At 49.1% G+C, this 288,358-nt stretch overlaps 2 protein-coding genes across 2 annotated transcripts in view; both read left to right on the top strand.

Annotated features, from left to right (window-relative positions):
* Positions 1-1,588, top strand: part of LOC133359047 (uncharacterized) — a 20,060-nt gene extending 18,472 nt beyond the window's left edge. Inside the window, exon 13 of the mRNA XM_061577423.1 lies at positions 1-1,588. This exon is cut by the window's left edge and continues 1,063 nt beyond it. The gene's annotated coding sequence lies outside the window, so the exon portion shown is untranslated.
* A 61,342-nt stretch (positions 1,589-62,930) lies between these two features.
* On the top strand, positions 62,931-224,504 carry LOC133359004 (uncharacterized). Its single transcript, XM_061577379.1, has 25 exons — positions 62,931-63,064; positions 71,455-71,524; positions 73,360-73,426; positions 74,872-74,984; positions 76,544-76,666; positions 152,796-152,881; positions 179,483-179,693; positions 185,212-185,351; positions 190,183-190,239; positions 193,641-193,677; positions 196,915-197,031; positions 197,837-197,954; positions 198,563-198,738; positions 199,038-199,125; positions 201,375-201,553; positions 203,339-203,388; positions 204,175-204,205; positions 204,755-204,865; positions 205,783-205,900; positions 209,427-209,614; positions 211,281-211,368; positions 213,848-214,005; positions 214,670-214,722; positions 222,933-222,969; positions 224,476-224,504. The coding sequence occupies exons 2-25, from the start codon at positions 71,515-71,517 to the stop codon at positions 224,502-224,504; spliced, it is 2,385 nt and encodes a 794-aa protein (XP_061433363.1). The 5' UTR covers positions 62,931-63,064; positions 71,455-71,514.
* Positions 224,505-288,358: the final 63,854 nt, after the last annotated feature.

Raw genomic sequence — 288,358 nt, 5'->3', positions numbered from 1 at the left:
TAAATTACTACTGTTCATGCAATGGACAACAGTAATATCTAAATCATTATATCAACAGCATTATGTTTCAAATACTATTACAAGCAAACTGAGGCCGTTGTGGTAATGCGAGCCGGCACAGGAAGCAGCAGGATCTGATCGTAAAATTAGATCTCAATTCACCACACGTGGCATCTCTTGGCACAAGGCTAATTGTCTCAGACCATTGCAGTTTTGATTAAATACTTCTCGTTGTCCTGCGATTAACGCGGTTGGCCGCGTATGGTGCGAAAGAAGTTAAACATACATACGTAGAGAATGCAGCATTATTGTCGTGAATTAACAGGATTTCTCCAAGTGGAGTTGACTTAAATAACACTGCCACTTAGCGACCCAACATCCCGTCTCAGTTGCCAACCATCACACCCTGTGCCCTCTCATCTCGCCCCGGCCTATCTACTCCTCCCCTCTCTCTCACGGGCAGCCGTTTCCCTCCACAAGCACAAATCGTGAGGATGTTGCGAGTTCGACAGCGACATCCCACGTGTCACCACAGCTGTTACACATTATCCGGCACGTGTCACTTTGAGGACTTTCATATTGGTCAGCCAATGTCAGATTATTAGTTTGTAAAATTTAAGAAAAGTGTGTTTTGCAATGGATATATGAAGTTACATGTTTTCTTGGTGGGGGTGTTAATCCACAGAATAGCACGCGCCGTTCATTGCATATTTGCAGATGCGTTCATGACGTCTGACCATAAATCATAAAACCGTGAACACTCAGACTGTGGGCTTGCAGAGTCGGTGTTAGGTGCTGCAGTGCATCCTGTGTAACGTACCCTGTCTTTTCTCCATTAAGGCCAAATGTGCTCATTTATAATTTATGTTATTTATAGTTTTTTAATGTATATACAGTACATCCTTCCATATCTGACCGTCATCTATCCACTTTGCCCAATTAACCACCACACCCAGCACTGTGCTTGTGCACGCTGTAGCGGTCATCTTCGATTGATGCTCACATATCTGACCTTTACACAAATCTGACCTTTATACACAACCACCTGTAACGCAGTCTATAGCAAGTCATATATGTGACGCACTAACAGAAAAAAAAATCGACATTGGTGCGACCACCACAGCAAACACGAGCACGCTCTGCAGGGTGCGCAGTGTCAGCGCGACCCCAATCTGGCCGATGTTTCAGTGCAGAGCTCGAGTGAGACCAATTTGATCAACAGTCACCTAAAGCTCACATTACAGCGACTCATTTATGAACATGTTCTAAATTATAACCCAACTCAAATAAGTTAGATTTTTTTGTAAATGTGTAAGTCCATACGGTTGTGTTAGATTAACATTATGTCATGTAGCATTAGCTGTACTTTAGTTATAATACGCGTTTAAGTAGAGATAATAAACCTTGCTTAATACGAAATGTTATCTATGCAAGTCTATGTGCAGGGTATGCGTCGCTGTGCATGGTAGGAATGTCATGATTCATCGATCAACATCGATTCTCGAAAATAATAATATCCAGCTCACAATATTTTTGTACATATTAAATAAAACTGAGCAAATGATACAAGCTGTGTAATTGGTCATGCGTGTGCTTGTTGGGAAGAGCCTCCACTGGAGGGATCTCCAGAGAGCCCCCTAGAGGGCCCCGGACTTCCTGCTCCACGTGTCTCGCAGTCGGCTTGCACTCTCGCGGCATCAGGAGCCGTTCTCACGCTCGCCGCGTGCTTCACACTCGGCGCTTCGAATCTCACGGACGCGGCGATTCCATCTCCCCCTCATTGCCGCTGTTCTCACGCTGCCACGAGTCGATCTCAGGAACCCCACAATGGCCTCGATCGCGCATTTCAACTTGAGGGGTCTGCCACAGGTGACATCATCGTGTGTAGTGGGGCTGCCCGGCACCAACAAGCTGACAAACCATGTGTACATCAATAGAGCTTCCACTCTGTTAGGGGCTATATAATTGTATAAAAAAAACCTTGGAGGTGGGGCTTTAATACCTTTTTTTTACAATCTTTCAACCTGGCAAAGTTGGTAAAAGGTGCGTTCACGTTTTGTAGGGATTGCTTCAGGGTTTTGTAATTTTGTGAAAACAAATGTCGTCTCTTTGGACAGAGAGACATCCCCTTGTCTCTTGCCTTAAACATTGGGAAACCGTGATGTGTATTGCATCTGAGCTGCTCGCTATCCAATATAATAATGTTGCATTGCTGCAGCTCATTGACAATAACCATGACCATTCAAACGACCAGTCACCGTCCTGCTCAAACAAGCATTGGGTGGTGCTCTACTCGGTTAATGGACCTGAGCTCGCAATGGAAATTCCACATCCCTATGATAGGGACCAGCCTATCCGCTGGCCAGCACACTGCTTGGGTTATTGTGAGATCACCAAAGGGGCCGTCCATAAATGGCGTATCGCACCTAGGGGGGAGGAGGGGTCAGACATTTGTGACGATGGGTGACGAGGGCGGGGGATTTGAGAAATTTGACATCACATCAAAATGTGCAACTTTAAATAAATATAAACACGTTCTACTTTATTAAATAGACTTTTTAATAAAAGTTTCCTCCTACAACATCAGAGTGCAGCGGCACATTAAATACGCACTACAATGACAATAGTTTAAAGCGACTTGAAGCATGTTTTATTTTGTGGGGGGGGGGGGGCAGAGCTTTGTGACGCCATATTTGAGGGGGGGTCTGACTTTTTGTGACGCTGTGTGACGAGGGGGGGGGGTCAAACATCGTCCAAAATCGCGTGATGTCATTTATGGATGGCCCCAAATCCGAAGTAGAGGCGGTCTCAGCTTGACCCAAACTGTGCACGGCGCTCCCCTTAACGACAGCGCTCATCGAAAGTGAACAATCACCCATGCACATCGCACTTCGGGATTTAACAGTTTGTATGGCGCAGGACGAGACAAAGTGAAGCGGCGATTTCCAACGATGTTGATAATCGGGATTAATTGTTTCTGCTCTTTACAAAATGTATATTATATATTCATTTAAACATTTTAAAACTCGTGAATGAGACATGTTCTCGTAAGCAATGGCTGTGTTGCTATAGTAACGCAGCCTGCATCACGACCTCTTTGTTTATTTGTTGCAATGCTCGCGGTTTGTGTTTGTGGCCACGCCAGGCTGCCAGGCTGGCGGTGAGGCGTGCTCTAGTACCCCCACGTCTACACTCCTCACCTTCACCCCACTCACACTCACCAAGGTGAGGCATCCTCTGATACCCCCCCCCCCCCCGAATAAACACTGAGAGAGTGGGCACTGCCCCACGCCTGTCGGAGCTGGGAGACGCCGAGACTCGACTCAACCAACACGCACCCAGCCGCGTGGCGCGGCTGAGTGAAACAAGCCGTGTTTTCCTCCTACTGTCATCTGTGTCTGTGCAGAGTATAAGAAACTCATCCATCTGAGTCAGCCTGTCTCAGTGCTTGGTTGAGTAATCTTCATCATGCAGAGTCCAGTTGTGACCAATAGTGTTGATCAGCTTTAGACGTAAATACAGAATCACAATATGTAGTTATACTGGAGGAATCCAATGAGATAAAAAGCTATTTTTCACAAATGTCCAGTACAACATTTGACATACTAAGATACTCCAGCTCGAAACATGTTCACATATACATGTCTCGGCCTCGCTGTGCGCTGCGTTGCACCGCTAGCTGAGTAGTTAACCTCGCGTCCAATAAACCCTCAGAGCCAGGATGAACGTCCGACTCCAAACGTCATTTATTGAATTTAACGAGGTAAAACTGGTGAGAAAACAGCACAGATATAGCATCTGTTATAACCCGGAAACACCAACACAATGAATGAACAGCACAGCATCAGAAAATTGTCTTAGATAACATGTTTCTCAACAATAGACCCTGAATGGACCAGGCCCCTACATTAGCACTTAATAACTATACACGAGCATAAGCTGCTGTGTTACATAAAGGCACATCGTGTATTCATCACACTGCACCCCAAATGTACAGTATTACACATAACACTAAATTGTGGATGAGATATTTCGTCATCCTTGCTCTCAGGATCACAATATAGTTATTTGGGTACAAGTTTGACTCGACTTATTAAATTACAACTAACATTCACAATAAGGAAAGTTGCAGGCTTCGTTGTTAACTAGGCCTCCTATTTATCATAACAATTTAACAGCATTATAAAGGCATTTACAGCAATATAACGGTCATTCTAACATTATAACAACATTGCCAATATTATAAGAACATAAACGAACTTACAGACAATGCTTCTTAAGGTCTCACAATGGACAGTTGCGGCTGGCTTTACTGGGACGCGATGTGTGCCGCCATCTTGAATTATGTGTGTAATAGCCGACGCCCGCGTGGTTGAGCGGGAATCTTAAATCGCAACTTCCTGGTCACGTGACCAAACTTAGCATCAAAAACAGGAAATTCCTGTGTACATACGCCCCCCCCCCCCCCCCCCCCATCTGCCGTGAGGCAAACCCCTGCCGTGAGGCAGAACAATACATATCAATGCTCACAGAAGTATGAACACTCTCATGCCATTACTCCGATGAGAGTTGGGAATCGGCCCCGAAATTAAATGTTATGGTCGTTGTTTGTGACGTGGATACAACTCATTTAGCATCAACTGGACACAACTGCAACCACTCCCTGCCCGATTCGTATTGGCTGTCCAACCTTTGCAGGACAATGAAAGGCAAATTGAGTGCAGGTTCCAAATGTTGTACAATGCAAGGGAACGTGTACATGGACATCCCCCCCACGCCGTGCCAGCCGTGAGGGTAACTATATTTGACCATCCTGCACCACGCTGGTCAGTGCGGGGTGGCGAAGGCAGAGGGAGGAGACAGCAACGGACGTTGCAGCACTGCCCTCTGCTGCCCACACCGCCCCCTGCACCTGCTCCATGCACGCACAATGACGACGAAGAGCCGCGTGCAGCCACCACGCGCATGGCCCCTGCTGCACGGCATCTCTCGCGGCTCGCTGCTGCCGGGCAACAGCATCAGCAGCAGCAGCTCCCACGCTCTCGCTGCAGTCGAGAGTAGCAGCGCACGGGGCAAGGGGCAGCGCACGGGGCAAGGGGCAGCACCGCAGCACGCTGACGGAGTGGCGAATCTGGCAGGAGACAGGAGACAGCGCTACCGGCAGGAGTACAACACCCACGTCGTGCTGTGTCAGACTCTCACCAAGCTCAAGGATTGTTGCATCAAGATGCACCATCAGCCATGACCTATCCCCTGCAACATGGACACCTCCCTAATCCATCACCATATATCATGGTCTTGTGATGCCACAATCTATACAGGTCCCGCACATGACCCAATTCATTGCTCTGTGGCCACGGTAGACATCTTCTCAGGCGTCCTTTAGCTGCCACGCCATCATTAGTCTCGTCCACCGGCCATAATCCCCTCCAGTGACGTGTCTTGCACAAGTCACTTGCTTCTATTAAGTTAATAGCTTTCTCTAATTTCCCAATATGCTCTAATACTAAGTGTGCCTCTTCATAGCTCTGATGAGATTGATCTGTACTCTCCTCGTGGTGGTCGTGTGGAATGTCCTCCTGGTCCACCGATTTTACCCTCCGTATTTAGAAACAAGCATGTACATTGATTTAAAGCTTTCGTGACTGCAGGGATTCATCTTCTTGGTTCTTTCGGTAAAGTCACGTAGAAGGGAAGTAATAAAATAATAAAAATAAAACATAATAAAACAATTCTCACGACGTTTCGGCCACAACGCAAGCAGCCGTCCTCAGGTGAAAACCAGGTCCGTCGAGGCGACAGAGTCTGAATGAAACAGCACACGAGCTTGGAGCATATATATAAGCTGGGCGCATTGACAAAGGAATTTGCATATCAAAAGGAATTTAGCATATTTATGGGAAATGCAGGAATGTGATTAGTACTGCATATGCATGTGCATTATGCAGGATTAACAGCATCAAAGGGAGCTGCAGTTACTGCTGCTGCTGCAATTGCTGCTGCTGCAGTTGCTGCTGCTGCAGTTGCTGCTGCTGCAGTTTCTGCTGCTGCTGCAGTTGCTGCTGCAGTTGCTGCTGCTGCACTTGCTGCTGCTGCTGCTGCAGTTGCTGCCTTATCCATTTTAATATAACACTATGTATTATTCTACCCACCCTAATGTGTATCACACTGCTATATGTTTACTATACAATTACGACACCATACATTACTCTGCACACTGCACCATGCCAGTGAGTGGAACGCGGTCTGAAAGTCACCGTAAACGTGAACACAATCAGTTAAGATCCGAAATGGTTTATTACGTCCTTCCAATGATTACTAAGCCAGAATTCATCTTCTCGGTTGAAATTGTCTCTGTGTTTGTATATGTGGATCGCCTCATGAACGAATCTCTCATGATAGCCAGATGGCTTGCAGAGAACCTCTGTCTTGGAGAAGTCAATGTCATGTGAGCCCACTGAATTGTAACAGTGATCTGCCACGGCTGAGGTGTTTGTCCTACCGTGTTTCAGGTCTGCCTTATGTTCACGGATGCGGTCCGAGACATGTCGTTTGGTTTCTCCAATGTAACTGCTACCACAGAGGCAACTTAGTTTGTAGACGCCAGGGTACTGTATGTCTGGAACCACATCTTTTACAGACGGGACCAGATCACGGATTTTATGTACTGTGTTGAATCGGACCTGGATCTTGTGTTTAATCAGGATTTTGGAGATCTTTTTTGTGACCCCAGCAATGTAGGGTAAGGTGATGGTCTTGAAAGGCTCCTCAACAGGATCCTTCTTGATGGTTGGAGTGATGGCTTTGCGGATTGTGTAGTCGGAGTAACCATTAGCCTTAAGAGCTTGGCGTACGTGTTTGATTTCACTGGAAATGTGTTCATGGTCGGAGATGCATTGGGCTCTATGATATAGAGTCTTGATGAGGGAATTCTTCTGGGATGGATGGTGGTGGGAATCCGGTTTTAGATAAGCATCCGTGTGGGTGGCTTTCCTGTAGACAGAGTGGCTCATTGAACCATCAGGTCTCCTTTTGATTAGGACATCCAAAAAGGGTAGCTTGCCATCATTTTCGACTTCCATGGTGAATCTGATGGCTGGGTGTATGGAATTGATGTGGTCGAGAAATTGGTCTAGAGCAGGCCGGCCATGTGGCCAGATGACAAAAGTGTCGTCTACGTACCTCTTCCATAAGGTCGGGCGTAGAGTGGCAGTCTGGATGGCGTCTGTCTCAAATTTCTCCATGAAGATGTTGGCTACAACCGGAGATAGGGGGGAGCCCATTGGGGTGCCCTCAATTTGCTTGTAGAAGGTTCCATTCCAGGTGAAGTATGTATTGGTTAAGCAGTGTCTCACCAGGGGGGGTACCCCAGCATTCAGTCCTTGATGAACCAAGTCTTCAATGATTGCGATGGTGTCAGGCACCGGCACCTTGGTGAACAAGGAAACCACATCAAAACTGACAAGTAGGTCGTCTGGGGACAGGGCAATCCCCTTGATTGTCGATACCAGGTCAGTAGAGTTTAGTACTGCAGAGGTGGTTTTTCCAGTGAAAGGCCGTAGGATTTCGGACAAAAAACGAGCCAGTTTGTAAGTGGGGGAGTTGATAGTAGAGACAATGGGACGAAGAGGTGTATCTTCTTTATGTATCTTTGGCAAGCCGTACAATCTTGGTGGCCTGGCTGCAGAAGGTTTCAACGAGAACTGTTTGGTCTGATCAATTAATGCGGTTGAAGCAGAAATGATGTTGTTGGTTTTGGAGACGAGGCTGTTGGTGGGGTCTCTTTTTATTTTTGTATAGCTCAACGATGGCAGCTATACAAAAATAAAAAGAGACCCCACCAACAGCCTCGTCTCCAAAACCAACAACATCATTTCTGCTTCAACCGCATTAATTGATCAGACCAAACAGTTCTCGTTGAAACCTTCTGCAGCCAGGCCACCAAGATTGTACGGCTTGCCAAAGATACATAAAGAAGATACACCTCTTCGTCCCATTGTCTCTACTATCAACTCCCCCACTTACAAACTGGCTCGTTTTTTGTCCGAAATCCTACGGCCTTTCACTGGAAAAACCACCTCTGCAGTACTAAACTCTACTGACCTGGTATCGACAATCAAGGGGATTGCCCTGTCCCCAGACGACCTACTTGTCAGTTTTGATGTGGTTTCCTTGTTCACCAAGGTGCCGGTGCCTGACACCATCGCAATCATTGAAGACTTGGTTCATCAAGGACTGAATGCTGGGGTACCCCCCCTGGTGAGACACTGCTTAACCAATACATACTTCACCTGGAATGGAACCTTCTACAAGCAAATTGAGGGCACCCCAATGGGCTCCCCCCTATCTCCGGTTGTAGCCAACATCTTCATGGAGAAATTTGAGACGGACGCCATCCAGACTGCCACTCTACGCCCGACCTTATGGAAGAGGTACGTAGACGACACTTTTGTCATCTGGCCACATGGCCGGCCTGCTCTAGACCAATTTCTCGACCACATCAATTCCATACACCCAGCCAGCAGATTCACCATGGAAGTCGAAAATGATGGAAAGCTACCCTTTTTGGATGTCCTAATCAAAAGGAGACCTGATGGTTCAATGAGCCACTCTGTCTACAGGAAAGCCACCCACACGGATGCTTATCTAAAACCGGATTCCCACCACCATCCATCCCAGAAGAATTCCCTCATCAAGACTCTATATCATAGAGCCCAATGCATCTCCGACCATGAACACATTTCCAGTGAACTCAAACACGTACGCCAAGCTCTTAAGGCTAATGGTTACTCCAACTACACAATCCGCAAAGCCATCACTCCAACCATCAAGAAGGATCCTGTTGAGGAGCCTTTCAAGACCATCACCTTACCCTACATTGCTGGGGTCACAAAAAAGATCTCCAAAATCCTGATTAAACACAAGATCCAGGTCCGATTCAACACAGTACATAAAATCCGTGATCTGGTCCCGTCTGTAAAAGATGTGGTTCCAGACATACAGTACCCTGGCGTCTACAAACTAAGTTGCCTCTGTGGTAGCAGTTACATTGGAGAAACCAAACGACATGTCTCGGACCGCATCCGTGAACATAAGGCAGACCTGAAACACGGTAGGACAAACACCTCAGCCGTGGCAGATCACTGTTACAATTCAGTGGGCTCACATGACATTGACTTCTCCAAGACAGAGGTTCTCTGCAAGCCATCTGGCTATCATGAGAGATTCGTTCATGAGGCGATCCACATATACAAACACAGAGACAATTTCAACCGAGAAGATGAATTCTGGCTTAGTAATCATTGGAAGGACGTAATAAACCATTTCGGATCTTAACTGATTGTGTTCACGTTTACGGTGACTTTCAGACCGCGTTCCACTCACTGGCATGGTGCAGTGTGCAGAGTAATGTATGGTGTCGTAATTGTATAGTAAACATATAGCAGTGTGATACACATTAGGGTGGGTAGAATAATACATAGTGTTATATTAAAATGGATAAGGCAGCAACTGCAGCAGCAGCAGCAGCAAGTGCAGCAGCAGCAACTGCAGCAGCAACTGCAGCAGCAGCAGAAACTGCAGCAGCAGCAACTGCAGCAGCAGCAACTGCAGCAGCAGCAATTGCAGCAGCAGCAGTAACTGCAGCTCCCTTTGATGCTGTTAATCCTGCATAATGCACATGCATATGCAGTACTAATCACATTCCTGCATTTCCCATAAATATGCTAAATTCCTTTTGATATGCAAATTCCTTTGTCAATGCGCCCAGCTTATATATATGCTCCAAGCTCGTGTGCTGTTTCATTCAGACTCTGTCGCCTCGACGGACCTGGTTTTCACCTGAGGACGGCTGCTTGCGTTGTGGCCGAAACGTCGTGAGAATTGTTTTATTATGTTTTATTTTTATTATTTTATTACTTCCCTTCTACGTGACTTTACCGAAAGAACCAAGAAGAAGCATGTACATTATTTAGAAACACTCGTGTGCATTATTTAGAAACACGTGTGCATTATGTAGAAACACGCGTGTACATTATTTAGAAACACACGTGTACATTATGTAGAAACACGCGTGTACATCATTTAGAAACACGTGTACATTATGTATAAACACGTGTCCCTTCCTTTATTACTGCTAATCCTACATAATACACTAGCAGAATATGACTTTGAGACCCCACACCGCCTACACATTCCACAAGGAGTGACTAACCCCATATCTGCATTTGTCATTAACATGCTAAATTTCTCTGTTGATATGTAAACTCCTTTGTCAAGGCTCTCTGCTCCTCCCATCCAGCTTAAAATACGCTGCCAAGCTTAGCAGTGTTCATTAGGACGCTGTCTTTCCGACAACTCTGTTCTTCACCTGAGGACGGCTGCTTGCGTTGTGGCCAAAACGTCGTGATAATTGTATTGTTTAATTTGTATTATTATATGATTTCCCATTTACGTGACTTTACCGAAAGAACCAAGAATAAGGGTGTACATTATTTAGAAACACGTGTACATTATGTAGAAACACACGTGTACATTATGTAGAAACATGAATATACATTATTTAGAAACACGTGTACATTATTTAGAAACACACGTGTACATTATGTAGAAACACACATGTGCATTATTTTGAAACACGTGTGTACATTATTTAGAAACACGTGTACATTATTTGGCAGCTATAGATTCCCATAAAGGGTTCTAAACCACTTCGATGAGCTATCATGTGTAAGACGGTCGCCTGTGTAAACAAGCTCCTAGCTCAGTTGACATTACCTGTTTAATAAAATAGATTAGTTGAGTCTCCTTCACAACCCACACTGACCAGTGCAATGAGTATAGTCAAAATCCCTATGACAACATGGCATATGGGAGGCCTTCATCAAGCAGTGGATTGTATTACACACGTGGAACACGACTGTGGCTTCTTCCTCACAAACTACACAAGTTAGGATGACACCACAGAAGGCATCTCCAGTCCATGTTGATCATGGGGGTTGTTTGACTTACTTCACCTCGCTGGTCAATGTGGGTCGTTTAAGGGATGGTGGAGGGCAGATATTACTCGCCATGGCTACACTGTGTGTCTATACTCACACACACATGTATGTAGGTAGATAAGGGAGATCATGCAGCTTCACTGTGTATCTGTACCCACACACCTGTACATAGGTACACAATGTCCTGTTGTGACTCATCGCCAATGTTGATTCACAGAAAGGGCCTCCAGATTGAGCAGCATCACTTCCTCACGGTGCCACTTCTCTACATTGTCGATCATACGCGTCGGAGCGTGAGGAAGTTCACGCGCGGTGCTACTGCAGGGTAATGGCACCGCTAGGAGACGGTGCCGCAGTCCTAGCGGCTGTGTGAGCTGGGTGAGGGGAGGGGTCAAGCAGCGCGACCCCAACCTGGCGGATATTTCAGTGCAGAGCTCGAGAACAAACCGGTTTAGTGAGACCAATTTGATCAACCCAAAAGCCCACATTCCAGCAACTCATTTATGAACTTGTTTTAAATTATAACCCACCTCAAATGAGTTAAATTTTTTCGTAAATGTGTAAGTCCATACGGTTGTATTAGATTAACATTATGTCACGTATCATTAGCTGTACTTAAGTTATAATACGCGTTTAAGTAGAGATAATAAACCTTGCTTTTCACGAAATGTTATCTATGCAAGTCTCTGTGCAGGGTAAGCGTCACTGTACATGGTAGGAATGTCACGATTCATCGATCAACATCGATTTTCGAAAATACTAATATCCAGCTCACAATAATTTTGTACGTATTAAATAAAACTGAGCAAATGATACAAGCTGTGTATTTGGTCATGCGTGTGCTGGTGAAGGAAGGAGCCTCCACTGGAGGGATCTCCAGAGAGCCCCCGAGAGAGCACCAGGCCTCCTGCTCCACGTGTCTCGCAGTCGGCTTGCACTCTCGCGGCACCAGGAGCCGTTCTCACGCTCGCCGCGTGCTTCACACTCAACGGTTCGAATCTCACGGACGCAGCGATTCCGTCTCCCCCTCATTGCGGCTGTTCTCACGCTGCCACGAGTCAATCTCAGGAACCCCACAGTGGCCTCGATCGCGTATTTCAACTTGAGAGGTCTGCCACAGGTGACATCATCGTGTGTTGTGGGGCTGACCGGCACCAACAAGCTGACAAACCATGTGTACATTTACACTATGGGGACCTCATTTGCCAGTAAAAATATGATAATTGGTTCTTTACCCTTCTATCTGGCAACAAAACTGACACCTTTTTGCAAGGAGTCATGTTTGCATAGACCGCAATACCTGCAGTCATAATACAAACAAAAGAACATAACTCTGATAATGTGCACTGTCCTTGAAGTTGATTGGTCCACACCCGAGACAGCTTTCCTTCGAGCCTAGTCTCATATGGGTTGGACCAGATGACGCCAAAAGGCGCACAACTCAAGGACAATGCACCATCAGAGTATGAGAGCTCGGGGCAAGCATCTACACTATGGGGACCTCATTTGCCAGTAAGGACAGTGCACATTATCAGAGTTATGTTCTTTTGTTTGTATTATGACTGCAGGTATTGCGGTCTATGCAAACATGACTCCTTGCAAAAAGGTGTCAGTTTTGTTGCCAGATAGAAGGGTAAAGAACCAATTATCATATTTTTACTGGCAAATGAGGTCCCCATAGTGTAGATGCTTGCCCCGAGCTCTCATACTCTGATGGTGCATTGTCCTTGAGTTGTGCGCCTTTTGGCGTCATCTGGTCCAACCCATATGAGACTAGGCTCGAAGGAAAGCTGTCTCGGGTGTGGACCAATCAACTTCAAGGACAGTGCACATTATCAGAGTTATGTTCTTTTGTTTGTATTATGACTGCAGGTATTGCGGTCTATGCAAACATGACTCCTTGCAAAAAGGTGTCAGTTTTGTTGCCAGATAGAAGGGTAAAGAACCAATTATCATGTGTACATTAATAGAGCTTCCACTCTATTAACGGCTGTATAATTGTATTTAAAAAAACCTTGGAGGTGGGGCTTTAATACCTTTCCTGAATGTATTTTGTTGCCTATTTTTTACCAAAATCTTTGAATCCGGCAAAGTTGGTAAAAGGTACGTTCACGTTTTGTAGGGAATGCTTCAGGGTTTTGGCATTTTGTGAAAACAAATCTCGTCTCTTTGGACAGAGAGACATCCCCTTGTCTATTGCCATAAACATTGGGAAACCGTGATGTGTATTGCATCTGAGCTGCTCGCTATCCAATATAATTGACAAGAACCATGCCCATTCAACGACCAGTCACAGTCCTGCTTAAGCAAGCATTGGATGGTGCTCTACTCGGTTAATGGACCTGAGCTCGCAATGAAAATCTCACAAACCTATGACAGGGACCAGCCTATCCACTGGCCAACATGCTGCTTGGGTTATTGTGATATCAAATCCGAAGCGGAGGCGGTCTCAGCTTGACCCAAACTGTGCTCCCCTTAACAACGGCGCTCAACGAAAGTGAACAATCACCAACGCGAATCGCACTTCGTGATTTAACAGTTTGTATGGCGCAGGACGAGAAAATGTGAGGCGGCAATTTCCAACGCTGTTGATAATCGGGAATAATTGTTTCTGCTCTTTACAAAATGTATATTATATATTCATTTAAGCATTTTAAAACTCGTGAAGTAGACATTTTTTCGTAAAAAATAGCTGTGTTGCTACAGTAACGCAGCCTGCATCACGACCTCTTTGTTTATTTGTTGCAATGCTCGCGGTTTGTGTTTGGGGCCACGCCAGGCTGGCGGTGATTGGCTGGAATCTAGACGAGGCCACGTGCCCGCAGACAGAAACGCTGCCGGCTGTGCCCCAGGGTGCGGCGCACGGAGTTAAATCCGTGGTGCTCTCGCACAAGCGGACTCCGAGTTGCCCGGCCTCTCGCAGTGTCACTGCCCCCAGCAGGCACCCTGAAGCTGCGCAGTCTACCCGTGCCTCAGCTCTGTCCTTTCACACGAACTCTTCTCGAGCAGCTGCTGCGACTTCTGTGACCGGTGACACAACACTGAGTGACGTCATTCTTATTTATTTCACATTTGTTGTTGATCGTGACCGTGCCAAACACAGCCGTGTTGTTTGCTCGGAGGGTTGATCTAGAGACTGGTTGAACACGCGATGAGTTGAGATTTATTGCAACGATGAATGCGCTGCTGCGTGTTGGCTTCCCATAGCTGCTGCTGGTCCACGTGCTGAGAGCAGGGGCCATGACGCCGCCGCTTGGGGAGCCTCCGCGTTGTTGGCGATGGAGACAGCGGCTCGCGGTCTCACCAGAAAGCGGACGACTCGAATCCGCGAGGCGCGCCTCGCTTTGTGCTTCTCAGAAGCCGTGGGGCTCCCTCGAACCCTCGTTGAGAGACTCCCAAAAACTGTTGAGTCTCAATGTTCATCCGGGGCCCCTCGACTTCGTGGTCGATGTTGTGTCAGTGGGACACAAATTACTGTACTGCACGTACATTCCGCACCATGATAGGTGTTATAGGCAGCGATGCCACTTTGATCATAAGAGGGCAAAGTGTAGTGTATGTCGACTGAGGCGCACACACACTGCTGTAGGAGGCAACGCATTTATTAAACAATTCACTGTACACCAGATTCTGTTGCTAAGGGGCAGCCCATAAATTACGCCACGCACCTGGGGGGGGGGGGGGGGCGGACATTTGTGACAATGTGACGGGGGGGGGGGAGAAATATGACGTCACGTAAAAATGCGCAACTTTGAATAAATAGACAACACGTTCTACTTCATTAAATATACTTTTTAATGTTTTCTCCTACAACATGAGAGTGCAGCGCCACATTAAATACGCACTACAATGACAATAGTTTAAAGCGATTTGAAGCATGGTTTTTTTTTTGGGGGGGGGGGCAGAGCTTTGTGACGTCATATTTGAGGGTGGGGTCTGACTTTTTGTGACACCGTGTGACGATGGGGGGGGGGTAAAAATCGTCCAAAATCGCGTGATATCATTTATGGACGGCCCTAAGTGGGGCTAACTTGTCCTAGGCTGCTCACTCTGCACGCGCCTATTAACTCGTGATCCCCGACACGAGCCCCGAGTTCCCCTGACGCCCCCCCCCCCTTTGTCTCATGGACAAAAGTAACAATATCACCTGTTGTACAGTACTTCTATGGCCCCACGTCTACACCCACACCCCACCCACCCTCACTCACCAAAGTGAGGCGTGCTCTAGTACCCCCCACGTCTACACTCCCCACCCTCACCCCACCCACACTCACTCCACCCACACTCACCAAGGTGAGGCGTGCTCTAGTACCCCCCCCCCCTCTCGAATAAACACAGAGCCGGAGGGTTCTGTGGAAGAGCCGCTGCCTCACAGTCTGCTCATTCCAAATACAGTCACGGGCAGGCTGAGCTCATCATCCCTCTGGGGCAGATAAAATTAGCACCACCTGGGCAGCTAGAAGTGGTTGTCTTTGATATTCTGGCCTCGTCAATAGGAATGTGGAGTTTTCACCACTGGCTCAGGGCCCCCAGTGGGAGTGGGCATTGCCCCACGCCCGTCGTAGCTGGGAGACGCTGAGACTCGACTCAACCAACACGCACCCAGCGTCCCAGCCGTGTGGCGCGGCTGAGTGAAACAAGCCGCGTGTTCCTCCTGCTGTGTCAGCTGTGTCTGTGCAGAGTTCAAGAAACTCATCCATCAGAGTCAGTGTGTCTCAGTGCTTGCTTGAGTAATCTTCATGCAGAATCCAGTTGTCACCAATAGTTTTGATTAGCTATAGACGTACATACAGAATCAGAATATGTAATTATACTGGAGGAATCAGATGAGCTATAAATATATTTTGCAGACGTCCAGTAGAACATTTTACAAACTAAAAACGCAATGACGAAACATGTTTACATACAAATCTCATGCTCACAGAAGTATGGACACTCTCGTGCCATTACTCTGAGAGTTTGAGATGAGAGTTGGGAATCGGACGCGAACTTAAATGTCATGGTCATTGTTTGTGACGTGGATACAACTCATTCAGCATCAACTGGACACAACTGCGACCGCTCCCTGCCCGTTTCGTCTTGGCTGTCCAACCTTTGAATGAATATGAACGGCAAATTGAGCGCAGGTTCTAAATGTCGCACAGTGCAAGAGAACGTTGTTGTCACTCCACTGCTGGATGAGGGCCTCCCCACGGTTTGAACCGACTCAAACTGGTTTCAAATTGAGCAAACCAAACCAAACCAGCGACGACTGAACCAAACCAAACCAAAACCAAACCAAACTAAGCTAAACCAAACCTCTTGAGTTGGCTTGAACCGAAAAGATGCGCGGCAAACAATATTCGCATTCAATACAAATATCAAGTGTATTAATCGCTAATTTCTACGCAGGCTTTCTTCATATTGAGATTCACTAGCAAGTACTGGACGACGATGTCGTCCACAGCCATCTCCTCAAGCTTGGCACGCCCAATGTCCTTGAACGCAGTGTGGTAGTTCAATGGCAGTGAAACCCCAACACTAGGCAACATCCGCGCCCACGAGCGCACACACATCTCGGCCTTGAACGTGCACTTGTGCAGGTTTGGTCGGTCGAGAAAGGAGCGCTTGGCAGCCGAGTTTGCTCTCTCGGAGGGCACGGACGACGCCGGGATAGGCAAATAGTCGAGGGCCACGCGTCGTAGGCGCGGGTACTTGCCGCCGTACAGCTTCCACCACTCGACGACGTCCATGCTCAGGTCCTGAGTCGGCTCAAGCAGGAAGCGGTCGACCTCGGAGGCGGCGCCGTCGTGAGCGTTGGGCGCGTAGACCATGTCAAAGAGGATGTTAATGCCGCCATGCGGCGCCGCCTTCGGCGCCGCGTCCGTCGTCAACGCTGGGTAGCGCTGGTTGAGAATGTCCGTCATCATGTCCTTGATATTGCTGTACTCGGTGCTCGAGGCCGCGGGCTTGGGGTGGCGCAGGTCGAGAAAGCGGGCGACGCGGCTTGGTTCGGACGAGAGAAGGTCGCTGTACTTGACCATGTAGTCGGAGATGGTCACGGCGGCCGAGCTCACGACCACATGAGGACTCGGGCGGTGGGTCATGCAGTGGCTCAAGAGAGCCTCCTGCGCCGTGATGGCGTTCGAGATGGTGCAGTACTCCTCGGCGCCCATGGCATCGGAGATGGCCGCCGGCTTCTCCTAGAACTGGCAGAGCAGCGCCGCCTGCTCCCACTGCTCGTCCGACAAGCCGGCCTGGCTCCGCGACCAGCCGGGCTCAAGGCAGATGGCGTCGATCACTTGGCGCTGCCTTAGCGACGCCGTGAGCATCACGTACGTGCTACCCCAACGTGTGACCACGTCGAGGCAAGGCGGCTGCAGCGGGCACTTGAGGTAGTGCCGCGCGAGCGACGTGTAGGCCGCCCTCTTCGTCTTGCTCTTGCGGATAGCGCCGAGCGTCGCGCGGAGGCTGCGCAGCAGTGTCTCGAACGCGCCGAATGAGGCCTTGACGCCGAGGTTGACGCAGTGCGCGATGCACCGCAAGCAGCACGTCGAGCGCAGGTTGCTCCCCTCGGGGAGCGTGAGGGATTTGGCGGATGCGACGGCGTCAGAACCGCTGTCGGTGACGACGGCGAGCAGGCGCGGCCACACGCCAAAGTCGTCGAGCAGCTCGTGCAGGCGCTGCGCCATGCGCTTGCCCACGCCTTCGCCCGGGGCCACCCAAAAGAAGTCAATGATGCAGTTGCACATGGAGAACGACGCCGGGTCCATCCAGTGGAGGGTGACCGAGAAGAAGCCGGTCATGGCGTCGTTTGTCCAACCGTCGTAGGTCAAGGAGACGCAAGAGCCAAAAGTAGTAAAGTACTGTAGAATGAGTAGCTTGAGGACGACATACATCTCGAGCATGCGGCGCTTGACCGTGCGCTCAGACTTGGGCTCGTAACCTGGGGCAGCTCGTTGAAGAAGAGTCGTAAAGGGATCCGATGTTACGTGTTTATGGCCTAGACCACTCGTCGCGATGTACTCGGCGACAAAGCTGTCCATGGCCTTGCTCGCGTGCGCTGACATGGGCGTGGCCATCTTGGACTGCACGAGCAAACCCTTCCCCGTCGGCGGCGACGTGACGACGGTGGGCGACTCGGGGTCGACGATCCCATGGGTCTTGAGATGCTTGATACGGGTGCCCGAGGAGGTGGAGCCCGCGTACTGGAGGGTGCAGATCTTGCAGGTCCGGCTCTGCACGTCGCCCGCGGCCTGGCTCGTCTCAAAGTACTCGTCGTGCCACAGCGCTCGGGACACACGGGCCTTCTTGGGCTTGGGCTGCGTCGCGGTCTGCAGCGCTGCGGCGCCGAGGGTGCGCATGAGGCTCTGCCGCGTGTCGCCGCGCATGGCGTCCGGGCTCTCACGTTCGCTCGCCATCGGCTCCTCGTCGCTACCGGCGTGTTTGGTCTCTTCCACGTCGTGGATGAGATACCTTGTGATGCTGGAGCCGCCGGGGATGGCGCCGTCTTGAGCCGCTCGAGCCATGGAGATGCAATTGCAAAGTGAATTCGCAGGCAAAGGCAACTACAGCATGTCCTTTCGTGTCGCCTTTACAACCAACCAAACTAGTTTGAGCCGGTTCCACCCTGTCCGAGCCAAACCGAGTCGGTTTTCGTAGCCCCAAACCAAACCGAACCAGTTCAAACAGAGCCAAACCAAACCGATTTGGTTCGGTTCAAACCGCGGTTTGGTGGTTTGAGCCAAACCGTGCCGACCCCTATCTTGCACCACGCTGGTCAGTGCGGGGTGGTGACAGCAACGGACGTTGCCGCACTGCCCTCTGCTGCCCACACCGCACCCTGCACCTGCTCCATACGCGGGGTTCGCCCGACGTAGCGCGATCCGAGGTCAGAGTCCTGGCTCCTCCGTCGCTCGCACCTCGCCACAGCGGCTGGGCGCGCAGCTGCCTTGGCGACTCTCCCAGCAGTGCCGGCGATGGCGGCACGGGGCCCATCGCCACGCACAATGACGACGAAAAGGCACGTGCAGCTACCACGCGCATGGGCCCTGCCGCAAGGCGTCTCTCGCGGCTGCCAGGCAACACCAGCAGCAGCCCCCACGCTCTCGCTGCAGTCGGGAGCAGCAGCACATGGGGCAAGAAGCAGCATCGAGCGGCTCATCGTGCCACGCTGCTGGGGGGAGGGGCCGAGTGTTGGGGGAGGATCCAGGGTGGGCGGTGCACTGGGGGCGGGGCTCCAGGATTGGGGGGGGCGGTCTCCGTGCTCCGGGTCACGGTGCCGTGCAGCAATGTGGCTGTCACGTGGCCTGGCGGCAGCCCTCTCCACTTGCTGCAGGGTTTCACGGTTGTCATCGAGCGGCCGTCCTCATGAACACCGCGGGTCTATTGACCATGGCACATGCGCGGTCTGCTTCACGGTGAGCGTTGAAAATCCCCTGACGTCAATCGCAAGAGTAGACCACTGCCTGCTGGCGTCATGGCAGAAAAGTTTTCCAAATGTGAAATATTACCCGCAAATTGTGCACTGGGAATCTACGTAGCAATGATAGCCACCTACTGTGAAAACTTGGCAGGACGCTTCTGACAAGAGGCACGTGACTGAGTTTTTTCTGGGTAACAATAATCCGCGCTCAGACTCGTTCGTGTTAACGCGTCACCATAATGAACCACGGTCAATCCACTGCTGGACAAAGCCCTCCAAAGTGTCACCGTCTCTCAGCCTGCGCAGCATCAACCCAACAACACCTGGCCATGAGCTTCTCTCGTGGCCCCATCCTCATGGTTGGTGTCCTCTTGGGCGCATGACCTCTTGGCTGCCACTCCGTCATTAGTCTCGACCACCAGTGACCCACTTACCATTCTTCACAGTCAATATGTCTATAACTTGTGTATATTCATGAATGCATGCATTCCTCTTGCTGTGTATGTCAGTGTAATTCTTAGCATAAATATTCCCATGCTGTTTTGAGCACTTACATGTTTTCACTATTTTCTTATTTGATGTCCATGTCTCTGATTCATGTGGCATGCCAGGTGTTCGTGCACTGTGCTACAAACTCGGCCACCGAAGTTTGATTTCCGGTCACGGCGAACATCAATGGCGAGTGATGTGCTAGATTTATGTGTTATGCAGAAGGGCCATTTTTTGAAACGTCACCTATTTGAATGTTAAAGCTATGGAGGTTAAACGTAAGACGCGTCATGTTTCCTCCAGCAGTGTACAAAGTAGAATGCGCGAGGCGAACCTGGCAGGAGACAGGAGACTCTCACCAAGCGCCATCAGCCATGACTTATCCACTGCTACATGCACACCTCCCCAATCCGTCACCATATATCATGGTCTTGTGATGCCACAATCTATACAGGTCCCGCACATGAACCAATTAATTTCTCTGCCACGCCATCATTAGTATCGACCACCAGCCATTACCCCTTCGAGTGACGTGTCCTGCACAAGTCACTTCTCTTAAGTCAACGGCTTTCTCAATTTTCCCAATATGCTCTAATACAAAGTGTGCCTCTTCATAGCTCTGAGGTTTCACTTTTTTCTCCTCGTGGTGGTCGCGTGGAATGAACTCCTGGTCCTCCGGATTTACCCTCCGTATTTAGAAACACACGTGTTGATTGTTGAGAAACACACGTGTACATTACGTAGATACACGCATGTACATTTAGAAACACGTGTGCATTATGTAGAAACACACGTGTACATTATGTAAAAATACGTGTGCATTATGTAGAAACACGCGTGGAGATTATTTAGAAACACGTCTACACTATGTAGAAACACACGTGTACATTTAGAAACACGTGTGCATTATGTAGAAACACGCGTGTAGATTATTTAGAAACACGCGTGCATTATGTAGAAACACACGTGTACATTATGTAGAAACACGTGTGCACTATGTAGAAACACGCGTGTAGATTTAGAAACACGTGTGCATTATGTAGAAACACACGTGTACATGATGTAGAAACACGTGTGCACTATGTAGAAACACGCGTGTAGATTATTTAGAAACACGTGTGCATTATGTAGAAACACACGTGTACATTATGTAGAAACATACGTGTACACTATGTAGAAACACACCTGTACATTATTTAGAAACACGCATGTACATTATGTATAAACACGAGTGTAAATTATTTAGAAACACACGTGACATTATGTAGAAACACGTGTATATTACGTATAAACACGAGTGTAATTTATTTAGAAACACGCGTGTGCATTATGTAGAAACACACGTGTACACTATGTAGAAACACACGTGTACATTATGCAGAAACACGCGTGCCAATCCACAACTCGATGAGGGCCTCTCTATGCTGGTACGGGTCGTGAGGGTTAGTTGACCCTGCCTAGCAGCATTTTAACGTTAACAGGACCCTGCGGGGTGGGCTGGTAGGAACGAATAACCAAAGAATATAAACATAATGTATTATTACACTTGTTTAGCCAGGAAAGCCCCACTGAGTCTAAAGGTTTTTCTAGGGTCCTGCCAAGTGTTTGCAGTAGGGGGCGATGTTGCTACACCTAATCGGACGATACGAAGGGAGAGTTTGAGGCCTAGTTCTAGGCTTTAGGCCTAGCTGTAGGCTTTAGGCCACTGTGAGTTAATTTCTAATTTAAAGGATTTAATTATTTATGTAAAAGCTTTAAATGTAAATGTTTCTATTTAAAAACATCAGGGAATGTAACATTGTTAAACATTAACTCCCTTTCACACACGCGGGGGTACGATACGAAGGGAGAGTTTGAGGCCTAGTTCTAGGCTTTAGACCTAGCTGTAGGCTTTAGGCCGCTGTGAGTTAATTTTTAATTGAAATGTTTTTATTATTTACGTAAAAGCTTTACATTTAAATGTTTCTATTTAAAAACTTCAAGGAATGTAACATTGTTAAACTCCCTTTCACACACGCGGGGGTACGATACGAAGGGAGAGTTTGAGGCCTAGTTCTAGGCCTTAGGCCTAGCTGTAGGCTTTAGGCCGCTGTGAGTTAATTTTTAATTTAAATGTTTTAATTAAAAGCTATCTCTGGGAATTATAAGGGAATGTTACACTTGTTTAGCCAGGAAAGCCTCATTAATTTAAATGTTTTAATTGAAAGCTATCTCAGGGAATTATAAGGGAATGTTACACTTGTTTAGCCAGGAAAGCCTCACTGAGTCTAAAGGTTTTTGTAGGGTCATGCCAAGTGTTTGCAGTAGGGGGCGATGTTGCTACACCTAATCGTTCATCGGACGGACGGACGATATAATCTATTGTAGGCTGGTTCACTTCGTTCCTACCAGTATAACCTTTCCCATAGTCATAACCCGAGCCCTGATCCCTAAGCCTCGTCATAACCCTCCATGTCATCTTAACCTCATCTCTAATAGGCTTAACGGTCTAATCACAATCCTCGCTTTAATCAGAATGCTAAACAATGTCCCGTTGTGACTCCTCATCGCCAATGTTTATTCACAGAAAGGGCCTTCAGATAGCACCATGGAGCAGCATCACGGTGCCACTTCTTTACAATGTCGATCAAACGCGTCGCGTAATATTTGGAGCGCGAGGAAAATCACGCGTGGTGCTACTGCAGGGGTAGTGCCGTAGTCCTAGCGGCTGTGTGAGCTGGGGGCCGCTCGCCCGCGCTGGGGCTGCTGCTGCTGGCGCTGGATGAGGGAAGGGATCAAGCAGCGCGACCCTAACCTGGCGGAGATTTCAGTGCAGAGACCGAGGAGAACAAAACCGATAATAGTTTTTTTACCCTTTTATCTGGCAACAAAACTGACACGTGCGCCTTTTGGCGTAATCTGGTCTAACACCATGTGAGACCAGGCTCTAAAGAAAGCTGTCTCGGGTGTGGACCAATCAATTTCAAAAACAGTGCATACATTATCAGAGTTATGTTTTTTGTTTGCATTTCAACTGCAGGTATTGTGGTCAATGCAAACATGACTCCTTGTAAAAAAGGTGTCAGTTTTGTTGCCAGATAAAAGGGTAAAAAAACAATTATCATATTTTGCTACTGGCAAATGAGGCTCCAATGGTGAGAACCAAACCGGTTTAGTGAGAGCGATTTGATCAATATGCACCTAAAGCCCACATTACAGCGACTCATTTATTAATATGTTCTGAATGATAACCCACTTTAAATAAGTTCGATTTTTTGCATATTTGTAAGTCTCTGCGCAGGGTACTCATCGCTGTACATTATAGGAATGTCATGCATCGATCAACATCGATTCTGGAAAACATTATCCAGCTAACAACATTTTTGTACATGTGAAAAAAAACTGGGCAAATTATACAAACTCTGTATTTGGTAATGCATGTGCTGGAGGGGAACAGCCTCCCCTGGAGGGATTTCCAGAGAGCCTCCTAGAGGGCACCAGGCCTCCTGCTCCACGCATCTTGCAGTCGGCTCGCACTCTCGCGGCATCAGGAGCCGTTCTCATGCCCGCCACGTGCTTCACAATCGGCTCTTCGAATCTCACAGAAGCGGTGATTCCGTCTCCCCCTCACTGCCGCTATTCTCACGCTGCCTCGAGTCGATCTCAGGAACCCCACGGTGGCCTCGATCGCGCATTTCAATTTGAGGGCTCTGCCACAGGTGACAACATCGGGTGTTGTGGGACCGCCAGACAGCAACAAGGTGACAAGCCATGTGTACATCAATAGAGCTTCCACTCTGTTAGGGGCTATATCATTGTGTAGTGTCAACAATTCAGAGACAGAGTTTCTAGGAGGCACCTTCTTTATTAACAACTTCCACGGTCCCGTCCACACACTCTCCACAGTAGTTTAGCTTAGCCTGTACACAACAATAGCCGTCTAACACCGATGGCGCTGACTGAGATAGCCAACTAATATCCTTCGTAGCGCAATTTCTAGCGGAGACGATTAGCAACTCCCTGAACCGGCAGCCTGGAGCCCCCGCTCTCGGCTCCTTTTATGCTACCAGCGCGGCCTGGCTCTGCCCTCACCGCGCCTCCCTTCTCGAACCCGCTAGCAGATTCCAGGGGCCTCCAGATGGGGTCCTCTGTGACCCTTACCCTAGATCCTTCTCTCTGCCAACACACTGTGCACACCCTAACCAGCATGTGTACTATCTGTCCACCACAGTTGCCGCTGCTGTCCAACAGCTGGCGCTATTAAACTACAATTGTATCAAAAAACCTTGTTGGTGCGGCTTTAATACCTTTTGTCTCGGCCTCGCTGTGCGCTGCGTTGCACCACTATCCAAGTAGATAACCTCTGGTTCAATAAACCTTCAGAGCCAGGGTGAACATCCGACTCAAAACGAATTTAATAAAATGAACGAGGTAAAACTGCTGGAAAAACACAGCACAAATACAGCATCTGTTATTACTTGGAAATATCAAAACAATGAATGAACGCTACAGCATCATCACATTGTCTTAGCTAACATGAAACTCAACAATAGATCCTGGATGGACCAGGCACCTACATTAGTACTGAATAGCTATACAAGAGAATAAGCAACTGTGTTAAATAAAGGCACATCGTGTAATCACCATGCTGCAGCCTAAATGTACAGCACTATACATAAAACTGAACTGTGGATGAGATATTTTGTCATCCTTGCTCTCAAGATCGCAATAACGTTACATGGGTACAAATCTGACTCGACTTATTCAATTACAAGTCACATTCACAATAAGGCAAGAGGCAGGCTTCGTTGTTAACTAGGCCTCATATTTATCATAACAATTTCACAGCATTATAAAGGCATTTACAGCATTATAACGGGCATTCTGACATTATAACAGCATTCCCAGTATTGTAAGACGAAAAACGAACTTACAGACAATGCTTAAAGTCCCACAATGAATAGATGCACCTGTCTTCACCGAGACGCGATTTGTGCCACCATTTTGTACTCTGTAATGGCTGACACCCTGTCACGTGACCAAACTCTACATCCAGACAGGAAATTCCTGTGTACACACACTCCCACACCTGCCGTGAGGCAGAACACCTTTTGTGAATTATTTTTGCCAATTTTTATCAAAATCTTTCAATCTGGAAATGTTGGTAAAAGTTGCGTTCACGTTTTGTAGGGATTGCTTCAGGGTTTTGTAATTTTGTGAAAACAAATGTCTCTTTGGACAGATAGACATCCCCTTGTCTCTCGCCTTAAACATTGGGAAACCGTGATGTTTATTGCATCTGAGCTGCTCGCTATCCAATATAATTATGTTGCTTTGCTGCAGCTCATTGACAATCACAATGGCCATTCAAACAAAACAAAGTCGTCCTGCTCAAACAAGCATTGGGTGGTGCTCTACTCCATTAACGGACCTGAGCTCGCAATGGAAATTTCACATCCCTATGGCAGGGACCAGCCTATCTGCTGGCCAGCACGCTGCTTGGGTTATTGTGATATCACCAAACCCGAAGTGGAGGCGGTCTCAGCTTGACCCAAACTGTGAACGGCGCTCCCCTTAACGACAGCGCTCAACGTAAGTGAACAATCAGCAACGCGCATCGCACTTCGTGATTTAACAGTTTGTATGGAGCAGGACGAGAAAATGTGAGACGGCGATTTCCAACGACATTGATAATCGTGATTGTTTCTGCTCTTTACACAATGTATATTATATATTCATTTAACATTTTAAAACTTGTAAAGTAGACATTTTTCATAAGGAATGGCTGTGTTGCCACACTAAAGCAGCCTGCACCACGCCATCTTTGTTTATTTGTTGCAATGCTCGCGCGTTTGTGGCCACGCCAGGCTGGCGGTGATTGGCTCGGATCGCCACGCGGCCACGTACCCGCAGACGGCAACGCTCAAGGGCTGTGCCCCAGGGTGCGGCGCGCAGTTACATCCGCGGTGCCACTCTCCCAGGCAGACTCCGAGTTGCCCGGCCTCTCGCGGTGTCGCTGCCCCCAACAGGCGCCCTGAAGCTGCGCAGTCTGCCCGTGTCTCAGCTCTGTCCTTTAACATGAAACCTTCCCCAGTAGCTGCTGCAACTTCTGTGGCCGGTGACACAACAATGAGTCACGTCATTCTTATTTATTTCACATTTGCTGTTGATCATGATCGTGCCAAACACAGTCGTGATGTTTGCTCAGAGGGGTGATCTAGAGACTGGTTGAACGCGCGATGAGTTGAGATTTGTTGCAGCAATCAATGCGCTGCTGCGTGTTGGCTTCCCATAGCTGCTGCTGGTGAAACGGGTAAACACCACTAAACCAAAGTGGAGCCGTGCTCACAAGTTTGAATGTTTCATCGCGTGTGTCTATCTGTGTATGTACACACATGAACGTGCGCTGTCTCTATCTTTCATCAACGCAATGTAATGAGACAGACGCTGCCTGGTCTCGGTGTGCTGCATTTATGGCCTTAACTTAGCCACCTCTCCCATCGAGGCACCGCTTCAGCACGTGCCCTTCAACTCCTCCAATCGAGGCCCACTTTCGGTCACGTGCCTTTAGCTCGTCCAATCGAGGCACCGCTTTTGGCCACGTGTCATTAACTCGTCCAATCGGGCACATTTGGTCACGTGCCCTTAGCTCGTCCAATAGAAGCCCGCTTCTGGTCACGTGCCCTTAGCGCGTCCAATCGGGGCACCCTTGCGCTCGGCGCCCCTCCAGTACTGCAGCTGGCGTGACCCACAGAGACATTTAACTGTCTACAATCACAGTAGTGGCTGTAGTCACGACACTACAAAAGTAACAATATCACACTGTTGTGCAGTACTTATATGGCCCCACGTCTACACTCCTCCCCCTCACCCCACTCACACCAAGGTTAGGCGTGCTCTAGTACCCCCCCCCCCCCCCCCGAATAAACACTTGAGAGCCGGGGGGTTCTGTGGAAGAGCCGCTGTCTCAGTCTGCTCGTTCCAATTACAGTCACGGGTAGGCTGAGCTCATCATCCCTCTGGGACAGATAAAATAAGCACCACCTGGGCAGCTGTAAGTGGTATATTATGGATAGACTGGCCTCGTCACTAGGAATGTGGAGTTTTCACCACTGGCTCAGGGCCCCCAGTGGAAGTGAGCATTGCCCCACGCCCGTCGGAGCTGGGAGACGCTGAGACTCGACTCAACCAACACGCACTCAGCCGTGTGGCGCGGCTGAGTGAAACAAGCCGCGTTTTCCTCCTACTGTCATCTGTGTCTGTGCAGAGTGTAATAAACTCATCCGAGTCAGCCTGTCTCAGTGCTTGGTTGAGTAATCTTCATCATGCAGAGTCCAGTTGTGACCAATAGTGTTGATTAGCTATAGACGTATATACAGAATCAGAATATGTAGTTATACTGGAGTAATCCGATGAGCTATACAGCTCTTTTTACAGATGTCCAGTACAACATGTGACAAACTAAAAACGCCATGACGAAACATGTTCACATACAAATCTCATGCTCACAGAAGTATGGACACTCTCGTGCCATTACTCCAAGGGTTTGATATGAGAGTTGGGAATCGGACACGAACTTCAATGTCATGGTCGTTGTTTGTGACGTGGATACAACTCATTCAGCATCAACTGGACAAAACTGCGGCCGCTCTCTGCCCGATTCGTCTTGGCTGTCCAACCTTTGAATGATGAAAGGAAAATTGAGTGCAGGTTCCAAATTATGCACAGTGCAAGGGAACGTGTATATGGGCATCCCGTTGTTGTCACGCTACTGCTGAATGAAGGCCTCCCCACGCCGTGCCAGCCGTGAGGATCGCCATATTTGACCATCCTGCACCACGCTGCTCAGTGCGGGGTGGTGAAGGCGGAGGGAGAGAGCAACGGACGTTGCCGCACTGCCCTCTGCTGCCCACACCGCCCCCTGCACCTGCTCCATGCGCGGTGTTTGCCCGTCGAAGCGCGATCCGAGGTCCACGCTGCTTCGCTTCCGATATCTGGCAGGATCGGGCACGTGCCAGCTGAGTTGGCCGTGCCTATGAAGGACGCTGAGGAAGGCCATGACCCCCTAAACCAAGGGTGCGTTTGGTAAACGCCTGCGAGGGTCCGCAGTGACCACACCCGAGTCAGAGTCCTGGCTCCTCCGTCGCTCGCGCCTCGCCACAGCGGCTGGGCGCGCAGCTGCCTTGGCGACTCTCCCAGCAGTGCCGGCGATAGCGGCACGGGGCCCGTCGCCACGCACAATGACGAAGAGCCGCGTGCAGCCACCACGTGCATGGGCCCTGCCGCACGGCGACGGCGGCTCTCGCAACAGCAGCAGCAGCCCCCCTGCCCTCGCTGCAGTTGAGAACAGCAGCGCATGGGGCAGCACCGAGCGGCTCATCGTGCCGCGCTGCTGGGGGGAGGGGCTGAGTCGGGGAGGAGGATCCAGGGGGCGTGGCCCTGAGGTGGGACAGGGCTTCCGGGTTGCGGGGGGGGGGTCTCCGTGCTCCGGGTCGCGGCGCCGTGCAGCAATGTGGCTGTCACGTCGCCTGGCGGCAGCGCTCTCCACTTGCTGCAGGGCTTCACGGTCGACATCGAGCGGCCGTCCTCATTAACACCGCGGGTCTATTGACCATGGCACATGCGCTGTTTGCTTCACGGTGAGCGTTGAAAATCCCCTGACGTCAATCGCAAGAGTACCCCACTGCCTGCTGGCGTCATGGCAGAAAAGTTTTCCAAATGTGAAATGTTACTCGCAAATTGTGCACTGGGATTCTACATGGCCCCCTCCTGCGAAAACTTGGCAGGACGCTTCTGACACGAGGCACGTGACTGAGTGAATTTTTCCTGGGTAATAATGATCCGTGCTCAGACTCGTTTTTGTTAGCGCGTCACCATAATGAACCACGGTCAATCCACTGCTGGACGAAGCCCTCCAAACTTACCGCCTCTCAACCGGCGCAGCATCAACCCAGCAGCACCTGCAGACGAGCTGCTCTCGTGGCCCCATCCTCATGGTGGGTGTCCTCTTGGGCGCGTGACCTCTTGGCTGCCATTCCGTCATTAGCCTCGACTACCAGCGACTCATCACTTCCAGCAGCACATCCTACCCAACCCACTTACCATTCTTTACAGTCAATATTATGTCAATAACTTGCTTATATTCTTGAATGCATGCGTTCCTCTTGCTGTGTATGTCAGTGTAATTATTAGCATAAATATTCCCATGCTGTTTTGAGCACTTACATTTTCCCGCCATTTTCTTATTTGATGTCCACGTCTCTGATCCATGTGGCATGCCAGGTAGGTGTTCGTGCACTTTGCTACAAACTCGGCCACCGAAGTTTGATTCCCGGCCACGGAGAATAATGGCGAGTGATGCGCTAGATCTATGTGCTATGCAGAAGGGCCATTTTCCGAAACGCCACCTATTATTTATTTGGGGCCGTCCATAAATGACGTCACGCGATTTTGGACGATTTTTAACCCCCCCCCCCCCTCGTCACACGGCGTCACAAAAAGTCAGACCCCCCCCCCTCAAATATGATGTCAGGAAGCTCTGCCCTTCCCCCCCCCAAAATAAAACATGCTTCAAATAGCTTTAAATTATTGTCATTGTAGTGCATATTTAATGTGCCGCTGCACTCTGATGTTGTAGGAGAAAACATTTATCAAAAAGTCTATTTAATTAAGTAGAACATGTTGTCTATATTTATTTAAAGTTGCGCATTTTGATGTGACGTCACATTTCTCAACCCCCCCCGCCCCCTTGTCACACATCGTCACACATTTCTGACCCCCCCCCCAGGTGCGTGACGTCATTTATGGACGGCCCCTTTAAATGTTAAAGCTATGAAGGCAAAACGTAAGACGCGTCATGTTTCCTCTAGTAGTGTACAAAGTAAAACACGCGAGGCGGTTAGAAGAGACCTTGGAGGACAGCTGTCAACTGGTAGACTGCTATGTATGGGAAACTGCTGCGAGGCAGGAGGCGATGGCGAGGTGAGGTGGCATCAGTGGCTCTGGCCGTGGTTACCTCGACCTTAGCGTGGAGTTTAGTGGCTCACCAACCCCTGCAAGGAGCAATGAATGGAGGGCACTGCTGATCACGATGGGGTCATAGACCTCCACAAACCACCTCGTATCCCGGGTTTCCAATTCACTACTTTACTTTAATAACTGCTATTACTTTCCATAAATGTTGCTTAGGAAACCGCATTACCAGCGTTGTGAGGTATGGTAAAATAACTCCACTATTTGCACAGCGTGGGAAGGCCCTCATCCAGCAGTCGGCTGACAAAAGGGCTTGAACACAGTAGACGGGGCAAGTCTGGGTCTTTGCCCAGTAACATCTTTGAGTGTTGTTTCAAAGGACATTGTCTGCAGTGATTGAGGACCTGTTGAGATATTTAAACCCAGCGGCAAGGTTCTCATCACACAGTTCCCATGCCCAGTCGTCTGATTTATTTCCCTTTCTATTGTGATGCTCGTTGCCAATCCCTGCTGCCGGCTCCCATACCGGAGCCCTCATCTCACGATGCCGGGACCTCTGTTGGGATCATGATGTGGACGACGCGTTCTTCTTTTTTACGATCAGAGGAAATAAGAAGATGCTCGGTGTAGTCGGCACTTTGCTTCGTTCATCATTTCGTTTTTTTTGTTATTTTTTCAATGCTTTGCTTTATGTGCCCCCCCTTTTTGAAATGAAAGATTTCACAAAATATTCTCTCTCTTTTCTCTCCCCTCCCTCTCCTACCTCCCTCTCCTCCCTCTCTCTTCCCCTCTTTTTTTTACGCGTTCAGCTGTTGATGTCAACAGACAGGTGGCAGCATGGCCCTTCGCAGCCGCATGACTGACGGCTTGCAAGATGACGACTGCTGCCGTGACTGGTGATGCGTGCACAATTATTTATCCACAATACACGAACGCGTTCAGTGTAAGCCTGGCTCCTCTACCGCGACCAAGCGATGGTGCAGCACGCTGACGGAGTGGCGAACCTGGCAGGAGACAGGAGACAGCGCTACCGGCAGGAGTACAACACCCATGTCGTGCTGTGTGAGACTCTCACCAAGCTTAAGGATTGTTGTATCAAGATGCACCATCAGCCATGACCTATTCACTGCAACATGGACACCTCCCCAATCCGTCACCATATATCATGGTCTTGTGATGCCACAATCTATACAGGTCCCGCACATGATCCAATCCATTGCTCTGTGGCCACGGTGGACATCTTCTCAGGCGTCCTTTACCTGCCACGCCATCATTAGTCTCGACCACTGGCCATAATCCCCTCCAGTGACGTGTCCTGCACAAGTCACTTGCTTCTCCTAAGTCAATGGCTTTCTCTAATTTCCCAATATGCTCTGATACAAAGTGTGCCTCGTCATTGCTCTGATGAAGTTGATCTGTTATCTCCTCGTGATGGTGGCGTGAAATGTTCTCCTGGTCCTCAGGTTTTACCCTTCGTATTTAGAAACACGCGTGCACATTATGTAGAAACACACGTGTAGATTAATTAGAAACACGTGTACATTATTTAGAAACACACGTGTATATTATTTATAAACACCTGTACATTATTTAGAAATACACGTACATTATGTAGAAACACACGTGTACATTATGTAGAAACACGTGTACATTATATAGATACACGCATGTACATTATTTACAAATACGTGTACATTATTTAGAAACACGGTTGTCCATTATTTAGAAACACGTGTACATTATTTAAAATATACGGGTATACATTAGTTGGAAACATACGTGTACATTATGTAGAAACACGCGTGGCAATTATGCAGAAACACGCGTGTACATTATTTAGAAACACGTGTACATTATGTAGAAACATGGGTGTACATTATTTTGAAACACGTGTGTACATTATTTAGAAACACACGTGTAATTTATTTAGAAACACGTGTAAATTACTTAGAAACACACGTGTACATTATTTGGCAGCTATAGATTCCCACAAGGGGTTCTAAACCACTTCGATGAGCTATCATGTGTAGGGGTGTTACAGAGGGCCAGTATACATGGGATCACACGGGAAACAAACACAGTGGGCGGGGCTCCGTGAGCGCACGGGGAGGCGCTCACAACGACGTCCGCACCAGGCAGCCTGGGGGGCTGGCCCGGAGTACGATCCCCCGGGGGGCCCCACCCCTCAGCGGGGGGTTGGATATAAAAGGGGATGAGCCGGAGGGCTCAGGGCACAATGTTACAGCTAAAGGCGTGAAGACCCAAGATCATCTAGCTAGAGCCCTGGACTCCCCTGGAACGCCGCCCTTGTCAGGGCCGCGCAGGACCGAGCCAGCGGCGTGGTCCCGAGAACCAGAGTTAGTGCTCTGGGACTCCGGGTACCGTAGCCCGACTCACCAGTGTCGGGCCAGATAGCCTCCCCTAGCTCTTTAGCGGAGGACTAGGAGGTAGGTTAAGGATAGCAAGCAGTGTATTCCCAGCTAGCCGGGTGAGGGGGCCGATACCCCCTCTAGTATTGTATGTCCGCGGTTGTAACCACTGTGCGGAATAAATATGTGTGCCTCAACCCCGAGTGTCCAAGCCTCTTCAACGGTACTACATCTGGTGTCAGAAGTGGGGTCGCAGACAGTGGTAGTTCCTCAAGGGACCGTGCTTGCTCACGCAACGCCGGTGCCCTGTGAGGAACCTGTCGCGAATCACGTCGGCACTGTCCCTCTGCCGCATCCACATTCGGACACCGATGAAGGGTGGCTCGAGGCGCTTTGTGCGGGATCGACGGACCTGTCGGATTTAGAGCGTCAAAAACTTAGGACACTGCTGCGCGAATTTTCCGACGTTTTCAGTCAGAACAAATTCGATTTAGGCTGTACCCATCTGCTGCGTCACCATATTGATACGGGTGACAGCACGCCAATACGCCAAAATCCCTTTCGGTTAAGTCCCGCCGAAAAGGACCATGTCAAATCGGCTGTGGATGACATGTTAGCCGCCGACATCATTTCTCCCTTTACCAGCCCGTGGGGAGCGCCGATCGTCCTGGTTAAGAAACAGGATGGTTCGTTGCGGTTTTGCGTCGATTTTCGCCGCCTCAACAAAATTTCTGTTGCCGACGCATACCCGCTCCCACGAATTGACGAATCGCTGGACGCCTTGGCGGGAGCGCGATTCTTTTCCACATTGGATTTGCTTTCGAGATTCTGGCAGCTTCCTCTGGACGATGATTCTTAGCCTAAAACTGCATTCCGTACACCACACGGTCTCTTCCAATTCAACCGGTTGCCGATGGGACTCCACTCGGCGCCGGCAACTTTCCAGCGATTGATGGAATTGGTTTTGGCTGGATTGCAATGGGACTCGTGTTTAATATATTTGGATGACGTTATCGTCTTTAGCAGAACATTTGACGAGCATCTCCAGAGGTTGCGGGCGGTTTTCCTCAAAATGCGGGCTGCCAATCTCAAATTTAAACCCCAAAAATGTCATCTGTTACGCGAATCGGTGCGTTATTTGGGGCACATCGTCGGACGCTCGGGTATTGCTACCGATCCCGCCAAAACGCAGTGCGTCAGCTCCTGGCCGACTCCCACCTCGGTGGGAGAGGTCAGGAGTTTCATTGGATTCGCGTCATATTACCGACGCTTTGTCGCGGATTTTGCCACGATTGCTAAGCCCCTACACGCTTTGACGTCAAAGGGGGTCCGCTTCCATTGGGGACAGGAGGAGGAGGCTGCTTTCTGCTCTCTTCGGGACGCTCTGGTTAAAGCCCCTCCCTTGGTTTACCCCGATTTTTCAAAACCCTTTGTGCTCGACACCGATGCGAGCAATACAGGTATTGGGGGCGTGCTTTCCCAGGTAGTTGATGGCGTGGAACGGGTAGTTGCGTATGGTAGTCGGATGTTGTCTCCAGCGGAGCAACGATATTGTGTCACTCGTCGGGAGCTGTTGGCAATTGTCTATTTCATCCAACAGTACCGGCCATATCTGTACGGTCAGCGTTTTACCGTCCGTACCGATCATTCGGCACTTCAGTACGCCCTGCGAGTTCAACAACCATCGGGACAATTGTCTCGTTGGTTGGAGGTTCTCCAGGACTTTGATTTTGAGACCACGTACCGTAAGGGCGTTCGCCACACCAATGCGGACGCTCTGTCGCGCATGCCAACCACCCCCGAATGCGCATGCCTCCTGGGATCGGGTCGTTGCAGGCATCTAGGTGAAGTATCTGTTCCGGTCTTGGCGGCCGCAGACGACGCGGCGTCGATGACAAATTCCATCGCACAACAGGGATCGGATTCTCTGTTGGGGTTGCCTGTCACTGAATGGGGGCGCTTACAGATGGAGGATACCTTCCTCCTCGCGTTGCGTCGTCGCGCCGGGGATACTGGGCGGGGGAGGGGTGATGCCGACGCATGGGAAATGATCACGGGTCTGCTGATGCATTGGGACGGCAAATCCCATCGACACCGGCTGGTGGTTCCTTCTGGGTTATGGGGTAGGGTGGTGTGGGCCGCTCATGAGCGCCTCCTCCACCTGGGGACCCAAAAGACCCTCGCCTTGCTCCAGCTTGATTTTTTTTGGCCGGGCATGACGAGGGATGTCGCGGATCTGTTGGGGTCATGCCCTCGGTGTGCGCAGCGGAAACCACCAGCACGGGAGTCAAACCCGCCCTTGCAGTCTTTCAGAGTCTCCAGAGTGAACGAACTGGTCGCTCTGGATATTCTGAGCCCATTCCCCGCCACCCCCAGGGGCAATAGATATTTGTTGACCGGGGTGGAGTACTTTACGCGCTGGCCTATGGCCTGGCCCCTGGCCAACCAGTCGGCAGCAGCCATCGTGGAGGCCTTTGTCCAGGGATACGTCCTGGACAAAGGTGCTCCGGAGCGGCTGCTGACCGACCAGGGTAAAAAAATTTCTGGCAAACTGCTCCAACAGGTCTGCGAGCTCCTGGGCACGAAAAAAATTCGTACCTCTCCCTATCACCCGCAAACTGACGGGATGGTCGAGCGTCTGCACCGAACCATCACGTCTATGTTGTCACAGCAGGTTTCGGACTCACAGACCGATTGGGACTTGCAAATTCAAGGGGTCCTGGCAGCATACAGATTGGCCCCCCATGCTGCAACGGGATTTTCCCCCTTCTTCCTCATGTATGGCCGCGAACCTGACCCACCTGTTCGGGCCCAGCTGCAGATCCCCGTGCCGCAGGGTAAAACTAAATTAGCCGACCATGTTAAATTTAACCTTGAAAAATTGACAGAGGCGCGGGATGCTGCCATGCAAAATTCCGACATGCGTCAGAAAGCTAATGAGCGGCTCAGACTGGGTCGCGCGCACGTGCTACAGTGGAAGCCGGGAGACAGGGCATGGCTGCACTGTCCCCAGGTACCACTCGCGACCTCCTCGAAACTGGTGCGGCCGTGGCGGGGCCCCGTCGAGGTGGTTGAGGTTCGGCGGCCTCAGTGCGTGCGCATCAAATGGGGGAAGCGCCGGTGGTTTGTGCACCCCTCCAGACTGAAACCCTTTGTTGCGGTGCAAGGTCCCACTCCACACACGCGTGGCCAAACATGTGGGGGGTCGACCGACTCTAAGGGTCCGTCTCCGCTGCTCTCGCCTGACGTGTTGCCGGCTGTCCCGCCCCCAGGTACACCAGGAATGACGGGCTCACGCCCGACGGCCCCTACGGGGGATGCCGAGGGTCTCGCGACATCAAGAGCAGACTCACTCGGGAATGGACAGTTGCCACCCGACGGGTCGCCATCCGGGGTTGCCCCGTGTGACGGGCCAGCGACAAGGACGCGCGCAAGAATGCGCAGACTCTTGTGATGAAGAAAAAAAAAATAAGACATTTTTTTTTTCTTTCTCTCTCTCCGTGTCATATTCACTGTGTGCTGCGTCGGTGGCGTGTTCCTGGCACATTGGATCGTACGTATGTTGTGTTCCTGGTGTGTTGTGTGTGTGCTGGGGTCCCCCCCTGGCACATTGGATTGTACATATGTTGTGTTCCTGGTGTGTTGCGTGTGTGCTGGGGTTTCCTGGTAATTGTATATACGTTGGTTTTACGGTATTCGTATTTATTCGGGGATGGGTGCGTTGGGTTGTTTCCCTTCTGGCTTTTCTGGTTATTATTGTTGTTCTCGTTGCGTTATGGTTCAATAATTGTGAGGCACACGCGGGGTCAAAGGGTAAATAAAACTTTTATTGTTGATTGATGCAGCCGGGACGGCTGCGGGCTATGTAGGGGGGGGTGATGTAGGGGTGTTACAGAGGGCCAGTATACATGGGATCACACGGGAAACAAACACAGTGGGCGGGGCTCCGTGAGCGCACGGAGAGGCGCTTACAACGACGTCCGCACCAGGCAGCCTGGGGGGCTGGCCCGGAGTACGATCCCCCGGGGGGCCCCACCCCTCAGCGGGGGGTTGGATATAAAAGGGGATGAGCCGGAGGGCTCAGGGCACAATGTTACAGCTAAAGGCTTGAAGACCCAAGATCATCTAGCTAGAGCCCTGGACTCCCCTGGAACGCCGCCCTTGTCAGGGCCGTGCAGGACCGAGCCAGCGACGTGGTCCCGAGAACCAGAGTTAGTGCTCTGGGACTCCGGGTACCGTAGCCCGACTCACCAGTGTCGGGCCAGATAGCCTCCCCTAGCTCTTTAGCGGAGGACTAGGAGGTAGGTTAAGGATAGCTAGCAGTGTATTCCCAGCTAGCCGGGTGAGGGGCCGATACCCCCTCTAGTATTGTATGCCCGCGGTTGTAACCACTGTGCGGAATAAATACGTGTGCCTCAACCCCGAGTGTCCAAGCCTCTTCAACGGTACTACACATGTGTAACGTGGTTGCCTCTGTAAACAAGCTCCGAGCTCAGTTGAGTCTCCTTCACAACCCACACTGACCAGTGCAATGAAGTATAGTCAAAATCCCAATGACAACATGGCATATGGGAGGCCTTCATCCAGCTGTGGATTGTATAACACGCGTGGAACACCACTCTGGCTTCTTCCTCACAAACTACACAAGTTAGGATGATACCACAGAAGGCCTCTCCAGTCCATGTTGATCATGGGGGTTATTTGACTATACTTCACCACGCTGGTCAATGTGGGTTGTTTAAGCAATGGTGGAGGGCATGACTGGGTTAGATATTACTCGCCAGGGCTACGCACCTGTACGCAGGTACATAAGGGAGATCATGCAGATCCACTGTGTATAGGTAACCATACACTTGTATACAGGTACATAGGGAGATCATGCAGCCTCATTCTGTATCTGTACCCATGCATAACAGGTTGAGTTTGCCGCATGACTCCTCTTATCCGTGAAAAAAGAGTGGGTAATAGGAGTAGTGACGTAACGTCTGGCACCTGCGGATAACTATTCGGGTTCTGGACGTGTAAGTAACAGAGACGAATATACAGAGACAAATACAAAAATCACCCCACCCGTATAGCCTTCACAGACTCTAGGATTAAGTGCTGTTAGTGAGCACCTATAAATGCCGGCACTTCACACGAGGGGGTTAGTGGCCAGCACCACGCCCGACCACCATTGTCTCCCTAGTGGCAATGTTTATACAGCGCACCAGATACTCATTTGAGGCTGAGTCGACCTGGGGAGGCCCATGACCTGTTCAGATAATCGTCACTGGTGTTCATCGATCTTGGGGCAGCGTGCTAACGGCACCTACACACACCCACACACTACGTATGATGGGTACACTCGCGGCAAACAACGCCACGAGTGTAGAAAAAGTCCCGAACTTTATCTGTACGCCTGGTTTCCGTGCAGTGAATCAACGCGCGCGATGCGCTATAAATACCCCTTGCGGAAAGTACCGCCTGCCAATGAACCAGATACCCAGATTATCTCCCATAGGCACTGTATGTGACATGGCGAAAACCATCGCAGATGAGGAACAAACTCTCAAAGCTCTGCGCAGATGGATCAATCGACAGACTCAATCCAGTCAGTGGACCAGATCTGTATGTGGGGTGCACTTAGTGCCGCACTTCACCACCCTTATCGTCTCTCATTCAGAACTGCAGGGAAGCGCTGTGGTCACCCATCTGAGCGCTTACCAGGCTCGAGTCGGCTTGGACTGTGCGATCCGACATCAGATATATGAAGGTGGTTGCTGCGAGGCAAATATCGACGTAAATGCTGTTTAGCATAGAAGCGCAATAGGCAATTGAACTATACAAATATAATATATTTTTAATGTAGATGCTATTCAAATTATTATTTTTCTAGAATTCTCCCGGACGTGCAAAATAGTTTCAATGGGACAAGTGTGGTAGCAGGGAGCACTCAGTAGCGCATCAATTGCCGTGCACACGAGGGCTGCCTCTTGTGGCTGCCATGTTCATGACTGTGGTGTCGGTGTACAAGTAAAATGGTTCACTTGGTTCACTCGCGCGTTCACGTGTCCAAGGACAACCCGACAGCCCGCGATGTTTGGTGCATTTATAAACCCACCGTGACGTCAGTGAATTACCTGATGATCCATGTGTGATTGTTTATTAAAATAACTCCACACAAATGACACCATCATAAGCACGATAATCATTTTACTTCATCCACTCAATCGATTTCCTCCATAACTCTCTCATACTAAATGTTTTCTTTTTCAGTTCCACCTCGTATTCAAATCGCTCTGCTGGCGTCAAGGGCTGGGAGTTTGACTGGGACGAGGCCATCAGCTCGCGTCGCCTGAGAGCCCAGCAGGGTCCCAGCAGCGCCCTGCCGCGGTGCAGGCCACCCGGCCACCAGCCGCCTCTCTGTGGAACCTCCCTGCACCACTCACGCCTCACGCCGCGCCTGCTGCTTGACTCTGGGCACACCGACACGGACAAAGTGCCCCCTCACCGAACAGTGCTGCAGCTCTGTTAGCCAATGTCACCCAGTTCGTGTGGATCACTCTCGTATTTGTGTGTGGTCGACTCAGCCTCAAAATGAGTACCTGGTGCGGTGTGTAAACATCGCCACTAGGGAGACAAAGGCGGCCGGGCGTGGTGCAGGCCACCTACCCCCTCATGTGCTGTGCCGGCCTTCATAGGTGCTCGCTAACAGGACTTGCCACAACATTCTGTTAAGGCTATACGGGGGATCTTTGTCTTTGTGTGTATGTTGAACTTTTTTGCACCGTACTTTACCAACCGTGCTAATAAGTGAAGGGAAAGGACAACAAACTTAAAACAAAAAGTAGTTCTAAATAATATTATTTGGTTCTTTCGGTAAAGTCACATAGATATAAAAATAAAAAATAAAAATAATACTGTAGCCTGGTTCTAATCGGAGTGGGTGTGCTGGCAGTCTATAATGTTGACTGTAGCCTGGTTATTAAGTTTGGTGAGTGTACTGACAGTCTATAATGTAGACTGTAGCAATGGTTATTAAGCTGAGTGAGTGTACTGACAGTCTATAATGTAGACTGAAGCAATGGTTATTAAGCTGAGTGAGTGTACTGGCAGTCTATAATGTAGACTGTAGCCTGGTTATTAAGTTTGGTGAGTGTACTGACAGTCTATAATGTAGACTGTAGCCTGAAAAAAAACACGACGTTTCGATCGCAACACAGCGGTCGTCATCAGGAAAAAGGGAGTTCTAAAGAAATGAGTTTTCAATCCAGATTTAAAAGTGCATAGCTCCAGTGTATCTCGGCCTCGCTGTGCGCTGCGTTGCACCGCTAGTCGAGTAGACAACCATGTGTTCAATAAACCCTCGAAGCCAGGATGACCGTCCAACTCCGATCGTCATTTATTGATTTAACAGGTAAAACTGGTGAGAAAACACAGATACAGCATCTGTTATAATTCGGAAACACCCACACAATGAACACCACAGCATCAGAACATTGTCTCAGATAACAATAGATCCTGGAAGGACCAGGCCCCCACATTACCCCTGAACAACTAGACAAAGGCACAAGCTGATGCGTTGCATACAGGCACAGTGTATTCATCCCACTGCACCCCAAATGTACAGCATTACACTTAACACTAAACTGTGGATGAGATACTTCGTCATCACTCTCAGGATCGCAACATAGGCACAAGTCTGACTCGACCTACTAAATCACAAGTAACATCCACAATAAGGAAAGTCACAGGCTTCGTTACTATCTAGGCCTCGTATTTACTACAACAACTTAACGGCACCATAAAGGCATTTACATTGCTATAACGGTCATTCCAACATTACAACAGCATTTCCAATATTAGAGGAATATAAACAACTTACAGATAATGCTTCTTAAGCTCCCACAATGGATAAGTGCGGCTGTGGTCTCACTGAGATGCGATGCGTGCCGCCATCTTGACTTATCTGAGTAATGGCTGAAGCCCGCGTGGTACAGTGGAAATCTAACATCGTCACTTCCTGGTCACATGACCAACATTAGCATAAAAAAACAGGAACTTACTGTTAACGTACGCTCCCCATCTGCCGTGAGTTTTCAATCCAGATTTAAAAGTGCATAGCTTCCAGTGGCTTCCTAATGTCGGAAGGAAGAGCGTTCCAGACGGCCGCAGAAGCGCATCTGAAAGCGCGCGATGCGGTGACCGTCTTTGTTCGATGGCCAGCCAAAGGCCGCTGCGAGGATGGCCGGAGTTGGCGTGATGGTGGTTTATGCCCCTAGACGAGATCACCAAGGTGGTGGTGGTGGTGGTGCTTCATTTGTGGCGAGCGCTTTAAAAGGTGGCCACGAGCCTCACGCGACGCGGCTCAGCCCCAGCATGGACCCTGCAAAGAAGTCGCACTCGCGGCACTCGCTGTGGTGCACGCGTTCGTGGCGATTGATGCAAGGACAATGAACACAATCCAGTCCGTGTGTGGTCATGGTTTTGAAGCCACTTCTCTCTGACTAACAACAACAATAATAATATTACCTATTAAAGTATTTTTTTATCTGTGTGTCTGCCTGCGTACGCCTTGCAACCCACTAAGCCCTGCGGACGAAAACGCGCTATTTGATTTTACCCTCCGTCGAACGTAAACTAATAAAATCACATTTTGACTTAAAACTTTCGTGACTGCAGGAATTCATATTTTTGGTTCTTTCGGTAAAGTCACGTAAATAGAAAATAAAAATTACATTAAAATTTAATTAAAAATAAAAGCAAAAAACCCACGACGTTTCGATCGCAACACAAGCGGTCTTCATCGAAAGAACCAAGAATAATAAAATCACACTTTATAATAATTTACATTATTACGCTGATCGCGAATGCCAAAGCACGCATCTGCACATGCGCTGGAATCCCGCCTCGTGGTTGCCCCTGACAACGCACGCGCGGGAATCCCGCCTCGTGGTTGCCCCTGGCAACGCACGCGCGGGAATCCCGCCTCGTGGTTGCCCCTGGCAACGCACGCGGCGGCGTGAGGGAGCTTCCCCTTGGCGTCAAAAAGGCGGGAAAACAACACAGAGGCACGACGCTGAGGTACATTCTGCACGGTTTGATGTCCTCCTCTCCCCTCTCCACCGCAACGTGTGCAGTTACTACTACAGAATTATTACTGGCCAAGACTAATTAGAGAATCCATTGAAATTGAGAGAAATACAAATAACTTTAATCGCTCTGACAGCTACAGGCTTAGTGCGTTCTGGAAGCGTATTATTAAATACAATATATAACACAATTACAATTCCTTATAAGGGAAGCAAATACCAATGAATAACAATTGAATGATTACCATCTATATATATAAAATCGTTCATGTCTGTCTGTGTGTGTGTGTATTTCGGCCCATACGCACTTTCATTGGACGGCGGTTGCCCCTGGCAACGGCTAGCCACGCCTTCGCCGCTTTCATTGGACCTGGCAACGGCTAGCGACGACTTCGCCAAGGGCTGCAGTTTCATTGGACGGCGGTTGCCCCTGCCAACGGCTAGCCACGCCTTCGCCACTTTCATAAGCTCCGTATTTAATTAAATAATAGCCATTACACAGTATTGTTGGAGCGCTGAGGGGGGGGGAAGGAACGCCACCCGTACCCTGCCTCTTCCAAGCCGACAATTTTAGGCGAGGCCGCAGGCTTTGCACGCTACTAGGCCTCGACACCCACCACGCCACTCTGAGGTAAATTCATCAAAGTTTTTCCTACTCTTCACTACACCCCCACCACAATGTGTGCTATTAATATTACTTTTAAACCCAACGCGCCAACAATCGATTACTTTAATGTTCACTGTACAAATACTCATTAAGCTGGGTGAGCGTACTGCCAGTCTATCATGTACACTGTAGCCTGCTTATTAAGCTCGGTGAGCGTACTGCCACTCTATCATGTACAGTCTAGCCTGCTTATCAAGCTGACTGCGTGTACTGGCAGTCTATAATGTGGACTGTAGCCTGGTTATTATAATCGATTCTTTATATGTTCTTTGTACAAACAGTCATTAAGCTGCTTGAGCGACCCCAGTTCGATTCCAACTCACGCCCACCACCGCTGACGATTATTTGAAACGGACCTGGCCCTCCCCTAGGTCCACTCAGCCTCAAACGCGTAACTGCTGTCGTGTGTGAACATCGTCACTGGGGAGACAAAGGCGGCGGGGCATCGTGGATCCAAGTCCCGGGCGAAGCCGGGTCATGTGTATGTGTGTTTGTGTTTATGTGTATGTCTGTGTGTCTCTATGTATGTGTGTATGTATGTGTATGTATGTGTTTGTGTGTATGTGTGTGTGTATGTATGTGGGTTTTTTTTATGTCTTTATGTGTATGTCTGCGTGTCTCTATGTATGTGTGTATGTACGTGTGTGCATGTGTTTGTGTGTATGTATGTGTGTGTCTATGTATGTGTGTGTATGTGTTTTTGTGTATGTATGTGTGTGTATGTATGTGTGTTATGTGTCTGTCTGTGTCTGCATGTATGTGTGTGTGTATTGTGTATGTGTTTGTGTGCATGTATGTGTGTGTTTGTGTGTATGTGTATGTCTGTGTGTATGTATGTGTGTGTATGTGTGTGTATGTGTTTGTGTGTATGTGTGTGTATGTGTTTGTATGTGTGTGTTTACGCTCGCATTACACAAATGTGTTGCTGGTCTAAGGCGTTCCTCGCACAGCATTGCCGCTTTATTTTTTCAGTCGTTTACTGCCTTACGCACCCTGAAAGTCGTGTGTGTCTGCAGCAAGCGCGTGTATGTGTACCTATGGACGCGCGCGCGTGTGTTGTGTAGGGGGAACGGTAGTGTAGTGCTTAGCGTGCTGTCTGTGTCTGTGTGTGTGTGTCTGTCTGTGTGTGTCTGCGTGTGTCTGTGTGTGTGTCTGTGTGTGTGCGTGTGTGGTGTGTGGGGAGCGATAGTGTAGTGCTTAGCGTGCTGTCTGTGTGTCTGTGTGTGTGTGTGTCTGTCTGTGTCTGTCTGTGTGTGTCTGCGTGTGTCTGTGTGTGTGTCTGTGCGTGTGTGGTGTGTGAGGAGCGGTGGGTGTAGTGCTTAACGCTACGCTGCGCTACCAACCCGGCGAACCGAGTTCGATTCCCGCTCACGGCCACCACCGGTGACGATTATTTGAACCTCCCCTAGGTCCACTCAGCCTCAAACGAGTAACTGGTGTGGCGTATTAACATCGGCACTTGGGAGACAAAGGCGGCCGGGCGTGGTAGATCCAAGTCCCGGGCGAAGCCGGGTCATGTGTATGTGTTTATGTGTATGTCTGTGTGTCTGTATGCATGTGTGTATGTATGTGTTTATGTGTATGTCTGTGTGTGTATGTATGTGGGTTTTTTTGTATGTGTTTATGTCTATGTCTGTGTGTCTGTATGTGTGTATGTACGTGTGTGTATGTGTTTGTGTGTATGTATGTGTGTGTGTATGTATGTGTGTATGTGTTTCTGTGTATGTATGTGTGTGTATGTATGTGTGTTATGTGTGTCTCTGTGTGTCTGCATGTATGTCTGTGTGTATTGTGTATGTGTTTGTGTGTATGTATGTGTGTGTTTGTGTGTGTGTGTATGTATGTGTGTGTATGTGTGGGTATGTGTTTGTGTGTATGTGTGTGTGTGTATGTGTTTGTATGTCTTTGTGTGTTTACGCTCGCATTACACAAATGTGTTGCAGGTCTAAGGCGTTCCTCGCGCAGCATTGCCGCTTTATTATTGCAGTCGTTTACTGCCGTGCGCACCCTGAAAGTCGTGTGTGTCTGCAGCAAGCGCGTGTATGTGTTCCTATGGACGCGCGCGCGTGTGTTGTGTAGGGGGAACGGTAGTGTAGTGCTTAGCGTGCTGTCTGTGTCTGTGTGTGTGTGTCTGTGTGTGTGTCTGTGTGTGTGCGTGTGTGGTGTGTGGGGAGCGATAGTGTAGTGCTTAGCGTGCTGTCTGTGTGTCTGTGTGTGTGTGTCTGTCTGTGTCTGTCTGTGTGTGTCTGCGTGTGTCTGTGTGTGTGTCTGTGTGTGTGTCTGTGCGTGTGTGGTGTGTGAGGAGCGGTGGGTGTAGTGCTTAACGCTACGCTGCGCTACCAACCCGGCGAACCGAGTTCGATTCCCGCTCACGGCCACCACCGGTGACGATTATTTGAACCTCCCCTAGGTCGACTCAGCCTCAAACGAGTAACTGGTGTTGCGTATTAACATCGGCACTGGGGAGACAAAGGCGGCCGGGCGTGGTGGATCCAAGTCCCGGGCGAAGCCGGGTCATGTGTATGTGTGTATGTGTTTATGTGTATGTCTGTGTGTCTGTATGCATGTGTGTATGTATGTGTGTGCATGTGTTTGTGTGTATGTATGTGTGTGTGTATGTATGTGGGTTTTTTTGTATGTGTTTATGTGTATGTCTGCGTGCCTGTATGTATGTGTGTATGTACGTCTGTGGATGTGTATGTGTGTGTCTATGTATGTGTGTGTATGTGTTTCTGTGTTTGTATGTGTGTGTATGTATGTGTGTTATGTGTCTGTCTGTGTGTCTGCATGTATGTGTGTGTGTATTGTGTATGTGTTCGTGTGTGTTTGTGTGTTTACGCTCGCATTACACAAATGTGTAATGCGGGTCTAAGGCGTTCCTTACACAGCATTGCCGCTTTATTATTTCAGTCGTTTACTGCCGTACGCACCCTGAAAGTCGTGTGTGTCTGCAGCAAGCGCGTGTATGTGTACCTATGGACGCGCGCGCGTGTGTTGTGTAGGGGGAACGGTAGTGTAGTGCTTAGCGTGCTGCCTGTGTCTGTGTGTGTGTGTCTGTGTGTGTGTCTGTGTGTGTGTCTGTGTGTGTGCGTGTGTGGTGTGTGAGGAGCGGTGGGTGTAGTGCTTAACGCTACGCTGCGCTACCAACACGGCAAACCCAGTTCGATTCCCGCTCACGGCCACCACCGGTGACGATTATTTGAACCTCCCCTAGGTCGACTCTGCCTCAAACGAGTAACTGCTGTAGCGTATTAACATCGCCACTGGGGAGACAAAGGCGGCCGGCCGTGGTAGATACAAGTCCCGGGCGAAGCCGGGTAGTACAGCTAGTTTATTATATAATTACAATACCCTCCCCCTCTCCGCCTCAAATCACTGCAGCTGAATGAGTTACACGATGACGTCACCGTGCTGCTGCTCTATTTAAGAGCGGGAGCAAGTGGAGGGCTTCACCATTGTGGCGAATTGCCCGATGATGCTGGATGTGATTACCAGCGAAACGTCACAGTACTCAGATTATAAATGATGTTGATTCGCTCTTCAACACCCCGGTGGGCTAAAGTAGTGAACTCTTTGTCCTTTGTAAACGTGACACATTTTTTTACTGTTGGCCGTGTCGGCTGGTGGAGGGTTACGACACATTTATAAATAACTAGCGGAAGTACCCGGCTTTGCCCGGGTGAAAAATATCTTTCTTAAAAACCTTACATATATGTAAAGTAGTAACTCGGCAGGAGACGACTTCACGGGTAGCACACTCTTTATTTTCACCAACTTGTAGTTACACGGATGACTAACACCCTACTTCGTTACACGGGTGACCAACACCCACTTAGCTACACGGGTGACGGACACCCACTCAGCTACAACTTCGTTACACGGGTGACCAACACCCACTTAGCTACACGGGTGACCAACACCCACTCAGCTACACGGGTGACCAACACCCACTCAGCTACACGGGTGACTAACACCCACTCAGCTACACGGGTGACTAACACCCACTCAGCTACACGGGTGACTAACACCCACTCAGCTACACGGGTGACCAACACCCACTCAGCTGTACTGACACGGGCTCTTACGCCCCGTTGCCGTCCGGGACACACCCAGCCGGGGTGCCCGTCTCGGCTCTGGGTACCACCGTCCCGACCCACACGGGCGTCGGACTACGGTCCCCCCAGTCTCGGCTCCGAGCCACACAGGGCCCCTATCTCCTCCACCCCGTCTTCGGTCTTCAACTGGTTAACACTGACCACGAGTGCTCTCGCGCGTCCCCCTTTATACCCCTCCTGCGGACGTCGCTGAGAGTACCCACTTATCTGACCAATCACTGCGCACTCGCTACGATCCTCTCTTCCCAGCTTGTGTGAGCGCGCCTCACCACCGGCGCGCGCGTCCATGCCACGCCCACACTGCGTGCCCAACACCGCGCCCCGTGATCCATCACTGCCGGCGCACGTCAATACCACCACTACATCACCCCCTACCACATAGCTCGCAGCCGACCCGGCTGCTAATAACCCATACAACACCCCTTCACTCCCATGTGTGCCCCGTAACATAACACAACATGAACACCGCAATCCGCAAAACCCAGCAACCGCCCCACCCGCAACCAGAACAACATGCACAATCCGGCGAGTGGCAACGATACTGTGTATGCGGAACGAGTAACAATAATAAAAAAAAATTTCTTTAATCATTTTCTCTTCTTTTCTCTCCGACTCATGCAATGTCCCAATGTCCGAGCGTCCCTTGAACGGGACATTACCCCGGCAGAGGGGGGGAGCCGGCAACGAAGTCGGGCTTTAACAAAAAAAGAATATTTTTTTTTTTTTTCATGAAAAGTGTTGCGTCCTTGATCGAGTCCGCCTTGCCGGACCGTCGTACGGCACAGGACGCAGTTGGCCATCCGGCAGCGCCGGCAGTTCAGGAAGGCATGGGCCAGGCATCGGGGCTCCGTGCGAGCCCCGGGGTTCCGGTTCCCGACGGTCAACAGCCGTCAGGTCCGAGACACCTGGGGGTGGGTCAGGTGGAGACACGTGAGGATCAGCCTGCGACACATCCCTCCCCGAGTCGACGGTCACATCCCACGCTCGGTCGTCACGGCACAACCCGGGGTCACGCGGCGCCGCGTAGGGTTTCAGTCGGGAGGGGTGCACGTACCAACGGCGTTTTCCCCCATTTAATCTGTATACTCTGGGGTCGTGCAACCCGCACAATTTCCACCGGTCCCCTCCATGGTCTCAACAGTTTGGGGGACGTAGCCAACGGTGCGTGTGGACAATGCAGCCAGGCTTTATCGCCCGGTTCCCAATTGTGCGTACGCACCTTCCGTTCATGCAATCGCTCGTTCGCGATCTGCCGAGAGCGTGAATTCAATCTCGCAGCCTCTCGCGCCTCAGCCAATTTGGCGATGTTAAACTTAATGTGGTCTGCCAATTTAGATTTGCACGTGGCTGTGAAATCCCCAGTTGGACGTCCATGGCCGGATCAGCCTCCCGCCCATACATCAAAAAAAATGGAGAAAACCCCGTCGCCGCATGGGGTGCCATCCGATAGGCCGCTAGTACCCCCGGTACCTGTAAGTCCCAATCCACCTGGTCGTCGCATACCTGTTGGCACAGCATAGACGTAATCGTCCTGTTCAGACGTTCAACCATACCGTCAGTCTGCGGGTGGTACGGGGAGGTACGTACTTTCTTTGTACCCAACAGGTCGCACACCTCGCGCAACAAAACACTCGAAAAGTTTTTCCCTTGATCCGTGAGCAAGCGTTCGGGGGCGCCTTTGTCCAAAACGTAACCTTGGACAAAGGCGTCCGCCACTGCCGCAGCCGACTGGTTGGCGAGTGGCCACGCCATGGGCCAGCGGGTGAAGTACTCTACGCCAACCAGCAGGAACTTATTTCCCCGAGGTGTGGTGGGAAAGGGCCCCAAGATGTCTAGCGCGACCAATTCGTTCGTGCGCGAAACTTGAATGGATTGAAGCGGTGGATTAGCCGCTATTGGTGGCGGTTTTCTTTCAGCGCACCCTACACACCCCTTAAGAATGTTCGCCACGTCACTGCCCATCCCAGGCCAATAGTAGTCTCGCTGAATGAGGGCGAGCGTTTTGTGAAACCCCAGGTGCATGAGTCGTTCATGGGCAGCCAGGACGACTTTACCCCGTACAGCAACCGGCACCACAAGCACGTGACGCCGGGACATGGAGTCCCACTTCATCAAGAGGCCCTGTCTGCACACCCAGGAACCGACCCGCGTTTCCCCGCCCTCGGGAACGTTAACCTTCCGACGTAGCGCGAGTAGGGAGCTGTCGGCCATTTGCAGACGGCCCCACTCGATGAGAGGCAATGCTAACAGCGAGTCCCTCCCCGTGGGGGCGTCGACCCCCGTTGTATCCGTGGCGGCTAGCACCACTTCCGCGGGAACATCGACAGAAGGTTTACACCGCGCCGATCCCAACTGACATGCGCATTCCGTACGCGTCGGCAACCGTGACAATGCATCCGCATTCGAGTGGCGCAACCCCTTGCGGTAAATCGTCGTGAATTGGTAGTCCTGAAGGACCTCCAACCATCGGGACAATTGGCCGGATGGCTGCGCCACCCGCATAGCGTATTGGAGAGCCGCATGGTCCGTGCGAACCGTAAAGTGACGGCCATACAGATACGGCCTGAATTGCTGTATAAAAAACACAATCGCCAGCAATTCACGCCGTGTCACACAGTAGCGTTGTTCCGCGGGGGACAGAACCCTGCTACCGTAGGCGACCACCCGTTCGACCCCCCCGACCACCTGTGAGAGCACTCCCCCGATACCCGTGTTACTGGCATCCGTGTCGAGCACAAACGGTTGCGTGAAATCGGGGTAACACAAGGGGGGAGCCTGCACCAAGGCGTCACGAAGGGAGCAGAACGCGGCCTCCTCCTCCGGCCCCCAGTGAAACCGCACCCCTTTAGCCGTCAAGGCGTGCAGGGGCCTGGCTATGGTGGCAAACTGTTTGACAAAACGACGGTAATAGGAGGCAAATCCTATGAAGCTGCGGACTTCAGTAACAGAGGTCGGTGTTGGCCATGAGCCGACGCATTTCGTCTTAGCAGGGTCCGTCGAGATCCCCGAACGGCTAACGATATGGCCCAAATACCTGACCGATTCCCGAAGCAGAAAACATTTAGCCGGTTTAAATTTAAGCTTCGCGGAACGCATCCTGAGAAACACTGCCCTCAGTCGCTGGAGGTGCTCCTCAAAAGTTCGGCTGAAAACGATGATATCGTCGAGGTAAATCAAACAGGTGTCCCATTGAAGGCCTGACAAAACCAATTCCATGAGCCTCTGGAACGTGGCAGGAGCGGAATGTAAACCCATGGGCAATCGGTTGAACTCAAATAGGCCTCCCGGTGTCCGGAAAGCGGTTTTAGGTTTTGATTCGTCATCGAGGGGCAATTGCCAAAATCCCGAAAGCAAATCGAGCGTCGAAAAAAACTGTGCTCCTGCCAAGGCATCCAGCGACTCATCCATCCTGGGGAGCGGATACGCATCGGCCATTGATATTTTGTTTAGGCGGCGGAAATCAACACAGAACCGCAGGGATCCATCCTGTTTTTTAACCAAGACGATAGGAGCACCCCACGGACTGGAAGAGGGCGCAATGATGTCGGCCGCCAACATGTCATTTACTGCCGACTGCACATGCTCCTTCTCGGCTGGACTGAGCCGGAAGGGATTCTGTCGAATAGGGGCCGCGTCCCCAGTCTCTATGTGGTGGCGCAACAGGTCTGTGCAGCCAATGTCGTACTTGTGCCTGCTAAACACGTCAGCGAACTCGAGCAGCAAGCCCCTCAATGCACCCAACTGCACACTGGACAAGGTACTGGACCCGGCACACAACGAGTCCAACCACTCCGTCCCCTCCTCACTTTGGGGATGCGTATCGACATGCGAATCGGCGTGAGCAACGAGCTGTTCCTCGACGGGTAGCGGCGCGGCGTGAGCGAGCACCGTTCCCTGCGTAATCACGGCCGACCTCAACCCCGTCAATGTACCCCGTTACCACGGACGACCCGGCCGACGCAGCCACAATCCTGTGGGCTAATTCGGACCACTCGACTGCCTTCGGGCCGTACGCGGACCCCTCTCGCCGAACCGAACCCCCGGCGCCCATACCCGGTCCCCCCACCGCTAAGCGGCGACCCGAATGTGCCGTGCGTGTGGACCGAACGTGTGAGGTGCCGCGACTTGCCGGGTTCAGTTGGGATGTCTTGAGTCCCTGGGCGTCGTCCGGACGTGGTCCCGCGGTGCGTTGACGCGGGGCCCGGCACCCCACTTCTGACACCAGTTGTAAAGTAGTAACTCGGCAGGAGACGACTTCACGGGTAGCACACTCTTTATTTTCACCAACTTGTAGTTACACGGATGACTAACACCCTACTTCGTTACACGGGTGACCAACACCCACTTAGCTACACGGGTGACGGACACCCACTCAGCTACAACTTCGTTACACGGGTGACCAACACCCACTTAGCTACACGGGTGACCAACACCCACTCAGCTACACGGGTGACCAACACCCACTCAGCTACACGGGTGACTAACACCCACTCAGCTACACGGGTGACTAACACCCACTCAGCTACACGGGTGACTAACACCCACTCAGCTACACGGGTGACCAACACCCACTCAGCTGTACTGACACGGGCTCTTACGCCCCGTTGCCGTCCGGGACACACCCAGCCGGGGTGCCCGTCTCGGCTCTGGGTACCACCGTCCCGACCCACACGGGCGTCGGACTACGGTCCCCCCAGTCTCGGCTCCGAGCCACACAGGGCCCCTATCTCCTCCACCCCGTCTTCGGTCTTCAACTGGTTAACACTGACCACGAGTGCTCTCGCGCGTCCCCCTTTATACCCCTCCTGCGGACGTCGCTGAGAGTACCCACTTATCTGACCAATCACTGCGCACTCGCTACGATCCTCTCTTCCCAGCTTGTGTGAGCGCGCCTCACCACCGGCGCGCGCGTCCATGCCACGCCCACACTGCGTGCCCAACCCCGCGCCCCGTGATCCATCACTGCCGGCGCACGTCAATACCACCACTACATATATATACACAGATACTAAGGTATTGTCAAAGCCCGGTGGGCTGTTTGTACATTTTTTCACCAACAAATATATAAGAGGCTTTCACAAGTCCAAAAAGTTGTAGAAAGTGTGGGGTAAATAGTTGATGTCAAAATGTTTCCGAAAATTGTGGTCTCCCCCCCCCCCCCCCCCCTCAAAAATATCTTTACCCCTCGTAGGTATATATACTAACAACACCTTACATACAACAGAGGAAGTGGTATCTATTGACTCTGTAGTAGTATCTACTGACTGTACCGTAGTATCTACTGAGCCATGTGTAGCTACTGACTGTGTAGTAGTATTTAGTGACTGTAATAACTACTGACCATAGTAGTATTTACTGGGCCTACAGTAGTATCTACCGACTATATACTCGTAACGACTAACTGTATAGTATCTGCTGACTCTATAGTGTATCCACTGACTATAGTAGTAACTACAAAATCTATAGCAGTATCTACTCACTCTATAATAGTATCTACTGACTCTAGTAGCTACTCACCGTAGCAGTATGTACTGACTGTATAGTAGTATATACTGACTGTAGCAGTATTGACTGACTGTAGTGGTATATACTGACTGTTTTAGTATTTACTATAGCGGTATCTACCAACTCGATAGCAGTATCTACTATCACTACAGCAGTGTATACCGACTGAGGTCGTACCTGCTATCACTACAGCAGTGCATACTGCTGTGTTGGTACCTGTTATGATGACAACAGTGCATATTGTGGTGGAACCTGCTATGATTACAGCAGTGCATACTGCTGTGGTGGTATCTGCTATGATGAGAGGAGTACATATTGTGGTGGTGGTACCTGGTATGATAACAGCAGTGCATATTGACTGTACTCATCATTCACCCTCACCATTCACCACTCACAACTCACCCTCACCACTCATCCTCACCACTCACCACTCCCACTCACTATTCACCATTCACCCTCACAACTCACCACTCACCAACCTCCCTCACCAATCTCCCTCACCACTCACCCTCACCACTCACCCTCACCACTCACCAATCACCACTCACCCTCACCACTCACTCTCACCACTAACCCTCACCACTAACCCTCACCACTCTCACTCACCACTCTCCCTCACCACTCACCACTCACTCTCACCATTCACCCTCCCCATTCAGCCTCACCACTCACCCTCACCACTCACCCTCACCACTCACCGTCACAACCACCACTCACCCTCACCACTCAACTTCACCCTCACTACTCACCATTCATCCTCACCAATCACCACTGACCAATCACCACTCACCACTCTCCACTAACCCTCACCACTCAACCTCACCACTCACCCTCAAAACTAACCACTCTCTCACCACTCACCCTCACCACTCAGCACTCACCCTCACCACTCACCCTCACCACTCACCCTCACCACTCACCCCTCACCGCTCACCACTCACCCATCACCACTCACAACCGCCACTCACCCTCACCACTCATCCTCACCACTCACACTCACAACAACCACTCACCCTCACCACTCACCCTGACCACTCACCATTCATCCTCACCAATCACACCCTCACCAATCACCACTCACCCGCACTGCTCACCCTCACCATTCACGCTCACCCTCACCACTCACCCCTCACTAATCACCACTCATAACCGCCACTCACCCTCACCACTCACCCTCAACACTCACCCTCACCACTCACCGTCACCACTCACTCTCACTACTCACCACTCATCCTCACCAATCACACCCTCAACAATCACCACTCACCCTCACCACTCACCCTCACCACTCACTCTCACCACTCACCCTCACAACAACCACTCACCCTCACCGCTCAGCACTCACCCTCACTACTCACCCTCACCACTCACCACTAATCCTCACCAATCACACCATCACCAATCACCACCCACCCTCACCACTTGCCACTCACCCTCATCACTCACCCTCACTACTCACCCTCACATAAACCACTCACCGTCACTACTCATCCTCACCAATCGCACCCTCACCAATCACCACTCACCCTCACTGCTCACCCTCACCGCTCACCACTCAACCTCACCCTCACCACTCACGCTCACCCTCACCACTCACCTCTCACTAATCACCACTCACAACTGCCACTCACCCTCCCCACTCACCCTCACCAGTCACCCTCACCAATCACCACTCACCCTCACCACTCACCCTCACCATTCACCCTCACCACTCACCATTCACCCTCACCACTTTCCCTCAGCACTCTCCCTCACCACTCATCCTCACCACTCATCAGTCACGCTCACCACTCACCCTCACTACTCACCACTCACCCTCAACACTCACCCTCACCGCTCACCACTCACCCTCAACACTCACCCTCACCGCTCACCACTCACCCTGACCACTCACCACGCATCCTCACCAATCACATCCTCACCAATCACCACTCACCCTCACTGCTCACCCTCACCGCTCACCCTCACCACTCAACCTCACCACTCACGCTCACCCTCACCACTCACCCCTCACTAATCACCACTCACAACCGCCACTCACCCTCACCACCAACCCTCACCACTCACCCTCACCACTCACTAATCACCTCTCACAACCGTCACTCACCCTCACCACTCACTCTTACCACTCACCCTCACCAGGCACCCTCACAACAACCACTCACCCTCACAACAACCACTCACCCTCACTACTCACCCTCACCACTCATCCTCCCCAATCACACCCTCACCAATCACCACTCACCCTCACTGCTCATCACTCAACCTCACCACTCACGCTCACCCTCACCACTCACCCCTCACTAATCACCACTAACAACCGCCACTCACCCTCCCCACTCACCCTCACCACTCACCCTCACCAATCACCACTCACCCTCACCACCAACCCTCACCACTCACCCTCACCACTCACTAATCACCTCTCACAACCGTCACTCACCCTCACCACTCACTCTTACCACTCACCCTCACCAGGCACCCTCACAACAACCACTCACCCTCACAACAACCACTCACCCTCACTACTCACCCTCACCACTCATCCTCCCCAATCACACCCTCACCAATCACCACTCACCCTCACTGCTCACCACTCAACCTCACCACTCACGCTCACCCTCACCACTCACCCCTCACTAATCACCACTAACAACCGCCACTCACCCTCCCCACTCACCCTCACCACTCACCCTCACCAATCACCACTCACCCTCACCACTTACCACTCACCCTCACCACTCACTACTCACCCTCACCACTCTCCCTCACCACTCTCCCTCACCACTCTCCCTCACCAATCACCACTCACCCTCACCACTTACCACTCACCCTCACCACTCACTACTCTCCCTCACCACTCTCCCTCACCACTCTCCCTCACCACTCTCCCTCACCAGTCACGCTCACCACTCACCACTCACGCTCACCACTCACCCTCACTACTCACCCTAACCACCCACCACTCACCCTCAACACTCACCCTCACCGCTCACACACTCATCCTCACCACTCACCCTGACCACTCACCCCTCATCCTCACCAATCACACCCTCACCAATCACCACTCACCCTCACTGCTCACCCTCACCGCTCACCCTCACCCTAACCACTCACGCTCACCCTCACCACTCACCCCTCACTAATCACCACTCACAACCGCCACTCATCCTCACCACTCACCCTCACTACTCACCACTCATCCTCACCAATCACACCCTCAACAATCACCACTCACCCTCACCACTCACGCTCAACACTCACCCTCACCACTCATGCTCACCACTAACCCTCACCACTCACCCTCACCACTCACTAATCACCTCTCACAACCGTCACTCACCCTCACCACTCAATCTTACCACTCACCCTCACCACTCACCTTCACAACAACCACTCACCCTCACAACAACCACTCACCCTCACTACTCACCCTCACAACTCATCCTCACCAATCACACCCTCACCAATCACCACTCACCCTCACTGCTCACCACTCAACCTCACCCTCACCACTCACGCTCACCCTCACCACTCACCCCTCACTAATCACCACTAACAACCGCCACTCACCCTCCCCACTCACCCTCACCCTCACCAATCACCACTCACCCTCACCACTCAACCTCACCCTCACCCTCACCACTCACCCTCACCACTCACCCTCACCACTCACACTCACTCTCACCACTCACTCTCTCCCTCACCACTCACTCTCTCCCTCACCACTCACTCTCTCCCTCACCACTCACTCTCTCCCTCACCACTCACTCTCTCCCTCACCACTCACTCTCTCCCTCACCACTCTCACCACTCTCACCACTCTCACCACTCTCTCCCTCACCACTCTCTCCCTCACCACTCTCTCCCTCACCACTCTCTCCCTCACCACTCTCACCACTCTCACCACTCTCTCCCTCACCACTCTCTCCCTCACCACTCTCACCACTCTCACCACTCTCTCCCTCATCACTCTCTCCCTCACCACCACTCTCCCTCACCACTCTCTCCCTCACCACTCTCCCCCTCACCACTCTCCCCTCACCACTCTCCCCCTCACCACTCTCCCCCTCACCACTCTCACCACTCTCCCCCTCACCACTCTCCCCCTCCCCCTCACCACTCTCCCCCTCACCACTCTCCCCCTCACCACTCTCCCCCCTCACCACTCTCTCCCTCACCACTCTCTCTCCCTCACCACTCTCCCGCTCACCACCACTCTCCCTCACCACTCTCTCCCTCACCACTCTCTCCCTCACCACTCTCTCCCTCACCACTCTCCCCCTCACCACTCTCACCACTCTCACCCCTCTCTCCCTCACCACTCTCTCCCTCACCACTCTCCCCCTCACCACCACTCTCCCTCACCACTCTCTCCCTCACCACTCTCTCCCTCACCACCACTCTCCCTCACCACTCTCTCCCTCACCACTCTCCCCCTCACCACTCTCCCCCTCACCACTCTCCCACTCACCACTCTCCCCCTCACCACTCTCCCCCTCACCACTCTCCCCCTCACCACTCTCTCCCCTCACCACTCTCCCCCTCACCACTCTCTCCCTCACCACTCTCTCCCTCACCACTCTCTCCCTCACCACCACTCTCCCTCACCACTCTCCCCTCACCACTCTCCCCCTCACCACTCTCCCCCTCACCACTCTCCCCCTCACCACTCTCCCCCTCACCACTCTCTCCCTCACCACTCTCCCCCTCACCACTCTCTCCCTCACCACTCTCTCCCTCACCACTCTCTCCCTCACCACTCTCTCCCTCACCACTCTCTCCCTCACCACTCTCCCCCTCACCACTCTCCCCCTCACCACTCTCTCCCTCACCACTCTCCCCCTCACCACTCTCTCCCTCACCACTCTCTCCCTCACCACTCTCTCCCTCACCACCACTCTCCCTCACCACTCTCCCCCTCACCACTCTCCCCCTCACCACTCTCCCCCTCACCACTCTCCCCCTCACCACTCTCCCCCTCACCACTCTCCCCCTCACCACTCTCTCCCTCACCACTCTCTCCCTCACCACTCTCTCCCTCACCACTCTCTCCCTCACCACTCTCTCCCTCACCACTCTCTCCCTCACCACTCTCCCCCTCACCACTCTCCCCCTCACCACTCTCCCCCTCACCACTTTCCCCCTCACCACTCTCTCCCTCACCACTCTCCCCCTCACCACTCTCTCCCTCACCACTCTCTCCCTCACCACTCTCTCCCTCACTACCACTCTCCCTCACCACTTTCTCCCTCACCACTCTCCCCCTCACCACTCTCCCCCTCACCACTCTCCCCCTCACCACTCTCCCCCTCACCACTCTCTCCCTCACCACTCTCCCCCTCACCACTCTCTCCCTCACCACATGTTAAAGGCGCTCCTAAAGGAATCTACAACCTTCGATGATTCCTTTGCGCGATTCAAAGAATCGATTCCTGGCGCATAGGAGCTTTCCATTTTTAATTACAGAGTTTTATTTTCATTGTTATGTTATGTTTTAAAGTTTTCAGGAGTTTTTAATTATATTTTAGCCCCAGTCAACGCCGGATATTTCCCATTCGTAGCAGTTTATATCAACTCTATAACCAACTTTATTAAACGGAAATAAGGCGATTCTAAATGAATCTACAACCTTCGATTCCTTTTTGCGATTCAGAGAATCGATTCTTGGCGCGGTCGGGTTTATAATTTTAATTACACAGTTGTATTTTCATTGGTATGTTACAATAATACTGTCTAATCGCTATAATTTTATTATCTACCGACCCTATAATAGTAATTGCACACATTGGGGTGGAAGGGGAGTGAAGAGGACGTGAAACTTTGATGAATGTACCTCAGAGTCGCGTGTTAATGCGTGCGCATATTTGTAACGGGAATTAAAAATGGCGTCCACCCCGCAGCGAAGTTGTTGCTACCCGTTGCCAGGGGCAACCGCCGACCGGCAATATTAAATAAATAAATAATTGTGTAACTAAATAAAGAGCAATCGCACTAAATCGATAATCGGTCCGATTTAAAATTTAGAGACGAAAAATCGGAAATGCCTAAGTTTACCGCGGGCCGGGGGCGTGCCCACCTGCAAAATTTAATCTCGGCGAACCCCACGGTCCGATAGCTAAATCCCCCGGAAGGGAGCGTACGCAGACGGACAAACAGACAGACAGACAGACAGACAAAAAATGAATTATATAGGTTAGATGCGAACTCACCCAAAAATCTTTATTATCAATAGATACTACTACAGAGACAGTAGGTACTGCTATAGAGTTAGCAGATACTACTGTGGAGTCAATAGATACTACTACAGAGACAGTAGATACTGCTATGTCACAAGACACTACTGACTATTGTGTTACGTAGCGTGTGTAGGTGTCTATGCCTACAAAATAACAATTGGCTGAGGGGGGGGGGGGTCGACAATTTGTGGAAACCTTTTAGATCAACTATTTACCCCCCACTTTCTATGACTTTTTGATTCTGGACTTCTGCAAGCCTCTTTAATTTTGTTGACGGACAAATGGGACAAACGGAACGCCGGGCTTTCACAATAGCTCAGTATTTGTGTGTGTACAATCTTGATTTGAAGCTTGTGTATGTACAGTATATGTTATGTTTTAAAGATACATTTTGAAATATATCTTTCCCCTGGGCAACGCCGGCTACTTCCCGCTAGTATTCAATACAACGCTGCTGATGAGAATGTTCCCGATGATGGTATTTATGACATTGCTGCTGATTATCATTATGAAGTTGATAATGACCATTTTGACGAAGCTGTTGATGATACTGAGGATAATGCAATGATGGTGATGACAGTAATTAGGATGATGTTGATAGTTTTGACAATGTTGCTGCTTATAAGCATAATGCTGATTATAATTATAACGATATTGCTGCTGCTGATGTTGATAATTATGACGATGCTGTTGATGACAGTTTTTAAGATGTTACTGATGATAACTATGATACTGCTGATGACAGTCATCGCATTGCTGATGATGATAATTCTGAAAATGCTACCGAAGATGATCATTAAGAAGACGGTGATGATAATTTTGATGCTTATTATCATCCTACTGATTATAATCGATTCGAGGTCACTGCGTGGACGATGTGCCCTCCTCGTGTTTCAGTTAAAGCGTCAAGGCGCAGCCCCGCAAGTGCTCGCTCGCACCGCTGCTCGTGGAAGGGGCTTCACTGGAGGCAGCTCGAGAGAGCGCCTGTTCGATTACTCCACGCTGACCAGATGCCCTGGAAGAGGTGAGCAAACCCACACTTTACCCCACCGCACGCGACGAGCCGATCATAGACTGGATGCAGTCTACCCAGTAGTAACGCTGCTAAGAGAAGACACGTTTTGAAATATATTTTTCCCCCGGGGCAACGCCGGGTACTTCCTGCGAGTATAAAATAAACCCCTAGAACAACAACAACCCCGACGTGTCGCGTCTGGCGCGTTGGCGCTGCTGCTTGAGGAAGCGCCGCTGGCTGTGGCCACGGCGCTCCTTGTCTTGGTCTTCGTGGTCAGCCTGACGATGTCTCACCACTCACTCACCACACTCACCACTCACACTCACCACTCACACTCACTCACCACTCACTCACCACTCATACTCACCACTCACTCACCACTCACACTCACCACTCACACTCACCACTAACTCACCACTCACTACTCACTCACCACTCATACTCACCACTCACACTCACCACTCACACTCACCACTCACTCACCACTCACTCACTACTCACTCACCACTCATACTCACCACTCACACTCACCACTCACACTCACCACTCACTCACCACTCACACTTACCTAGCCGTGACCACTCACACAGCCCTCACCACTCATAATCGCCTAGCCCTCACCACTCAACACTCATCATACACCACTCATATAGCCCTCAGCACTCGTGGTCAGCCTGATGATGTCTCACCACTCACACTCACCACTCACTCACACCACTCACACTCACCGAGCCCTTACCACTCACACAGCCCTCACCACTCACACTCACCTAGCCCTCGCCACTCACACTCACCACTCACTCACTCACTCACCACTCACTACTCATCTTACACCACTCACCTAGCCCTCATCACTTATCTTAAACTACTCACAAGACACGCACACTCATCACACCACTCACCTGAAATCAGTCAACACCCACTAGACATTGACACCACTCACTTAACACTCACTACCGGAAATTGCCTGCCACTCACCAGATACTACTCACCACTCACAAGATACAGTACTACACTCCTGACACCACTCACATGACACTCACCAGATACTATATTGAACCAAGTAGGCTTCAAAGCGATCCCTCTTCGTGATTACCCGTGTTCTATCCACTGATGAGTAACATCCTCCTAAAGCACTAACTTTCCAAATCAATTTACCAACGCACAGAGATGCACACCGCATGTATAACGCCTCTCAGCCTCAACCAGACTTCGAGCTCAGACATAACTTACATTTGTGACCATGTTGTATTTATAGACCACAACTTAAAACAATTCGAAAAAATGGCCAACCATAGCGTAGAGGTCTGCCCTGTCCCTGCGTAAGGCTCCCAGGGGCATACGGCAGCAGTGAAGACTGATGACTGCTCCACTGATGAGTCCTCATAAAGACGAAGCCGGTCTACAGTTGTGTCTTTGTTTCACTGTTGTCTGTTGGTTGGCCATAGTTTATAGATGTTTCAGTTTGTGGTCTAATATAACAACGTGGCCACACGTGCTGCAGTTCTTTGTGCTAATTAGCGAAGCGTTAAAGAACACAACTAAACTGCTGAATATTGCATCAAACAAAACATTCACTGTGCGTCCATCAGTGACACCACATGCAGTGACAATCCCGAGTGTGGAGGGGAAAAAACACTGTCAGTGGGAATTTGGGCCTCTTAAGAGTCTTGAGTAGAGTCGACCCACACACCTGTACACAGGTACATAGGGAGACCATGCAGCTTCACTGTGTATCTGTACCTACACACCTGTACACAGGTACATAGGGAGACCATGCAGCTTCACTGTGTATCTGTACCTACACACCTGTACACAGGTACATAGGGAGACCATGCAGCTTCACTGTGTATATGTACCCACACACCTGTACACAGGTACACAGGGACTATGCCCACACACACGGTGCTGGGTGTGGTTGGGCTGCAGGGCGGCTCTGTGTGCCGAGCGTCTCAGGAACCCGCGAGCGAACGACACCGCCACTGTCGGAAAGCCCCGAACTTTACCTGCGTGCTTGGGTTCCGTATCCGGGCACTGTACGGAACGCGTTACTTTGATCCTCACACCAGTCGTGGTGCTGTAAAGTCAGAATCTGTATTTATTTAGAGTGGAGGAATCCGATGAGCTTTGAAGCTCTTTCTCACAGATGTCCAGTATGGGCGGGTCAGCAAAGTGAGCATGCCAGTGGGCACCCAGCCTCTGTGTTGAACGGGTTCACGAATTTCCACTGCTGACTCAGAGCCACCAATGAAGATGAGCGTCACACCGTGCTGGTTGAGACGAGAGACAGTTGAAGTCGTTCACTTTGACTTGTCTTAGTTTGCCTCTCTCAGAATGTGAACGGAACTTTGAGAGCGTCCCTATGCGACACAATTGTTAGCTGCACAATCACGGGTACGCAGACACAGGTCGTGATACAAACAGCGAGCATCGGTACTTGCTCCATGTGTTACATTAACAGGGAACCCGTTCAAAACGTGAATAAAAACGTGACTGCATCCTTTTACGAACAATTTTTTGTAATTTACGGAACAAAACCCAATCAGTAACAGGGAACCCGAAGTGTTATCCACACAAACTTGAGCTGCACATTACAGTATTATTTATTTAATAAGAAATCATCTCGAAAGACATTTACCAATTTTAAAGTAAAAGTAATTATTTGAAAATTTGAGGAGTTATTAAATGCACTCGCAACCCTTACACTGGATGATCCCTAATGACCACGATATCATCTCTGTACCAGGGGCAGTTTCTTCATTAGGGCGATTGGGCGACGCACCACCAATGTCATTCAACCACAGTCACGCTAGCCGTCACTCTCAGCCTCTGGATATAGTCCAATCAGCGTCATGTCACGTTCTGTGGAGTACCGCCTCTTTTGGGGCGATTTCACTCCGGCTGAGAATCGCCCCGAGTGGCCCCATAGACTTACATTCAAAGATGTTTTTTTTCGAACGGGGGCGCTCCAATGCATTCTCTATGGCTCCGGGAGGGCAAGCCCTAACGTGCTTACGTCATCATACGTGTAACGTCATCATACGTAAGCACGTTTCATTCAACAATATAATTTATCGCTACCTAGTGGAATCTTTAATAAAATAAACTTGAGTGGTTTGTTTTAATAGTGAGTATATAAACAAACAAGATGTATTGTAAGAGTCACTTTATTTGTCATTAATATTAAAGAAGTGAAGTTGCCTTTACATGCTTAAGCTGTTAATTTATTCATTGCATGGGTGGACCTTATCCTTATCAATCATCCAGACATTTGCCCCCCCTGAGAGATTTTGCAGGAGCCGCCACTGCTCTGTACAAACATGTAACTGCTAAAATATAAAACATCCTGCACTGGGCAATGTCAACACAGCCATCATCACACCACACACACACACCATGTACCATACACCACACGGTGTAAACACACCCAACTTCACACCACACTACACACACCATACACCACACGGTGTAAACACACCCAACTTCACACCACACTACACACACCATGTACCATACACCACACAGTGTAAACACACCCATCATCACACCTCACACACACCATGTACCATACACCACACAATGTAAACAGCCATCATCACACCACACTACACACACCATGTACCATACACCACACGGTGTAAACACACCCAACTTCACACCACACTACACACACCATGTACCATACACCACACAATGTAAACAGCCATCATCACACCACACTACACACACCATGTACCATACACCGCACAGTGTAAACACACCCATCATAAAACCCAACAACTTCGTCAATGATGCTTCCTTAAAATAAAATATATAATAGGCGACGTTTCGGCCAATGTCCCTTCACTGCACAAACACCACCAGACCACGTGGCCAGCCCGGGTGCTGCCCCCGCCTCGCGTCCCAGCCTGGAAAGCCCCTGGCAGGGAGCCAAGCGAAGTGAAACTTCCCGCCCCCCTCGCACCTCCCCGCATACTGGGCGAGAGAGGCTCACTCAGTGGTGAGGAACGAGCCAGAGCTCAGGAGAGAGTCGCCTGCAGAGGCCGGGACAGGAAAGCAGGAGCCGCCGCTGCTGCTGCTGAGAGAGGTGAGAGAACTCTGAGTAGTCCCAGATCGGGGTTGACCGAATCGTCAAACCCGGTGGCCGCCTGTGCGCTGCGCGACTTTGAGATCTGCGCCTGAATCGTTGGGGCAGGAAGAGCTCCGCTGGCAATCTTAGCGTTGACATTCGGGAAGGTAACGCATCTCACACAACCAGTACCTCTCTCACACAACCAGTACTTTTCTCTCACAACCAGTACCTCTCTCTCACAACCAGTACCTCTCTCTCACAACCAGTACCTCTCTCACACAACCAGTACCTCTCTCTCACACAACCAGTACCTCTCTCACACAACCAGTACCTCTCTCTCTCACAACCAGTATCTATCTCTCACACAACCAGTACCTCTCTCTCACAACCAGTACCTCTCTCTCACAACCAGTACCTCTCTCTGACAACCAGTACCTCTCTCTCACAACCAGTACCTCTCTCTCACAACCAGTACCTCTCTCTCACACAACCAGTACCTCTCTCTCACAACCAGTACCTCTCTCTCACAACCAGTACCTCTCTCTCACAACCAGTACCTCTCTCACACAACCAGTACCTCTCTCTCTCACAACCAGTACCTCTCTCTCTCACAACCAGTACCTCTCTCACACAACCAGTACCTCTCTCTCTCACAACCAGTACCTCTCTCTCACACAACCAGTACCTCTCTCTCACACAACCAGTACCTCACTCACAGCCTCGTATCGGTGATTATTCGCTCGTTATTCTCGTGGTGAAGTCACCACTGAAGCCAGGTGAGTGACGGTAGGGCTCAGAGAGCACGACGAGCTGAGGCAGTGCATGATTAGTTAAAGGAAGTTAAATGCTGTGTCTGCAGATGTAAACATTAGTGTACACACAGCCCTGACTCGTATCAAACCCTAACTCAGTATAACCCAAACTCTGTCTCTAACCCTGACTACGCCATCTATCACCCTTTGTCTTACCCTGACCATCACGGCATCTCTCACCGTAACTCTGTCTCTAACCCTGACCACACGCTATCTTTCACCCTACCTCTGTCTCTAACCCTGACCATCACACCATCTCTCACCCTAACTCTGTCTCTAACCCTGACCATCACGCCATCTCTCACCCTAACGCTGTGTCTATCCCCGTCTCTAGCCGTATCTCCTTCTCTACGCCGGCTTACTCAATGTAGAATCACACTGCAGTATGTAACCCTGACCCTGACTGGGACCCGTGGAAGTGCGAGGGGTTCGCGTGAGGTGACCCCGAGCCAGGGCGGTCGGTCTCCAGCACCTCCTCGCTGGGTGCTGCTGCTGCGCCCGTGTAGAGCGGCAGCAGCAGCAGCGCCTGTGTAGAGCGGCAGCAGCGCCTGTGTAGAGCGGCAGCAGCAGTGCCTGTGTAGAGCGGCAGCAGCAGTGCCTGTGTAGAGCGGCAGCAGCAGCAGTGCCTGTGTAGAGCGGCAGCAGCAGTGCCTGTGTAGAGCGGCAGCAGCAGTGCCTGTGTAGAGCGGCAGCAGCAGCAGTGCCTGTGTAGAGCGGCAGCAGCAGTGCCTGTGTAGAGCGGCAGCAGCAGCAGCGCCTGTGTAGAGCGGCAGCAGCAGCAGTGCCTGTGTAGAGCGGCAGCAGCAGTGCCTGTGTAGAGCGGCAGCAGCAGTGCCTGTGTAGAGCGGCAGCAGCAGCGCCTGTGTAGAGCGGCAGCAGCAGCAGTGCCTGTGTAGAGCGGCAGCAGCGCCTGTGTAGAGCGGCAGCAGCGCCTGTGTAGAGCGGCAGCAGCAGTGCCTGTGTAGAGCGGCAGCAGCGCCTGTGTAGAGCGGCAGCAGCAGTGCCTGTGTAGAGCGGCAGCAGCAGTGCCTGTGTAGAGCGGCAGCAGCAGCAGTGCCTGTGTAGAGCGGCAGCAGCAGCAGCGCCTGTGTAGAGCGGCAGCAGCGCCTGTGTAGAGCGGCAGCAGCGCCTGTGTAGAGCGGCAGCAGCGCCTGTGTAGAGCGGCAGCAGCGCCTGTGTAGAGCGGCAGCAGCGCCTGTGTAGAGCGGCAGCAGCGCCTGTGTAGAGCGGCAGCAGCAGCAGCGCCTGTGTAGAGCGGCAGCAGCGCCTGTGTAGAGCGGCAGCAGCGCCTGTGTAGAGCGGCAGCAGCGCCTGTGTAGAGCGGCAGCAGCGCCTGTGTAGAGCGGCAGCAGCGCCTGTGTAGAGCGGCAGCAGCGTCTGTGTAGAGCGGCAGCAGCGCCTGTGTAGAGCGGCAGCAGCAGTGCCTGTGTAGAGCGGCAGCAGCATCTGTGTAGAGCGGCAGCAGCGTCTGTGTAGAGCGGCAGCAGCGCCTGTGTAGAGCGGCAGCAGCGCTTGTGTAGAGCGGCAGCAGCGCCTGTGTAGAGCGGCAGCAGCGTCTGTGTAGAGCGGCAGCAGCAGTGCCTGTGTAGAGCGGCAGCAGCGCCTGTGTAGAGCGGCAGCAGCGCCTGTGTAGAGCGGCAGCAGCGCCTGTGTAGAGCGGCAGCAGCAGCAGTGCCTGTGTAGAGCGGCAGCAGCAGCGCCTGTGTAGAGCGGCAGCAGCGCCTGTGTAGAGCGGCAGCAGCGCCTGTGTAGAGCGGCAGCAGCGCCTGTGTAGAGCGGCAGCAGCGCCTGTGTAGAGCGGCAGCAGCGTCTGTGTAGAGCGGCAGCAGCGTCTGTGTAGAGCGGCAGCAGCGCCTGTGTAGAGCGGCAGCAGCAGTGCCTGTGTAGAGCGGCAGCAGTGCCTGTGTAGAGCGGCAGCAGCGTCTGTGTAGAGCGGCAGCAGCGTCTGTGTAGAGCAGCAGCAGCGCCTGTGTAGAGCGGCAGCAGCGCCTGTGTAGAGCGGCAGCAGCGCCTGTGTAGAGCGGCAGCAGCAGTGCCTGTGTAGAGCGGCAGCAGCGCCTGTGTAGAGCGGCAGCAGCGCCTGTGTAGAGCGGCAGCAGCGCCTGTGTAGAGCGGCAGCAGCGTCTGTGTAGAGCGGCAGCAGCGTCTGTGTAGAGCGGCAGCAGCGCCTGTGTAGAGCGGCAGCAGCAACAGCGCCTGTGTAGAGCGGCAGCAGCAGCAGCGCCTGTGTAGAGCGGCAGTAGCGCCTGTGTAGAGCGGCAGTAGCGCCTGTGTAGAGCGGCAGCAGCAGCGCCTGTGTAGAGCGGCAGCAGCAGCGCTTGTGTAGAGCGGCAGCAGCGCCTGTGTAGAGCGGCAGCAGCGCCTGTGTAGAGCGGCAGCAGCGCCTGTGTAGAGCGGCAGCAGCGCCTGTGTAGAGCGGCAGCAGCAGCGCCTGTGTAGAGCGGCAGCAGCGCCTGTGTAGAGCGGCAGCAGCAGCAGCGCCTGTGTAGAGCAGCGGCAGCAGCGTCTGTGTAGAGCAGCGGCAGCAGCGCCTGTGTAGAGCAGCGGCAGCAGCGCCTGTGTAGAGCAGCGGCAGCAGCGCCTGTGTAGAGCGGCAGCATCGCCTGTGTAAGGCAGCAGCAGCAGCGCCTGTGTAAGGCAGCAGCAGCAGCACCTGTGTAGAGCGGCAGCAGCAGCGCCTGTGTAGAGCGGCAGCAGCAGCAGCGCCTGTGTAGAGCGGCAGCAGCAGCAGCGCCTGTGTAGAGCGGCAGCAGCAGCGCCTGTGTAGAGCAGCAGCAGCAGCGCCTGTGTAGAGCGGCAGCAGCGGCCTTGCGAGTGGCTTCGTCTCCGCGCCACAGGGGGGCGGCTCGCTCTGGCCGGGCTCCGCGCTCCCGTGCTAGAGAACGCGCCTCGTCCTCTCGCTTCTCTCTCCGTCGCCAACGATCGGACAAATCGCCAGGGCGATGTCTCTCAGCCTTTTCATTAACACGGGGATCTGGCTCATAGCCTATGGGTGGTCATTATGTGGTCAAACCTGCTGACAGTGCCGACTCAGTTATAACTGCGTTACGATTGTTAACCTTGTGGCCTTTATTTAACCATTGAAACTCTTGCTGTGTTTAGTAATAGAGACCTGGGGGTGTCTTTAGTTAGGTATAGGGGCTGTCGTACACGATTGGTGATTTAGACGAGATCACTAATACTCACAGGAGTGCTATGATGTCAACACGCAGTAGTTTCCTCTCTCTCGAATGGCGTCAGGGCTGGATCTTTAACGTCCACTCGAGAGCCGACCGCGTGATTCGGTCGTTCCTGACACAAACGAGCGAGCAGTGCAGGAATCGAACCGCGGCCTCTGAGACTGCGGGGCTGATGATGCTCAGGCCGGGGTCGTTCCCAACCTGGACCCCGCCTCGCGCTGCCTGCAGACGCTCTGAGGGGCTTGCTCCGTGCGGTTCGACACGCCACAGCGTTGTTATTGGCTGCATTTCACTACGGACGTTATACGTTTAATAATATACAATGATTGTGTGTCTCGGGGTGTAGTTAAGTGTAATGGTGATTGTCTCGTATTCAAGACACAATCACAGAGATACAACTCGTGTAACGAGCGTCCTGCTGGGGATGTTTGGCAAATTCCTGAGCGAGCGTCCATGTGTGAGGGAGCAACTGGACAACTTGGGGGGTATCACCTCGCATACAAGGGGCTACCACTCAGCATCCCTGGACAGTACAGGGCAGCAACCTACTTGCTGTACTACCACGCAGTCCTGGTCACGTCATGGACCCGCAGGCCCCGTGCCATGCGAGCCTCTGTGGGCCCCAGCACGGGGAGCGCTCCGCCCTCGGGGCTGCGCGGCCTCAGCAGAGTTCCATCTCGGCCACTCCGCCACCCACTCCACACTTCTCTTGCCGAGCTCAACGCAGAAACTGTCGGGCGAATGCAGAAGCTGAGCCGTCGAACACAGCAGCAGCCTCTATGCCTCCGAGTTGTGAGGCAGCACCAGGGTGGCTGATGTGGTAGCCATGGTGCTAGAACACTGGACTTGCATAACCATGCTGTGGATGACCAAGGAAGTGTGGCATCTCAGATGTCCAAATGAATGTTGTCTGTGGATCAGGTCTATTGGTGATTTGAGTCGGTGTGGAAAATTCTCTGTTTCTATAGCAGGGTCTACGATGCAAAGCGACAGTTTTGTTTAACATTTACATTTAAATAGCATTTGCCTTGGGAAATGTGCCTCACATTGCACACGCATGTGGGCTCACACCGTACAGCAGCATTCCTGTGTCTCAACAACAGAGCAGCCAACTAAACTTTGTGATAATCTGCAGTTTATCGGCAATAATCTATTGGCGACTTTAGCAATTATGTTCACGTTGTCTTGATAATGGCGCAGCTGGGCAGGTGGCCCAGCGGGAGAGTGCGTGGCTCACAGTCGGGAGGTTGCGAGTTCATCATCCATCTGGTGTCTATAAAATGAGCACCACTTTGTGGGGAAGTCAACCAGTGGTTGCCCTCTGGATAGACTCGCCCCCGCCATACTACCGTGACATTTTCAACACTGGCTAAGGGCTATACACGGTATATGAGAACCACCTCAATGCCCAGTTGAGCAGACGCATCACTTGAGCTTTCATGTGTAACGGGTTCTGGAGACACTTGTAGATGTAACTTCTTTATTACAATACAACACTCCAACAGTCCTGATACTCTGTTACAGCCTAGGTACACAGCCTAGCTACACAGCCTAGATACTCTAGATACTCTACTCTGGCTACGCTCGCCCTCACAAGGTCGTAGAGTCGGGAGTTCCAGAGTCCCAGCACTGGCTCTCACAGCATCCCAGGGTCTTCAGATGGCTGGTCGTGGGTCTTGGGTCTTGAGTTACAACTGGGCCCTGATCGTCCAGGGAGCTCTCCTTTTATGCCTGGTCTAACGAGGGGTGGGGCCGTGTGCGCCACCAGACATCCCACAGAGCACACACAGCCCCCCCCCCCCCCCGTTGGCGGCGCCAAAAAGGCTTAAGCGCCTGGGAACCCAACGCCTGGTGCCCAGAGGCTTAAGCGTCTGGACCCCCTGGGAACCCAGCGCCTGGCGCCCAGAGGCTTAAGCGTCTGGACCCACCTGGGAACCCAGAGCCCCCAGCAGCCCCTCCCTTCTTATGTCACTACACATGTAATAATACATCATATTTTATGGGTCTTTCGGTAAAGCCACGTGGCTTTACCGAAAGACCCATAGAATATGAATTCCTGCAGTCACGAAAGCTTTAAGTCAATAATAATACATCAGTTAAGAGTATTGATTTGGCCTTCAATATATGGTCTGCAGTTGATTGGGAAGAGGTCAGGTAGTGATTGATGGATATGAATCACTAGAATGGGATTAGCACCTGGTATTCCCGAGGTATTCACCTCAAGTAAGAACCAGGCTCAAACCTACTTGGCTTCAAAACTCGATGCAGGGAGGTCCGGTCATGAGTGGTGGGGTTCGATGGCATCACCAGACCCCGCTTCTGTAGTGAGGACAGGGAGCCAGCGTTTACTCAGAACGCGTGCAGGGGATTGATTCATGAAGCCTCCAGTATCGAGTTCAATACAATACTCACACTCATTGCTTATTGTGGGCATTCTATTAACATTTACCCTCCATTGTAATAGAAACCCCCAACTTAGACCCAGTGCCACTTAGCGTGAGCCCTGTTGGGTTAGGCAACTGCAAGAAGGAAATATGGTGCTGGTAGGGCTGTGCGGTGCTGATGGTTGGTAGATGTGAGGGGTAACTTGGGTTGATAAAGGAAGGCAGTGTTTAGTGAGTTGATGGGCTGTGATGGGAGCAATATTCAATCTTGATTTGAAGCTTTTGTGACTGCAGGAATCCATACTCTTTGGTTCTTTCGGTAAAGTCACGTAGGTAGAAATAAAATAAAATAAATCACGACGTTTCGAACGCAACACAAGCGTTCGTCTTCAGGCGAAAATGGCGAGAGCAGCAGCAGACATCGCGGCTGTTCTTTTCGGTAAAGTCACATAGGTGACTTTGGTTCGGTAAAGTCACATAGGCGACTTTACCGAACCAAAGAGTAGGGAAGAATATTGGTTGGGGGTGAGGGAGGAGCGGATGGAGTCGTGGGGAAGGACTGGACTGTGAAAGTTCATGGCAAGAGGAGTGAAGGGATTACTGCTGGGAGCTAGATCCTGGTTGTAGAGAGAATTGAATTTTATAGTCAGACTCGAATATTGAATGCGTTGATAGCTGACAGAGATATCCACCCTGGGGGACAATCGGTGTCACTGACCCCAACCATGGTGTGGCCTTTAATCCCAAACCCAACGCTTATCCCAGCCTCCTGGAGACTACTGAGATGACACATGGGTACCAGGTGCTACCAGTTTAAATCACGCTTTAGGTGACCCAATAACAAATGAAGTAAACACAGCAGTGGTGAGTGTTTAACTCGCAACACAAACATACAACCGCAGCGCACCGTGCAGGGATCCCTGGGAGCCACCGTGCTCAGCACGGGGCCGCGCTCCCCCCGTGCTGAGCGCGGCCTCGGGGTCCCCGGGGAATGGAGGCGGCGCTGCGGCTAGGAAAGTTCTCTGCGGAATCACGGGGTGGTTCTTGTAGTCTTTGCGTCGACATCGCCGCGAATGCAGCGGTGACAGCACTGAGCACGTCCACCACAGAGCTGCGTCTCTGAGCGTCGTTGGCCGAGTTCCGACTCTGTCGGTGGTGAACTCTGCGGGCGTCTCTGCAGCTCCCGAGGGAGTTTGAGAAGCTGACGCCACTTGGAAGCCGGCCCCACTGCGAGTGAACTACACCGACTATCACTCGCACTGGGTACCCGGCATTGGCTTAGTGGAGCACACCCTGCTGATGAGACTCAGTGCAGGTGAACCCGGGCCAGGGTTTAGCTGAGTGAGTAAACAAACCCTGCACCTGCTAACCGCTTCAGTTGCATCATCGCCTGTTACTCATCAAGGGCCGAGCACGGCCACAGCCACTGCAGCCTCATGGTGATGGTGGATGGCTCTCCATCAGGTTACCCAGTGGCGTTTGTTTACTGCCCACACCCTGCTGATGGGACTCAGTGGAGGCGAACCCTGGCAGGACTGGTTTGTCTAAAGTAGTCCTGGTGAGCCCAGTCGTTGATGGGTGAGATGTTCTCTCACTTCTACCACTAAACCTCGTGCTGGGTTCATGAACTTATATCAAAATAATAAGCTATATCCCTTTGCAAGCTACTGCTGGGTGAAGGCCTTCCCATGCCATGTCAGGTCAAGAGGGATGTTTGGCCATACTTCACGCTTGTCAGTGGGAATTGGTGAAGTGGGGGAGAGGATGTCGGGTGTGTGTAGGTTCAGGACTGGTTCAGATATCACCACTGATGTTGGCCGTGGCCAGGAATCAAACGCAGGTCGCCAGGTTTACATCGCACTGTGCTAACCGCTGTGCCACAGCTCCACCTGTTTATTTTGCTGTGATCCACAGCTGGCATGGATTGTGAATAAATGTGACAACGGCAATGACAGCTGTCACTGCTTGCACGCTCACTGGTATCCAAGCACTGGTTTGCTGATCATTCTTGAAACTTCACAAAGCTCATGACGTGCCATTGTGGAGGATCATGACCCACAACTCTCTGCGATGATTAAAACTCCTCATAGTGACTTTAATTACCACCGTTATGAGAAAATGTTGAAGCTCCTGTTTCAACAGCTGTTCCCCTCTCACCGAGTTCCCTCTGTTCCCACAGCGCTGAGGGGGGAGCGGTTCCACCATTGACGGTGACGTTGCGAGCTGAGGACGTGGAGCCATGGCTACAGGTTTGTGCAGCGGCCGAGACCTTGGGCCATACGAGCCCTGACCTCAGCACATGGGTCACGGGGACCAGCCTCCTCACCACATCCCCATAGCTCTATCCTCTAGACGCAGCGTGTAAACCTACAGCATGCATGTGCAGAGTCCTGTGTACACGCATGGCCTGAGCACACAATCCTGAGCTCACGTGGCCTCCGCACACGGCCTCGTTCATGCGTGGCATCTTTGTGGGGCATGGCCCTGTGTACACGCATGGCCTTACAGTACAAACCTCGACACAGACATGGCCTTCTGTACGAGAAACCATGGGTCCACTCACGTAAATATAAGTATATAAATCACATACTCTTTGCTTCTTTGGGTAAAGTCACGTAGGTAGAAAAATAGAATAAAAATAATAGCCACACGCACACCAAGTCTCCACTCACAGGCATTGCCGAGCAGCATGGCAGACGCTGAGCGCCCCTCACAGCTCCCTTGGCGCTGGGCTCGGTGTGGCACTCACAACCCTCCCGGTCACTCGCGGGGCCTCTAGAGCAGCGGTCCCCAACCTTTGTACTCATTTTGGCTAGGGTTAGCTTTTGGGCTTAACAAAACTGTGACTGAGATTAGTGCGCAGTGCGGGAAAGAGGCACGGACGGAAGTGGTAAATAAAATAATGGGCAGGCTACGCTCGGACTAAAATAAGTGTCGGATTCTGACTTCTCATAAGGAGCACGCAACCTAGATCCCTCGTATGCGGAGTTTACAGTAGGGTTCGTGCTCCTATGATAATCTAATGCCGCCGCTGATCTGACAGGAGGCGGAGCTCAGACGGTAATGCGAGCGATGGGGAGCGGCTGTAAATACAGATGAAGCTTCACTCGCTCGCCCACTGCTCACCTCCTGCTGTGCGGCCCGGTTCCTAACAGGCCACGGACCAGTACCGGTCCGCGGCCCAGGGGTTGGGGATCCCTGCTCTAGAGCACCACATTGTAATTCTCACATAACTTGAAAATTAAATGTATGTATGCTCAATATGCACACGTTTGAGCCACTGCTCACTAGAATGCATGCGGGACCCTGCGTGCCGCGTCTGTGACCGTGGTAGCCACACGCACACCAAGTCTCCATCCACAGGCATTGCCGGGCGGCGTGACAGACGCTGAGTGCCCCTCACAGCTCCCTCGATGCTGGGCTCGGTGTGGCGCTCGCAACCCTCCCGGTCACTTGCGGGGCCTCTAGAGCAGCGCCACGCGTCCCGCAGTGGGTGGAGTTCTCTCTCCCTCTGTGCGGGGCGCGCTGCTCGCAGACTCAGGGGGGGGTTGTGGTCGCGCTGTTCTCCTGCGGCTCCCGCATCCCAGGCGTGATGGGGTGCGTGGCGGTGGCGCCACCGGGACCCGTGGGGAGGGCGTGGCCACAGCACGTGGGGAGTGCGCGTCCCATACCGCGTGGCACTGTGGTGGGCGCCGCATTGCGACTCTGCTCCCTGTTCGCGTTACAGCAGCGGCTGTCGTGTTGAGCTCTCATGGTCCCGATCTGTACACCTCGCGTCTTGTAGCTGGAGCCTGGCTGGGACCCTCAGTCCCTTAGGCATGGGGATTGGCAGTCGGTGCTGTGGCAGAGAACGCCACTCAACAGTCGGAAGGTTCACCGTTAAATCTTCTTTCGGGGACGACTTGACCCACTATCTCCCTGGGTGGGTAAAATGAGTTATGTTTATTAGGGAGCTAGTTATGCTATAGAGATTATGGCATCTGCCATGGGAAGGTTGAATATCCACCATGTGATCCCAATAATCTGGCTTGATTCAATGAACTTGAGTGCGACCCCAGTAAACCGGATTGTGCTGCTGTGACAGATGAGAGATTCAAGAAGAAAACGGAGCAGGTGCGGATTCTACTGGACGACATGAAGAAGCTCTCCAGGTGAGAGACGTCTCCTCACTCGCAGTGGGGTTCTCTGCTTCTTCACGTTTTAACTAAAAACAAAGAGGTGATGTTCTCCCGGTTCAATGGTTATAGTGAGTGCAGCTGATCCTGAATCCCAAACGACTTCTCTCAGTGCAAGGCCAAGGCAGAGGATGTGGCGAGACCTAGGGGAGGTGAGGTGAGACCGAGGGAGACACGGCGGGACACACAAGAGACACAAAGAGAAAGGTGGACATGAGACATATTGACTTTGAGAGAGACACGGGTAAAGGGAAATAGCGACACTGGGGGAGAGTGGTATACAGACAGTGATAGAGAAACATGGTAATTGAGGCCCTGGAAGAAGCACAGGGAGAAGGGAGAGAAATGAGAGATGAGAGGGATTTACAGGGAGTGTTTATGTTAAGACGTTTTCAGGCAATTTATAGGCACCCATAGAGACCCATGTGCAGGAGGGGGCAACACTTATTCCCGTACAGATAGAAGCAGTTGTTCATTAGACCACTTGCTCTCCTGCCTTCTTCTGGTGATCCAGGGTTTGGCAACTCGACGCCCACGGGAAGGAAGTTTCACAATATTTATGCGATCCACCAACCCCCACCTCCACAATGTTGGGTTACAGGCCACGTGCATAGTCACCACCACCCGGCTGAGAGAGGTGAGCGAGGGATTATAGAGATGGATGGGATTGATATAGAGATGGAAGGAATTCACGGGGTAAATGTAGAGAGATGAGAGAACGAGCAAGACACGGGGGACTCCTGAGCTCAGCAGTGTAGGCGACTGCCGGCTGTGTGATCCGGGTGATGCTGGGTGAGGAAGGCTCCTCGTAGCTGCCCTGCGTGGCCCCGCGAGGACGCCGCCTCGCGGGAGTGCTGCTTGTCGCTGAGTCCACTTCGACTCAAGCACCCACCCCGGTTATTTCCGCAACGTGTTCAATGTACAAACACACGGCGCCTGCTGCACAGTGGGCGGTAAAGATCCCACGGCGTCATTCACAAGAGCAGGCCGTTGTATGCCGGCGTCACGGTCCAACTTGGCCAAATTTTTAACAATTACAGAGCCCACATATTATTCCATTGGAATTTACAGCAATCATCGCCACCTGCTGTAAAACTTGGCAGGTCTCTCCTGAGAAAGTCATGATACGCAGTGAGGCTTTCCTGAGCAAATAAGCATGCTAATAATAAACATAACACTGCTTAAAAGTTACATAACATCATATTTTAGGTATTTCATTTTTCTTTGAATAAATTTTGCTTTTAAAGTCGGACAAGAAACTTTTAATTGACCATACACCGATCTGAAAACATGTCAAACAAATCTATAATGCTTTGCATAAACATTAATTACATTTATATATATTACATTTGTGTATTAGCTTTCTATTCGATTTTAAAACAAAGTAACTCTAATCCTCAACCGTACCCCTTGTTTTCCAGGTTTGACAATTCCACCGTCCCAACCCTTTTGAGGATTGATGATATCTATGATCCATACAACACGGAGGAAAAATATGCCCTTGCAAGAGCCTTCAACAAGGAGGGGGGTATAGGTGGGTCCTGCTCCTCACTACACGGCACAGCGATTGCAATGCAACGATAAACTCCCCATCTCCCTGATGGACTTGGCTGTGCGCATTGCAGTCCACAAGCCTCCAGTTACTGGGACATGTGGGGTCTCAGCGCCTCAGTGCCACCGCTAAGCATCAGGATCACGCTACCCTGGTTAGGGAACCGAGCTGCCCAGCCCAGTGCTCAGCCTGCAGGAGCTGTGGGTTGTGGGCGAGAGCCGCGCTGCTCCTCACTGCAGCCTCGCTACTTCAAGGCCCCATGCAGGGTGAGCTGTGACTCTCACCCAGCGTCTGATTCTCAGCACCAAGAGTTGCTCAGTGATTCTGTTTGTCAAAGAGCGAATTTTGTAGCGGGTGTTTGTCTTGTAATGAGATACCTGCTGGGTGTGAGTGTGACAGTTTTTGTTCAACATCCCAGATGTGGATGACAGCTTTAGAGCAAAGCCCACCCAGAGGGGGAGAACGAGCATCTCTTGCTACTCGCTGCTCCTGAGCTTGTCTCCTCGATGACACAAACTCCCATTGGACACGTGATACACTCGGACTCATGGGAGTGGTGTCTGGACGAGTTCCTCCACGGCCTTGAGTAGCCCAGTGCTGCAGCAGATGCCCTTCGTGTGCCCCACCCAGGCTCAGGCTGTGTGCGCTGTGCCCGTGTGGTTCACTGTGGCACATTCACCACTGGACGATCCTCTGAGAATCCCTCACTCAGCTCATGAATTGGGCCTCGTGGCCTCTCTGTGGCTGTGCCTCAGGCCCCTCCCACATTCCCACTTCCCCTGCAGTGCCACTGCCTTTCCCCACTCACCCTCCATTAGCCCTGTAGTGTCTCTCCCTCTACCCACTCACCCTCCATTAGCCCTGCAGTGTCACCACTGTCCCCACTCACCCTGCATTAGCCCTGCAGTGTCTCTTCCCACTCACCCTCCATTAGCCCTGCAGTGTCTCTCCCCACTCACCCTCCATTAGCCCTGCAGCAGAGGTCGCAACCGGGTACCCGATACCCGTACCCTACCCGATACCCGGCTACCCGTACCCGGCTACCCGTACCCGGCCAGGTACGGGTACCCATTTGCGACCCTGGTGCGGCCGGGTACGGGTAAGGAATCAAAACCCGTTTGCGACCTCTGCCCTGCAGTGTCTCTCCCTCTCCTCACACACCCTGCATTAGCCCTGTAGTCAAAGCGGCTGAGTGCAGTGCAGCAATGAGCTCCTGCGTCAGCACATGCGCTGTGGTTTTTCTGTACACAGCCATGGACAGTCGTGCTAGAGTCACGTGGTCGATAGCACACGTGCACTATCAGCTGTACTCATTTGAGGCAGGTTCACGTAGCTGTTGTCTGCGTATTTTCACAAAATATAAATGCTCTTCCGAGGAACAGCAAGCGAAGGCTGCTATTTGCTGTAGGGAATTAATTTATCGCACAACAAAGTAAAGGTGTACAGACACAACAAATATGTTGATTGTTGAAACACACGACTCTGTGTAATTTCTCACATACAGACAAGAGTACTGTCTGATGACTCATGTCGTCTCTCAGAACTGTTCATGAAGATACTGACGTCCCTCTCGCCGGACGCCTCCAACATCCCGGACTCCCTACAGAGAGTCATGGAGCAGAGCACTGGCAACGTGCTGAATTATGTTAAAACAGCAGATGAGAGTGAGTACCACAACCCACACCAGGGATTCCCATGAACCGTACCGCACCCACACCAGGGATTCCCATGAACCGTACCGCACCCACACCAGGGATTCCCATGAACCATACCGCACCCACACCAGGGATTCCCATGAACCGTACCGCACCCACACCAGGGATTCCCATGAACCGTACCGCACCCACACCAGGGATTCCCATGAACCGTACCGCACCCTCACCGGGGATTCCCATGAACCGTACCACACCCTCGCCGGGGATTCCCATGAACCATACCGCACCCACACCAGGGATTCCCATGAACCGTACCGCACCCACACCAGGGATTCCCATGAACCGTACCGCACCCACACCAGGGATTCCCATGAACCGTACCGCACCCTCACCGGGGATTCCCATGAACCATACCGCACCCACACCAGGGATTCCCATGAACCGTACCACACCCTCACCGGGGATTCCCATGAACCATACCGCACCCACACCAGGGATTTCCATGAACCGTACCACACCCTCACCGGGGATTCCCATGAACCATACCGCACCCACACCAGGGATTCCCATGAACCGTACCACACCCTCGCCGGGGATTCCCATGAACCATACCGCACCCACACCAGGGATTCCCATGAACCATACCGCACCCACACCAGGGATTCCCATGAACCGTACCGCACCCTCACCGGGGATTCCCATGAACCATACCGCACCCACACCAGGGATTCCCATGAACCGTACCACACCCTAGCCGGGGATTCCCATGAACCATACCGCACCCACACCAGGGATTCCCATGAACCGTACCACACCCTCACCGGGGATTCCCATGAACCGTACCCCACCCACACCAGGGATTCCCATGAACCGTACCGCACCCTCACCAGGGATTCCCATGAACCGTACCACACCCAGACCAGGGATTTCCATGAACCGTACCACACCCACACAGGGGATTCCCATGAACCATACCGCACCTTCACCAGGGATTCCCATGAACCGTACCACACCCTCACCAGGGATTCCCATGAACCGGGGATTCCCATGAACCATACCACACCCACACCAAGGATTCTCATGAACCGTACCACACCCTCACCAGGGATTCCCATGAACCGGGGATTCCCATGAACCGTACCACACCCACACAGGGGATTCCCATGAACCGTACCACACCCTCACCAGGGATTCCCATGAACAGTACCACACCCTCACCAGGGATTCCCATGAACTGTACCACACCCTCACCAGGGATCCCCATGAACTGTACCGCACCCTCACCAGGGATTCCCATGAACCGTACCACACCCTCACCAGGGATTCCCATGAACCATACCACACCCTCACCAGGGATTCCCATGAACCGTACCACACCCTCACCAGGGATTCCCATGAACCGTACCTCTCCCTCACCAGGGATTCCCATGAACCGTACCACACCCTCACCAGGGATTCCCATGAACCGTACCACACCCTCACCAGGGATTCCCATGAACCGTACCACACCCACACCAGGGATTTCCATGAACCGTACCACACCCACACCAGGGATTCCCATGAACCGTACCACACCCTCACCAGGGATTCCCATGAACCGTACGACACCCACACCGGGGATTCCCATGAACCGTACCACACCCTCACCAGGGATTCCCATGAACCGTACCACACCGGGGATTCCCATGAACCGTACCACACCCACACCGGGGATTCCCATGAACCTTACCGCACCCACACCAGAGATTCCCATGAACCTTACCGCACCCACACCGGGGATTCCCATGAACCGTACCACACCCTCACCAGGGATTCCCATGAACCGTACAGCAACCTCCCCAGGGATTCCCATGAACAATACCGCACCCTCACCAGGGATTGCCAGGGAACCGTACCATACCCTCAATGGGAATTCCCATGAACCATACCACACCCTCACCAGGTCTTCCTGTGAACCTTCGCCCCTTGAGCCGCATGCCTGAGTGCAGGGTCCAGTTTCCTGCACCACCGATCTGACGCCTTCACTCAGCCGGCGCCTCCTGTACAGTCCGTGTTTAATCTATGTCCATGCTGAGAAATATTAATTCATACTAACTCATCATATACGAGACTGCGGTCACACAGTGAGACTACTAACACAGTGAGAATATTGAAACAGAGTGAGTACTGACACATAGCTTGAGCACTGAGACAGTGAGTACTGACATTCTGCGCCAGTCCTAAGACACAACAACGGCTGCAATTCACCACTAATTGGGCGCTGACAGGTCACGGGACAAACCCAGATGCCATGGGGTTGTAAAGTAGTAACTCGGCGGGAGACGACTTCACGGGTAGCACACTCTTTTATTTCACCAACTTATAGTTACACGGATGACTAACACCCACTTCGTTACATGGGTGACTAACACCTCACTCAGCTACTCGGGTGACTAACACCCACTCAGCTACCAGGGTGACTAACACCCACTTAGCTACTCGGGTGACTAACACCCACTTAGCTACTCGGGTGACTAACACCCACTCAGCTACACGGGTGACCAACACCCCCCTTAGCTACTCGGGTGACTAACACCCACTCAGCTATACTGACACGGGCTCTTACGCCCCGTAGCCTTCCGGAACACACCCAGCCGGGGTGCCCGTCTCGGCTCTGGGTACCACCGTCCCGACCCACACGGGCGTCGGACTACGGGTTCCCCAGTCTCGGCTCCGAGCCACACAGGGCCCCGGTCCTCACAAGGACGGCGGGACTAGGGGTCTCGGGCCACTACCTCCTCCACCCCGTCTTCGGTCTTCAACTGGTTAACACTGACCACGAGTGCTCTCGCGCGTCTCCCTTTATGCCCCTCCTGCGGACGTCGCTGAGAGCACCCATCTTATCTGACCAATCACTGCGCACTCGCTACGATCCTCTTTTCCCAGCTTGTGTCAGCGCGCCTTACCACCGGCGCGCGCGTCCATACCACGCCCACATCGCGTGCCCAACCCCGTTCCCCGTGATCCATCACTGTCGGCGCACGTCAACACCACCACTACATCACCCCCTACCACATAGCTCGCAGCCGACCCGGCTGCTAATAAAATATACAACACCCGTTCACCCCTATGTGTGCCCCGTAACATAACAACAAAACCCTAACAACACAACATGAACACCGCAATCCGCAAAACCCAGCAACCGCCACACCCACAACAAGAACAATATGCACAATCCGGCGAGTGGCAACGATAATGTGTATGCGGAAAGAGTAACAATAAAAAAAAATGTATTTATTCATTTTCTCTTCTTTTCTCTCCGACTCGTGCAGCGTCCCAATCTGTCCGAGCGTCCCTTGAACGGGACATTACCCCGGCAGAGGGGGAACCCGGCGGCGAGGTCGGGTTTTAAACAAAAAAAGATTTTTTTTTTTTTTTCATGAAAAGTGTTGCGTCCTATCCCGAGTCCGCCTTGCCGGTCCGTCGTACGGCACCAGACGCAGTTGGCCATCCGGTGGCGCCGGCAGTTCAGGAAGGCATGGGCCAGGCATCGGGGCTCCGCGCGAGCCGCGGGTTCCGGTTCCCGACGGTCAACAGCCGTCAGGTCCGAGACACCTGGGGGTGGGTCAGGTGGAGACACGTGAGGATCAGCCTGCGACACATCCCTCCCCGAGTCGACGGTCACATCACACGCTCGGTCGTCACGGCACAACCCGGGGTCACGCGGCGCCGCGTAGGGTTTCAGTCGGGAGGGGTGCACGTACCAACGGCGTTTTCCCCATTTAATCTGTATACTCTGGGGTCGTGCAACCCGCACAATTTCCACCGGTCCCCTCCATGGTCTCAACAGTTTGGGAGACGTAGCCAACGGTGCGTGTGGACAATGCAGCCAGGCCTTATCGCCCGGTTCCCAATTGTGCGTATGCACCTTCCATCCATGCAATCGCTCGTTCGCGATCTGCCGAGACCGCGAATTCAATCTCGCAGCCTCTCGCGCTTCAGCCAATTTGGCGATGTTAAACTTGATATGGTCTGCCAATTTAGATTTTGCACGTGGCTGGGAAATCCCCAGTTGGACGTCCATGGCCGGATCGGCCTCCCGCCCATACATCAGAAAAAATGGAGAAAACCCCGTCGCCGCATGAGGTGCCATCCGATAGGCCGCTAGTACCCCCGGTACCTGTAAGTCCCAATCCACCTGGTCGTCACATACCTGTTGGCACAGCATAGACGTAATCGTCCTGTTCAGACGTTCAACCATACCGTCAGTCTGCGGGTGGTACGGGGAGGTACGTACTTTCTTTGTACCCAACAGGTCGCACACCTCGCGCAACAAAACGCTCGAAAAAATTTTCCCTTGATCCGTCAGCAAGCGTTCGGGGGCGCCTTTGTCCAAAACATAACCTTGGACAAAGGCGTCCGCCACTGCCGCAACCGACTGGTTGGCGAGTGGCCATGCCATGGGCCAGCGGGTGAAGTACTCTACGCCAACCAGCAGGAACTTATTTTCCCGAGGCGTAGCGGGAAAGGGCCCCAAGATGTCCAGCGCGACCAATTCGTTCGTGCGCGAAACCTGAATGGATTGCAGCGGTGGATTAGCCGCTATTGGTGGCGGTTTTCTTTGGGCGCACCCTACACATCCCTTAAGAATGTTCGCCACGTCGTTGCCCATCCCCGGCCAATAGTAGTCTCGCTGAATGAGGGCGAGCGTTTTGTGAAACCCCAGATGCATGAGTCGTTCATGGGCAGCCAGGACGACCCTACCCCGTACAGCAAACGGCACCACGAGCATGTGACGCCGGGACATGTTGTCCCACTTCATCAAGAGGCCCTGTCTGCACACCCAGGAACCGACCCGCGTTTCCCCACCCTCGGGATCGTCAACCTTCCGACGTAGCGCGAGTAGGGAGCTGTCGGCCATTTGCAGACGGCCCCACTCGATGAGAGGCAATGCTAACAGCGAGTCCCTCCCCGTGGGGGCGTCGACCCCCGTAGTATCCGTGGCGGCGAGCACCACTTCCGCGGGTACAGCGACAGAGGGTTTACACCACGCCGATCCTAACAGACATGCGCATTCCGTACGCGGCGGCAACCGTGACAATGCATCCGCATTCGAGTGGCGCAACCCCTTGCGGTAAATCGTCGTGAATTGGTAGTCCTGAAGGACCTCCAACCATCGGGACAATTGGCCGGATGGCTGCGCCACCCGCATAGCGTATTGGAGAGCCGCATGGTCCGTGCGAACCGTAAAGTGACGGCCATACAGATACGGCCTGAATTGCTGTATAAAAAACACAATCGCCAGCAATTCACGCCGTGTCACGCAGTAGCGTTGTTCCGCGGGGGACAGAACCCTGCTACCGTAGGCGACCACCCGTTCGACCCCCCCGACCACCTGTGAGAGCACTCCCCCGATACCCGTGTTACTGGCATCCGTGTCGAGCACAAACGGTTGCGTGAAATCGGGGTAACACAAGGGGGGAGCCTGCACCAAGGCGTCACGAAGGGAGCAGAACGCGGCCTCCTCCTCCGGCCCCCAGTGAAACCGCACCCCTTTAGCCGTCAAAGCGTGCAGGGGCCTGGCTATGGTGGCAAACTGCTTGACAAAACGACGGTAATAGGAGGCAAATCCTATGAAGCTGCGGACTTCAGTGACAGAGGTCGGCGTTGGCCATGAGCCGACGCATTGCGTCTTAGCAGGGTCCGTCGAGATCCCCGAACGGCTAACGATATGGCCCAAATACCTGACCGATTCCCGAAGCAGAAAACATTTAGCCGGTTTAAATTTTAGCTTAGCGGAACGCATCCTGAGGAACACTGCTCTCAGTCGCTGGAGGTGCTCCTCAAAAGTCCGGCTAAAAACGATGATATCATCGAGGTAAATCAAACAGGTGTCCCATTGGAGGCCTGACAAAACCAATTCCATGAGCCTCTGGAACGTGGCAGGAGCGGAATGTAAACCCATGGGCAATCGGTTGAACTCAAATAGGCCTCCCGGTGTCCGGAAAGCGGTTTTTGGTTTTGATTCGTCATCGAGGGGCAATTGCCAAAATCCCGAAAGCAAATCGAGCGTCGAAAAAAACTGTGCTCCTGCCAAGGCATCCAGCGACTCATCCATCCTGGGGAGCGGATACGCATCGGCCATTGATATTTTGTTTAGGCGGCGGAAATCGACACAGAACCGCAGGGATCCATCCTGTTTTTTAACCAAGACGATAGGAGCACCCCACGGACTGGAAGAGGGCGCAATGATGTCGGCCGCCAACATGTCATTTACCGCCGACTGCACATGCTCCTTCTCGGCTGGACTGAGCCGGAAGGGATTCTGTCGAATAGGGGCCGCGTCCCCAGTAGCTATGTGGTGGCGCAACAGGTCTGTGCAGCCAATATCGTACTTGTGCCTGCTAAACACGTCAGCGAACTCGAGTAGCAAGCCCCTCAATGCACCCAACTGCACACTGGACAAGGTACTGGACCCAGCACACAACGAGTCCAACCACTCCGTCCCCTCCTCACTTTGGGGATGCGTATCGGCACTCGAATCGGCGTGAGCAACGAGCTGTTCCTCGACGGGTAGCGGCGCGGCGTGAGCCAGCACCGTTCCCTGCGTAATCACGGCCGGCCGCGACCCCGTATTCAGGACCACAACGAACGGCTCACTGTCCCCCCTCACCATGGTCTGGGCCACCGCTAAGTCGAGGTCCCCTTTAGCCCTGTTAGACGGCCCCAACAGAACTCCCTGTGCCCCCGCATCCGCCCCAAGGGGTTTTCTCAACCGAAGGGGTACCAACATTTGCGATCCCGGGGGCACCCGTACAGTCCGGGTTGCCAGCGCCTGCACCGTCGCACAAGCCGTGCGTATCTTAGTAGGACTCTTCAAAAACTCAACCCGCCGTCCCGACGGAAGCTCAATGCAGGCCTGGTCTATGAGAATTTTGATGGGCATTTTAGACAGAAAGTCCGTGCCTAGTAAACAAGGAACGGCCAACGATGATGATACAAAAATAGGACCCGCCAATTTAATGTCGCCAATACAAATAGTCGCCCGAATCTGGCCGATGATACCCAAAGATCCCCCGTTCGCCGCGTAAAATGGTACGTCCACCGGCAGAAGGGGTCGACATTGGACGGGAAGAATGTTATAAATAAGGTCCGAAATGATAGTGGCCGACGCACCCGTGTCCACGAGCACCCGGACCTCAACCCCGTCAATGTACCCCGTTACCACGGACGACCCGGCCGACGCAGCCACTATCCTGTGGGCCAATTCGGACCACTCGACTGCTTTCGGGCCGTACGCGGACCCCTCTCGCCGAACCGAACCCCCGGTGCCCATACACGGTCCCCCCACCGCTAAGCGGCGACCAGAACGTGCCGTGCGTGTGGACCGAACGTGTGAGGTGCCGCGACTTGCCGGGTTCAGCTGGGATGTCTTGAGGCCCTGGTCGTCGTCCGGACGTGGTCCCGCGGTGCGTTGACGCGGGGCCCGGCGACGTGGCCCCGAAGGCCGCAGTTGTAGCAGACGACGAGGGACGTCGCAGGTTTCGGTTGCTCCAGCTTGCGGGAGGAACGTGTGGGCGAACGACCTCCCGTTCTCCACTCCCCCGGCCTTGAAACAGCGAAGGCCTCCTCCCGAGGCACAGCAGGCTGAGGTCCGATGATCGTGGCGGTCGGTGCCCCGTTCTCCACCGATGCGCAGACGACCGTCGGCTTCCGCTTTAGGACCTCGTAAGCGTGAATACTTGTGGCAATCCCCAGGGAGCAGATGTCCATTTCGTCCGCCGTATTAATGGGAACTCCCAATCCGTGAGCCAACGCCAGCAGCTGCTCCGTCACCATGGCGTCCTTCCCCTCCTTGTCCATGCGGGGAAAAGCTGAGTCCGCCAGGGCGAGCAGCGCCGTGCGATAGGCGAGCGTTGTTTCTCCAACCACCTTCCGCCGATCGTAGAACTGGTGGCGACAGGTCGAGGGTGGCCCGAACACCTTGGCCATCAGGTGTAGCGCGGCCTGGAGCGTTGAGCGGGACGACCTCGGGGCAGATGTGAAGGCCGCAAGCGCGTCGTCGTCGAGCATCGCTGGCAGCGCGCGCAGGGCAGTGGTGTCGGACCACCCCGACATTTCTTGATGCGCGATGAACCGTCGCTGGAAGGCTCCCCAGTCGTCCCCGTCCGCTTTGAACACCGACAGCGCGGGCAATCGTTGCTGGAGGACTCGATCGTCGTCGTCGTCGTTGGAACGATTTTCCCGCGCGCCGCTGTGGTTGTAGAAAATGTCGGCTCCGTCTGCAGGCGCAAAATGGAGAGCTCCGGCGCTCGCCGATGACGCGGGCTGCGCTGTGTGGAGATCTCTGGCCACGTGGTGTCCGCGTTTCCCGCCAACCGGTGGCGGACCCTCAAAAATGGCGCCAACTCCAAAACTTTTGGCGCGAAACGCCTTCTGGCGGGATCCCTCCAGCCGCGCCGCCTCCTCCAACCCCGCAGCCGTTCCTCCGCCCGCTGGAACGGAGATTTCCGCCAAGATCGCAGCGGCGGCGAGCAGCAACTCCGCCAGGCGGGAGTGTGCGTCCTGCAGGCTGGTGTCGGAGGCAAGCGGAGCATCGGCCATTTCCGCGAAGTGCTGCATCGGCGGCAACTCCTCGTCCTCTCCTCCCGAGGGTGGTGTCTCCGGTACGCCGTCGTCTCCCCGATCTTGCACGTGGGAACGAGAAGTCTTCCTTGTGTCCATTCTCCTTGAAGACAGGTTTACTTCTGACGCCAGTTGTAAAGTAGTAACTCGGCGGGAGACGACTTCACGGGTAGCACACTCTTTTATTTCACCAACTTATAGTTACACGGATGACTAACACCCACTTCGTTACACGGGTGACTAACACCTCACTCAGCTACTCGGGTGACTAACACCCACTCAGCTACCAGGGTGACTAACACCCACTTAGCTACTCGGGTGACTAACACCCACTTAGCTACTCGGGTGACTAACACCCACTCAGCTACACGGGTGACCAACACCCCCCTTAGCTACTCGGGTGACTAACACCCACTCAGCTATACGGACACGGGCTCTTACGCCCCGTAGCCTTCCGGAACACACCCAGCCGGGGTGCCCGTCTCGGCTCTGGGTACCACCGTCCCGACCCACACGGGCGTCGGACTACGGGTTCCCCAGTCTCGGCTCCGAGCCACACAGGGCCCCGGTCCTCACAAGGACGGCGGGACTAGGGGTCTCGGGCCACTACCTCCTCCACCCCGTCTTCGGTCTTCAACTGGTTAACACTGACCACGAGTGCTCTCGCGCGTCTCCCTTTATGCCCCTCCTGCGGACGTCGCTGAGAGCACCCATCTTATCTGACCAATCACTGCGCACTCGCTACGATCCTCTTTTCCCAGCTTGTGTCAGCGCGCCTTACCACCGGCGCGCGCGTCCATACCACGCCCACATCGCGTGCCCAACCCCGTTCCCCATGATCCATCACTGTCGGCGCACGTCAACACCACCACTACAGGGTGACTGACTGAAACGACTGATAGATGATCCACCTGTGCCTCCTGCTTTGCCAACGTACTGCACGTTAGCTGTCCGGCGCTCTGCTCGTTGATGTTAGCGTCACTCCTCTGCAGTCCGCTATTGACACACAGTGAGCACTGCCACACAGTGAGCACTGCCACACAGTGAGCACTGCCACACAATGTGTGATTGCTGAGACATAGTACTCACCCTGACAGAGGGCGAGTACTATTCTGCTCTTGCACATGGCGATATGTCCAGGGGCTAAATACTAACGTAGATGTCTGCTAGCCATGAGAGAGGGCTTCAGGAGAGTTTGTGTAGTTTTGCTATTCCTCCATTGAAGGAGCACAGACTACAGTGGTTCACTGCAGTGTTTCTCAACCTGTTTTTGGCTACTGTACCCCTTGTTGATTTGTATTGCAACTAGTTACCCCATTGCCTGACTCAACATGGTTCTGAGAAATAAACATTTGAATCATGAACATCAATAATTTGATAACATTAAGCACAATGACTGTCACCGTCTAAGGCCAGTAGGACAGTAATAACAATTCAATGGCAAACTTGGCCTTGTCTTTTACTGGTGAGCCTCGTCATCCTGGGGGGCAGTGAGGCTACTGCAGTGATTGAGATTTGTTCCAAGCTCAGTTTGTTCCTCTGCTTTGTCTTGATCTGGGTCATTGCACTAAAGGCTGATTCGCACAGGTAGGTTGATCCAAAAATTAGCAGATGATTTTAAACATTCTTCCCTCCTTCTGAACTAAACACAACTGTGAGAGTGTTGAACCATCAATTCTCATCAGCAGACCACGGTTTGAGGACACTTCCAAAAGTTTTTCTCCCAAAGACTTGGAGGAGAGGGTTACTTCTGTTGTTTTCCGGCAAAATGTTTTTGATTTTGCACCCAGTCCAACCCAACAGATCTCTCCTCAATGTCAGGGAAGTATGACTTGAAATCACAAGTCAGGTTGGCTAAATGTCCCTCTATTATTGGCTTAATTTGAGCTCTCTCAAACTCCTCATTGGTAATGTTTGCATCTATTTACTATTTTCATTTTACCAAGTAAGACCCACTGAGCTACGTAGCTCTTTTTCAGAAGTGACCTGACTACAAATCATAGCTCAACGAAATTTATAGCAGCCAAATACTCTAAAGGCATGTGTCTAAATGTGGAGGGAAAAACCAGAGGACCTGCAGAAAACTGCACATGACCACAGGGAGAGAGACTTGCCAATTCCAAATATACAGGCGGCAGGGCCAGGATCGAACCCACAAACTCCTGCGTACTAGACGAGGTAGTTAACATCTTGCCACTGTGACGCCTGAGGGAAGCAGGTACAATTCAGTTTTCTTGATGAAGCCACCGACTTTGCCATACGCATTTAGAATGTGAGTATGATCGCCTTGCAGGAAAATATTCAGTTCGTTCAGCTTGATGAATACGTCTACAAGACAGGCTAGTTGTGCTCGCCATTCAGTGTTTGACGCATGGTGGCCAATGGAGATGTAAGCTCCCGAGAAAGTTGCGCACTTCAGCTCGTAGTTCAAAGTCTGTTAAGTATTCTCCCTCTAGACAGCCAGCGCACCTCTGTGTAAAGTCATCATTGCTCATGTTCAGATCCCATGGTTTCGCACAGCTTGCGAAACAGTTGAGCATTAAGTGGCCTTGACTTAACCAAGTTGATTACTTTAACAGCGGCATTTAATGCTGCATGCAAATCAGAACTCATTGTTGTTGGAGGCCAACGCTTCCCGATGTGTCATGCAGTGGGTCCACCGCACACCGCAATTTTCATTCCTAATCCATGCTGCGAGTCCTTTCACCCGCCCAGTCATTGACGCGGCCGCGTCAACACCAACTTGGGTGCAGGGATTGCAGCTCAAACCGTGTTCAGAGATAAAGCGGTGGACAATGTTAAGAATGTCCTCTCTGGTTGTAGTCCCCTTTACACTCTTGCAGAAGGGGATATGCTCACAAATGTCGGCAATGTCCCTGTATCGTACACATGCAACCGGCTATGCCTCCCCACTGATACATGTAGACTCATCGAGCTGGAGGGCAAATTAATTACCCATTTTAAGTTTTTCCACAACTTGATCTACAACATCAGTGTCCATGTCATCCATCCTTCAGGACACTGACACGGGACAAAGGTACGCTCTTAAATGCGTTCGCTGCTTTTGTGTCAAGCCTGGTCTCTGCAAGTACGATGGCTGTGGGCAACATTAGATCGTCAGCTACAAGCAACGACACTGCATAAGACGCCTCAAGTGCTTTGGCTGATGTTGTTGAGGCTGTTTTCATCGTGAATTGACACGACCTGAAATCAGAGAGCTTTCTCCGAAAACAACTCCGCTTGCTTAAAGACTTGAGGCATTGGTGTTTCCTGTTGAGATGCCGTTACAGATGGGCCGGCTTCACGCTCTCGTTAGCCACCATCTGTCTGCACAGGAAGTGTAGAGGTTGAGGAGGATCGGAGGTCATGGAAGTAAATCCAAAAATGCTATATTCTTCGCGAAATCGGCTGCATTTTGTGGGGTCTGTTCACCTTTTTTGTCGTTTCGATTTCTTTGTCACTGTTATTGTCTTTATTTCTGCTAGTAGCGCATTTTAACCAATCGTCAATTTTGTGAGGTGTCCTTACTAGCTCGTAACTGCAAGGGAAGAAACAAATCAGACGCTCAGCATGCACCACGTAGTTTGTCCGTGCTCGCTGGCTACTCTTGGAAACCACATTGTTTACAATCAGTGAGTTTAGAAAAGGTATTTTATATCGTTATAGGTTACCATGTGGATTTAAATTGTATCATTATTTTATATTGGCAGAATCAGACATGATCATGTCTGATTCTGATAACGACTCTCGTGTATGATATAAGTTCACACATTTATACATCACCTCACGTACCCCCTGGGGTCCGCGTACCCCCAGCTGAGAACCACTGGTTTACTGCGTAGTTCTTAGTTTGGGTTGCATGGCCACAGTCGCATTGTGACTTGTCTTTAGTTTTACATTTATGAAGGAGATGAAGCAGTGAAATGTTTCACCAGTGTTTTCAGGGACAAATGTCAAAGCCAGGTGGTGTGATGTTTGGGTCTCAAATGAGGTGTTTATTCTGGATATCCAATTAGCACCCGCGATTCCGATTAGCACGGCTGGCTACATACATACATGTCCGCATTGTTCCATCTGTTCCCCGGAATTGCCCTGGATCTGGGTGAGATTCTAGGATGGAGAGAGCAGTGCGATCCCAAAAGGACGATCGGGACTTGATTTGGTAACGAGGAACAGGTCTTGGTTGATGGGTCAGTGGTTGTCGTTGGCAAGAAGATGTGGAAACCGCCTTGCAGTTTGTGCAACGTCTCTGTGGATTATTGGTGGCAGAATGTTCACCAGAACAGGGAGCCAGGGGACTGGTGTCAGTTTCAGTGTTCCGAGTGAGTAGTGACACATTGAGTCATGACACAGTGAGAATTGACACACAGTGAGTACTGACAGAGTATGGACACAGTAAGTAGTGACATGCAGTGAGAATTGACACACAATGAGTACTGACAAAGAGTGATGACGCATAATAGGAGTTCAGATAAACTGAGGACTGACACATAATGAGAGTGCTGACACAGTGAGAGTGCTGACACAGTGAGAATGCTGACACAGTGAGAATGCTGACACACAGTGAGAGTACTGACACAGTTAGAGTACTGACACAGTGATAGTGCTGACACACAGTGAGAGTACTGGCACAGTGAGAGTACTGGCACAGTGAGAGTACTGACACACAGTGAGAGTACTGGCACAGTGAGAGTACTGACACACAGTGAGAGTGCTGACACACAGTGAGAGTACTGACACAGTGAGAGTGCTGACACACAGTGAGAGTACTGACACACAGTGAGAGTACTGACACAGTGAGAGTGCTGTCATACAGTGAGAGTGCTGACACACAGTGAGAGTACTGGCACAGTGAGAGTACTGACACACAGTAAGAGTACTGGCACAGTGAGTACTGACACGCAGTGAGAGTACTGACACACAGTGAGAGTACTGGCACAGTGAGTACTGACACGCAGTGAGAGTACTGACACACAGTGAGAGTACTGACACACAGTGAGAGTACTGGTGCAGTGAGTACTGACACACAGTGAGAGTACTGACACAGTGAGAGTGCTGACACAGTGAGAGTACTGACACACAGTGAGAGTACTGACACACAGTGAGAGTACTGACACACAGTGAGAGTACTGACACACTGAGTACTGACACACAGTGAGAGTACTGACACAGTTAGAGTACTGACACAGTGAGAGTGCTGACACACAGTGAGAGTACTGGCACAGTGAGAGTACTGACACACAGTGAGAGTACTGGCACAGTGAGAGTACTGACACACAGTGAGAGTACTGGCACACTGAGTACTGACACACAGTGAGAGTACTGACACAGTTAGAGTACTGACACAGTGAGAGTGCTGACACACAGTGAGAGTACTGGCACAGTGAGAGTACTGACACACAGTGAGAGTACTGGCACAGTGAGAGTACTGACACACAGTGAGAGTACTGGCACAGTGAGAGTACTGACACACAGTGAGAGTACTGACACACAGTGAGAGTACTGACACAGTGAGAGTACTGACACACAGAGAGAGTGCTGACACACAGTGAGAGTACTGGCACAGTGAGAGTACTGACACACAGTAAGAGTACTGGCACAGTGAGTACTGACACGCAGTGAGAGTACTGACACACAGTGAGAGTACTGGCACAGTGAGTACTGACACGCAGTGAGAGTACTGACACACAGTGAGAGTACTGACACACAGTGAGAGTACTGGTGCAGTGAGTACTGACACACAGTGAGAGTACTGACACAGTGAGAGTGCTGACACAGTGAGAGTACTGACACACAGTGAGAGTACTGACACACAGTGAGAGTACTGACACACAGTGAGAGTACTGACACACTGAGTACTGACACACAGTGAGAGTACTGACACAGTTAGAGTACTGACACAGTGAGAGTGCTGACACACAGTGAGAGTACTGGCACAGTGAGAGTACTGACACACAGTGAGAGTACTGGCACAGTGAGAGTACTGACACACAGTGAGAGTACTGGCACACTGAGTACTGACACACAGTGAGAGTACTGACACAGTTAGAGTACTGACACAGTGAGAGTGCTGACACACAGTGAGAGTACTGGCACAGTGAGAGTACTGACACACAGTGAGAGTACTGGCACAGTGAGAGTACTGACACACAGTGAGAGTACTGGCACAGTGAGAGTACTGACACACAGTGAGAGTGCTGACACACAGTGAGAGTACTGACACAGTGAGAGTGCTGACACACAGTGAGAGTACTGACACACAGTGAGAGTACTGGCACAGTGGGAGTATTGACACAGTGAGAGTGCTGACACACAGTGAGAGTACTGGCACAGTGAGAGTACTGACACACAGTAAGAGTACTGGCACAGTGAGTACTGACACGCAGTGAGAGTACTGACACACAGTGAGAGTACTGACACAGTGAGAGTACTGACACACAGTGAGAGTGCTGGCACAGTGAGAGTACTGACACACAGTAAGAGTACTGGCACAGTGAGTACTGACACGCAGTGAGAGTACTGACACACAGTGAGAGTACTGGCACAGTGAGTACTGACACGCAGTGAGAGTACTGACACACAGTGAGAGTACTGACACACAGTGAGAGTACTGGTGCAGTGAGTACTGACACACAGTGAGAGTACTGACACACAGTGAGAGTGCTGACACAGTGAGAGTACTGACACACAGTGAGAGTACTGACACACAGTGAGAGTACTGACACACTGAGTACTGACACACAGTGAGAGTACTGACGCACAGTGAGAGCACTGACACACAGAGAGAGTACTGACACACAGAGAGAGTACTGACACACAGTGAGAGTACTGACACACAGTGAGAGTACTGGCACAGTGAGAGTACTGACACAGTGAGAGTGCTGACATACAGTGAGAGTACTGACACACAGTGAGAGTACTGACACACAGTGAGAGCACTGGCACAGTGAGAGCACTGACACAGTGAGAGTACTGACGCACAGTAAGAGTACTGACACAGTGAGAGTACTGACACAGTGAGAGTACTGACACAGAAAGAGAACTGACACAGTGAGATTGCTGACACATTGAGAATACTAACGCACAGTGAGAGTGCTGACAGTGAGAGTACTGACGCACAGTGAGAGTACTGACGCACAGCGAGAGTACTGACACACAGCGAGAGTACTGACACAGTGAGAGTAATGACACACTGAGAGTACTGACACAGTGAGAGTACTGACAGTGAGATTACTGACACACAGTGAGAGTACTGACACACAGCGAGAGTACTGACACACAGTGAGAGTACTGACACACAGCGAGAGTACTGACACAGTGAGAGTACTGACGCACAGTGAGAGTACTGACACAGTGAGAGTACTGACACAGTGAGAGTACTGACACAGTGAGAGTGCTGACACAGTGAGAATGCTGACACAGTGAGAATGCTGACACACAGTGAGAGTACTGACACAGTTAGAGTACTGACACAGTGATAGTGCTGACACACAGTGAGAGTACTGGCACAGTGAGAGTACTGGCACAGTGAGAGTACTGACACACAGTGAGAGTACTGGCACAGTGAGAGTACTGACACACAGTGAGAGTGCTGACACACAGTGAGAGTACTGACACAGTGAGAGTGCTGACACACAGTGAGAGTACTGACACACAGTGAGAGTACTGACACAGTGAGAGTGCTGTCATACAGTGAGAGTGCTGACACACAGTGAGAGTACTGGCACAGTGAGAGTACTGACACACAGTAAGAGTACTGGCACAGTGAGTACTGACACGCAGTGAGAGTACTGACACACAGTGAGAGTACTGGCACAGTGAGTACTGACACGCAGTGAGAGTACTGACACACAGTGAGAGTACTGACACACAGTGAGAGTACTGGTGCAGTGAGTACTGACACACAGTGAGAGTACTGACACAGTGAGAGTGCTGACACAGTGAGAGTACTGACACACAGTGAGAGTACTGACACACAGTGAGAGTACTGACACACAGTGAGAGTACTGACACACTGAGTACTGACACACAGTGAGAGTACTGACACAGTTAGAGTACTGACACAGTGAGAGTGCTGACACACAGTGAGAGTACTGGCACAGTGAGAGTACTGACACACAGTGAGAGTACTGGCACAGTGAGAGTACTGACACACAGTGAGAGTACTGGCACACTGAGTACTGACACACAGTGAGAGTACTGACACAGTTAGAGTACTGACACAGTGAGAGTGCTGACACACAGTGAGAGTACTGGCACAGTGAGAGTACTGACACACAGTGAGAGTACTGGCACAGTGAGAGTACTGACACACAGTGAGAGTACTGGCACAGTGAGAGTACTGACACACAGTGAGAGTACTGACACACAGTGAGAGTACTGACACAGTGAGAGTACTGACACACAGAGAGAGTGCTGACACACAGTGAGAGTACTGGCACAGTGAGAGTACTGACACACAGTAAGAGTACTGGCACAGTGAGTACTGACACGCAGTGAGAGTACTGACACACAGTGAGAGTACTGGCACAGTGAGTACTGACACGCAGTGAGAGTACTGACACACAGTGAGAGTACTGACACACAGTGAGAGTACTGGTGCAGTGAGTACTGACACACAGTGAGAGTACTGACACAGTGAGAGTGCTGACACAGTGAGAGTACTGACACACAGTGAGAGTACTGACACACAGTGAGAGTACTGACACACAGTGAGAGTACTGACACACTGAGTACTGACACACAGTGAGAGTACTGACACAGTTAGAGTACTGACACAGTGAGAGTGCTGACACACAGTGAGAGTACTGGCACAGTGAGAGTACTGACACACAGTGAGAGTACTGGCACAGTGAGAGTACTGACACACAGTGAGAGTACTGGCACACTGAGTACTGACACACAGTGAGAGTACTGACACAGTTAGAGTACTGACACAGTGAGAGTGCTGACACACAGTGAGAGTACTGGCACAGTGAGAGTACTGACACACAGTGAGAGTACTGGCACAGTGAGAGTACTGACACACAGTGAGAGTACTGGCACAGTGAGAGTACTGACACACAGTGAGAGTGCTGACACACAGTGAGAGTACTGACACAGTGAGAGTGCTGACACACAGTGAGAGTACTGACACACAGTGAGAGTACTGGCACAGTGGGAGTATTGACACAGTGAGAGTGCTGACACACAGTGAGAGTACTGGCACAGTGAGAGTACTGACACACAGTAAGAGTACTGGCACAGTGAGTACTGACACGCAGTGAGAGTACTGACACACAGTGAGAGTACTGACACAGTGAGAGTACTGACACACAGTGAGAGTGCTGGCACAGTGAGAGTACTGACACACAGTAAGAGTACTGGCACAGTGAGTACTGACACGCAGTGAGAGTACTGACACACAGTGAGAGTACTGGCACAGTGAGTACTGACACGCAGTGAGAGTACTGACACACAGTGAGAGTACTGACACACAGTGAGAGTACTGGTGCAGTGAGTACTGACACACAGTGAGAGTACTGACACACAGTGAGAGTGCTGACACAGTGAGAGTACTGACACACAGTGAGAGTACTGACACACAGTGAGAGTACTGACACACTGAGTACTGACACACAGTGAGAGTACTGACGCACAGTGAGAGCACTGACACACAGAGAGAGTACTGACACACAGAGAGAGTACTGACACACAGTGAGAGTACTGACACACAGTGAGAGTACTGGCACAGTGAGAGTACTGACACAGTGAGAGTGCTGACATACAGTGAGAGTACTGACACACAGTGAGAGTACTGACACACAGTGAGAGTACTGGCACAGTGAGAGCACTGACACAGTGAGAGTACTGACGCACAGTAAGAGTACTGACACAGTGAGAGTACTGACACAGTGAGAGTACTGACACAGAAAGAGAACTGACACAGTGAGATTGCTGACACATTGAGAATACTAACGCACAGTGAGAGTGCTGACAGTGAGAGTACTGACGCACAGTGAGAGTACTGACGCACAGCGAGAGTACTGACACACAGCGAGAGTACTGACACAGTGAGAGTAATGACACACTGAGAGTACTGACACAGTGAGAGTACTGACAGTGAGATTACTGACACACAGTGAGAGTACTGACACACAGCGAGAGTACTGACACACAGTGAGAGTACTGACACACAGCGAGAGTACTGACACAGTGAGAGTACTGACGCACAGTGAGAGTACTGACACAGTGAGAGTACTGACACAGTGAGAGTACTGACACAGTGAGAGTGCTGACACAGTGAGAGTACTGACACAGTGAGAGTACTGACACGCAGTGAGAGTACTGACACGCAGTGAGAGTACTGACACACAGTGAGAGTACTGTCGCAGTGAGAGTACTGACACAGTGAGAGCACTGACACAGTGAGAGTACTGACACGCAGTGAGAGAACTGACACGCAGTGAGAGCACTGACACGCAGTGAGAGCACTGACACAGTGAGAGTGCTGACACACAGTGAGAGTGCTGACACACAGTGAGAGTACTGACACACAGCGAGAGTGCTGACGCACAGTGAGAGTACTGACACACAGCGAGAGTACTGACACACAGCGAGAGTGCTGACGCACAGTGAGAGTACTGACACACAGCGAGAGTGCTGACACACAGTGTGAGTGCTGACACACAGTGAGAGTACTGACACACAGTGAGAGTACTGACATACAGTGAGAGTACTGGCACAGTGAGATCACTGACACAGTGAGAGTACTGACACAGTGAGAGTACTGACACAGTGAGAGTACTGACGCACAGTAAGAGTACTGACACAGTGAGAGTACTGACACAGTGAGAGTACTGACACAGTAAGAGAACTGACACAGTGAGATTGCTGACACAGTGAGAATACTAACGCACAGTGAGAGTGCTGACAGTGAGAGTACTGACACACAGTGAGAGTACTGACGCACAGTGAGAGTACTGACGCACAGCGAGAGTACTGACACACAGCGAGAGTACTGACACAGTGAGAGTAATGACACACTGAGAGTACTGACACAGTGAGAGTACTGACACAGTGAGATTACTGACACACAGTGAGAGTACTGACACACAGCGAGAGTACTGACACACAGTGAGAGTACTGACGCACAGCGAGAGTACTGACACAGTGAGAGTACTGACGCACAGTGAGAGTACTGACACAGTGAGAGTACTGACACAGTGAGAGTGCTGACACAGTGAGAGTACTGACACGCAGTGAGAGTACTGACACGCAGTGAGAGTACTGACACATTGAGAGTACTGACACACAGTGAGAGTACTGTCGCAGTGAGAGTACTGACAGTCAGTGAGAGTACTGACACAGTGAGAGTACTGACACGCAGTGAGAGAACTGACACGCAGTGAGAGCACTGACACAGTGAGAGCGCTGACACACAGTGAGAGCGCTGACACACAGTGAGAGTACTGACACACAGCGAGAGTGCTGACGCACAGTGAGAGTACTGACACACAGTGAGAGTGCTGACACACAGTGAGAGTGCTGACACACAGTGAGAGTACTGACACACAGTGAGAGTGCTGACACACAGTGTGAGTGCTGACACACAGTGTGAGTGCTGACACACAGTGAGAGTACTGACACAGTGAGAGTGCTGACACACAGTGTGAGTACTGACACACAGCGAGAGTGCTGACACACAGTGAGAGTACTGACACACAGTGAGAGTACTGACACAGTGAAAGTGCTGACACACAGTGAGAGTGCAGACGCACAGCGTGAGTACTGACACACAGTGAGAGTGCTGACACACAGTGTGAGTACTGTCACACAGCGAGAGTACTGACACACAGCGTGAGTGCTGACACACACTGAGATTACTGACGCACAACGTGAGTACTGACACACAGCGTGAGTACTGACACACAGCGTGAGTGCTGACACACAGTGAGAGTGCTGACACACAGTGTGAGTACTGACACACAGCGAGAGTACTGACACACAGCGTGAGTACTGACACACAGCGTGAGTACTGACACACAGTGAGAGTGCTGACGCACAGCGTGAGTACTGACACACAGCGTGAGTGCTGACGCACAGCGAGAGTGCTGACGCACAGTGTGAGTACTGACGCACAGCGAGAGTGCTGACACACAGTGAGAGTGCTGACACACAGTGAGGTTACTGACGCCAAGCGAGAGTACTGACACACAGCGAGAGTACTGACACAGCGAGAGTGCTGACGCAGTGAGAGTACTGACACACAGTGAGAGTACTGACACAGTGAGAGTACTGACACACAGTGAGAGTACTGACACAGTGAGAGTGCTGACACACAGTGAGAGTACTGACACAGTGAGAGTACTGACACACAGTGAGAGTACTGACACAGTGAGAGTACTGACACAGTGAGAGTGCTGACACACAGTGTGAGTACTGACACACAGCGAGAGTACTGACACACAGTGAGAGTGCTGACACAGTGAGAGTGCTGACGCACAGTGTGAGTACTGACGCACAGTGAGAGTACTGACACAGTGAGAGTACTGACACACAGTGAGAGTACTGGCACAGTGAGTACTGACACGCAGTGAGAGTACTGACACACATTGAGAGTACTGACACACAGTGAGAGTACTGACACAGTGAAAGTACTGACACACAGTGAGAGTACTGAAACACAGTGAGAGTACTGACACACTGAGTATTGACACACAGTGAGAGTACTGACGCACAGTAAGAGCACTGACACACAGAGAGAGTACTGACACACAGAGAGAGTACTGACACACAGTGAGAGTACTGACACACAGTGAGAGTACTGGCACAGTGAGAGCACTGACACAGTGAGAGTACTGACACAGTGACAGTACTCTGACACAGTGAGAGTGCTGACGCACAGTGAGAGTACTGACGCACAGTGAGAGTACTGACACAGTGAGAGTACTGACACACAGTGAGAGTACTGGCACAGTGAGTACTGACACGCAGTGAGAGTACTGACACACATTGAGAGTACTGACACACAGTGAGAGTACTGACACACAGTGAGAGTACTGACACACAGTGAGAGTACTGACACACTGAGTATTGACACACAGTGAGAGTACTGACGCACAGTGAGAGCACTGACACAGAGAGAGAGTACTGACACAGAGAGAGTACTGACACACAGTGAGAGTACTGACACACAGTGAGAGTACTGGCACAGTGAGAGCACTGACACAGTGAGAGTACTGACACAGTGAGAGTACTGACACAGTGAGAGTACTGACACAGTGAGAGTACTGACACAGTAAGAGAACTGACACAGTGAGATTGCTGACAGTGAGAATACTAACGCACAGTGAGAGTACTGACACAGTGAGAGTACTGTCGCAGTGAGAGTACTGACACGCAGTGAGAGTACTGACACGCAGTGAGAGTACTGACACAGTGAGAGTAATGACACACTGAGAGTACTGACACAGTGAGAGTAATGACACACTGAGAGAACTGACACAGTGAGAGTACTGACACACAGTGAGAGTACTGACACACAGTGAGAGTACTGACACACAGTGAGAGTACTGACACACAGCGAGAGTACTGACACACAGTGAGAGTACTGACACACAGCGAGAGTACTGACACAGTGAGAGTACTGACGCACAGTGAGAGTTCTGACACAGTGAGAGTGCTGACACAGTGAGAGTACTGACACAGTGAGAGTACTGACACGCAGTGAGAGTACTGACACGCAGTGAGAGTACTGACACATTGAGAGTACTGACACGCAGTGAGAGTACTGACACGCAGTGAGAGAATTGACACACAGTGAGAGTGCTGACACACAGTGAGAGTGCTGACACAGTGAGAGTACTGACACACAGCGAGAGTACTGACACACAGCGAGAGTACTGACACACAGCATGAGTACTGACACACAGCGAGAGTACTGACACACAGCGTGAGTATTGACACACAGTGAGATTACTGACGCACAGCGTGAGTACTGACACACAGCGTGAGTACTGACACACAGTGAGAGTGCTGACGCACAGTGTGAGTACTGACACACAGCGAGAGTACTGACACACAGCGTGAGTACTGACACACAGCGTGAGTACTGACACACAGTGAGATTACTGACGCACAGTGAGAGTACTGACACACAGTGAGAGTACTGACACACTGAGTATTGACACACAGTGAGAGTACTGACGCACAGTGAGAGCACTGACACACAGAGAGAGTACTGACACACAGAGAGAGTACTGACACACAGTGAGAGTACTGACACACAGTGAGAGTACTGGCACAGTGAGAGCACTGACACAGTGAGAGTACTGACACAGTGAGAGTGCTGACACAGTGAGAGTACTGATGCACAGTAAGAGTACTGACACAGTGAGAGTACTGACACAGTAAGAGTACTGACACAGTGAGAGTACTGACACAGTGAGAGTACTGACACAGTAAGAGAACTGACACAGTGAGATTGCTGACAGTGAGAATACTAACGCACAGTGAGAGTACTGACACAGTGAGAGTACTGACACACAGTGAGAGTACTGACACACAGTGAGAGTACTGACACACAGCGAGAGTACTGACACAGTGAGAGTACTGACGCACAGTGAGAGTTCTGACACAGTGAGAGTACTGACACAGTGAGAGTGCTGACACAGTGAGAGTACTGACACAGTGAGAGTACTGACACATTGAGAGTACTGACACACAGTGAGAGTACTGACACACAGTGAGAGTACTGACACAGTGAGAGTACTGACGCACAGTGAGAGTACTGACACAGTGAGAGTACTGTCGCAGTGAGAGTACTGACGCACAGTGAGAGTACTGACACAGTGAGAGCACTGACACAGTGAGAGTACTGACACGCAGTGAGAGTACTGACACGCAGTGAGAGAATTGACACACAGTGAGAGTGCTGACACACAGTGAGAGTGCTGACACACAGTGAGAGTACTGACACACAGCGAGAGTGCTGACGCACAGCGAGAGTACTGACACACAGCGAGAGTACTGACACACAGCATGAGTACTGACACACAGCGAGAGTACTGACACACAGCGTGAGTACTGACACACAGCGTGAGTACTGACACACAGCGTGAGTACTGACACACAGTGAGATTACTGACGCACAGCGTGAGTACTGACACAGTGAGAGTGCTGACACACAGTGTGAGTACTGACACACAGCGAGAGTGCTGACACACAGTGAGAGTACTGACACACAGTGAGAGTACTGACACAGTGAGAGTGCTGACACAGTGAGAGTACTGACACAGTGAAAGTACTGACACACAGTGAGAGTACTGACACACAGTGAGAGTACTGACACACTGAGTATTGACACACAGTGAGAGTACTGACGCACAGTGAGAGCACTGACACACAGAGAGAGTACTGACACACAGAGAGAGTACTGACACACAGTGAGAGTACTGGCACACAGTGAGAGTACTGGCACAGCGAGAGTACTGACACAGTGAGAGTACTGACGCACAGTGAGAGTTCTGACACAGTGAGAGTACTGACACAGTGAGAGTGCTGACACAGTGAGAGTACTGACACAGTGAGAGTACTGACACGCAGTGAGAGTACTGACACATTGAGAGTACTGACACACAGTGAGAGTACTGACACACAGTGAGAGTACTGACACAGTGAGAGTACTGACGCACAGTGAGAGTACTGACACAGTGAGAGTACTGTCGCAGTGAGAGTACTGACGCACAGTGAGAGTACTGACACAGTGAGAGCACTGACACAGTGAGAGTACTGACACGCAGTGAGAGTACTGACACGCAGTGAGAGAATTGACACACAGTGAGAGTGCTGACACACAGTGAAAGTGCTGACACACAGTGAGAGTACTGACACACAGCGAGAGTGCTGACGCACAGCGAGAGTACTGACACACAGCGAGAGTACTGACACACAGCATGAGTACTGACACACAGCGAGAGTACTGACACACAGCGTGAGTACTGACACACAGCGTGAGTACTGACACACAGTGAGATTACTGACGCACAGCGTGAGTACTGACACAGTGAGAGTGCTGACACACAGTGTGAGTACTGACACACAGCGAGAGTGCTGACACACAGTGAGAGTACTGACACACAGTGAGAGTACTGACACAGTGAGAGTGCTGACACACAGTGAGAGTACTGACACAGTGAAAGTACTGACACACAGTGAGAGTACTGACACACAGTGAGAGTACTGACACACTGAGTATTGACACACAGTGAGAGTACTGACGCACAGTGAGAGCACTGACACACAGAGAGAGTACTGACACACAGAGAGAGTACTGACACACAGTGAGAGTACTGACACAGTGAGAGTGCTGACACAGTGAGAGTAATGACACACTGAGAGTACTGACACAGTGAGAGTAATGACACACTGAGAGAACTGACACAGTGAGAGTACTGACACAGTGAGAGTACTGACACAGTGAGAGTACTGACACAGTGAGAGTACTGACACACAGTGAGAGTACTGACACAGTGAGAGTACTGACACACAGTGAGAGTACTGACACACAGCGAGAGTACTGACACAGTGAGAGTACTGACGCACAGTGAGAGTTCTGACACAGTGAGAGTGCTGACACAGTGAGAGTACTGACACAGTGAGAGTACTGACACGCAGTGAGAGTACTGACACGCAGTGAGAGTACTGACACATTGAGAGTACTGACACGCAGTGAGAGTACTGACACGCAGTGAGAGAATTGACACACAGTGAGAGTGCTGACACACAGTGAGAGTGCTGACACAGTGAGAGTACTGACACACAGCGAGAGTACTGACACACAGCGAGAGTACTGACACACAGCATGAGTACTGACACACAGCGAGAGTACTGACACACAGCGTGAGTATTGACACACAGTGAGATTACTGACGCACAGCGTGAGTACTGACACACAGCGTGAGTACTGACACACAGTGAGAGTGCTGACGCACAGTGTGAGTACTGACACACAGCGAGAGTACTGACACACAGCGTGAGTACTGACACACAGCGTGAGTACTGACACACAGTGAGATTACTGACGCACAGTGAGAGTACTGACACACAGTGAGAGTACTGACACACTGAGTATTGACACACAGTGAGAGTACTGACGCACAGTGAGAGCACTGACACACAGAGAGAGTACTGACACACAGAGAGAGTACTGACACACAGTGAGAGTACTGACACACAGTGAGAGTACTGGCACAGTGAGAGCACTGACACAGTGAGAGTACTGACACAGTGAGAGTGCTGACACAGTGAGAGTACTGATGCACAGTAAGAGTACTGACACAGTGAGAGTACTGACACAGTAAGAGTACTGACACAGTGAGAGTACTGACACAGTGAGATTGCTGACAGTGAGAATACTAACGCACAGTGAGAGTACTGACACAGTGAGAGTACTGACACACAGTGAGAGTACTGACACACAGTGAGAGTACTGACACACAGCGAGAGTACTGACACAGTGAGAGTACTGACGCACAGTGAGAGTTCTGACACAGTGAGAGTACTGACACAGTGAGAGTGCTGACACAGTGAGAGTACTGACACAGTGAGAGTACTGACACATTGAGAGTACTGACACACAGTGAGAGTACTGACACACAGTGAGAGTACTGACACAGTGAGAGTACTGACGCACAGTGAGAGTACTGACACAGTGAGAGTACTGTCGCAGTGAGAGTACTGACGCACAGTGAGAGTACTGACACAGTGAGAGCACTGACACAGTGAGAGTACTGACACGCAGTGAGAGTACTGACACGCAGTGAGAGAATTGACACACAGTGAGAGTGCTGACACACAGTGAGAGTGCTGACACACAGTGAGAGTACTGACACACAGCGAGAGTGCTGACGCACAGCGAGAGTACTGACACACAGCGAGAGTACTGACACACAGCATGAGTACTGACACACAGCGAGAGTACTGACACACAGCGTGAGTACTGACACACAGCGTGAGTACTGACACACAGCGTGAGTACTGACACACAGTGAGATTACTGACGCACAGCGTGAGTACTGACACAGTGAGAGTGCTGACACACAGTGTGAGTACTGACACACAGCGAGAGTGCTGACACACAGTGAGAGTACTGACACACAGTGAGAGTACTGACACAGTGAGAGTGCTGACACAGTGAGAGTACTGACACAGTGAAAGTACTGACACACAGTGAGAGTACTGACACACAGTGAGAGTACTGACACACTGAGTATTGACACACAGTGAGAGTACTGACGCACAGTGAGAGCACTGACACACAGAGAGAGTACTGACACAGAGAGAGTACTGACACACAGTGAGAGTACTGGCACACAGTGAGAGTACTGGCACAGCGAGAGTACTGACACAGTGAGAGTACTGACGCACAGTGAGAGTTCTGACACAGTGAGAGTACTGACACAGTGAGAGTGCTGACACAGTGAGAGTACTGACACAGTGAGAGTACTGACACGCAGTGAGAGTACTGACACATTGAGAGTACTGACACACAGTGAGAGTACTGACACACAGTGAGAGTACTGACACAGTGAGAGTACTGACGCACAGTGAGAGTACTGACACAGTGAGAGTACTGTCGCAGTGAGAGTACTGACGCACAGTGAGAGTACTGACACAGTGAGAGCACTGACACAGTGAGAGTACTGACACGCAGTGAGAGTACTGACACGCAGTGAGAGAATTGACACACAGTGAGAGTGCTGACACACAGTGAGAGTGCTGACACACAGTGAGAGTACTGACACACAGCGAGAGTGCTGACGCACAGCGAGAGTACTGACACACAGCGAGAGTACTGACACACAGCATGAGTACTGACACACAGCGAGAGTACTGACACACAGCGTGAGTACTGACACACAGCGTGAGTACTGACACACAGTGAGATTACTGACGCACAGCGTGAGTACTGACACAGTGAGAGTGCTGACACACAGTGTGAGTACTGACACACAGCGAGAGTGCTGACACACAGTGAGAGTACTGACACACAGTGAGAGTACTGACACAGTGAGAGTGCTGACACACAGTGAGAGTACTGACACAGTGAAAGTACTGACACACAGTGAGAGTACTGACACACAGTGAGAGTACTGACACACTGAGTATTGACACACAGTGAGAGTACTGACGCACAGTGAGAGCACTGACACACAGAGAGAGTACTGACACACAGAGAGAGTACTGACACACAGAGAGAGTACTGACACACAGTGAGAGTACTGACACAGTGAGAGTGCTGACACAGTGAGAGTACTGATGCACAGTAAGAGTACTGACACAGTGAGAGTACTGACACAGTGAGAGTACTGACACAGTAAGAGAACTGACACAGTGAGATTGCTGACAGTGAGAATACTAACGCACAGTGAGAGTACTGACACAGTGAGAGTACTGACACACAGTGAGAGTACTGACACACAGTGAGAGTACTGACACACAGCGAGAGTACTGACACAGTGAGAGTACTGACGCACAGTGAGAGTTCTGACACAGTGAGAGTACTGACACAGTGAGAGTGCTGACACAGTGAGAGTACTGACACAGTGAGAGTACTGACACGCAGTGAGAGTACTGACACATTGAGAGTACTGACACACAGTGAGAGTACTGACACACAGTGAGAGTACTGACACAGTGAGAGTACTGACGCACAGTGAGAGTACTGACACAGTGAGAGTACTGTCGCAGTGAGAGTACTGACGCACAGTGAGAGTACTGACACAGTGAGAGCACTGACACAGTGAGAGTACTGACACGCAGTGAGAGTACTGACACGCAGTGAGAGAATTGACACACAGTGAGAGTGCTGACACACAGTGAGAGTGCTGACACACAGTGAGAGTACTGACACACAGCGAGAGTGCTGACGCACAGCGAGAGTACTGACACACAGCGAGAGTACTGACACACAGCATGAGTACTGACACACAGCGAGAGTACTGACACACAGCGTGAGTACTGACACACAGCGTGAGTACTGACACACAGTGAGATTACTGACGCACAGCGTGAGTACTGACACAGTGAGAGTGCTGACACACAGTGTGAGTACTGACACACAGCGAGAGTGCTGACACACAGTGAGAGTACTGACACACAGTGAGAGTACTGACACAGTGAGAGTGCTGACACACAGTGAGAGTACTGACACAGTGAAAGTACTGACACACAGTGAGAGTACTGACACACAGTGAGAGTACTGACACACTGAGTATTGACACACAGTGAGAGTACTGACGCACAGTGAGAGCACTGACACACAGAGAGAGTACTGACACACAGAGAGAGTACTGACACAGTGAGAGTACTGACACACAGTGAGAGTACTGGCACAGTGAGAGCACTGACACAGTGAGAGTACTGACACAGTGAGAGTACTGACACAGTGAGAGTGCTGACACAGTGAGAGTACTGACGCACAGTAAGAGTACTGACACAGTGAGAGTACTGACACAGTGAGAGTACTGACACAGTAAGAGAACTGACACAGTGAGATTGCTGACAGTGAGAATACTAACGCACAGTGAGAGTACTGACACAGTGAGAGTACTGTCGCAGTGAGAGTACTGACACGCAGTGAGAGTACTGACACGCAGTGAGAGTACTGACACAGTGAGAGTACTCTGACACAGTGAGAGTACTGACACAGTGAGAGTAATGACACACTGAGAGTACTGACACAGTGAGAGTACTGACACACAGTGAGAGTACTGACACACAGTGAGAGTACTGACACACAGTGAGTACTGACACACAGTGAGATTACTGACGCACAGCGAGAGTACTGACACACAGCGAGAGTGCTGACGCACAGTGTGAGTACTGACACACAGCGAGAGTACTGACACACAGCGTGAGTACTGACACACAGCGTAAGTACTGACACACAGTGAGATTACTGACGCACAGCGAGAGTACTGACACACAGCGAGAGTACTGACACAGCGAGAGTGCTGACGCAGCGAGAGTACTGACACACAGTGAGAGTACTGACACAGTGAGAGTGCTGACACACAGTGAGAGTACTGACACAGTGAGAGTGCTGACACACAGTGAGAGTGCTGACACACAGTGAGAGTGCTGATACACAGTGTGAGTACTGACGCACAGTGAGTACTGACACACAGTGAGAGTACTGACACAGTGAGAGTACTGACACAGTGAGATTACTGACACACAGTGAGAGTACTGACGCACAGTGAGTACTGACACACAGTGAGAGTGCTGACACACAGCGAGAGTGCTGACACACAGCGAGAGTAATGACACACTGAGAGTACTGACACAGTGAGAGTACTGACACACAGCAAGAGTACTGACACACAGCGAGAGTACTGACACACAGCGAGAGTACTGACACACAGCGAGAGCACTGACACAGTGAGAGTACTGACGCACAGTGAGATTACTGACGCACAGCGTGAGTACTGACACACAGCGTGAGTACTGACACACAGTGAGAGTGCTGACGCAGTGTGAGTACTGACACACAGCGAGAGTACTGACACACAGCGTGAGTACTGACACACAGCGTGAGTACTGACACACAGTGAGATTACTGACGCACAGTGAGAGTACTGACACACAGTGAGAGTACTGACACACTGAGTATTGACACACAGTGAGAGTACTGATGCACAGTGAGAGCACTGACACACAGAGAGAGTACTGACACACAGAGAGAGTACTGACACACAGTGAGAGTACTGACACACAGTGAGAGTACTGGCACAGTGAGAGCACTGACACAGTGAGAGTACTGACACAGTGAGAGTGCTGACACAGTGAGAGTACTGACGCACAGTAAGAGTACTGACACAGTGAGAGTACTGACACAGTAAGAGTACTGACACAGTGAGAGTACTGACACAGTGAGAGTACTGACACAGTAAGAGAACTGACACAGTGAGATTGCTGACAGTGAGAATACTAACGCACAGTGAGAGTACTGACACAGTGAGAGTACTGACACACAGTGAGAGTACTGACACACAGTGAGAGTACTGACACACAGCGAGAGTACTGACACAGTGAGAGTACTGACGCACAGTGAGAGTTCTGACACAGTGAGAGTACTGACACAGTGAGAGTGCTGACACAGTGAGAGTACTGACACAGTGAGAGTGCTGACACAGTGAGAGTACTGACACAGTGAGAGTACTGACACGCAGTGAGAGTACTGACACAGTGAGAGTACTGACACACAGTGAGAGTACTGACACACAGTGAGAGTACTGACACAGTGAGAGTACTGACGCACAGTGAGAGTACTGACACAGTGAGAGTACTGTCGCAGTGAGAGTACTGACGCACAGTGAGAGCACTGACACAGTGAGAGCACTGACACAGTGAGAGTACTGACACGCAGTGAGAGTACTGACACACAGTGAGAGAATTGACACACAGTGAGAGTGCTGACACACAGTGAGAGTGCTGACACACAGTGAGAGTACTGACACACAGCGAGAGTGCTGACGCACAGCGAGAGTACTGACACACAGCGAGAGTACTGACACACAGCATGAGTACTGACACACAGCGAGAGTACTGACACACAGCGTGAGTACTGACACACAGCGTGAGTACTGACACACAGTGAGATTACTGACGCACAGCGTGAGTACTGACACAGTGAGAGTGCTGACACAGTGAGAGTACTGACACAGTGAGAGTACTGACACGCAGTGAGAGTACTGACACATTGAGAGTACTGACACACAGTGAGAGTACTGACACACAGTGAGAGTACTGACACAGTGAGAGTACTGACGCACAGTGAGAGTACTGACACAGTGAGAGTACTGTCGCAGTGAGAGTACTGACGCACAGTGAGAGTACTGACACAGTGAGAGCACTGACACAGTGAGAGTACTGACACGCAGTGAGAGTACTGACACGCAGTGAGAGAATTGACACACAGTGAGAGTGCTGACACACAGTGAGAGTGCTGACACACAGTGAGAGTACTGACACACAGCGAGAGTGCTGACGCACAGCGAGAGTACTGACACACAGCGAGAGTACTGACACACAGCATGAGTACTGACACACAGCGAGAGTACTGACACACAGCGTGAGTACTGACACACAGCGTGAGTACTGACACACAGTGAGATTACTGACGCACAGCGTGAGTACTGACACAGTGAGAGTGCTGACACACAGTGTGAGTACTGACACACAGCGAGAGTGCTGACACACAGTGAGAGTACTGACACACAGTGAGAGTACTGACACAGTGAGAGTGCTGACACACAGTGAGAGTACTGACACAGTGAAAGTACTGACACACAGTGAGAGTACTGACACACAGTGAGAGTACTGACACACTGAGTATTGACACACAGTGAGAGTACTGACGCACAGTGAGAGCACTGACACACAGAGAGAGTACTGACACACAGAGAGAGTACTGACACACAGTGAGAGTACTGACACAGTGAGAGTGCTGACACAGTGAGAGTACTGACGCACAGTAAGAGTACTGACACAGTGAGAGTACTGACACAGTGAGAGTACTGACACAGTAAGAGAACTGACACAGTGAGATTGCTGACAGTGAGAATACTAACGCACAGTGAGAGTACTGACACAGTGAGAGTACTGACACACAGTGAGAGTACTGACACACAGTGAGAGTACTGACACACAGCGAGAGTACTGACACAGTGAGAGTACTGACGCACAGTGAGAGTTCTGACACAGTGAGAGTACTGACACAGTGAGAGTGCTGACACAGTGAGAGTACTGACACAGTGAGAGTACTGACACGCAGTGAGAGTACTGACACATTGAGAGTACTGACACACAGTGAGAGTACTGACACACAGTGAGAGTACTGACACAGTGAGAGTACTGACGCACAGTGAGAGTACTGACACAGTGAGAGTACTGTCGCAGTGAGAGTACTGACGCACAGTGAGAGTACTGACACAGTGAGAGCACTGACACAGTGAGAGTACTGACACGCAGTGAGAGTACTGACACGCAGTGAGAGTACTGACACGCAGTGAGAGAATTGACACACAGCGTGAGTACTGACACACAGTGAGATTACTGACGCACAGCGTGAGTACTGACACAGTGAGAGTGCTGACACAGTGAGAGTACTGACACAGTGAGAGTACTGACACGCAGTGAGAGTACTGACACATTGAGAGTACTGACACACAGTGAGAGTACTGACACACAGTGAGAGTACTGACACAGTGAGAGTACTGACGCACAGTGAGAGTACTGACACAGTGAGAGTACTGTCGCAGTGAGAGTACTGACGCACAGTGAGAGTACTGACACAGTGAGAGCACTGACACAGTGAGAGCACTGACACGCAGTGAGAGTACTGACACGCAGTGAGAGAATTGACACACAGTGAGAGTGCTGACACACAGTGAGAGTGCTGACACACAGTGAGAGTACTGACACACAGCGAGAGTGCTGACGCACAGCGAGAGTACTGACACACAGCGAGAGTACTGACACACAGCATGAGTACTGACACACAGCGAGAGTACTGACACACAGCGTGAGTACTGACACACAGCGTGAGTACTGACACACAGTGAGATTACTGACGCACAGCGTGAGTACTGACACAGTGAGAGTGCTGACACACAGTGTGAGTACTGACACACAGCGAGAGTGCTGACACACAGTGAGAGTACTGACACACAGTGAGAGTACTGACACAGTGAGAGTGCTGACACACAGTGAGAGTACTGACACAGTGAAAGTACTGACACACAGTGAGAGTACTGACACACAGTGAGAGTACTGACACACTGAGTATTGACACACAGTGAGAGTACTGACGCACAGTGAGAGCACTGACACACAGAGAGAGTACTGACACACAGAGAGAGTACTGACACACAGTGAGAGTACTGACACAGTGAGAGTGCTGACACAGTGAGAGTACTGACGCACAGTAAGAGTACTGACACAGTGAGAGTACTGACACAGTGAGAGTACTGACACAGTAAGAGAACTGACACAGTGAGATTGCTGACAGTGAGAATACTAACGCACAGTGAGAGTACTGACACAGTGAGAGTACTGACACACAGTGAGAGTACTGACACACAGTGAGAGTACTGACACACAGCGAGAGTACTGACACAGTGAGAGTACTGACGCACAGTGAGAGTTCTGACACAGTGAGAGTACTGACACAGTGAGAGTGCTGACACAGTGAGAGTACTGACACAGTGAGAGTACTGACACGCAGTGAGAGTACTGACACATTGAGAGTACTGACACACAGTGAGAGTACTGACACACAGTGAGAGTACTGACACAGTGAGAGTACTGACGCACAGTGAGAGTACTGACACAGTGAGAGTACTGTCGCAGTGAGAGTACTGACGCACAGTGAGAGTACTGACACAGTGAGAGCACTGACACAGTGAGAGTACTGACACGCAGTGAGAGTACTGACACGCAGTGAGAGAATTGACACACAGTGAGAGTGCTGACACACAGTGAGAGTGCTGACACACAGTGAGAGTACTGACACACAGCGAGAGTGCTGACGCACAGCGAGAGTACTGACACACAGCGAGAGTACTGACACACAGCATGAGTACTGACACACAGCGAGAGTACTGACACACAGCGTGAGTACTGACACACAGCGTGAGTACTGACACACAGTGAGATTACTGACGCACAGCGTGAGTACTGACACAGTGAGAGTGCTGACACACAGTGTGAGTACTGACACACAGCGAGAGTGCTGACACACAGTGAGAGTACTGACACACAGTGAGAGTACTGACACAGTGAGAGTGCTGACACACAGTGAGAGTACTGACACAGTGAAAGTACTGACACACAGTGAGAGTACTGACACACAGTGAGAGTACTGACACACTGAGTATTGACACACAGTGAGAGTACTGACGCACAGTGAGAGCACTGACACACAGAGAGAGTACTGACACACAGAGAGAGTACTGACACACAGTGAGAGTACTGACACAGTGAGAGTGCTGACACAGTGAGAGTACTGACGCACAGTAAGAGTACTGACACAGTGAGAGTACTGACACAGTGAGAGTACTGACACAGTAAGAGAACTGACACAGTGAGATTGCTGACAGTGAGAATACTAACGCACAGTGAGAGTACTGACACAGTGAGAGTACTGACACACAGTGAGAGTACTGACACACAGTGAGAGTACTGACACACAGCGAGAGTACTGACACAGTGAGAGTACTGACGCACAGTGAGAGTTCTGACACAGTGAGAGTACTGACACAGTGAGAGTGCTGACACAGTGAGAGTACTGACACAGTGAGAGTACTGACACGCAGTGAGAGTACTGACACATTGAGAGTACTGACACACAGTGAGAGTACTGACACACAGTGAGAGTACTGACACAGTGAGAGTACTGACGCACAGTGAGAGTACTGACACAGTGAGAGTACTGTCGCAGTGAGAGTACTGACGCACAGTGAGAGTACTGACACAGTGAGAGCACTGACACAGTGAGAGTACTGACACGCAGTGAGAGTACTGACACGCAGTGAGAGTACTGACACGCAGTGAGAGAATTGACACACAGCGTGAGTACTGACACACAGTGAGATTACTGACGCACAGCGTGAGTACTGACACAGTGAGAGTGCTGACACAGTGAGAGTACTGACACAGTGAGAGTACTGACACGCAGTGAGAGTACTGACACATTGAGAGTACTGACACACAGTGAGAGTACTGACACACAGTGAGAGTACTGACACAGTGAGAGTACTGACGCACAGTGAGAGTACTGACACAGTGAGAGTACTGTCGCAGTGAGAGTACTGACGCACAGTGAGAGTACTGACACAGTGAGAGCACTGACACAGTGAGAGCACTGACACGCAGTGAGAGTACTGACACGCAGTGAGAGAATTGACACACAGTGAGAGTGCTGACACACAGTGAGAGTGCTGACACACAGTGAGAGTACTGACACACAGCGAGAGTGCTGACGCACAGCGAGAGTACTGACACACAGCGAGAGTACTGACACACAGCATGAGTACTGACACACAGCGAGAGTACTGACACACAGCGTGAGTACTGACACACAGCGTGAGTACTGACACACAGTGAGATTACTGACGCACAGCGTGAGTACTGACACAGTGAGAGTGCTGACACACAGTGTGAGTACTGACACACAGCGAGAGTGCTGACACACAGTGAGAGTACTGACACACAGTGAGAGTACTGACACAGTGAGAGTGCTGACACACAGTGAGAGTACTGACACAGTGAAAGTACTGACACACAGTGAGAGTACTGACACACAGTGAGAGTACTGACACACTGAGTATTGACACACAGTGAGAGTACTGACGCACAGTGAGAGCACTGACACACAGAGAGAGTACTGACACACAGAGAGAGTACTGACACACAGTGAGAGTACTGACACAGTGAGAGTGCTGACACAGTGAGAGTACTGACGCACAGTAAGAGTACTGACACAGTGAGAGTACTGACACAGTGAGAGTACTGACACAGTAAGAGAACTGACACAGTGAGATTGCTGACAGTGAGAATACTAACGCACAGTGAGAGTACTGACACAGTGAGAGTACTGACACACAGTGAGAGTACTGACACACAGTGAGAGTACTGACACACAGCGAGAGTACTGACACAGTGAGAGTACTGACGCACAGTGAGAGTTCTGACACAGTGAGAGTACTGACACAGTGAGAGTGCTGACACAGTGAGAGTACTGACAGTGAGAGTACTGACACGCAGTGAGAGTACTGACACATTGAGAGTACTGACACACAGTGAGAGTACTGACACGCAGTGAGAGTACTGACACGCAGTGAGAGAATTGACACACAGTGAGAGTGCTGACACACAGTGAGAGTGCTGACACACAGTGAGAGTACTGACACACAGCGAGAGTGCTGACGCACAGCGAGAGTACTGACACACAGCGAGAGTACTGACACACAGCATGAGTACTGACACACAGCGAGAGTACTGACACACAGCGTGAGTACTGACACACAGCGTGAGTACTGACACACAGTGAGATTACTGACGCACAGCGTGAGTACTGACACAGTGAGAGTGCTGACACACAGTGTGAGTACTGACACACAGCGAGAGTGCTGACACACAGTGAGAGTACTGACACACAGTGAGAGTACTGACACAGTGAGAGTGCTGACACACAGTGAGAGTACTGACACAGTGAAAGTACTGACACACAGTGAGAGTACTGACACACAGTGAGAGTACTGACACACTGAGTATTGACACACAGTGAGAGTACTGACGCACAGTGAGAGCACTGACACACAGAGAGAGTACTGACACACAGAGAGAGTACTGACACACAGTGAGAGTACTGACACAGTGAGAGTGCTGACACAGTGAGAGTACTGACGCACAGTAAGAGTACTGACACAGTGAGAGTACTGACACAGTGAGAGTACTGACACAGTAAGAGAACTGACACAGTGAGATTGCTGACAGTGAGAATACTAACGCACAGTGAGAGTACTGACACAGTGAGAGTACTGACACACAGTGAGAGTACTGACACACAGTGAGAGTACTGACACACAGCGAGAGTACTGACACAGTGAGAGTACTGACGCACAGTGAGAGTTCTGACACAGTGAGAGTACTGACACAGTGAGAGTGCTGACACAGTGAGAGTACTGACACAGTGAGAGTACTGACACGCAGTGAGAGTACTGACACATTGAGAGTACTGACACACAGTGAGAGTACTGACACACAGTGAGAGTACTGACACAGTGAGAGTACTGACGCACAGTGAGAGTACTGACACAGTGAGAGTACTGTCGCAGTGAGAGTACTGACGCACAGTGAGAGTACTGACACAGTGAGAGCACTGACACAGTGAGAGTACTGACACGCAGTGAGAGTACTGACACGCAGTGAGAGTACTGACACGCAGTGAGAGAATTGACACACAGCGTGAGTACTGACACACAGTGAGATTACTGACGCACAGCGTGAGTACTGACACAGTGAGAGTGCTGACACAGTGAGAGTACTGACACAGTGAGAGTACTGACACGCAGTGAGAGTACTGACACATTGAGAGTACTGACACACAGTGAGAGTACTGACACACAGTGAGAGTACTGACACAGTGAGAGTACTGACGCACAGTGAGAGTACTGACACAGTGAGAGTACTGTCGCAGTGAGAGTACTGACGCACAGTGAGAGTACTGACACAGTGAGAGCACTGACACAGTGAGAGCACTGACACGCAGTGAGAGTACTGACACGCAGTGAGAGAATTGACACACAGTGAGAGTGCTGACACACAGTGAGAGTGCTGACACACAGTGAGAGTACTGACACACAGCGAGAGTGCTGACGCACAGCGAGAGTACTGACACACAGCGAGAGTACTGACACACAGCATGAGTACTGACACACAGCGAGAGTACTGACACACAGCGTGAGTACTGACACACAGCGTGAGTACTGACACACAGTGAGATTACTGACGCACAGCGTGAGTACTGACACAGTGAGAGTGCTGACACACAGTGTGAGTACTGACACACAGCGAGAGTGCTGACACACAGTGAGAGTACTGACACACAGTGAGAGTACTGACACAGTGAGAGTGCTGACACACAGTGAGAGTACTGACACAGTGAAAGTACTGACACACAGTGAGAGTACTGACACACAGTGAGAGTACTGACACACTGAGTATTGACACACAGTGAGAGTACTGACGCACAGTGAGAGCACTGACACACAGAGAGAGTACTGACACACAGAGAGAGTACTGACACACAGTGAGAGTACTGACACAGTGAGAGTGCTGACACAGTGAGAGTACTGACGCACAGTAAGAGTACTGACACAGTGAGAGTACTGACACAGTGAGAGTACTGACACAGTAAGAGAACTGACACAGTGAGATTGCTGACAGTGAGAATACTAACGCACAGTGAGAGTACTGACACAGTGAGAGTACTGACACACAGTGAGAGTACTGACACACAGTGAGAGTACTGACACACAGCGAGAGTACTGACACAGTGAGAGTACTGACGCACAGTGAGAGTTCTGACACAGTGAGAGTACTGACACAGTGAGAGTGCTGACACAGTGAGAGTACTGACACAGTGAGAGTACTGACACGCAGTGAGAGTACTGACACATTGAGAGTACTGACACACAGTGAGAGTACTGACACACAGTGAGAGTACTGACACAGTGAGAGTACTGACGCACAGTGAGAGTACTGACACAGTGAGAGTACTGTCGCAGTGAGAGTACTGACGCACAGTGAGAGTACTGACACAGTGAGAGCACTGACACAGTGAGAGTACTGACACGCAGTGAGAGTACTGACACGCAGTGAGAGAATTGACACACAGTGAGAGTGCTGACACACAGTGAGAGTGCTGACACACAGTGAGAGTACTGACACACAGCGAGAGTGCTGACGCACAGCGAGAGTACTGACACACAGCGAGAGTACTGACACACAGCATGAGTACTGACACACAGCGAGAGTACTGACACACAGCGTGAGTACTGACACACAGCGTGAGTACTGACACACAGTGAGATTACTGACGCACAGCGTGAGTACTGACACAGTGAGAGTGCTGACACACAGTGTGAGTACTGACACACAGCGAGAGTGCTGACACACAGTGAGAGTACTGACACACAGTGAGAGTACTGACACAGTGAGAGTGCTGACACACAGTGAGAGTACTGACACAGTGAAAGTACTGACACACAGTGAGAGTACTGACACACAGTGAGAGTACTGACACACTGAGTATTGACACACAGTGAGAGTACTGACGCACAGTGAGAGCACTGACACACAGAGAGAGTACTGACACACAGAGAGAGTACTGACACAGTGAGAGTACTGACACACAGTGAGAGTACTGGCACAGTGAGAGCACTGACACAGTGAGAGTACTGACACAGTGAGAGTACTGACACAGTGAGAGTGCTGACACAGTGAGAGTACTGACGCACAGTAAGAGTACTGACACAGTGAGAGTACTGACACAGTGAGAGTACTGACACAGTAAGAGAACTGACACAGTGAGATTGCTGACAGTGAGAATACTAACGCACAGTGAGAGTACTGACGCAGTGAGAGTACTGTCGCAGTGAGAGTACTGACACGCAGTGAGAGTACTGACACGCAGTGAGAGTACTGACACAGTGAGAGTACTCTGACACAGTGAGAGTACTGACACAGTGAGAGTAATGACACACTGAGAGTACTGACACAGTGAGAGTACTGACACACAGTGAGAGTACTGACACACAGTGAGAGTACTGACACACAGTGAGATTACTGACGCACAGCGAGAGTACTGACACACAGCGAGAGTGCTGACGCACAGTGTGAGTACTGACACACAGCGAGAGTACTGACACACAGCGTGAGTACTGACACACAGCGTGAGTACTGACACACAGTGAGATTACTGACGCACAGCGAGAGTACTGACACACAGCGAGAGTACTGACACAGCGAGAGTGCTGACGCAGCGAGAGTACTGACACACAGTGAGAGTACTGACACAGTGAGAGTGCTGACACACAGTGAGAGTACTGACACAGTGAGAGTGCTGACACACAGTGAGAGTGCTGACACACAGTGAGAGTGCTGACACACAGTGAGAGTGCTGATACACAGTGTGAGTACTGACGCACAGTGAGTACTGACACACAGTGAGAGTACTGACACAGTGAGAGTACTGACACAGTGAGATTACTGACACACAGTGAGAGTACTGACGCACAGTGAGTACTGACACACAGTGAGAGTACTGACACAGTGAGAGTGCTGACACACAGCGAGAGTAATGACACACTGAGAGTACTGACACAGTGAGAGTACTGACACACAGCAAGAGTACTGACACACAGCGAGAGTACTGACACACAGCGAGAGTACTGACACACAGCGAGAGCACTGACACAGTGAGAGTACTGACGCAGTGAGATTACTGACGCACAGCGTGAGTACTGACACACAGCGTGAGTACTGACACACAGTGAGAGTGCTGACGCACAGTGTGAGTACTGACACACAGCGAGAGTACTGACACACAGCGTGAGTACTGACACACAGCGTGAGTACTGACACACAGTGAGATTACTGACGCACAGTGAGAGTACTGACACACAGTGAGAGTACTGACACACTGAGTATTGACACACAGTGAGAGTACTGACGCACAGTGAGAGCACTGACACACAGAGAGAGTACTGACACACAGAGAGAGTACTGACACACAGTGAGAGTACTGACACACAGTGAGAGTACTGGCACAGTGAGAGCACTAACACAGTGAGAGTACTGACACAGTGAGAGTGCTGACACAGTGAGAGTACTGACGCACAGTAAGAGTACTGACACAGTGAGAGTACTGACACAGTAAGAGTACTGACACAGTGAGAGTACTGACACAGTGAGAGTACTGACACAGTAAGAGTACTGACACAGTGAGAGTACTGACACAGTGAGAGTACTGACACACAGTGAGAGTACTGACACACAGTGAGAGTACTGACACACAGCGAGAGTACTGACACAGTGAGAGTACTGACGCACAGTGAGAGTTCTGACACAGTGAGAGTACTGACACAGTGAGAGTGCTGACACAGTGAGAGTACTGACACAGTGAGAGTACTGACACGCAGTGAGAGTACTGACACATTGAGAGTACTGACACACAGTGAGAGTACTGACACACAGTGAGAGTACTGACACAGTGAGAGTACTGACGCACAGTGAGAGTACTGACACAGTGAGAGTACTGTCGCAGTGAGAGTACTGACGCACAGTGAGAGTACTGACACAGTGAGAGCACTGACACAGTGAGAGTACTGACACGCAGTGAGAGTACTGACACGCAGTGAGAGAATTGACACACAGTGAGAGTGCTGACACACAGTGAGAGTGCTGACACACAGTGAGAGTACTGACACACAGCGAGAGTGCTGACGCACAGCGAGAGTACTGACACACAGCGAGAGTACTGACACACAGCATGAGTACTGACACACAGCGAGAGTACTGACACACAGCGTGAGTACTGACACACAGCGTGAGTACTGACACACAGTGAGATTACTGACGCACAGCGTGAGTACTGACACAGTGAGAGTGCTGACACACAGTGTGAGTACTGACACACAGCGAGAGTGCTGACACACAGTGAGAGTACTGACACACAGTGAGAGTACTGACACAGTGAGAGTGCTGACACAGTGAGAGTACTGACACAGTGAAAGTACTGACACACAGTGAGAGTACTGACACACAGTGAGAGTACTGACACACTGAGTATTGACACACAGTGAGAGTACTGACGCACAGTGAGAGCACTGACACACAGAGAGAGTACTGACACACAGAGAGAGTACTGACACACAGTGAGAGTACTGACACACAGTGAGAGTACTGACACAGTGAGAGTACTGACGCACAGTGAGAGTTCTGACACAGTGAGAGTACTGACACAGTGAGAGTGCTGACACAGTGAGAGTACTGACACAGTGAGAGTACTGACACGCAGTGAGAGTACTGACACGCAGTGAGAGTACTGACACACAGTGAGAGTACTGACACACAGTGAGAGTACTGACACAGTGAGAGTACTGACGCACAGTGAGAGTACTGACACAGTGAGAGTACTGTCGCAGTGAGAGTACTGACGCACAGTGAGAGTACTGACACAGTGAGAGCACTGACACAGTGAGAGTACTGACACGCAGTGAGAGTACTGACACGCAGTGAGAGAATTGACACACAGTGAGAGTGCTGACACACAGTGAGAGTGCTGACACACAGTGAGAGTACTGACACACAGCGAGAGTGCTGACGCACAGCGAGAGTACTGACACACAGCGAGAGTACTGACACACAGCATGAGTACTGACACACAGCGAGAGTACTGACACACAGCGTGAGTACTGACACACAGCGTGAGTACTGACACACAGTGAGATTACTGACGCACAGCGTGAGTACTGACACAGTGAGAGTGCTGACACACAGTGTGAGTACTGACACACAGCGAGAGTGCTGACACACAGTGAGAGTACTGACACACAGTGAGAGTACTGACACAGTGAGAGTGCTGACACACAATGAGAGTACTGACACAGTGAAAGTACTGACACACAGTGAGAGTACTGACACACAGTGAGAGTACTGACACACTGAGTATTGACACACAGTGAGAGTACTGACGCACAGTGAGAGCACTGACACACAGAGAGAGTACTGACACACAGAGAGAGTACTGACACACAGTGAGAGTACTGACACACAGTGAGAGTACTGGCACAGTGAGAGCACTGACACAGTGAGAGTACTGACACAGTGAGAGTACTGACACAGTGAGAGTGCTGACACAGTGAGAGTACTGACGCACAGTAAGAGTACTGACACAGTGAGAGTACTGACACAGTGAGAGTACTGACACAGTAAGAGAACTGACACAGTGAGATTGCTGACAGTGAGAATACTAACGCACAGTGAGAGTACTGACACAGTGAGAGTACTGACACACAGTGAGAGTACTGACACACAGTGAGAGTACTGACACACAGCGAGAGTACTGACACAGTGAGAGTACTGACGCACAGTGAGAGTTCTGACACAGTCAGAGTACTGACACAGTGAGAGTGCTGACACAGTGAGAGTACTGACACAGTGAGAGTACTGACACGCAGTGAGAGTACTGACACATTGAGAGTACTGACACACAGTGAGAGTACTGACACACAGTGAGAGTACTGACACAGTGAGAGTACTGACGCACAGTGAGAGTACTGACACAGTGAGAGTACTGTCGCAGTGAGAGTACTGACGCACAGTGAGAGTACTGACACAGTGAGAGCACTGACACAGTGAGAGTACTGACACGCAGTGAGAGTACTGACACGCAGTGAGAGTGCTGACACACAGTGAGAGTGCTGACACACAGTGAGAGTACTGACACACAGCGAGAGTGCTGACGCACAGCGAGAGTACTGACACACAGCGAGAGTACTGACACACAGCATGAGTACTGACACACAGCGAGAGTACTGACACACAGCGTGAGTACTGACACACAGCGTGAGTACTGACACACAGTGAGATTACTGACGCACAGCGTGAGTACTGACACACAGTGAGAGTGCTGACGCACAGTGTGAGTACTGACACACAGCGAGAGTACTGACACACAGCGTGAGTACTGACACACAGCGTGAGTACTGACACACAGTGAGATTACTGACGCACAGTGAGAGTACTGACACACAGTGAGAGTACTGACACACTGAGTATTGACACACAGTGAGAGTACTGACGCACAGTGAGAGCACTGACACACAGAGAGAGTACTGACACACAGAGAGAGTACTGACACACAGTGAGAGTACTGACACACAGTGAGAGTACTGGCACAGTGAGAGCACTGACACAGTGAGAGTACTGACACAGTGAGAGTGCTGACACAGTGAGAGTACTGACGCACAGTAAGAGTACTGACACAGTGAGAGTACTGACACAGTAAGAGTACTGACACAGTGAGAGTACTGACACAGTGAGAGTACTGACACAGTAAGAGAACTGACACAGTGAGATTGCTGACAGTGAGAATACTAACGCACAGTGAGAGTACTGACACAGTGAGAGTACTGACACACAGTGAGAGTACTGACACACAGTGAGAGTACTGACACACAGCGAGAGTACTGACACAGTGAGAGTACTGACGCACAGTGAGAGTTCTGACACAGTGAGAGTACTGACACAGTGAGAGTGCTGACACAGTGAGAGTACTGACAGTGAGAGTACTGACACGCAGTGAGAGTACTGACACATTGAGAGTACTGACACACAGTGAGAGTACTGACACACAGTGAGAGTACTGACACAGTGAGAGTACTGACGCACAGTGAGAGTACTGACACAGTGAGAGTACTGTCGCAGTGAGAGTACTGACGCACAGTGAGAGTACTGACACAGTGAGAGCACTGACACAGTGAGAGTACTGACACGCAGTGAGAGTACTGACACGCAGTGAGAGAATTGACACACAGTGAGAGTGCTGACACACAGTGAGAGTGCTGACACACAGTGAGAGTACTGACACACAGCGAGAGTGCTGACGCACAGCGAGAGTACTGACACACAGCGAGAGTACTGACACACAGCATGAGTACTGACACACAGCGAGAGTACTGACACACAGCGTGAGTACTGACACACAGCGTGAGTACTGACACACAGTGAGATTACTGACGCACAGCGTGAGTACTGACACAGTGAGAGTGCTGACACACAGTGTGAGTACTGACACACAGCGAGAGTGCTGACACAGTGAGAGTACTGACACACAGTGAGAGTACTGACACAGTGAGAGTGCTGACACAGTGAGAGTACTGACACAGTGAAAGTACTGACACACAGTGAGAGTACTGACACACAGTGAGAGTACTGACACACTGAGTATTGACACACAGTGAGAGTACTGACGCACAGTGAGAGCACTGACACACAGAGAGAGTACTGACACACAGAGAGAGTACTGACACACAGTGAGAGTACTGACACACAGTGAGAGTACTGGCACAGCGAGAGTACTGACACAGTGAGAGTACTGACGCACAGTGAGAGTTCTGACACAGTGAGAGTACTGACACAGTGAGAGTGCTGACACAGTGAGAGTACTGACACAGTGAGAGTACTGACACGCAGTGAGAGTACTGACACATTGAGAGTACTGACACACAGTGAGAGTACTGACACACAGTGAGAGTACTGACACAGTGAGAGTACTGACGCACAGTGAGAGTACTGACACAGTGAGAGTACTGTCGCAGTGAGAGTACTGACGCACAGTGAGAGTACTGACACAGTGAGAGCACTGACACAGTGAGAGTACTGACACGCAGTGAGAGTACTGACACGCAGTGAGAGAATTGACACACAGTGAGAGTGCTGACACACAGTGAGAGTGCTGACACACAGTGAGAGTACTGACACACAGCGAGAGTGCTGACGCACAGCGAGAGTACTGACACACAGCGAGAGTACTGACACACAGCATGAGTACTGACACACAGCGAGAGTACTGACACACAGCGTGAGTACTGACACACAGCGTGAGTACTGACACACAGTGAGATTACTGACGCACAGCGTGAGTACTGACACAGTGAGAGTGCTGACACACAGTGTGAGTACTGACACACAGCGAGAGTGCTGACACACAGTGAGAGTACTGACACACAGTGAGAGTACTGACACAGTGAGAGTGCTGACACACAGTGAGAGTACTGACACAGTGAAAGTACTGACACACAGTGAGAGTACTGACACACAGTGAGAGTACTGACACACTGAGTATTGACACACAGTGAGAGTACTGACGCACAGTGAGAGCACTGACACACAGAGAGAGTACTGACACACAGAGAGAGTACTGACACACAGTGAGAGTACTGACACACAGTGAGAGTACTGGCACAGTGAGAGCACTGACACAGTGAGAGTACTGACACAGTGAGAGTACTGACACAGTGAGAGTGCTGACACAGTGAGAGTACTGACGCACAGTAAGAGTACTGACACAGTGAGAGTACTGACACAGTGAGAGTACTGACACAGTAAGAGAACTGACACAGTGAGATTGCTGACAGTGAGAATACTAACGCACAGTGAGAGTACTGACACAGTGAGAGTACTGACACACAGTGAGAGTACTGACACACAGTGAGAGTACTGACACACAGCGAGAGTACTGACACAGTGAGAGTACTGACGCACAGTGAGAGTTCTGACACAGTGAGAGTACTGACACAGTGAGAGTGCTGACACAGTGAGAGTACTGACACAGTGAGAGTACTGACACGCAGTGAGAGTACTGACACATTGAGAGTACTGACACACAGTGAGAGTACTGACACACAGTGAGAGTACTGACACAGTGAGAGTACTGACGCACAGTGAGAGTACTGACACAGTGAGAGTACTGTCGCAGTGAGAGTACTGACGCACAGTGAGAGTACTGACACAGTGAGAGCACTGACACAGTGAGAGTACTGACACGCAGTGAGAGTACTGACACGCAGTGAGAGTGCTGACACACAGTGAGAGTGCTGACACACAGTGAGAGTACTGACACACAGCGAGAGTGCTGACGCACAGCGAGAGTACTGACACACAGCGAGAGTACTGACACACAGCATGAGTACTGACACACAGCGAGAGTACTGACACACAGCGTGAGTACTGACACACAGCGTGAGTACTGACACACAGTGAGATTACTGACGCACAGCGTGAGTACTGACACACAGTGAGAGTGCTGACGCACAGTGTGAGTACTGACACACAGCGAGAGTACTGACACACAGCGTGAGTACTGACACACAGCGTGAGTACTGACACACAGTGAGATTACTGACGCACAGTGAGAGTACTGACACACAGTGAGAGTACTGACACACTGAGTATTGACACACAGTGAGAGTACTGACGCACAGTGAGAGCACTGACACACAGAGAGAGTACTGACACACAGAGAGAGTACTGACACACAGTGAGAGTATTGACACACAGTGAGAGTACTGGCACAGTGAGAGCACTGACACAGTGAGAGTACTGACACAGTGAGAGTGCTGACACAGTGAGAGTACTGACGCACAGTAAGAGTACTGACACAGTGAGAGTACTGACACAGTAAGAGTACTGACACAGTGAGAGTACTGACACAGTGAGAGTACTGACACAGTAAGAGAACTGACACAGTGAGATTGCTGACAGTGAGAATACTAACGCACAGTGAGAGTACTGACACAGTGAGAGTACTGACACACAGTGAGAGTACTGACACACAGTGAGAGTACTGACACACAGCGAGAGTACTGACACAGTGAGAGTACTGACGCACAGTGAGAGTTCTGACACAGTGAGAGTACTGACACAGTGAGAGTGCTGACACAGTGAGAGTACTGACACAGTGAGAGTACTGACACGCAGTGAGAGTACTGACACATTGAGAGTACTGACACACAGTGAGAGTACTGACACACAGTGAGAGTACTGACACAGTGAGAGTACTGACGCACAGTGAGAGTACTGACACAGTGAGAGTACTGTCGCAGTGAGAGTACTGACGCACAGTGAGAGTACTGACACAGTGAGAGCACTGACACAGTGAGAGTACTGACACGCAGTGAGAGTACTGACACGCAGTGAGAGAATTGACACACAGTGAGAGTGCTGACACACAGTGAGAGTGCTGACACACAGTGAGAGTACTGACACACAGCGAGAGTGCTGACGCACAGCGAGAGTACTGACACACAGCGAGAGTACTGACACACAGCATGAGTACTGACACACAGCGAGAGTACTGACACACAGCGTGAGTACTGACACACAGCGTGAGTACTGACACACAGTGAGATTACTGACGCACAGCGTGAGTACTGACACAGTGAGAGTGCTGACACACAGTGTGAGTACTGACACACAGCGAGAGTGCTGACACACAGTGAGAGTACTGACACACAGTGAGAGTACTGACACAGTGAGAGTGCTGACACAGTGAGAGTACTGACACAGTGAAAGTACTGACACACAGTGAGAGTACTGACACACAGTGAGAGTACTGACACACTGAGTATTGACACACAGTGAGAGTACTGACGCACAGTGAGAGCACTGACACACAGAGAGAGTACTGACACACAGAGAGAGTACTGACACACAGTGAGAGTACTGACACACAGTGAGAGTACTGGCACAGCGAGAGTACTGACACAGTGAGAGTACTGACGCACAGTGAGAGTTCTGACACAGTGAGAGTACTGACACAGTGAGAGTGCTGACACAGTGAGAGTACTGACACAGTGAGAGTACTGAGACGCAGTGAGAGTACTGACACATTGAGAGTACTGACACACAGTGAGAGTACTGACACAGTGAGAGTACTGACGCACAGTGAGAGTACTGACACAGTGAGAGTACTGTCGCAGTGAGAGTACTGACGCACAGTGAGAGTACTGACACAGTGAGAGCACTGACACAGTGAGAGTACTGACACGCAGTGAGAGTACTGACACGCAGTGAGAGAATTGACACACAGTGAGAGTGCTGACACACAGTGAGAGTGCTGACACACAGTGAGAGTACTGACACACAGCGAGAGTGCTGACGCACAGCGAGAGTACTGACACACAGCGAGAGTACTGACACACAGCATGAGTACTGACACACAGCGAGAGTACTGACACACAGTGAGATTACTGACGCACAGCGTGAGTACTGACACAGTGAGAGTGCTGACACACAGTGTGAGTACTGACACACAGCGAGAGTGCTGACACACAGTGAGAGTACTGACACACAGTGAGAGTACTGACACAGTGAGAGTGCTGACACAGTGAGAGTACTGACACAGTGAAAGTACTGACACACAGTGAGAGTACTGACACACAGTGAGAGTACTGACACACTGAGTATTGACACACAGTGAGAGTACTGACGCACAGTGAGAGCACTGACACACAGAGAGAGTACTGACACACAGAGAGAGTACTGACACACAGTGAGAGTACTGACACACAGTGAGAGTACTGGCACAGCGAGAGTACTGACACAGTGAGAGTACTGACGCACAGTGAGAGTTCTGACACAGTGAGAGTACTGACACAGTGAGAGTGCTGACACAGTGAGAGTACTGACACAGTGAGAGTACTGAGACGCAGTGAGAGTACTGACACATTGAGAGTACTGACACACAGTGAGAGTACTGACACAGTGAGAGTACTGACGCACAGTGAGAGTACTGACACAGTGAGAGTACTGTCGCAGTGAGAGTACTGACGCACAGTGAGAGTACTGACACAGTGAGAGCACTGACACAGTGAGAGTACTGACACGCAGTGAGAGTACTGACACGCAGTGAGAGAATTGACACACAGTGAGAGTGCTGACACACAGTGAGAGTGCTGACACACAGTGAGAGTACTGACACACAGCGAGAGTGCTGACGCACAGCGAGAGTACTGACACACAGCGAGAGTACTGACACACAGCATGAGTACTGACACACAGCGAGAGTACTGACACACAGCGTGAGTACTGACACACAGCGTGAGTACTGACACACAGTGAGATTACTGACGCACAGCGTGAGTACTGACACAGTGAGAGTGCTGACACACAGTGTGAGTACTGACACACAGCGAGAGTGCTGACACACAGTGAGAGTACTGACACACAGTGAGAGTACTGACACAGTGAGAGTGCTGACACACAGTGAGAGTACTGACACAGTGAAAGTACTGACACACAGTGAGAGTACTGACACACAGTGAGAGTACTGACACACTGAGTATTGACACACAGTGAGAGTACTGACGCACAGTGAGAGCACTGACACACAGAGAGAGTACTGACACACAGAGAGAGTACTGACACACAGTGAGAGTACTGACACACAGTGAGAGTACTGGCACAGTGAGAGCACTGACACAGTGAGAGTACTGACACAGTGAGAGTACTGACACAGTGATAGTGCTGACACAGTGAGAGTACTGACGCACAGTAAGAGTACTGACACAGTGAGAGTACTGACACAGTGAGAGTACTGACACAGTAAGAGAACTGACACAGTGAGATTGCTGACAGTGAGAATACTAACGCACAGTGAGAGTACTGACACAGTGAGAGTACTGACACACAGTGAGAGTACTGACACACAGTGAGAGTACTGACACACAGCGAGAGTACTGACACAGTGAGAGTACTGACGCACAGTGAGAGTTCTGACACAGTGAGAGTACTGACACAGTGAGAGTGCTGACACAGTGAGAGTACTGACACAGTGAGAGTACTGACACGCAGTGAGAGTACTGACACATTGAGAGTACTGACACACAGTGAGAGTACTGACACACAGTGAGAGTACTGACACAGTGAGAGTACTGACGCACAGTGAGAGTACTGACACAGTGAGAGTACTGTCGCAGTGAGAGTACTGACGCACAGTGAGAGTACTGACACAGTGAGAGCACTGACACAGTGAGAGTACTGACACGCAGTGAGAGTACTGACACGCAGTGAGAGTGCTGACACACAGTGAGAGTGCTGACACACAGTGAGAGTACTGACACACAGCGAGAGTGCTGACGCACAGCGAGAGTACTGACACACAGCGAGAGTACTGACACACAGCATGAGTACTGACACACAGCGAGAGTACTGACACACAGCGTGAGTACTGACACACAGCGTGAGTACTGACACACAGTGAGATTACTGACGCACAGCGTGAGTACTGACACAGTGAGAGTGCTGACACACAGTGTGAGTACTGACACACAGCGAGAGTGCTGACACACAGTGAGAGTACTGACACACAGTGAGAGTACTGACACAGTGAGAGTGCTGACACACAGTGAGAGTACTGACACAGTGAAAGTACTGACACACAGTGAGAGTACTGACACACAGTGAGAGTACTGACACACTGAGTATTGACACACAGTGAGAGTACTGACGCACAGTGAGAGCACTGACACACAGAGAGAGTACTGACACACAGAGAGAGTACTGACACACAGTGAGAGTACTGACACACAGTGAGAGTACTGGCACAGTGAGAGCACTGACACAGTGAGAGTACTGACACAGTGAGAGTACTGACACAGTGAGAGTGCTGACACAGGGAGAGTACTGACGCACAGTAAGAGTACTGACACAGTGAGAGTACTGACACAGTGAGAGTACTGACACAGTAAGAGAACTGACACAGTGAGATTGCTGACAGTGAGAATACTAACGCACAGTGAGAGTACTGACACAGTGAGAGTACTGTCGCAGTGAGAGTACTGACACGCAGTGAGAGTACTGACACGCAGTGAGAGTACTGACACAGTGAGAGTACTCTGACACAGTGAGAGTACTGACACAGTGAGAGTAATGACACACTGAGAGTACTGACACAGTGAGAGTACTGACACACAGTGAGAGTACTGACACACAGTGAGAGTACTGACACACAGTGAGATTACTGACGCACAGCGAGAGTACTGACACACAGCGAGAGTGCTGACGCACAGTGTGAGTACTGACACACAGCGAGAGTACTGACACACAGCGTGAGTACTGACACACAGCGTGAGTACTGACACACAGTGAGATTACTGACGCACAGCGAGAGTACTGACACACAGCGAGAGTACTGACACAGCGAGAGTGCTGACGCAGCGAGAGTACTGACACACAGTGAGAGTACTGACACAGTGAGAGTGCTGACACACAGTGAGAGTACTGACACAGTGAGAGTGCTGACACACAGTGAGAGTGCTGACACACAGTGAGAGTGCTGACACACAGTGAGAGTGCTGATGCACAGTGTGAGTACTGACGCACAGTGAGTACTGACACACAGTGAGAGTACTGACACAGTGAGAGTACTGACACAGTGAGATTACTGACACACAGTGAGAGTACTGACGCACAGTGAGTACTGACACACAGTGAGAGTACTGACACAGTGAGAGTGCTGACACACAGCGAGAGTAATGACACACTGAGAGTACTGACACAGTGAGAGTACTGACACACAGCAAGAGTACTGACACACAGCGAGAGTACTGACACACAGCGAGAGTACTGACACACAGCGAGAGCACTGACACAGTGAGAGTACTGACGCACAGTGAGATTACTGACGCACAGTGAGAGTACTGACACAGTGAGAGTACTGACACAGTGAGAGTACTGACACACAGTGAGAGTACTGACACAGTGAGAGTACTGACACAGTGAGAGTACTGACACACAGTGAGAGTACTGACACACAGTGAGAGTACTGACACAGTGAGAGTACTGACACAGTGAGAGTACTGACACACAGTGAGAGTACTGACACACAGTGAGAGTACTGACACACAGTGAGAGTACTGACACAGTGAGAGTGCTGACACAGTGAGAGTGCTGACACAGTGAGAGTACTAACGCACAGTGAGAGTACTAACGCACAGTGAGAGTACTGACACAGTGAGAGTACTGACACAGTGAGAGTGCTGACACACAGTGAGAGTACTGACACAGTGAGAGTACTGACACAGTGAGAGTGCTGACACACAGTGAGAGTACTGACACAGTGAGAGTATTGACACAGTGAGAGCACTGAAACAGTGAGAGTACTGACACAGTGAGAGTACTGACACACAGTGAGAGTACTGACACACAGTGCGAGTACTGACACAGTGAGAGTACTGACAGAGTAAGCACTGCCAGAATGAATAGTGACACGTAGTGAGTAGTGACACACAGAGTAGTGACACGGTGAGTGGTAACATTGAGTAGTGATACAGAATGAGCGACACACACAGTGAGTAGTAACAGAGAGAGTAGTGACACAGAGTACTGACGCAAATACTGACACAGTTGACACAGTGAGTAGTAACACACATAGGGAGTAGTGACAGTGAGTAGTGACACACAGAGTAAGTACTTACACCGAGTAGTGACACGGAGTGAGTGGTGACACACACAGAGTGAGTAGTGACACACACAGAGTGAGTGGTGACACATACAGAGTGAGTGGTGACACACACAGAGTGAGTAGTGACACACACAGTGAGGTGAGTGGTGACACACACAGAGTGAGTAGTGACACATACAGAGTGAGTGGTGACACACACAGAGTGAGTAGTGACACACACAGTGAGGTGAGTGGTGACACACACAGAGTGAGTAGTGTGACACACACAGTGTTGTGTTTACGACCGCCACGTACCCCGTGTGCTCGCTGTGCCATGTTCCTCAAGGACCGTGAGCCCCTTCTCTGGGACGCTGCTGTTGTTTATGTAGTTGTTGTTGTTGTAGCTGCTGTTGTTGTTGTAGCTGCTGCTGTTGTTGTAGCTGCTGTTGTTGTTGTAGCTGCTGTTGTTGTAGCTGCTGCTGTAGCTGCTGTTGTTGTTGAAGCTGCTGCTGTTGTTGTTGTAGCTGCTGCTGTTGTTGTTGTTGTAGCTGCTGCTGTTGTTGTTGTAGCTGCTGCTGTTGTTGTTGTAGCTGCTGCTGTTTTTGTAGTTGTTGTTGTAGCTGCTGTTGTTGTTGTAGCTGCTGCTGCTGCTGTTGTTGCTGTTGTTGTTGTAGCTGCTGTTGTTGTAGCTGTTGTTGTTGTAGCTGCTGCTGTTGTTGTAGCTGCTGCTGTTGTTGTAGCTGCTGCTCTTGTTGTTGTTGTAGCTGCTGCTGTTGTTGCTGTTGTTGTAGCTGCTGCTGTGCTCACGCAGCGCCACGGATCTCCCGTGTAGAGCAGCCTGGCAGCTGCTACACGTGACATCATCCGCCGTGTCACAAGTCAACATCGACTTACACAGCGAGAGAGCTCACACACAGCATGACTACTTACACACAGTGAGAATACTCACTGTGCGCCAGTACTTACACAGGGAGTACTGACACACAGTGAGAGTACTGATAGTGCTTACTGACAGTGAGTAATGTAACAGTGTGAGGGTAATGACAGTGTGAGTACTGACACACAGGGACAGTGGGACTAATGACACACAGCGAGTACTGGCACTGCAAGTTACGACACAGTGAGGGTGCTCACACACTGACTAATGACACACACGGTGAGTACTGACACAGTGATAGTACTGAAACAGTGAGAGTACTGACACAGTGAGAGTACTGACACACAGTGCGAGTGCTGACACACAGTGAGTGCTGACACAGTGAGAGAACTGACACAGAGTACTGACACAGTGAGAATACTGACACAGAGTACTGACACAGTGAGAGTACTGACACAGTGAGAGTGCCGACACACAGTGAGAGTACTGACACAGAGTGAGTACTGACAGAGTGAGTAGTGACACACAGAGTGAGTAGTGACACACAGAGTGAGTAGTGGCACACACAGAGTGAGTAGTGACACACACAGAGTGAGTAGTGACACACAGAGTGAGTAGTGACACACACAGAGTGAGTAGTGACACACACAGAGTGAGTAGTGACACACACAGAGTAGTGACACACACAGAGTGAGTAGTAACACACAGAGTGAGTAGTGACACTGAGTAGTGACACAGTAAGCAGTGATACAGAATGAGTACTGACACACACATCGTGAGTAGTGATAAAGTGATTTGGGACTGAATAGTAACACAGAGTAGTGACACACCACAGTGTTGTGTTTACGACCGCCACGTACCCCGTTTGCTCGCTGTGCCATGTTCCTCGAGGGATGTGAGCGCCTTCTCTTGGACGCTGCTGCTGCTGTTGTAGCTGTTGTTGTTGTAGCTGATGTTGTTGTTGTAGCTGCTGCTGTTGTTGTAGCTGCTGTTGTTGTTGTTGTTGTAGCTGCTGCTGTTGTTGTAGCTGCTGCTGTGCTCACGCAGCGCCACGGATCTCCCGTGTAGAGCAGCCTGGCAGCTGCTACACGTGACATAATCCGCCGTGTCACAAATCAACAGCGAGAGAGCTCACACACAGCCTGACTACTGACACAATGTGAGTACTCACTCAGAGTGCACCAGTACTTACACAGTGAGTACTAACACACAGTGTGAGTACTGATAGTGCTTACTGACAGTGAGTAGTGGAACAGTGTGAGGGTAATGACAGTGTGAGTACTGACACACAGGGACAGTGGGACTAATGACACACAGCGAGTACTGGCACTGCAAGTTACGACACAGTGAGGGTGCTCACACACTGTGAATAATGACACACACGGTGAGTACTGACACAGTGATAGTACTGACACAGTAAGAGTACAGACAGTAAGAGTAGTGACACAAGTGACACTGATGAATGGCACAGTGAGAGTGCTGAAACAGCGAGGTCTGACATTCAATTTGGCACACGGTGAGTAATGACACAGTAGTAAGAGTGCTGACAGTGCTCACTGACACACAGTGAGTACTGACACACAGTGAGTACTGACACACAGTGAGTACTGACACACAGTGTGAGTACTGACACACAGTGAGTATTGACACAGTGAGTACTGGCACACAGTGAGTACTGGCACAGTGTGAGCACTGACACACAGCGAGTAGTGACACAGAGCTGACACACAGCGAGTAGCGACACACAACGAGTAGCGACACACAGCGAGTAGCGACACACAGCGAGTAGCGACACACAGAGATTAGTGACACACAGCGAGTAGTGACACACAGCGAGTAGTGACACACAGCGAGTCGTGGCACACAGCGAGTAGTGACACACAGCGAGTAGTGACACACAGCGAGTAGTGACACACAGCGAGTGTAACAGTCGTAGTAGTCGCGGTGCGAGTGAGCGGCGCGTGCGTCGTAGTCACCGGTAGCGGCGTGGCGCACGCAGCGCGCTGCCTGGAGCAGTGACACCACGTGGTGGTGGTGGTGCTCACGTGAGCAGCACCACGTGGTGGTGGTGGCCTCGTCACCACTGCGCAGCGCAGGGGCTGCCGCGGTGCACTTGGAACGACCACTAGGGAATGATCCTCACATCAACAACCACTCACAACAACAACCACTCACAACAACAACCACTCCCAACAACAACCGCTCCCAACAACAACCACAACCACTCACAACAACAACCGCTCCCAACAACAACCGCTCACAACAACAACCGCTCCCAACAACAACCGCTCACAACAACAACCGCTCACAACAACAACAACCGCTCACAACAACAACAACCGCTCACAACAACAACAACCGCTCACAACAACAACCGCTCACAACAACCGCTCACAACAACAACCGCTCACAACAACAACCGCTCACAACAACAACCGCTCACAACAACAACCGCTCACAACAACAACAACCGCTCACAACAACAACAACCGCTCACAACAACAACAACCGCTCACAACAACAACAACCGCTCACAACAACAACAACCGCTCACAACAACAACCGCTCCCAACAACAACCGCTCACAACAATCTCTCAACACTCAACGACTCGTCTCACTCTCTCGATCCACTCTGCCGATCTACTCTCTCCCTCCTACTAGACTCACCTTCACCACTGAGCAGCTCACCCCTCCCATCTCATTCAGCCCCCCTCCTCCAACGCGTCTTCTCCCCTCCCTCTTACTCAACACTCACCTCTTACTCAGCCACTCACCACCTCCGCTTCCGCTTCAATCATGGACACGTGAACAAAGACAAAGGTCCCCCGTGTAGCCTCAGCAGGCCGTTGGGGCAAGTGCTGTTTGCGAGCACCGATGAAGGGCGGCACTGTGCACAATGTGGTGGGTGGCCAGCACCACGCCCGACCGCCTTTGTCTCCCGAGAGGCGATGTTTACACTTCGCATCAGGTACTCATTTCATGCTGAGTCGACCTAGGGGAAGCCCAGGACCGGTTTAGATAATCGCCACTGGTGGTGGCCGTGAGCGGGAATCGAATTTGGGTCGTCGGGTTCACAGCGCAGCTGCAGCCACCACTACAACCACTACCACCACCAGGGGCGGTTTCTTCATTAGGGCGATTGGGCGACGCACCACCAATGTCATTCAACCACAGAGTCACGCTAGCCATCACTGCCAGCCTCTGGATATAGTCCAATCAGCGTCATGCTACGTTCTGTGGAGTACCGCCTCTTTTGGGGCGATTTCACTCCGGCTGAGAATCGCCCCGAGTGGCCCCATAGACTTACATTCAAAGATGTTTTTTTTCGAACGGGGGCGCTCCCATGCATTCTCTATGGCTTCCGGGAGGGCAAGCCCTAACGTGCTTACGTCATCATACGTGCTTACGTCATCATACGTGCTAACGTCATCATACGTAAGCACGTTTCATCCAACAATATAATTTATCGCTACCTAGTGGAATCTTTAATAAAATAAACTTGAGTGGTTTGTTTTAATAGTGAGTATATAAACAAACAAGATGTATTGTAAGAGTCACTTTATTTTTCATTAATATTAAAGAAGTGAAGTTGCCTTTACATGCTTAAGCTGTTAATTTATTCATTGCATGGGTGGACCTTATCCTTATCAATCATCCAGACATTTGCCCCCCCTGAGAGATTTTGCAGGAGCCGCCACTGACCACCACCATTACCTAACTACTATAACTACCACTACAACCACTACCACAACCACCATTACCTACCTACTATAACTACCACTACAACCACTACCACAACCACCATTACCTAACTACTATAACTACCACTACAACCACTACCACAACCACCATTACCTACCTACTATAACTACCACTACAACCACTACCACAACCACCATTACCTACCTACTATAACTACCACTACAACCACTACCACAACCACCATTACCTAACTACTATAACTACCACTATACAACCACTACCACTACCACCTACTATAACTACCACTACAACCACTACCATTACCTAACTACTATAACTACCACTACACCCACTACCACCACCATTACCTAATTACTACAACTACCACTACAACCACTACCTAACTTCTATAAATATCACTACAACCACTACCACCACCATTACCTAACTACTATAACTACCACTACCACAACTACCTAATTTCTATAAATATCACTACAACCACTACCACCACCATTACCTAACTACTATAACTACCACTACAACCACTACAACCACCATTACCTAACTACTATAACTACCACTACAACCACTACCACCACCATTACCTAACTACTATAACTACCACTACAACCACTACCACAACCACCATTACCTAACTACTATAACTACCACTACAACCACAACCACCATTATCTAACTACTATAACTACCACTACAACCACTGCCACAACCACCATTACCTAACTACTATATCTACCACTACAACCACTACCACAACCACCATTACTGCCTCGTGGCCACTCAACCAGTGGGGACATTCACTGTCTCCACTCAGCCAGTGGGGACATTCACTGTCTCCACTCAGCCACTGGGGGACATTCAATGTCTCCACTCAGCCACTGGGGGACATTCAATGTCTCCACTCAGCCACTGGGGGACATTCAATGTCTCCACTCAGCCAGTAGGGACATTCACTGTCTCCACTCAGCCAGTGGGGACATTCACTGTCTCCACTCAGCCAGTGGGGACATTCACTGTCTCCACTCAGCCAGTGGGGACATTCACTGTCTCCACTCAGCCAGTGGGGACATTCACTGTCTCCACTCAGCCAGTGGGGACATTCACTGTCTCCACTCAGCCAGTGGGGACATTCACTGTCTCCACTCAGCCACTGGGGACATTCACTGTCTCCACTCAGCCAGTGGGGGACATTCACTGTCTCCACTCAGCCACTGGGGACATTCACTGTCTCCACTCAGCCACTGGGGACATTCACTGTCTCCACTCAGCCACTGGGGACATTCACTGTCTCCACTCAGCCACTCGGGGACAACGTCTCTGTGGATGATTGGTGGCAGAATGTTCATCAGAACAAGGAGCCAGGGGACTGGTGTCAGTTTCAGTGTTCCGAGTGAGTAGTGACACATTGAGTCATGACACAGTGAGAATTGACACAGTGAGTACTGACAGAGTATGGACACATTAAGTAGTGACATGCAGTGAGCATTGACACATAGTGAGTACTGACATCAGAGGTGGGACAAAGTCATTGTTATGCAAGTCCAAGTCGAGTCTGAAGTCATCAAATTCATGACTCGAGTCTGACTCGAGTCCAAGTCACATGACTCGAGTCCACACCTCAGAGGTGGGACAAAGTCATTGTTATGCAAGTCCAAGTCGAGTCTGAAGTCATCAAATTCATGACTCGAGTCTGACTCGAGTCCAAGTCACATGACTCGAGTCCACACCTCTGACTGACATAGAGTGATGATGCATAATAGGAGTTCAGATAAACTGGGACTGACACATAACACTGGTCAACACACTTTTTCTGGCATAAGGTATTCCAACGGTTTTAAGCTAATTTTGGGGTGCTGATTCCAAATCTGGCATCAGTTTTTGTCTATCACATCAGGTTTTTGAGATATCAAATATTGCATTTTCAATAAAAACAGCAAATGTATGCTCATATACGAATAGCTAAACATACATCCATACAAGAATAAGATAAGATACAATATACAATAATAATGAAACAAACATTTAATGAGCCGTAGCACAAAGTTGTGAGTGACTGCATATCAATGTGAGTGAATGCATATTACCATGTACGAATTGAATTGTGAAGATAAGAAAAATATGTACAAAAAGGTAATTCACAATAGTAATGTTACATCTGCATAAACGACCTCTTCTTTGACGATCTCCGATGTACAGCTTGTGGAATGTCTCTCATCAAGGACCAGCAGTAATCTGCCATCATGTTTGAGTCCCATCGGCCTTGGTAACGTTCTTCCATAACTTTAATGTCTTGATGAAAGCGTTCACCTTGCTCTTCGCTCACGTGACCCATGTTCTCTGGAAACTGGGCCAAGTGACTATGTAAGTAGTGAACCTTGATGCTCATTCTACATCCAAGTGCTTGGAAACTCAAGAGCAGCTCCTCCACAATCTCTCGATAGTTGTCCGCTTTCCTGTTCCCAAGGAAATTCCGCACCACATCAGAGAATGCATTCCAAGCTCTAGCCTCTGCCGCAGTCATTGTTGTAACAAAGTGTGGATCCTTGATGAGTGTTCTTATTTGAGGGCCATCAAATATTCCTGCCTTTTTCTTCTCGGCACTGAGACTTGAAAGGTTGAACATATATAGCTGAAGCAGTCTCCAGTGAGATCAAGAGCTTTGACGAATTGCTTCATTAACCCAAGTTTTATGTGCAGTGGGGGAAATACAATTTTATTCCTATCAACCAGAGGCTCATTCTTGATGTTCTTGTCACCAGACATCAAACTGATTCTTGGTGGCCAGTTCTTTTTAACCCAGTGTTCTAATGTAGCCCTACTGTCCCAGTAGCACAGGAAACAAGGGTATTTGGTGTGACCTCCTTGCTGACCCAGCAGAAAATTTACCATTCTCAAATCAACACAAATTAGCCATCCATGAAAATGGTATTCCAATCTATCCAGAACAATCTTGATGTTCGCATACTCTTCATTCATTTTTACAGAGTGTCCTATTGGGATTGAACCATATTTCTGTTGTGAAGTAACACACATTTCAAACTCCTTTTACTACTGTCAATAAAAAGTCTCCACTTCAATCATATGCCGGCAGTCCCATATTGAGAAGAAGCCCTTCAACATCATTACAATAAACAAGTTGACCATCTGAATGGAAGTACTTTCGCAGTGCTGCTTCTATGTTACAATAAAAGGAGACACTAGTGCCAGGTCTGAGTAGTCCTTTCTCTTGCAGCCTGGAAGCCAACAATTCAGCAGACTGCTTTGGCAAATACAAATCTCTTACAAGATCATTCAATTCAGGCTGACTAAACAGAGAAACTTTATCACAATCTGCATCAGATGGCGTATATTCGATCTGAGCATCATCATCATCTGTAGAAGCAGGTAAACTGAGGGATTCAACATCAATCTCTGGTAGCTCAGTAAATACAGGCACAGGTATTTCCTCACAGTGCTCAACTGGTCGTCTGGCAGATGGAATATCTGGGTATTGTAAGTGTTGCTTGTTTTTCTTATTGAAACCTTTTACATTGACAAGGCAGAAGTAGCAGTTATCCAAATGGTTTGTAGGTTCTCTCCAAACCATTGGCACACCAAACTTCAGCTTAGCATGCTTTCCTTTAGACCATGATCGCAAAGTTTCAACACAGGTCTTACACACTTTGTGAGGAGCCCAATTTTTGTTTTGGTCTCCAAGTCGTACTATAAAGTAGGCAAGATAAACCTTCTTGACAAAGGTATTGATGTTGCGCCTTTCATACTGCAAAGTGAAGCTGCCACAGATGTAGCAGAAGATATCTGGGTCATTACTGCAATTCCTTCTTTCGGATGTTGTAGCCATTTTCTTGGTTATTTCGGTAAAGTCACGTAGAAGGGAAGTAATAAAATAAAAAATAAAAAATTCTCACGACGTTTCGGCTACAACGCAAGCAGCCGTCTTCAGGTGAAGAATGAGACAATGCCAAGCTAGGAGCTTATATATAAGCTGCGTTGGAGGTGGAAGAAAGAGCGCCTTAACAAAATAATGTGCATATGAAGAGGAATTTAGCATATTCATGGAAAATGCGTAGGAGGTGGGCAGGGGGGTTTCAAAGTCATATTATGCCCATGCATTATGCAGGATCAACAGCACCAAGGGGGGGTGCAGGGATTAGCAGTAACAAAGGAAAGGAATGTTAATGATATGTAGCTGCAGTTACTCAACCACCACGTAGAAAACTAAAGTATAAACTACATAAAAAACTAAAGTATAAATAGCATAGCACCATCAGTATACTTACTATACTCTACACTAAGCTGAGTTACTAACAGCAAGTAATACATTACAATTCTACGTCGTAAAAATTATATAATATGCTTCCATCTAAACTTTATTCTATTGCATCACACGAGCATATACCGTACTATATACTGCCAACATTAAATTATATACTGTATTGCTGTAAACCAACCTATATCTTATACATTTAATATAACACTATGTATTATTCTACCCACCCTAATGTGTGTCGAAATGGTTTATTACGTCCTTCCAATGATTGCTAAGCCAGAATCCATCTTCTCGGTTAAAATTGTCTCTGTGTTTGTATATGTGGATCGCCTCATGAACGAATCTCTCATGATAGCCAGATGGCTTGCAGAGAACCTCTGTCTTGGAGAAGTCAATATCATGTGAGCCCACTGAGTTGTAACAGTGATCTGCCACGGCTGAGGTGTTTGTCCTACCGTGTTTCAGGTCAGCTTTATGTTCACGGATGCGGTCCGAGACATGTCGTTTGGTTTCCCCAATGTAACTGCTACCACAGAGGAAACTTAGTTTGTAGACGCCAGGGTACTGTATGTCTGGAACCACATCTTTTACAGACGGTACCAGATCACGGATTTTATGTACTGTGTTGAATCGGACCTGGATCTTGTGTTTAATCAGGATTTTGGAGATCTTTTTTTGTGACCCCAGCAATGTAGGGTAAGGTGATGGTCTTGAAAGGCTCCTCAACAGGATCCTTCTTGATGGTTGGAGTGATGGCTTTGCGGATTGTGTAGTCGGAGTAACCATTAACCTTAAGAGCTTGGCGTACGTGTTTGAGTTCACTGGCAATGTGTTCATGGTCGGAGATGCATTGGGCTCTATGATATAGAGTCTTGATGAGGGAATTCTTCTGGGATGGATGGTGGTGGGAATCCGGTTTTAGATAAGCATCCGTATGGGTGGCTTTCCTGTAGACAGAGTGGCTCATTGAACCATCAGGTCTCCTTTTGATTAGGACATCCAAAAAGGGTAGCTTGCCATCTTTTTCGACTTCCATGGTGAATCTGATGGCTGGGTGTATGGAGTTGATGTGGTCGAGAAATTGGTCTAGAGCAGCACGGCCATGTGGCCAGATGACAAAAGTGTCGTCTACGTACCTCTTCCATAAGGTCGGGCGTAGAGTGGCAGTCTGGATGGCGTCCGTCTCAAATTTCTCCATGAAGATGTTGGCTACAACCGGAGATAGGGGGGAGCCCATTGGGGTGCCCTCAGTTTGCTTGTAGAAAGTTTCATTCCAGGTGAAGTATGTATTGGTTAAGCAGTGTCTCACCAGGGGGGGTACCCCAGCATTCAGTCCATGATGAACCAAGTCTTCAATGATTGCGATGGTATCAGGTACAGGAACCTTGGTGAATAAGGAAACCACATCAAAACTGACAAGCAGGTCGTCTGGGGACAGGGCAATCCCCTTGATTGTCGATACCAAGTCAGTAGAGTTTAGTACCGCAGAGGTGGTTTTTCCAGTGAAAGGCCGTAGGATTTCAGACAAAAAACGAGCCAATTTATAGGTGGGGGAGTTGATAGTAGAGACAATGGGATGAAGAGGTGTATCTTCTTTATGTATCTTTGGCAAGCCGTATAATCTTGGTGGCCTGGCTGCAGAAGGTTTCAACGAGAACTGTTTGGTCTGATCAAATAATGCGGTTGAATCAGAAATGATTTTGTTGGTTTTAGTGACGAGGCTGTTGGTGGGGTCTCTTTTTATTTTTGTATAGCTGCCATCGTTGAGTAGTTCTTGAATTTTGTTGTTGTATTCTATTTTGTCCATGATGACAGTGGCATTGCCTTTGTCGGCTGAGAGGATGACAATGTCATCCCTCTTTTTTAATTGAGCTAATTCAAAACGCTCATCTTTGCTGATGTTGCTAGCTGGCATCTTAGCGTTTTTGAGGGTTGCAGAGATTTCAGATCTTGCTACGTCTGCAGCGATGTGACTCAAGCCCTTGAGAGCTACATCTACTCGAGCAATTATATCATTAACTGGTATGTGTCTAGGTGTGACTGCAAAGTTTAGTCCTTTAGCTAAAACGGATTTCAGACCTTCAGAAATAGTACTGTTACTGCGATTAATTACGACTTTGTTAACATCTAGCTTTTCAATGTGTGGGTCCGGTTTCTTGTTTGAGAGGCGGTTGAATTTGGAAATCAAGTTGTCCTTACATTTAGTCGACATAGCGGCAGCTGAAGAGGTTCTCTGCAAGCCATCTGGCTATCATGAGAGATTCGTTCATGAGGCGATCCACATATACAAACACGGAGACAATTTTAACCGAGAAGATGGATTCTGGCTTAGCAATCATTGGAAGGACGTAATAAACCATTTCGACACACATTAGGGTGGGTAGAATAATACATAGTGTTATATTAAATGTATAAGATATAGGTTGGTTTACAGCAATACAGTATATAATTTAATGTTGGCAGTATATAGTACGGTATATGCTCGTGTGATGCAATAGAATAAAGTTTAGATGGAAGCATATTATATAATTTTTACGACGTAGAATTGTAATGTATTACTTGCTGTTAGTAATTCCGCTTAGTGTAGAGTATAGTAAGTATACTGATGGTGCTATGCTATTTATACTTTAGTTTTTTATGTAGTTTATACTTTAGTTTTCTACGTGGTGGTTGAGTAACTGCAGCTACATATCATTAACATTCCTTTCCTTTGTTACTGCTAATCCCTGCACCCCCCCTTGGTGCTGTTGATCCTGCATAATGCATGGGCATAATATGACTTTGAAACCCCCCCGCCCACCTCCTACGCATTTTCCATGAATATGCTAAATTCCTCTTCATATGCACATTCTTTTGTTAAGGCGCTCTTTCTTCCACCTCCAACGCAGCTTATATATAAGCTCCTAGCTTGGCATTGTCTCATTCTTCACCTGAAGACGGCTGCTTGCGTTGTAGCCGAAACGTCGTGAGAATTATTTTTATTATTTTATTACTTCCCTTCTACGTGACTTTACCGAAATAACCAAGAAAATGAATCCCTGCAGTCACGAAAGCTTTAAATCGAAGTTGTAGCCATTGTTAGATCACGCCCTGCAGAATAAAAATATTAAATAAATGTGGATATCTACATACAATGATATTATAAACACACTATCCTAAACTTACAGCACCATATTTTAACACTAAAGCAGTCACTGACTCGCAACAACTTGCAATGATAAGTGACAGAGTTAATTTTGGGTAAAATCAATGAAAATGGGGTATGCCAATAGCATAAAAATGAGATGTGATACTGAGATCAGATTTGGAATCAGCACCCTGAAATTAGTCTAAAACAGCTGCAAAAAGTCCGGGCCAATTTTTTTTTTTTGTTGACCAGTGTTAAGAGAGTACAGCTAGTCCCCGAGTTACGATATTTCGATCTTACGATCGCGATACGACAAAATTGTAAAATATTTTAAATTTCGCGTGGCAGGCAAACGCAGCAGTGTACGATGAATCTTGGTGAGTACAGTACAATATGATACGTTACGATACGTTCAATGCATGTATGATACGTAGCTTTAGCGATTTCATTTTAGGGTTACCACGATACGATATGTTCAATGCATGTTAAAAGATTTTATAGCAGATGGGATTGTTTCCTGAAAAAACTTTCTATTAAATTGCAGTTCATATAGGTGGGCTAAGAATTTACCTTGATTTTTTTACTTTACATTTTACTGTGCAATACAGTATTGTACTCAATAAATACATACAGTATATCGTTTATACTGGTAGGAACGAAGTGGACCAGACCACCAATAGATTAATGTGTCCGTCCGTCCGTCCGTCCGTCCGTCCGCGTTTGTCCGTCCGTCCGTCCGTCCGTCCGTCCGCGTTTGTCCGTCCGTCCGTCCGCGTTTGTCCGTCCGTCCGTGTATCAACATCGCCCCCTACTGCAAACACTTGGCATGACCCTGTCCGACAAGATGGCCGCCCGCTCCCCCTGCGATATGTGAATTAAACAAGATGGCCGTCGCTTCCGGCGCCTCACGGCAAAACTTTAAACTTCGCTTCAAAATTACTTTACTGAAACGCAGCACGTTTATTTAAACAATTACTTTACTGAAACGCAGCACGTTTTTTTTAACACAGAGACAAGAAACATTTATTAACACAGAGACGAGATACATTTAATCGCCTTATTTGTGCACGAAAAGCATGGCGCGAGGCCTAGTGCGGCAGGCTTCGCGAGGCCTAGTGCGGCAGGCTTATTAACACAGAGATGAAACGCAGCACGTTTATTTAAAAAAAAATTACTTTACTGAAACGCAGCACGTTTTTTTAACACAGAAACAAGAAACATTTATTAACACAGAGACGAGATACATTTAATAGCCTTATTTGTGCACGAAAAGCACGGCGCGAGGCCTAGTGCGGCAGGCTTCGCGAAGCCTAGTGCGGCAGGCTTATTAACACAGAGATGAAACGCAGCACGTTTATTTAAACAAAATTTACTTTACTGAAACGCAGCACGTTTTTTTAACACAGAGACAAGAAACATTTATTAACACAGAGACGAGATACATTTAATCACCTTATTTGTGCACGAAAAGCACGGCGCGAGGCCTAGTGCGGCAGGCTTCGCAAGGCCTAGTGCGGCAGGCTTCGCGAGGCCTAGTGCAGAAGGTGGTGGTGGGGGCTGGTGGTGGGGGCTGGTGGTGGGGGGTGGTGGTGGGGGGTGGTGGTGGGGGGTGGTGGTGAAGGCTGGTGGTGGGGGGTGGTGGTGGGGGGTGGTGGTGAGGGCTGGTGGTGGGGGCTGGTGGTGGGGGGTGGTGGTGAGGGGTGGTGGTGGGGGCTGGTGGTGGGGGCTGGTGGTGGGGGCTGGTGGTGGGGGCTGGTGGTGGGGGCTGGTGGTGGGGGCTGGTGGTGGGGGCTGGTGGTGGGGGCTGGTGGTGAGGGGTCTTTAAATCTCACAGCGTTTCTTGTCAAAACAAACACTTTTAATTACGTTACACTAGAATACAGTATTTTTTTCTTTAACTCCTCTATACCCGGTCGATATCCCTGTACCGGTACTAAGTATTATTCCTACCAGCCCACCCCGCAGGGTCCTGTTACAGTACGGTGCTGTAAATTGTTCTGTTTTGCTAAATTATCACCATTCTTTAAGACTCCTGGGTAGGCTAGGCCATCTTCGACTTACGATATGTTTGACTTACGATGGGGTCGTCGTAACGCATCTCCATCGTAAGTAGAGGACTACCTGTACTGACACAATCTGAGTGCTGACACGCAGTGAGAGCGCTGACACAGTGAGGGTAATGACACAGTGAGAGCGCTGATACAGTGTGAGTACTGACACATTGAGGCTACTGACAATCAGTGAGGGTACTCACAGTGAGAGTACTGACACTCAATGAGAGTATTGACACACAGTGAGAGCACTGATACAGTGTGAGTACTGACACAGTGAGGCTACTGACAGTGAGAGTGCTGACACACAGTGAGAGTACTGACACACAGTGAGTACTCATACGCAGTGAGAGTACTGACACACAGTGACTAGTGACACAGTGAGGGTGCTGACACAACGGTAGTAATGAGACAGTGCAAGTACTGACACAGTGAGAGTATTGACAGTGACACATTGAGATTGCTGACACAGTACTGTACTGACACACTCATGGGACTGACAGTGACAATATTGACGTGAGTGTATGGACACACAGTAAGCACTGACATAGTAGTGACACAGTTAGTATGTACACAGTGAGTAGTGACAGAGTACTGACACAGAGTGGGTAGTGACACACGGAGTGATTAGTGACAGTGAGCAGTGACACGCACAGTGAGTAGTAACACAGTGAGTAGTGACACAAAGAGAGTACTGACACAGCATTGACACACAGTGAATAGTGACACACATAGGGAGTAGTGGCACAGTTAGTGACACTCGGAGTGAGTAGTGACACAGTGAGTGTACTCATTTTAGTGACACAGTAGTGACACAGTGAGTAGTGACACACAGCGAGTAGGGATACACATAGGGAGTAGTGACACTGAATATTGACACATTGAGTGTAAAGAGTGACAGTGAGTAGTGACACACACAGTGAGTAGTGACACAGTACTGACATACAAAGTACTGACACAGTAGTGACACAGTGAGTAGTGACAGTGAGTAGTGATACAGTAGTGACACAGTGAGTAGTGACATTGAGTATGTACAGAGTACTGACACACAGTAGTGACACAGTGAGTAGTGACACACAGTGAGAAGTGACAGTGAGTGAGTAGTGACAAAGTAGTTACAAAGTGAGTAGTGATACAGATTGAGAAGTGACACACATAGTGAGTAGTGACACAGGGAGTAGTGACACACAAAGTAGTTACATAGTGAGTAGTGATACAGAATAAATACTGACACACACGTAGTAAGTAGTGACAAAGTGGGTAGTGACTGAATAGTAAAACAGAGTGAGTAGTGACACAGTAGTGAAACACAGAGTAGTGACACAGTGAGTACTGACACACAGTGAGTGTAATGACAGCGGCAGTGAGATTGCTGACAGTACTGTACTGACACAGTGACAGAATTAATGCGAGAGTACGGACATACAGAGTGAGTAGTAACACACAGAGTGAGTAGTGACACACAGAGTGAGTGGTGACAGAGTGAGTAGTGACACACAGAGTGAGTGGTGACACACAGAGTGAGTGGTGACACACAGAGTGAGTAGTGACACACACAGAGTAGTGACACACAGCGTGAGTGGTGACACAGAGTGAGTAGTGACACAGAGTGAGTAGTGACACACACATAGTGAGTAGTGACACATACAGAGTGAGTAGTGACACACACAGCGTGAGTAGTGACACACAGAGTGAGTAGTGACACACACAGAGTGAGTAGTGACACACAGAGTGAGTGGTGACACACAGTGAGTAGTGACACACACAGCGTGAGTAGTGACACAGAGTGAGTAGTGACACACAGAGTGAGTGGTGGCACACAGAGTGAGTGGTGGCACAGAGTGAGTAGTGACACACACAGTGAGTAGTGACACACACAGAGTGAGTGGTGGCACACAGAGTGAGTGGTGACACAGAATGAGTGGTGACACAGAGTGAGTGGTGACACACAGAGTAGTGACACACACAGAGTGAGTAGTGACACACACAGAGTGAGTGGTGACACAGAGTGAGTGGTGACACACAGAGTGAGTAGTGACACACACAGAGTGAGTAGTGACACACACAGAGTGAGTGGTGACACAGAGTGAGTAGTGACACACAGAGTGAGTAGTGACACATACAGTGTTGTGTTTACGACCGCCACGTACCCCGTGTGCTCGCTGTGCCATGTTCCTCAAGGGCCATGAGCGCCTTCTCTGGGACGCTGCTGCTGCTGCTGTAGCTGTTGTAGCTGCTGCTGTTGTAGCTGTTGTTGTTGTAGCTGCTGTTCTAGCTGCTGTAGCTGCTGTTGTAGCTGCTGCTGTTGTAGCTGCTGCTGTTGTTGTAGCTGATGTTGTAGCTGTTGTTGTTGTTGTAGCTGCTGCTGTTGTTGTAGCTGTTGTTGTAGCTGTTGTTGTTGTAGCTGCTGCTGTTGTTGTAGCTGATGTTGTAGCTGTTGTTGTTCTTGTAGCTGCTGCTGTTGTAGCTGATGTTGTAGCTGTTGTTGTTGTTGTAGCTGCTGCTGTTGTTGTAGCTGATGTTGTTGTTGTAGCTGATGTTGTTGTTGTAGCTGCTGCTGTTGTTGTAGCTGATGTTGTTGTAGCTGCTGCTGTTGTTGTAGCTGCTGCTGTTGTTGTAGCTGCTGCTGTTGCTGTAGATGCTGTTATTGTTGTAGCTGCTGCTGCTGTTGTAGCTGCTGCTGTTGTTGTAGCTGATGTTGTAGCTGTTGTTGTTGTACCTGCTGCTGCTGTTGTAGCTGCTGCTGTTGTTTTAGTTGCTGCTGTTGTAGCTGCTGTTGTTGTAGCTGCTGTTGTTGTTGTAGCTGCTGCTGTTGTAGCTGCTGTTGTTGTTGTAGCTGCTGTTGTTGTTGTAGCTGCTGCTGTTGTTGTAGCTGCTGCTGTTGTTGTAGCTGCTGTTGTAGTAGCTGCTGATGTTGTTGTAGCTGCTGTTGTAGTAGCTGCTGCTGTTGTTGTAGCTGCTGTTGTAGCTGCTGCTGTTGCTGTTGTAGCTGCTGCTGTTGTTGTAGCTGATGTTGTAGCTGTTGTTGTAGCTGCTGCTGTTGTTGTAGCTGATGTTGTTGTTGTAGCTGATGTTGTTGTTGTAGCTGATGTTGTTGTTGTAGCTGCTGCTGTTGTTGTAGCTGATGTTGTTGTTGTAGCTGCTGCTGTTGCTGTAGATGCTGTTATTGTTGTAGCTGCTGTTGTTGTTGTACCTGCTGCTGCTGTTGTAGCTGCTGCTGTTGTTTTAGTTGCCGCTGTTGTAGCTGCTGTTGTTGTTGTAGCTGCTGTTGTTGTTGTAGCTGCTGCTGTTGTTGTAGCTGCTGCTGTTGTTGTAGCTGCTGCTGTTGTAGTAGCTGCTGCTGTTGTTGTAACTGCTGTTGTAGTAGCTGCTGATGTTGTTGTAGCTGCTGTTGTTGTAGCTGCTGTTGTAGTAGCTGCTGCTGTTGTAGTAGCTGCTGATGTTGTTGTAGCTGCTGTTGTAGTAGCTGCTGTTGTAGCTGCTGTTGTAGTAGCTGCTGTTGTTGTTGTAGTTGCTGCTGCTGTTGTAGCTGCTGTTTTTGTTGTTGTAGCTTCTGTTGTTGTTGTAGCTGCTGCTGTTGTTGTAGCTGCTGCTATTGTTGTTGTAGCTGCTGCTGTTGTTGTAGCTGCTGCTGTGCTCACGCAGCGCCACGGATCTCCCGTGTAGAGCAGCCTGGCCGCTGGCTACACGTGACATCATCCGCCGTGTCACAAGTCAACATCAACTTACACAGCGAGAGAGCTCACACGCAGCGTGACTACTTACACACAGTGAGTACTCACTCACTGTGCACCACTACTTACACAGCGAGTAGTGACACACAGCGAGTGTAGCAGTCGTAGTAGTCGCGGTGCGTGCGTCGTAGTCACCGGTAGCGGCGTGGCGCACGCAGCGCGCTGCCTGGAGCAGTGACACCACGTGGTGGTGGTGGTGGCCTCGTCACCACTGCGCAGCGCAGGGGCTGCCGCGGTGCACTTGGAACGACCACTGGGGAATGATCCTCACAACAACAACCACTCAAAACAACAACAACCACTCACAACAACAACAACCACTCAAAACAACAACAACCACTCACAACAACAACAACCACTCACAACAACAACAACCACTCACAACAAACACTCAACGACTCGTCTCACTCTCTCGATCCACTCTGCCGATCCACTCTCTCCCTCCTACTAGACTCGCCTTCACCACTGAGCAGCTCACCCCTCCCATCTCATTCACCCCCCCTCCTCAAACGCTTCTTCTCCCCTCCCTCTTACTCAGCCACTCACCTCTTACTCAGCCACTCACCACCCCTCACTCACCACCCCCTCACCTGCTACCTCACTCACCGTGCAGTGTCCACTCACTCATCTCCACTTTCTCTTCATTCGTGGACGTTCATGGACACGCAACCACAAACAGATCCCCCGTGTAGCCTCAACAGGCCAACGGCAACATCCACTCACAACAACAACCACTTCCAACAACAGCAACCACTCACAACAGCAATTCACAAGTCATCACAACAACAACAACCACTCACAACAACCACTCCCAACAACAACCACTCCCAACAACAACCACTCACTACAACAATAACCACTCACAACAACAACCACTCACAACAACAACCACTCACAACAACCACTCACTACAACAACCACTCACAACAACAACCACTCACAACAACAACCACTCACTACAACAATAACCACTCACAACAACCACTCACTACAACAACCACTCACAACAACAACCACTCCCAACAACAACCACTCACTACAACAATAACCACTCACAACAACAAATACTCACAACAACAACCACTCACTACAACAATAACCACTCACAACAACAAATACTCACAACAACAAACAACCACTCACTACAACAATAACCACTCACAACAACAAATACTCACAACAACAAACAACCACTCACAATAATAACCATTCACAACAACAACCACTCACAACAACAACCAATAACGACAGCAATTCACAACAACAACCACCCAGTACAACAACCATCACCCACTTTAATAACAACCACTCACAACAACCACCACTCACAACAACAACCACTCACGACAAAACAACAAATCACAACAACAACAAACACTTCTCACAACAACAACCACTCACAAAAACCACTCAAAACAATCACTCACAACAAGAACCAATCACAACAACCACTCACAATGATAAAAACCACCACTCACAACAACAAGAACAACTCATAACATCTCACAATAACAACTCACACCAACAACCACTCACAACAACCACTCAACATCTCACAACAAAAGCCACTCACAACAACAGCCACTCACAACAACCACTCACAACAACCACTCACAACACAACAACCATAACAACCACCATAACAACCACTCACAACAACAACCACTGACAACAACTACTCAACTCACTCTTCACTCCCATTCACTCTCTCTCTTGATCCACTCTCTCCTGACCCTCACCACGAAACTCAACTCCCTCACCACTGAGCAGCTCACCCCTCCCATCTCATTCAGCCCCCTCCTCCACCCCTTCTTCTCTCCTCCCTTTCACTCAACACTCACCTCTTACTCAGCCACTCACCACCCCTCACTCACCACCCCCTCACTCACCACCCCCTCACTCACCGTGCAGTGTCCACTCACTCAACACTCACCTCTTACTCAGCCACTCACCACCCCTCACTCACCACCTCCACTTCCTCTTCATTCATGGACACGTGAACAAAGACAAAGATCCCCCGTGTAGCCTCAGCAGGCCTTTGGGGCAAGTGCTGTTGGCGAGCACTGATGAAGGGCGGCACTGTGCACAATGGGGTGGGTGGCCAGCAGAGGTGTGGACTCGAGTCATGTGACTTGGACTCGAGTCAGACTCGAGTCATGAATTTGATGACTTCAGACTCGACTTGGACTTGCATAACAATGACTTTGTCCCACCTCTGGTGGCCAGCACCACGCCCGACCGCCTTTGTCTCCCTAGAGGCGATGTTTACACTTTGAATCAGGTACTCATTTCAAGCTGAGTCGACCTAGGGGAAGCCCAGGACTGGTTTAGATAATCGCCACTGGTGGTGGCCGTGAGCGGGAATCGAATTTGGATCGTCGGGTTCACAGCGCAGCTGCAGCCACCATTACCTAACTACTATAACTACCACTACTACCACAACCACAACCACCACTACCTAACTACTATAATTACCACTACAACCACTACCACAACCACCACTACCTAACTACTATAACTACCACTACAACCACTACCACAACCACCATTACCTAACTACTATAATTACCACTACAACCACTACCACAACCACCACTACCTAACTACTATAATTACCACTACAACCACTACCACAACCACCACTACCTAACTACTATAATTACCACTACAACCACTACTACAACCACCACTACCTAACTACTATAATTACCACTACAACCACTACCACAACCACCACTACCTAACTACTACAACTACCACTACAACCACAACCACCATTACCTAGCTACTATAACTACCAGTACAACCACAACCACCACTACCTAACTACTATAATTACCACTACAACCACTACCACAACCACCACTACCTAACTACTACAACTACCACTACAACCACAACCACCATTACCTAGCTACTATAACTACCAGTACAACCACAACCACCACTACCTAACTACTATAATTACCACTACAACCACTACCACAACCACCATTACCTAACTACTATAACTACCACTACAACCACAACCACCATTACCTAACTACTATAACTACCACTACCACCACTACCACAACCACCATTACCTAACTACTATAACTACCACTACAACCACAACCACCATTACCTAACTACTATAACTACCACTACCACCACTACCACAACCACCATTACCTAACTACTATAACTACTACTACAACCACTACCACAACCACCATTACCTAACTACCACTACAACCACTACCACAACCACCATTACCTAACTACTATAACTACCACTACCACCACTACCACAACCACCATTACCTAACTACTATAACTACCACTACAACCACAACCACCATTACCTAACTACTATAACTACTACTACAACCACTACCACAACCACCATTACCTAACTACTACTACAACCACTACCACAACCACCATTACCTAACTACCACTACAACCACTACCACAACCACCATTACCTAACTACTATAACTACCACTACAACCACTACCACAACCACCACTACCTAACTACTATAACTACCACTACAACCACTACCACAACCACCATTACCTAACTACTATAACTACCACTACAACCACAACCACCATTACCTAACTACTATAACTACCACTACCACCACTACCACAACCACCATTACCTAACTACTATAACTACCACTACAACCACAACCACCATTACCTAACTACTATAACTACCACTACCACCACTACCACAACCACCATTACCTAACTACTATAACTACTACTACAACCACTACCACAACCACCATTACCTAACTACCACTACAACCACTACCACAACCACCATTACCTAACTACTATAACTACCACTACCACCACTACCACAACCACCATTACCTAACTACTATAACTACTACTACAACCACTACCACAACCACCATTACCTAACTACTACTACAACCACTACCACAACCACCATTACCTAACTACCACTACAACCACTACCACAACCACCATTACCTAACTACTATAACTACCACTACAACCACTACCACAACCACCACTACCTAACTACTATAACTACCACTACAACCACTACCACAACCACCATTACCTAACTACTATAACTACCACTACAACCACCATCACCAACAGCAGCCGCGTGTCGGGCCGGGCTCCGCTGGCGAGGCGCAGGGAGCGGGCGAAGTTGAGGGGGTGAGGAGGTGAGGGGCGCCCAGCGCTGTGAGACCACGGGGAAGGAGGAGGTGGTGGTGATGGTGGTCAGGGTGAATGTGAGGGTGGTGAGGGTGAATGTGAGGGTGGTGAGGGTGGTAGTGATGGTGGTGGGGGTGGTAGTGATGGTGGTGACGGTGAATGTGAGGGTGGTCGTGATGGTGGTGAGGGTGGTAGTGATGGTGGTGAGGGTGGTGAGAGAGTGCGGCCTGGGGTCGAGTTGACGGAGCAGCGGGTTGGACAGCAGCAGGCGGTGACAACGGGGAGGCGACTGTACATACACGTGGTGTGTGCGTGTACGAGTGGTGTGTGCGTGTACGAGTGGTGTGTGCGTGTACGAGTGGTGTGTGCGTGTACGAGTGGTGTGTGCGTGTACGAGTGGTGTGTGCGTGTACGAGTGGTGTGTGCGTGTACGAGTGGTGTGTGCGTGTACACGTGGTGTGTGCGTGTACGAGTGGTGTGTGCGTGTACGAGTGGTGTGTGCGTGTACACGTGGTGTGTGCGTGTACGAGTGGTGTGTGCGTGTACGAGTGGTGTGTGCGTGTACACGTGGTGTGTGCGTGTACGAGTGGTGTGTGCGTGTACGAGTGGTGTGTGCGTGTACACGTGGTGTGTGCGTGTACGAGTGGTGTGTGCGTGTACGAGTGGTGTGTGCGTGTACGAGTGGTGTGTGCGTGTACGAGTGGTGTGTGCGTGTACACGTGGTGTGTGCGTGTACGAGTGGTGTGTGCGTGTACACGTGGTGTGTGCGTGTACACGTGGTGTGTGCGTGTACGAGTGGTGTGTGCGTGTACGAGTGGTGTGTGCGTGTACACGTGGTGTGTGCGTGTACACGTGGTGTGTGCGTGTACGAGTGGTGTGTGCGTGTACGAGTGGTGTGTGCGTGTACACGTGGTGTGTGCGTGTACGAGTGGTGTGTGCGTGTACACGTGGTGTGTGGAGTGGAGAGACCTCTGAGTCTGATTCTCTCTCTCTGGTCACAGTGACGACCTTCGTGGACTGTGGAGGCCTCAAGTTCCTGCTGAGCCTGCTCAAGCACCACGCCTGCCAGGGCCTCGTGCTGCGCTTTGTGAGTCACGCGGAGAGGGGGGGGACAGAGAGAGTTAGAGACAGAGTGAGTCAGTGAGAGAGTTAGAGTTAGCGAGAGAGGGTTATAGACATGACTGCACGTTACTGACGTCCTAACAGACGAACCTTACAGCTCACAATGAGGGAGACAGACTTAGAAGACAAACGCCCACGTCGAGTGGGAGCATCCTCAGGCTGTCTTGTCGAGGTGCTTGTAGAATCGCCAGTGTGAGTCCTGCCGGATCAGCTGTTTGTGCACTCTGTGTACATTCTTGTGTTTCTGCTTCTGCTGTGTGTGCCGTGTTGTTGTTCGCGTCTCGCGTAGCAAGTCCGTGCTGCGCCGTGCGATGTTGCTGTGCCGTGTGTGCCCTGAGCGTCTCACCCGCCTCTACTACAAGTTGTCACTTGTGGATCGCGACTTCAGCTGCGGCAGCGATCTCGCGTGCGATCCATTCTGCCTCCTCCTCCTCTATCCACCCCTCCTCCTCCTCTATCCGCTCCTCTGGCGCGATGAGCTTCAGCCGCATGCCAATCTGGCGGAGCTGTAGACACGAGACCACGTGGTAGTGCAGAGTGAACGCGCCGTCTCACACAGTGGAGACGCTCGCACCGGGGGCACCACCTTGCTGGTGGCCTGCTGCTGCTGGACGTCTCGAGAGAGAGGCAGAGAGAGAGAGGCAGAGAGAGAGAGAGTTAGAGAACGAGGTAGAGAGAGAGAGTTAGAGAACGAGGTAGAGAGAGAGTTAGAGAACGAGGTAGAGAGAGAGAGTCAGAGAACGAGGTAGAGAGAGAGAGTCAGAGAACGGTAGATAGAGAGAGAGTCAGAGAACGAGGTAGAGAGAGAGAGTTAGAGAACGAGGTAGAGAGAGAGAGTTAGAGAACGAGGTAGAGAGAGAGAGTCAGAGAACGAGGTAGAGAGAGAGAGTCAGAGAACGAGGTAGAGAGAGAGAGAGTCAGAGAACGAGGTAGAGAGAGAGTTAGAGAACGAGGTAGAGAGAGAGAGTTAGAGAACGAGGTAGAGAGAGAGAGTCAGAGAACGAGGTAGAGAGTCAGAGAACGAGGTAGAGAGAGAGTCAGAGAACGAGGTAGAGAGTCAGGAACGAGGTAGAGAGAGAGAGTTAGAGAACGAGTAGAGAGAGAGAGTCAGAGAACGAGGTAGAGAGTCAGAGAACGAGGTAGAGAGAGAGTCGAGACGAGGTAGAGAGAGAGTCAGAGAACGAGGTAGAGAGAGAGAGTCAGAGAACGAGGTAGAGAGAGTCAGAGAACGAGGTAGAGAGAGAGTAGAGAGAGTCAGAGAACGAGGTAGAGAGAGAGAGAGTTAGAGAACGAGGTAGAGAGAGAGAGAATTAGAGAACGAGGTAGAGAGAGTTAGAGAACGAGGTAGAGAGAGAGAGTCAGAGAACGAGGTAGAGAGAGAGAGTTAGAGAACGAGGTAGAGAGAGAGTCAGAGAACGAGGTAGAGAGAGAGAGAGTCAGAGAACGAGGTAGAGAGAGAGAGGTAGAGAACGAGGTAGAGAGAGAGAGTCAGAGAACGAGGTAGAGAGAGAGAGTCAGAGAACGAGGTAGAGAGAGAGAGTCAGAGAACGTGGTAGAGAGAGAGAGGTAGAGAACGAGGTAGAGAGAGAGAGTCAGAGAACGAGGTAGAGAGAGAGAGGTAGAGAACGAGGTAGAGAGAGAGAGTCAGAGAACGAGGTAGAGAGAGAGAGTCAGAGAACGAGGTAGAGAGAGAGAGGTAGAGAACGAGGTAGAGAGAGAGAGTCAGAGAACGAGGTAGAGAGAGAGAGTCAGAGAACGAGGTAGAGAGAGAGAGGTAGAGAACGAGGTAGAGAGAGAGGTAGAGAACGAGGTAGAGAGAGAGTCAGAGAACGAGGTAGAGAGTGGGTGAGTTTGTGACTGTACCACTGTACCACTGTGTGTGTGTGAGAGTTGTGTGGAGCGGTAGTGCAGTGGCTGGCGCGCTGCGCTACGAACCCGGCGACCCGGGTTCAAGTCCCACTCACGGCCAACACCATCAGTGACGATTATAGAAGCCGCTCCCGGGCCTCTCCTAGGTTGACTCGGCCTCAAAAGAGCAGCTCGTGCAGAGTGTGAACATCGTCACTAGGGGGACAAAGGCGACCGGTTGTGGTGCTGGTCAATCGCCTCCTCGTGTGCGGTGCCGGCATTCGTAGCTGCTCTCTTACAGCACTTGCCACGACAGTACGTTAAGACTATGCAGGGGACCTTTGTCTTTGTATGTGTGAGAGTGTGGCAAGTTACATATTCATTTTTACCTCGTGGTTTCGTGGTAATGAATTGAAGGTGGAGGGGTTACCAGCCCCTCGCACCCGCCCAGAGCCCCCGTTTAGCCACTGTGGTGGTCACAGACGCCATGAGGGGAGAGGCCAATGGGCATTGGCCCTCCCCCCACAACACTGCCCACGACAGTGTTGCCCGTCCGGCACCGCGAGGAGGGAGGGGGTTGTTTTGCCGGTGCACATGGCCTGGCACAAGCGTCGTGGTGACGTCACCGCCACTTAGTGGCGAATGGCGGTTGTTGTTGTTGAGTGTGTGAGTGTGGGAGAGAGTGTGGGTGAGAGTGTGGGTGAGAGTGTGGGAGAAAGTGTGTGAGAGTGTGGCAGAATGTGGGTGAGAGTGTGGGAGAGTGTGTGGGTGAGAGTGTGAGAGAGTGTGGGTGAGTGTGTGAGAGTGGGTGAGTGTGTGAGAGTGTGGGTGAGTGTGTGAGAGTGTGTGTGAGAGTTTGAGAGAGTGTGGGTGAGAATGTGTGTGAGAGTGTGTGTGAGAGTGTGAGAGTGTGGGTGAGAGTGTGAGAGTGTGGGTGAGAGTGTGTGTGAGAGTGTGAGAGTGTGGGTGAGAGTGTGAGAGTGTGGGTGAGTGTGTGAGAGTGTGTGTGAGAGTGTGAGAGAGTGTGGGTGAGAATGTGTGTGAGAGTGTGTGCGAGAGTGTGAGAGTGTGGGTGAGAGTGTGAGAGTGTGGGTGAGTGTGTGAGAGTGTGTGTGAGAGTGTGAGAGTGTGGGTGAGTGTGGGTGAGTGTGTGAGAGTGTGTGTGAGAGTTTGAGAGAGTGTGGGTGAGAATGTGTGTGAGAGTGTGTGTGAGAGTGTGAGAGTGTGGGTGAGAGTGTGAGAGTGTGGGTGAGAGTGAGTGTGGGTGAGAGTGTGAGAGTGTGGGTGAGTGTGTGAGAGTGTGTGTGAGAGTGTGAGAGAGTGTGGGTGAGAATGTGTGTGAGAGTGTGTGCGAGAGTGTGAGAGTGTGGGTGAGAGTGTGAGAGTGTGGGTGAGTGTGTGAGAGTGTGTGTGAGAGTGTGAGAGTGTGGGTGAGAGTGTGTGGGTGAGAGTGTGTGTAAGAGAGTGGGTGAGAGTGTGTGTGAGAGTGTGTGTGCGTGTGTGAGAGTGTGGGTGAGTGTGTGAGAGTGTGTGAGAGTGTGTGTAAGAGAGTGGGGGAGAGTGTGTGTGTGAGTGGGTGAGAGTGTGGGTGAGAGTGTGTGTGAGAGTGTGTGTGAGTGTGTGAGAGTGTGTGTGAGAGTGTGAGAGTGTGTGTGAGAGTGTGAGCGTGTGGGTGAGTGTGTGAGAGTGTGTGAGAGTGTGGGTGAGAGTGTGAGAGTGTGGGTGAGAGTGTGAGAGTGTGGGTGAGAGTGTGAGGGTGGGTGAGAGTGTGAGGGTGGGTGAGAGTGTGAGGTTGTGAGAGTGTGTGTGAGAGTGTGAGAGTGTGTGAGAGTGTGGGTGAGAGTGAGAGTGTGGGTGAGAGTGTGAGGTTGTGAGAGTGTGTGTGAGAGTGTGGGTGAGAGTGTGAGAGAGTGTGTGAGAGTGTGTGAGAGTGTGGGTGAGAGTATGAGAGAGTGTGAGAGTGTGCGTGAGAGTGTGGGTGAGAGTGTGTGTGAGAGTGTGGGTGAGTGTGTGAGAGTGTGGGTGAGAGTGTGGGTGAGAGTGTGGGTGAGAGTGTGGGTGAGAGTGTGGGTGATAGTGTGGGTGAGAGTTTGGGTGAGAGTGTGGGTGAGAGTGTGGGTGAGAGTTTGTGAGAGTGTGGGTGAGAGTGTGAGAGTGTGTGTGAGAGTGTGGGTTAGAGTGTGGGTGAGAGTGTGAGAGTGTGGTTGAGTGTGTGAGAGTGGGTGAGAGTGGGTGAGAGTGTGGGTGACAGTGTGGGAGTGTGGGTGAGAGTGTGGGTGAGTGTGTGAGGGTGTGGGTGAGAGTGTGTGTGAGAGTGTGGGTGAGAGTGTGAGAGTGTGGGTGAGAGCGTGGGTGAGAGTGTGAGGGTGTGGGTGAGAGTGTGAGAGTGTGGGTGAGAGTGTGAGAGTGTGATAGTGTGTGTGAGAGTGTGAGAGTGTGGGTGAGTGGGTGATAGTGTGGGTGAGAGTTTGGGTGAGAGTGTGGGTGAGAGTTTGTGAGAGTGTGTGTGAGAGTGTGAGAGTGTGTGTGAGGGTGTGAGAGTGTGGGTGAGTGTGTGAGAGTGGGTGAGAGTGTGGGTGAGAGTGTGAGGGTGTGGGTGAGAGTGTGTGTGAGAGTGTGAGAGTGTGGGTGAGAGTGTGTGTGAGAGTGTGAGAGTGTGGGTGAGAGTGTGTGTGAGAGTGTGAGGGTGTGGGTGAGAGTGTGTGTGAGAGTGTGAGAGTGTGGGTGAGAGTGTGTGTGAGAGTGTGGGTGAGAGTGTGGGTGAGAGTTTGGGTGAGAGTGTGGGTGAGAGTTTGTGAGAGTGTGGGTGAGAGTTTGTGAGAGTGTGTGTGAGAGTGTGAGAGTGTGTGTGAGGGTGTGAGAGTGTGGGTGAGTGTGTGAGAGTGGGTGAGAGTGTGGGTGAGAGTGTGAGGGTGTGGGTGAGAGTGTGTGTGAGAGTGTGAGAGTGTGGGTGAGAGTGTGTGTGAGAGTGTGAGAGTGTGGGTGAGAGTGTGGGTGAGAGTGTGGGTGAGAGTGTGGGTGAGAGTGTGGGTGAGAGTGTGGGTGAGAGTGTGGGTGAGAGTGTGGGAGTGTGGGTGAGAGTGTGGGTGAGTGTGTGAGGGTGTGGGTGAGAGTGTGTGTGAGAGTGTGGGTGAGAGTGTGGGAGTGTGGGTGAGAGTGTGGGTGAGTGTGTGAGGGTGTGGGTGAGAGTGTGGGTGAGAGTGTGGGTGAGTGTGGGTGAGAGTGAGAGTTGGACAGTAGGGGGCACAGGTGGTGCATCTGCCTCTCGTCTCGGCGAGTGAAGCCGGCGAGCCTTCCACATTGGACGTGGCCTCAAGGTGCACCTAGCCTGGCACCAGCACCGTAGTGACGTCACCGCCACTTAGTGGCGACTGGCGGCTGTTGTGCGAGAGTGGGGATGTGTGAGTAGTACAGAGAAAGTGTAAGGGTGAGAATGAGTGAGTTGGTGTGAGTGAGTGAGGTAGTGTGAATTTGTGAGTGAATGAGGGAGCATGAGTGATGGTGAGTGAGAGTGAGTTTGAGAGAAAGAGGGTGAGAGTGTTGTGAGGGATTAAGAGATTGTGAATGAGAGGATGTGAGTGTGAGTAGTGGTGGTCAGTGTGAATTTGGTGAGTGTGTGAGTGTGAGTGGTGGTGAGAGTGTGAGTAGGGATGAGTGTGAGTAGGGGTGAGTGTGAGTAGTGGTGAGTGTGAGTAGTGGTGAGTGTGAGTAGGGGTGAGTGTGAGTAGGGGTGAGTGTGAGTAGTGGTGAGTGTGAGTAGTGGTGAGTGTGAGTGAGTGTGGTGCCGTGATGGCCTTCATAGGCGCTAACGAACAGCCCTAACAGTCTGTTCAGGCGACACGGGGGATCCTTGTTGTAGTGAGGGAGAGTGAGGGAATAACTGAGGGTGTGAGAGAGAGCGAGTGAGTGCGAGTGTGAGTGAGTGTGAGAGATAGCGAGCGAGTGAGTGTGTGAGAGTGACTGTGTTTGTATGGTGATGAGTGTGAGTGTGTGTATTTAAGAGTGGGGAGCGGTGGTGCAGCGGTTAGCTCACTGCACCACGAACCCAGGGACCCGGGTTTGACTCCCGCTCACGGCCAACACCAGTGACGATTATCTGAATCGGTCCTGGGCCTCCTCTAGGTCGACTCAGCCTCAAAAAAGTATCCGGTGCGGTGTGTAAACATCACCACAAAGGGAGACAAAGGCGGCCGGGGCTGATGCCGGCCACCCACCACCTCGTGCGCCGTGCCTGCCTTCATAGGCGCCGCTCGCTAACAGCGCTTGCCCCGACAGCCTGCTAAGACTATCCGGGCGACCTTTGTCTTTGTGCGTGAGCGTGCGGGTGAGAGGGAGCGAGGCAGAGCGAGCGAGATCATCACCGAGGGGTGCGAGTGAGAGTGACTGTGAGTGACTGTGAGTGACTGTGAGTGGTGTGAGTGGTGAGTGGTGGTGTGCGAGTGGTGGTGTGCGAGTGGTGGTGAGTGTGAGTGGTGGTGGTGTGTGAGTGGTGGTGGTGTGTGAGTGGTGGTGTGTGAGTGGTGGTGTGTGAGTGGTGGTGAGTGTGAGTGGTGGTGAGTGTGAGTGGTGGTGGTGTCTGAGTGATGGTGTGTGAGTGGTGGTGTGCGAGTGGTGGTGTGCGAGTGGTGGTGTGCGAGTGGTGGTGTGCGAGTGGTGGTGAGTGTGAGTGGTGGTGTGTGAGTGGTGGTGGGCGAGTGGTGGTGTGCGAGTGGTGGTGAGTGTGAGTGGTGGTGGTGTGTGAGTGGTGGTGTGCGAGTGGTGGTGTGCGAGTGGTGGTGTGCGAGTGGTGGTGAGTGTGAGTGGTGGTGGTGTGTGAGTGGTGGTGGTGTGTGAGTGGTGGTGTGTGAGTGGTGGTGTGTGAGTGGTGGTGAGTGTGAGTGGTGGTGAGTGTGAGTGGTGGTGGTGTCTGAGTGATGGTGTGTGAGTGGTGGTGTGCGAGTGGTGGTGTGCGAGTGGTGGTGTGCGAGTGGTGGTGTGCGAGTGGTGGTGAGTGTGAGTGGTGGTGTGTGAGTGGTGGTGGGCGAGTGGTGGTGTGCGAGTGGTGGTGAGTGTGAGTGGTGGTGGTGTGCGAGTGGTGGTGAGTGTGAGTGGTGGTGTGTGAGTGGTGGTGGTGTGCGAGTGGTGGTGTGCGAGTGGTGGTGAGTGTGAGTGGTGGTGGTGTGTGAGTGGTGGTGGTGTGCGAGTGGTGGTGTGCGAGTGGTGGTGAGTGTGAGTGGTGGTGGTGAGTGAGTGGTGGTGTGCGAGTGGTGGTGAGTGTGAGTGGTGGTGTGTGAGTGGTGGTGTGCGAGTGGTGGTGAGTGTGAGTGGTGGTGGAGTGTGAGTGGTGGTGGAGTGTGAGTGGTGGTGGTGTGTGAGTGGTGGTGTGCGAGTGGTGGTGAGTGTGAGTGGTGGTGGTGTGTGAGTGGTGGTGTGCGAGTGGTGGTGAGTGAGTGGTGGTGTGTGAGTGGTGGTGAGTGTGAGTGGTGGTGAGTGAGTGTGAGTGGTGGTGAGTGAGTGTGAGTGGTGGTGGTGTGTAAGTGGTGGTGAGTGTGAGTGGTGGTGTGCGAGTGGTGGTGTGCGAGTGGTGGTGTGCGAGTGGTGGTGAATGTGAGTGGGGTGAGTGAGTGCGTCCGCCCTCTCGCTGGCCCAGCAGCAGCAGCAGCCGTGGGTTGTCAGGCTCAGGGCTACGCGCTTCCACCTGCCCAGGGGTTGAACTTCGTCAGGAGCCGCCCCGTTGCTGCGGGGCCGCAGGTCTCACAGCTGCCTCGTGCCGTGGTGGCTGCGCCCTTGCGGCCACTCGGCAGCGCTCAGCGCAGTTGTGGCGCTCTTCTTGTTCACGTGGCGAGGGTTCTGTGGCGCTGTGGAGCTGCTGCTGTACCAAGCTGAAGCAGCTACTGAAGCAGCTGAATCAGCAACTGAAGCAGCTGAATCAGTTGTAGCGCTGTCCGGAGTGCCGTGACGTTGCGGTGGCGTTTCGCCCTGTGCGTGTTGACAGTGAGTCACAGTGAGTGAGTGACAGTGAGTCACAGTGAGGGAGTGACAGTGAGTGACAGTGAGTGAGTGACAGTGAGTGAGTGACAGTGAGTGACAGTGAGTGAGTGACAGTGAGTCACAGTGAGTGAGTGACAGTGAGTGACAGTGAGTCACAGTGAGTGAGTGACAGTGAGTCACAGTGAGTGAGTGACAGTGAGTCACAGTGAGTCACAGTGAGTGAGTGACAGTGAGTGAGTGAGTGACAGTGAGTGACAGTGAGTCACAGTGAGTCACAGTGATTGAGTCACAGTGAGTGACAGCGAGTGAGTGACAGTGAGCGAGTGACAGTGAGCGACAGTGAGTGAGTGACAGTGAGTGAGTGACAGTGAGTGACAGTGAGTGAGTGAGTGACAGTGAGTGACAGTGAGTCACAGTGAGTCACAGTGATTGAGTCACAGTGAGTGACAGCGAGTGAGTGACAGTGAGCGAGTGACAGTGAGCGACAGTGAGTGAGTGACAGTGAGTGAGTGACAGTGAGTGACAGTGAGTGAGTGACAGTGAGCGAGCGACAGTGAGTGAGTGACAGTTAGTGAGTGACAGTGAGTGACAGTGAGTGAGTGACAGTGAGTGAGTGACAGTGAGTGAGTGACAGTTAGTGAGTGACAGTGAGTGACAGTGAGTGAGTGACAGTGAGCGAGTGACAGTGAGCGAGTGACAGTGAGCGAGTGTCAGTGAATGAGTGACAGTGAGTGAGTGACAGTGAGTGAGTGACAGTGAGTGACAGTGAGCAAGTGACAGTGAGCGAGTGTCAGTGAATGAGTGACAGTGAGCGAGTGACAGTGAGTGAGTGACAGTGAGCGAGTGTCAGTGAATGAGTGACAGTGAGTGAGTGAGTGACAGTGAGTGAGTGACAGTGAGTGACAGTGAGTGAGTGACAGTGAGCGAGTGTCAGTGAATGAGTGACAGTGAGTGAGTGACAGTGAGTGACAGTGAGTGAGTGACAGTGAGTCACAGTGAGTCACAGTGAGTCACAGTGAGTGAGTCACAGTGAGTGACAGTGAGTGAGTGACAGTGAGCGAGTGACAGTGAGTGAGTGACAGCGAGTGAGTGACAGCGAGTGAGTGACAGTGAGCGAGTGTCAGTGAGCGAGTGTCAGTGAGCAAGTGACAGTGAGTGAGTGACTGAGTGAGTGACAGTGAGTGTCAGTGAGTGAATGACAGTGAGCGAGTGACAGTGAGTGGCAGTGAGCGAGTGGCAGTGAGTGAGTGTCAGTGAGTGAGTGTGAGTGAGTGTCAGTGAGTGACAGTGAGTGAGTGACAGTGAGTGATAGTGAGTGAGTGAGTGAGCAAGTGACAGTGAGTGAGTGACAGTGAGCGAGTGTCAGTGAGTGACAGTGAGTGAAGTGACAGTGAGTGACAGTGAGTGAGTGAGCAAGTGACAGTGAGTGAGTGACAGTGAGTGACAGTGAGTGACAGTGAGTGAGTGACAGTGAGTTAGTGACAGTGAGTGACAGTGAGTGAGTGGCAGTGAGTGAGTGGCAGTGAGTGAGTGACAGTGAGTGACAGTGAGTGAGTGACAGTGAGTTAGTGACAGTGAGTGACAGTGAGTGAGTGGCAGTGAGTGAGTGGCAGTGAGTTAGTGACAGTGAGTGACAGTGAGTGAGTGACAGTGAGTGAGTGACAGTGAGTGAGTGACAGTGAGTGACAGTGAGTGAGTGGCAGTGAGTGAGTGACAGTGAGTGACAGCGAGTGAGTGACAGTGAGTGAGTGACCGTGAGTGAGTGACAGTGAGTGACAGAGTGACAGTGAGTGAGTGACAGTGAGTGAGTGGCAGTGAGTGAGTGGCAGTGAGTGACAGTGAGTGAGCGAGTGACAGTGAGTGAGTGACAGTGAGTGAGTGAGTGACAGTGAGTGAGTGAGTGACAGTGAGTGAGTGACAGTAAGTGAGTGACAGTGAGTGACAGTGAGTGAGTGACAGTGAGTCACAGTGAGTCACAGTGAGTCACAGTGAGTGAGTGACAGTGAGTGACAGTGAGTCACAGTGAGTGAGTGACAGTGAGTCACAGTGAGTGAGTGACAGTGAGTGACAGTGAGTGAGTGACAGTGAGCGAGTGACAGTGAGCGACAGTGAGTGACAGTGAGAGAGTGACAGTGAGTGAGTGACAGTGAGTGACAGTGAGCGAGTGACAGTGAGTGAGTGACAGTGAGTGACAGTGAGCGAGTGACAGTGAGCGAGTGACAGTGAGTGACAGTGAGTGAGTGACAGTGAGTGACAGTGAGTGAGTGACAGTGAGCGAGTGAGTGACGGTGAGTGAGTGACAGCGAGTGAGTGACAGTGAGTGAGTGACAGTGAGTGAGTGACAGTGAGCGAGTGAGTGACGGTGAGTGAGTGACAGCGAGTGAGTGACAGTGAGTGAGTGACGGTGAGTGAGTGACTGAGTGAGTGACAGTGAGTGAGTGAGTGACAGCGAGTGAGTGACAGCGAGTGAGTGACTGAGTGAGTGACAGTGAGCGAGTGTCAGTGAGCGAGTGACAGGGAGTGAGTGACAGTGAATGATTGACTCAGTGAGTGACAGTGAGTGTCAGTGAGTGAGTGACAGTGAGCGAGTGACAGTGAGTGAGTGGCAGTGAGCGAGTGTCAGTGAGTGAGTGACAGTGAGTGACAGTGAGTGAGTGACAGTGAGCGAGTGTCAGTGAATGAGTGACAGTGAGTGAGTGACAGTGAGTGAGTGACAGTGAGTGACAGTGAGTGAGTGACAGTGAGTCACAGTGAGTCACAGTGAGTGAGTCACAGTGAGTGACAGTGAGTGAGTGACAGTGAGCGAGTGACAGTGAGCGACAGTGAGTGAGTGACAGTGAGTGAGTGACAGTGAGTGACAGTGAGTGAGTGACAGTGAGCGAGCGACAGTGAGTGAGTGACAGTTAGTGAGTGACAGTGAGTGACAGTGAGTGAGTGACAGTGAGTGACAGTGAGTGAGTGACAGTGAGCGAGTGACAGTGAGCGAGTGACTGAGTGAGTGACAGTGAGCGAGTGTCAGTGAATGAGTGACAGTGAGTGAGTGACAGTGAGTGACAGTGAGCGAGTGACAGTGAGCGAGTGACAGTGAGCGAGTGACAGTGAGTGACAGTGAGCGAGTGACAGTGAGTGAGTGACAGTGAGCGACAGTGAGTGAGTGACAGTGAGTGAGTGACAGTGAGTGAGTGACAGTGAGCGAGCGACAGTGAGTGAGTGACAGTGAGTGAGTGGCAGTGAGCGAGTGTCAGTGAATGAGTGGCAGTGAGCGAGCGACAGTGAGCGAGTCACAGTGAGTGACAGTGAGTGAGTGACAGTGAGCGAGTGACAGTGAGCGACAGTGAGTGAGTGACAGTGAGTGACAGTGAGTGAGTGACAGTGAGCGAGCGACAGTGAGTGAGTGACAGTTAGTGAGTGACAGTGAGTGACAGTGAGTGAGTGACAGTGAGTGAGTGACAGTGAGTGACAGTGAGTGAGTGACAGTGAGCGAGTGACAGTGAGCGAGTGACTGAGTGAGTGACAGTGAGCGAGTGTCAGTGAATGAGTGACAGTGAGTGAGTGACAGTGAGTGAGTGACAGTGAGTGACAGTGAGCGAGTGACAGTGAGCGAGTGACAGTGAGTGACAGTGAGCGAGTGACAGTGAGTGAGTGACAGTGAGCGACAGTGAGTGAGTGACAGTGAGTGAGTGACAGTGAGCGAGCGACAGTGAGTGAGTGACAGTGAGTGAGTGGCAGTGAGCGAGTGTCAGTGAGTGAGTGGCAGTGAGCGAGCGACAGTGAGCGAGTGACAGTGAGTGACAGTGAGTGAGTGACAGTGAGTGAGTGACAGTGAGTGAGTGACAGTGAGCGAGCGACAGTGAGCGAGTGACAGTGAGTGAGTGGCAGTGAGCGAGTGTCAGTGAGTGAGTGACAGTGAGTGACAGTGAGTGAGTGTCAGTGAATGAGTGACAGTGAGTGAGTGACAGTGAGTGAGTGACAGTGAGTGACAGTGAGCGAGTGACAGTGAGCGAGTGACACTGAGTGAGTGACAGTGAGTGACAGTGAGTGAGTGACAGTGAGCGAGTGTCAGTGAATGAGTGACAGTGAGTGAGTGACAGTGAGTGAGTGACAGTGAGTGACAGTGAGTGAGTGACAGTGAGTGAGTGACAGCGAGTGAGTGACAGTGAGTGAGTGACAGTGAGCGAGTGACAGTGAGTGAGTGACTGAGTGAGTGACAGTGAGCGAGTGTCAGTGAGCAAGTGACAGTGAGTGAGTGACTGAGTGAGTGACAGTGAGTGTCAATGAGTGAATGACAGTGAGCGAGTGACAGTGAGTGGCAGTGAGCGAGTGGCAGTGAGTGAGTGTCAGTGAGTGAGTGTGAGTGAGTGTCAGTGAGTGACAGTGAGTGAGTGACAGTGAGTGATAGTGAGTGAGTGAGTGAGCAAGTGACAGTGAGTGAGTGACAGTGAGCGAGTGTCAGTGAGTGACAGTGAGTGAAGTGACAGTGAGTGACAGTGAGTGAGTGAGCAAGTGACAGTGAGTGAGTGACATTGAGCGAGTGACAGTGAGTGACAGCGAGTGACAGTGAGTGACAGTGAGTGACAGTGAGTGATTGACAGTGAGTTAGTGACAGTGAGTGACAGTGAGTGAGTGACAGTGAGTGACAGTGAGTGAGTGGCAGTGAGTGAGTGAGTGACCGTGAGTGAGTGACCGTGAGTGAGTGACCGTGAGTGACAGTGAGTGACAGTGAGTGAGTGGCAGTGAGTGAGTGGCAGTGAGTGACAGTGAGTGAGCGAGTGACAGTGAGTGAGTGACAGTGAGTGAGTGAGTGACAGTGAGTGAGTGAGTGACAGTGAGTGAGTAACAGTAAGTGAGTGACAGTGAGTGACAGTGAGTGAGTGACAGTGAGTGACAGTGAGTCACAGTGAGTCACAGTGAGTGAGTGACAGTGAGTGACAGTGAGTGAGTGACAGTGAGTCACAGTGAGTCACAGTGAGTGAGTCACAGTGAGTGACAGTGAGTGAGTGACAGTGAGCGAGTGACAGTGAGCGACAGTGAGTGAGTGACAGTGAGTGAGTGACAGTGAGTGACAGTGAGTGAGTGACAGTGAGCGAGCGACAGTGAGTGAGTGACAGTTAGTGAGTGACAGTGAGTGACAGTGAGTGACAGTGAGTGAGTGGCAGTGAGTGAGTGAGTGACCGTGAGTGAGTGACCGTGAGTGAGTGACCGTGAGTGAGTGACAGTGAGTGACAGTGAGTGACAGTGAGTGAGTGGCAGTGAGTGAGTGGCAGTGAGTGACAGTGAGTGAGCGAGTGACAGTGAGTGAGTGACAGTGAGTGAGTGAGTGACAGTGAGTGAGTGACAGTGAGTGAGTGACAGTGAGCGAGTGAGTGACGGTGAGTGAGTGACAGCGAGTGAGTGACAGTGAGTGAGTGACGGTGAGTGAGTGACTGAGTGAGTGACAGTGAGTGAGTGAGTGAGTGACAGCGAGTGAGTGACAGCGAGTGAGTGACTGAGTGAGTGACAGTGAGCGAGTGTCAGTGAGCGAGTGACAGGGAGTGAGTGACAGTGAATGATTGACTCAGTGAGTGACAGTGAGTGTCAGTGAGTGAGTGACAGTGAGCGAGTGACAGTGAGTGAGTGGCAGTGAGCGAGTGTCAGTGAGTGAGTGACAGTGAGTGACAGTGAGTGAGTGACAGTGAGCGAGTGTCAGTGAATGAGTGACAGTGAGTGAGTGACAGTGAGTGAGTGACAGTGAGTGACAGTGAGTGAGTGACAGTGAGTCACAGTGAGTCACAGTGAGTGAGTGACAGTGAGTGACAGTGAGTGAGTGACAGTGAGCGAGCGACAGTGAGTGAGTGACAGTTAGTGAGTGACAGTGAGTGACAGTGAGTGAGTGACAGTGAGTGACAGTGAGTGAGTGACAGTGAGCGAGTGACAGTGAGCGAGTGACTGAGTGAGTGACAGTGAGCGAGTGTCAGTGAATGAGTGACAGTGAGTGAGTGACAGTGAGTGACAGTGAGCGAGTGACAGTGAGCGAGTGACAGTGAGTGACAGTGAGCGAGTGACAGTGAGTGAGTGACAGTGAGCGACAGTGAGTGAGTGACAGTGAGTGAGTGACAGTGAGTGAGTGACAGTGAGCGAGCGACAGTGAGTGAGTGACAGTGAGTGAGTGGCAGTGAGCGAGTGTCAGTGAGTGAGTGGCAGTGAGCGAGCGACAGTGAGCGAGTCACAGTGAGTGACAGTGAGTGAGTGACAGTGAGTGAGTGACAGTGAGTGAGTGACAGTGAGTGAGTGACAGTGAGCGAGCGACAGTGAGCGAGTGACAGTGAGTGAGTGGCAGTGAGCGAGTGTCAGTGAGTGAGTGACAGTGAGTGACAGTGAGTGAGTGTCAGTGAATGAGTGACAGTGAGTGAGTGACAGTGAGTGAGTGACAGTGAGTGACAGTGAGCGAGTGACAGTGAGCGAGTGACACTGAGTGAGTGACAGTGAGTGACAGTGAGTGAGTGACAGTGAGCGAGTGTCAGTGAATGAGTGACAGTGAGTGAGTGACAGTGAGTGAGTGACAGTGAGTGACAGTGAGTGAGTGACAGTGAGTGAGTGACAGCGAGTGAGTGACAGTGAGTGAGTGACAGTGAGCGAGTGACAGTGAGTGACAGTGAGTGAGTGACAGTGAGTGAATGACAGTGAGTGACAGCGAGTGAGTGACAGTGAGTGAGTGACAGTGAGTGAGTGACAGTGAGTGACAGTGAGCGAGTGACAGTGAGTGACAGCGAGTGAGTGACAGTGAGTGAATGACAGTGAGCGAGTGACAGTGAGTGACAGTGAGTGAGTGACAGTGAGTGAGTGTCAGTGAGCGAGTGTCAGTGAGCAAGTGACAGTGAGTGAGTGACTGAGTGAGTGACAGTGAGTGTCAATGAGTGAATGACAGTGAGCGAGTGACAGTGAGTGGCAGTGAGCGAGTGGCAGTGAGTGAGTGTCAGTGAGTGAGTGTGAGTGAGTGTCAGTGAGTGACAGTGAGTGAGTGACAGTGAGTGATAGTGAGTGAGTGAGTGAGCAAGTGACAGTGAGTGAGTGACAGTGAGCGAGTGTCAGTGAGTGACAGTGAGTGAAGTGACAGTGAGTGACAGTGAGTGAGTGAGCAAGTGACAGTGAGTGAGTGACATTGAGCGAGTGACAGTGAGTGACAGCGAGTGACAGTGAGTGACAGTGAGTGATTGACAGTGAGTTAGTGACAGTGAGTGACAGTGAGTGAGTGACAGTGAGTGACAGTGAGTGAGTGGCAGTGAGTGAGTGAGTGACCGTGAGTGAGTGACCGTGAGTGAGTGACCGTGAGTGAGTGACAGTGAGTGACAGTGAGTGACAGTGAGTGAGTGGCAGTGAGTGAGTGGCAGTGAGTGACAGTGAGTGAGCGAGTGACAGTGAGTGAGTGACAGTGAGTGAGTGAGTGACAGTGAGTGAGTGAGTGACAGTGAGTGAGTAACAGTAAGTGAGTGACAGTGAGTGACAGTGAGTGAGTGACAGTGAGTGACAGTGAGTCACAGTGAGTCACAGTGAGTGAGTGACAGTGAGTGACAGTGAGTGAGTGACAGTGAGTCACAGTGAGTCACAGTGAGTGAGTCACAGTGAGTGACAGTGAGTGAGTGACAGTGAGCGAGTGACAGTGAGCGACAGTGAGTGAGTGACAGTGAGTGAGTGACAGTGAGTGACAGTGAGTGAGTGACAGTGAGCGAGCGACAGTGAGTGAGTGACAGTTAGTGAGTGACAGTGAGTGACAGTGAGTGACAGTGAGTGAGTGGCAGTGAGTGAGTGAGTGACCGTGAGTGAGTGACCGTGAGTGAGTGACCGTGAGTGAGTGACAGTGAGTGACAGTGAGTGACAGTGAGTGAGTGGCAGTGAGTGAGTGGCAGTGAGTGACAGTGAGTGAGCGAGTGACAGTGAGTGAGTGACAGTGAGTGAGTGAGTGACAGTGAGTGAGTGACAGTGAGTGACAGTGAGTGAGTGACAGTGAGCGAGTGTCAGTGAATGAGTGACAGTGAGTGAGTGACAGTGAGTGAGTGACAGTGAGTGACAGTGAGTGAGTGACAGTGAGTCACAGTGAGTCACAGTGAGTGAGTCACAGTGAGTGACAGTGAGTGAGTGACAGTGAGCGAGTGACAGTGAGCGACAGTGAGTGAGTGACAGTGAGTGAGTGACAGTGAGTGACAGTGAGTGAGTGACAGTGAGCGAGCGACAGTGAGTGAGTGACAGTTAGTGAGTGACAGTGAGTGACAGTGAGTGAGTGACAGTGAGTGACAGTGAGTGAGTGACAGTGAGCGAGTGACAGTGAGCGAGTGACTGAGTGAGTGACAGTGAGCGAGTGTCAGTGAATGAGTGACAGTGAGTGAGTGACAGTGAGTGACAGTGAGCGAGTGACAGTGAGCGAGTGACAGTGAGTGACAGTGAGCGAGTGACAGTGAGTGAGTGACAGTGAGCGACAGTGAGTGAGTGACAGTGAGTGAGTGACAGTGAGTGAGTGACAGTGAGCGAGCGACAGTGAGTGAGTGACAGTGAGTGAGTGGCAGTGAGCGAGTGTCAGTGAGTGAGTGGCAGTGAGCGAGCGACAGTGAGCGAGTCACAGTGAGTGACAGTGAGTGAGTGACAGTGAGCGAGTGACAGTGAGCGACAGTGAGTGAGTGACAGTGAGTGACAGTGTGTGAGTGACAGTGAGCGAGCGACAGTGAGTGAGTGACAGTTAGTGAGTGACAGTGAGTGACAGTGAGTGAGTGACAGTGAGTGAGTGACAGTGAGTGACAGTGAGTGAGTGACAGTGAGCGAGTGACAGTGAGCGAGTGACTGAGTGAGTGACAGTGAGCGAGTGTCAGTGAATGAGTGACAGTGAGTGAGTGACAGTGAGTGAGTGACAGTGAGTGACAGTGAGCGAGTGACAGTGAGCGAGTGACAGTGAGTGACAGTGAGCGAGTGACAGTGAGTGAGTGACAGTGAGCGACAGTGAGTGAGTGACAGTGAGTGAGTGACAGTGAGCGAGCGACAGTGAGTGAGTGACAGTGAGTGAGTGGCAGTGAGCGAGTGTCAGTGAGTGAGTGGCAGTGAGCGAGCGACAGTGAGCGAGTGACAGTGAGTGACAGTGAGTGAGTGACAGTGAGTGAGTGACAGTGAGTGAGTGACAGTGAGCGAGCGACAGTGAGCGAGTGACAGTGAGTGAGTGGCAGTGAGCGAGTGTCAGTGAGTGAGTGACAGTGAGTGACAGTGAGTGAGTGTCAGTGAATGAGTGACAGTGAGTGAGTGACAGTGAGTGAGTGACAGTGAGTGACAGTGAGCGAGTGACAGTGAGCGAGTGACACTGAGTGAGTGACAGTGAGTGACAGTGAGTGAGTGACAGTGAGCGAGTGTCAGTGAATGAGTGACAGTGAGTGAGTGACAGTGAGTGAGTGACAGTGAGTGACAGTGAGTGAGTGACAGTGAGTGAGTGACAGCGAGTGAGTGACAGTGAGTGAGTGACAGTGAGCGAGTGTCAGTGAGCGAGTGTCAGTGAGCAAGTGACAGTGAGTGAGTGACTGAGTGAGTGACAGTGAGTGTCAATGAGTGAATGACAGTGAGCGAGTGACAGTGAGTGGCAGTGAGCGAGTGGCAGTGAGTGAGTGTCAGTGAGTGAGTGTGAGTGAGTGTCAGTGAGTGACAGTGAGTGAGTGACAGTGAGTGATAGTGAGTGAGTGAGTGAGCAAGTGACAGTGAGTGAGTGACAGTGAGCGAGTGTCAGTGAGTGACAGTGAGTGAAGTGACAGTGAGTGACAGTGAGTGAGTGAGCAAGTGACAGTGAGTGAGTGACATTGAGCGAGTGACAGTGAGTGACAGCGAGTGACAGTGAGTGACAGTGAGTGACAGTGAGTGATTGACAGTGAGTTAGTGACAGTGAGTGACAGTGAGTGAGTGACAGTGAGTGACAGTGAGTGAGTGGCAGTGAGTGAGTGAGTGACCGTGAGTGAGTGACCGTGAGTGAGTGACCGTGAGTGAGTGACAGTGAGTGACAGTGAGTGACAGTGAGTGAGTGGCAGTGAGTGAGTGGCAGTGAGTGACAGTGAGTGAGCGAGTGACAGTGAGTGAGTGACAGTGAGTGAGTGAGTGACAGTGAGTGAGTGAGTGACAGTGAGTGAGTAACAGTAAGTGAGTGACAGTGAGTGACAGTGAGTGAGTGACAGTGAGTGACAGTGAGTCACAGTGAGTCACAGTGAGTGAGTGACAGTGAGTGACAGTGAGTGAGTGACAGTGAGTCACAGTGAGTCACAGTGAGTGAGTCACAGTGAGTGACAGTGAGTGAGTGACAGTGAGCGAGTGACAGTGAGCGACAGTGAGTGAGTGACAGTGAGTGAGTGACAGTGAGTGACAGTGAGTGAGTGACAGTGAGCGAGCGACAGTGAGTGACAGTTAGTGAGTGACAGTGAGTGACAGTGAGTGACAGTGAGTGAGTGGCAGTGAGTGAGTGAGTGACCGTGAGTGAGTGACCGTGAGTGAGTGACCGTGAGTGAGTGACAGTGAGTGACAGTGAGTGACAGTGAGTGAGTGGCAGTGAGTGAGTGGCAGTGAGTGACAGTGAGTGAGCGAGTGACAGTGAGTGAGTGACAGTGAGTGAGTGAGTGACAGTGAGTGAGTGAGTGACAGTGAGTGAGTAACAGTAAGTGAGTGACAGTGAGTGACAGTGAGTGAGTGACAGTGAGTGACAGTGAGTCACAGTGAGTCACAGTGAGTGAGTGACAGTGAGTGACAGTGAGTGAGTGACAGTGAGTCACAGTGAGTCACAGTGAGTGAGTCACAGTGAGTGACAGTGAGTGAGTGACAGTGAGCGAGTGACAGTGAGCGACAGTGAGTGAGTGACAGTGAGTGAGTGACAGTGAGTGACAGTGAGTGAGTGACAGTGAGCGAGCGACAGTGAGTGAGTGACAGTTAGTGAGTGACAGTGAGTGACAGTGAGTGAGTGACAGTGAGTGAGTGACAGTGAGTGACAGTGAGTGAGTGACAGTGAGCGAGTGACAGTGTGCGAGTGACTGAGTGAGTGACAGTGAGCGAGTGTCAGTGAATGAGTGACAGTGAGTGAGTGACAGTGAGTGAGTGACAGTGAGTGACAGTGAGCGAGTGACAGTGAGCGAGTGACAGTGAGTGACAGTGAGCGAGTGACAGTGAGTGAGTGACAGTGAGCGACAGTGAGTGAGTGACAGTGAGTGAGTGACAGTGAGTGAGTGACAGTGAGCGAGCGACAGTGAGTGAGTGACAGTGAGTGAGTGGCAGTGAGCGAGTGTCAGTGAGTGAGTGGCAGTGAGCGAGCGACAGTGAGCGAGTCACAGTGAGTGACAGTGAGTGAGTGACAGTGAGCGAGTGACAGTGAGCGACAGTGAGTGAGTGACAGTGAGTGACAGTGAGTGAGTGACAGTGAGCGAGCGACAGTGAGTGAGTGACAGTTAGTGAGTGACAGTGAGTGACAGTGAGTGAGTGACAGTGAGTGAGTGACAGTGAGTGACAGTGAGTGAGTGACAGTGAGCGAGTGACAGTGAGCGAGTGACTGAGTGAGTGACAGTGAGCGAGTGTCAGTGAATGAGTGACAGTGAGTGAGTGACAGTGAGTGAGTGACAGTGAGTGACAGTGAGCGAGTGACAGTGAGCGAGTGACAGTGAGTGACAGTGAGCGAGTGACAGTGAGTGAGTGACAGTGAGCGACAGTGAGTGAGTGACAGTGAGTGAGTGACAGTGAGCGAGCGACAGTGAGTGAGTGACAGTGAGTGAGTGGCAGTGAGCGAGTGTCAGTGAGTGAGTGGCAGTGAGCGAGCGACAGTGAGCGAGTGACAGTGAGTGACAGTGAGTGAGTGACAGTGAGTGAGTGACAGTGAGTGAGTGACAGTGAGCGAGCGACAGTGAGCGAGTGTCAGTGAATGAGTGACAGTGAGTGAGTGACAGTGAGTGAGTGACAGTGAGTGACAGTGAGTGAGTGACAGTGAGTGAGTGACAGCGAGTGAGTGACAGTGAGTGAGTGACAGTGAGCGAGTGTCAGTGAGCGAGTGTCAGTGAGCAAGTGACAGTGAGTGAGTGACTGAGTGAGTGACAGTGAGTGTCAGTGAGTGAATGACAGTGAGCGAGTGACAGTGAGTGGCAGTGAGCGAGTGGCAGTGAGTGAGTGTCAGTGAGTGAGTGTGAGTGAGTGTCAGTGAGTGACAGTGAGTGAGTGACAGTGAGTGATAGTGAGTGAGTGAGTGAGCAAGTGACAGTGAGTGAGTGACAGTGAGCGAGTGTCAGTGAGTGACAGTGAGTGAAGTGACAGTGAGTGACAGTGAGTGAGTGAGCAAGTGACAGTGAGTGAGTGACATTGAGCGAGTGACAGTGAGTGACAGCGAGTGACAGTGAGTGACAGTGAGTGACAGTGAGTGATTGACAGTGAGTTAGTGACAGTGAGTGACAGTGAGTGAGTGACAGTGAGTGACAGTGAGTGAGTGGCAGTGAGTGAGTGAGTGACCGTGAGTGAGTGACCGTGAGTGAGTGACAGTGAGTGACAGTGAGTGACAGTGAGTGAGTGGCAGTGAGTGAGTGGCAGTGAGTGACAGTGAGTGAGCGAGTGACAGTGAGTGAGTGACAGTGAGTGAGTGAGTGACAGTGAGTGAGTGAGTGACAGTGAGTGAGTAACAGTAAGTGAGTGACAGTGAGTGACAGTGAGTGAGTGACAGTGAGTGACAGTGAGTCACAGTGAGTCACAGTGAGTGAGTGACAGTGAGTGACAGTGAGTGAGTGACAGTGAGTCACAGTGAGTGAGTGACAGTGAGTGACGGTGAGTGAGTGACAGTGAGCGAGTGACAGTGAGCGACAGTGAGTGAGTGACAGTGAGTGAGTGACAGTGAGCGAGCGACAGTGAGTGAGTGACAGTGAGTGAGTGACAGTGAGTGAGTGACAGTGAGTGACAGTGAGCGAGTGTCAGTGAGTGACAGTGAGCGAGTGACAGTGAGTGACAGTGAGCGAGTGACAGTGAGTGACAGTGAGTGACAGTTAGAGAGTGACAGTGAGTGAGTGACAGTGAGTGACAGTGAGCGAGTGACAGTGAGCGAGTGACAGTGAGTGACAGTGAGCGAGTGACAGTGAGCGAGTGAGTGACGGTGAGTGAGTGACAGCGAGTGAGTGACAGTGAGTGAGTGACAGTGAGTGAGTGACAGTGAGTGACAGTGAGTGAGTGACAGTGAGCGAGTGACAGTGAGTGACAGTGAGTGAGTGACAGTGAGCGAGTGAGTGACGGTGAGTGAGTGACAGCGAGTGAGTGACAGTGAGTGAGTGACAGTGAGTGAGTGACAGTGAGCGAGTGAGTGACGGTGAGTGAGTGACAGCGAGTGAGTGACAGTGAGTGAGTGACGGTGAGTGAGTGACTGAGTGAGTGACAGCGAGTGAGTGACAGTGAGTGAGTGACAGTGAGTGAGTGACAGTGAGCGAGTGAGTGACGGTGAGTGAGTGACAGCGAGTGAGTGACACCGAGTGAGTGACAGCGAGTGAGTGACAGTGAGTGAGTGACTGAGTGAGTGACAGTGAGCGAGTGTCAGTGAGCGAGTGACAGGGAGTGAGTGACAGTGAATGATTGACTCAGTGAGTGACAGTGAGTGTCAGTGAGTGAGTGACAGTGAGCGAGTGACAGTGAGTGAGTGGCAGTGAGCGAGTGTCAGTGAGTGAGTGACAGTGAGCGAGTGTCAGTGAGTGAGTGGCAGTGAGTGAGTGACAGTGAGTGACAGTGAGTGACAGTGAGTGACAGTGAGTGAGTGAGCAAGTGACAGTGAGCGAGTGGCAGTGAGCGAGTGGCAGTGAGCGAGTGTCAGTGAGTGAGTGACAGTGAGTGACAGTGAGCGAGTGACAGTGAGCAAGTGACAGTGAGTGAGTGACAGTGAGTGACAGTGAGCGAGTGACAGTGAGCGAGTGACAGTGAGTGACAGTGAGCGAGTGACAGTGAGCGAGTGTCAGTGAGTGAGTGACAGTGAGTGACAGCGAGTGACAGCGAGTGACAGTGAGTGAGTGTCAGTGAGTGAGTGACAGTGAGTGAGTGACAGTGAGTGACAGTGAGCGAGTGTCAGTGAGTGAGTGACAGTGAGCGAGTGTCAGTGAGTGAGTGACAGTGAGTGAGTGACAGTGAGTGACAGTGAGCGAGTGACAGTGAGCGAGTGACAGTGAGTGACAGTGAGTGAGTGACAGTGAGCGAGTGACAGTGAGCGAGTGTCAGTGAGTGAGTGACAGTGAGTGACAGCGAGTGACAGCGAGTGAGTGACAGTGACAGTGAGTGACAGTGAGTGAGTGACAGTGATTGACAGTGAGTGAGTGACAGTGAATGAGTGACAGTGAGTGACAGTGAGTGAGTGACAGTGAGTGACAGTGAGTGACAGTGAGTGAGTGACAGTGAGTGAGCTGGCAGTGAGTGACAGTGAGTGACAGTGAGTGAGTGACAGTGAGTGACAGTGAGTGAGTGATCGTGAGTGACAGTGAGTGATCGTGAGTGACAGTGAGTGAGTGATCGTGAGTGACAGTGAGTGAGTGAGTGACAGTGAGTGACAGTGAGTGAGTGACAGTGAGTGACAGCGAGTGACAGTGAGTGAGTGACAGTGAGTGAGTGACAGTGAGTGACAGTGAGTGAGTGACAGCGAGTGACAGTGAGTGACAGTGAGTGAGTGACAGTGAGTGAGTGACAGTGAGTGACAGTGAGCGAGTGGCAGTGAGCGAGTGTCAGTGAGTGAGTGAGTGACAGTGAGTGAGTGACAGTGAGTGAGTGACAGTGAGTGACAGTGAGTGAGTGACAGTGTCTGTGAGTTCAACTGATTGAGAGTGTGAATGAGTGAGAATGAGTGGTAGTGTGATTTAGTGAATGAGTGGAGAGTGAGTGAGAAGGCGAATCCTTCAATGAGTGCCAGTGAGTTAGAGCTTGGTGAGTGTGAGTTAGTTAATCATCCATTGATTACCAAGTATCAGTCAGTTACTAGCGGTAACTAGCCCATGTAGCAACAAGTATTAGTTACTGTCCCATGTAGCATCACATACTGTAGTAGTCGGTGACTAAGCCATACAGCACCAAGTATCAGTCAGTTACTAGCCCCTGTAGCAACAAGTGACAGTGAGTGACAGTGAGTGAGTGACAGTGAGTTATAGTGAGTGACAGTGAGCGAGTGACAGTGACAGTGAGTGACAGTGAGTGACAGTGAGTGAGTGACAGTGAGTGAGTGACAGTGAGTGACAGTGAGTGAGTGACAGTGAGTGAGTGACAGTGAGCGAGTGACAGTGAGCGAGTGACAGTGAGTGACAGTGAGCGAGTGACAGTGAGTGACAGTGAGTGAGTGACAGTGAGTGACAGTGAGCGAGTGAAAGTGAGTGAGTGACAGTGAGTGATATTGAACGAGTGACAGTGAGTGAGTGACAGTGAGTGAGTGGCAGTGAGTGAGTGAGTGAGTGACAGTGAGTGAGTGACAGTGAGTGAGTGGCAGTGAGTGAGTGGCAGTGAGTGACAGCGAGTGAGTGACAGCGAGTGAGTGACAGCGATTGTGAGTGAGTGACAGCGAGTGAGTGACAGTGAGTGAGTGACAGTGAGTGACAGTGAGTGAGTGACAGTGAGTGACAGTGAGTGAGTGACAGTGAGTGAGTGACAGTGAGTGAGTGACAGTGAGTGACAGTGAGTGAGTGACAGTGAGTGAGTGACAGTGAGTGAGAGTGAGTGAGTGACAGCGCTCCACTCGTGGCCCTCGCTCTTGGGGTTTAGTGTCACAGGGACAAGAGGGTTTCTCTTTACTACAAACATCAACTTATTGTTTATCACAATGGTGCATTTTAAACAATCCCAGCTGGGGATCGAACCCAGACCTGTGCAGTTCAACAGGTGTTGGTTATCTCATTGTGCCAGAGCAACTCGGCCTCACTCTCGTGACGTCTTTTTTAGTTAACAACAATAGTTTTGTGTTTCAATGAATGTGGATTTCTATTGCCTATACAGCAAGAGAGAGAGTGGCTGTTGTGTTGAGCAATGTAACCACAGTAGCAGCAGCAGCTGCTGCTACTGTGGTTGCGCAACAGAATCCGGTCTCCAGCAGCAGCTGATTGGGATCCCATTCTGCTGGCGGCCGATCAGATCCAGATTCCAACACGCGGAGTGGATCTCAGCGGCTGGGATTCGGGGTCAGGCCGAGCGCTCCTACAATCAGCTCCTATGGGGGCCCCGCACCGTGCACTGCGATGTTGAAGTCAACACCATCATCATCATCACAATCATCTCCATCATCATCATCACAATCATCACCACCACCATCATCATCACCATCATCTCCATCATCATCACCACCATCATCATCACTCATCGTCACAATCATCACCACCACCATCATCATCACCATCATCTCCATCATCATCACCACCATCATCACCATCACTCATCATCACCACCATCATCATCACTCTTCTTCACCACCATGACCACCACCATCATCACCATCATCACCACCATTATCACCAACATCATCAGCACCATCATCATCACCATCATCACCACCATCACCATCATCACCATCATCACCATCATCATCATCACCACCATCACCATCATCACCATCATCACCAACATCACCATCATCACCACCATCACCATCAGCCACTGTCCATCCACTGCTGGATGAAGGCCTCCCCAAAGCGTCCCATGCATTGTTACAATCTCAAACAAGTTGCAATGAAGCTACTCGCTTGCTCAGCCCCATCCCATGGCCCAGCCGACTGGGCAGCTGAGTGGGCAGCTGAGTAGGAAGCTGAGTGGGCAGCTGAGTGGGAAGCTGAGTGGGAAGCTCAGTGGGATGCTGAGTGGGCAGCTGAGTGAGAAGCTGAGTGGAAGGCTGAGTGGGCAGCTGAGTGGGAAGCTGAGTGGGAAGCAGAGTGGGAAGCTGAGTGGAAGGCTGAGTGGGCAGCTGAGTGGGAAGCAGAGTGGGCAGCTGAGTGGGATGCTGAGTGGGATGGTGAGTGGGCAGCTGAGTGGGCAGCTGAGTGGGATGCTGAGTATGAAGCTGAGTGGGCAGCTGAGTGGGCAGCTGAGTGGGATGCTGAGTGGGAAGCTGAGTGGGCAGCTGAGTGGGCAGCTGAGTATGAAGCTGAGTGGGAAGCTGAGTGGGCAGCTGAGTATGAAGCTGAGTAGGCAGTTGAGTGGGAAGCTGAGTGGGATGCTGAGTGGGCAGCTGAGTGGGATGGTGAGTGGAATGGTGAGTGGGAAGCTGAGTGGGAAGCTGAGTGGGAAGCTGAGTGGGAAGTTGAGTGGGCAGCTGAGTGTGAAGCTGAGTGGGCAGCTGAGTGGGATGCTGAGTGGGCAGCTGAGTGGGCAGCTGAGTGGGAAGCTGAGTGGGCAGTTGAGTGGGCAGTTGAGTGGGCAGCTGAGTGGGCAGCTGAGTGGGCAGCTGAGTGGGCAGCTGAGTGGGATGGTGAGTGGGAAGCTGAGTGGGATGGTGAGTGGGAAGCTGAGTGGGATGGTGAGTGGGCAGCTGAGTCGGCAGCTGAGTGGGAAGCTGAGTGGGAAGCTGAGTGGGCAGCTGAGTGGGCAGCTGAGTGGGCAGCTGAGTGGGATGGTGAGTGGGAAGCTGAGTGGGATGGTGAGTGGGAAGCTGAGTGGGATGGTGAGTGGGAAGCTGAGTGGACAGCTGAGTGGGCAGCTGAGTGGGCAGCTGAGTGGGAAGCTGAGTGGGCAGCTGAGTGGGCAGCTGAGTGGGATGGTGAGTGGGAAGCTGAGTGGGATGGTGAGTGGGAAGCTGAGTGGGATGGTGAGTGGGAAGCTGAGTGGGATGGTGAGTGGGAAGCTGAGTGGGAAGCTGAGTGGGCAGCTGAGTGGGATGGTGAGTGGGAAGCCGAGTGGGATGGTGAGTGGGAAGCTGAGTGGGATGGTGAGTGGGCAGCTGAGTGGGAAGCTGAGTGGGCAGCTGAGTGGGCAGCTGAGTGGGATGGTGAGTGGGAAGCCGAGTGGGATGGTGAGTGGGAAGCTGAGTGGGATGGTGAGTGGGCAGCTGAGTGGGAAGCTGAGTGGGCAGCTGAGTGGGCAGCTGAGTGGGATGGTGAGTGGGAAGCTGAGTGGGATGGTGAGTGGGATGGTGAGTGGGAAGCTGAGTGGGATGGTGAGTGGGATGGTGAGTGGGAAGCTGAGTGGGCAGCTGAGTGGGCAGCTGAGTGGGAAGCTGAGTGGGAAGCTGAGTGTGAAGCTGAGTGGGAAGCTGAGTGGGAAGCTGAGTGGGCAGCTGAGTGGGCAGCTGAGTGGGATGGTGAGTGGGCAGCTGAGTGGGCAGCTGCACGGAGTTCCGAAGGATCCCTGACAAAGCCAGAGGCAGGCCCCAGCCTGGCGCTGCGCTGCACACCGCACGACGCTCATCATCGTCACAGCAGCAGCAGCAGGCGGTTGTTGTCACTTCTGCCGTGAACAGGAAACCCACTTCCTCAGCGCGGTTCTCAGCGTCGCTTGCGCCGTTAGTCGCCGTCGATCCACGCTGCTGCGTCGCATCAGGACGCGGTTTGTGTTGCGGTTCGTCACTTTTGTTACGTTGCATTGGAAACTCAAACTTACCGACTTCAAGTATTGCCTGCAACTCGTTTATGTTGTTTCAACAGGAACTACGTCTGTGCATCTTATTTGTTATTATGCTTCATCATAAATGTAATTTTATTACATTTTATTGGTAGTTGATTTTCTTATTTAATCCTATGCATTGACAAGTCCAATGTAGCTGTAGAATGAACCTGATGCTCGCTGTGGTGACTCATTGCAGGAATCCAAAAACACGCTGAGGTATGCGGTTTCAACTCTGGGAAACCTGAGCATGGTTCCGGAGCTGAAGTCGTGCTTCCACCAGGAGCTGGCGGCGGACGTGCTGGCCTGCTACCTGGACGTTCCAGACGCACCCTGCAAGCTCGCCGCTCTGTTTACCCTGGCCAGGGTCTCCACTGAGCAGGACCTGGACATCATCTGTAACGCACAGGGTGAGGAGGAGTCTGACCACAGGCTGCGTGACCACCCTTGGTATGAGGGGCACTGGGGCCGAGGTGTGTAGTCACGCGGCCACTTAGCCCCCGAGTGGCCACTCAGTGCCGGTGTCTCTCTGTGTGTGGTGATCGACCGCGACTCACCGCACTCTCCCTGGGTACAGAGCGCCGGTGACAAACCGCGTGATTGCGATAGGTTATACGGCGTGCATAGCGCTGTTTGTGTGATGTGTAATCACTGTGCCACTCCACGCTGGTGTAGATACGCCAAGAGTAGTGAAGGATCATCTTTGAAGTAATATTAAATGTAATATAATAGTTATAATTACCAGGAATGCTTCAATGGGTCTCAAAGTACAGTTTCAAGAGGGTCCTGTTTGGGGATGTGTGGTCAGTTTTTTGAGCGTGTGACTTTTCCTGTCTAGGTTGTAGAGATCACCTCTGAAAATGTTGCAGTGTGCATGCATTACTTGCTGCTCAGTCTCCTGACCCTGTCACGTGACGTCCCCTTCATGCTCCTGCTGTGAGCTGTGTATGCTGTTTGCTGCGGTGTACTGGAATGTGCTGTGTGTGCTGCATGTGTTGTGTGTGTGCTGTGTATGCTGTGTGTGCTGCATTTGCTGTTGTGAGCTGCCTGTGCCGTGTGTGCTGTTTCCTGCATGTGCTGTGTGTGCTGTGTTCTGAGTGTGTTGCTACTGATGTGTGTATAGTGTGCTGTGCCCTGCCGTGTGTTGCTTGTGTTGTGTGTGTGTGTGTGTGCTGCGTGTGTTGCGTGTGCTGCTGTGTGTGCTCACTAATGGCACTTGCGCTAATATTCTGTTAAGGCTATACAGTATGGGGGATCCCTGTCTGTGTCTTTGCTGTTGTTGATGCATATAAGTGCTTTCTGAACTTCGATTTAAAGCTTTCGTGACTGCAGGGATTCATCATCTTGGTTCTTTCGGTAAAGTCACGTAGAAGGGAAGTAATAAAATAATAAAAATAAAACATAATAAAATAATTCTCACGTTGTTTCGGCCACAACGCAAGTAGCCGTCTTTAGGTGAAACCAGGTCTGTCGAGGCGACAGCGTCTGAATGAAACAGCACACGTGCTTGGAGCATATATATAAGCTGGGTTGGAAGGGGGGGGGGGGGGAAAGGGAGTGCCTTGACAAAAGAATTTGCATATCAGGTATGTGATTAGTACTACTTGTGTAAGTGCATTATGCAGGATTAGCAGCATCCAAGGGAGGGGATATGGGAAATGCAGATATGTGATTAGTACTACTTGTGTAAGTGCATTATGCAGGATTAGCAGCATCCAATGGAGGGGATATGGGAAATGCAGATACGTGATTAGTGCTACTTTGCCCGTGCATGATGCAGGATTAGCAGCATCACAGGGAGGGGATAGGGGTAGCATTAATAAAGGGAAGAAGTGTTAATAGTATCTAGCTGCAGTAACTAAAACCACCAAGTAAACAACTAAAGTATAAACTACATAGTATCATCATTATACTAGATATACTCTACAATAAGCTGAGTTACTAACAGTAAGTAATACATTATAATTCTACGTCATAAAATATAATATGCTTCCATCTAAACTTTATTCTCTTACATCACACGATTCTACACCATACTATATATTGCCATAGACAAGCCCAAACATTAAATTATATACTGTATTGCTATAAACCACCCTATATACCTTATCCATTGTAATATTACACTATGTATTATTCTACCCACCCTAATGTATATCACACTGCTGTTTATTCACTATACAATTACGATACTATATATTACTTTGTACATTGTATTAAGCATATACATTTTTTTAACTATTTGTTATTATACACTGTACCGTTGACCGTCGTGTGAAAGATACTGAGAGGAAGCAACAAAATACGTCAATGCAGCGGAGCAAAGAATCCATTCCCTGCGGAGAATACAATGCCAGTGAGTGGAACGTGGTCTGAAAGTCACCGTAAACTTGAACACAATCAGAAAGAACCAAGAAGATGAATCCCTGCAGTCACGAAAGCTTTAAATCGAAATTTAACTGCCTCTACGGGGAGGGATTCCACACAACTTTGAGATCCTTCAACAAGCTCCGTGATAAGAAGGCTCAGCTAATCGAGTCTCTCACCTTTCTGAAGAGATGCCGCGACTCTAAGGTAATACCAAATGCATTTACACTAACATCTGCTGCTGTAACTTCTTCTAATGCTAAACGAATTCTTTCTAGAACTAGCTTAGCTCTTATCTCAGAGAAAATCAGACTTACGCGCACCGATCTAGATCAGTTAGACAAGACACTCTACAAATCACACTTATCTTTGAGTGCAACAATGTCCACATCGGATTGGGAACATGTAGACAAAATGACTGCCTCTTCAGCTGCCGCTATGTCGACCAAATGTAAGGACAACTTGATTTCAAAATTCAACCGCCTCTCAAACAAGAGACCGGACCCACACATTGAAAAGCTAGACGTTAACAAAGTCGTAATTAATCGCAGTAACAGTTTTATTTCTGAAGGTCTGAAATCCGTTTTAGCTAAAGGACTAAACTTTGCAGTCACACCTAGACACATACCAGTTAATGATATAATTGCCCGAGTAGATGTAGCTCTCAAGGGCCTGAGTCACATCGCTGCAGACGTAGCAAGATCTGAAATCTCTGCAACCCTCAAAAACGCTAAGATGCCTGCTAGCAACATCAGCAAAGATGAGCGTTTTGAATTAGCTCAATTGAAAAAGAGGGATGACATTGTTATCCTCTCAGCCGACAAAGGCAATGCCACTATCATCATGGACAAAATAGAATACAACAACAAAATTCAAGAACTACTCAACGATGGCAGCTATACAAAAATAAAAAGAGACCCCACCAACAGCCTCGTCATTAAAACCAAAAACATCATTTCTGCTTCAACCGCATTAATTGATCAGACCAAACAGTTCTCGTTGAAACCTTCTGCAGCCAGGCCACCAAGATTATACGGCTTACCAAAGATACATAAAGAAGATACACCTCTTCGTCCCATTGTCTTTACTATCAACTCCCCCACATACAAACTGGCTCGTTTTTTGTCTGAAATCCTACGGCCTTTCACTGGAAAAACCACCTCTGCGGTACTAAACTCTACTGACCTGGTATCGACAATCAAGGGGATTGCCCTGTCCCCAGACGACCTGCTTGTCAGTTTTGATGTGGTTTCCTTATTCGCCAAAGTTCCTGTACCTGACACCATCGCAATCATTGAAGACTTGGTTCATCAAGGACTGAATACTGGGGTACCCCCCCTGGTAAGACACTGCTTAACCAATACATACTTCACCTGGAATGGAACTTTCTACAAGCAAACTGAGGGCATCCCAATGGGCCCCCCTATCTCCGGTTGTAGCCAACATTTTCATGGAGAAATTTGAGACTGACGCCATCCAGACTGCCACTCTACGCCTGACCCTATGGAAGAGGTACGTAGATGACACTTTTGTCATCTGGCCACATGGCCGTCCTGCTCTGGACCAATTTCTCGACCACATCAATTCCATACACCCAGCCATCAGATTCACCATGGAAGTCGAAAAAGATGGCAAGCTACCCTTTTTGGATGTCCTAATTAAAAGGAGACCTGATGGATCAATGAGCTACTCTGTCTACAGGAAAGCCACCCATAAGGAGTTTTACCTAAAACCGGATTCCCACCACCATCCATCCCAGAAGAATTCCCTCATCAAGACTCTATACCATAGAGCCCAATGCATATCCGACCAGGAACACATTGCCAGTGAACTCAAACACGTACGCCAAGCTCTTAAGGCTAATGGTTACTCCGACTACACAATCCGCAAAGCCATCATTCCAACCATCAAGAAGGATCCCGTTGAGGAGCCTTTCAAGACCATCACCTTACCCTACATTGCTGGGGTCACAAAAAAGATCTCCAAAATCCTGATAAAACACAAGATCCAGGTCCGATTCAACACAGTACATAAAATCCGTGATCTGGTCCCGTCTGTTAAAGATGTGGTTCCAGACATACAGTACCCTGGCGTCTACAAACTAAGTTGCCTCTGTGGTAGCAGTTACATTGGAGAAACCAAACGACATGTCTCGGACCGCATCCGTGAACATAAAGCAGACTTAAAACACGGAAGGACAAACACCTCAGCCGTGGCAGATCACTGTTACAATTCAGTGGGCTCACATGATATTGACTTCTCCAAGACAGAGGTTCTCTGCAAGCCATCTGGCTACCATGAGAAATTCGTTCATGAGGCTATTCACATATACAAACACAGAGACAATTTAAACCGAGAAGATGGATTATGGCTTAGCAATCATTGGAAGGACATAATAAACCATTTCGGATCTTAACTGATTGTGTTCAAGTTTACTGTGACTTTCAGACCACGTTCCACTCACTGGCATTGTATTCTCCGCAGGGAATGGATTCTTTGCTCCGGGGCATTGACATATTTTGTTGCTTCCTCTCAGTATCTTTCACACGACGGTCAACGGTACAGTGTAAAATAACAAATAGTTTAAAAAATGTATATGCTTAATACAATGTACAAAGTAATATATAGTATCGTAATTGTATAGTGAATAAACAGCAGTGTGATATACATTAGGGTGGGTAGAATAATACATAGTGTAATATTACAATGGATAAGGTATATAGGGTGGTTTATAGCAATACAGTATATAATTTAATGTTTGGGCTTGTCTATGGCAATATATAGTATGGTGTAGAATCGTGTGATGTAAGAGAATAAAGTTTAGATGGAAGCATATTATATTTTATGACGTAGAATTATAATGTATTACTTACTGTTAGTAACTCAGCTTATTGTAGAGTATATCTAGTATAATGATGATACTATGTAGTTTATACTTTAGTTGTTTACTTGGTGGTTTTAGTTACTGCAGCTAGATACTATTAACACTTCTTCCCTTTATTAATGCTACCCCTATCCCCTCCCTGTGATGCTGCTAATCCTGCATCATGCACGGGCAAAGTAGCACTAATCACGTATCTGCATTTCCCATATCCCCTCCATTGGATGCTGCTAATCCTGCATAATGCACTTACACAAGTAGTACTAATCACATATCTGCATTTCCCATATCCCCTCCCTTGGATGCTGCTAATCCTGCATAATGCACTTACACAAGTAGTACTAATCACATACCTGCATTTCCCATGGGTATGCTGGATTCCTCTTGATATGCAAATTCTTTTGTCATGGCACTCCCTTTCCCCCCCCCCTTCCAACCCAGCTTATATATATGCTCCAAGCACGTGTACTGTTTCATTCAGACGCTGTCGCCTCGACAGACCTGGTTTCACCTGAGGACGGCTACTTGCGTTGTGGCCGAAACGTCGTGAGAATTATTTTATTATGTTTTATTTTTATTATTTTATTTCTTCCCTTCTACGTGACTTTACCGAAAGAACCAAGAAGATGCTTTCTGAACTGTGTGTGCTGAATGTGCTGCATGTGCTGTGTGTGCTGCAGGAGCCATCTCCCTGCTGACAGACATGGTGAACCGGCCTTCATACAAGGACTTCACGCTGCTGGAGAACATCCTGTACATGTCCACGGAGCTGGTGAAGACTCTCACCCTGGTCTCCATCACGGCCGGCATCCGCAGGAAGGTGAGGAGGCCTCGCGCTCCGTGCCGCGGGCTCCTGGCCAGGCGACAGCGGCCGCTGTGCTGATGGCACCAGGGGAGAGCCACGTGGGGCAGCAGCGTGGCTCTTGTAGAGAGAGAGGGGGATGGGGTGGGGGGTGGGGACAGGGGTGGGCGCGGTGGGGGCGGTGGGGACGGGGGGGCGGTGGGGACGGGGGTGGGGGCGGTGGGGACGGGGGGCGGGGGTGGGGGGCGGTGGGGACGGGGGGGTGGGGGCGGTGGGGACGGGGGGCGGGGGTGGGGGGCGGTGGGGACGGGGGGTGGGGGTGGTGGGGACGAGGGGTGGGGGCAGTGGGGGCGAGGGGAGCTGTGCCCAGACACCAGCAATGACGACACCAGAGCAGGCAGGACGAGGGTCTCTCCATACACACAACGCTCACGGGAGCAGCGCTACGACCAGTGCAGGTGATTGACTCATGGATGTCAATAATTATATCCACTCATTGACTACAACTTGAGACGTAATGTTTAAGGAATTAAAATATATATTGTTATAATTGGTCATCATAACTTGCGAGTACACATAGAGCGTAACATGGATGCAGGATAATGTACTACGCTGCTTTTGATGCTTGGATATTTACAAGATGCGTGTTTGTCCATGAATGGGCAGTTAGACAAGTCTACAGCTACACTCACGTCTACACAGCATCACAGCGTTCATACAAATCTGGCTACTGGGCTGAACCCGACCCCCGCGTGGTTGGTGTGGCAGCTGTGAACATCCCAGTTGCTCCACTCTGAGTCACTCCATGTGACTGGGTAGAGTGACTCTGTCCAGATTCTCACAGACAGCAGATCTGTGTGTTTACTTTGTTTAGATGGAGGATTACTTTGTTTAGAATCCACTTGTACTGCCATCCCCTGGCAAGCCAGGAGGTGGTGGCCTGGCTCCCGTGGGAGTTTCACAAATTTGTGCGATCCGCCAACCCTCGCCTCACAGCGCTGGGTCACGGTGCACAGAGCCCCCGGCGCTACGTGGGGTCACTTGTGAGCAATATTCAGCGTCGGACCGTGACGCCGGCTCGCACCACCGCTGGTTTTCAATCGCGGATCTTTAACGTCGACCGTGAAGCAGGCCGCGTGCACGTTTGGTGACTCCCCCTGCGGTATTAACCAGGGCGGCCCCTGGGATCAAACCCTGAGGCTCCGCACGAAGCGGCGACCGCGCCACCGCCGGGACCCGTCAGCCCCCTCGCTGCCAGCGGCCGTCACTCAGCACGGTGCACGGCTGGGAGAGTCTCTGTGGGAACTCGGTGGGGTGGTGGGGGGCTCGGTTGGTCTGGGCCCCCCTCAAGTAACACCGGGGGAGCCCAACGGCACCAAACGTCTCCTCTAGCAGAGCAGAGCTGGGCACGGCGACACAGGGGATGAGTCTACGCAGATTCACAGCTTCTAGCAACACAGCGAGTTTATCAGCTGTGCACGTTAAACAATATACATTAAATAACAAGCATACATTGACAATAGCAGTACAGGAACAGTAAACAATAACTCGGTATAAACAATCCAACTAAATTTGCAGTCAGATCATTTCAGGTGTGGAATGAAACACTAATCAACAGTAATTAGTTTCATTTATTCAGAATCACAACTCAATTCATCAGACGCTGCAAGGGATCTGCGTGCAGGGGCCGCGTTGAAGCGCAGGAGAGAGGCGACGCTGCTACACACGAGGCCACCGCTAGTGGAGTCCAGGCGCAAGGTGCCCCCTTTGGGACACGGCAGGGGGTGCCGAGGCTCGCACCGCAGGGACTCGCGCGTGGAGTTCGTGCGGCGGAGAGACTCGGGGGTGACCGCCCAGGAAACAAACTCCCCAGGCGGTGCTCGTCTCCTCGTAGCGCCGGCAGGAGGCAGCCGGGCACGCGGTAGTGGTCACGCCGGTGGGCGGAGCGGTCTTCGCGCAGAGGGACGCGCCGGAGGGAAACCCGGCCCGGACTCGGCGAGGCCGTGGCGCGAGCCGATCCGCGCACCGCCACCACCGTGCGTCCACGCGTCGCGTGGCCGTGATCGGTGACGCGGCCACAGGGGCCAGTGACGCGCCGCTAGGGAGCGGTTCGCGACGAGCGTCGTGTGCTCTCTGGGATGGAAGCTGCCGTGGAGTCGTGGTGAGGAGGGTGCTGGACTCGCTATCCACGGGTCGCCGGTTCGATTCGATCTCCCGGCGCGGCAGCTGAAACAGCGGCGCAAGCTTCTTAAACCCCCGCCTCTGCTCGCTTGGCAGTAGATTGCTCATTCCAGTGAGTTGATAAGGAGGCCACGTGTGGTGGGGTAAAGTGTGGGTACTCTCACGTCTTCCAAGATGTCTGGGCAGTGTGGAAGAGTAGACCAAATACACTCGAGAGGGCCTTTCTATAGCTTCCTCTACAAGAGACCCTTCTGCCAGCAGTGGAGTGAGCAGGCACCTGCAGGGCTGCACCTCTACTTAGTGCTTCTGTACAGATGGATAAAGAGTTGTAGGATTTGACATTTCCCAACACACAACGTGGTTCATGATATTGCTTCATTTCATCTCTGCCTGCTCAAACATAAAACAGCTTTCAGAATATCCAATCCTGTTGAATGTTATTGAAGTCCAGGTGTCATGTGGATGTTCATTTGATTCACAGTTGTGGCTGGCTTATCCAGTCCCATGTCAGTATAACAAGACCTGTCGTAGTGAGCCAAGTCTGAGCATCGTTCTCTACATCTGTGAGGAGAACAACAGCAGCAGCCACAGCACTGAGCCCGGAGGAACTCGCTTGGGAACTGGGGAGGAACCTGAGGAGTGGCTTCTGTCCCCCTCCTCGTATCGCTCCTCGTGCTGTGGCCGCTCTTGTCGCTGGAGCTGTGGCCAGCAGGGAGAGTGCCGGGCCCAGGGCACACTCGGCCTCTGATGTATTTCCAGATTACAAACTCGCCGCTTCTTTTAAACAGAATGTTAGACAAAACACGTAAATTAAACGTTGGTCTCATTAAATTATTGGTGTTGTGTACAGCCCCTGCTGTCTATAAACGATGGGGGTCGGATAATTTTCTATTGTTGGCACTAACTGTGGGGAAATCGGTCGATTCAAAAGTTGCCAAACCTCGGTGGTAACGGCGCTCGACGCCGAGCGGATCTGCCGGACGGCGTTGAGGAGCGGCGGAGCTGCAGGGGCCGAGCGAGGCGAGGGCCTCCTCCGGTGAACAGAGACACCGCGTGAGCAGCAGGGCACTCGGTGCTGCTTGGTTGGTGCTGTGCTTGAACTATTGTCAAGGACATGGCAATTAAGGGGCCATCCATAAATGACGTCACGCACCTGGGGGGGGGGGGATCAGACATTTGTGACGATGTGTGACGAGGGGGGGAGGGAAGGGGTTTGAGAAATGTGACGTCACATCAAAATGCGCAACTTTTAATAAATATAGAATTGTTATAACAACACTAATTTTGATTAATTTTCATTATTAACTATTTGATTATATAAATTTACTAAGATCACCTTTTATTTATTCTATGAAGGAACATTTTGCTTCTCCATGGGAGAATGGAGAAGCATAAATTTATTAAAAAAATTTGAATGATTGTTATTAAACATTTTGATTTTTAATGATTCTACCAGGGCTTTTCATTCTGTGGAATGAATATGTGATTGTAAGAACTATACTCTCCATTTAGTACGTGTTTTCTCCTACAACATCAGGGTGCAGTGCCACATTAAATACGCACTACAATGACAATAGTTTAAAGTGATTTGAAGTATGTTTTATTTTCAAAATGGAAATATGGTTTTGGGCGGGGGGGGTGCAGAGCTTTGTGACGTCATATTTGAAGGGGGTCTGACGTTTTGTGACGCCGTGTGACGAGGGGGGGGGGGGGGGGGGTAAAAAATCGTCCAAAATCGCGTGACGTCATTTATGGACGGCCCCTAAATAGAACCAAGCAGGTTCCACACACAGAGCCTCTAAGACTTATTCTCAGTTTCTATTTTCTATTTCTGAAATCATTTTAAAATGGTCAAACGTTTCAAGCATCTTCTTATATGCTTCCTGGAGAGAGTTATAATGTTTATCCAGATCTAGTTGACCTTACATGATGGTTATTCATGATTTCTAGACTACCCCCACCGCGTGTGTGTCGAGGCTGTGATTAGCAACACACATGTCAGCGTCCTGCAGCGCTGCACCAGGGCAAAGCGCAGCTGCCCAGCGGCGTCGCGTATCTTATGACGCGACGCGTCCGGCACCACCTGGCAGAGTCCTGCAGCGTGCTGCACACAGCGTAGCAGGGCCCTGCCCCGCTCACCACACAGCCCTCGCCGCACTCTCACCGGCGCAGGCGGCGGCACCGCTCGCGGTCTCCGCGTCGAGTGAAGCTCCCTGCCATAGGAACCGGCGAGAGTCCACGCACAGTGGTTGGGCAGCCTCTGCGGGGCCCTCTGGGAGCGGCGTGGAGAGCGCCGTGCGGCTGAGAGGGCAGCCGGGTCACAGCGGCACTGAGTGGCTCCTCTCATGGGGACTGCTGCAGGCGCACAGCCTCACTAAGAGATCCTGCACTCACGACTCGCAGAGAGCACTGAGCTAGACACATGGACCATTGAGTCACCCTGTGACTCATCTCTGTCTCCCAGGGATCACTGATACACAGGGTGACTCATCTCTGTCTCCCAGGGATCACTGAGACACAGAGTGACTCATCTCTGTCTCCCATGGATCACTGAGACACAGAGTGACTCATATCTGTCTCCCAGGGATCACTGAGACACAGGGTGACTCATCTCTGTCTTCCAGGGATCACTGATACACAGGGTGACTCATCTCTGCTCTGCTTCTAGACGGAGGGGGCGAGCTCAAGTCTGGACAAGAAGGTGCTGGAGGAGCTCATCCCGAAGGTGAGGCCTATCCAGGGAGACCTGGGAGTGCACAGTTTGCAACATTCATTCATTTAGCACGTGCATAACGTTCATAGAATACATGAATACCAACTTCACATGTTATACACTCTGCTCGTAGCGATGACCATTTCATGACGGCCAGCCTGAGTAGGTGAATGCCATGAGCAAGCACCTATGAAGGTCAGTGCAGCATGGAGTCTGGCGGAGCCTGCGTCTTGCTCACCGGCTCTTGCGCTGCATGGGCAGGGCCGTACGCGGTGCTCATTGTAGGTTGAGTCGGCCGAGGGGAGGCTCGCGTCAGAATCCGTGCAGCCCCCTGGTGTTGTCCATGCCTGGGAGCAGGAGCTGTGTGGACGGCCATCCCACTGCTCACTGCTGCGTCCCTCGGGGTCTCTGCCCAAGGGCAGCTCCATGGCTCAGGCTCCATCCCTCCACCCCCCCTGCTCCCACTCCACCTCTTCACCCCACAGCACCGCACTATTTACTGGGCCTCTTGAGCCATGACGAGGGAGGTATGGGTCACGTGGGTTCCCATTGCATCTCTCCACCGTGTAATATCAGCGACACATCACCAATACCTCAGCATCAGGTCAACAATGCTGATATCAAGTCGAGAACAATCCCAGTCTGACAACTGAAGAGAGAACAATACAAACGTTGAGCTGCAGGCGAGGTCGGACGTTCAGAACGTAACGGACGTTGATTGAAGACGCCTCAGGGGAGAGCAGGCGCTTGACCAGGGCCATCGCTGTGGCCGAGCGGGGGCCGATCACAGGGGAATGGCAGCGCGCTGCCCCGAGACTCGGCCCAGAACCACGGCTCCGTGGGACCCGCGGCTGTGGCCCACAGCGACGCTGTGAAAGCTGGGAGCTCCTCCAGAGCGATCTGAAGAGGAGACGTCAGCGTGCACCACCAGAACCTTCCACGTTTTCCAGTGCACAGCAGTGGATCTAGCACTAAGGAGTCACAGGGCCAGTCGTAGAGACGCATCGTGATGCCGTGGTGATGGCCATGTAGCTGGAGTGTGCATGAGTCACTGCTGTGGTGATGCACTCTGTGTCAGTGTGCATGAGTCTCTGCTGTAGTGATGCACTCTGTCTCAGTGTGCATGAGTCACTGCTGTGGTGATGCACTCTGTGTCAATGTGCATGAATCACTGCTGTAGTGATGCTCTCTGTATCAGTGTGCATGAGTCTCTGCTGTAGTGATGCACTCTGTCTCAGTGTACATGAGTCACTGCTGTAGTGATGCACTCTGTGTCAGTGTGCATGAGTCACTGCTGTAGTGATGCACTCTGTGTCAGTGTGCATGAGTCTCTGCTGTAGTGATGCACTCTGTCTCAGTGTGCATGAGTCACTGCTGTAGTGATGCACTCTGTGTCAGTGTGCATGAGTCTCTGCTGTAGTGATGCACTCTGTCTCAGTGTGCATGAGTCACTGCTGTAGTGATGCACTCTGTCTCAGTGTGCATGAGTCACTGCTGTAGTGATGCACTCTGTGTCAGTGTGCATGAGTCACTGCTGTAGTGATGCACTCTGTGTCAGTGTACATGAGTCACTGCTGTGGTGATGCACTCTGTGTCAGTGTGCATGAGTCACTGCTGTAGTGATGCACTCTGTCTCAGTGTGCATGAGTCACTGCTGTGGTGATGCACTCTGTCTCAGTGTGCATGAGTCTCTGCTGTAGTGATGCACTCTGTCTCAGTGTGCATGAGTCACTGCTGTGGTGATGCACTCTGTGTCAGTGTGCATGAGTCACTGCTGTAGTGATGCACTCTGTCTCAGTGTGCATGAGTCACTGCTGTAGTGATGCACTCTGTCTCAGTGTGCATGAGTCTCTGCTGTAGTGATGCACTCTGTGTCAGTGTGCATGAGTCACTGCTGTAGTGATGCACTCTGTCTCAGTGTGCATGAGTCACTGCTGTAGTGATGCACTCTGTCTCAGTGTGCATGAGTCACTGCTGTAGTGATGCACTCTGTGTCAGTGTGCATGAGTCACTGCTATAGTGATGCACTCTGTCTCAGTGTGCATGAGTCTCTGCTGTAGTGATGCACTCTGTGTCAGTGTGCATGAGTCACTGCTGTAGTGATGCACTCTGTCTCAGTGTGCATGAGTCACTGCTGTGGTGATGCACTCTGTGTCAGTGTGCATGAGTCACTGCTGTGGTGATGCACTCTGTCTCAGTGTGCATGAGTCACTGCTGTGGTGATGCACTCTGTGTCAGTGTGCATGAGTCACTGCTGTAGTGATGCACTCTGTCTCAGTGTGCATGAGTCACTGCTGTGGTGATGCACTGTTTCTCAGGGTGCATGAGTCACTGTTGTAGTGATGCACTCTGTGTCAGTGTGCATGAGTCACTGCTGTAGTGATGCTCTCTGTCTCAGTGTGCATTAGTCACTGCTGTGGTGATAAACTCTGTGTCAGTGTGCATGAGTCACTGCTGTAGTGATGCACTTTGTGTCAGTGTGCATGAGTCACTGCTGTAGTGATGCTCTCTGTCTCAGTGTGCATGAGTCACTGCTGTGGTGATGCACTCTGTCTCAGTGTGCATGAGTCACTGCTGTAGTGATGCACTCTGTGTCAGTGTGCATGAGTCACTGCTGTAGTGATGCTCTCTGTCTCAGTGTGCATTAGTCACTGCTGTGGTGATAAACTCTGTGTCAGTGTGCATGAGTCACTGCTGTAGTGATGCACTTTGTGTCAGTGTGCATGAGTCACTGCTGTAGTGATGCTCTCTGTCTCAGTGTGCATGAGTCACTGCTGTGGTGATGCACTCTGTCTCAGTGTGCATGAGTCACTGCTGTAGTGATGCACTCTGTGTCAGTGTGCATGAGTCACTGCTGTGGTGATGCACTCTGTCTCAGTGTGCATGAGTCACTGCTGTGGTGATGCTCTCTGTCTCAGTGTGCATGAGTCACTGCTGTGGTGATGCACTCTGTCTCAGTGTGCATGAGTCACTGCTGTAGTGATGCACTCTGTGTCAGTGTGCATGAGTCACTGCTGCAGTGATGCTCTCTGTCTCAGTGTGCATTAGTCACTGCTGTGGTGATAAACTCTGTGTCAGTGTGCATGAGTCACTGCTGTAGTGATGCACTTTGTGTCAGTGTGCATGAGTCACTGCTGTAGTGATGCTCTCTGTCTCAGTGTGCATGAGTCACTGCTGTGGTGATGCACTCTGTCTCAGTGTGCATGAGTCACTGCTGTAGTGATGCACTCTGTGTCAGTGTGCATGAGTCACTGCTGTGGTGATGCACTCTGTCTCAGTGTGCATGAGTCACTGCTGTGGTGATGCACTCTGTCTCAGTGTGCATGAGTCACTGCTGTAGTGATGCACTCTGTGTCAGTGTGCATGAGTCTCTCTCACTCAGCTCTCTCTGTGTTGTTTGTTCCGCTGTGCAGCTCAGGGAGAAGCTGAAGGTGGAAGTGGAGAAACGAGGTGAGGAGCATTCCCATCACGCCCTGCCCCCACCTCACCATTAACACTCACCCTACTTACTTCACCGTGAACTCTGACCCTGCACACCTCACTGTGAACTCTGACCCTGCACACCTCACTGTGAACTCTGACCCTGCACACCTCACTGTGAACTCTGACCCTGCTCACCTCACTGTGAACTCTGACCCTGCACACCTCACTGTGAACTCTGACCCTGCACACCTCACTGTGAACTCTCACCCTGCTCACCTCACTGTGAACTCTGACCCTGCAGACCTCACTGTGAACTCTTGACTCTGCTCACTTCACAGTAAACACTTACACAGTGTGCATGCTGTGCTGTGTGTTCTGTGTGGTGTGCGTGTGCTGTGTGCGTGCTGTGTGTGCTGTGCGCTTGCAGTGCGTTAATTAATGTTGACCCACCCTCCCTAAAGCCCCCATCCTCACCGTTTAAAGTCTATAAAAGGTGATGTTAATGATTAAATTAAACATCACCAGCATCATTATATAATATTTTTTATGCACCCAATATTACATCGCATCTTGAATTGCCTGCTAAAGGGTTTAATGCCCACAGAGCAATCCACGCAGCAACAGCCAACACAGCACAGAGAAACAATTACACAGCGCAGCACACAACGCGAGTCCAGTTGTAGCCCCTCGTGATGCCACTCGCTTCCTCCTGCAGCACAACAATGCCTAGCGCAGAGACGACTTACAATCCCCTCAGTTACAATCCCCCCAGTTACAATCCCCTCAGTTACAATCCCCTCAGTTACAATCCCCTCAGTTACACTCCCCTCAGTTACTCTCCCCTCAGTTACAATCCCCTCAGTTACACTCCCCTCAGTTACACTCCCCTCAGTTACACTCCCCTCAGTTACACTCCCCTCAGTTACAATCCCCTCAGTTACACTCCCCTCAGTTACACTCCCCTCAGTTACAATCCCCTCAGTTACAATCCCCTCAGTTACACTCCCCTCAGTTACTCTCCCCTCGGTTACAATCCCCTCGGTTACACTCCCCTCAGTTACTCTCCCCTCAGTTACAATCCCCTCAGTTACAATCCCCTCAGTTACACTCCCCTCAGTTACAATCCCCTCAGTTACACTCCCCTCAGTTACAATCCCCTCAGTTACACTCCCCTCAGTTACACTCCCCTCAGTTACAATCCCCTCAGTTACACTCCCCTCAGTTACAATCCCCTCAGTTACACTCCCCTCAGTTACACTCCCCTCAGTTACACTCCCCTCAGTTACAATCCCCTCAGTTACAATCCCCTCAGTTACAATCCCCTCAGTGGTGTGGTCCTCACTGCCCCGTGCTCTGGGCTCCCCGCTGGGCTCCGTGAGTCTCCTCCCTGTCCGCGCTGGCGGCACGCGGCCCTGCGCTGTCACGGACTCCCTCACCCAACCCCATCGCCACTCTCACCCGCTGCCTTCACTCGCATCTTGGGTCAAATCGACGTTTCTCCTGGCAAATGTTCACGCACGGTGAAGTCCTCCTCGGCGGCAAATACTCCGGTGCGAGCGCGCTCCCCCTAACCACTGACAAGGCACTGGGAAAGAGGGTGCAGAGCCTCAGATGCATCATCGCGTTTTGTTCTCTACACACGAAGCTCCACTCTGCCAGATCCCTTGCCTCCACCTTGCCTAACCCCAGTGGCTGCTGAGATACTCACCCACCCTCACCCACCCTTACCCACCCTCACCCACCCTCACCCACCCTCACCCACCCTCACCCACCCTCACCCACCCTCACCCACCCTCACCCTCCCTCACCTATTCTCACCCACCCTCACCCACCCTCACCCATACTTTGACCTTATCACGACTCGACTACTGCAACTCTCTCCTCTACCTCCTCCCCGAACTTCTCATTCACAAACTCCAGGTGACTTCTCACCACACCAGCACACGAGACCACATCCCCCGACCCTCCGATCCCTCCGCTGGCTCCCAACCCAATCCCAGATCGATCTGCAGATCACACCCACTCTCTTCATGATCCTCCATGGACTCACTCTTGTCGTCCTCTCCCCTCTCATCTCACTCTACTCCCTCCACACACTCTCCTACCTCTCCCCTCTCATCTCACTCTACTCCCTCCATGCACTCCCCTACATCTCCCCTCTCATCTCACTCTACTCCCTTCACGCACTCTCCTACCTCACCCCTCTCATCTCACTCTACTCCCCTTCATGCACTCTCCTGCCTCTCCCCTCTCATCTTACTCTACTCCCCTCCACACACTCTCCTACCTCTCCCCTCTCATCTCACTCTACTCCTCTCCACGTGCTCTCCTATCTCTCCCCTCTCATCTAATTCTACTCCCTCCATGCACTTCCCGACCTCTCCCCTCTCATCTCACTCTACTCCCCTTCACGCACTCTCCTACCTCTCCCCTCTCATCTCACTCTACTCCCTCTATGCACTCCCCTACCTCTCCCTTCTCATTTCACTCTACTCCCTCCACATACTATCCTACCTCTCCCGTCTATCTCTACTCCCTCCATGTACTCCCCTACCTCTCCCCTCTCATCTCACTCCACTCCCAGTCACGCACCCTCTGCTCACCAACAAGGTATTCTGTTGAATCCCCCAGTCAACATTTGCAAAGTGGGAAGCCGCTCTGTCCTTTGCCCCAGGGTCTGGAACTGCGTTCCCCCAGACGTCTGTGCTGTCAACCCCGTGCCCATGTCCAAGTCCTGGCTCCAGGCCCTCCTCTCCTTCTCTGCCCACGTGTGACGGTCTCTTAGTCTGTATGAAACTCTCCTCTCACCATGATGCACACGAGTACCACTGGGTTGTTAGCGTCTGCAAGCCGTTAGATGTAGGTGCCGTATACGGCGATCGTAATGCAGGGAACACCCAGACACCATCCGGATATTTGGAACGCATTCACAGAAACGTACCACTCCCCTGCAGAGGCCAGGCCTTCAAACAACAACAACATTCGTAGTCACAGAGCTCGATTCCTGCTCACGGCCACCAGCACCAGTGACGATTATCTGAACCGGTCGACTCAAAATGAGCACTTGGTTTGGTGTGCATACATCTCGACAAAGGAGACAAAGGCGGCCGGGCGTGGTGCTGGCCACCCACCCCCTCGTGTGCCGTTCCAGCCTGCATAGGTGCTCGCAAACAGCACTTGCGCCAACAGTCTATTAAGGCTATACGGGGGATCTTTGTCTTTGTGAGTACCAGTGAGTGAGTGGCACTGCCCCGTCTCACCCAGACTACACGCTCGAGTGGGGAGACATCGCCGTCCACCCCACGCGTCGCTCCGTGCAGAAGTGGCCCAAGGCCGGGGACGGCTGCATCTACATCCCCTACAAAGTGTCCGTCGCCTTTTGTGAGTGGCCTCGCCTCCTCCCCCTGGTCCCCCACTCACCCCCACTCTGTACTCCCCGTGGTCCCCCACTCACCCCCACTCTGTACTCCCTCTGGTCCCCCACTCAGCCCCACTCTGTACTCCCCCTGGTCCCCCACTCACTCCCTCTCTGTACTCCCCCTGGTCCCCCACTCACCCCCACTCTGTACTCCCCCTGGTCCCCCACTCACCCCCACTCTGTACTCCCCGTGGTCCCCCACTCACCCCCACTCTGTACTCCCTCTGGTCCCCCACTCAGCCCCACTCTGTACTCCCCCTGGTCCCCCACTCACCCCCACTCTGTACTCCCCCTGGTCCCCCACTCACCCCCACTCTGTACTCCCCCTGGTCCCCCACTCACCCCCACTCTGTACTCCCCGTGGTCCCCCACTCACCCCCACTCTGTACTCCCTCTGGTCCCCCACTCAGCCCCACTCTGTACTCCCCCTGGTCCCCCACTCACCCCCACTCTGTACTCCCCCTGGTCCCCCACTCACCCCCACTCTGTACTCCCCCTGGTCCCCCACTCACCCCCACTCTGTACTCCCCGTGGTCCCCCACTCACCCCCACTCTGTACTCCCTCTGGTCCCCCACTCAGCCCCACTCTGTACTCCCCCTGGTCCCCCACTCACCCCCACTCTGTACTCCCCCTGGTCCCCCACTCACCCCCACTCTGTACTCCCCCTGGTCCCCCACTCACCCCCACTCTGTACTCCCCCTGGTCCCCCTCTCACCCCCACACGTGACGACTCACGTGACCCTGAGTCTCCGTGTCTCATCGCGTAGACGATGGCGACGTCAAGAAGATTGAGGAGGCGGCGTTGGAGTTTGAGAAGAAAACGTGCGTCCGGTTCATCCCTCGCTCCAGCCAGACCGACTACATCTACATCCACGCGTGGGACGGGTGAGACAGAGACACGGACACGACAAAGACACGAACACTATAGACACTACAGAGACACGGACACTACAGAGACACGGACACTGCAGAGACATGGATACGACAGAGACACAGACACTACAGAGACACGGACACTACAGAGACACAGACACTACAGAGACACGGACAATACGCAGACACTAATAACACAGAGACACAGACACTACATAGACACGGACACTGCAGAGACATGGACACGACAGAGACACAGACACTACAGAGACACAGACACTACAGAGACACGGACACTACAGAGACACGGACACTACAGAGACACAGACACTACATAGACACGGATACTGCAGAGACACAGACACTACAGAGACACAGACACTACAGAGACACAGACACTACAGAGACACGGACACTACAGAGACACAGACACTACATAGACACGGATACTGCAGAGACACAGACACTACAGAGACACGGACACTACAGAGACATGGACACTACAGAGACACGGACGCTACAGAGAATAGTGAGTGAATGGGGCTCAGTGCTCAGGCTAGGGTTGTCTCTGTGTGGTGAGGGAATGGGGCTCAGTGCTCAGGCTGGGGTTGTCTCTACAGGAATTGGTCGTTCCTGGGCCGTCAGGGCAGGGACCAGGCGCTGTCCCTGGAGCCCGGCAAGGTGACCAAGGGCATCGTTCTGCACGAGTTGATGCACGCGCTCGGCTTCCACCACGAGCACTGCCGCAGCGACCGCGACGACCACGTCTTGGTGCTGAGCCACAACGTCAAGCCCGGTGAGAGGGACAGACAGCGCAGTTCAATTCTCAGCCATGGCCATCATCAGTGACGAGTGATCTATGAGCTGAACCTAGGCCACCGCCTCCACCTTAAACAACCCACCCCCATGATGACACAGTGTGAATAGGCTAATGTCCAACAGCAGATTGATGAAGGCTCTAAGTTATGAGTCAAATTAACGGTGTCAACCAAAGTGTTCGTTGTGTTAGAGAGTATTGCCCTTGGCTCTTTGTGATAATGTGAGAAGCTGTATACCTTTAATGACCTTGTCATAAATTAATATATTTATTTTCAGAGTGGGTGGATGCTATTGTGAAGACAACCCCCCATGAGCACAACCTAAGGACCCCGTACGACTACAGCTCCGTCACCCACTACGGCATGTACGTCTCTCGGTGTGCCGGCATGCTGTGCACTTTGTGGAGTTCCTGGAGCCAGGATAGACGTGGCCAGGTCTTGGAGGGGAAGGGATGGATACCCAGCCGTGGACCATTACGAACTTTAACCACTTTCACCAAACGTCTGTGCAGTTAGCCTCTGCAGCAGGCCTGGTGCACCACGAGGTCACATGGCCTCGCTGTGATGGCCCCTTGGCTCGAGGTCGTGGGGCAGATCCAGGTTCTCTGGGTTGACCCGTTGAGTTCCTGGCATCTGCCCAACATACCAGGTACCAGACAAGAGCCGAGTCCACTCAGGTCCAGTTCCTCCTGAGCCCCACCAAGCTCCTGCTCTCAGCTCCTTAGCTGTGCGTCCATGGCCTATTGGTCTGGTCTAAGAGCAGCTGCTCGTGCTGTACATGTAGATACAGGTCCCCACCTCCACAGCTTCACTTGCTACAGTATTTTATTATCTGTATTATAATCCTTTTGTGCATCTTACATTTGCTCTGTAATATTATGAACACGATCTACAACTGCTGAAAGTAGAGTCATTGCAACGTCCAATGGGCATGAACTACATCAATGTTAGAAGGACTTAATAAACTCACAGTTGGGCCCAGTACCAAACTTATTTCACTTACTCTTTGGTTCTTTCGGTAAAGTCATGTAGGTATAAAATAAAATAAATCACGACGTTTCTGGCGCAACACAAGCGTCCATCATTAGGTGGGAAAACATGATCTGCTGCTGAGGCAGACTGTTTTCAAAGGTTTGAAATGGGTGTAGCTCAAGGGTTATAAAGAAGTGGTCGGGGCTAGTAATGTTAATGTGAGAAATTAGCATGTAACTGTAAGGTAGAAGAGTGACCTCCTAAACGAGGGCAACGGAAGTGGCCATGTAAATGTGAGGGATTAGCACGATGTTAAAGTGAGAAATTAGAGGGCACGGAAGTGGCCATGTTAATGTGAGGGATTAGCATGATGTTCAAGTGAGAAATAAGCATGTAACTGTAGAAAAGAAGGAGAAGAGATGGGCCTCCTCGACGAGGGAGTGCAACCCAACAGGTATAATACGAAGGGCCTGTGAGTATGAGAGTGCAATCCAAAAGACATGTGAGCATGAGAGTTCAATCCAAAGCCAAGAGAGTGCAATGCAACGGACATGTGAGCATGAGAGATCTAAGAGAGAGGCATAGAGAGAGAGACAGAGAGTCGAAATAACAGCTAACATATGCATGTTGGATGGACACATCACAGTCGGTTAAGACTTTACCTGGTTAATAACGTCCTTCCAATTATTGCTCAGTTTGTACCCATCTTCTCAGTTGAAGTTGTGTCTGTGTTTATATATCTGGATGGCTTCATGAACAAATCTCTGAGGTAGCCGGTAGGTTTGCAGAGTACCTCCGTCTTGGAAAAATCAATTTCGTGTGAGCCCACAGCGTTACAACAATGATCGGCAACTGCAGAGGTATTGGTCCTTATTTCACTTGTTCAACAATGTCAGAGAGACACAACTGGGAAACACATCAATGTCTGTACATTTATCTCTGTTTTTGAAGACATCCCGACAGCAAAGTGATGAAGTACAGTGGTGGACAAGGGCAGGCTGGAGTGCTTCTGGAAGGCTGAACTAGATAACGAAGAGTAACATAGCAATGTGTCTCGTCAGTACAGTTTGTGATCAGTGTGTCTAACCTGCTATGACATATCTGGCTTAGAAACTTGTACATTGTCAAGAAATTTTAAAACATTTCCAAAGTGCACAAAGAAGCTTGGGGAGATGATTTCTACGGTTACTGTCAGAGACAGAACGAGGAACACTTGTGATAGAGAACATACGTAGGTTAGAGATGTGACATTGATGGTTAAAAAAGCAAGTGAGCTTGGACAGGACCCGCCACTAGACGGAATGATGGCTGCTGGTCGAGACTAAAGATGGAGTGACAGCCAAGGGAGGCTGTGAGGACATCGGCGATGAAATCGGCTCCTGTGCGGTGCTGGACGGACTGCGCGTCGCGGCAGCGTGAGGGGTGGTGATGACTTGGGGAGGCTTTCAACAGCTCAGGGATTGTCCATGGCTGTGATGAGGATTTCATTCACAAGAATAGTGCATTGCTTCATATTGTACCGGCCAAAACCCCACTGAATGACAAAATAAATTATGACTTTAGCTGCTTTACAATGGAGACGTTGGTGTCAAATTGCTCTTATTTCATTGGCAATGAACTTCAATTTTAAATGACTCCGCAGGACCGCCGGCTCGAAAGATGAGCACAGCCCGACGCTGGTGCCCAGGGACACAAGCACCATGCGTCGCTTTGGAGGTGGCCACACCCTGAGTGAGGGCGACGTGGAGAAGATCGAGAAGATGTTCGGCTGTGAGCCGGCACCACGGGGACCCAGCGACGCAGCTCCAGCGCGGACGCTGGGTGAGAGACGCACAGCTGGAGAGCTCCGTGAGCAAATCATATTGTAGTGCAGGAATAAGATTCTTGATTGTCAGCCCGTTGAGTAGTACTGGCAGGGCAGGTGTAGATACGGATCTGTGATTCATGGCTACATCATCCTTGGGAGCCCCGTCAATACACTTTCTCAGAGTATGCGTTTTTGTACATTTGAAACTTGGTTATTTTATGAGGCAATTGTTTACAAGTTACGTTTGGCCAGGCCGTGTGTGCGCTGCCTATGCACCGCCTTTGGTTGTTCACGACGAGAGATGTCACCAAGTCAGTGCCCGTTCTCCTCTTTCTCCCTCTGCATTTGTTGATTAAAGCGGTGAGGAGTCGCCTGGTCCAGTACATCATCATCATCGTCGTCATCCTCATGATAATCCTCTACTGCATCGTCCATATAACAACCACATGTCACGAGTGTATTCGTCTAGCACGAATCACGAGGTACTACAGAGAGAAGCCATCAGCTGAGACGATGTCCGACGTGGAGGCCCTGCCCTGAGACAGCAGGCGGCTCGCAAGGCGGGGCCTCTGTAGCTCTGTGCGCCCACAGAGCGAGCCGAGCGACTTCGGCCACAGCGCTGGCACAGCCCTGGCGCTCGCTCCTCCCTCGCTGCCCGGCCGGGTCGCCCACCTCTCACTCGGCCAAGCAAACACGTGGCTCCCGTTGGTGCAGAGCCATCGCTGAATAACACCGTGTGAACTTGAGGCCAGATTTTAGCGGGTGAAGTTGATTACAATAAACATTCATAATGCGTAGTATATGGGGAAGTCTCCTCGTTGCATGAGCAGCAGAATATTCTCTGTGTTCAGCATTCATGTTGCTGTGATATGATAAACATCATTCTAAGAGATGTCCTGAGAAACCTGGGGCTTCAGGTGATCTTTAAAAAACAGAGGTGATAGCAGTGGCTAGGGATGGGTCTGGGCACCTTCATCGAAGGTTCCACGGTAAGATGTGAGACTTTATCGCAGTCAGGCATGACAACTCAAAGGCTTCGTTGTATTTATGGAGTCATTTGCACAACACTGGGAGTTGTGATAAGGAGGTCAAGAGACAGTTTGCTAGTAGGGCATGGATTTTGATGGGTTACTTAAAGCACTTGGGAAGAGTAGAGATGTGAATGTTTACGTGAAGAGTTGTGTGATGCAGGGGTAGTGGCCCGTGTTACTGTATGGGTCAGAGAGCTGGATTTGAACATAGCAATGGGGAAAGAAGCTGCTGACCTCTGAACGCAGTTACTGGCAGAAGATTATATACATCCATAGCAATGTAGGGGAAGCAACGTGGATGTTCAGAATAGAACATATCAATACTGTAGAGGGTTGTAGATGCAATCATGAAGAGGAAGTGATGATTGTCACGCATGGGCAAGCCATTGGAGGCAGCACCTAAGAAGACTTTAAACCATACGATAAGACAATGTAATAAACACCTTAGAAGGCAGGTGTCAACTTGATTATTGCAGCAAATCTGTCAGAAGGAAGGAATTGATTGTGGGTTGTGACCGATGTGGTACACAGAGGCACTTGAACATTGGGACCCTTTGATCAGCAGATGATAATTATGGTAATTATGATAATGTTACAAAGCCTTATACCTACAGAGCATTACACCCACAGAGCCTCATCCCCACAGGCAATGCAGTCCCGTAGTGTTTGAAAATGGTGTTGTCTGTACTGCCGCGTGTGTTGACAATCTTGCCTATGTGCACTCTGCGCGAGCTTGTTCGCTGATTCATCTCTGCTTTATCCCAGCAGGAGCCAGCGCTGCATACAGAGAAGCTGGTGTCTCAAGCCACAAAATGACGGTGAGGTCTGCAGCAAAATTCCATGATCTAGCAGAGCACAGCCTGACTTCCGTAGAAATATTTTTATTTAAAGTGAAGAAAACCTACAGCCTGAGCTGTCCCCATATAAACCCTCGTAACACTCGCCATGACAAGGCAGGTTAATTCCATGGGGTAGTGGCTCAACCAAGCGGTAGGGTGTTTGCCGCTTGTTGCAGAGGTACAAAGTTCAAATCCAGCAGCCGCTCTGATTAATACTGCTGGTGCATTAGCTATAAAAATATGTGGCGTTTGCTTTACAGTGGACATGAACGATGCCGTGGTTTACATTTTCCAGATTTCTGAAATTGGAATATACATAGCATTCATCATCTCCTTCTGTGGGGCGCCACGGTGGTTAGATATTATCGCCATCACCTAGTATGCAGGAGCTCGTGCCATTCCATCCTGACACTGAGGTCTATATATTTGGAGTTTGCCTGTTCTCTCCATGGTCGCTTGAATTTTTCTCCAGGCCCTCCCGTTTTTCCCTGCATGTTTAGAAACATGCATTTAGATTATTTGGCTTCTATAAATTTCCACATGATAAGCCGCTTCGTTGTGCTCTCTTTTGTGGCCAGATCTCCTCTGAAAAGAGCTATATAGCTCAGTGGCCTTTACCTGGTATATATTATAGTAGTTTATTTTGATTGTGAAAACTAAGCAGGACCCTCCTGGGTAAACAAGTGTGATAATTATGAAATTCCTTTTCAGTTTTTTTTTTATAATTTCCTGTTGCCTAATTATGATTTCTTCATTTTATTTCAGCTTCCCCGTGCTCCAGAGAAGAAAGGGAAAGGTACGCACCACGGGGCCTTGTTCAGGTTCACGGGGCCCACGGGAGGAATCCACCTCCACGTGCCCAGTGCAGTGAGCACAGCGCCATTCTTGATCGGCCTCCATTGCCACCACTGTTACTTGCGAACATTTACTGCAGCCTGGCTTCAGGCTTTCTGACTGAATGCGAGAGACTCGGACAACAAAGTCACGTTGAGCCTGGTGTGGTGGAATGCACCCTGTAGTCCCACTCCTTGGGGCTGTGGGGTGAGGATCGCACAGACTTGTGAGACACCCACACCTGCTTGGCTGCAACCAAACGGCAGTATGGCAAGTGCATTGAATCCATCTGTGTGGAGCTTTCAGTGGTGTTCCTGCATATGTATTGGATTTCTGTGGGTACTCTGGCTTCCTCCCGCATGCCAAATAATGAACTGACCAAACAAAGGGTATAATTGTCATTGTGTTAGCTGACTTGTGCGAAGTGTGCACATTGCATGTCAGGCTGTGCGAGGAGAGATTCCCACGTGAGCATTCTGCACCCCCCCCCCCTCTCTCGCTCTGGCTTCAGAATTCATCGGGTGTGGAGTCAAGGAGAGCAGCCTCTCACGCCCAGTCAGGCACTGGCCCAAGAGCGGCGATGACCATGTGTACATCCCCTACAAGGTGTCCAAGGACTTCTGTAAGTGTCGCATTTACCCCATGAACTGTCAGTGTGTTAGTGCTCTGCGGCAGGGCTTATTTAACGCTTTTTTTTTCTTATAAGCAACACCGTAGTCTCATCATGATAGCTGAGTTTGAGAGGCTGATTACCTCTAAATGTACATTTCCTTTTTATGGGAATAGTCTCGATAACTCGTGTTTACAAGTGTTGCCACTGTCCTGGTTCAAGTTTGTTGTATCGTTTACCCGCACTCGTCACGCGTGCTGTGAGCCCTGCCCACACGCATGTCGCTTGTGGGAGAGCGGCAGACAACCTCGCTCCCGTGACCACGCCCTGTGTGGGCGATGCCACATGGACCGTACCCCTGCCACTGTAATGATCACAAATTTAATTTGAATTATAATATTTGGTGAATATGAAAATGCACTTTGATGACTATAAGGGATCAACACATCATAGAATATACATATTTCTAGCATAGTTATTGCATGATTCATGTCTCAGAACATTGTTTACCTTAATTAAAACGAATAAATAACTTTTTCAGTTACTGCCATTAAGCTTGCAAAGATACATTATAAAGGCGTCATTACGTATGCCTCGATCACTGCAGTACGTTTACAAGTCGGTGTGTAATGTCTTACTCTGTTTTAAACATATCCCTGCCCATAACAGTGAAGACAAGACTCTAGTCTCCACTAGATTTGGATTTTCTGAGTAGACCTAAAGCCAGCATCTGGCTGTTTGGGGAGATGGGTTTCATGAGCCCGAGCTTGTGCGATTTAGGGCAAAGCATTATAATGATAACATGAGCATTTAATTAATATCAAGGTGTTTGAACCCCCTATGTGTATTAATCAGTGAATATTCATGGAAAACTATGTATGAGCATTGCAACGAAGTCCAGTGCTATGAAATGTCTCACTGTCTTGCAGATGACTACGATGTGAAAGCCATCGAGCAGGCTGTAGAGGAGTTTGAGAAGAAAACCCACATGCGATTCCGCCCTCATGGCAAAGAGACGGACTTCATTCACATCCAGGCCTTGGAGGGGTGAGGATTTCACATCCTATACCCACATACTGTACACCACTTCAGCAATCCACAGCCATTACTCACATTTACAATTCTTATCCAGCACTCAATTCATTTTGACATCCATAATTCACATGCCCTACTCACATCATCTGCTTGCATCCATTTATTTCATTCAAAATGGTCAAGTTAGTTTAATAATCACAGACATTTCATAATCAGGGCTATTAATATCAGTGAGCAATGGCTGGCATTGCGAGCCAGCCTGTGTAACGTGTGCAATATCTGCCGTTTTTTACGGCTGTGAAAGTGTGAGATCTTAAATGCGCTGCCACTGACTGGGCTCAGAGCTCTCTGGGGCTTTGATGGAGCTGTGCGGTGCTAGTGTTGTGTTGTCTGCAACTTGCTGGGACTATGCTGAAGTGGTGCTGAGTTCTCTGTGGCTTGTTGGGGCTGGGCATTGCCAGTGCCGGCCCCCTCGTGGAATCTGTGCAACCTTTGGGACAGGGATAGGTGTAATCATTGTGGTTGGGGTGGCTTGTGTAATTCTGACAGTGGACTGCAGCTGGTCTTGCATCCGCGGTGTAATTGGGGGGGTTTGTTCTTCGGATGTGTTGGTATTGAGCTTCAGTGGCTCAGCCTGAGTTAGTAGAGTTATCAAATCTCTCCTGCATTTTTCAACTCCTCTCTTTTACTTTTTGTCTTGATGATCCTGTTGTTCTCTGAGTCTAGCATAGTGCTCTGGGATGCACTGCATGTAAGCACTCTATACATCTAATCATTACTGGTTATTGATAATTTTTACATCTGGCCACTAGTTATTTATTTCTTTTTTTTGCAAACGGCATATGCAGCATTCTGTGAAGGACATATGGTTCTGTGCAATTCCACATTCTATACCTGATCTGCCTCCATTGGGATGAAGTCTGGCTCATCACAGCCAACCACAAGATGCTGTGCCTTCCTTCTAGCCATTGCCATGTGTTAACCTTGGCCTTCAGAAGTGACGTGAAGTGACTCTGGTGCCTCATACTCGTTCTAGCAGCAGACATCTCAGTGCTGTGTAAGGCTCACATACTTGGTGCCAACCCTCCATTTTTATCGAGTGTTTGGTTTGGCCAGAGCAGTCAGACATGGATTTATGAAATATAAAAACCCCCAACCTATATGAGCACATTGATCTGGCTCTGAGCACCATGTGGGGGCCAGTTGGATGCAGTGCAACATGAACGTCATAGCATCTGACTCGTCACTGCAAATGACATTCATTTATAAAGACCTCCTGTGTAGCAGTGTCGAGGTGCTGGGATTCACCGACTGCCACTTGGCAGGGTGGCACAATACGAGTGTGGTGCCACCTCCGGGTGACATGGAGGATTGAATGCAAATAACCATTTTCAGTTGGGAGATGATGCCACGTTTGATGGCATTTGTGAGTATTGATGAGTGCATAGTCTACATTCATTGGAAGTGCATAAAAAATAAGTTCACAAGAGAAGACCATCGTATCGTACTCTCTTTAATCAGGAGTTATGTTAACTACAATAAAACAGGATGGTGAGAATGTTTTTGCCTTAGCGAGTATAATTGTGCTGCTCTGCAGAGGAAGTGAAAGTGGAGACCTCCAAGCAGATTGGTGGTTTTGGTTTGGGAACTAAAAATGATAGAGATCAAAAAAAGACCAGTAGAATTCTGTAGGTTAAGAAACTTTGCATAGCAAAAATCTGGTTCCACTATGAAATAAATTAATCAATGTACTTGTTAATTACTAGGTGATTCAGGAAAATACCAGTTAGATTGCATCGTGGTCAAACAGACAAACCTAAATAGCACGGTGATCGCTCACGGCTACCCAGGAGCAGACACAGTCTCTTATAATTACTCTATTACTTCGAAGCAGAAATTGAATCAAATAAACTCAAACAAAAGAAGAGATGGAATCGAGATTTATTGAACGTAATACTCTCAAGCACAGAAAATACCATTGTAAAAGAGGTGGGGAGCAGACACGGAAAAAGCCTTGGGTAAAATAGGAAATTGTTATAGATATCAATAAGGAAAAGGAAGAATGCAAAATATGGATGAATAAAGAGAATCCAGGAGAGAGACCAACGAACCGAGAAGAGAGGCTGACAAAGCAAGAGAACGACGGTGGGGAAGGGAATGCCAACAACTCGAGGGATGGAACAGGCAGGGAAGGTCGGGTTTACTGTGCAAAGAAGTGAAGCAAATCACAGAAGAGCGATGAGGCAATACCAGTGGTAGCACACAGGGGAAGCAGGACAAGTCAGAGAAAAGTGTAAAGTACACGTTGAAGATCCATGATGGAATGGGAAGCCAGAGAGACAGGTAGACAAACAAGACAAGGGTCCTGCTATTCTTCAAAGTGAAGTCGTTGCAGCAATCAAAAGTATGAAGATGGGGAAGGCAGAAGGAATCAACGGAATTTATGAATAAAAGGGCAGACTCTTAGGTGGGGGAGCAATACATTAGATTACACTTTGTCACAAGATGTATGAGAGAATGACCAGCAGACTTTACGAACTAAAGTCATACCAATCCCCATTGTTCAGACTTAAGAACAATCAGTTTGAGACCACAATTGTAGATTATGCTGAGAATGATTCAATCACTGACCAAGAGAAAAGTAGAGGCCTACTTTGCAAAGGTCCAGTTTGGGTTTTGGAAAGGATATGATGGAACAGTTAAACAAAAAGTGTAATGAGAATGATCTTTGAAAGGAGCTTGGAGTTGAACCAAAAAGTGTATATGTCTCATTTTGAAAAAGCATTCTAAGGCTAAATGGGAATATTTTGTTCAATTTGCTCCAGATGATAAGAATGGACTGGAAAGATAGACAGCTTATTGCAGCTTTGCACATGAGTCAAACAGCAACAGTGAACATAGCCAAAGGCGAATCAGATAATACAGAAATCTGAAGAGGTGCGATACAGGCGTGCACATTATCACTGACACCTTTGTGGATATGATGATGATGAAGCAGCTTGGGAAATCATGATGGAAAGAATTATTGGAGGTCAGTGAGGTCAGCAGATTTGCAGATGACAAGCAGGTGCTGGCAATTAGAGAGTAAGGGGTGACACGTCTTAGTTTCAAAGTTAATAAAGTAAAAGAGGATTCCGGACTGAAAATAACATAAACAAGAGAAATGAGAGTATGAAGGAGAGAATGCAGGGAAATTAATATTCCAATTGTAGGTAACAAGATAAAAGTGAAAGAGTTCACCCACTTGGGCCGCCTTCTCACATCCGATAGTCGGTGTTCTAAATAAATCAAAATCAGCAGTGGTGGCTGCAGGTTTATAACAAGGACAGGTCATGACAATGGACAGAGCATTCCTAATTTATTTCCCTGATCTTTTGCAGGGCCTTGACAATGACAATTCATTATTTTATGCTGTTGTGCTCAGTCTCCTCTGTTGCATGCAAATGCATTGGCTCATTTACACCAGGATTACAAATCTACATTATCTGAATGCATTAAAAATAATTGCTTGACACCAGTGAATGATTTCTGCTTTCAGGTCTCTCAGCAAGAGCTGGTCGTACGTGGGGAGGCAGGGTGGAGGCCAGGATCTGTCCCTGGAGCCCGGGAAGGTGACCAAGGGCACGGTTCTGCACGAGTTGATGCACGCGCTCGGCTTCCACCACGAGCACTGCCGCAGCGACCGAGACGACCACGTCTGGGTGCTGAGCGACAACATCAAGGAAGGTGAGAAGGCGTTTGTGACTCCATCCCACGGTGCAGGTTGAGCACCGCTCGTGACAGCTGCTTCCGAGCTGCGTCTGGTGCCACGAGTGCCGATCCTCCACTCCTGCCAGAGTGGCTGGGCGCTCGTGGTGCACTCATCTTTTATCAACTGTCCGTAAAATGGGGAACATAAGCTATTTCATACTCTTTGGTTCTTTCAGTAAAGTCACGTAGGTATAAAATAAAATAAATTAAATCACGACGTTTCGATTGCAACACAAGCAATCATCATCAGGTGGGAAAACCACAGCAAGAATTGTTTTGCTGAAGTGGGAGAGAGAGTTGCTGTGGTAAGAGGTTATACAGGCTGGGAAAGGGGAGGAGCAAGGGGGGGAGAGGGAGGGGTAGGGGGTGTGGGGTAGGGGGGGGACAGTGCTGCGTGGTGTAGTGGTACCAGGCGGATATGATAGACGACAACCACTACAAAGCATCTTCTTGGTTCTTTCGGTAATGTCACGTAGAAGGAAAATAATAAAATAATAAACATAAAACATAATAAAATACAATTCTGACGACGTTTCGGACACAACGCAAGCAGCCGTCCTCAGGTGAAGAACAGGGCTGTCGGAAAGACAGCGTCTGAATGAACACCACCAAGCTTGACAGCGTATTTTTATTATTTCCCTTCTACGTCACTTTACCGAAAGAACCAAGAAGATGAATCCCTGCATTCACGAAAACTTTAAATCGAAATTTCACTACAAAGCAGTTAGAGTTTTACCTGGTTAATCACATCCTTCCAATGATTGCTCAATTTGTATCCATCTTCTCGGTTGTTGTTATGTCTATGTTTATATATCTGGATGGCTTCATGAACAAACCTTTTATAGTAGCCCAAAGGTTTGCAGAGTACCTTGGTCTCAGCCACGGCGGAGGAGTTAGTTCAGATCTGCCTTGTGCTCGCGAACACGGTCCGAGATATGTCGTTTCGTTTTCCCAATGTAACAGCCACCACAGGTGCAACTTAGTTTGTAGACTCCAGGATATTGCATGTTATTAAGGATGTTATTAACCAGGTAAAACCCTAACTGCTTTGTAGTGCTTGTCGTCTATCATATCCGCCTGGTACCACTACACCACGCAGCACTCTCCCTCCCCCTACCCCACACCCCCTACCCCTCCCTCTCCTCCCTTACTCCTAACCAGGTAAATCCCTAACTGCTTTGTAGTGGTTGTCGTCTATCATATCCAGCCTGGTACTACTACACCACGCAGCACTCTCCCCCCCTACCCCACACCCCCTACCCCTCCCTCTCCCCCCTTGTTCCTCCCCCTTCCCAGCCTGTATAACCTCTTACCACAGCAACTCTCTCTCCCACTTCAGCAAAATAATTCTTGCTGTGGTTTTCCCACCTGATGATGATTGCTTGTGATGCAATCGAAACGTCGTAATCTAATTTATTTTATTTTATACCTACGTGACTTTACCGAAAGAACCAAAGAGTATTGATCCCTGCAGTCACGAAAACTTCAAATATAGAATGAGCTGTTTCATAGCACAACAACCACATATACTACGTCCGTACCACAACATTGTGTTACACGTGGTTGAGTTTTGTAACAAGGAGAAATATAAATTCTACATTTTTTTAAAAGTATTAAATGGTGAACATTGTTTCTTTGTTAGAATGGAAGAGTCAAATCGTGAAGATGAAATCACACGCGCATGAAGTGTCCATCCCCTACGACTGCAGCTCCATCATGCACTACAGCATGTACGTACCACTCCCTGTGTGTGCGAGTCCTTTACATTCATAATACAAGTGTCTTACACATTCATTATACTAGAGTGTCTCATACGTTCCCTATACTACACCACGTGTGTGTTATACAATCCTTATACTAGAGTGTGTGTATGTGTTATACATTCCCTATATCACACTGTATCTTACAAATTCCCTGTACTACAGTGTACGTGTGTTATATAAGGGGGTAGCTGTAGGTCCCCCCCTTATATTCCACCACATCCACTCACACGGTCTTTACGGTGCTCTGCCTGCATGAATAACAGAGACCAAGCTGAAAAATGACCTCTCTTTAATAACACCAATACCACCACAAACTTAAGTTGTTAAGTGTTGGTAGAGAATTCCTAATCCTGAGTGGCAAGGTGCATCGGGGCAACAATAAAAACAACTTCCCACGACATTCCCGCAGTAGTTGTATTAACACGCCACGCAAGTCCACAAGAGATCAATGTCCGTGTGGTCGCTCGCTCTGGAGAACACGAGTTGCCAAGGCACAGTCCAAGTTGCAAGGGCACAGCTCTTGCAGAAAAGGCCCTGAGTGGATGATGTAAGTTACCTGCATGCTTGGGCAGGTAACATATGCATGTTAGCAGGGGCGGTTGGACCCCACTGATGATTTTCTTTGTCAAGAGCATAGGAGTTAGCACTGAGCTGAGCTAAGCACCAGGGTGGCACGTGTCTGGATGATCGCCGTCAAAGGCAAGTCGCAATGTCACCAGCACCCACGACTGAGCGCCACTGGGAGCACACAGTGGCTAAGAGCGCCTGACCACGTGAGATTCAGCCGAGGGTCCAGAGTTACGCCAAACCTGTAACCAAAGAGATAGGTCGCTTTTTATTTATATTCCTGAAATTCCCTGCTCCCTGTCACACTGGGACACTGTTGCAAGGTAAGCAATTCAGTGACTCAGGACACATTGTTACTCCAGTTTGTTGTCACTCTGTGACTGTGGTTCTTTGTCACACTGCTAAGTCGAGTTCAGCTGGAAACCCTGGGGCTCACTGGTCACTGTGTCGAGGATCTCTGTACAATGTGTGTGTGCACGCATATACATCCCCTAAGCTACAGTTTGCGTGTGTCCCACCATCATTCCCAGCACATCCTGTATTGTAAATACATATATAAATACGCCTGTTTGAATTGCTGGAGTGATGATGGATTATATTAGGTGTGTGAGGATGGATTATATTCGATGTGTGTGTTGCTCGAGTGCCTCTACAGCCGCTAGAGGTGCTACGGTGCACCACAGTAAGAGGTGTCGGGAGTGTGGGGGTGGACCGGTAGCGGCCCCGTGCACGGTGCAGTCACAGTCGTGGTGCTGCTCTCAGTTGCCTCTGTCTGCCCGTGTACAACCACGCGATGCCATTACAGCGTGCATGCACATTGCATTTGTAAAATATGTTCACATTTGCATTTTATTCACGAAGTTTTTCTCAATTATGTCATCAAAAACATTTCCAAAAGAAGAAACAAACTAAAATATTGTACCGTGTATTTGTGATGCATTTACGAAAGCAAATATAGTTTTAATATTGTCAAATGTAAGCAATATGAAGAGTTATAGTAATTCTAAACGCTTTCCACCACAGCTCACTGCCTTGTAGAGAACAACCCGAGCTTGTATTGGCAAGTGGAGCTGTTTCCACACATTGTAGCTCAACGAACTTGTGACGAGTTATACTGTATGTGTTTTACTGTAGACCGGTTCCACATCAGCCATTGTGACTAAGTTCAACGTTGAATATAACACACGTATGCCGCAAAGCGGTGCTTGGATTGTCCACGTGGTTTTGCATTCTGAGTATGGTGACTGGAATCCAGCACTAAAGGCAGCAATGGTGATCACATTGCATCATGTGTGGCAGATTCACAGCCAGCAGGGCTAAGAGATGACCAGTGAAGGTCAGTACAGCAAGTAGGTGCCTGATCTGTAGGGACATTTGAGAGTTTCTGCGTTAGTATTCTCCGGATACTCGAGACTTACACATACAAATGCTGAATAAGGATTTGCTAATTATCCCAATTTGGTGTAATCCTGAATAATTCTTAACAATAAATTAGTTTTTTCATTGATAAAGGACTGGTGTTACATTGTTATAATTTAAGTTTTGGTGAAACATTTTTTCCCTTAGCTTCTGTAGTACAATCTGAAATCTTGCCATCAGCTTGATGTGCTTTCGAACCTGGTTTAATTTCTGGTGGCCACCAGAGAATTTAATGTTGAATATTATGAATACTCAAGTTTCTGAGACCTCAACTTCAGTCATGCTAGGTGAATTGTAATGCTGTTTAGCTCCTGTAAAATGTTTTGTGTTATGTACAAATGTAATCCTTCAAAAAGGGATGTGAGCTTGTTAAAATGTGAAATGGTCCAAATGCACTCCACGGATCGCTGTGCGTATGGATGGTAGAGCGCCCTGTACCTGAGGCTTTGTGCGTGTCCAGGACGGCGGGCTCGGTGGACGAGCGCAACCCGACCATCATCCCCAAGAACCCGCTCCTCATGCTGCACATGGGGCATGGCAACTCCCTGAGCCCCTGCGACGTGGCCAAAGTGCAGAAGCTGTACGGATACGAGACGAAACTGCCGCTGAGCTCCACAGGTGGGTCCACCGAGTGCCCTGGCTGATTGATGGCTACCAGAGCAAGAGCGCTTCAGGGACTGTGGTTCCAATACCAAATACACCTCATGACTGTTACCATTCACTCTCCTTGATATCTCATGAATATTGAAGCTGCATATGAGCCACTAAAAAGTGGCCATGTTATTGGTGATGGCCTCGTGGTGCGTTCTGCCAGTGCTTTACACACGAGGCGCTGTGAGGAGTACGAGGCCCTGTGCAATCTGAACGTGGCGGGGTCTCCCAGCTGAGGGCCGCTGAGACACTGCTTCCCATCACTGACACGATGTCAAATGCCTGATGGTCATAGTTGGGTCCACGCATTTATACCTTACAGGCTCTGCCAGCTCTAAAATATAGCGGGGGTTTAGAAATGATGGCTCCCTGCTGGCAGCAGTGGTGAGCGTCATCACTAATGGATATGCACGCGTGTGTGTTCTGAGACTGTGTTTCATTGTACGATGTATGCCTGTACTTGCATGTGTACTTGTATAAGTGTGTACTTGTATATGTGTGTAGGTAGTGCTGCTTGTATGTGGACATGATTGCACTGTGGTGTGTGACGTCTGTGCTGTAACTTGCCCGAGCAAACACTGTGGTAGCCTTGAGTGCAATGCGTCTCCATTCATTGTGTTTGATGTCCCAGGTGTGGGAGACCGCGAGGGTCTGGAGAGCCAAGTGAGAGTTTGGAAGCGAAAGGTGAGAGGGGTGAGGCACTGAAAGGCCTCCCTGCACACCGTGCCACATGTGCGTGCAGGACGTTGCGTGAGTTAACGTTGCATCATCACAGGTTTGTGAACGCGGAATTCCCTGGTGAGAGGTCAATTCGTAGTCCTCTTCATCGTGGTCACTGAGGAAGGCGGCTCGTGTGTATTATGACGACATCATGCAGTGTTGGCAGTCAGTTCAGTTAGCGCTGGGAGACAGTGCATGCAGTGCTGGAAGAAAGTGCAGGCAGTCGGTGTAGGCAGGAAGTCTAGTCATTATAATCTGCAGTTAGTGCAGTCAATTTGGGCTGACAGGTAATGCAGTCATTGCTGGCAGTCAGTGCCGAAAGTTAGTGCTAGAAGTCAGTGCTCGAAGTCAGTACAGTCAGTGTGGTCAGTGCTGGGAGTCAGTGCTGAAATCAGTACAGTCAGTGTGGTCCACTCATCTCCCTCTCTCACTCCACTCATCTCCCTCCTCCCACTCCACTCATCTCCCTCCTCTCAATCCACTCATCTCCCTCCTCTCACTCCACTCATCTCCCTCCTCTCACTCCACTCATCTCCCTCCTCTCACTCCACTCATCTCCCTCCTCCCACTCCACTCATCTCCCTCCTCTCAATCCACTCATCTCCCTCCTCTCACTCCACTCATCTCCCTCCTCTCACTCCACTCATCTCCCTCCTCTCACTCCACTCATCTCCCTCCTCTCACTCCACTCATCTCCCTCCTCCCACTCCACTCATCTCCCTCCTCTCAATCCACTCATCTCCCTCCTCTCACTCCACTCATCTCCCTCCTCCCACTCCACTTATCTCCCTCCTCTCACTCCACTCATCTCCCTCCTCCCACTCCACTCATCTCCCTCCTCTCACTCCACTCATCTCCCTCCTCTCACTCCACTCATCTCCCTCCTCTCACTCCACTCATCTCCCTCCTCTCACTCCACTCATCTCCCTCCTCTCAATCCACTCATCTCCCTCCTCTCACTCCACTCATCTCCCTCCTCTCACTCCACTCATCTCCCTCCTCTCAATCCACTCATCTCCCTCCTCTCACTCCACTCATCTCCCTCCTCTCAATCCACTCGTCTTCCTCTCTCACTCTTCTCATCTCCCTCCTCTCACTCCACTCATCTCCCTCCTCTCACTCCACTCATCTCCCTCCTCTCAATCCACTCATCTCCCTCCTCTCAATCCACTCATCTCCCTCCTCTCACTCTTCTCATCTCCCTCCTCTCACTCCACTCATCTCCCTCCTCTCAATCCACTCGTCTTCCTCTCTCACTCTTCTCATCTCCCTCCTCTCACTCCACTCATCTCCCTCCTCTCACTCCACTCATCTCCCTCCTCTCACTCCACTCATCTCCCTCCTCTCACTCCACTCATCTCCCTCCTCCCACTCCACTCATCTCCCTCCTCTCACTCCACTCATCTCCCTCCTCTCACTCCACTCATCTCCCTCCTCTCACTCCACTCATCTCCCTCCTCTCAATCCACTCATCTCCCTCTCTCACTCCACTCATCTCCCTCCTCTCACTCCACTCATCTCCCTCCTCTCACTCCACTCATCTCCCTCCTCCCACTCCACTCATCTCCCTCCTCTCACTCCACTCATCTCCCTCCTCTCACTCCACTCATCTCCCTCCTCTCACTCCACTCATCTCCTCCTCTCCTCCACTCATCTCCCTCCTCTCAATCCCTCATCTCCCTCCCTCTCACTCCACTCATCTCCCTCCTCTCAATCCACTCGTCTTCCTCTCTCACTCTTCTCATCTCCCTCCTCTCACTCCACTCATCTCCCTCCTCTCACTCCACTCATCTCCCTCCTCTCAATCCACTCATCTCCCTCCTCTCAATCCACTCATCTCCCTCCTCTCACTCTTCTCATCTCCCTCCTCTCACTCCACTCATCTCCCTCCTCTCAATCCACTCGTCTTCCTCTCTCACTCTTCTCATCTCCCTCCTCTCACTCCACTCATCTCCCTCCTCTCACTCCACTCATCTCCCTCCTCTCAATCCACTCATCTCCCTCCTCTCACTCCACTCATCTCCCTCCTCTCAATCCACTCGTCTTCCTCTCTCACTCTTCTCATCTCCCTCCTCTCACTCCACTCATCTCCCTCCTCTCACTCCACTCATCTCCCTCCTCTCAATCCACTCATCTCCCTCCTCTCAATCCACTCATCTCCCTCCTCTCACTCCACTCATCTCCCTCCTCTCAATCCACTCATCTCCCTCCTCTCACTCCACTCATCTCCCTCCTCTCACTCCACTCATCTCCCTCCTCTCACTCCACTCATCTCCCTCCTCTCACTCCACTCATCTCCCTGCTCTCAATCCACTCATCTCCCTCCTCTCACTCCACTCATCTCCCTCCTCTCACTCCACTCATCTCCCTCTCTCACTCCACTCATCTCCCTCCTCTCACTCCACTCATCTCCCTCTCACTCCACTCATCTCCCTCCTCTCACTCCACTCATCTCCCTCCTCTCACTCCACTCATCTCCCTCCTCTCACTCCACTCATCTCCCTCCTCTCACTCCACTCATCTCCCTGCTCTCAATCCACTCATCTCCCTCCTCTCACTCCACTCGTCTTCCTCTCTCACTCCACTAATCTCCCTCTCACTCCACTCATCTCCCTCCTCTCACTCCACTCATCTCCCTCTCACTCCACTCATCCCTCCTCCTCACTCCACTCATCTCCCTCCCTCACTCCACTCATCTCCCTCCTCTCACTCCACTCATCTCCCTCCTCTCACTCCACTCATCTCCCTCCTCTCACTCCACTCATCTCCCTCCTCTCACTCCACTCATCTCCCTCCTCTCACTCCACTCATCTCCCTCCTCTCACTCCACTCATCTCCCTCCTCTCACTCCACTCATCTCCCTCCTCTCACTCCACTCGTCTTCCTCTCTCACTCCACTCATCTCCCTCTCACTCCACTCATCTCCCTCTCTCACTCCACTCATCTCCCCTCTCACTCCACTCATCTCCCTCTCACTCCACTCATCTCCCTCCTCTCACTCCACTCATCTCCCTCCTCTCACTCCACTCATCTCCCTCCTCTCACTCCACTCATCTCCCTCCTCTCACTCCACTCATCTCCCTCCTCTCACTCCACTCATCTCCCTCCTCTCACTCCACTCATCTCCCTCCTCTCACTCCACTCATCTCCCTCCTCTCACTCCACTCATCTCCCTCCTCTCACTCCACTCATCTCCCTCCTCTCACTCCACTCATCTCCCTCCTCTCACTCCACTCATCTCCCTCCTCTCACTCCACTCATCTCCCTCCTCTCACTCCACTCATCTCCCTCCTCTCACTCCACTCATCTCCCTCCTCCCACTCCACTCATCTCCCTCCTCTCACTCCACTCATCTCCCTCCTCCCACTCCACTCATCTCCCTCCTCTCACTCCACTCATCTCCCTCCTCTCACTCCACTCATCTCCCTCCTCTCACTCCACTCATCTCCCTCCTCTCACTCCACTCATCTCCCTCCTCTCAATCCACTCATCTCCCTCCTCTCACTCCACTCATCTCCCTCCTCTCACTCCACTCATCTCCCTCCTCTCAATCCACTCATCTCCCTCCTCTCACTCCACTCATCTCCCTCCTCTCAATCCACTCGTCTTCCTCTCTCACTCTTCTCATCTCCCTCCTCTCACTCCACTCATCTCCCTCCTCTCACTCCACTCATCTCCCTCCTCTCAATCCACTCATCTCCCCTCCTCTCAATCCACTCATCTCCCTCCTCTCACTCTTCTCATCTCCCTCCTCTCACTCCACTCATCTCCCTCCTCTCAATCCACTCGTCTTCCCTCTCTCACTCTTCTCATCTCCCTCCTCTCACTCCACTCATCTCCCTCCTCTCACTCCACTCATCTCCCTCCTCTCACTCCACTCATCTCCCTCCTCTCACTCCACTCATCTCCCTCCTCCACTCCACTCATCTCCCTCCTCTCACTCCACTCATCTCCCTCCTCTCACTCCACTCATCTCCCTCCTCTCACTCCACTCATCTCCCTCCTCTCAATCCACTCATCTCCCTCTCTCACTCCACTCATCTCCCTCCTCTCACTCCACTCATCTCCCTCCTCTCACTCCACTCATCTCCCTCCTCCCACTCCACTCATCTCCCTCCTCTCACTCCACTCATCTCCCTCCTCTCACTCCACTCATCTCCCTCCTCTCACTCCACTCATCTCCCTCCTCTCACTCCACTCATCTCCCTCCTCTCAATCCACTCATCTCCCTCCTCTCACGTCCACTCATCTCCCTCCTCTCAATCCACTCGTCTTCCTCTCTCACCTCTTCTCATCTCCCTCCTCTCACTCCACTCATCTCCCTCCTCTCACTCCACTCATCTCCCTCCTCTCAATCCACTCATCTCCCTCCTCTCAATCCACTCATCTCCCTCCTCTCACTCTTCTCATCTCCCTCCTCTCACTCCACTCATCTCCCTCCTCTCAATCCACATCGTCTTCCTCTCTCACTCTTCTCATCTCCCTCCTCTCACTCCACTCATCTCCCTCCTCTCACTCCACTCATCTCCCTCCTCTCATCAACTCATCTCCCTCCTCTCACTCCACTCATCTCCCTCCTCTCAAATCCACTCGTCTTCTCTCTCACTCTTCTCATCTCCCTCCTCTCACGTCCACTCATCTCCCTCCTCTCACTCCACTCATCTCCCTCCTCTCAATCCACTCATCTCCCTCACTCCACTCATCTCCCTCCTCTCAATCCACTCATCTCCCTCCTCTCAATCCACTCATCTCCCTCCTCTCACTCCACTCATCTCCCTCCTCTCACTCCACTCATCTCCCTCCTCTCACTCCACTCATCTCCCTCCTCTCACTCCACTCATCTCCCTGCTCTCAATCCACTCATCTCCCTCCTCTCACTCCACTCATCTCCCTCCTCTCACTCCACTCATCTCCCTCTCTCACTCCACTCATCTCCCTCCTCTCACTCCACTCATCTCCCTCTCACTCCACTCATCTCCCTCCTCTCACTCCACTCATCTCCCTCCTCTCACTCCACTCATCTCCCTCCTCTCACTCCACTCATCTCCCTCCTCTCACTCCACTCATCTCCCTGCTCTCAATCCACTCATCTCCCTCCTCTCACTCCACTCGTCTTCCTCTCTCACTCCACTAATCTCCCTCTCTCACTCCACTCATCTCCCTCCTCTCACTCCACTCATCTCCCTCTCACTCCACTCATCTCCCTCCTCTCACTCCACTCATCCCCTCCTCTCACTCCACTCATCTCCCTCCCTCTCACTCCACTCATCTCCCTCCTCTCACTCCACTCATCTCCCTCCTCTCACTCCACTCATCTCCCTCCTCTCACTCCACTCATCTCCCTCCTCTCACTCCACTCATCTCCCCTCCTCTCACTCCACTCATCTCCCTCCTCTCACTCCACTCATCTCCCTCCTCTCACTCCACTCATCTCCTCTCTCACTCCACTCATCTCCTCTCTCACTCCCTCATCTCCCTCTCTCACTCCACTCATCTCCCTCCTCTCACTCACTCATCTCCCTCTCACTCCACTCATCTCCCTCCTCTCACTCCACTCATCTCCCTCCTCTCACTCCACTCATCTCCTCCTCTCACTCCACTCATCTCCCTCCTCTCACTCCACTCATCTCCTCCTCTCACTCCACTCATCTCCCTCCTCTCACTCCACTCATCTCCCTCCTCTCACTCCACTCATCTCCTCCTCTCACTCACTCATCTCCCTCCTCTCACTCCACTCATCTCCCTCCTCTCACTCCACTCATCTCCCTCCTCTCACTCCACTCATCTCCCTCCTCTCACTCCACTCATCTCCCTCCTCGCATACTCCATCCTCATCTCCTCCTCTCACTCCCTCATCTCCCTCCTCTCACTCCACTCATCTCCCTCCTCTCACTCCACTCATCTCCCTCCTCTCACTCCACTCAGCTCCCTCCTCTCACTCCACTCATCTCCCTCCTCTCACTCCACTCATCTCCCTCCTCTCACTCCACTCATCTCCTCTCCCTCCTCTCACTCCACTCATCTCCCTCCTCTCACTCCACTCATCTCCCTCCTCTCACATCCACTCATCTCCCTCCTCTCACTCCACTCATCTCCCTCCTCTCACTCCACTCATCTCCCTCCTCTCACTCCACTCATCTCCCTCTCACTCCACTCATCTCCCTCCTCTCACTCCACTCATCTCCCTCCTCTCACTCCACTCATCTCCCTCCTCTCACTCCACTCATCTTCCTCTCAATCCACTCATCTCTCACTTCACTCATCTTCCTCCTACCCCAGACTCTTACTAGCCTATTTATATATTCTCAATATGGCAATACAGGTAGTCCTCTACTTAGGATGGAGATGCGTTACGACGACCCCATCGTAAGTCGAAAATATCGTAAGTCGAAGATGGCCTAGCCTACCCAGGAGTCTTAAAGAATGGTGATAATTTAGCAAAACAGAGCAATTTACAGTACCGTACTATATAAACTATATACTGTAGGTATTCATTAATTACAATACTGTATTGCACAGTAAATGTAAAGTAAAAAAAAAACAAGGTAAATTTTTAGCCTACCTATATGAACTTCAATTTAATAGAAAGTTTTTTCAGGAAACAATCCTATCTGCTATAAAAAGTTTAACATGCATTGAACGTATCGTATCATGGTAACCTTAAAATGAAATCGCTAAAGCTACATATCATACATGCATTGAACGTATCGTAACGTATCATATTGTACTGTACTCAACAATATTATGTCCGTCGTCTGCATGCATACTTGAACGATGTTAGGTTGTTGATGGCAATTTTGTCGTATCGCTATCGCCATTGTAAGATCGAAATATCGTAAGTCAGACCATCGTTACTCGGGGACTACCTGTATATTCATGAGCTAAATGCAAATGTCCAGGTCTACTTGCCACGAGAGGGCTTCAGGACAGAGTCTGTGTAGTTTTGTTATTCCTCTGTTGAAGGAGCACAGACTACAGTGGTTTACTATATGGTCCATTACTTGGGCTGCATAGCCACAGTTGCACCTTGGCTTGTCTTTAATAATTATCCATGAAGAAAGGAGATGTGTGCATCAGTGTGTTGATGTTCTGATATGGTCGATGGGTTGCACCGGTGTCTTCGAGGAGGAATGCCAAAGCCAGGAGGTGCAATGTTTGGGTCTCAAATGAGTTTTATTCTGGACATTCGCGTTCTTCAACTCTGTTCGCCAGCATTCTTCCGGGTCTGGGTGATATTCTAGGATGGTGACAGCGCAATTCTAGAGGAACATTTTTGAGGTCTTGGTTGATGGGGAGGTTGTTGTTGTCAAGAAAATGTGTAAACTCCCTTGCAGTTTGCACGATGTGTCTGTGGATATTTGGTGGCAGAATGTTCACCGGGAAAGGGGAACAGGGGAATTGTGTTGGTTTAAATGTTCCGGTTTCCATGTGAATTGCGTTATTTAGTTGTGTTCTATCAGTTTTGAGTCTGTGAATGATAGCATCGAATTAGTATGGCTACAAAATGTGTTTTTCATGCACAAATGTCTCCCAAAAAATATAGCATGCTTTTTTACTTTAAACCAACACATCTAAGTGTACGCCTTTTGGTATACTCCATAAAAACCACTTGATCATGTATAAATCCACACAAAAGTTACTTGAGTAATTGTAATTGCTCAGAGTTGCCTAAAGGCTCACCGTGACCGGAAGGCAACAGGGACCTTTGGTATTGTAATGACCTCTGTATGCTCTGTGACCTTGAGCCTAGGTCAAAAAGACTGAGCGAACAAATTCACCACGCTCATCACAACGAGCAGTGCGGTGCCTGGTGGACACGAGGCACTCGTGCACATAGTGTGGCACAGACACTTCACCTGCACATCAGAGAGGAGTGAACAGGGAGATGAGTGGGGTAAGAGGAGGGAGATAAGTGGATTGGGTGGCAATAGAGCGGTTGTAGCAGAAACCACGCAGTGCCCGTACGCGCACTGATAGTCTTGATGAGTGTGCACGGTGCATCAATATCCCTGAGATTGGCGATAACACATTGTGTGTATTCTCGTACACAGTGCTGTGAGCCCTCCCCTTGCTGTAGCGGTGTCTGCTGGGGCCGTGTGCCCCACCCGTGGGCTGCTGCCCCTCGCTGCCTCTCGGTGCTGATGGCCGTCGTGGTTTTGTTGTTCCCTACCCAGACAGAGCAAGAGCTGATAAAGGAAAAAGAAGCCAAAGGTGAGGCCTGTGTGTGTGCATCACGGAGACGTGCTGCCGTAAGGGTTTGTACAAAGCTTGCAGTGTGGACTAAGAGAGGCATGCACACTGCGTTATCATTCAGGGATTTAACCAGAGCCCAGATGATTAGGTAAAGGTGAAGCACTGCAATTGCTTGCTCATGCTACTTCTGGCAGAGGGGCTTCCACTAGAGGGAGCTCTAGTGAGCTTATGTAGATGGTATTTGGCCTCCTCTTCCATGCAGGCCAGGCATTGTCGAAACGGTGGGAAGTACGATTCGCATGGTTGGCTACGTACAGTGCGAAAAGAAGTTCAGCATACATACCCACACTTTACCCCACCACACACGACCTCCTAGTGTACCTTTTATACTGAGAGTTTGGGGAATTAAGAAACCTGCAATTGTTTAAACGACCAAGCTGAAGGATCAAATCGAACCGGCAAGATCTGGATAGTCCACTGTGTCAACCATTACACCACAGCAGCATCGCCAAGTTGGTTATTCGACGAAGAATTGTAGTAGACTACTTTTTTGTGGTCGATGATTCATGTCTCCAAAAAATGGCACTGATCCACATTCTGCCTCTTGAAGGCAGAAACCTCCTAATGCCACGATCAGATTGGTGCAGCAGAACATGCCAATGACTTCACCAAACCCCATACACCAGCTCCTGTCCAGCAGCACACATGGTTTCAGATTTTTTCCTAAACATTTTCATATCCAAACATCTAAATAATCAAACCGAGAATTGGTAGATGTATCTGTTATTTTAATAGTCGAATAGCCCAGCTCCAGCCTTCACTAAACCAATGCCATAGTAATGAGTAATACTTTTTAGAGTTGGTGTCAGCTATCAGAAAGAAAGCTTTAATTCACATCAGAGGAGCCACAGCAGCTGTAATCTACCAGGCATCAGACTTGAAGGCAAAATACCTGAGTGTACTGTGTGTGGTTAAGCATCGTCGCGTGAACACAGCAAATTAAATGCACACATGCTCATCACACACAGAACAACGATGCTCCAGTGAAGCACTTTGACAACAGCAGCGCCATACAAGAATGTATGTTTTCCCTTGCCCTGTCTGTCCCATAGTGCCCTTCTCTTCCTTAACACCCTCTCGATATACTTATCAGTTTCTTTATAAATACAGATAGTTTATTGTGTTCACATGACGTACTGGCACTTGTGTGTGCTGTTAAACAACACGTAATGGAGCCATATGATATAAGTAGCTATTTTACATCAGACACCACTATGACAAACTTACCTTGCCCGTCTTGTCTGTGATATTTGCTTCTGAACTAACAATGCGGCTGGATTTTCAACAGAGTGGGAATTGAAGACAAAGGCCGGCCCAGTTGGGAAGATCATCCGTGAGCTTAGGAGGCTCTCCACGTGAGTGACCCTTACAGCACGTGGCACCGATTCCTTACAGTACGTGGCACCGATTCTGTACAGCACGTGGCACCGACTCCTTACAACACATGGCACCGATTCCTTACAGCACATGGCATGATCCCTTACAACACGTAGCACCGATTTCTTACAGCACGTGGCGCTGGTTCATTACAGCACGTGGCGCTGGTTCATTACAGCACGTGGTACTAATTCCGCACAAAACGTGCCACAGATTCCTTACAGCACTTGCCACCGATTTCTTACAGCACGTGACACTGATTCCTTACAGCTTGTGACACTGATTCCTTACAGCACGTGGCACTGATTCCTTACATCACGTGACACTGATTCCTTACAGCTTGTGACACTGATTCCTTACAGCACGTGACACTGATTCCTTACAGCACGTGACACTGATTCCTTACAGCACGTGGCACTGATTTCTTACAGCACGTGACACTGATTCCTTACAGCTTGTGACACTGATTCCTTACAGCACGTGACACTGATTCCTTACAGCTTGTGACACTGATTCCTTACAGCACGTGGCACTGATTCCTTACATCACGTGACACTGATTCCTTACAGCACGTGGCACTGATTCCTTACAGCTTGTGACACTTATTCCTTACAGCTTGTGACACTGATTCCTTACAGCACCTGGCACTGATTCCTTAAAGCACGTGGCACGGATTAATTATTTTTGTAATTTTCCACAGCGTTTTAAAATGTTTCTAACTATGGTTGAAAGCGTTTATTCATAGCTCTGCCCATCCATCTGTCCAACTGTTGTCGCAGGGGATTAAAATAACTTGTAAATATGATGCTAACTGAACAACATGTCAGAATAAATATTCTTTGGGTATTTCGGTAAAATCACATAGATAGGTTCAAAATTAATGGTTGCTTGTGTTGCGATCGAAACATCGTGGTTTTTTTGTTGTTTATTAATTTTGAACCTATCTATGTGATTTTACCGAAAGACCCAAAGAATATGAATTCCTGCAGTCACGAAAGCTTTAAGTAAAAATGTCAGCATGAATTTGTATTGCTATTAGGGATGTATCCTTCAGAAAGCAGAGGCACATTGATGAAACGTTTCTCAAAAACTCGGTGATTCAAACATTCTGTGTAAATGTATTTATCCCATGACAATGACGTAATGTGCAACATGCTATTCACAGATTTAAAGCTTTCGTGACTGCAGGGATTCATCTTCTTGGTTCTTTCGGTAAAGTCACGTAGAAGGGAAGTAATAAAATAATAAAAATTAAACATAATAAAATAATTCTCACGACGTTTCGGCCACAACGCAAGCAGCCGTCCTCAGGTGAAAACTAAGTCTGTCGGGGAGACAGCGTCTGAATGAAACAACACACGAGCTTGGAGCATATATATAAGCTGGGTTGGAATGGGGGGAAAGGGCGCTTCGACAAAAGAATTTGCATATCAAGAGGAATTTAGCATATTTATGGGAAATGCAGGAATGTGATTAGTACTACATATGCCTGTGCATTATGCAGGATTAGCAGCATCAAAGGGAGGGGATATGGGAAATGCAGGTATGTGAATAGTACTAATTATGCCCGTGTATTATGCAGGATTAGCAGCATCAATGGGAGGGGATAGGGGTAGCATTAATAAAGGGAAGGAGTGTTAATAGTATGTAGCTGCAGTAACTAAAACCAACACATAAACAACTAAAGTATAAACTACATAGTATCATCAGTATACTAACTATACTCTACAATAAGCTGAGTTACTAACAGTAAGTAATACATTACAATTCTACGTCGTAAAAATTATATAATATGCTTCCATCTAAACTTTATTCTCTTACATCACACGAGTCTACACCGTACTATATACTGCCATAGACAAACCCAACATTAAATTATATACTGTATTGCTATAAACCACACTATACCTTATACATTTTAATATAACACTATGTATTATTCTACCCACCCTAATGTGTATCACACTGCTATATGTTTACTATACAATTACGATACTATATATTACTTTGAACATTGTATTAAGCATATAAATGTTATACTATTTGTTATTATACACTGTACCATTGACCGTCGTGTCAATGGGTGAGTAGTGGGAGGAAACTTGCAGCGGAGCAAAGAATCCATTCCCTGCGGAGAATGCAATGCCAGTGAGTGGAACGCGGTCTGAAAGTCACCGTAAACGTGAACTACCATGAGAGATTCGTTCATGAGGCGATCCACATATACAAACACAGAGACAATTTCAACCGAGAAGATGGATTATGGCTTAGCAATCATTGGAAGGACGTAATAAACCATTTCGGATCTTAACTGATTGTGTTCACGTTTACGGTGACTTTCAGACCGCGTTCCACTCACTGGCATTGTATTCTCCGCAGGGAATGGATTCTTTGCTCCGCTGCAAGTTTCCTACCACTACTGACCTATTGACACGACGGTGGTTTATAGCAATACAGTATATAATTTAATGTTGGGTTTGTCTATGGCAGTATATAGTACGGTGTAGACTCGTGTGATGTAAGAGAATAAAGTTTAGATGGAAGCATATTATATAATTTTTACGACGTAGAATTGTAATGTATTACTTACTGTTAGTAACTCAGCTTATTGTAGAGTATAGTTAGTATACTGATGATACTATGTAGTTTATACTTTAGTTGTTTATGTGTTGGTTTTAGTTACTGCAGCTACATACTATTAACACTCCTTCCCTTTATTAATGCTACCCCTATCCCCTCCCTTTGATGCTGCTAATCCTGCATAATACACGGGCATAATTAGTACTATTCACATACCTGCATTTCCCATATCCCCTCCCTTTGATGCTGCTAGTCCTGCATAATGCACAGGCATATGTAGTACTAATCACATTCCTGCATTTCCCATAAATATGCTAAATTCCTCTTGATATGCAAATTCTTTTGTCGAAGCGCCCTTTCCCCCCCTTCCAACCCAGCTTATATATATGTTCCAAGCTCGTGTGCTGTTTCATTCAGACGCTGTCTCCCCGACAGACCTGAGGATGGCTGCTTGCATTGTGGCCGAAACGTCGTGAGAATTATTTTATTATGTTTTATTTTTATTATTTTATTACTTCCCTTCTACGTGACTTTACCGAAAGAACCAAGAAGATGCTATTCACCATTGCATCACGACACGCGATGTCATCTCACAACGGCACATGCTATGTGGTGTCATCTTGTTATCTGGTGCAAAAGATAATGTTATTCAACATCAGCTTTGACAAATCTACTGCTGAATGAAGGCCTCCCCAAGCAACCCTCATCTCTCAGGCTCGTGCGATGTAATAATCCACCTAACCTGAGTACACAAGCTGACTTTATTCATCCGCATCCCCAGTGAATGTACTCTTAGATCCATTGGCTGCAACTCTATCATTATTTATGACCATGTGTCATGCCCAAGCCCACTTAAGTTTCTTTTAAGTTTCTTAATAGTCAATATGATGTAATTAACCTGTGTATGTCTTCTCATCCCTGTGTTATGTTTTATATTGGTCAGTCTACTTCCAAGTATACATCTCTCCATGCTTCTATCTGCATTTTTCTGTTTTTGTTTACTTTTCTTTTGTGAATGTCCATGCTACCGATTCATGTCATAGCCAGGAATGAGCATTCATGAAAACATACTCTGAGGACAAACTCTTGTTGGAAAGCATTACAGATCACATGCACATGCACGAGTTGTCTTCCTTGTTAAGCAAATAAATTGCGCTGCAGGTGGCTTATCTGAGAGATTCCATTGCAGGTATTTCTCATCCACATTGAGCCCCTGCGGCCATGGCTGTTTCCAGTGTGGCCCAGCTAAAAGAGATGGAGTGGCTCCCTGAGTAATTAGCAAGATGGTGGGGGACGGGAGGGGGGAGGTGGGTGATGGCAGGAGGGGGGGGGGGAATAAGGAGGAGATGGGGAGCGTGTTAAGGGATGGGGGTGCATAGGAAGATAACATGAGGTCATGAAAGGCAAATGCAGTCGGTTAATACAGACCTCGCACCCACTTGTTCTGCTCATGCTCTCTAGTTTCACATTTATTTTACATTTAATTACACTCTTCCAGCCTGCCAGATAATTACCCCAGCCATTCACATCTAGTGATTCTCAGATTTCCAACTCAGCCTCATGGTGATGGTCACTGCTTAGTCCACACAATCAGTCCCTGAGATACTGCATATGGAAAGCTTGTACCTCATCTGAGTCACCTTCAGCATAGTCCATAGCATTGTCCAGAGTCAGCATAGTCGAGATTGGTAACATTTGATCACTAATAGCTTTGTCAAATGCCTTAGAGCACATAGCCACGATTCAGTTAATTCAGATGCAGAAGAGGGCCAAGGCACGGATGCCATCTTGTTGGATGCCCAATGGTATCATGAACTATCCAGATAAGTTCCTACCCATCCAGATGAGATGAACCAGGAAAGGTGGAGTTCCCATGGCTCTCAACGCCTTCCATAATGCCTCTCTCTCCACAGAGTTGAAGGCAGCCTTTACGTCGATGTATGCGATGGGTTAAACTCACCTTGGAGCTCAGAGAAGACGCAGGCCCAAAACTACATCCATCACTCTGGTGCATGGATGAGACTCGTCAATCTGGTAGACCGAGTCCTCGACATGTGTGGAGGAATCAATGAGTAAAGTTCATGGAAACAGTAACAATGCTTTGAGCAATAAGAGACTGATAAGGAGGGGACTGAAAACCAGAGAGCGAGGGACTGGCGTGAATCAGTGAGTGCAAGACTATCAATCAACCTGACCCAAGTACAGTGAACTATAATCCAGATATGACAACAGTATTTCCAACTCTGGCTGAATTTGTGTGTTGTATAGTCGCAACAGACGAGGCTGTGTTACTCCTGAGTCACGCTCCGTGTTGTCTCACAGGTGTGATGACTGCACTGTGACTCACCTGGAGAAGCTGCTGGAGCTGTAAGATGAAGCTGTGTTACTCCTGGGTCCCGCTCTGTGTTGTCGCACAGGTATGACGGTTCCACGGTGCCACGCCTGGAGAAACTGCTGGAGCTGCTGTCTTCTGATTGCTCAGCGCAGGAGAAGGAGGCGCTGCATACGGCTTACAGGGATGAATTTGGTCCATGTGAGAGATCTACATGCACTGTCTACCAAACATTTTGTATATTTATGATTGCGTCCCTGTAGTAGAGAAACACCTGAACTTTATTCAAATGCTGTGTCTACCTGCTCAGCACTGTGAAATAATTGCTGCAGAGTGCTCCTACGTCAAGGGAGCCCATGCCCACCATGTGAGCCAAATGCATTGTTATCTGCGTGTGATGAGTGATCACAACTGCGATGAATCTGCATCACTTTCAGGGTGGTGACCTCTTTGTGAAAGTCAATTGTGTTAACCTCCCTTACTGAGTAAACAAAGGAATAGATGAATGCGTGCATACAGCTATATACACAGCTACTGCAGCTCCTGGCCTCACGCTATCTCTACCACTATTACTACTGCAGCTGCTGGCTGAGCACTATTTTCCTATTCATGCACAGGTGCCTGATGAATAATCAGAATCAGCATCTTTATTTATCCTGGAGAAATCCAGTGAACTATGAGGCTCTTATTCACAGATGTCCTGTAGTCTGGACATCATCATTCGTAGTCTCGCCCAGGTTCCCGCTGAGTACTGTATAATCTTGCCCACTCCCGACCAGTCTTTATTCCCAGTCACACACTCCCCGCTCTACTGTTCACTTCCTCCTTATAGAGCCTCCAGGACCCAAATCTCTCTTGATCTACTCATTTGCATATGAAGTGGAAGTGGCTTCCCAGACTCCTGTACCTCAGACTCCCTCCCGATTGGTTCCCCAAGGATCCTACCCTCCCAATTAATGTTTTCTCCTGCACCACTCTGGTGGCTTCATCCATATTGACGAGCATTCGGAGCCCAGCTGTTTATTGGGAATTTCTTGCTTCCCCGTTTAAAACCTACAAAAGAATACTCAGGAGTGCCCAATTAAAGCGTTCCACCATACTATCGGTTTTGGGATGAGAGTGGAGGTTCAGATTTTTTTTGTGCCCAGAATGTGAACCAGTTCTCCCAGGAGTCTTAATGAAAAATGTGCCCCACCCCCCGCCAATGAGAAGTTTCTCTGGAGATACTTTTTCCAGTAGATACCCTTATCTTAGTTTATATATATACAGAGCACCTTAGCTCAAGGCGCTTTACATACTTTAAACATCGGTGACAAAATCGAGTGAATTAGATGGCAGGGTCGTGCAAGGGCTGAGGAATAAGTGACCATGACAGAGGGCTCACAGGGGCCACTAAAAGGCAGGGGAGGGATGGGAAGGGAAGTGAAAGAGAATGGGAAATAGAGAAGAGGTGAGCTTTGAGAGAGCAACAAAAGGAGGTTAAGGATGGGGATTGCTTCATGTACAGGGGGAGTTAATTCCAGTGGAGGGGTGCAAGGAGGGAGAACAATCAAAAAAGAGATTGGGCAAAGGGAGAATGAGCGGTTGAGAGAGATGGAGAAGCTTTGGATCAGAGGATGAGAGGGGGCATAGAAGGAGATGGGAGAGGCTACATAAGGTGGGGCAAGGCCAGAGAGAGATTTAAAGATCCGTGTAAGACATTTGAAAAGATAACGATAAATAAATGGTCATCCAGTGAAGTTTACGGAGGAGAGACAAAGTGTGAAAATTTAATGGGACATTGAAAATAACCTGTGCGGAAGAATGTTGTATTTGTTGCAGGGGAGTGAGAGCGTGGAGATTTATAATCACTTCTACGATTGTCTCAGCCTTCTGGTTAGGCAAAGGCCACGAGGGACATAAGGAGAGAGGCACATCTCCCACAATCCCATGATTTCATATTGTGCTCTCTGGATATATGCCATTGCAGTATCCTCCAATACCACCCAGCACAGTACTGCTATTGCCCATGTACTGCACATTCCATTATATATTAGTGCTGTATGTTATTACTGTCAGTGTAAACACAGAGGCAGAGCAGGACACGGGACTGAAAATTATCCCAATGGTAAGAGGCCCCTTGCAGCTGTAAATTGGTGCCATGATTAATACCCTGTGTAACCTCTCCTCCAGGGGTTCTCAAGAAGATATTGGAGTTTCCCAAGGCAGAGGCTGACAGACTTCCTCTCCTGCTCGTGCTCAACAAAATATTCAACGCTGTGGCCGTTCAGACAGCAGAGAAAGGTGAGTGGTGTGTGATCTATAGACCACTGGGTATTTCTGATATTCAGCTCTGGGTTGGTTGAGTTGAAGTCTTGTGAGGTCCTATAACATCTAGTAGTACTTGTAGAAAATTCATTTTTAGCTAAGCTTGCATTTTATCGTATAAATGTGATGTCATCAATTGGGTAAATGTGTTTGCTGAGACGACAATTCGAATCTATACAGTGTCTAAATGCACTCACATCTCAAGATGCTTTAAAAAAACAAAGGCCATGAGAGTATGGATATCAAAGCAGGGAAACACTGGGAGAGAGGATAGAGAGCATTACAATGACAATGCCTGGGATCAGACAAACATGGACCAAGCACCAATGACAGTAACGAGCCCCACTGACAGCCGGGGCAGCATCAAAGAGACGCAGGGCATCCTTGAAAAGTCTAGGCCCTAGAGCGAGTTTCAGGTTGTCCATGGGGTGCCAGGGCTCTGTAACGGTGCGTCCTTTTGCGACATGAGCTTTTCGAGGTTGTGGGCCATAACCGAAACTCTTGCTCTCAAACCACTGTGGTTTAGTTTATGGTGGGACCCCTCTTCCATGTAACGCACCCAATGACCGTGTGCGGAGTATAACAAGTGTAATGACATAGAATGGGTGACTAGGGTGCGGAGCGCTGGTTACTGGTAGAGAGTGGATTATGGGTGTAGTAGCCCGGTCTACCAGCAGGGCAGGTAAAGTGGGCCACTGGACCGCGTAGCACCGGTTGCTGGCAGAGAGGGGGGAATCTGAGGACACAGCAGCCGGTCTGCCAGCAGGGCACGTGATAGGCCGGGGTAAGGGATGGAGGGTAAAGGTGACAGAGGGGACACGGGGGGCGAAGCCCAGAACCTTCTGGTATGTTCCAGAAGGGGGCGTGGCCGAGGGCGGAGCCAGGGAGGTCCCGACGCTGGGTCGGGGCTGTTGTTTGGAATGGAACCCGTCGTCTACGCAAGTTTTCGTCCCCGTCTTTACCTCCTCGGCATTGTGGGTTAGGCAGTGTGCCGGCTGTCCTGACCCGTGTGTAGTTATCCCTTGTACTGTGGAAGTGTAGAATAAACGTGTGTGCCTCCTACTATTAGTGTCTCTGAAGTGACTACTACATAAGGATCCCTGCCAGTATACTGCTAAATAATGGCGTTTATTTTTAATTTAAAAAAATTCAAGTTATTCAATTATTTAGTGGCGACAAGTTTGCTACTTCTCCGGGGGAGTGGAAATATCACCAGAAATTATAGCAACCCAAATCATCATCATAACAGCAACAACAGACAACACAATCATACAACAACCCGACAATACCAGTTTCACGGATTTCTTCAAAGAAGAACGCTGACTGGTGGAGTTACCATCCAGGATACGTATTAAGTGTTCCCCCAGTTCTTGAACAGATTAAATCAAACGTTCCAACGACACCCTTACAGTCGTCAGGTGGTCACCTCCCTTCTTCCCCATGAGTGTCCCAGCTGCCGAAGCCCCGCAGTCTTCAACATTCGGGAGAGCAACTTGCACGGCAGCGGCGGGTGGTTTTCTGTGACGATCCACTCCTGGATGGCGGACAGGTGAACAGAATCGCTGTCCACAGTAAGACTCCAGGTGGTTGCGCTCGCAAGCCAGCAATCTGCTGTCACCAATACTCCCGCTCCAAGACTATGGTTGCTAGGATGATACACTGGTGAGCAGACCAGCAGTCAACAGCAGAACCCCAGTCGATCGCGCTCACAGGCCAGCAAGTTGTCATCAGCAACACTCTTGACCCCAACTTCAGACTGTCCTCTTCAAGATGGCCGCCTCGTCCAAAAATTCACCTCCACGACAAAATGGCTGCCCGGCACACCACGGCTATGACACAGTTTATATATCTGACGGGGCCTTTCACCAAAGAGTCGCAGGGGCAGCACCAACGAGCCCAGGGGCAGCTTAAGTGGCAGACGAGACCCTGGATAGATACAGGAGCTGGTGTTGAGGAACGAGGAGGCCGAGGGGATGATTAGAGAGAATGCTTGGGTTGGGCAGCAGCGACATCAGCACACACTGCAATGTAATTATTTGGCTGCAGGCATTGTGAAGGAACCCACCTAACTGCTGTATACTGTATAGCTCGTGGTACTAAATACACATGGGAGCCATATGCCAGTTTTACATTATAAGTGATCATCAGTGGTGTATTGTCCATTTACCACACTACCACCAATCATCCATGGAACGTTTTAGATGCTTTAACATTCCACTGTGACAGATCGAGTCCAGCATACAGTGAGGAAAAAAGTATTTGATCCCCTGCTGATTTTGTACGTTTTCCCACTGACAAAGAAATGATCAGTGTATAATTTTAATGGTAGGTTTATTTGAACAGTGAGAGACAGAATAACAACAACAAAATCCAGAAAAACGCATGTCAAAAATGTTATAAATTGATTTGCATTTTTATGAGGGAAATAAGTATTTGACCCCAGTGGCAGCTCCTGCAAAATCTCTCAGGGGGGGCAAATGTCTGGATGATTGATAAGGATAAGGTCCACCCATGCAATGGATAAATTAACAGCTTAAGCATGTAAAGGCAACTTCACTTCTTTAATATTAATGAAAAATAGAGTGACTCTTACAATACATCTTGTTTGTTTCTATACTCACTATTAATACAATCCACTCAAGTTTCTTTTATTAAAGATTCCACTAGGTGGCGACAAATTATATTGTTGGATGAAACGTGCTTACGTATGATGACGTAAGCACGTTAGGGCGAGCCCTCCCGGAAGCCATAGAGAATGCATTGAAGCGCCCCCCGGTCGAAAAAAAACATCTTTGAATGTAAGTCTATGGGGCCACTCGGGGCGATTCTCAGCCGGAGTGAAATCGCCCAAAAAGAGGCGGTACTTCACAGAACGTGACATGACACTGATTGGACTATATCCAGAGGCACAGTGACGGCTAGCGTGACTCTGGGGTTGAATGACATTGGTGGTGCGTCGCCCAATCGCCCTAATGAAGAAACCGCCCCTGTTTGACCCCCTCTCAATCAGAAAGATTTCTGGCTCACAGGTGTCTTTTATACAGGTAACGAGCTGAGATTAGGAGCACACTCTATGAAAGCAAAGTTAGTGATGATCCCCAAAAAGTGTGAAACCAGTGCATAATTGCTACAGAGAGTAAAAGCCACACAGTCCTGCCACGATGCACGCGTTCACCACCACCACCACTATAGGGCCTGGCTGTGGCTGTCTCCAAACATTCCTCGTCGCCAAACTCAATCCAGTAAATGGTATATGTTGCTTTGCATTTTTATTATTTCCCTTCTACGTGACTTTACCGAAAGAACCAAGAATATTAGCTATGGTTTTTTTTTTATTAAGGATTGCCATTAGTAGCTCCACTGGGCGTTATTTATGATTGTCGTTAATAGCTCTGCTGGGTTTGATTTAGGATTGCCTTTGTAAATAGAACTGGCGCTGAGTGAGCTTGAAGTGATTTTGTCCCGTTGAGTTGCATTGCACAAAGCTGGAGCTTGCGGGGGTGGCAGGGAGAAGGGTTATTACTGGGTGTGTTGGGGAGTCAGCGCCAGATATTGGAGGCGTGGAGGACTGCATTGAATTATAATTAATTAATTTCCTAGTTTCCCTGACAGTTATGAGTGTGAATAGTTTATATCCAGATGCAGTGGATGTTCATGGTTCATAGATTTTATAGAATGTGAATGCTTAAATGGGTTCATATTCTTGGTTCTTTCGGTAAAGTCACGTAGAAGGGGGTTTATTGGAATGTAAACTTGTGTTGAGATATTTCTTTGGAATGTATAAATTAGTATATTACTTTTCCATTTAAATGTAAGTAATTGTGCATTCATGCTGAATTTCATTTCATAGATTCTGAAGTCCCCAAGACTGGGGACATTGCAGGTGACCCCTTGGAGAAACCTGTGGAGTGGCCCAAACACCGGGATGGCAACGTTTACATCCCCTACAACATCTCCATCGCGTTCAGTGAGTGCAGCGCACGGTAGACTGCGTGGCATGACTTGAGCCGAACCGGAGGACTTTACTCAGAGTGTGGCCTCTTATCCGTCATCCACTCATACTCAAACCTTCTAAGGTGAATGTATAAGATGGAATCTGATTGTAATTGTTGGGATTATAATGCCACTCCTCTTATTTAAGGAGGATAATGAAGCTGATTTCAACATTTATCAAATAAATTTGAGGTGACCGAGATTGAAAAGACATTCCTTTGGCAAGGAAGTGAGAATCCAAATTCGAGGAAGACCAGGACACCACGTAGCTCAGCCAGGAGGGGTGAAGCCTTCTCTCTCTTTGGTGCGGAAAGGAGCACTTGAAGGATTAGAAATTACGCGGGAATTTTTGTGCAGAGTCGGTGCTGCTGGTGTCGTTTGGATAACAAATTGTATTGGCGACTCTCGCAAAGTGCCAAGTTCAAAATAATAGAGCACAATATTACCTTGATGTACAGCTAGAATAACTAAATGACAAATGTACAATTAAATTTGAATATGCCAGCCTGCAATCGTGTTGCAAAATCATCAATGTTAAGGCCACTGAATTGGCGAGGCAAAGGCTCGTGATGCACACCTGGGGCTCAGTAGATTCAGAATCAGAATCCAAATATGTATGTACAGTATACAGGAGATTGTCTTTGTCATTAGTCCCATAATTGTTTATGGAAGAGCCTGTTTGTGATTTTAAGAAATGTGTTCGTGAACAGGATACAATTGGCATACACTGCAAAGAAATTGTAATTGTTTGTATATTAGCAACACTTTAGTACAATCGACGGAATCACACTTTTTATTGACTGTAATAATCCATTGAGGGCATTGGATATTGTTAGGACTTTAGTGGACAATGCATGTAATTAAGCAATGCTTTTTCCAGAACACATACATATTTATTCGTTCATAAAATGTTTGTGAATATGGAACAAATAGAGAAAGTTTATCTGGGTTGTTTTCATTTCTCTTCCTCGTTTTCCTTCTGTATTCTTCCCTAGCACGGCTCAACTTCAGAATTCCCAACAATAGTTAATTTCTCAAGTTATTATTACCCTGCATAATTGAATAAATGTATTAAATCGTGTCTGTTACAGCTGCCGTTTTGATATTTACTGATGGACGCTTGGTGTTTTGGGCCTTTGGGCCTGTACTCAGCTACCGTTAAACATACATATATGTTGGACCGGTAGCTCAGATAACTATCACAGAGCTCATATACGGTTGCTCGTAATTCGGATTGGTAATATCTCTGCTGTTATGTGAGGTAATGTACTCCTGCAATAAAAATGTGATTCAGCGTAACTTACAAAGTCTCTCAACTTGTCAGCCGATCAATACAGAATAAGTTGTAACAATATCCATCAGTCCGTGGCAGGATATGAGTAGGAATCCTGTCCCAGGGTGGGGGCACTGCGCAGGCCATGTGTGTTGGGTGACTCGTGTACGGGAGGGCCCACGCACGTTCCGCGTGCTCGATGGGGAGGAGGCGCCATGGCTGTGGCGCTGTTCAACCCCAAGCCTCCTCCCTCGTGCTCGCATGACCACGCACGGACGTGCCAGCGTCTGCCTCTAATCGGGCTGTGTTCCAAGTGTCTCGCTACGGAAACAGCCGTCTGCAGAAAGTTGCTGCTTGGAAGCAAGAGCGCCATCATTACGCAAGAGATAAAACACTTCCAGCATCATGTAAAACCTTCAGCAGCAGCCAATCTGCTTGGCTAAACCATCCATTGACTGTCGTTACTCGATTATAAAATTTCTAGAACTAGCCTTTTGCCTATCCAAGGACGGGTGTATTGCAGTAAATCTGAAACTTGCAAGTGAAAAGCAGACCGCGGCGTGGTATTCGTTGCATCCATTCGTGTGCAATTTGTTAGGGCGTGGTGACACACACCCATTTCATTTTTAAGGTTACAATCCCTTGTTCATCATGACGTCCTTTTTACTTATATGTTTCAATAGCGTTAAGAAGATCGCGTGATGTGAGGGTTCTGCCTTTTGTAGTGTGGGTTATAAGTTGACGCCGAGGGGGGAGGAGGCGCCTCGCCCCCCATGTGGAGTGACGTTAGCCGCTAATTATTATGAATGGGGGGGATGTCCATTTGGAGGATGTCACCGTATAATGATTATTATTAAGGGGGGCTTTTCGATGTGGAGTTACGTCACCTGCTCATAATTATTAATAAGAAGGGAGGGTGCTCCATGTGGAGTGACGTCACTGGAGTGACGTCACGAGCGATGTACACAGACATTCTTGTCTCATTATTTTAGGTAATACTAATGGGGGGGGGGGTGTCCATTTGGAGGACATCACCTGCTCATGATTATTAATGAGGGGGGCTGTTTGATGTTGAGTGACGTGACCCGCTCATGATTATTAAGGTGGGGGGGTGGGGGGGTGTCCATTTGGAGGATCTCACCTTCTCATGAATATTAATTATGGGGGGGGGGGGGGGGGCTGTTCGATGTGGAGTGACGTCACGAGCGTTAAGGACATTCCTGGGTGATTATAGTAGGTATAAGCTAACATACTGGGTTAATTATGCAAACCATTGCCTTGTGAATGTATATTCGTTAATGTCAACTTAGAAATGTGTACGCACATGCATTACTCTTTTTGTGCATTTACTGCTGGATGAGGGCCTCCCCATGCCATGCAGGTCATGGGGGTTATTTGACCATACACCACCACTCGTATTCGTGGGAGCAGAGAATCAGAGGACAGCACTGCACTCTGCTATGCAAGATGTAGCAAACCGCAAAACTGCCTATGATGGCCAGGCGTGCATGGTGGTCACCAAACCAAGCGTTATCCAGGCTTAAAATTGCTCAGTTACTGAGACGACAGTTGTGGTGTGGAGACGACAGTTGTTCTCAGAGAACGGATCGTTGACTCGTGCGACATTTATTTTCCTGTTCTTGTTACCTTTAATGTTGCCAGTGCTGCTGCTGCTGCAATTTCTAGCCTTGCTTTCCCTTCCGGTGTCCGATCACGCAGCTTCAGTGACGGTGCTTCTGGGATACGTTAATTATTGTACAGGTTCCAGTTCCTCTCCACCAGTAAGGATTGGTACAGCAGATGGAGTTTCATTTTCTCTGCTTCATTTCCATTCCATATGCTCTTGCCACAGGGTCTAGTTTAGTTGTTGCATCTTCAAATCTTATGTTGTTTGATTTCCTTCCCACTCCATTTAAATAATCAGTTTCATCTTGCTAACTATAGAAGCATTGTCAAATGAGCATTATTTGTAATGGCTTTATCCATACATGGCACTGTTTTTTCAGGCTTCAGTGACAAGAGGACTATTGAGCAAGCCTTCCAGGAATTTCGCAACAAAACGTGCATCAGGTTCACTCCTAGAACACAGGAGGAGAATTACATCAACTTCCAGGCACTGGAAGGGTGAGTGGGTGCTCTTATCTGTGTGTTTGCTGTAGGTGTATCTGTGTGTATGTGCTGTAGGCAGGAGTGGTAGTGTGGCGGTTAGCGTGCTGTGCTACGAACCCGGCGACCCGGGTTCAATTCCCACTCACAGCCAACACCAGTACGATTATTTGAACTGGTCCTGGGCTTCCTCTAGGTCGACTCAGTCTCAAATGAGTACCTGGTGTGGTGTGTAAACATTGCCACTGGGGAGACAGAGGCGGCCGGGTGTGGTGCTGGCCACCCACCCCCTAGTGTGCCGTGCCGGCCATCATAGGTGCTCGCTAACAGCACTTGCCCTTACAGTCTGTTAAGGCTATACGGGGGTCATTATCTTTGTATCTTTGTGTATGCTGCCTGTATGTCAGTCGGTGTGTGTAGTTGTGCATGGGGTAGGTGTGTTTGTAGTCTCATATTAGTATTCGTCTACATTGACCAAAATAAATTAACAATTCGCCGCCCTCGCTTTAGCAGCCTTTAATGTTTATGTTCCTAGGGCAAGGACTGAGTTGAGGCCTGGCTGTCAGCCCTCGCATAGACCTGGGCCTCAGGCTTTATATATAAGTTAAAGTTGTATTAGAATAGCAATTATTATTTATTATTATATTTAATTTAATACATGACTTAACTTTCGTGACTGCAGGAATTCACATTCTTCGGTTCTTTCGGTAAAGTCACGTAGATAGAAAATAAAAATAAAATTGTAATAACATTTAAAATCAAAGCAAAAAACCCACGACGTTTCGATTGCAACACATTTCTCTCTGCCTGATGAAGACCGCTTGTGTTGTGATCGAAACGTCGTGGGTTTTTTGCTTTGATATTTAATTTTATAAAAAAATATTTTTAATTGTAATTTTATTTTCTATCTACGTGACTTTACCGAAAGAACCAAAGAATATGAATTTAATACATTTTAAACAAATACAAAAATGTCTTGTTTTTTTATTTACTTCTAAATTAAATGTTTGAGGTGATGGCCATGCTTAGGTGTTAGTTAAAATAAGTTATAATATGTAAGTTAGTGTGTAATGTTTATATGTGTAGAAGTCTGTGTACACCTAGCTTGGCATGGGGGATGTGGTTTTTCTTTCATATTTAGTGTTAAATGTTTAAAATAGATTGTATGTGTATATTTGTATCTGTCTGTTTTGTGCATGACAGTGTGTTTATGTATATGTGTGCGGAGTTTTGTGTGGCCTTCAAGTGCACATAGCCTGGCACAAGCACCGTGGTGACATCACCGCCACTTAGTGGCGAATGGCGGTTGTTGTGTGTGGGGAGCAGCAGCGTAGTGATTAGCGCGTAGCACTAAGAACCTGGCGACTTGGGTTCGATTCCCACTCATGGCCAACAGCAGTGACAATTATCTGAATTGGTCCTGGGACTCCGCTAGGTCGACTCAGCCTCAAATGAGTACCTGGTGCGGTGTGTAAACATTGCTACTAGTGTGGTGCTGGCCACCCACCCCCTCTGCCGTGGTGGCCTTCATAGGTGCTCACGAACAGCACTTGTCCAAAGAATATGTTAAGGCTATACGGGGCATCTTTGTCGTTGTGTCGACAAAGTCGGTGAGTCCCGATGTCTTCTATAACCTCCTGTCAGATGTACGAATACATTTTTCCCCTTAAGATAGAGTTATTCTATTGGGTGACTTTCATGCCTGAGTGAGTCATGATGTGCTGGAGTGATTGGATGGCATGGGCCAGATCAGCTTCATAATAACAGGAAGCGTCTAGATTTATGTGCAGCCGATGGGTTTGTAATCATCAACACTCTCTTCCAAATCAACGTTTTTGGGTTTAGATCGCGTTATTTATAAATGTGTCGTAACCCTCCACCACCCGACACGGCCAATAAGTAAAAAAGTGTCACGTTGACAAAAGACAAATAGTTCACTGCTTTAGCCCACCGGTGTGTTGAAGCATGAAACCACAACATTTACAATTTGAGTACGACGTTTCGCTGGTAACTGCATCCAGCATCATCAGGCAATTCGCCAGAATGGTGAGGCTCTGCTCTGTCTCCCGTTCTTATATAGAGCAGCAGCAGGGTGACGTCATCATTAACTCATTAACTCATCAGGTGCAACGATTTGAGGGGGGGGGGGGTTATTGTAATTATTTACTAGATTAGTAATCAGGCAGTTGTTACGATGCGAGTTGTAGATTAGTAATCAGTTGGAATGTGTTTTATTGTGATTATGCTACGTTAGTAATAAGTTAGTGTTTGTTTCCCCTATAAGGAATTGTAATGTATCTTATTTAATCATACGCTTCCAGGCCGCACTAAGCCTGTAGGTGAATAACACACTCCCGTTCCTGGATATTTTACTTGGGCATGGCCTAAATGGTAAAATAACACACAGCGTTTACAGAAAGCAAACGCACACTGATGCCTATCTGAATGCAGATTCGCATCATCACCCAGCTCAGAAATCATGGCTCATGCAGCTGCAATGGCTAGATTTGGTACGCAGTCCAGACCTCCCAGAGACCCTGACTGACAGAGGAGATCTTCCAGCTATCTGAGAGAAAGCGACAGGCCCACTCCAACTGTCTACAACATACCACCTGGGAGAATGAGAAGGCTTACCACAGCCTTCGCTCAGACGTTCGCAGAACTGTGCAGCACTGCAAGGATGAGTGGTGGTTGTGGATTGCTAAGGGGATGGAATCTGCCTCAATTGCATGTGATCTTAATTCTAAAAAGTAACTTGCACCGCCACTCCAATCACCATCTTTAACAGGTTTGCAGGTTTGCTGAGCGTTTCTGTGAAGTCTTGGGGGAGGGAAAACCCCTCGGCCCAGATAACATCACGGGGCAAAGTGAGCTTCACCTTGTTAGGGCTGTCATGCCCCAAATACTTGAGGAAGCAGGCACCCCTTGTGATTGGCTGGCTAATGTGCAATTTGTTGACGAAGGGCGAAAGGCGATCCAGAGCCTGAGACCAGGAAAAAAGCCGATCGGAGATGATCTCCAAACGAACTGCTGAGGGAGGTTGATGCTGGTCTGCAAACTGCCCTATATGATTCATATAATCATATAATCACAACCGTCTGGACCACAGGATAGGTGCCACAGGATTGGAAGGATGCACTAGTGGTGTCGAGGCATCTTCCTCCTCAGTGTGCTGGGGAAAGGTCCTGGCAAGGATTATTCAACATTGCCTTGCCAGGCACGCTGAGGCGATGGTGCCAAGTGAGGATCACCTGCTTGTTCTGCGATGGCCCCGTGTGCATTGTTTATTCTGCTGTCACCACGTGTTAATTGCTCACAATAAACCCCGGGTACTGTGTGAGCAGGAGCTGGTCGTTCCTGGGCAAGAAGGAAGGGGCTCAGTCCTTGTCCTTGGAGCCCGGGAAGGTGACCAAGGGCACGGTTCTGCACGAGCTCATGCACGCGCTCGGCTTCCAGCACGAGCACTGCCGCAGCGACCGCGATAAGTACATCAAGATTAACGAGGACAACGTCGAGGAAGGTGGGGCACTGCATGAGAGACACGCTCGGCTTGGTACCCTCGTGGGTGGCACACTTAACACACATGCAGGCATTGTCAGGGCAGCGCATGAGCAAGTATTTGGGATCCCCCTCTACCCCACGGCAGGGCCTGCGAGCCGTGAACTTAAGCTGTGACTTCTGTGACGTGAGAGCATCCACTGCTCACTCACCTCTAATTGTGTACAAGTGAGTCGCGGCTGTTTCGTACAATTTAACTGAGGTCTCCTGAACGGCTATGAAGAGCTTGTTTCATGACAGAAGTGTATTCTCTGCAAACCAACACCTTGCTGCTCAAGTGTTGTATGTGTAAGAGAGACTAGAATGCCATTGTCAATATGAAGATGAGATAGACAGTTGTTCAAAGACAGTTGCGACGATTTCAAGAATTACAAAATTGAACAATTAAGTTGCTTTTTTTTACAAATCACATGTTTACTGAGACAGTACATCTTCTGCGGCTTAAAGTCATCCAATGCCCAGACGAAGACAACACAACAACACAATAGCTGTTCACATTTCACGACAAGGTTTAAACTCCTGTTATTAGTCCTCAAAGCAAACTTGTGTTTTACTTAAAGGAAGTAGCAATCCATAAACAGTTGGGAGCTATGGTGTCACAGTACAAGAACTATCATCTCTGCTATTGTGTCATCTACAATGAGCTGTCAAGATGCTGTCGATTTAATTTTCAAATCCCAGCTCCCAGCTGTGTGTCATGAGCCATCACAGTTTTCACATTGCCCTCTGTGGACTGTATCATCATTTATAATTATCAATGCTCATTTAATGTTTTAAATATTTTATTTCCTGAAAACTTATTAAATACAGGTAGACCTTGCTTAACGCTCAAAATGCGTTCCTGGAGAAGTGAGCGCAAATCGAATCGGTGCTAAAAGGAGTCATTATACAATTGTATATATTGGGATGTGTTCCCAACAGCGTTATTTATTTCGTATGAGCAATATATGAGGCTTCATTCGAGTATCGGTAATAGCACAAATAATAATATAGATGGTAAATGTTTAATAAATAAATGTTATAATTTATTATAATAACATCAGTATTATGCACTGTACTCGTACTGTACATGCCAGTGGTGGGAGACGAGGTTGCAGGAGCTGCTGTGCTCCCAGTCCGGAGTCATTCTCAGAGAAGAGCTCCAGAACCTCCATGATCTTAGTGGTGCCCTCAGTCTAAATCTGTGGTGAGGTTTCTTTTAGGTGGAGCCTGAGACTCTTTCCTGGTCTTGTGAGTTCTCACCTGGCTAAACAAATATTTAGTTTTAAGTGTAATTGTGATCACGAATCGTGATAATTCAATCGCAGGGGGTGGGGTCTGGTTGGCTCAGCGTACATCACTATCATTGGCTGAGCTTAAGCACTATTTAGACTTCTTAATTTTTTTGTCCAAATGTTCTCCAGGACTAAAAGCGATGACGAAGCAGCATTCTACGGGGTCGGGCTGAACGAGGTCTGCCTGTAATAATTAAAGTTCACAAAAAAATGTTCTAAAACTATCAGTAGTAAATTAAATAAGTGCTTTTGCATAACGTTTTCAAAACAATGACATTTTCTGACAGGATGAGCATTGTAGATTTTATAGGTTGCAAAGTTGCTATTATTAGAACGCTTATGGGAGGCAATTAGAGACAACTAACTTTTGTTTGTATTTGAAGTCCATCAAAGCACAAAAGTACAGTTAAAATTTTTATGAAAATCACAATAATTGTGCTATGATATTTATTGTGTAATTTAAAATATCAGGGCAGCTCTAGTGGCAAGAATAAACATGATTTATTAATTTTCAGGAAACCCAATATAATTATTACTTTTTGAGATTATATCTGCAGTAGTCGTGTTAATCTGTACAAATGCCAAGATACAGTCACTCGTCGCTTAACGTCGGGGTTGCATTCGTGGAACATGCGTCTTTAAATGAAGCAACGTTAAGCAAAACCTATTTACCCATAAGAAACAATGTAAATACTTAACATAATACACCTTGTTAACCTAGATATTTAATAAAAAAACACTGGTGATTAACTGTAGCTATAAGTAGAGAAACGGTTGGGTTCGGTTAACACTCAACCAGTGATGGTTGGTAAGCTTCCTAGGGGTGGAGTGAGGTGCTGGAGCCACAGGGACACATCCAATGACTGTTGCTCAGCCTTCTTCTTCTCTTCTAAGTAGAGTTGCTTGTAGGATGGCACTGCTTGCATTATCCTTACAACAAATGTCCATGCTTTGTTTAAGATGCGACAGCTTAGAAAGCTGCAATGACATCCTGATTCATCACCCTGGCCTTTAAATCCTGAAACAAACTTCGTACCCTTTACCTGGATCACCACTAAACTGAGAGGAATGTGGCACTCATTTTGATCTTCAATCCACGGTGATAACAGGCGCTCCATATCACCTGCTGCAAAGCGGCGTAACAATTCTAATTTCGTTTTCAATGTCATCACCTTCCTACACATTGTGGCACTTGAAGCAGTATTTTCACTTCTTGGTCTTGTAGCACTTATCTTGAAAACAGGATGGGTGAGCAGGTGGCCAGGACCAAAGACAAATATCGAGGGGCAAGTTCTGTTAGTTGCACCTGTGAAAGCCGACACGGCACACACATGTAAAAATAAGTAATTAACAGCTGCATTATGTGGGCCCATCTTGAACCCAACATGTAATGGCGTCTGTGCTTACTGATGTAAATCTTGTTGTATAATGGTTGCCGCGATGGCGAGATGTTATCTCTCGCCTGGTACGCAGGACGTCGTGATTTCGATCCCGATCCTGCTGATGCTGGCTCTATATTTGGAATTTGTGAGTTCACTCTTCCCGTGGTGGCCACGTGGAAGTTCTGATCAATTTGGTGTTGCCCTCAACATTTAGAAACATTAATTTAGATGATTTGGCTGTGACTATAAATTCCCACGTGTGGTGATATAAACCACTTTGATGAGCTATCGTGAGTGGTCAGGTCACCTCTAAAAATATCTCAGCTCAGCGGGCTTTACCTGGTAAACAAAATAGTTTTGTTTCGTTTTATAAGACCATGGGTCTGGTTTCATGTGTTGGCAGGGTGGCTAAGGGTTTTTTCAGATTTAGTCGAAACATTCTAAAGATTAAGTTTAAATTTTTTTGGCCACATTACCATTGATGCTGCAACATGAATCAGCCCCATGTCTTCGATGTGTATTGTATATGAATATTGTGTGATGCAAATTAAAAGCAATGTCTTGGTATTGAGAAATTTCGAAACCACTGAGATGACAGCCTCTGCGATGCTGAGTGTGACTCCACCGCACCCCGTAAATAGAATCAGTGTCTGATTGACAGGTGGTTTCTGCTCCAGGTGAACAACGCCAGTTTCAACTGCTGGATACTGCCGACTGTGAACTTCCCTACGACTACATCAGCATCACCCACTACGGCAGGTAGACTCTCGTAATCTCACCAGGTTGTGGCTTTACAGGCCGAGCCAATGTGATTGCCCACAGCCATCTTAGCAGCCTCACTCGTAATGAATCAAACCGGGCATGCATTCTCTTATTCAATTCTGTGCCACGCTGCATTATGAGTGGCTCCTAGTGGTGCTCTTGCATTAGACGTGAAGTCGTAACTCTGTGTGTAACAGTAGTTTATAGTCATGGCATTTTCTTTGGTTATATCGGTAAAGTCACAGAGAAAAATACTAAATAATAAAATAAAAATAATATTAAGCTGGGTGAGCGTACTGGCAGTCTATAATGTAGACTGTAGCCTGGTTCTTAACCTCGGTGAGTGTACTGGCAGTCTATAATATCGACTGTAGCCTGGTTCTTAAGCTTGGTGAGTATACTGGCAGTCTATAATGTAGACTGTTGCCTGGTTTTAAGCTCGTGATAAAACAAAAAAATAACCACGACATTTCAATTGCAACACAAGCAGTCTTCATCAAGCAAAAGGGGGTTAGCCTTTAAAGGCAAAGTGTTTATAAAGGTTTAGGGATGTGCATATCCCAAGTATGTCAGCACCATGGGTGAGGCAGCTAATGTTAATGTGGGAGAAAACCCCGACCCTGGCAGTAGATCTACACCAATCAAAGGGCCGCCAGGCAATCATGGGCGGTGCAGCTAATGTTAATGGAGGAGAAAACCCCGACCCTGGCAGTAGGTCTACACCAATCAAAGGGCCGCAAGGCAATCATTGCACCTCGCTCCACACACTCACACTGCTGACGGTGGAGGTTGACAAGAAAACACAGATCAGGTTATGACTCAAAGTGGTTGATGACATCTTTCCAATGATTGCTGAGCTTATAACCATCTTCTCAGTTGAAATTGTGCCTGTGTCTATATATATGGATGGCTTCATGAACGAATCTTTGTTGATAGCCAGTAGGCTTGCAAAGTACCATCGTCTTAGAGAAATCAATTTTGTGTGAGCCAGCCGCATTAAAATAATGATCAGCCACGGCAGAAGTATTGCTCCTACCGTGTTTGAAATCTGGCTTATGCTCACGAACACGGTCCGAGACATGTCGCTTAGTTTCCCCAATGTAACTGCTGCCGCAGATACAGCTTAGGTTGTAGATGCCGGGATATTGCATGTCAGGAGATACCATTGCAATTATTGAACATTTGGTCTAACAAGGATCGAATGTAGGAGAAAACCCCGACACCGGCAGTAGGTCTTTGATTAGTGTAGACCTACTGCCGGTGTCGGGGTTTTCTCCTATATTAACATTAGCTGCCCTGTCCATAAATGCCCGGCTGCCCTTTGATTGGTGTAGACCTACTGCCGGTGTCGGGGTTTTCTCATACATTAACATATTAACATTAGCTGCCCCACCAATGCTGCTGACACACTTCAGTTACGCACATCCCTAAACCTTTATAAACAGTTTGCCGTTAGAGGCTAACCCCCCTTTTGCCTGATGAAGACCGCTTGTGTTGCGATTGAAAAGTGTTTTTTTGTTTTTTATATTTTAGTTTTATCAACAGCTTAAAAACCAGGCTACAGTCTGCATTATAGACTGCCAGTACACTCACCCAGTTTAATACTACAAGTTAATTAATTAAATTATTCACTTTCTTTTTATATCTACGTGACTTTACTGAAAGAACCAAAGAATATGAATTCCTGCAGTCACGAAAGGTTTAAGTCAAAAGTCACGGCATTCTTGTCCTGCGGTTCATTGTTACTTCTCTGGTAGAGTAAGCTTGTATCAAGCTGAGCTGTTTATGTCTCTGGGTGCTTTTCACAGCAGTTTAATGCCACACAGGATCCATCTTCTCAATTTGCATGACCCAGAGCTCAGTGTTATAACGTCTTTAACATCTCTAGGGACCTTTGTTAGTGATGTCATCAGCAAAAGGCAGGGTAGTCACATGCAGTGTAACGATAGCTGCCCACTGCCTACTCTTAAGGTTGTTCTGTGAGACAGTGGAGCTTGGGAGCAGAGAGACGGGCGTGTAGTGCGCTGGCAATGGTTTCCGTGACTTGAAGCATCGTGGCACACTTCCTTGTTGGATAATTACTGATTAATAACGCTTAGTTCAGCCTCACCCAGCTCCTAGGTCCTATTTGGAAGACAAGCACAGAGCAAACTGATTACATATTCTGTATAATAATTAATAATGATTATTTATTTTACAAACCATAATTCATTCAAATTGATTTTCAAAATGCTGTAGAATGTGTAATGTGTACAGTTTTCGCAGACATGCAGGAAACCATAGACAAGGGGGAAGGCAGCCAGGAACAGCATGAACAATTGCCCATGATCTGTGGCCCTGTATTGGGATGTTTAGCCAACTCCATTAATGGGTGTTTATACATACCCACAAAGCATAACTATGAGGTTGTGCTAAGATAAACCCTTGAAGGAAATTGATTATAAATACTTCAGTTCAAGTGTGTAATTGTTATGATCATGGTTAAAGCATTGCCATAGTTTTCACTGGAAATCATAGATTAATGGTTAAAGTTATTTCTGATGCTTATTTGAAAATGGTCATAAAAAAAGCTTCAAATCTAGAATTTTAGATGAACACCATTAATAGTGTAATTTAAATACTGTGCAGAGTAAATACATTAGCTCATTTCACCCAATGAGTTGTGTGTGTTTATATTGAAGGTACGCCTTCTCTGGTGATGGGATAAGCCCTACGATCATCCCTATACCAGAGACAACCACTATTGGCCAGCGGGATTGCCTCAGCCCACTGGACGTCATTAAAATCCGCAAGATGTACAAAACCGTAAGTATGGGTACAATGAGACGGAATCTACAGCAACGTACGTGGGGCACTGAGTGTGGACGGCGTTGTTAGTGCAGTACTGGGGAAAGCACCGGGTGTAAAATATAACTGTTCGGCAAAGCGAAATGAATCGTAGACAACTCAGGCAGCGCTCAGCCAGGGTGCACCCTGCAGTGGCAAAGCGTAAACTGTGGGGTGCCTCACTCGGCCTGCTCTGAGGGAGTAATTTGCTGCTCTGCAGGGACCAGGAATCCATTACAGAGTGGAGACGATCCCACCGCTCGTGCACCGCATCGCAAACACGCACAACGTTCATCATGAGTACTGCCTTGGCACACTGCATAGTAGGTTGACATTGCAGACGATGGTGCTTCTTCATCGATGAGAGAAGGCTGCACATGTACGGACCCAAGCGTACGGACCCACAATAAGGGGTCACATGTGTATGGACCCACGCATGCGTGGGGGTCATACCTTACGCAGTGTGGCCCTGAGAACACCGAGGGCCGGTGCACGACGTCTGGTTTTATTTATCCAACCCCTTGCTTACCCAGCTGTCTGTAACCATCGTTTCGGATCGGACTCGGCCGCCCATACCCCTTCCTCTGGCCCACTATGTGCTTTAATTTTTACGACTTCTATTTTTTAAAGCTTTTACCTAAATTCAACCTGAATTTAAACCGAACATTGAAATGGGGGATTTGGCGCGCCCTGCTGAAAAAAATCTGTTAACTTTCTTTTCCCGTATTTTTGGATTTTGAATCGGTATATTAATGCCGTATTATTATGCTTTTCATTTTCATTGGCCCACTTGTGTGGCTCACAGGAGGTGCATTTCAATCAAAACTGGCCCGCTCTCCGATTGAGTTTGACACCCCTTATCTAGAGAATCAGCAGTGGTGTGACTCCATAGATTAACCTGCACACAGACAAACTTATGCACACACATTAATAATCACAAATATTAGCATGCACACTTACAAATATTGGCACACACATGCAGACAAATACTAGCATTCTCACAAACACATGTACACATGTACACATAATGCACACACACACAAATACTGACATGCACACACGTGTTTGCCTACTGGCATGCACATATATGCACACACAAATACCGGCACACACAGACATGAATACCAACATGCACACAACTGGCTGAATTTTGCTCCCAGGTTGCTATCGATTCATGCGCTGCATTTGAACCAAATCTCAGGCACATGAAGAGGGAGAGCCTATCTAACGGTGTCAATCAGAATTTCACAAAACACTTAATGATCTTGGTGTGTTCACCTTTACTCAGATGGCGGAAGGAGACGTTGCTAAAGGTGTTGCTGAGGTAAGAACATCACCTTTTCTTGTGTTTACAGGTCGATTTAACAAAGGTGTGCATCATTGCATGTGTAGTGCTGTACTTTACGCGGACAACTTCTTGCTTTTCCGTCGTCACTTTATTTCTACTAACGCAGCACATTCCGTAACATTCTCCGGCGCCTTCTCCTCTCGCTCGCCGTGCTCCGCCGGTCTCACTCACTCCGCTCCACCGTCTCTCCCGACTCTCCTCTCCGCTCCTTCGTCACAGTCCAGCCACCCGCTCGCGGTCTCTCCGCCTCACTCTTCTCAACTTCACCGCATCAAAGGGATGATGGACGGGGCCATGTACCGTCAAATCTTGGGTGAGAACCTCCTTCCCTCAGCCAGGGCATTGAAAATGGGTCGTGAATGGGTATTCCAGCATGACAATGACCCAAAACACACGGCCAAGGCAACAAAGGAGTGGCTCAAGAAGAAGCACATTAAGGTCCTGAAGTGGCCTAGCCAGTCTCCAGACCTTAATCCCATAGAAAATCTGTGGAGGGAGCTGAAGGTTCGAGTTGCCAAACGTCAGCCTCGAAACCTTAATGACTTGGAGAAGATCTGCAAAGAGGAGTGGGACAAAATCCCTCCTGAGATGTGCCAACCTGGTGGCCAACTACAAGAAATGTCTGACCTCTGTGATTGCCAACAAGGGTTTTGCCACCAGGTACTAAGTCATGTTTTGCAGTGGGGTCAAATACTTATTTCCCTCATTAAAATGCAAATCAATTTATAACATTTTTGACATGCGTTTTTCTGGATTTGTTGTTGTTATTCTGTCTCTCACTGTTCAAATAAACCTACCATTAAAATTATGGACTGATCATTTCTTTGTCGCAGGGGATCAAATAATTTTTTGCCCCACTGTAAGTCGATTTGTTCGTAAGTTCAACTTTACTCCTGTCGATTCCAAACATGTTGTATGGGATGTACACTTCATATTCTGCAGATGTAGATACCACTGGCTCTTCATGTTCTGCAGATATAGATTATAATTCCCTTTGGTGCTCGTGTTTCCTCTCTACTCTCTTGAAAAACTTACCAAGCGATATCTGCAGAGTTTTTCTCTTCGCTTCATATATCATCTCGTAACAGGCAATAGCATCATGTTCGTGAAAAGCACAGGGAAAGATGGAGTGAACTGCACAGCGACAACACAACAAGAGACAATGGCGGCAGCCCAGGCAGAAATTATATAAATGCTGGGTAATGACACCGAACAATCACCGCCATCTAGTGCGCGGTGGTTGAATTACGACTCTTGGTCCGACCAGGCAACTGGACATACGGACAGGATTGTTCGTATTTCTGAAAGTTCATAAGTTGAATGTTCATAAGCAGAGGAGTATCTGTATATACAAAACAGTGGGCTGAGGATTGAACCCTGAGACACACCAAAGGGAACAGAACGTGTATCAGAATTTTGCCCTCCAAGGCTGATAAACTGCTTTCTATCGAAGTGGTAGTAAGTAAACGAGTACAAGGCAATACCATACACCCCCAAGATTGACGGTGTCAAAGACAGCACTCAAGTCCATAAGGATGAGAATGTTAAACAGGACTGCATCTGCAGCAACAAACACATCATTCACAACCCTCACCATGGCTATTTCTGAACTCTAACCAGGCCTGAAACTGGACTCAAAAGGATCCAGAAGATCACAGACGAGCAATTGGTGTTGGGGTTGCATTGCGACTGCATGCTTGAGGACATTGGAGAGAAAATGGAGAATTGAGATGGGGGAATAATTGCTGGGGACCGCAGAATCAAGGTCAGGCTTCTTAAGCAAAGAGGTGATAGCAGCACATTTAAAGAGTAAAGGCGCAGTACCGAAATAGAGTTAATTATGAAGAAGATTAGTGATAAACACTGCAAGAGATGGAACGGTAGCACGAATGAACTGAAAAGGAAAATTATTGAAAGCACAGTAAGTGGGCCCGGATCTAGCTACCAGTGATGCAATTTCAGACAAGGAAAGTTCTGATAAATCAGATTAAATATAAATCGCAATCGAGGTAGGAACAGTTGGCAAGGTGGTATGATGCAGAGATTGAATGGAGAGACGGATTGTGTAGATTTTGTAAGAAAAGGCTAACTGTAGAAACTGGTCAACTTTATTTCTCGAAAAAGGGCAAAGAAATTAAGAAGCCTATGAACATTTGAAAAAAGTTTTTTCAGGTTTTCCAGGCATTAGCTTTAGCAGCTGAAAGATAGCTCATACAAGGAAGAGTTAATGCGTTTCTGTAGTTAGATTAACATTGCTTAAAAATGTAATAATGGATGGTAAAACTAGATTGTGTCCAGCTTCACTCAGCCCAGCGAACAGTCACATTCAGCGGACATAACTCATCTGTGTACCAGAGTGAGAGTTTTAACAGTCGAGATCCAGCATGACTTTAAGGGAGCAGGATGTCCTTTATAGAGTTTAATGTAATATTACATATTTCACCTGTTGTCTCCAAGGAAGTATGGTTTAAATCGGATTTGTGAGGAAAACATGTCTTAAGTGATGGATTTGAGACCGCAAAAACTAATCTGGTGCTTAAAAACAGGAGTAGTTGAGGGAACCAAAAGGTCTGACAGCACCGCCGAATGATTGGACACACCAGGGGTCCTCCAGTTTTTCCCTCCACATTTAGAAACATGCATTTAGAGTATTTGGATGTTTAAAATTTCCCCTCTAAATTCGATTAAAAACTTCCTAAAACCATGAATGGAAATACACCTTGCCATCAAAGATGACAAATTTATTGCAATACTTTTTAAAATAACGAATAAGAATTTCTATTGAACGTGATTGATAGACAATGATATACATTCTAGCGACGTTCAAGGCATAATGCACATTACATTACATTCCCACCAAACTCCTTTATAAATGACCGTGATTTTCACAGACCTGTACAGAACTTGACTGATATTTCAAGGATGAATCTTCCATATCACAAGTACTGTGATATGTTTGTATCCTCATTAAAGACATTGAACGCGTTTGACACAGATAATCTTGTAGTTAAATGCTAGCTTGCAAGCAGGTGCAGTGTGGTGATGGTGAGGGGAGCAGTTAAAGCATGACTTGCCTGATGGATCTTGCCTGATGACTTGCTTGACGGATCTTTGCAGACGGCCGCTCTCTCTGAAAGCCTGGAGGAGCCTCCTCGCCCGGTGAGTAGCGCTCAGCCTCTTTTGTACAAACGCCCACGTGCCTACAGCCTAATCTCAGCACTGCATCTGATGTACCACAGCCTACTACAAACAATGCAACTGTATTCCCTCTCATTGGAAAAAAGATCCCACATTTCCACTTCAGGCATTTGTTCACATGAGTGTAATTTATAAAATGTAACATTGTTTTGATGAATACAAATGTGTGCATCCTTTATAGTTGTTGAATAAATACGTTTAGGATGCAGTGAATGGATTTTAAGGAGATAATTCACATGAAAACATACACCCAGTTACAGACTTGTAAAGAGGAGGCTTACTGTGAAGCATGCATTCAGTACACCCACACTCGACACTCTGGTAAGAACACGCTTCTATTGTGGATCGGTTATATGAGCGAAAATGGAGACATTTTTTTAATGAGTTATTTCAATCTTGATTTGAAGCTTTCGTGACTGCAGGAATCCATACTCTTTGGTTCTTTCGGTAAAGTCACATAGGTAGAAATAAAATAACATAAGATAAAATGAAACAAATCACGTCGTTTCGATCGCAACACAAGCAATCATCAGGTGGGAACACCACAGCAATAAAAAGTGCTGAAGTGGGTGAGAGAGCTGCCGTGGCAAGAGGTTATATAGGTAAGAAAGGGGGGAGGAGCAAGGGGGGAGAGAGAGGGGGGTAGGGGAAGGTGGGCTGCGAGAACGCTAGGGGGAGTGAGGCTGGGGGGGGGGGAAGTAGGCGGGGCTAGAAGTGGAAAGCTGGAGAACGGGGGAAAGAGACCTGGAATAAGTATAACCCGTAAAAACAAAGTTTTTCACTATAAATCCTTTATATGCGTGGCAGCGAACTTAATATAAAGGATTTAAAAATATATTCGCCTGTGGAGGACGCGGGGATCGTTCCCGCGACCTTTGGCATGGGAAGCGAGGGCGCTACCAACTGCGCTACTCCGCCACGGCCTGTGGAGGGGTTAGGCTCTGGGCTCTTACACTGTGATGTTCAGCCAAAGCCATGAATGAGTTCTATTTGAATATATGTAAAATAAAATTTTTTTGCCTAAAAAGTGTACAATTTTGGGAATTTTTTTTCACGAGCATTAATTGTCTCGCACAACGAGTCTGTGTGGAAATGTCAGCTCGATTGGATCATGGGAAGTGGGTTAAAAAACGACCGAAAGATTTGCACGGTCATAAGCAAGCACGCAAGCAAGCAAGCAAACTTAATATAAAGGATTTAAAAATAGACTAGTAACCGGCAGGTCTGATGGAAACAACCACAACAGTTAAGGCTTTACCTGGTTAATAACATCCCTCCAATGATTGCTCAATTTGCATCCATCTTCTCGGTTGAAGTTAAGTCTATGTTTATATATCTGTATGGCTTCATGAACAAACCTTTGATAGTAGCCCGAAGGTTTGCAGAGTACCTTGATCTCGGAAAAAACAATATCATGCGAGCCCACAGCGTTATAACAATGCTCAGCCACGACAGAGGTATTGGTTCTGCCGTGTTTCAGATCTGCCTTGTGTTCGCGAACATGGTCCGTGACATGTCGTTTCGTTTCCCCAATGTAACTACTACTGCAGGTACAACTCAGTTTGTAGACTCCAGGATATTGCATGTCAGGAATGACATCCTTCACAGATGGGATTAGATCACGGATTTTGTGTACTGTATTGAATCAGACCTGGATCTTGTGTTTGTTTAAGATTTTGGAAATATTTTTGGTAACACCTGCTATGTATGGTAAAGTGATGGTTTTGATTTGGCTTCTCAGGGGATTGTTTCTCCATGGTTGGATAAATAGCTTTGTGAATAATGCGGTCCGAGTACCCATTCATCTTGAGGGTCTGGTGTTCGTGTTCCAGTTCACTGGCTAGGTGGTGTTGGTTGGAAATGCAGTGGGCCCTATGGTGTAATATTTAGATGAGGGACTTCTTCTGGCCCGGATGGTGGTGGGAATCAGGTTTCAGATAGGAATCTGTGTGGGTGGCTTTCCTGTAGACAGAGTGTCCCAACGAGCTGTCAGGTCTCTTCTCAAACAAAACATACAGGAATGGTAGCTTACCATCCTTCACTTCCATGGTGAATTTGATGGATGGGTGTATGGAATTGATGTGGGTGAGAAATTGGTTCAAAGCTGGCAGGCCATGCGGCCAAATGACGTAAGTGTAATCTACGTATCTCTTCCACAAGGAAGGACGTAGGGTGGATGTCTGGATGGCATCTGTTTCAAAAATCTCCATGAAAACATTCGCTATCACTGGTGATAAGGGGGAACCCATGGGAGTACCTTCATTTTGTTTGTAGAAAGTACCATTCCAGGTGAAGTAAGTGTTGGTAAGGCAGTGCCTATCCAAAGTTGGTACTTCAGGATTCAGTCCATGTTGGACCAAGTCTTCAATTATTGCTAAGGTGTCAGGTACAGAAACCTTGGTGACCAGAGAGACTACATCAAAGCTGACGAGCAAATCATCTGGGGACAGTGAAATGCCCTTGATTAGAGAGACCAAGTGAGCTAAGTTACGTACTGCTGAGGTAGTCTTGCCGGTGAATGGAAGCAAGGTCTCAGAAATCGGGCCAGTTTGTAGGTAGGTGAGTTGATATTGGAAACGATGGGCTGAAGTGGAGTACCTTCTTTATGGATTTTTGGAAGACCATAGAATCTGGGTGGTCTAGTAGCAGAAGGTTTTAGGGAGAGCCGCTTGAATGGTTAGTTTCGAGAAGTCGAATTGGTAATGATATTGTTGTTTTTTGTAGCCAGGCGGTTGGTAGGATCTTTGTTGATTTTGGTGTAACTGCCATCATTAAGCAGGTCCTGGATTTTGTTGTTGTATGTGATTTTATCCATGATGACAGTAGCATTGCCCTTGTTGGCTGAGAGGATGACTATGTCCTCTCTCTTTTTCAATTTGGCGAGTTCAGAGCGATCATCTTTGCTGATTTTACTAATGGGTTTCTTAGCATTTTTAAGGGTGGTGGCAATTTTAGATCTTGCCACGTCTGTCGGGATGTGTCCCAAGCCTTTGAGGGCTACATCTACCTGGGCAATTATATCATCCACTGGGATGTGTTTGGGGGTGACAGCAAAATTCAGATCTTTAGCTAGTACTGATTTTAGGCTATCGGAGATTGTGCAGTTACTCTGATTGATAACAGTCTTGTTAACATCTAGCTTTTTATTTCATTTTCATCTTGAAGAAAACCCTAGTGATTGCTACACGTTGTTTCGTGGCTCGACGACACCAAGGACCACATTTGAATGATGAATGCATTCGAGGCTACGATGGCTCAAAGTCTCTATTCTGCACTTTCTCCTCTCACCCACACAACAAAGCAGCTCCCTCAAACCTATGCTATGAAAGCTAAACTAACAATGAGGACTTGCAAACATAACACATATTATCTCGGCCTCGCTGTGCGCTGCGTTGCACTGCTAGCTGAGTAGATAACCTTGCGTTCAATAAACCCTCGGAGCCAGGATGAACGTCCGACTCCAATCGTCAGTTATTGATTTTAACAAGGTAAAACTGGTGATAAAACACAGATACAGCATCTGTTATAACCCGGAAACACCAACACAATGAACACCACAGCATCAGAACATTGTCTTAGATAACAATAGATCCTGGACGGACCAGGCCCCTACATTACCAACATAGCCACCTGGGCACAAGTCTGACTCGACCTACTAAATCACAAGTAACATCCACAATAAGGAAAGTTGCAGGCTTCGTTGCTAACTAGGCCTCGTATTTACCACAACAACTTAACGGCACCATACAGGCATTTACATCACTATAACGGTCATTCCAATATTACAACAGCATTGCCAATATAAGAACATAAACAAACTTACAGACAATGCTTCTCAAAGTCCCACGATGGACAACTGCGTCTGGCTTCACTGAGACGCGATGTGTGCCGCCATCTTGAATTATCTGTGTAATGGCCGACGCCGGCATGGTTAAGCGGGAATATTAATTCGCAACTTCCTGGTCACGTGACCAAAATTAGCATCAAAAACAGGAAATTCCCCCCCATCTGCCGTGCGGCAAAACTCCTGCCGTGAGACAGAACACATATGACATATATTTAAATACAATACCTATGTAAATTAACTAAATGCTCTTAATACAGTAGGTGTGTTTATCCTTGCAGCTGATACAAGCAGCGCCCTTCATTTCACCAGAGCGATGTCCCTGTGGCGATAATGTCGTTAATGATAGTACTTGCCATCTGACTGGGAATGAGATTCCTTTTCATACACTCCTGTGTTTTATTTAGAGATATTATGACTCCAGCAGAATCACCTCACAGTCATCACCAGTCTGAGGGCCACACAAACGCATGTATTCTGTATGAGCAGCTGAATATTCAGAGTGCACAAGGCAAATTACACGAAGCATTAGCCTAGGAAAGCCTCACTCAACACTTATTTCAGGAGGGTCCTGCGGAGTATTCACATTAGGAGCAATGATTGCTGTGTAGAATCCCAACTCAGTGTTAACCAGGTTTTGTAGTTGAGGAGGTAAGTGAGTGGAGTTGGTAGAAGTGTGGTATCTCTCACATCAATTGAAGGTGGATGCATCCAGACATGGTAGAGAGACGGTGTTATGTAGATGCGATTGTGGAGGTTTGTGTTCTGGTGTGTGGCGTATTGGGCGGTGGTGGTGCACTGCTGTACGCCAGCTCTGTCGTGAAACTCCCTTCCCGTGGGCATCATCTAAGTTTTATGTGCAGTTGAAAATTGCCTTCTATGATAACTTTGTAAAGATATCTTGAGAATATTTGAAATGTATATAGCACGTAAAAACATAAAGTATCCCAAGACCGGAATCACGGTATCAACACATGTTTTATCAGTAACCGGTTTGCCATTGAATTGATCAAGTCACCACTGTGATGTATAAATGTATCGGTGAGTCTGTCAATGCATGTTTAATGGTTCATGCATTGCTATGAAGCATTCAGTACAGTGTGTGATGTCAATAGAAATCCATTAGTGAAGAAACAATCCAAACTCCAATAAAAAAAATCCTGAACATTTTTCGAAACTTTGGTAAAGCTGACTCCAGAAAATATTTAAAGAAAACAAAGCAGAGGAAAACAATTAAACAGAGCACTTGTAACTTACTTTCTTACTTCATTTGCCCAACGTGATGCAGTTGATGATGGAGGCACGACGAGAGGCGCGACATCAACGTGAGGCGCGACGAGAGGCGCGACAACAACGAGAGGCGCGACGAGAGGCGCGACGAGAGGCGCAACAACGAGAGGTGCGACGAGAGGCGCGACAACAACGAGAGGCGCGACGAGAGGCGCGACAACAACAAGAGGCAAGACAAGAGGTGCAAAGGAGGACAGAGCAAGAACATCAAGGTAAACCATTTTGCTCCTTTCTCCATTACAAATACTCAAGTTAATGCATTATAATCTATAGATTACTTTTATATACTCTCCGTACTTGCCAGCTGCATGTTGTCAAGATAACCAGGCTGGGTGGTGCTTTGACAGCACACATAGCTCAAACTGGAAAGGATGCGAATTCTAATATTGATTGAGGAGGGCATAGCCCTTATATAGGTGTAGTGGATTCAACTGAGTCGCAGACATACTCTTTGAAGGCAACACATTTATTGCTACCAACACAAAGGGGTAACTGCCCCTTCACCAGATAACAACCTATGGTGGTGGACCACCAGGCTAACTACACTAATTACACTGGGAGTAGCTACAACAGACCGGACCTTGGCTTGGGTCCAGGTCCACGTGTTGGTGACTTTTCTCGGACGTGGAACGTAGATCTTCAGATGACACAGCAACGCTGAACCCCGGTCCCTCTGGGGACCAGGTTTATATGCTCACTGGTTGTAGCTGGCCCCGCCCTTGGCCACGCCCATGGCCACGCCCACCTCAAATCCTCGAGCAGGATCTCGCCCAACACGTGACCACCTGTAGCCCCCACCTGGGGGGCCCCTGTGTAGATCTTACCCATCACGTGCCTTCCAGGGTCAACCAGAATGCAATGGCCTGTAGTAACCCCATATAGGGGTCGGCACTGCACGCCACCCGTGATGCCACTCAGCGCCATGAGTCAGCACTCAACGAGCCCCTCTAGGGCCGATACTACACCCACATATACGGGGTGTCCGTAATGTGAGTAAATCGCACGCCATGCCTCTCTTGAGCCGGCATTACACAGTGACATCCCCCACCAGTGATTGTTAAATTATTCCCCACCCTAAGAATGTGTAAATTCCACTGCTGTTGCAGATGAGTCCCACCCAATGCCCGTATGGATGTGGAAATGCAATTAGACTTTTTTTTGAATATTTTATACAATAAAGTTCACGTGTAACTACTCATCAATATGCCACGACTAAGCAGGCGATGCTCTGATCAAGGCTGCCACAGAGGATGATGAGGACCTCTTCATTGCTTATCTGAGCTTGGAGAAAATATGGATTTAAATTTGTAAAGCAAAGTCAAATGCACAAATGTGTACCTTGTACACAATTAATTTTACCCAACTGCATCCCCATATTCTGGTATGGCACTTTGCGGCTCTTATGTGAAATAGATTACGAATGTAATGACGATACAAAATATCCATCCACATCCAGTTATTTTAGCTGCAGAGGTGAGTACTGATACTTTGTCACAGTACTGAGCCAGCATCGTTCTGTTCCTGGGTTTAATTCGCAGGTCTCCGCATAAAGTAAAACCTGACACCACTATGTTATAATTGGTAGTCAGCATTATCAATAATGCCACACTGCATAATTATATATGTATCAATGTGTCTAGTCTAGCTATTACGAACTTTTTTTGCATGCCATTGTAAATTGTAATAACCCCCAATTAGCTGGTCAATCCACAGCTATGGGAATCATTGGAATCCGAGGCAGAGAATATCAGCTGCCGTAAATTCACTTTGGAGTACCGGTGTTATACATTTATTAAATTTTGTTTATGCAAACTTAATTTGGAGCTCTCGTGACTGCAGGAATTACTCTTTGGTTCTTTCGGTAAAGTCACGTATAAAGATAAAATAATAAATTAAATACTAGCATATGACGTTTCGATTGCAACACAAGCAATCATCATCAGGTATAAATGAAATTTATAGAAACACAAATCTAGTATACTTAGAAATGTAATGTAATACAACAGAGTCGGATAACATAACAGTCAACACCCTACCTGGTTGATTACGTTCTTCCTGAGAATGCTAAATTTGAGAGAGAGATAAAACACAGAACCAGAGACATATAGACAGACATATAAGCAGACAGATATCACAGAGATACATAGAGAGAGACAAACATAGACACACAGAGAAACCACGCCTCTGTGTTGAGGCCTTAAATAGAGAGAGGGGGCGGGGGCGGAGAGAGAGGGAGGGGTTAGAGAAATTAGCATGTCAATGAGTGGCATGGTGAGTGGCAAGGTGCAAAAGTTTGAGAGAGGGGGCGGAGAGAGAGGGAGGGGTTAGAGAAATTAGCATGTCAATGAGTGGCACGGTGAGTGGTACTGTGCAAAAGCTTGAAAATATTAGGAGACAGGGAGAGAGACACACTGAATTAAATAACCTAGCAAAATTTCGAAATGTAATGTAATACAACACAGAGAGTCGGTCAACACACAATTAACGCATAGCCTGGTTGATTACGTTTTTCAAAGATTGCTATAGAAGTTAAGTGTCAAATTTTAAAGAGAGACAAGACACAAACACGAAGAACAGACAAAAGCAGTTTATTCATTGCACCAACATAGACGCAATTAGCTAAACATCACAGGTTTCCACAATCTAAGTACAAAAAGCTGGAACAATGTAAACACCTTTCAGACAGCGCTCCGGCTTTTATACCTGTTCGTGGCCGGGTTGACCAATCCCCGGCCACCTCGTGGACCCCTCAGATTGGTCTTGGTCCTTCCCAATCTGGCATTTGGATCCTACCTCACCCCATTTGACCCTAACCGTTTGATTGAGCGGGAAAACCTTGTTTACTAACTGCTCTCTTACAGCTTGCGAACAGCGAGTAGTTATCACCACTACAACAGTGCCAATGATTCATAATAGATTGTATGTTATAACAGTGACAATTTAAACAAATAGAATTTTGCTGCAACAGTGACAAATTATACAAATAGAATGTCTGCTATAACAGTGACAATGAATAGTAAAAAAAATGCTGGATGAGCGGTAAGAATGTTTTTGCACTCAATGTCCTTACACCACAATGATGTTTGACACAACTACCAATGGAACAGCCAAGAAAGGTTTTAAAGGTAGGGTTTATATCTTGACATTCAATGGTCTTAAGTGTGCATTTATTTCCTCATAGTAAAATCAAACAGACAATGCTTCCTACTGTTCTGAGGTGCCAATAGTGTTGTACAGTTGGAATACATTAGAAAAAAAACCCACCCCACAGCATCATTCATCAAGCATGTGTTCGACTTCTGTTGTCATCTTCCAGTATGGTTGATAACCTCGAATCAAATAGGACTCAGTCATATGCCACTCAGAGTCAAAGTGTCTCCATACTCAAATGTTCATTGAGGCAGTGCTTATCTCCTCTGGTGGCCCAGTTTCTTCATAGGACAACTGTTGACTTTACGAAAAGTAGAACTATACTTATTTGATCGACGAAAGAGGCATGCGAGACTGAGTTAACATCAACCAGAGTGTGGCCTTAACATTCTGCTGGTTTAATGCTGCTGTATGCAAGAGCCCAGTTGCAAACATCACCCTCATGGACTTTTTCATTTAGTTGTTAGCCTTCACTCTTACCTAGGTGTAAGAGTGTTGTAGAAACCAGCCTATGAGGAAAATGTACTGGATTATATGTAATGGTTTACTGTGGAGTGCATATATTAAGGTAAAGTGTTGCGTCAAGTGACTTAAGCGGATGTTGATGTTTAAATACTTAAGGGTCCTACTATGCTCCCATAAATTAAATAAATATTTTCTGAAACATAAGTTTAACTAAAATAGAGCTCAATGAGACATGCGGAACATGTGAGAAACAAAATTCAGGTATATCTCAATTGGAAAAAAACTCTAGAGGGTATTTGGTCGACTCTACCACGTTGACCAGACTTGTTTGAAGAGGTGGGCTTACCCACACTTTACCCCACCACACTCAGCCTGCAAATCGACGAACTGCAGTGGTGAACCAAGTTATGCTGCTGGGTATAATATAGTTTTTTAATATGATGTGCACAAATCATCGATTCTATGTATTGTCAGTGTAACAATAGAGTTTAGTTGAATAAGCTATGCGTTTCATGAGTCTGATTTTTGGCCCACATGCTGACTTGCTACCAAGACAGCATCTTAAATGCGTTATTTGTGTAATAACCAAAGAAATCTAACAACTCTTCATCATACATTTACGCATCAAACTACTCAACTGCGGGTTTTCTATGGATATACTGGCCCTTGCTATATAAATGCGGATATTTCCTCCACTAACTATGTTAGATTTGTAGGCTCTCACTGTCCTAGTAATAATGATGCTGATCTAGGCCAGTCTCTCAATGTTAGAGGACGGGAATACCTTGATCACTGATCATCGATACCTACAAGAGACTGCAAATATTGCATCAGTGCAGCGCATAACAGCCTCTCTTACCATGCGTTTGTAATGATATTTACTTTGATCTCTTTCAGCTCAAGAGAAGACAAAGAAGTCTGAAAGCAGGTGCTCTATTCAGTAACATGGAACCATACCTTAATTGTGTTGATATTGAAAGATTGCAAACTGAATTAGTGATATAATTTGCATGGACATAATTTATAGAAGTTTGACATCATAGCATGCATTTTAGTGTGTTCTTATGAGTGTGAACATATAGTTACTTCACGAGAAATATGAAGATGTAGTTAATTTGTTTTATGGGCATAATTGGAGAGTGTTTAGATGTCACGCATTCATCTAAGAGCCGAATGAAGTAGGATCCCTCCCCTTTGATATTCCCACGTGGCACGATCCCAGCTATTTGCTTCTACCCTGTGGTCCTGCAGCAGAGCTGGGATATCCGAGCACTTAAATAATAATTCAGAATAAGAATAGTTTAGACTGGAGGAATCCGATAAGCTATCAGGCTCTTTTTTCACAAATGTCCAATTACTATAGCGACATTCAGTAGAGTAATTATTTTCGTTAGCAATTACCGTAATTGCTGTCAATTCGATTACTCGACTAATTGGATAACACTAAAATTGTTGGACAAGGTCTCACCTCTGTTCCCACATGTGCCGCTGGACGGGACGTGATTGGTAGAGGCTTGATGACTTAATTGGCAACATCAGTCGTGTCATGTGGCTTGTCGGGGGTTTCCCACTGTCGGGAGACCGGATGTCAGGGTGGTGGCCATTTTTAGTAGAGGAATCGAATGAATTGACTGATGGTCCCAGCTTTATTCTGCAGCAGAACATTTTCCTTGTATCGTAGCACTGGAACTGGGTTAAAAAGCCCACCCAGTGGGTCTTACAAATGATACGGGTACTAATCTGATAAATAATTATGTAGTTATACAAGCAAGATTTACAAAAACACCACTGTACAGCAATCTTTCCTATGATCTATTTTAGTTTGCAATCTTAAAATGTGGAATTTAAATACACAAAAACTAAAATATTCAATTGAGAAAACGTTATAAGGAATGATAAAAACTAAGTTTAAATGCATTACAAACCCTGTTGTTTATTCTCATTGGTCAGTATCTCACTGATATTTTTAATCTCGATCTTCACTTAAAAATTACATTAAAAGTTCAAATGGCAAAGTTCTATAGAATGAAGGTTATTTTTAATCACACTATTAACCATTGCATAGTTTAAGTAGCCGATAAACCTGAGGACATTCAGACTAAGTCCCTGGTGATATTTCAGGGGAGACGTTAAGGCCACGAGGAGATGGCCACGGTTCACGTTTCCCATGTATGGCCAATACCAGGACGAGGCCAACCACAGTCACGCACTCATCCAACCTGCATCGCTCGCTTGCATCCCCGTTTCGCTACAGCAACGGCTTCACAATGTGAATACATTCATCCTCTCACGGTGCCGACCACTCAGATTGGGCAATAAGAATAGAATACGACGTTTCGATTGCAACACAAGCAACCATCATCAGGTACAAATTAATGAGAAAACAAACATAGTAAACTTGGAAACAATGCAATACAACACAGAGAGGCGTGCGTATAGCTTCATCACACACAAGGCATCGCTTTTATGTATGGGCTCATGCATTTACAGTACATCAAAAGCGTGGGCGCTACCGACAGAAACTTAATTATTCACTGAAACATCAATGGGATTGCTGGGCTACACCATGTCCTGTGGAGAGCTCACTTATCGATACACACACGGGGCTTCGAGGCATGCTCTACACCCGGCTATATTCGCTTGTGATTGAAATACATTTACATACAGTACTATAAGTATAACTCATGACTAGGATATTATAGGAATCACCTAATATGCAACTATACTCAATGTAATCTCTGAAGTGTGCATTGTCTTTGTACTGTTCGCCTTTTGGCGTTCTCTGGTCTGACACTGGTGAGACTAGGCCCTAAAGAAGGCTGTCTCTGGTGTAGACCAATACGTTTCATAAACAATGCCATCTCTTATCAGAGCATGTTTTGTTTGTATGTTCACTACAAGTACGTGTATGTAATGCAGACTTGATTCCTTGCAAAAGGCTTCTATTTGGTGTTTGAACATATTAACTGTTTTATTGCCATAAAGGGTACAACCTATTCTTATTTCTTCATACCATATGTTAATGTTCGTAAAAGCACCATTGTCTCTTGAACCGACATCTTTTTTAGATGCAACGCGCTGTGAGCAGCTTAGAGGGGCTCTGCAGGGTCGCACAGTTACGGCCCCGCATCCGAGATAAACGGACGCACTCAGCTCCACTCACAGGGGTCACGAACCCAGCAGCCGCGCCTTGTACCCGGACACTGGCGCCACGTTGCGTTGTAGTCGCTACCGGACGTGTCGCTGTCACACACCAGATCGTGACCCTCAGCACCGCGTGTCAAGCAGCACGCGGCGAGAGTCGCGGGCGACTCCTAAACGATGCTTACACAGCGCAAACTGCGGGTCGACTGATTCACATCTGGTAATAAGTATAACCCGTAAAAACAAAGTTTTTCACTATAAATCCTTTATATGCGTGGCGGCTAGAGTCCTCTCGTCCTCTGGCTTGAGATGGCTGCCACCTATTGGTCAGATGATTGTCTGCCAGTATTAAGCAATTGGTAATTAAATATTTAATTTGTTTTCCCTAAACAGTGTAAAATTTTGGAAAAAAATTTTCACGAACACCAATTGTCTCGCACAACGAGTCTGTGTGCAAAATGTCAGCTCGATTGGATCACGGGAAGTGGGTTAAAAAACGACCGAAAGATTTGCACGGTCGTAAGCAAGCAAGCAAGCACGCAAGCACGCAAGCAAGCAAGCGAACTTAATATAAAGGATTTAAATAAGTATAACCCGTAAAAACAAAGTTTTTCACTATAAATCCTTTATATGCGTGGCAGCGAACTTAATATAAAGGATTTAAAAATATATTCGCCTGTGGAGGACGCGGGGATCGATCCCGCGACCTTTGGCACGGGAAGCGAGGGTGCTACCAACTGCGCTACTCCACCACGGCCTGTGGAGGGGTTACGCTCTGGGCTCTTATACTGTGACGTTCAGCCAAAGCGATGAATGAGTTCTATTTGAATATATGTAAAATAAAAAAATTTTGCCTAAAAAGTGTAAAATTTTGGGAATTTTTTTTCACGAACATTAATTGTCTGGCACAACGAGTCTGTGTGGAAAATGTCAGCTCGATTGGATCACGGGAAGTGGGTTAAAAAACGACCGAAAGATTTGCACGGTCATAAGCAAGCAAGCAAGCACGCAAGCAAGCAAGCACGCAAGCAAGCATGCGAACTTAATATAAAGGATTTAATAAGTATAACCCGTAAAAACAAAGTTTTTCACTCTAAATCCTTTATATGCGTGGCGGCTAGAGTCCTCTCGTCCTCTGGCTTGAGATGGCTGCCACCTATGGGTCAGATGATTGTCTGCAGTATTAAACAATTGGTAAGTAAATCTTTAATTTGTTTTCCCTAAACAGTGTAAAATTTTGGAATTTTTTTTTTCACGAACATTAATTGTCTCGCACAACGAGTCTGTGTGCAAAATGTCAGCTCGATTGGATCACGAGAAGTGGGTTAAAAAACGACCGAAAGATTTGCACGATCGTAAGCAAGCAAGCACGCAAGCAAGCGAACTTAATATAAAGGATTTAATAAAGGATTTAAAAAAGAGCCTATACTGCACTGCATGAAGTCAAAAGCAAATGGTACGATTTACCTACAATGTGACAACTATATTCTTTGGTTCTTTCAATAAATACTCTTTGTTTTTTTCGGTAAAGTCATGATTTTACCGACAAAACCAAAGAGTATGAATCCTTGCAGTCACGAAAACTTCAAATCTTTCGGTAAAGTCACGAAAGTTTTCAGTAATTTTTTTACGTTATAACTTAACTACAGTCGATAGTGCATAGAGTGTGCATTGTCTCGGGCTCCGATGATGTCAAGTGTCAAAGTCAATATTTTCAGCAGGTGATTAATTTGTAAGCGATGTAGGGAGCTCAGGAGCGGTACAATCTGCGCGGTCTGTGACACCTGCAGGCCGAGCATCGAGACAATTGCGTGGCTCTTCTCTTACGTGTGGGTGAATACTATGGAGAATGTATTACGCTTTTAAAATGTTAATTTGCCAAATAATGCAATAAATTTTGATTCAATTATTCGGGTTGTTGATGTTTATTTTTATATCACTGTGTATTTTACATTATTGTGTATTTTGCATCATTGTGTATTGTATTTTACATCATTGTGTATTGTATTTTACATCATTGTGTATTTTACATCATTATATTTTACATCGTGTATTTTACATCAGTGTGTATTGTACATCATTGTGTATTGTATTTTACATCAGTGTGTATTGTACATCATTGTGTATTTTACATCATTGTGTACTCATTGTTTCCTACAACCGCAGCGTTAGTTGGCAATGTTCAACCACCATCATGAACCCTTCTACCCAAAGCCCTGAAGCCTCCCGCCCAAGCATGACGTCACCGCGTCACTGCCCACGTGGGTTGTCTCGGCAGCGCTTGCCGGCGACCAGGGCCGTGAATCCGCAGCGGTGGAAATTCCACGTTCCTGTGGCGCACGCCAGTCGGTTTTAATGAATAATTAGAGTCGCGTGTTTCACAGTGACGATGATGACGACGCAATGATAATTATGGCGACACAGCAAGGATGATGACAAGCACACATGTTGATTAGCATCATCATCATGCACCATGAGGGACAATAGAAAGCAAACCATCACCATTGCACACAGTGGTAGACGCACACAGAACATGGTGGTGATGATCTTCCCGTAGACGGTGGCTCTCCACTCTGCTGGCGAGTCAGCCCCCCAACCACGGTCACGGGTCCCCCCCTCCCTCCCTCCAGGGTGACGCAGGCCACGACACAAAGAGGTCACGTGTCCACGCCTCTAGTCAACGCGTTGTTTGTAAATCATTGCGTTTCATGCTTTTTAGTGGCGCGTTTTGCCACCGTATCATCTCTTGGAGATACTGGCCCTCGTCATAGGAATGTGAAATGTCCACCTCTGTCTCAGGATCACGGAGCGGTGGGTGAGCCGCGCCCGACTGCTCGTGAGAGCAGCGGGAACTCCAACTTGGTCCTGCTCTGAGAATACCTTGGGAAGGTAGCGAACGCAGCCCAACGTTCAGCCTCCTCGCAGCTTCCAGCGCTGGAGCGGGGGTGCAGTGGTCATCGCACCGTGTCAAGAACCCGGCGACTTGGGTTTAATTCCTAACCACGGCTAACATCAGTGGCGAGTGATTTCTGAATCGGTACCTGACCGCCACGTCACCAATCCGCAATGACCAGCGTGGTGAAGTATGGTCAAGCAACCTGTACGGCTTGAGACGAACGAGTCTTCATCCAGCAGTGGATTGAGAAGGGCCGTAAGATAGCACTTATTTATCGATGTCTCAGGTAGAGCGAGGGGATGTGTAGCGCCAGGCGTTCACGTCGACCTTTGCCCTGGCGAGGCAGCGCCGTTCCCCGTCGGCAGGAAAGCAAAAAAAAACATCTCCGAATGATAAAATGTCAAGGCCTGTGAGCGCCGCTTTGTAAACAAGCGGCCTCTTCCAAGTTGCCGTTCCCATCACCAAACCGCCCACACACCACGGGTGGAGCTACCGAGAGGCAACGCCGTCTCGGGGTAGGCGAGGCGCAAGGGGCTCTCAGTGCAGCTACCTGCACTGCGTCGTTTTTAGTTTGACTTTGTTTTAGTTTAATACTTGGATCTCACATTCTATTTGTCAGACTTCTCTGCATCAGGACTGTAGGGCAGTAAAGTCGCATTCATGAGTGACGCTGCAGCGAACTAGATCCGTAACACAGCGCGACGCTGGTACCGCGCCTGTCCACCAGAGGGCGGCACCTCGCTGGGGCTGCTGCTGCTGGGTTGGCCCTGGTGCACGAGCATCACCATCAACAACAACAAACTCGTACTCGGTGACTGAACGGGCCAATACATCCCATAGCAGGACCCTCCTGCAAAAGAGTCCTGATGCGTTCTTGGGTAGATAAAGGCCTCGGTAGTTGCTAAGTCACTTCAATGGTCACCTGCCCTCCCCCTCCACATCCTCCTCCACCTCCTGCGAGACGCACGCGGCTCGGTGCCTCTCCCTCCACCGCCCGCCCGAGTCGCTCTGCCCTCTCTCGCGCTTCCTCTCGCGAGCGACGTCACAGCCCGAGCGGCTCTCCTTGTCCACTCAGTCGCCCGCCTCCCTTCCTCTTCTTCCTCCTCCTCTGTTGTGCCCGCGAGTCGTTGTGTTCCTCGTCACTCATCGCCATCATTTGATCCTGACCCACCGCCCCCACCCTCCCCCGACCCCTTAAGCTACTTGAGGTTTCCTTCATGCGTTCTTCATTTGTACTGGCGGGTCACTTTGAACCTTCATTCCCAAGCTCCTTGCTCTAACGCGTGATCTAAGGGGCTCCCCCCCCCGTACCCCCATCCATTCCTCCCTCCAGAGAGGCGTGCAGCTCTGGCAGAAATGCATATAATAAGAGTGTTTGACATTCTGCCTATGCTCGTCATCATTTAAAGAGACGACACTTAAATGGTAGATGTATCATGGGTTCGGTTTGCAAGCAGAAATTACCCAGATGTTTGGCCTCACATACCGATCGGTTCGAATGATTGTACGGACACAAACCGCATCGCGGGTGATCGGAATTGAGATGTGATGACACGAATTGCTAGAGATCAGATCACAATCAAACTCAGCAATTCTACCAAGTGCCATTCTCGTAACCGAGGACTGGTACCCATGACAGATGCATTCAACCCTCTGCAATGTTCGTCGTCTCTCGTGGAAAGTCCGACTGCTCACCTCGAGTCACCAACCGACCTCTTCCCTTCCTCTTCCCTTCCACTGATCTGCAGAATCATCACCATATCTCCCGCTGATACCGGCTAGGATACGCCCCACATATGCCACCATCTTTATCATCAAATAACGTTAATTGTTAGCCAAAACAGCAATACAAATCATATAAATGATGATTGATAAGTATGTGCATTTAAGGTAGAGAAAAAGCTATAAACCTTGAAAGTAAATATAATTTCAACATTATATTTTAGGTGGCCAGGTGGCTCAGCATGAGAGCGAATTTCCCACTACCTATGACCAGCAACACCACCGCAGTGAGACGGTAAGCGGTGAAGTTGCGGTGTGTACTCGTGAAGAAGCACTGAGCTGAGATGCGGTTTGTCACAGAGATTCGGTTTACAGGGAGACAGGCGAGAGGGAAGAGACCGGCCAAGCTCTCAGGTGATGACGTCAAATGCGATAGGTTCGCATCTTGCCTGTGGTGACTCTCACCATGCAAGGGAAAGGTCGTCTCTTCTATACAGCTGCTTTGGCGCTACAGATACTCGCCACAGTGAGTGGATTCAGTACTGGATGATGCCGCAGTGTTGGGTAGTGGTGCACAAGCACACATAACAAATACACTCAACACATTCGTTAATAGAACTGCAGCCTTAAAGTAAAACATAATATTAGGTAACGTTTCGGTCAATGGTCCCATGCTTTTATCAGGAGTATGGGTGTAATGATTCTGGACATCTGTAAAAAAGAGCTTCATTGCTCATCGGATTCCTGCAGTCGAAATAAAGATTCTGATTCAACCTGGCAAAGTAATCATGCTCGTGATTCAGGTAAACATTCGAGCGTAGTACATTTCTATCTAGGAAATTTTAAACATTGATTATTACGCAACTCGATGTGTGTCCTGCGAGGTACAGGAAGCAACGTCATCATTGCCGTGTGTTGTGGCTGCTTTTTCCTCATGTACCTCAAAGCGCCGTACATAAGTTACAGTCACTGTACTCACAACGCATTCGGGTTTCCCAGACGCGCGACCCTTAAAGCTTGGGAAACCACAAAGCCCTCGCTTCTCTTCATTAATCACAGCAGAGTGGAAGCGAGAAGTGTCTATACCAACGGCATTCTAGGGTCTTGGTCCTTCCAAGACAACAACTCTGGACCCATCCAAGTGCCAACGCAGGGGCTCTCAGATTCCACATCGAAGTATAGGGCACTGGGTGTTCTTCATACTTGTGGTGGAGTGGTGGTGCAGTTGTTTGCGCACTACACGATGAGTTTTATTCTTGGCCGTGGCTAACATAAGTGGCGAGTGATACTTGAACCGGCCCTGGGCTCTCGCTTCACGAACCCACACAGATCAGCATATCGGAGTATGGTCCAACAATCCCCTTTACTGACACCGTGTGGCGAGGCCTTCATCCAACAGTGGATTTACATGAGGCGGTACTATATTATTATTTAAGCGTCTTAAACAGTTCCGTGACATCATCTTCCAGGGCCATTATCTGACACAAGGCAATGCGCTGTTCACTGTGAGAGTGCTGAATTGAAGTTATTTACATCTCATCGGATTCTTGAACACAATACTGAAGATGCTGCTCTGGCTCTGCGACTCTGCATCAAGTTGGCTTGCCGTGCATTTATAAACACGCGTTTAATGCTACAGACTCCACCGTGCGTCCAGGGAAGAAACTCTGTCACATTCAACACGTCCTCCTATATTGAATAAAAATATTTGAAAAATTGTCGCATGAAATATGTGGGTGGGTGGCTGGATGATGACAACCGATGCAGACCGACATAGATGACGTGGATTTGTGACTGTGATGCCAAGTGGGCACGTGGTGCATTCGCACGAGCAACACACTCAACTAATTCTTTATAAATAATAACCCTGCCCTAAAGGAAAACAAACGGATAATAGGCGACGTTTCGGGCTGTGGCCCTTCTGTGGCCCTTCTTCATCATGGCTCTGCTAAGAAGGGGGCCGTTTCCTCAAAACACGGTTATTGTAAATGTTTTACTTGCCAGGGCAGTGTAATTTATCAAATTGTTACGTTTTTTTTCAAATAACACGCGGATGACGAAGTGCACACGACTGAGGCTGTAACCGCGTTTTATTGCTCTGCAGATGTTGTTCTGGGTGCAGGGAGATCACAGCGTGCGTGTTGTGAGGAGCGGTGGTGCAGTGGTTAGCACACTGACTTCGAACCTGGCATCCCGAGTTCCATTTTCACTCAAGACCAATGACAGTGGAAAATATTTGAACAAGTCCTGGCCCTCCCCTAAGTCGACTCAGCCTTAAATGAGTGCCTGGTGCGTTGTATAAAACATCAGCGCTGGAGAGACAAAGGCGGTCGTGCGTGGTGCTGGCCACCTACTCCCTCGTGTATTGTACCTGCCTTAATAGGTTCTCGCTAACATAACTTGCCCTAACAGCCTGTAAAAGGCTATGTTGAGGGTCGTTGTCTTTATATTGTGTGTGCGTGTGCCAAGCGGATGGTCAGAGTTAACACGTGCAACTGATTTCTCAATCACCACATCTTTTAGAAATCCTCTTTCGTGGCGTCCCCTTCTCTTCAGCTGATAATTTGCATGTCGCTGTGTTTCTCACATCATTGTCTGGTCACTCTGACGGGAGCTTCTTATAAACGATCTCCGTTAAGCGAAACCCCGGTGACGTCATCTGATCCGATCTCACGTGACGAGTCCCTGGCACTCGGCCGCTGTGCAGGTGCCACAGCCGCACGCGAGTTGCCCCTTCAGGCCCCTTTCACTCGGCATTCACACACAACGCGCCGTTCTGGAGGAGGAAGTTTGGGGGCTCAGTCGGCCAATCATCATCACATCAGCAGTAATCATGATCCATCCACTGCTGGATGAAGGCATCTCCGAGCCGTTGCCATTCGTCGCATCCACCTGGGTTCTGCACACGAGCTGATTTATCATTCCGTCTCTGTGGTCGATGTCCTTAGGCGTGCTCTCTCCTTTGGCTGCCACTCCTTTGTTCGTCTTGACCACCGCCCATCGTAACTTCTCGTGACGTGCGCTGCCCAAGCCCACTAACATTTCCTTAACAGTCCACGTGATGTCTCTAACCTACGTATGTTCTATAATTCACGTGCTCTTTCTCTTTCTCTGCGTAATTCCAAGCATGCCACTCGTCACGCTTGTTTGCACACTTTTCAGCTTTGGTTCCACTGTCCTTATCAATGTCACCACTGTGTCAGATAATATTTAATGTGTGTATACGCAGACACCGTGATCCATGTGCTATAGTCTCGCGTCTTCAGACTGATCACATTCAAACTAAGGTGACCTGAAACAAAACTACAGTATTCCTGAATACTGACCAGTGGTCAAATTACACATCTGCTGTGGTTCAATTAAAAATGTTTTTTTTTCCCAGCAGTGATGATCTATGACAAGAAGGCAGCCACAGCAGCAGCAGGATAAATATTGAGGAGGGAGTGGCACGTGTAGCAGGTGTTGCCATTGTTGCACTGCTGCTGATTGCCCAGCGGTGGCGTGAGGCCACAGAAAGGTGGGAGAGTGATTTGGCACTGCAGAGCGGAGAGCGCGTGACGCCACGGTCGGTATGGGCTGGCGGATGAGTCACAATAGACGGGGTGAGTTCGTGTTGTGGACTTCGCGTTGGGGACTTTTCTACAGGTGACTTGATGACCCATGGCGGAGAAACCCCCTTGAGCATGGCAGCTGTTTATTATTATTATTATGGGCAGCAAGACCCCTGCCTCGTAAACCTAAGGGGCAGCACCTGCCTAGGGAGCAGTGTGCACGTTGTTGGCTGAGGTTACCCTGGGAAACCTTGCAAGCAGGATGGGCCACCTGCAGGGGCAATCAGAGTGAAATATTTTAATTTAAACAGAACAAAACAAATATTGAGAGATTGCGCAACATTATTACAATTCGTCCTGTGAACTCTATTTGGGTTTGACTGCGTACGACTTCACCAGTTGTCGCTTGAGTCGCTCCCCTCGTCCACACCAAGTGGTCTGTACAGAGGCGCACTCACTGGTAACGTTTACATCCTTCTGTTACCTTGCCACCCCTAGCTCCTTGATCGCCTTTGTGGGCAACGGAGACCGGAGACCGGCTGGATGGAGGAGGGCGACTCGAGCCCCACAGGGGACGAAGCCACTCGCGCAGTCGCACCCCGGCAGAGTTAGAACTTGAATTGTAAACTTCGTGAGACGCGAGCTTTAAATAATTATTTTTTAAATGTTCCACCCCTCCCTCCCAATTATATCTCGATTGCGTGATTGCTATGAAATCCGATCTATCGCGTAGCAGTGGAAACCTTTGTGTTGGAGAACGGCCCACAGAATTGGAAACCGCAGAGCTACCTCTCAGATCTCTTCAAGTGCTCCACACACAGTACGGGGTAGGACCCTTTCCAGCCATAGTCCAACGTTGGCCCAACGTTCAATGTTTCCTGGGAATCCACTTGCTGGATAGGTCATGCAGGTTGTGGTGGATGGGTGGTTATATGACCATACTTCACCACGCAGTGCGGGTTGATGAAGGCGAGGTTTTTGCCGTACCACCCTCTGCTGGCCACAACGTAGCCCCGGGGCAGCCTATAGCGACCTGTTTCATGAGTGGTGGTCGCCCATCCACACACTGTCCAGGGTGACTTCTGCTTAGCTCGCAAGAACCTGACACGATTGGGGGGGGGGGCGGTACATGCCGGGTGATTTGGTAATCGGCAAGAATCTCAAGGGTGCAGTCAGTGGGGCTCAGGGCGTCTCTCTCCAGTTGCTGAGACAGGAAACGCTCTATCAGCTGACGTGTTGAGCCGTGGAGGTCTCTGAGTGTTGTCATTTCAGTGGTCGAATCTAATCGGATATAAAAGTCTCGTTTCGGGATTGTTATGGTTTCGAAGAAAGGAAATAGGTGCAAATTATTATGTTTTCGCTCAGGAACACATTTTTTTTGCAATAAATTCGGGTTTGCTAAGTTGTACGTGAATCGGTGAGTGTGCGTATGGCAGCAATGTGCGAGGTGAAGTCGTTCTCAACACTGCTGCCACGATTGAGAGATCATCTCGCGTAGATCTTTAATTAATTTTCATCAACATGGCGGGGTGGGAAGCCGTAGCACAGTGGTTAGCACACTGCACTAATGAACCCGGCCACTCGGGTTTGATTCCCGACCGTGGCCAACATCAGTGGTCAGCAGCGATGTCCGAGCTGGTTGTACCCCCACCCATCACTAACATTGACCAGCGTGGTGAAGTATGGTCAAACAACACCGATCACCGTGAAAGTGTGGGGAGGCCTTCTTCCAGCAGTCGATTGACAAAAGGTTGTACATTAATTTATTTTAAACATCGTATATTTGTCTAAAGTATAGTTCAATATTATTTTAAATACGCTGATAAGCTGTAATTTGATTACCTGTCACTGCAACTTTATTAATATTTATTTTTTAAGTCTTAGCCGTACTCTTAATAGGTGTTAAGTGTGTCTGTTACAGTCGCTGGTCTCTGTCTTGAATAGACGTTAAGTCGCAATGGGCTCCCTTAGGTATAAAACGTAACCCTGAATAATCAGAGAGTCTTCATGCTAAGCACACAGAAAGCAACACTCAGCTCCTTTGGGATGCCCCGAGTCACAGTGGTGGAAATTCCACAGTGCTATGACTGATGTCAGTCTCTTCGTAGAGCAACCACTATTGATCAGAGATCGCATAAATCACATGAGCATGACATCTCAAAATAACTTTAACCTGATACTGTACATGTTAACACATGTACGCCTAACAATAGCTTTGAGGAATTTCATACGGGCAGTAAATGTCTTTGTGTCTTTCTTTAAGTGCGTTTTGAAAATCTAGAGGGCTCTCTGCAAGTGCGTGGCAGTGGTTGAGTGTCAGGTAAAGGCGCAACCCTGCACTCGCGCCACTGCATCTCAGATGCATTTAAACACTGTAAATGTAAACAATGTACATTAAAACACTGTAAATGTAAATACTGTACATTTAAACACTACATTTAAGCACATTTAAACACTGCACATTTAAACACTGTAAATGTAAACACTGTACATTTAAACACTACATTTAAGCACATTTAAACACTGCACATTTAAACACTGTAAATGTAAACACTGTACATTTAAACACTACATTTAAGCACATTTAAACACTGCACATTTAAACACTGTAAATGTAAACACTGTACATTTAAACACTGTACATTTAAACACTACATTTAAACACTGTACATTTAAACACTACATTTAAACACTGTAAATGTAAACACTACATTTAAACACATTTAAACACTGTACATTTAAACACTACATTTCAACACATTTAAAACTGTACATTTAAACACTGTAAATGTAAATAATGTACACTTAACACTGTACATTTAAACACTACATTTAAACACAATTAAACACTGTACATTTAAACACTGTAAATGTAAATAATGTACACTTAACACTGTACATTTAAACACTACATTTAAACACATTTAAACACTGTACATTTAAACACTGTAAATGTAAATAATGTACACTTAACACTGTACATTTAAACACTACATTTAAACACATTTAAACACTGTACATTTAAAAAATGTAAAAGTAAACACTACATTTAAACACATTTAAACACTGTACATTTAAACACTGTAAATGTAAACACTACATTTAAACACCACAAATGTAAACAATGTACATTTAAACACTGTACATTTAAACACTGTAAATGTAAACACTACATTTAAACACATTTAAACACTGTACATTTAAACACTACATTTAAACACTACAAATGTAAACAATGTACATTACATTGTACATTTAAACACTGTAAATGTAAACACTACATTTAAACACATTTAAACACTGTACATTTAAACACTACATTTAAACACATTTAAACACTGTACATTTAAACACTGTAAATGTAAACACTGCATTTAAACACTACAAATGTAAACAATGTACATTTAAACACTGTACATTTAAACACTGTAAATGTAAACACTACATTTAAACACATTTAAACACTGTACATTTAAACACTACATTTAAACACTACAAATGTAAACAATGTACATTTAAACACTGTACATTTAAACACTGTAAATGTAAACACTACATTTAAACACATTTAAACACTGTACATTTAAACACTACATTTAAACGCTACAAATGTAAACAATATACATTTAAACACTGTACATTTAAACACTGTACATTTAAACACTGTAAATATAAACACTGTAAATGTAAACACTGTAAATGGAAACACTGTACATTTAAACACTACATGTAAACACTGTAAATGTAAACACTACATTTAAACACATTTAAACACTGTACATTTAAACACTACATTTAAACACTACAAATGTAAACAATGTACATTTAAACACTGTACATTTAAACACTGTAAATGTAAACACTACATTTAAACACATTTAAACACTGTACATTTAAACACTGTAAATGTAAACAATGTACATTTAAACACTGTAAATGTAAACACTACATTTAAACACATTTAAACACTGTCAATGTAAACACTGTACATTCAAACACTGTACATTTAAACCCTGTAAATGTAAACACTGCAAATACCGCACCACCCTTCACAATCCACTGCTGGATGAAGGCCTCCCCCGCGCCGTGTCGCCCATGGGGGGGGGGCTGCTTCACTCCGCGTGCTTCACCGCGCCGCTCAACGCCGCCTGGTGAAGTGGAGAGCGCCTGGGGCCAGGCGAGACGTCACTCGCCACTGACGGGAGCCGTGGCCGGGATCGAACTCGAGCTGGCGGGTTCGTAGCGCAGTGCAGGGGCCACCGTGCCACTGCTCCCCACTTCCATGCTCGTCGGTAAACCCTCGTCGCCAGATGACAACGCAGGAAACACGTGGACTCCCACCTGTCCCGTCTGTGTGGGATAGAGTGTGACTCCCTCGCACGAGTGGGTGTTCTCTGGGTGCTATGGTTTCCTCTCACGTGTGAGCACTCATTCAGTGGCTGACAGCGTCTTAATAATAGAGGGAACTACAGAGCGGCAGTTAAAACGATTGTGCGAGTTTATTCAATGACAGCACAGTTCGTCTGTCGTGTGATGTGGGGTAAACTGCGGATACCCCCATCCCTTACAAGCATTGAAGAGTAGCTCGAATATACCCCTAGAGGGGCTCTCTAGAGCTCCCTCTAGTGAAGACCCTTCCACCAGCACTTGCCGTGAGCGAGCACTTGCAGCGCTGCACCTTTACCTCTTAGCGCTGTTGGACAAGAATGGCAGTGAAATTCTCTACCTTCAAAAACACATACTCTTTGGTTCTTTCGGTAAAGTCACGTAATTATAAAAATTAAATAAATCACGACGTTTCGGGCGCAACACAAGCGTCCGTCATCAGGTGGTAAAGCGTGGCCTGCATCAGCAAAGAACCAAAGAGTATGGATTCCTGCAGTCACGAAAGTTTCAAATCAAGATTACTTCAAAAACACATTGCCACTTTTTATTTTCTAGTTGGTTTGGCAAAAATGCTGCCAACTGCATCACCCCCCCCCCGCACCGAGACGCGTGCCCCCCCCCCCCTGCACGTGCGTCTCGCGGCTCGCAGCCCTCGCGAGGCGGCGGCGCCACGTGGAGGCGACGCGCCACGTGCGGGCGGGTGGGCGAGTGGAGGTCGACTGCAGGCAGAGGGCGAAGCCGCCTTGTCCGGTGGGGGGGGGGGGGACACGAGCGGAGATCGTGCACGGGGAAATGTGAGCAGAGGGGTTCAGTGCAGTTGCAAGGGAAATGACGGAACGAAAGTGACGGTACGTACATACACACGCACATATATACACGCACGCATTTGTATGTATGTAGACACATACTGTACATGCATACACACATACGTGCATGCATATGTACGAATGCAGCTGCATGCACACGTATATATAGTACACCTATACATCTGTATAGATACACATGCATCTCTATAGATACACATGCATCTGTATAGATACACATGCATCTGTATAAATACACATGCATCTGTATAGATACATGCACACATGAATCAATATAAATATGCAGCTACATGCAGCTGTGCTCCTTATACCAACAAAAGGCTGCAATGCAAATTTATACAAAACGACTACAACATAAGAACGTTAATGAGTCCATCATTGAGCCCGGATAATCACGAATACATTCGTTGGTTGTACATCGCATCCTAGCTCGCCGTACAGCCACACCGTGACACACTCCTTGACCATCCTCCTGCCACTCGCTCGTCCTGTCAACCACAGCGAATGTCACTCCGCACAGCATCCTCCACATCATGGGAACTTCGAGTGTAGCCATGAATATTGTCATTAGAAGGTTTTTATTTGGCTTCGATGTTATCAATACTTGTGCGTGCAGATTCATTTTACGTACAGCGCGTTGAGAAAACTTCCATATAAAAGGCGCCGTATAAAAGCGAGGCTATCATAACAATTATCTCGCAAATCGACCTCCGTGTTACCCACGCTGCGTCGCAGGCGACAGTCTCCCCGCCGGAGCAGCAGCGGTGACCTCGACCGCGACATCCGCGCGCCGCGAGGATCTCGCAGGAGCGGCAGAGACGCCGCCACGAGGTCTTCTTCCCCTTCGCGCGCGGGTCACGAAGGAGACCGCGCGGGTCACGAGAACCACTCGTGGTGGTGGTGACAGCGGCTGATGATGGGATCCGCCAACAGTGCCGCCTCCCCACCCCGCCTCGTTGCGAATAGGGGGTTCCCCGGTCGACCTGGGTCCGGTAGCACTGCAGCCATCGTCACCTGGGACCCGCGTCGCTCCTGGGTGCATGGAGCGGGCGGCGTCTCAGACGAGAACAGAGGAGGCTGCCGCCGCAGCGTCGTTATCTGAGTCGACAGTCACCGCATTCTCGGGGTTATGAGACGCTTCGGAACAGTAAGACGCAGGCTAAACCTGTGCTCGTCGTCAATACACGCATAGAAATGTGGTCACACACTCACGCGCGTACCGAATTATAAGGCGCACCACCAACTGCTAAGCGAGATACAGGAGGGAAGAGTTTGTCTTCTAATCCTGAGCATACGACGCAGTGATTGTCATCCATCGCAAATGTAAACAATCGCCAATGTAATTGCACCCTGCTGTGTACTCGCTGCGCTCCTTCTGAAAGACTGCGAGGATTTTTCTTGAAAGGGGACAGCCCCTGTGTGAGAGTGGCACGAGGGGCCCTGCAATCAACTTGGGCTCGGGGCCACTGCGTGAGCTGCGTGGCCGCTGTGCTCGCTGAAGCGAAGACGTCCAACCGCGCTCCTTGTGTGTGAGGAGGAGTGACATGGGCCTCGCTCTGTGACAAATATCGCGATCAGGAAAACTCGTGCAGTGAGCGCTATAATCGCGTCTCGTAGCCAAGTAACCACGCCCTGCATATATGAGGGATAGTCACAAATTGGTGGTCACGATTTCCAGTAGAGAATATATTTGTATATGTTATCACACTTGCTCCGTCTCGTATGATCTATCTTTTCGTTTTACATGTAGGATTGAGGCCACCACTTCCGTTCTGCCTTTCAATAAGCCGGGAGACGACGACATTGCACTGCCACGCCCCTTCCATTCTCCAGATTAGGAGAGCCATTTGTCTTCCCCATTCCTGTCCCTGCAAGTGCAGCATTCTTTTCAAATGTGGTTGGTTGTCCCACTTGTGATACGCATCATAGAATGAGTTGCAGACCCGTACGAGGAGGCGCTGGGATGCAATCGTGGTGCAATGTTTAGCACACTGGACGTGCCTATCAGAGGTCACCAGTTCTCCCTGCACAGCGGTTGCAACAATGGTGCCAGTTTCTTAAATCCTCCCCCAACCGCCTCTGTCCAGTCAGCAGCATAAATCGGTGCACCACAGTTAGTCGATGAGCAGGTCACGTGTGTTGGGGTGAAGTGTGGCGACTTCCACCTCCAGGTGGAAAATGAGGCGAAATACCATCTAGTAGAAGCTGTTCCACCACTCGTGGTGTTAGCAAGATATTGCATTGCTGCAATTTTACCTTTTATGACGGCACACAGAACCTGCAGTTTGTCTCCTTAGTGTCATTGGTGTCCTATTTACATGTTCAGAATGTGCCCTATTGTATATTGTTAACGTTAGGCTAATTTTGAAAAGTTGGAGTCACTGCATTATGTAGCCTTGTTAACACATTTTTACTTTCATGACCGGTAACTACACTGTAAAAAGTGGTAGAAACCCGATTATCGGTTTGCCACGCATACGACAATGTCTAACAATAAACATAAATGTAAAACCTGGTGGTTTTGTGTCCATCATCTTCTACGTGGTATAATGGTCATCACACTTCACTTGCAATCCTGGTAGTGGTTCGATTCAGTCTCTCGGCGAGGAAGTTGAACGAATGGAGCAAGTTTCTTAAATACCCTTGCCTCTGTCCACCCAACAGTTTAATGAGTACTCCATAGTTAGTCGATCAGCTGTGGTGGGGTAAAGAGTGGGTACGCCCACCTCTTCCAACACGTTTGGTCAACATGGGTAGAACAGATACCCTTAAGGGTTCCCTCTCGTGGAGGCACTTCCACCAACAGTAGCATGAGCACGCAAATTACAGCGCTGCACCTTCAATGTTGCCTTAGCTGAGAAACACGCGCACCACACGGGAACTTAATGTGGCTGCCGTAGGCGTGGCTTGTGGTGGCCAATCAGTCGCACGTGCTGTGCAGTTTGTACTTCAGTGCGTTCATTCGCGACATTCAACGGGATACGATTTATGTTTCCTGACTTTTGGAACCCGTAATCGATAATAGCAAGGGTTACCGGCTTACTGGTTGTCGTTTAACAACCCTAGCATTAGCCACATGCATTGCTGAACAAGATTTTCAACTTGGCTGCTCTCGGCTCACCCCTCAAGGCTGATGAAGATTAGCAGGATAGGATCTGCTGCCCATTCCAACAGGGTCATGGGTACCATTCGGCGGTGGGATTTGCTTTCTATGCTACGCTGTAGGGTCTGTGATGCGTGTTGGATATACGACATGGCCACTGAGATCCACATTTCCCCCCATCCCCCTCCCTCATCCTTTTGTTCACAGCTTCTGTTGCACTTTCTTTAGAACTGCTTTTTGTGTTTAGTTTGTTGGCCTTACCCCGCACCTCCAATTAACACGCTTGGCTACGCACGGTGCGAAATAAGTTGAACATTAATATACTTTCCTGAAAAGACTCAGACTCGTTGAACTTGTTATATTTATTGTCCTTTAATTCTTGAATTATTGCAAAAATATGAAACACCAGACTTTTTGATTCACGAATAACCCAAAAATATAATAAATTAAACTTGCCCGCTTTCCAAAATCATGCAATTACAAATGTAAAAAGTACCTTTTAAAATATCCTGAGAACCTCATTTCATATTTGCACTTAGTACCCTAAAATCATCTCCACATGAAGTTTCGTAGGCATAGATTTGAAAACGAAAATGCATCAAATTCTGGTCGTCACGTTTTTCAGAGATAAAAATGATGAAATGATGGGTTTTGTATTTACAAAGTTACGAGCAGAGACTCAACTATATAGTTGCTCCACATTTGTGCTTGTTAGCCCTTCTAGAACATCATCAGAATGTGCATTTTTTTACTTAGGCAAACGATTAAAAAGTGTGTTCAGTGAAAACTATTCGGTTACATTTAGCGTAATGGAGCAGACACGACTACAACGGGAGAACAAATTATTTAAACTACACAGAACACAAGACAAACCATAATCAACAGTAAACAATTTCCTTATCACAAATGTTATTCCAATTGTGCTGTCGGCGTCATGTCATGAGGTGAAGCATCCATTACGGACTTGCACAGCAGTGCATCACCCCGTGTTAGTGAACGGGCTGTGGGAAGTGACATCACAGAACTGCTTGTGATATGACCGAAAGCGAAATGTATATATCCACACATTAAAGGACACTTTCCTACAAGCCCATCTCCACATACATGTCAATGACAGTCAGACCGATATTGTTTCACATATATCACAAGTTTTATGAAAAAGGACCATTGCCCTAAACGTCACTTTTTTCATTTCAGGCAGTGTTATTGACCAATCAAGAAATACTTTGTTTATATTCTCAGAGTTGTAATTGAATATGAAATTCATATTTGACACAATTATTATTAATTCTTTTTCATAACATTTATCGAGTCAGATTGCAACCCAAACAGTTACCATGTATCAAATTGGGTGAATGGTTTAATGCCCATGTGTTTAGTGTCAAAGTTATTTGTAAACATGCATTGATTTATTTAAATATGCCATTTTGCTATTTTAAGAGACGCATTTGATGCAACAATCCATTCACAACAGGAGCCGGTTTCGTCGCTCCATCTCCGTGGTGGGCTTGTCCTACCGTGTTCCCTCCCTCTGACCACCACTCCCACGTTGGTCTTGATCACCGCAATCATCCCTTCTCGCGACGTGCCCTGCCCAAGTCCACACAGGCTGCACTGCCAGAGCGCACACCTGCAAGGCACTTCGCAGTCGACGCAGGGAAGTTATTGAAGATGGAGACCGAGGTCAAAATGATGAAGTGGCGAAATAGAGCAGGGTGGAGTGCTTTTGGAAAACGAAACCTAATGACAAGCAACACACCAATGTGCTTAAATAATACATTTGTAATCAGTGCAGAATTGTATATATAAAGGTGCAGCCCTGCAATTGCTTGATCACATCACTGCTGGTTGAAGGGCATATAGACAGCTCTAGAGAACCCCTCTATAAAGCAGTTGGCATTTGAGGTTAGATCGTAGTTGTAATTCGTTGAAAGGGAAAAAAACAATCTCTCCATACAAATTGACTAGGTCGCAAGCACGCTGGCCCTGCTTTGTGGTTGTCCTTCATTATGGTTCGTATTTTCGTTCAACCAAACTACGTGACTTTTCGGTAAAATCACAGTTAGGTTGAAGGAAAATAACAAAAAACTACGACGTTTCGATCACAACGCAAGCGGTCGTCATCAGGAGGATGACGGGGAAAAAACCCACTTGTGTTGCGATCGAAACGTAGTTTTTTGTTATTAACTACGTGACTTTACCGAAAGACCCAAACAATATCCCTCTATAATTGCATCACTCAGGGATTTTCTTCTGAAAGAGATAATGTATATCAGTTCTATAACCTGGCTCAAGGACATTGACGTTATACACAGGCTAAGCAGAAAACAAGAAATGATCTTTATGGCGGTACCCCGGGGTACCAAATAATAAAAAAAGGCCGAAGCAATTAAATATTTTATTTCTGGGACACTATTTTTTCGAGGAGTGGAGGGTGGGGGAGTAGAGTTAATCATTATACCCTGAGGATAGCGATTTTGTTCGGGTGTACTGTGGGAAACCGTGTTGCAAGTGTCGCTAAATGCCCTTTGAAATGAGTGAGGCTCGCTGCCTGTTTGCCATAAACTGTGCGTGTGAAACGAAAATAAGTAATATTTAAAATACTTTTTTTTAAAACACACTTTAATGAAATGTACCGTACAAGTAATGGCAGAACTCCACGACTCTAGGAAGTGGCCCCGAGGCTTGCCATCGCGTAAGGGACCGTGGTGATTTACAGCCAACGTGAGTTGGGCGTGGACAATTAGACCCAAGCCGAAACATAACATATAAAAAAGATTGTTTAAAAAAATATATTTTCATGATTTAATATAGTATTTTAATCAGTCTGACATACGTATACCAAGTTTACAGTCGATACGACATTGGAAAGTAGGTTAAAATTGAGTTACAAGATTTAAAGATACGACAACAGACAGTGAGTTAATAGAAAGCGTGTAATAAAAAGGGATATTTTGTTCTCTTTCATTTATTTCAAGGTCGTAGCGCCATATGATGAGACGAAGAAGCTATTTGGAAGTCTCACATTAGAACTGTTATTATTTTATGCAAGATGTCTCACAAACTTGTGGCCGAACTCTCCCATGCACCCTGCGATGAGTTTTTCCCATGAAAGTCAAACCGATGTTTAAGCTTTCAATGCTGTAATATAGCCAAAGAAAGTGAAACCAAATTAATGTCTTTTGTGTATGGGTGTGTGTGCAGCCATGAGATAGTTTTTCTCATGACAGATCTATTCAGACAAATTAAATTGAACATTTTACCTGCAATTTTTTTATACATAAAGTCATTGGTGACTGGGCTGAGACCATCAAATGCACTTGAGAACCCACTTAAATTACAAGTCGCTGTAACCTAGATTAAAACCTATATCCCAGTGGTTCTGGCTTAGCTCCATGGCCGATGAGGCACCCATCATTTAACAGTTGTACAGGATAATTTAAACTTTGAATAGTGCATCGTATACAGCTTGTCGAGATGAGTCGATTTCCGCATCGCCGACCATGAACAAACTAAAAACGACTGCATCACGGACATTATGCGAGAGCCGAGGTTCTATGGTACCCTGGGGTACCGCCATAAGGTTCATTATTGTTGAAGGAGGCTGTTACCCTGGATACAAACTTTTTTTTAAAAATCGTGACACGCCACCCAATATGGCGAGGCTCCCCACCCATGTTCATTGCCACATCGTACAAGGGTGATTTGTTCATGTTGCTCATTGATAAGTGCTTACACAGAGGTGTTCACCAAGATTGTGATTAAGCTATGAATATAAATTCATGACGATCAAATGAAAACGTGAAGGAGTTTCAGAAGTGAAAGCACAAAGTAATCAATATTGGTGGAACATGTCATATATATTTAGTAATTACTATTTATGTCATGATGTGCCAGTTTTGAACACTATCAAGAACACTTAAAGAACTATGTATAATTCCCACAATTAGCAAATAAATGGTTTTAAATTGCATTCCGTAAATATATTTTACTGATGTCAATAAGCATTCAATGGAGCAAAATATAGAGACGAAATATTTTTGTAAATTGATCATGAGATGATTGGTCCATTCCAAGACGCTCGCTTCTGGCTGGACAGATTGTACCAGGTTTGTCATCGCAGCTCGGCACAACGCAGCCAGAAGACGCTGCAATGTGATACAATAAAAGTGATCAGCAGAGTAATAATAACACATCACTACACTCTAGATTTGAAGTTTTCGTGACTGCAAGAATCCATACTCTTTGGTTCTGTCGGTAAAGTCACGTAGGTATAAAATAAATTAAATCACGACATTTCGGGCGCAACACAAGTGCCCGTCATCAGGTGGAAACAACCACAGCAATAAACAATTGCTAAAGTGGGCAAAAGGAGGCTGCTTGTGACACGAGGCTATATATACAATACGTAAGAGGGGGGAGGGTGCATCTTGAACTTCGCCACTCCCCCTACCCCACACCCCCACCCTCGCTATCTCTCCTCCCTGGCTCCCCACCTCTTACGTATACTGTATATAGCCTCGTGTCACAAGCAGCCTCCTTTTGCCCACTTTAGCAATTGTTTATTGCTGTGGTTGTTTCCACCTGACATCATTACACACCTGCTGCACGAGTCATGTGTACCAACCACAAACGTGTACGATGTTGCAACGTGCAATGCGTTCCTCTTCACAACATAGGCTACAGCAGTACCTTGATATGTAAACATTCGATATCAGTACATCAAACTTTAGATTTATTTACATCATATTGTTAATGAAAAATAAGGTAAAATAATACTTAAATACACTGACATTTATTAAGAAATAATAAACTTATCCATCTACAGTACGATATAAATAAGAATCAAATTATAATAATATATGGTTTATTAAGCATTACGCATCGCGATGGGTTATACAAAGTTTACTTTCATCTGGGCCAACATAGCGCGCAGCAACGGACGATGTTACGGAGCTCTGGTGTTTGGTGTGCAATGCAACCTTACGACTGCACCGAAATCAACACTGGTGAGTGTGATCATATTTTACTGTATAGTCCACCGTTTCTCTTGTTCATGTCAGTTTTTAATTTTAATACTGTACAGTATTAAATATATTATTTTCAATATAATACGTATTTACTTATAATATGAATGGTAAGTTACGAAGTATTATTCTATGGTTCTTTCGGTAAAGCCATGTAGATAGATATATATAATAACATTACATAATAAAAATAAAGTGAATAAAAATAATACAAATATCACGACGTTTCAATCGCAACACAAGTAATGACGACCGCTTGTGTTGCGATTGAAACGTTATATTTTTATTATTTTTATTAACTTTATTTGTATTATTTTAGTGTTATATTTTTTTCTATCTACGCGACTTTACCGAAAGAACCATATAATATGAATTCCTGCCGTCACGAAAGTTTGAAGTCGAAGTTATGAAGTGTTTATAGAATGCTATGGTAAGTTACGAAGGCTGAGAACGCATCCTAATTCTACTAATGCTATAAGTTATTCAATATACGAAGTTTCGATATATGAACGAAGCTTCAGGGACGCATCTACTTCGTATATCGAGGTGCATCGTTTGAGAACACGTAGCAGCTTCCCGCACAAAGTATTACATCAAGAAACGGCACTCTCTTCTGTTCACATTTCTCAACCAGTGGTGGAAATTCCACTTCATCATGGTGGGAGCCGGTCTCCCTATAGTATGACCACTGTTGGTTTGCCACAAAATCGTTAGCATTTTATTGATCCTGGAGGGATAATGTGCCGAATTGGCACTCAAGCAGGACTTAAACTCACAACCTTCTGATTATACGAGTCAAGCGCTCTAAACACAGCATGACCCACTCATTGAAATTGCCCTCACATTGTTCCTATTTATTTGTCCAGGGTGGATGAGTGTACACGTAGTGTGCAGCAGGGTGGATGAGTCTACGGCTTAGAGCCTAGTCTCACATGGTGTTGGACCAGATGACGCCAAAAGGCGCACAACTCAAAGACAATGCACCTTCAGAGTATGAGAGCTCGGGGTAAGAATTTACACCATTGGAACCTCATTTGCCAGTATAAAATATGAGACAGCATTTAAAATTTTTAAAATGCTGTTGATTCTCTCTTCAGCACACCGGTGGGCTAAAGAAGTCAATTAATTTGTCCTTTGAAAACGTGACACATTTTTTTACTGTTTGGCCGTGTCGGGTGGTGGAGGGTTACGACACATTTATAAATAACGCGATCTGACCCAAAAACCTATATTATGAATAATAATGGTCGCGAAAGCCTATGTGTTAAACAGAACTCCTTTGTCAGCGGCTTTGTATTGGCTGGTGGTGATAAATGACAGCTGCATTGTGAACACCCTTCAATGACAAATGTCAAAACTTCGACGGAAAACTACGTTTGAATAAAAAAAACTCCATAACCTGCGTATGCAAACGTTCATGAGACTGTTGGCATTCAAAGAGACATATTCTTCTGACAGTTGACGCATCGTGCGGCACGGCAGAACGCAGCCCCCCCACCCCACCCCCCGGTGCTGTCCCGGCCCCGCGACTCGACCTGGGAAGCACCTGGCCGAGAGCCACGCGGCGAAACTTCCGCCTCTGCTCCACCCCCACGCGTGGCGGTGTCTACACCCCCACGCGTGGCGGCG

Source organism: Lethenteron reissneri, chromosome 64 (assembly GCF_015708825.2).
Source record: "Lethenteron reissneri isolate LAM-NWPU_2019-01 chromosome 64, ASM1570882v1, whole genome shotgun sequence".
NCBI lineage: Eukaryota > Metazoa > Chordata > Hyperoartia > Petromyzontiformes > Petromyzontidae > Lethenteron > Lethenteron reissneri.
The sequence above is the reverse complement of the archived record's forward strand: the minus strand, read 5'-3'. Positions and strand labels throughout refer to the sequence as shown.

Bases quoted from the DNA above. Each gene is read 5' to 3' on its own strand.
- LOC133359004 (XM_061577379.1), top strand. The intron at 74,985-76,543 runs GTGGGTCCTGCT...GTCGTCTCTCAG, and splicing joins CAACAAGGAGGGGGGTATAG to AACTGTTCATGAAGATACTG. The intron at 201,554-203,338 runs GTGAGAGACGCA...TTATCCCAGCAG, and splicing joins AGCTCCAGCGCGGACGCTGG to GAGCCAGCGCTGCATACAGA.